Source organism: Zonotrichia leucophrys, chromosome 4, assembly GCF_028769735.1.
Source record: "Zonotrichia leucophrys gambelii isolate GWCS_2022_RI chromosome 4, RI_Zleu_2.0, whole genome shotgun sequence".
NCBI lineage: Eukaryota > Metazoa > Chordata > Aves > Passeriformes > Passerellidae > Zonotrichia > Zonotrichia leucophrys.
The window spans coordinates 48098021-48344360 of record NC_088173.1 but is presented as its reverse complement, the minus strand read 5'-3'; the positions used below and the strand labels follow the sequence as shown (position 1 = coordinate 48344360).

Below are 246340 nucleotides of genomic sequence, written 5' to 3'. Positions count from 1 at the left end.
CTCCAAAGAGGAGCATTTTAAGTACTGTGTTCCCTAAGGAAGGAGAGTTTTGCCGAGGAAATCTGACTTGCACTGCTAGAAAGTAACAAGGAGGATGATACAAGTGGAGAAAATATGAAGGATGAGTCCTAGCAACTGTAACAGCATTTATATCCTCTGCAGCCCCAGTCCATCCAACCAAGTCTGCAGGAGGCTCCATCCTACAGAGCTGGCAAAGCAAGTGTGGTCACAAACTTCTCAAGTACCACGTAACTGATCAAATTTAGGGCTTTTTCACCCCGCCAAGTAATTAGCCCCTAATTAATTTCCTGGTTTTTTCCTGCTCTGTTTGAGTTCCTGAGCTGTAGAATTCCTCAAGTCCCAGCTGGCCTGGGACTGATCTGCTACTACTGGACACAAAGTTCCAGAATAATCCTAAAAATGTTTCAGTGCCTGATGTGCCAGCTGTGGTGGGAGTTGCTTGAGGTTTTTGTTGATTTGTGGTGGATTTTTTTTTCCCGATGAAGGGGTAAAACTCCAAATGATCTCATTAGAGCAGAAAAGAGCATTACCCCAACCAGAACATATTTTAGAAGTGCAAAACCCAGCAAATTTGTTTATTTGTGATACTACCTCAAAAATATTTTACTAGCTTTATAGAAGCCTATTTGGGAATTTGCTTAGTTCACTAAGAAGTGTTGGAAGTGAAAAGTGTTATTTTTTGGAAGGCATTTTGTAAGAAAGGGAGTAAAACACTGCTGAGAGATGAATGAAAGAAATGGGAGAGGAGCAGGTGTCTTAGGGTGTAATCAAGGAGAATTGTGGGAGCACTAGGGGCTGGCAAGGAGGGAAAGGAGTGATTAATGTCTGTGGTGGCTTTTCTCATCCTGTGACCCGAGTATGGGTGAGTGTGGAACGAGTGTATGTGCTACCGTGAGATGATTTTCTGGGCCATTTTTAGCAGAGGAGGATGGTGTGATGGCAGAGGTACCTGTCTGTTGGAATGCTTAAATGACACGGGATTCCCTGGCTGCTGGCACCTCAAGCACGTTGTCCTGTGCCTCTTGAGCGTGTTCTCAAGGCTGCGCCCCCTTCTCACCAACGAGACGCTCCCATCCTCCTGCCCGCGTTATCCCGACCCTCCTCTCGCCGTGCAGGTACGGCCGAGGCCTGCGGAGCCGAACCGTCCGAGAGGGCCGGGAGAAGCCTCCCGGCCGCGTGAGGTCACGGCGCAGCCCGGGAGAGCCCCGGGTCCCTCCCCCGCGCAGGCGGGGCCGGGGCAGCGCGCCCGGAGCGCCGCCCGTCCCTCCGCAGGCGGCGGCGGCGGCCCCGGCGGGTCGCGGTCGCTGTGCCTGGCTCGGCGCGTCGCCCCCCGCGGCAGCAGGGAGCCGGCGGCGCTCGGCCGGCCCGGGGGGCGCTGCCAGCGGCTCCGGGGCGGGGCGGCCAGGAGAGGAGGAGGAGGAGGAGGAGGCGGGTTCCCCTTCCCCCGCCGCGGGCTCCTCGCCTCGGCCGCCCCGGCTGCGGCCCCTCCGGCGGGCGCACGGCCGGGCATGTCCGCGGCGCAGGTGTCGGAGCGGCGGGGCTGGGGGGCGGCCCAGGAGCCCCGGCAGCCCGAGCCCGGCTCGCCCCGCGGCGAGGAGGCGGCGGAGGACGGCGGCCGGAGCAAGGAAGCCCCGGCGCCCAAGGAGAACGCGTGGACGCGGCGCAGAGCCCGGCGGGACAGCGCTTCCCCGCCCGCGGGGCCGGACGGGCGGCTCGCAGCGCAGGAACCAGGTGCGGGGCCGGCAGCGTGAGCGCGGCGCCTCCATGGCAGCGGGGCGGGTTTGGGGTTTTTTTGGCGTTTTTAGGAAGGAAAAGCGCGTGGCTGCCGGCGGCCGCGGAGCCGGGCCCGTGCGCGGCGCGGCGCGGCCGGGTTTGACATACATGGGCACGGCAGACAGCGCTCGGGGCGGGGGACACGGCCGGGGACAGCAGCGCCCGGCTGGCCGCAGCTCCCGGGGCTTGTGAGCTGCCACCCCGGGCCCGCGGTGACCTCCGGCCGGCCCTGGCGCTCGCAGGGAGGGCTGCTCGCCCACTCGTCTCGTTCAGCTCCTTCAGAAACGCCGCTTTGCCGCAGCTCCTTTTTGGCTGCTTGTGCAGCAAGGCCCTGGGAAGGATCCGTTAGCTGGGTTTGGCTTGCAGGATGGGGCTGCGGAGGCTCTGAGCACTGACCAAGGCAGACAGTGCGCTCGCTGGTGGGATTTGGTGTGTTTACATAGCCACGGGATAATTTCCTGGCCTTAAATCACTACATGGAAGATAAAGCTGCTTTATGGGCAGCACGCTGACATGGCTTTACAAAGCTGGTCGTCAAGGACCTAACTTGAAATTGCCAGGCTTTGTGCTTAGGCTAGCAAAGAGTTCCTAGAAGTTTGGAGCTTCTTGGAGTATTGTTCTTGGCTGCAAGTAAACTGCTGACCTCAAAATGAATACTTCAACCAGCGCTTCCCGAGAATTTCAATCTCAGCACTTGCTCACTTGCTCCTGAGGGCACCTGACAAACCTTTTTTGTGATCTCACAGTCACTTTTATCCTTGAATTAAACACGTACTTCCTTGACAAAGAGAAATATATAATTTACAGTTTCAAGGATACAGGTCATACAAACGGAGCCCACATTCCAGACCACAGAATTTCTTACTTGGCTGAAGAGCAGAACTTTTGGCAACATCTACATACCCATCTTTATTATCTGCACTGTTTTGTTTAGGTGTACTGACGCTCTCCTAAGTACCTGCTTGTGCCCAGCTTCCAAAATCCAGCTGGCTGGGCAGAAGCTTGTGGTCTGCTTCATGCATCAAAGGGGACTTGTCACTCGTTTGCCTTGCTGTGACAGCAATAGCAACAGTGCTGCATCAGAAGCAGTGGGAAAGCTGCTTTTGTTGTGTTAGCACCTTGAGTGCTTCACCTCGGTGAAGTTTGCTTTCCCAGCAAAGATAAAACACACAAATAGCTGTTGAAGGAAGGTGGAGGCAGCAAGCAGCGTGTTCACACACTGTGCACATTGTCTGCTTCATTTCATTATTTAGGGGAGCCTTATATTGTTTTTCTCCTGCAAGAAGTTGTGCCTGCCATTTATGGAATTAATAATTAAGCTGAGGAGTTGTACTAGAACATAATTTTCAGCGGCCAGGTGTGTAACTGAGCAAATAAGGGAGTCAGCGCTGCTGGCAGTGGCACTGGTGAAGAACACACACCAGGAGGGTGTGTTTTGGTTTGGCCACCTCCAGAAGCACCGTGAGGAAGCCACCACCATTCTTACCCTTGTAAAAGGCAAAGCAGCTGATCCTTGGTGGCTGTTTGAAGGAAGAAATTGCCATGTGCCTCCACCCGCAACAAGGGATGTATTTTGAAGAAACTAATTGCATCTTGGCAAAGCAGAATCTGTCACACTAGGCCCTGATGAATGTTGTAGTATGGAAATTAGTCATGTGAAATAATAAGTGGATGAGCAGAAGTACTCCTGGGATGGAATGTAGAACTATCCGTAAAGAGGATAATAAAATGTACAGGGATCTCACATCAAAGCAGGGGCTGGATCCTGCTAGACTTGTTGATCCTGGTGTAATTTGTTCAAAGTTTCCTGAGACGTGCACCTATGGTATGTTCAGTGATAGTTAGAGACTTGAGAAAATTGGCTCCAGCCTGTCATCTTTGGACTTTCAATTTAGCATGGGATTGGTTTGTGATAGAGGCAAACCTGGCTCTTGTTATGAAACAAACTGTTAATGTCACCTGATACTACCAAGAAAATGCAAAATTTTGGCCGAAGAATTTGGTCCAAGTGTTGTAGCTAGAGCTAATTATATTTTTGTCTCAGATACCATAGTGGGTTTTAGTCATTGCAGTAAACCAAACACCCAATGCAAACATACCTGAACTTTTCATGGTGTGTTTGTCACCACAGTTCGGTATTTCTGACCAAGAGTTGCATTAAACTTTGCTTTTAAGCAGAATAACTTCAGAAGCTACTTTTACATCCTCATCTGCTTTTAATTTGTGAGGAAAGACTCATATCAGGTATAAAATTGCTAGTGAAATGAATAGGCTTCTCTCTAGTTCAGGAAGAATTGTTTCGCTGAGAGAGTGGTTGAGCTTTGAAGCACACTGCCCTGGAGGGGTTCAAGAAATCACTCAGTGCCAGGGTTTGGTTGACAAGGTGGTGTTTGGTCAAAGGCTGGACTTGATGATCTTGGAGGTGTTTTCCAACCTTGGTGATTCCATGGTTCTAATCCTGGTGATGGTGGTTGGATGGAGTGAGCTTCAACAGAGGCTGCCAAGTGATGAAAGTTCTTCTGACGTGTCCTGCCTCCCCTTGCAGTGCCGAGCCAATGTATTGCAGTAAGTCCTCACTTCTTTAGTTGAAACTGTGAGTTTGCCATCCTCCACATAAAAAAGCACCACCCAGGATTGAGTGGCTGAAATAATTTTATTTCAAAAGTTCTCCCACCTCTTCACCTGATGAAACCTTCAGCACTGCCCTTTTTGTGAGGTTGAAAAAAGGGAATCTGAATGACAAGTTCTCAAGTTTTCATTTATATAGCTGATGTGGATCTCTAATGAGTTATTAGATGATTATTCAAAAGTTGTTCATGAATTTCATGAAAATATTCAGTGAAGCAAAATACTCGTGCTGCTGAAGTAGTTGAAGTGGGTTTGCCTGTTAGTGTGTGCTTGAATGATGTAGTTAATTAAAATAAGTGCACACTTCATTCTTTTATTTTGTGCTTATTGTGTTTATTTTGGGGTATCAAAGAGCACATTTTATCTGTTTGATATTTTGGTAGCAGGACCATTTCACTGTAGTGCTGTTGTGTAAATCAATTTGCTTTAGCCTGATAGTAAAACTGGTTATAAAGTACAGTTTAATGAAGATACATTGTGTTGCTATCAACAGCAAAACTTAGATGAGTACATTCATAAATTATCTGATTATCAACTCTTTTGGGTGTATTTAAGTCAGCTGTTCTCATTAGTTCTTATGAATTCATGGAGTGTTTTAATAGCAGTGTCTAAAATGATTCAAAGCATTATTAGAAGTTTCAGCCTTGACAATTTTTCCAACCCTAAAGGGATTAAAAATGTTATCAATACAAAGCTGCTGCCTGTATTTTAGTTGTACATAACAGCATGTGTAATTTTGTATAGCTGGTTTTTGTCTGGGGTTTTTGTTTCTAAACTGGAGACCTGTTATGAAACTGAAACCCACCTCCCTGTGCTATGGCATGTGCTGCATTTAACCATGAAAACTTTGGTAGAAATTGAGTCACAGGTTGCAGTTTTCTATGAAGAAGCTAAGAAAAAAAGGAACTGAGAAATTCAATTCAAAGAAAATAAATAGCATCATGGTGAATCAATCATGGATTGGGGATTTCCCCCCTATTGCTTGTTGTATTGAAAAATTGATGGGTTTTAAACACGAATAGGTGGAAGGATGCATAACTCACTGCCTTGGTTAATTGTTCAAATGTTGTGGAGATTGACAATCTAAAGTAGCTTTTGCTATAAAATTCTAGAACTCCTGTAGGGCAGAATGTTAGAATAGTAATTAGGATTTTTTTTTATTATTGTTTTGCAGAATTTCTACTCTAATCCATGCTGTGGATTTTAATTAATGATATTCTCCAAGGGATAATTTTTGTTACATTTGCAATAATTCATTTGTTAAAACAATAGATACAAGCATAGCTTACCTTGTTTAAAAATTGAATATACTGTCTAGTTTCAAACTGAGCATTGAAAGAAAAATATTGTACAAGTTCAACACACAGGCTCCAATAAAGTTTTGAAGAGCTGGGTGATTTTATCTGCTCCCTGAAGCACTTCTGGTATTTATGGGATGCTGCTCCTTCACAAAAGGGAACACACGTGCAGTCCAAGTAAAAATAAAACCTGAGCATTGTCTAGAGAGCCTCACAGCACAGTGTTTGTATCAAAAATCAGAATTAATACCACCTATATTAATAGGCTTTGCTTCTAGAAGAAATTGGCAATATCATCTTCCCTTTCCATCAGAAAAAATTACTTGCTGGCTGTTTATTTGCAGGGCTTCAAACCATCCTTTCTGCAGTCCCATTATTTGTGATCCTATTGTCTTGTGACCCTGTTGTGGTTGTGATCAGGGGTAGTTTGGTGAGAGCTCTTATGTACAAACTTTGCTCCTCCGCCATCCACTCTGCTTTTCCTTCTCTGGTGCTGTTGTCCCTGAGGATTGCTGCAGTTTTTGGTGGTTCCAAAATTCATCTTTGTCAATTTTCAGAGCTGTTGTTCCATTTGTGTTGACATGCTGCTCATGGCTTGCTTGTACAGCCTTGTCTTTCTGCAGGAGCTGCCTCCTGTTAGGATGTGGTCTGGTGGGAAACTTGGAAGAACCATAATAAAAGTGGCTCTGGAGGCTGATTTCTGTTTTGATCTGAATGCCATCTCTACTGGATGGAGCTCAGTCATTGAAAGATGATCATTGACAATTAAAATTCATAATTTATTTCTTTCTCTCACACCCTGAAAACTCTGAAACCAGCGAGTAAAATCATTGAAGAGCAGTGAATTCTTTCATCAGCACAGCACACCACTTATTAACAGGTTCCTTGTATCATACCACAGGATAAACCATTTTAATGCAGTTGTGTTGGAATTAACAAGTGAAATAGTTTATTTGGACTAAAAAGGCCATTTTGGGGTACCCAATGCTGCTATGGGATATTAAAACCAAGCCCCAGGGTGATGTTAAGCAGGGGGCTTTTATCTGAACATGTGCTTTGCGTGTGTCCAGGTGCTTTTTCAGGTGTTTTGTGGCTCTAGGCCTGTTTATGACAACAGAAAAGGTGTGAGCTGGGTAAGACCTTTCAGTGTTCTCATGTTATGTTCTTTCACTCTCCCACCCTCCTTCTTGTTTTTCCTTCCCCTTTATCTTCCCTTTCATGCTTCACACTGAAGTCCAGCTCCCACGTGATAAGCCCCAGAAAGCTGCCCAGGAAGGACCTGTTGGTAAATTTGGTTGTAAATTTGGTTTTCAGCATGGCTTTTTTAGCAGGACAAGGAACTTTGTGCAGGTGGGGAAGCACAGAGTGAGATGAGATCTCAAGTTCCAAAAGGGCATCACCCACCAGGCAGTGCATTGCCCAATATTTTCTTTTTGTTTAGCTTGCAAATACATCTTCCAAGTCTTGGATTACTCCATTCAGATAAGAGAGATTCCTTCAAACGAGTTGGGTCTCATTCTGCTCCATTCAGGCAGCTTTTCCTGCCACCTGGAATAAATTATATCCCATGACTAAGAGAGGGCAGCAGCAATGAGCCTTGCACTTGTGGGTGCCTCGCTACGCCCTGCTGACACACAGAGCAGTCCTTCAGCAACTGGAGTAAAAGTGCTGTCAGGTGGAAAAAGGGCTTCAGCCAGGTAATTGGACAGGGATGTGTGTTTACAGCCACTCAGTTTACCTGCATGGCTAATTGGCAGCTCTCTTGGAGAGAATTACAAATTTGTTTGCTGCTCCACCCCTGCAGTTGTTTGTCTTGTTTTGTAGAAGGGTAATTAGTTTACTACTGAGTGAAAATTAGGGTTGCATGGTCACTGTGTGTTTCTTAAAGCTCTCAGTCTGAAGTTAATTGAGATGTGTGGTTTGGCTTTGTTTTAAAAAGCAGATCTGTAGGAGAGGCAAAAACCTGCTGGCAAATGGTGGTCAGGATTCACTGGATTTGTGTCTGGTGAGATGTCCAGGTTGTAGGAAGCACATCCATGAAATTCATCACTGATATGGCTATAAATGATATTAAAATTGAGGCTGGAGTGTGGAGTACGCATTAGTTTGTGTTGTAACGTTCGCTGTGTATTCCAGGAAGCAGCCAGAGAGGCTTTCCAGAGCCACTGGGGCACAAGGGTGGGGTTCCCAGTGTGGAGCCCTGATAAGGGAGATTAGTCACTGGATGTGAAAGAGATAAGGCCTGAGGAGGTGATGTTATCCCCGTATAAAATAATCCACTTGTGATTTCACACATGTTCAGTGTTTCAATAAAATACCCAATGGGAGGTTTCCAGGAATGCCTGTGACTCCCTCTGTATGGGAAGGCATGCACTGGGAGAGCACTGAAGAAATTAAGAGATGGTTTCCTCTTGCTCAGGAGATCAGATGGGATCATTATTATAATGGTTAGGCTTTAACAAAGTAGTATTTTCCTCTTTGCATATTTTCCTTTGTTTGTTTTTTACTTTGGCTTGATTTTTGAGCTATATGGCTAAACTTTATTTGGCTTCTGAGTAAGTACTTAGAAAATTACTAGGAATTTGGGAATATATAATTGTTTTAATGTTTTTTTCCCCCTTGCTTGCATACTTATATATTTCATTAATTCTGCCCTATAAATATAGCTTTTAATAGGAGGACTTATTAAATGTCTATCAGGGATTTTCTTAGCCACTTGTTAGGTTGAAATACCAGCATTTTTACATAGCCTTGAACTTCTTAGTTGAAAAAAAAGTAGAAAATTAGTAGGAAAAAAAAGCTTAAATACAGAGTAAGGCAGCATCTTGTACACCTGGTTTGCAAGAGTATTTACCTTTATTATGAATGTGAGTTTTCAGTGTCATGTACTATTAGTGACTTTATTCACTAAAAAAGGTTCATTGGCTTTGATATCAAGCCCTCAGAAACAGTTTGGTGTAGTATGATAGAGCATGGCAGAGTTGTTAACACACACCTGCCTTATTCTTTAAAAGTGCAGCCTAATTCTTCACCTGAAAATGTTTTTTTTTCCTTTTCAGAACTACAAAATTCCACTAAAGTGATAAAAGCGGGAAAACCCAGGTCAAGAAAAAGCAGCAAGGTCTGTATTTTTGCTTGTATGATAAATAGCTGATACTGCTCTAATAAAAGGGTAGAAGATATTTTGGAGTTCCAACCAGAAGTGTTATGTTATGCCTTGGTAATAGAAAACAGAGAGAAATAAAAAAAAAAAGGGAAATTAAAATTAGGAGCGTTGCTAAATTGGTGTATGGATGAAGGACAAAGAAAGGCATTATTGTTTAAATAATCACTGGGATTCCATAAATATGTGAAGGGACTGCAAAAAACCCAGCATCACTTGAGTAGAAGAGATGCTGGATTGGTTTTGGAAATCCTCTTTGCATCTTATGTGATGAGTGTCCTTTATGTGCATAAAGTTACCATTACAGGAGACAGCAAGTCCTTTTATTGAAGCATTAAGTTCCTAAAATTTTGTACAGCCACCCCTTTTTAGGCTGGTAAATAGCTGTCAAGTTTTTCCAAAAACTGAAAGCCTTGAGCAGTAGACACCTTTTAATCACACATGTGTAGGACAACATTTAATCTGACAATTGTCTGATGTGAGCTCAAAACTCTTTCAAAAGTTGTGTGTTTGTTTTTCGTTGTATTACTTGCTTTTTTAAAAATAGCTACTTTTGACAGCTCTGCTCCAGGGGTTAGCCTGGCTCTCTGAGCCATGCCTGACATCTTTCCTGTGTTAAAAAGGGCTGTGCCTTTAAGGAATATAAACTGTTTGTCACTTTTTCAGGCTGATGATTTGGGCGATATCACAAGCTGGCCGACCCCGAGCGAAATAGCAAACAATGAAGTAAGTGTCCTTTGGAATCCTCAGGATTATTATTTTTTTTTAACCATGTTGGCTTATCTGTTTCATGCTGTACATCCCAGAATGTGCTTTGGGTGTTGTGGGGTTTCAGTAGAAGTTTTGTCAGTAATTCAGGATACTGGTGTGTGCTAACTGTCTGCGCTGGTACTGGAATTTGTTAGTGGTGTGCCACAGACATATGCATTAAATAGTGCCTTATTTTTTAACTCCACTGTTAAAGAAGTTTCATTTACCTTTTCTGATGTTTTCATCTGTTTATGCACAGATGAAAAGGCCTTTGGAGTCGTGAACATGCTGCCCTCTCTTGTGGCTCAGAGTGCTTAGTGCCCATTGTCTGAACACAATTTAGTTATTCTTAGTTACCTTATTCCTCTGATGTATTTTTCCCCTTCTGGGTTTTAAGCTAACATCTATTCTGTCAAATTATCCTCCTTTCTCTTTATCTCAAGTGATAAGTGCATAATGTATTTTAGACCTCTCTGATGCTATTTAAAAGGAGAGCACAGATTATTTCAAGTAGTGAGGTGCCATTTCACAGTGCTGTAGCTCTGCAGCAGCATCCCTGTGGTGCTTTTACTGTGTTCTTGGGCAGGAAAACCACAACATCTGGCTTCAACCACATGCATTTTATAGCTGAAAGGGTCCAAATTCATGTAGTGTCTGTAAAACAAAATAACATTCAGTTTGTAGTTAAATTTAGTTTATTTGTCTAGGGGAAGGCTTTGTGCTCAAATTAATTAGAGCACCCTACTGCAGTATCTACTGTATGTATTTCAGCAAGTTCAAAGCTGTCTCCACAACATAGGAAAATTCTTTCTCTTTAGCAGAAATGTCTGCAAAACGTCTCATGCTGCAGGTAAAAATTTATATCTGATCACAGAATGATTTGGGTTGGAAAGGACCTTTAAAGGTCTTTAGTCCAGCTCCCTCAACCCAAGTGGAAAGGTCATCTTCCACTCGATCAAGTGAGCTTCACCCAGCATGGCCTTGAATGTTTCCCAGGATGTGCCAGGGACATCCAACCTCTCTGGGCAACCTGTGCCACTGTTTCACCACTCTCATAGTGATAAATTTCTTCCTTTACCTTGTCTGAAACTCTTTTATTTTAAAGCCATTCCCCCTTTTGGTCTGTCCCCCTTTTGTAATCCCCAAAGACTTTCTTAATCTCAAAATTCATTTTATGCTGTTGCCATGTTAGCAGAAGATAACGCTGTTTATCAAGGGACTTTACAAAGAAAGACAATTCTTAAAGTTCACCCTGCTGAAGAGGCTGAGAACAGGAATAAAAAAAGAATTTTAATAGCTGAAGGAAATGTGCAGCTCCTGCTATCAGCAGCTGTACTGCCAGAAATAATTACCTGTGTCTCTTACAGTGTAAGACTGGAAGTCATAGTAAGAAGCCAACAAACAGAAGAGAAAAGGAGGAGAAATCTGATCAAAAAAGCAATAATGGAATCAAGGACAATCCTGAGGCAAAGCCAGATGGTCCAGCAGATAACACTAGTGAAGATGAAGCTCAAACTAATAACCAAAGGAAAAAAGGTGAGTTTAGGCACTGTGTGTAATGCAGCAAGGCACTGTTGATACAGCTGCATTGATTCCAGTTGAGGGACTCAATAAAACTTCTCATGATGTGCATTTGCTGGGTGAATACAGAATATATTGGTGTCTGCATGGAAGCCTCAGCCAGGCTGCCTCTCTCAGGGTTTGGAGCCTTCTGTTCAGTCAGATTTCTGGGGAAAAAGCAGCTCATGCTCTGCTCATCAGCAGAGTCCTTGGAGCTCTGAGGATTTCTGGAAGATTTTATCATGGCTGTACAAGCCATTTCTGTCTCTGATATCTTTGTTTCCCTCGATAGGTAGCACTGTGGTAAATTAACTTAAAAAAAATATATATATATATATATGTGTGTGTGTGTGTGTGTTTATGTGTTACTGCATATACACCAGCACTTCCATTTTCATGCTCTACTATTAGCATGATCATTTGAAAACAAAACCAGATTATTTGCTTTCTTTTGATCCAATCTATTACACTCAGAATGAGAAGCAAACCTCCTTTGGTCAGGAGATTGGAATAGGCTGGAGAAACAGCAGAAAGTGTATCAATATCAGTTGTTTTTTTCTTGCTTCCCTGCTGGTGTTTTTCCAGATCCTAAAGACCTTTGCTGTTCAGATTTATTAATCTTCCTATATACATAGATATGTATTTTAAAAACCTCTACTGCTTTAAATTTTTTCAGTCTAAGTGGAAATCTAAAGCAAAGCATTCCACTGGTAAAACATGTTTTCCTTTCCCCCCACCCAGTGCAGAGAAGACATTTTTTATGTACTTGTTATATTTCTTAGCCACAAAAGAATGGACCCCACAATACCGATCAATATTTTAGTTAAATAAATTGTTAATGGATACTTTAGGCCAGCCTGCAAATACAACAAAATAAAGCTTTGCTAATGAAACAAAATAAAGCTTTGATGCATGTGAATGAACTTTTGAATATCTTGAGGTGAAAGTACTGTACCACAGCTAAATTCTTAGGAAAATTTGTATGATTTGTAATTGAAATCTTTATTGTGGTGGTTAATTTTATATGTTTTATTTTAATCTCAAAGTTTCATATACAAGGTGTGAAATTATATAGCAAGGAATTTACTGTCTGTATTTAACACTGACATAGCTGTAAATTCTTGATCATAGAGCATCTGAAAAGCCATTAAATAAAGTGTTTGCCTTTATTTCTTATATTTGAGGTTTAGGTGAGGTTTCATTTCACTTTCAGAAATTCTTGTTTACTGCTTTGATTTAGTATTTGTAAGATATTAAAATTTCCATGTTAAATTTCTCCCGCTTTTTAAGATTTGAAATTTAACTGTTGCTAGTTTTGCAAGGAAGATTCTATAGAGTCTTTTTAGGAGCTGAAACCTCAAGTATTAGTATAATAAAGAGTAATATATTAACTTTTCAAGGTAACAAGCAGAAATGGGTGCCCCTGCACTTGGACGACGTGAGGTCAGACAGTCAAGAGAGAGTGGGCTCTCGAACGAGCTCCAGATTTGTGCTGGAAGCAAACAAGTTAATACCTCATAACAACAGAAGGAATGAGGCAAGAAGTAAGTGCTTCTCACTCTCTGGGTCTTGCTGGTGGTGGCAAATAAAGTGTAACATCAATGAGCTGGCAGTTTGTGTCGAAACTTAGGTAAAACCTGGTGTTTATGTTTGCCAGTGACCAGCAGGAATAGAATTATTATATTATATTCCCCTTCACGGCACCCTACACCATCTCATCCCACCATGTTACCATGCAGAAAGTTTGGAAAAAGGCCTCAGAAGGTGTCTGCTGAGCCCTGCTCTGCTGCTATTCCCACAGCTTGTTGCTACCAGAGCAGCTGCTTGTGGAGCTACACTTTGAACTCTGCTTTGGCAGTTCTGCTGATGTTGTTTTTTCCTTTGAGCTGGACCGATTCCCTCAGCTCCCTGACCTATTTCTCAGCACAGCCATGCAAAAAGCTGCACCAACACCACAACTGCTGCTGCTTCTGGTCCTCAGGTGCTGGGAACACAGCTGGTGAGGTGGCAGAAATCTTAGGCTGAGTGGAAGTTTGTTGGTTTAAGTTTGAAGATTGCAGTATACATTGCCAGTTTTGAATGTTTGCTCATTATAATAATTACTGGATGTTACTGATAAGGTATTTATGAAGTCATTTTAGGAACGTGGATGTAAGAGTTAGATCTGGATGTCTGAAGAGTGGATAGAGGTGGGGGGAGGATTTTTACCAGTTATCACTACTTCCTTCAGCAGTTTTTTATTAGGATGGTCAAATGACTGAAAGCCACATGCATATAGATTACATTCTCTGTAATATAATTACTGTAAATTCAGAGCCTTATTTGACAGGGCTTGAGTGTATGAGCACACATGTGTAGGGCTCACTAAAGCAAGATTTTTAATACAATTTTTAGTACATATCTTTAGCCAGTCCTTTGTTAAATTTAGCAGCTCTCAGTTTGATCCAGTAGGGTTACCAGAAAAGCTGTGGATGCCCCATCCCTGGAAGTGCTCAAGGAAAGGCTGGATGAAACTCTGAGCAACCTGGTCTAGTGGAAGGTGTCCATGCCCATGGCAGGGGTGGCTGGAACCTTTTGGTCTTTAAGAGTCCTTCCAACCCAACCATTCTGCAATTCTGAGATTCCCATCTCACTCCAGTAGTGGTGGGAGTTGTCCACAGGAGGAGACTGAGCTGTTGTGATAATTCCTTCCATCCCTGAGCTGCTCATGGGCACTGTGACCTCTGAGCTGGCACCAGGGTGTCCACCTGTGGAAACCCAGGGAATATTTCTCTGTCTCTGGGGTCCCTGACTCTCAGGGGAGCACTCACTTTGACCCTCATTCATGGAGAAAGTTTCCCAGACTTCAAGGTAGACTAAAATCCACAAAAGTGTGAAACAGATTATAGAGAGCAGTGTAGGTGTATCACTTAGTGAAAAATTGAGGGTTTGGGGTTTTTAGTGTGTTGTGGATGGCAGCAAGATGGAGGGCACAGGGTGTTGTCCTGGGTTTCTTCTTCATGCTGCTTCTTGCTGCTTCTTCATGGGTTTGGGTGGCATTTTGTAATTGGGCAGAAAAGTCCCCATTGCAGCTCTTTGGGATCAGTTCTTGGGTTAAAAGGGAAAATAATCTAGGTGTCAGTTCTTAATTGGACGGTTTAGTCTTAAAAGACCTTGTACCAAGAGATTGCTGGCTGTTTTGTGCCTTCTAATGAAAAGCTGCTGAACTCATGGTTGTGAGACTGTTTTACTGATAAGAAATAATAAGTCTGAACACGAAATATTGTCTCAAGTGCCTTCAGTCCAAACCCCAAAAAACCAACAACTGGTACCCTGGCACCCAGCTGCTTCAGAAGCATTTGGGGTTGACTGCCTGTCCATCCATTACCTCCTGAGCCCTCTGGCAGGGCTGGCACACCTTTCCTGCTCCTCTCCTGCAGCTTCTGAGGTTTCAGAATTCCTGAAACCTCAGCGTGGCTGAGGCTGTGGCTTGCCCGGGCTCAGGCTGAGAACTCTGGTGCCATGAAGGACCGTGGCTGGCACGGCCTTGGAGGCACCGGGATGTTTCTTTGTGACTGCAGGTGTTTATTTGGTGTTTTGTTGCTCTCCTGAAGGCTGGCGCCGCGACAGGGACAGGAGGGAGGACCACGACGAGGTGTGCAGCGTCAGGAGCGACGGCGGCCGAGGCTTCTCCAGAGGCAGAGGAAGGGGCAGGAGCAGAGGAAGAGGACGAGGCAGAGGAAACCCCAGCAGTATGCTAATCCAACAGATACCTGGCAAAAAACTATCAAAGCTATGGTTATAATGTTGGTTTTGTTTTCTGATCTTGTCATTTTTGTGTTCTCTTTTGTGTTGAAGTGACCTTTGACTATTCAGTTGGTTATCAAGAGCTGTATGGTGAAGGAATTGACCAAGTGTTTCAGCCTGAGCTTAACCCTGGTGTGATTTATTACTATGGTGATGGAACAGGAGTGCAGATGTACTCTGTGGATGAAGCACTTCTCAAGGAATATATCAAACACCAAATGTAAGTAGATTGCTTAATGTATAAATATTTTTGATAAAATTACTCATTTCAAACGGTGTTGAATCCTTTCTATCCATGTCAAATTGAAGATTAAGGCACTTGGGGTTAACTTTGACACCATTACTAGTGTCAACTCGAATTTATTGACTGGTGGGTGGAAAATCTTGAGTAATGGGGAGGAGTTTTAAGGAAGCTGTTTCTACATCTTGTGCTGTAGTCTGGCTCTAACTCGTATAACTGCTTGATTTATGGCACACAGCCCTCTTTATGTTGTCATGTAAGTGAGATATGGATGTCTCTGAGCTTGTGCTTTTGAGTACTGTTGGTCTGTTTTTGCCTGTAAAGCTCTTCTTGGGTGATGTTTCCCCCTATTTGCTCTCAATTTCACTTTGAGAAGTCTCGTTAGTTTGATGTTTTCAGTGTGTTTCACCTGAAACATGTAACTGAGAGAGAGAGAGTAGTTTTGCAATGAAACTTGATTTTTCAATAATCTGAAATGTTTACTTTCTCGTGTATACCATTAGGCAATGAGAAACCATCTGGAAGACTGATTATCACCAGGAGACAAGTCTAAAAGGGCCTGGAAAGCACTAGTTCATTTTAAAGAGACAGTTTCCACCACTGGCAGATATTTCATCCTCTGTACTTGCATTTCTCAGGATGCCTCTGTGGTGGTTTTTGATTGCCCTCGTGTTCCGTACAGCAACTTGCTCATTTTATTCTCGCTTCTTTTGTTACAGTTGACGCAAAAAGGAAGAGAAAAAGCCTCTTTAAAGGGCAGAAAGTATCTGACATGTGGCTATCAACTTCAAAACTTCTATTGCAGTCTTTTTTTGCTCTTGCTGCCAGGCCCCTAGGAGACCTGACAGTGGACATGTACCCCCATGTCAGGATATTCGGCCTTCACTGTGCTCAGACAAGTGGGGGAGGATCACAGCCACTCCACTGTTGGCCAGATTTCTGGGCATGCAGTGTAGAATCCAGACCTGCTAAGGTAGGACATGCTGATGTCCCCTCTGCTGAGAAAAAAATGTCAGTTACAGCACTGGTCACACCTGGCTTTGGGTATTTTGGTATTCCCTTTTGGCACCGACACGTTGGCAGGTGTTGGTAGAAGACTTGGCATGGCCACTGGTTGCTTGCCTGCTGTGAACTCCTAAGGCTTTTGGTTATGGAGTTTGCTTTCCATGAGAGGGAGATTCCTGAGCAGATTTAGAACAGAACTTCACTACTTTATTCTCCCTAGACAAAAAAAAAAAAAAAAAGTGTTTTTTATTTATTCCCTTCTTTTATCACATTAATAATGATGGGAAACAGACTTTATTCTTCAGTTATCTGTTATTAGCCTCTAGATTGGGGTGGCTTTGTCTGCTTTTCATAATTTAGTTATAAAATATGAAAGTGACTATGCCAAAGAAGGAAATATATATAGAATAAAGATGCACAAAATTGTTATGTCTCAGAGATCCTATTGGAGTCCAAGATAAATCAGGATATATTAAAGAAGTGAGATTGAATCCTATTGGATGAATAAATTTTAAAAGTTTACCTGCTTCATAAAGGAAAAATATTAGACACTGTCCAACTGAGTTGATGTGTAATTACAGGAAGAAACACATTGCTATCAAGCAATTTGTGCTTGTCCCAAGAACCGGCTCCATGTACAAGAGAGTAAAGTTTGGATTGCACACAAAAATATCTTCTATGTTTTTAACCAGAGGCTGAAGTTGTCAGCCTGAAAAGTTTCAGTGCTTAGCAGCTCCTCATTCTGCAGCATGCAGCAGAACTCCATTTAAAAAGTCCTCTTGCTTTAGAAAATAAACAAATCCAAGTTCAAACAACAATTCAAGAATAAGGAAAGGGACTCTGAGGAAAAGGCAGAAGAGAAAAGCTGGAGGGGGTGTGTGTGTTTAGGTTTGTCCCTCTACTTGGAGCAAACTTGTGCATTGTCTTCATTTATCATTAATGGTCTTTCACATTCCTTTTTCTAGAGTGATGGACATCAAGTGAGGCAGTTTGAGTCAAGTTCAGTCATTGTCCATTTCTGCTTGTGGAATTTTTAACTAGGTGAATCGTTACAGGATTTTACCTTTACTGTATGATTGTAAAGGTAACACCAGTAAAATGTTGGTTTATGGCCTTTGTGCTTGCTTATCTTCTAGGGAGGGGAAAAATACCGTAGCAGCTCAGAACAGTAGATAGGATATTCTTGAAAGAAACTATCTCTTTGTGCCCAGTTGCTTCACTGATCATACTTGGCTCTGAGTTAGAGCTTAATTCTCCAAAAGCCTTGTTCTCTTCTCTGTTTGCTTTGATTTAATAGCAGTGTTTCCATTTGTCCTGTCTTGTCCAGCATTGAGACTAAATTCATTCTGTCGTGGAGCTGAGTGTTGGTCAGAGCACGGTGCTGATACTGCCAAGGGCTCAGGGTCCATCCCTGCATGGGCCTTTCACTTGAGAGCTGGGTTCCAGGATCCTTGTGGGTCCTTCCAGCTCAGAATATTCTCTGTGTGATCTGTGTGTTTCATAGAGCCAGCTTTTCCTTCACTTTCCTTCAGGACAAAAAATTAGAGAAAGAAATGGTGTCAAGGTGCTGCTGGGGTCAGTGATGGCATCAGAGTGCCCTGCTCTTGGAGACTTTTTGGCCTTGATCCCAGCTTCAGTGGAGAGACTTGTTGTTTTATTCTGTTTTGAAAGTAGAATGATCTTTATTTCCATTTGCATGTGCAGCTCTTTTCCTCAGCATTTTAATACCCTCTCATTTTCTTTTGTGTGCTGCCTCTATTTTTGTCATACAATTTGAACTGCTTTCCATTAAGTCTTTCCCTACCTGTGTTTTCCTGAATGTGATGAGGAGTTAGCCTTCCTTGGATGTACTGTGCAAAATCATGCTGTGGTGTGTAAGCTCTATGAAAGGCCTGGATTTCAGCTGCCATGTCAATTGAGGGGGTTTTCCATTCTTTTCCATAGGACCTTTTCTCATTCCCTTGCTCTGTGTGACAGATTATGATTTGAATTCTTTGCTTTTTGTCTTCACTAAGTATAAAACATCTTTGACACGCGGATTATTTCCTAGAGCGGCTTCATTGTTGAAAGTTTGTCTTTCTGCTGTTTGTCCCTCATCTCTGTGGTATTACCAGAGTCCTGAAATGTCCTTGTCCTTCAACATCATCCATTCTTTAAGGCTTTTTTCCTCCATGAACTTGTGCCTTTTTTTGGTACAGTTTCATGCCAAATCCAACATGATTTTGTTTTCTCATCTTCCCACAAGCATGCTCGATGGTTCAGGGTATCTATCTGTGCCTCAGCACTCAGATAGGACACTTAAGCCTTCCAATGCACTGGAAACTGGGACAGTAAAAGATTATTCAGTTCAGGAGGAACTGGTACTGCTGTGTGGGACTGCAGTTCTTGTCCTTCATCTCTATGGGGGCCAAGACAGTGTTGTTCCCTTCTGTCCATGTAAGTAATGAGAGAGGGGGTGGGTGAAGGAAAACTGGAGAGTAGTTTTTGGTTGTGCAAATGTCACAAGGCTTTGGTTTTTATCCCTCTGTGCTGTACTGAGTCATAAATCTGTCTTAACCTTGCTGCTCTCTGGGTCTTCCGCTGAAGAATGGTTTTGTTGATGTCAAAATACTCTGGTTTTTTAATGGAAGCCTTTAACAAGGAATCTAGGTTGCTGCTTTAGGATTTTCTTTAATCATAGAGTAAGCTCAGGTTTGTGTGTTTTGTTCTGCAGTGAGTATTATTTCAGCACAGAAAATTTGGAGAGAGATTTCTTCCTGAGGAGGAAGATGGACCAACAAGGATTTCTGCCTGTGTCGCTGATCGCCAGTTTCCGTAGGATGCAAGCTCTGACCACGAATGCTGCACTCATTTTGGAGGTAAAATCATTCAGAAGCACGTGTTTGAAAAGTTCCTTGGTTAATTTTGTGCTTTCAGAGCTTCATAGCTTCAGAACTATGCAGTTAAGAAAAATTTTTTCTTTGTAATGAAAAGGATTCTATAATGAGGCTATAAGTAGCCAAGTTGGTGTTTATTTTTTTTTTCCTTGTTTGATAATTTTAATGATATTATATGCTTGTCACACAGGCCCTAAAGGACAGTACAGAAGTTGAAACTGTGGATCAGAAACTAAGAAAAAGGGTTGATCCAGAAAAGTGGCCAATTCCAGGTCCTCCTCCATGCAACCTGCCTCCAACTGACTTTTCCCAGCTCATCAATTGTCCAGAATTCATACCAGGCCAAACTTTTGGCTCTCATACTGGTAAAGGATTTATTTTACAGAAACATAAGTTTAGGGCTGTCTGTCTAGCTTAGGAAATTTGCCTCATGATACTGATTTCATAATAGAAGTTGTACTTTTGGTAATGGTTTATTCAGCTGCTCTGCTTGCCAGCCTTGCACTTGCCAAGTCACATGGCTGATGTGAAGTAGATTAAAAATGTCTCTTGTGTGTTATGGCTGTGACCATTCCCCAGGATATAGAATGGTGGGCTACAGTGGAATTAGTAATAGTAATCTTAAACAAGTCCTAAACTCTGCTTCATTTTTGTGGAAGTTCACTCTTTATTTGGGGCATCCTTGTTTTGGATGGGAAACTCATTCATATTTTTAATAGGGAGATGCATTTGTTTGCTGACAACCCTTGGCAAGGGAATCGTTTCCTAAAATGTTGGCTGCAATTAAATGGGAAGAATGAAGATGGAGTTAGGCAGCCATCCACAGAGCTAGAGAAAGACACAGAGAAAACAAGATCCTAATGATCCTAATGATGCTGCTCTTTTTTTTCTCCTCAACAACACATAATGTCTCACAGGCTATGAGGAAATTTTCTGTGGGAATAAATTCTTAGAATTGATTTTGTTCTGAAATGCTGAGTGAACTGTGAAAAGCTGTCTCTTAAAAATGAAAAATTCTTGTGTTTATCCAGAGAGGTAGAAAAATGGTAGCTGTGGTTAAAAAGAAAGACCAGTGAAACACTTGAAAAACAAACAAAATAGAACCAAAGCAGTCCACAACAGGAACTGAACTACTGTTTTCTACTGCCAGAGTCTGCACCAAGTTCTCCAAGAGTGGGGAGCCCTCTGAGTCCAAAGGAAAACGCTGAATCAAGTCATTTTCAGACAATGTCTAAAGGACTGTCTACAAGTTTGCCCGATTTGGACTCTGAACCTTGGATAGAAGTGAAGAAGAGGCATCGTGCATCCACTGTCAAGCTGAAGGTAAAATCCAGAACCTTTGAGTTATGTTTAAATAAACAAATGCAAAACCAACTTTGAGGTTACACTATAAACCAAGGTTTAAACATCTTAACATATATGATGCTTGAGAATGCAACAAAGTTTGGAAAATCATTATCCAATTAAAATGTAAAACCTTTTCCAACTTAGGAGACTGTTCCTGTACCTGATCAAACACCAGACCAACACCAGCCACCCCCACCTCAGGAGGAACAAGAACAGGAAGAACTTGAATTTTTGTTTGATGAAGAGATGGAACAAAATCAGTGTCGGAAAAATAAATTTACTGATTGGTCAGATAGTGATTCTGATTATGAAATTGATGATCAGGATGTAAACAAGATTTTAATTGTAACACAGACACCACCATTTGTGAAAAAACATCCTTGTGGAGACCGTGCTGGCAACCGTGCGTGCCGTGCAAAAATTACATCAGAACTTGCTAAAGTCATTAATGATGGCTTGTACTACTATGAGCAGGATTTGTGGATGGATCAGAGTGAAAATGATGCCATGATGAAGGTAATTCTCTTCAATTTTTGACTAGAAAACCGTGCCTGTCCAGACAGTTTCCACATTAATTTCAGCCTTCTGCTGTGTAGTTGTAAAATGCTACAGCAAAGTGACAGTAATTTGCAGGCCTGCTGAATCGTCTTTACAGTTGAAAGCAAACCTAAGTTTTGCCAGACTTGCAAAAAAACCAGACTTGACCAAAAACACTGAATGAATATTTTTTTGTAACATTTTGGAGATGGTTCAAGTTTTCCAATGTTTTCTTGTTCTGTGAGTTTATTTCATAACAACTGCAAACCCTTACCCAGAGGGGAAGGGGGGTACATGAGAGAGAGATGAGATGATGAGAAGGAGTAATTTTAAAATAGTTTTATATTAAGGTTCTGTTGGCCTTGTGGTTTGTTAGAACAATAGTTAGGATGAAGTTTATCTAAACACTGAGTGGTGAGGGAAAGGGGCTTCATCTGTGCACAAAGAGGGGGAAGCAGCTGCATGGACAAATGCAGCATGTCTGCACAAAAGCTAGATGAGAAAGGTGGAAAAGCTTGTTGAGAATAAGAGCAAGAAATAAAGTGGATGGAATTTAGAATAAATAGAATTTAGAATACAGATTAGAATGCACCAAGAAAACCAGCAAAAATGAAGAGGGCAGTGAGAAATAGCAAACTGCAAGGCAGAATTTTTCCTTTTTTGTTGTTGGTACAGACTTGACAATGATTTGATGAGATTTTTCACACCCACCATGGACATGCCCCACCTGAGACAGGTGTGTGGGTACTTGTGTATCAGTTCTGGCTTATTTTCTCTTCATGAGATGCATCTGTCTCTCAGGATGGTATCTATTGCCCTGCTTTGCATTTACAATTTGCTTTCTCTAATTCAGCAAGAGATTGAGAACTTTAAGAAGCTGAACCTCATTAATAAGGATGAATTTGTTAGTCTTGCACCAGAAACTGCTGATCCAATCCAAGAAGTTCCTCCAAGACCTCCAGGGTTACAGAGAGGTAAGTATGGAAGTATTTGTATTTCAGAATCTCTGTAATAAAGAACAACTCTGTAGGAGTTTTGGCTCTTTCTGCCTGTGCAGTATTTTAATTTTGGTTCAGTTTGCAGTCTGAGGGGGCTTTTTCTTTGCTAATTTTTCAAATTGCCAACTGTTCACGGGTAGTGTGGCTTCAGTTGAATGACAAGAAGCTGGTGCTCGTTCTGCTTTGTTGTCACTCTCTGCCAGCACCAGGTGCTCTTTGTTTGGTTTGGAATTTACAATGTGTAAAGTTAAACCGAAGCTGTGAAACATTTTATAGAAACCAGCATTTTTTATGGGATACATACGGATGGAAGGAAATGAGATTAGAAGAATTTACTACTTGTGTCATACCATTTCTGAGCAGTCCCAACATCCAAATCTTATCTCTGGTGGTATTTCTGATACTGTGATACTGTTAACATTTACTGGGTTACATGCTAATAGCATCTGTAAAGGAGATCAGTAAAACCACCTCACTTTCTCCTGCCTGCCTCCACATTTAGCAGAGGAGCTGGCCTGCAATTTCCCAGGTGCTGAAGCACTTCCCACAGCAGGAATGGCTCGCTCACTGCCAACAGCAGTCCCAGATTCCCCCCGTTTCCACCCTGGCTTCATCCCACGAACACCTCGCACCCCAAGGCTCCAGGACCCCAACAAAACACCCAGGTTCTACCCTGTGGTTAAAGAAGCAAGATCCTTTGATGTAAAGGTAAATGGAAAAACATATTTAAAAGTAAAACCAAAAGAGCAAAAGCCTATAAAACTCATGTTTGTGTGTGTACAGTTTAACAAAAATTAAAAGGCAAAAAGTTAAATGCTTCTACTCCTATTGCTTAACTCCAAAATATTTATTATACTCATTTATTTCTATTTAATGCTTTTTGAGTCTTCTTCCTTGAAAGTCCTTACTGAAAGTAGTGTAGTGCTTAAGACTTTTGATTACTTACATAAGACTAATCTTCAGGTTATGAAACTCTGGTCTTGTGACTTTGTAACTTGTTAGATAACAGAATAGAAAACAGATTAGATGTCTGTTTTAAAAGGGAGACAATGAATGGAGTCAAATTAGGGAAATAAATCCTTCATTTACTTTCTTAGGCTCCAAGAAAAAGAAAAACTCGCCACAGTACAAATCCTCCCTTGGAATGCCATGTTGGTTGGGTGATGGATTCCAGAGACCACAGGCCAAGAACTTCCTCTGTGAGGTAAATGCTGTTGCTGTTACTCAAAATTTATTTGCAGGTAGTTCTCACTACTAATGGAGAAGCAGGCTATAAAAGGCAATTTATAAATACAATGGAAGCAAGAAAAGAATGATCAAGAAAGACAAAAACATGGAATGCAGAGCTGTCTGGAAACAAGCTAGGCAGATTGGTGTTCACAGTTTTGTCTGATCCATGATGCAGCAGCAGTAATGTTACTTGAGGCACTGATGATCACTTCAGCGGTCATTTAAAATCAAGCAGGACAGTAATGTTTAATTATTGTCCAAAGCTGTTTTATTTTTGCCATATTGGCACAAAATCTGATTTTCTTGAGGGGCACCCAAACCCAGGTGCAGTGCAGCCGTCCCCAGGTGACCGCACTGCAGCTCTTGTGCGGCTCAGGGTGGGTGAGAGCTGACTCTGCAGAAAAGGCCACAAATGTGTTGGGTTTTTCCTCCAGCAGTTCCAATGCCTCACCTTCAGAAGGAGCTCCACTGGCAGGATATGGCTGTACTCCAAATTCTCTTCCCAAATTCCAGCACCCATCTCACGAACTGTTAAAGGAAAATGGCTTTACTCAGCAGGTGTACCACAAATACCGGCGGAGGTGTTTAACAGGTAAGCTTCCTAAAACTTTTAGAAGCTTCCAGGTGTTGTCTAAAACCAGTTTTCTTCCCACTGTTCCTCATCCTTGGGAAAGGCAAGCAAAATTTATTTGGTACCTCTGTTTTAGGAACCCTGCTTTCCATTTAACTTTACATTCCCTGACAAAAAAATTCACTCTCAAATCTGAAGTTACCAGAAAATCTGGTGTGTTTTTTTTACTAAAGACAAGACACTTTAAAATAGTCTGGTGAAATATTAAAATAGTGCTTTTGTTCTTCCCTTTCTTTTTTTTTCTTCTAGAGAGGAAACGGTTGGGAATTGGCCAGTCCCAAGAAATGAACACACTTTTTCGTTTCTGGTCCTTTTTTCTGAGAGATCACTTCAACAAGAAGATGTATGAAGAATTCAAACAGCTTGCTTTAGAGGATGCAAAAGAACACTACAGGTATTTTTTCCTGAGGCCTTGCCATTCCTTTCAATGACTGTGGAGTTTACATACATCTGCAGTGAACCTTTTTAGTACTGCACCTGACTTTTTGTAAATCTTTAACATAGCAGTGTGTATAAATTATTTTAATAGCAAAAATCAGTACAGAATTGTGCTGTGCAGATGAATAGCTGGCTGTGCAGCATTTCCTGACTGGTAATCAGTTCTGAATTCTACAAAATCCTGTAACATGCGGACCATGACGAGTCAGTTCTGTACTAACACTCCTCACATTCTTCCTTCTGTAGGTGAAGATATTCTTAAACCTCATTTTACTTGTTCAAACTGGTTCTTGCCTCACAAAAATCCCAAGAAAATGACCACAAAGGAAATTGTCACTGCCCTTTAGTTCTTGGATGGAATTCCCTTCCTTGCACCCAGTTCCCCACCTCTGTTTCTCTGAGACAAAGAGACAAGGTGGATTTTTGTACCTCTCTCTTCTGTTCCAGGTACGGCTTGGAATGCTTGTTCAGATTTTACAGCTATGGCCTGGAAAAGAAATTCAGGAAAGAAATATTTGAGGATTTCCAACAAGAAACAAAGAGGGACTATGAAGCTGGTAATTATCACAGGCCTGTCACTGCTCACAATGTGGTAACATTAGTTGAGGATAATCCCAATTCCTTGGCACTGACCTGTTAACTAACCAAGAACAGCTTTTATTCATATTCTTTTTATCTTCAGTTCTCTTAAAAATATAGTTACCAGTGAATAATTAAGTTTATAATTAAATTTGACCTTTGCAAAGCAGTAAAATTATCTTTTCCTGTTACTAGGTCAGCTGTATGGACTGGAAAAATTTTGGGCTTACCTAAAATACTCTCAGCACAAGACTCCAGCTGTTGACCCCAAACTGCAAGAATACCTGAGTAAATTTAAGAGATTGGAGGACTTCAGGGTGGATGTAAGTTTCAATGCCTATTTTACATAATATTTGGTGTATTTTCGTTGTAAGGTAATCTGAGAGCAGTGCTTGGTTTCATGAAATGGCAGCGTCGTAAATTCAAAGAGCGTAATCCTTTCAGTCCTACAAGTCTGTGGGGAGGTAAAAAATACCTGGCTTTATGGCAAAACACTTAACAGGCTGCCCATGTTTCTTTTCAGCCTCCTCTTGGTGAAGAACCTGGCAGGAGGAGAGCAGGTGAGGATTCAGGACACCACAGACATCAGCCCAACTTTTCCAAAACCCTTCCCACCACCAAACCCACCGCTGCCTGTCAGTCCAGGCCACTGGGAAGCGTTTCCTCTGGGAATACTGTGCAAGCCACAAAATCTATAGAAAGTGATGTACCAGAAAAATAAGACTTTGGATGAGCTTGTGCCCTCGAGAATCAACTTTGGCATCACTCCCCTAATCTGGAGATCTTCAAGGCGAGGCAGTCTCTACTGCGTGATTAAAAATGTGGGAAGACAGAGGATGGGATGCTCTTTTTTGCAGGATATAGCTCCAAAACACTTGCCCTAGGAGAGTTGCTCTTGGTTATGGGATCATTGGAAGGATGCTAGGGAAGATTCTTTGGCTTCAGTATTGCTTTCCTCAAGCTTTTGTTTACAAAGAACTGCATTCCTTGCATATGCAAAAAAATACTTCGAGGGATGCCTTACATTTCAGCTCAGATTTCTTAAAAAAAGGTATGATGTATACCCATGTTATTTACTGTGCTTTCCTTACCCATATTTCCCTGTTATTTGTATTTTACCAAAGCAAAAAAAAAAGATTACATTATATGTAGAATATTAAATGGAAAGGAAGGATCTATGGGACAGGTTTGCTTTCAAGGCTAACTATCAAAAAGTATGTTTTTCTGCAAAAGCACATTGGAGAACATGCAGCTGTATATGAAACTGCATTTCTGGATTCTATTTAGAGTTTCTATTTTTTTCAGGGTCTCCATAGTTAGTATTTTATTAAGTATGGAGTTTGAGTGGACATAACTGGGATAGTTTTGCAGGTATTTCCTTCAGTGCTGGTTCTTTAATAACTCAAGCAACAGAAAACTACAGGGGAAAATTGAGCTTTTGATTTTGTAGTGTCTTAAATTAACATTCAGTATCTACAGTTTGTGCAGATTGTTAAAATAGCCAACTATTCATACTCTGGGCTTGAGAGGTGTCTTCATTTGAATTCTCTTATGATTATGAAGTCTAGCAGGAGAACCGTAATTTTGAATTTTATTTTTTCTCCATTCTTCAAGTAAGAATTAGTTTGGAGGGAAAGGAAGTATTCCTTGTAAATTTTAATTTTAATTTGCTTTGTTTTGCAATATCTGAATGAAGTTCTGCTTAAATTGTGCTCGCTAAGCCTAAGTGATTTCAAACAGGTCTCAAGACAATTTCACTGAATGTAAGTTACTCAAATACAAATCCATTTTTGTAGCTGAAAGAGGGGGATGTTTATAACCTGTCATGTCTTATTAACTTCACTACTTTGTTTTTAAAGACTCAAGAAGAACCAAGTGAATAACTTCTCTTCTGGGATAGGTGAGAGGAATTCCAGCTTTTGGTTAGTTAACTGCAGAATTACTTCAGTTAATTTAAAAAAAAAAGTTATAAAGTGATATCTAGCACAGATGCCTTAAACTGACTGCACAGCCATAGATGGAGCTTTAAACTAACAGCTCGCAGAAGTTATAGTGAATCTGTTAATTTTTCAATCACTGTGCTGTGAATCTCACTGAAACAAATGATGGATGTTTGCATTGAAAGGAGTGGATGGTAGCAGTGACTTTCCCCACAGTTTCTACCATTTCAGCACAAAATCCAGCCTTTTGTCAGTGGCCTGTTCTAAAGAAATTTAAATGAACACATACCAAGATTTGAAGTAAATATTCTATAAATATGCTGAAGTGACACATCTCAATCCTGTGTTTGATCCATGCCTTTTGCTACCCATGAAAATGCGAATGTAAATTTGGATTGAAATTGTATATACGAGTAATAAATTTAAGATATTTCAATTTTTCATTGGAAAATGTGCAGATTAAGCTTTTAGTGTGTGTAATTTTGTGATATCTTGAAAAATTTTATAAAAACAACAAAAAACCCTAACAGTGTTGGATATCAAGTTTTTTTTTTTTCCCCTAAAAGTATGAAGAAAAACAGCTTGAAAGAGTGGAAGGCTGTAGATTTGCATGGGAATTTCTGCTGCACTGAGGTGTTGCCTGGTAAAGGCAGAAGTGCTTCTTGGAATGCAAGCCAGCTTTCTTCAAAAGAATCCAGAGAAGAATATTGATTTATTTTTGTCATATGATTGGATATTTGTCAAAAATATGCCAGGTGAATGATTAACATGGGGCAGGGCAAGGAGAGTGAATATTTCACCTGCTGTCCCTTTAGTGAGCTGGACAAAACCACCACCTCATCCATCCACAGCTCTGGCTGCCTCTCAGGAATGCCCCTTTTACTTCCTCCAGGCTTGAATCTTCCTTCTCATTGCTTGCAGACAGTGGAAACAACAATCCTTGCACTGCTGATGGTTTCACTGGCTGGTTCAGGAACTGATGGAGTTGGTGTATCCAACATCCCATAAGGTCCATTTATTCCAACCTTAATTATGTCTTAGGACAGTGATCTGTAACTGAGCACTTTGCAAGTCTTGAACTTTGTCTAAAAATTCTCCCATGTGCTTGCTGAAGAATTTTCAGGTTTGTCTTTATTTATTCTGTTAACAAATAACCATACAAACCCTTCAAAGCGTTACCCTGCCTAAACCCAGATTTTTGTCATGCTCAAAACACTGGATTCTGAACAGCTTTTTAAAATGGAAGATTCAAGCAGGCTCTTGTTGCTGTTGGAGAGCAGATCATGTTTTCCTATGTGTGTCTGTGTTTTAGAAGGGATTGGGATTTGTGGGGCAGATAAAGCACTGGGATGGATGGAATTGGTATTCATGGCAGCCTCTGCTTCAGGCACTGCTGAGGTGACAAATGACACTCCCTGGGAGAGGACACTGCAGAGTGGCCGAGGATCTGACAAATCCCACAGCTACACCAGGCTTCATCTGTCACCTCAGGAGTTTTCTTCTCTGCTGCCCTCAGCTCTGTGCTTTTGGGATTTCAGGTAAACAACCCTTCACCTGGCACACAGGTTGTGTCAAAGGAAGCTTAAACCCAAGCTGGGAGCACCTGTTAAGAAACATTCACCTTTAACCATCAATTAAAAGCCAGGAGAAGGATTTGCCTTCCATCTGTAAGCCAGCCTGCAAGGCCAGAGTTTCATTATTGCTGATTTTTAGGGTAAAAGGAATAAATAACCAAATCTTTTGTACTATTCCATACACAGGAACAGTACCTCTTCCTAGAGGAAATAAAACCTCACAAACTCTTGCTGTGTTGTCAAACAGAATTTTGTCAGAAACTCAAAACCTTTAAAAGGTTTAACTGCAAAAACAGTAAAATCAGACTGATTCTGCAGGAAGAAAAAAAAAAAAAAGTTAGAAAATAGCTCAGCACTGAGAAATTTAAAGTGCAACAGCATCCATAGCAGAGTGCCAAACTGATTTTATATGCTGTGTCCAACTCAGAATAATAGAAAATTTAAGCCTTAGTCAAGGAAAAGTAGATCTAGCTCAATAAAAAGATACAAAAAAGCACAAGCATGTGAGATAATTCTGTAGTCCTTACTGGAAATTCAAAATGTTCAGATCAAGTAACAACATGGGGGTTTTTTTTCTGCTTAAACCAAGGAGGTTTGAAAATACATCTACTGCCAAAATGAAGCATTTTTGGGAAGTGGTGTACAAAATGAGGTAGAAGTGTCAAAACAAATGATGACTAAAACTAATTTAACATCCAGTCTAGCCTAAGAAAACAAGTAATATATTAAACTGGAAATGTATTTTGTTTCTGAAGATGAGACATTCTTCCATCAAGACCCTCATGTTGCTTAAACAAAATTTACCACAGCATCAACGTGCCTGTCATTTTACCCAGCAGTGAATTCTGACCAAGAGATTGACACAAATGTTCTAAGGTTGAACGCCTCCATCAAATTTTTATAATTGCACTGAAGTTTGGATGGATCTGATGTTATGCTAAATTATGTGTGTCAACTTTTTATAAATATGAAAGCTACAGTGTGCTTTAAAGCACTTTTTTTAGGTTGTCAGCTTTAGATCACTAGTGACTTTGTATGTAGGATGGATGAGGTTAATTTAAATCCACTAGACATTAAGTCTATGCAATATTCTGCTGCCATGGGACAAGTTTTGTATCCTTCAGAGTTACCATTATGGTGCTTCAAAGCAAAACTCACCCTGTACTCATCCTGTTGTTCAGCAAATCCTCAAAATTAAATTTTAAACATTGTCCTCCTAAAGCAATTTTGAAACTCCAGCAGCAGAACTACATGTAATTTCACTGGGATTAAGCTTCACTGAATTCCTAAAAGCAAGGGAAAGGAGAAGACTGCACTTGGGCTAGTAAGTCAGAGCAGATAGAAAACTACTCTCCTTTCAAAAGTTACCTTTCTTGCAGCAGTAGGAAATTAGACACAAGCAGGAGGAGCAGCTAATGCTCCAGCTGCACTGAGTGAAGAGCAGAGAAACTCAGAGCCAACAACTTGCAGCTATGGCTCAGTACAGCAGAAGCTGTAACACATACATGTATTTTCATGTGCAAGCCTGGGGACAAACACTTATCTGATTGTCTCAAGGGATGTTGGGCAAGCTGCCTTTTCTTGTTCCACAGCTACACAAGCTGGGTGCCATGATGAGCTGCAACAGCTGGGCAATAGCTACAAGTGAAAGGCATACTGTAAATGTACTGTAAAACCTTTTACAGTGAGACTTGCCTAAAAGAAAAAAATTCCCTAGCCAAGCATCCAGATATAGAACTGGTGTTTAATTACTCCCAGCCTGTGTCCTATGGTTAAAGGGAGCTTTTATTTATCCTGTTGGTTCCCACTGCTCCATCTAAAGCACATATTTCTGGGGTTAGTTCCAGCAGCATGCCCAGCATTTCAGCACAGTTAGATGATCAGCAGACACTCAACCCAAGCCTGGACACTGCTCAGCTTATAAGGACGTGACTCAAACAGAAGCCAGTGCTTGCTGCATTCACACCCCCAGGAGTGTCCAGCCTGCAAACACTTCTATGGAGAAACAGCTCAGTTTCTGTTACTTCCTCCAGGCCAAAACAGTTCTGTTTCAAGGCTGGAGCTGCAAGAAACAGAGTTCACCCCACCTTCTAGGACATGTGAGCTACACACGATTCCACAGAGCAGTTTTTGTTTATTTGTTTCATTTACATCAATATGAATCTCTTTCAAATAGGAATAAAAAAGTAGCCATCCCTGCAATTTCAGAGTTTACAGTTCAACAGAATGTGTATATATATATATATATATATATATATATATAAACTGTTACTGTAGACTTAGCACAGGTGAAATCTGCAACCAGAGGTACAAACACAAGCCATGAGGCTGCTGCTCTTGTCCTGTTAATGCCATGGGACATATTCCTTACACTCTATGTTGCACTTAGTTACTACAATGCTTTATTTTTATCACTCTTTCCCCACCACCATAAATTCACTGGCACAGGTTTAGTCTCTTAAATACAGCTTTTTAGTCTCTTAAATACAGCTGGGTAAGTCTTTGAGATTCCTCAACAGCTGGGACTTGAAAGGGAAAATAACTCCACCAGGACAAAGAGCAGTAGCTGCTTCATCTATCCAAGACTTGTCCCCCTTTTTATTGCACCACATTCCAGCTTCCACACAGAGTCTGACAGCACAGGTGGTATTGTACATGCTTTATTAAAATGGTACTCATATTTACAATATCTGCAGAACCAATCCCTCCCAAGTCTTGCATTCAGACAGACAGACACACACACAGACACACGCGCAACGCCCCTTCACTCTACGGGGGTGTGAAGGCTATGCTCCCAAAAGTTAGGCAGCTTCTGGAAGAGGAGGAAGGGAGACTTTTTTTTTTTTTGTGTGTTTGTAATTCCTTAAAAAGAAGCATGGGAGTATGCATTTGGCCATCACAATGCTAATTGAAGTATATGTATATTAACATATGGCAGTAACACTGAGTGCTCCTCTTTTACATTCTATACACAGAATGACAAGGTTTTCCAGTCAACACAACATTCCAATTCAGTCTCACTGCTGCTTGTAGTGACTATGAAACCGCAATTTGGGGGCTGTCCCTTAAAACAATTCAAGTCTATGGAAGCTAAATAAGGCACAATTAATATTTGATTTGATTTAGAGGATGGGAAAAAAGGGGAGAGGCAGGTTTCAGATAATAGTTGTTGTAGAAGAAACTTTTTTTTTACCCAATCCTTTTGAGAAAAGGATGAATTTAATCCCCATCCTAATCTACGTGGACTTCTCTTAGAGAACTGAAGGATTCTGCTGGGCTTCTGACACCCACACACAAAACAAAACTGGAAATTCACATTTTAACACCAGCCTCAGTAGTCTCACCTACTGATGCTGATGTGGATGAGTACATCTTTCTTTTAATGCTGAAGGAGAAGACACACACAAAACAAGATTCAAACCTTCCTCTGAGCTTGAAGATTCATCTTTTAGAGAGCTTGTAAGGTACACTAGTTGAAGGCTTCAGCTTACTGATAAAAAGGAATAGCATTTTTACCTTTAAATCCCTGGCCCCTCTTCACTAACGAAGCCTAACCAGACATTACAAATAAACTGCAACAAAAAATTTGGCAGCACAAAGAATGTCTAGTATTCAAATCTTCATTTGTGAGTATATTATTTTCCTTGTACAAAACCTGTTGAATGTTTTTTCGCAGCAGATGAACTGTACCCAAAGATGCAGGACATTCTGTGATGGGGAATAAGAGGTTGCAGTTCCGAAGGCCCCTGACTTTGGTTGTTTACAAAGTTCATTCCTGTTTAGTGTGATCCTTGGTATCTTCCTCATCTGTGTATTCTGATGGTTCTTCCCCTGGTTTTAGGAGTCTACCTACGTAGTCATATTTTTCTGAAAGAGATTTATGATTCCATTACAATTAAATACAGCTGCATTTGCTTGCTAGCCCATACTACTTCAAAATCAATTTTCTCCTACATACTACAGTTCTAAATCTCAATCACTGAAACTGATGGTAATTTAGCAGCAAGCTCAGCCTCCTAAAGCAATCTTTCTACCATTATTTTCTCTAGCTGTGAGTACTTTGTTTCCATTCTCTTCCAGCTGATCAGGCAAGATTTATCACCCAAGGGCTAAAAACCAATGCTCTCCAATCCTTCAGCCTGTTTTGATTTCAATTAGTGTGAAAAATTATTCCCCCTCCCTCCAGAGGCATAATTCCTTATTTGTCAGAAATTATTTCAAGACAAACTCATTCAACTCTTTATGTTAAAACAACTCTTAGTCCCAATGATAATTCCATGGCAACCAAAGCCAACAACCTCGAGCAGGAGTTCCACCAGCAGAGCAGATGAGATTTGGGAGTGAAATTCTGTGCCAAAGAACTAACAGAACAGGTTTTTTTGTATAAAAATAAAAGTTTATAAAAGCTGTAGTGATATATAGTGAAATCCTCTGTGGAAGAAAGCACAGCTAAGAGTTGAAATCAATGATCCTTGGGGGTCCCTTCCAACTCAGCATATTCTGTGATAATATTACTGTCAACACCTCTTTAAAAGCTTCCCCAAGCCCAAATCAATCATTTTTATTAAAAGCATTTCCTTAAGCTGATAATTTCAGAATTTACCTTTAAATTGCATTTCCCACTCTCTTACACTTTCCATCTGTACAGCATTTAAGTCCGATAGGTCATCATATTCATCTCTGAGTGCATCTTTATCTAGACAGAAAGTTGCTAGTCCCCTGGAGGCATCTCTGCCAGCAAATATTCCATATGGACCCTCTGAAAACAAAAAGACAAAATTGATACCTTCATGTCTTTGCCAATGGTGACCAAAGCTCAGTTCTTTATGTAGTCTGCCAAAGCCATACATGAAATTTCTGCAGTTTCAATGCCATGGCTGTTTGACATTCAACAGCACTGCAATTCAATCTTTAATATCACTAGGAGATAAAGTCTGCTGAGAGAAGCAGAACCAGGAAAATAGCTTTGAAGGGGTATCTGGAAAAATCCCTGTCAGTTGATGCAAGCCAGTTGATGCAAATTCCAAAGGGACCAGAGGCTGGAATTCAAAAGAAATACACTTCTATTAAGCAACACATTGAATATTTACAAGTCAGATAAGAACAGAAGCAAACTGCATAGACATCTTAATTAGAAATCCATTATTATAAATAAATAGAACTTAAGAGGGCTAATTAATGATTTCACTTCACTTACAGAATCACAACAACTTTCTACATATTTTGTGACATTTCTTACTTCTGAGGAAGTACTCACTTATTTTGGGCAGCAGATCCCCTATACCCTTAGGGTGTAAAGCTCTTGAAACCAGTACAAATGGTCAAATTAGGAATATAAAGCAACTGCTTCTTCTGTGCTTTCTGACCAATGCAAAGCAGCACAAATATCCCAATAAAATTCTGAGCAATGACTGTGAAATAAACATTATTACTGAGAGAAATGGATGGTTTGTAAACCAACAATTTGCAGGGTAGGATCAGTAACTGGCTGTCCCAAATTTTAATCAACTCAAAGAACTTTAGGCATATCGTTATCTTAGATCTTCTTGACCTAAAACCAAATACCTTAAATTCAGATCAATTAAAAAAACAAAACCAATACAAAAAAACTCAAAAATCATAACAACACACTTTAACATTTTCTGCATTAACTGCAGCAGCAGGCTTGCTGCAGAGTGGTAAAAGGCCAGAACCCTTCTCTGGCTTACCTCCCAACAGTAGCCACCAGCCTGAAGAACAGGCAGCAGCCAGGGGCAAGAATGAACAGCAGCAAGTGGCACCACACTGTCCCTCACCCCTGCACTGCCTGTTGGAGCAGCTCAGAGCTCCTCTGCAGCAGGAGGAGCCACGGGGAATCATTCCAAAGGGCTGGTTCTGCCCACGTGCTCCCACACCTATCTGCTGCTGCTGGGCCAGCTCCTGAAGCAGGGCAGCTCAGCACCATGTGGAGCAGGAGAAATGATGTCCTTGATGTCCTCACCACAACTGCTGCTGTCTCTCCACCCCAGAGTGTTGGCACTGTGAGCTGCTCGCAGTCAAACCTGAGAACAGAAGGTGCCAAAGACAATTCTCTCCTCTCTCTGCAAATAAACCAACTGGTTTCATTCAAAGCACCATTTCACCAGAAGCAGGAATTAGAGAATGAACTGTCAGCTGCAAGTCTGCACTGTACCAGTCTGACCACAGTGATGAACAGCATCTCTGTGCTCATCCTTTCAGGCATTCAGCTCAAGAACAGCACCCATGAGATCCATCAGGGATCAGGACTACAGGGACACAAAGCCAAGAGGGCTCCCTTTCCTATCTGCATCCTGAATTAGCTATTTATTTGAAAAGCAGGATTTAGAGACTGAAATCAATCCTATGGCAATGCACCCTGCATGCCTGGTCACCTCCAGAGGACAGGCTGAGAGGCAGCAATGACCAGCATCTGCAACACAACACAGAGTTTCTGCAAACAAAAAGTTCTGCTTCAAGCAAAACCCAATGATTGCTCACTCAAGTGATCTGATTTTTGTATAAACAGCTCTTACAGACATCACAATTAGTAACTCCTTAAAAGCAATTAGAAATTGTTACATTCTGACCCCACTAACAGTATTCTGTCCCCATTTTTTCCTTTCTCTGAAGTGTTTCAAGCAAATGTCCATGAATCCTACTATTTGCACAAGGTGTTTTCCAAACTCTGGTTAATCAGAGAGTAGCACCCTGCTGCCCTTCCATTCTACCCTGTATTTAGTGGTTTATGGAGTTTCACAGAACCTGCTGAGATGCCACCTCTTGGTCCACCAGCTTGATTCCAATGACTTCTATTAAAAAGAGAATGATATTTATCTGTATCAAGCACTGAACATTCCTAAATCTCAATAACACACTTAATTGAAAGCATGAAAACTTTTAGAATACATGAGCTTGCATTAAAATTAATGGATGCAAAATTTCTGCAAGCATCTTGTAATCTCAGATGCCAGACCAATGATTTTTTTCTTTCCTAAAACTGAATTTGAACTTTAAGATTGCAGAATGATTTTTCCAGAAGTATTCAGAAGTCACAGAGGACTCATCAAGCCACGTCCAAGCACTCAGTGGAATGCTAACTTGTAAAAACCAACCTTTGGACTCAGCAGACAGCATTTGAAATTCCAGCTCTGCAAATGGAACTTAGAAATGTGTTCTATTCTTTAATCCTATACTAAAAGGTAAATATTGAATTGTGATTATTAGTAAATGGTACAAGCTTGGCTTCACTTTGGTTCCTAAAGCAGAAGTTCAGCAATCCCAGTATGAGCAAGATCTACTTCAAGATTTAAAGCTTCCATTGAGGTGCTTCTACACAGAGTTTACCTACAAATATTAATATATTAATACAAAACATACAGCTCTGGGGTTCTGCTCTGCTAGTCTATTACTCCCTTTTATATAAAAAACTGGTGCAACAGCCTGAAAAAGCCATTTTGCACATCAGATTTCACTGCACTTGGGGAAGTGTCCAGGAAGGTGCCAGCACACAAAATCCCAGGGAGAAACTATCTTTCAGGAACACGCTAGAGGTGGAGACATCAGTGCAATCCCAGACACACTCCCACAGAGCTCTTTCATGGCCTGATGCAATTTACTCTGCAGGCCCTACCCACAGTGCTCCCTGCCTTTCCTTTCCTTTTGTCTGCCCACCTATTTAGCCTGGCTGCTGCTGTAAATAATTGATTGCAGCATGACACGACAGACAGGCTGAAGAGAGGCAGGAACAGTGGCTTGGAGCACAGGTATGGAAACCAAAGCAAGTTCCTGAGACATATCACAACATTTCAGTGGGGTTTGTCTTGCTGTATTCCCAAATTAGCCATTTCACAGTCAAATATATCTTTAAAAAATTCTCCTCCCACTCCTATTTGGGATAGTACAACAACAAGAGTCAGGGCACTGTAAAAACCAATTAAAACATGTCTGCTACAGGTTACTTGGGTATACGGAGGCACAAGTCTTCCCTAAAGGAAAGCTGCTCCTTGAAGAATGCTTTTATTCCCATCATGGCTTTCACATTTCAAGAGCTCTGTTCCAGAGCCTGTGTTTATTTTAGCCCTGAGAGCAGTTATCAAGCCCACAGATTTGCCTGCCTATCTGCACATCTGTACCTCCACGTCCATACTCTGCATTTCCCCTGGATAAAGTCCTCATCTACCTTACAACTCCACCTTGGATAAAGTACACCCTTCTCTCAGCCACAACACATGCAAAACCTTGCTACCCACCACCTGCACAGCTTCACTTCCTTTCAGAATCCAGTTAAGAATTTAGCAGCCTGGATGAATTTGGCATCCTGCTCAGCCTGACACTTGTCTCCATTCACAATAAACCTTGAGATTTGGTAAAGTCAAAGTCTCTTCAGACCACAAAAATACAATCTCCAAAAAGATTTCTGCATCCCCTAGCATTGGTTTGATTCTCTAATGAAAATATAATTTCTCTTTGCAGACAAGGAAAAGATCTATTCAACTTAAAGCAACATATGAAAAATTTTGAACCACAAAGTTTTTATTTGGAAGTACTGCTTCTAGTCACTTCCTCCAAAACAGGGTGAACTGGATCTTGGAACAACACCTATTTCAATTTTCAGCCAGTTTGGCCAATAGCTCCCCCAGCAAAAGCTATGCTGGATCCAACTTCAGAGCAGATTCCTGGCTGCCAAGAGGCTCCCTGAGCATTCCAGTTTGGGAGCAGCTCTGTGGAACATCCCAGACTATTGCTCCAACAGCAGCAACGTTGCACACTGACCTTTGGATGGCTCCAAGGGGCAGCACAGGGAATACACCACAGACAGCCACATGTGGACTTTACAGCTAATGAAGTGAGAGCTGAGCTCAGAATTGTGCTCCTTTTCACAAGGCCCATGTGATCTCTCCAAAGAAGGCACACAGGTTAACAGCAAAGTTCAGTTTTAAAGCAGCAGCTTTGGTTTCTTCATCTAGTCAAAAAGCACTTTGAAGCAGTCACCAAATGTGCATCTGTGGGTCCATACAGCCACTGGAAATAAACCCCAGTTTTGTTTCAAGTTTAGGTACTCATGGATAACATTCATTAATCTGCAGACAAGAATAAGGACTAATCTCCCTTTAATGTGAGCAAGGGCAAAGGGAGACAGGCTATAAAATTATTAACAACTCCATTATTCTATCACTTTGCTTACTTTCTCCGCTCCACACTGAAGTGAAACATTCACTGGCTGTTTCAAATTTTGTATCTGAATCCTGACACGTGTTTGCTCAGTGTTGCATCTTTCATGAGAGAATGAAAAAGCTGCAAGTTACACTAAGCCATTTGGAGATGTAGCTTGAAAGCAGAAGGTTTCTAATAACATTTATCACTGGGAATTCAAGGTGACATAATTTTAACTTTACTGCTCCAGATTCACATGAAAGGGAAGATGTGGGTCAATTTTAAGTTACAGCCTGCATGGAAAGTATGTGTCCTCAGGAGACCAATCCACATGCTCAAAGGGAACTCTGCAGATGTGAAATGTAGATCTAAGAAGGGAATTGCCCAGAATAGGGGTCTAAACCTGACTCCTCAGGCACCACAAGGCCAGAGAGTCTCACTCTCGCTTTTGCTTACTTGCTTTTTAACTCTGTGAAAAAAAAGTGCAAGAATCAATGACCCAATTTCAACTAAAGGGGCAGACAACAAGCACTGGTAAGAGAGCCCACAGGCCAGCAGTCAGGAGCTTTTTAGAAGATAGCTGCTTTCTTAAGGATGACCTAGGTTCCACATCTTGGTTTAGTGAGAAATGCTCTGACCACCACTTTATTTCCTAATAAGCAAAGCTGGCCAGGTTTTTTTCATTCTGTGTACTGGACTTAACATCTACATGTGACAATTCATATTAACTAACAGTTCATGTGATGTCACTATCACATTTCATATTATCCTGCTTGGAGCACACCTGCTTGATCAGGCCCCTCAAATGTCAGGTGACTCAATGATCTCAGAGGTTCTTTCCAGCCTAATCAATTCTGTGACTGGAACATGACTGGTTTCAATAGGAACTAGGAATTTGTACACAGCTCTGATGAAACATGCAGTTGTTCAAGTTTTAGGGGATATACTGACGTTGTGAAAAAGGGGAAAAAAATTAAAAACCAAAAAGAGAGAGCTGACAGACACACAGGGCAGAAACAGAGGAGACAGAGTGCTGATCCTCCTGCACAAAACCACTTCACTGCTCTCCATGAGCATGGCCTGGAGGCTCAGAACAACCTCCACTCTGGTAGCAGAGGCACCATTCCCTTTAACCAGAAGTATGAAACAATCTCTCACCAATATGTGTGCATACACCTTTTAGTTTTACTGCTTCTGGCTGGAACTCCACTCCTCTGTCCAGAAATGCTGAATCCCAGGGCAAGAGACACTTCCACTACATAGACAAAGTGGTGACAAACATGAGAACCACTGAGAAGACCTCTCACACTTCACAGAAAACATTTCTTTGCCCCAGTCTTATCCTCTGTACTTATCTGTAACCCCTCAGCCTGTTGTGTTCTCAAGATAAGGCCACCCTTAACAGTATTCTCCAAATACAACATCTGGAGAGTCCCTCCTGCAACATTTCACTCTAAGCATACCCTTGGAAAGGATGCATGGAAAAGCACCATGCCATGTGCTCAACAGAGACACAGGGAAATTTATGGCACTCAATTCCAAAGAAAGTCTAACAGCATCAGATTATTTTTATACAAATCATCAGAAAAAATGATGGCTGTTTATTACAATGAAATAAAGGCAGATTTCTCTTCCTGGAAAATGAAATGTGATGGAATATTTTTTGTGGAAGGAACTACTACTATCTAATCTATTCTTCTTGGAAAATCAGATCTTCATGACATGGTGAAAGACAAGTGGGATGAGAGAGGAGTTGACAGTGACAACAAACTGCAGTGAAAGAAAGTCAGGAAATTGATTTTTTTAAGATCATGAAACATTAAGAAACAGAAGTGACGTGAACAGTTGCATACTCAGGGTTGCACACAATCTTGCTTTGTCATGCTCAAAGATGTGTATTTTTCATAAATACACAAAGTATTTACCAAGCTAATCAAAACCTGTTTGTGGCATTACCTTGGCATGCAAATTTAACTGCTAAATATTAAGATTTGCTGACATAAAGTACACTAACTCTTAGAATGCTCTTCTACTGACAGATACACAACCAGAAACCTTGATGCAAGTACACAAAGTTCAATGTTACTACAAATGAAAAGTAAAAAACTGTCTCTCATTGTGAGCTATAAAACCAACATAGCACACTCAGAAGGTATTAATGACTAGACCCTAAGTCATGAGATGTGATTACAGATGGGAAATCACCCCAACAGAGGTTCTCTAACAGTCTGCTTATGTGATATTTTTAATAGTGTACCACTAATTGTTTACTTTATCTCTTTTGGAGTTTGTGGGTGATAAATGGAAAGGCAATGAATTAGATTTAATAATCAGTCACAGCATTCTATGTCATTTACTCATCTGGACACTAGCAGAGGTGGAATTGGATACACCTAAGTGAAGTATTTGCAGGACAGAGCAGCATTTTGGAAAAGAACTTAGCAAATAAAGTTTTAAATTCAGAGTCCAATGTAAGCAAAGTGCTTGTTGGAGGCACAGACTGTTATATGTACAGTGTAGCCTTTCTTTACTCTTAGCTAAAATACATTAAGAGATACCAGAGACTAACAGGATACCAATGAGATAAACTACAGAAGGCTCAAAGAAGACAGCATGATAAAAACAAAAAAAATAAAAACTGGGAAACATTTGGACTAAATGTTTGAAAAAATGAAGTTTTCAGTCATGGCTGTTTGAAAGGAGGGCTTCAACAGTCTATCATTATTTAAAAATACCTTTACTGTGTGTATGTAAAGGGCTCTTCAATGAAATGGACCAAAGTATAACAGGATTTGCTGGATGGAAACTTAAAGTCAGGAGAACTCTGAATAAAACCAAAAGTTTGGTGGCAGCTTTAATGGAATCTCAATTGTTGGACAAAAATCTGGACTAGGTGACAGTTTTTTGCATTTTAAACTTTCTGCTGTAAGTAGAACCAAAAGGAACACCTTGGCATCCAAACTACACTGGAGGAGGAAAAGCTGACATTACTGTGAAGAGATGAGCAGCCACTTGAGGCAGCCACTTTATGTGACATTAACCCAGCCCTCCAAGCTGAGGCACTCTCTCTGCACATCAGCACCTCACAATCTGCTAAAGGCTCCCAGCCACAGCCTGAAACATCAGCACATGCACCATCCCAAGACAGATCTGAAAACCATGTCACTCCTGTTAGAAAAAGCCAATCTTTCACTACAGGGACAAAAAATAAAAAAAAGCCTTTGTCCCTCTTGATGAAAAGCTAGAAGCACTGCTCCTAAGGAAAACCAGCTGCTCCCAGTTATCAGAAAGCAGACTGATGTCCTAGAACATGAAGTTTTAGCTTCCTCACAATGAGAGGCCTCCAAAGGTTGACAGTGTGAACCACTGATGGTATCTGGAGAGGAGAGCCCAACATTTAACTCTGATACACAAAAGGGAGGAAGTCAACGTTTAGATCAGGGCTCAGTATTTTATTTCACAGAGCACTCTGGCAGCTCACTGGTGTTTGAAGTTTCATGCAGCATGTGTATTATTGTATTACTGTATATGTGTAAATGTGTATTACCTGCACCTCATGTCAGCACACAGGTCTCAGTTTAACAACCCCTAAATACGAGAGACAAAAGAACTAGCCTGATTAAGTGGCAGGCAAGCTGCAGCTCACCAGGCTGCATTTTCTCAGCTTTACTGGTCAATAAACAACATAAAGCACGGCATGGTACTTGGGATTCCACTGTGAACTTTTACAGTACCCAGCCAAAAAAGCATTTCAACTCAATTACAGCAGGTTCACTTTCTGCAGCTGGTATCACCAACTCTGAGCATGAAGTAGTTACAAAATTCTAGCCCAGTTCAACCACAGAACTGCTTGTCCCTTCCCTGCCAAGAACCAAAGGCTTGTAACATGCGAGCTTTGTATTTTTCTTTTTGGAACCTCAATTATTAAATAATAATAAATAATTACTAAACTTGAACTATTTCCTGGGGGAGTGGGAAATATCCTCTCTCCCCTTCACCCCTCTCCCAAGGAAGACTGCCACGGTTATTATGAAAACTCCTGCACAGTTTGATTAGAGCAAGTTTTCCAAACCACCATTGTTTAAAGAAGAAAATTATCAGCATTCATACGCCTCATTTCCTTTGGCATCAGTCGTGAACACAGTGCTCACCAGTAAGTTTACCCACCTCATCATTAAGAATGCTGCTTATCACGAGAAAGTGTGCTGCAGTTTCACAGAGTACAGGGTGAATACAAAACCAGAACATTTCTCTGAAGCCTGCTTTTGTGAACCTTCGAAATACACATTTCCTCTCCGAAGAGGAGTGCTGGCTGGCTGTCTGTTTACGAGATTGGCTTCATTTCTGCACTCTTCCCAACAGCAGCAGCACCGCACTAGTGCCAGAGCTCTCCTTGCCTATCTTTATCCCGACTAAAAGTCCCACTCAATATGGCATTTACACCCAAATAAATAACCAGCGGGTTGCCTTCCTCTCCTGAGCCGCAAGCGCTAGAACGAAGAAAGCACTGCTCAGCTGCACTTGGGAAACCTACTAGAAGAGACAGAAGGGGGAAAAAAAAAAAGAAAAAAAATAGAATTAACCATGGCACATCCAAATGGAGGCATCTGGGCAAAGGACGGCTGCCTGAGGAGAACCCATTCCCGCTGAGCATCATCCCCGGTGGAACAGCGCCGGTGGGTCCCCGGCCGGGGCTCCCCCCATCCCCCCGCCGTCTCACCGGGCCCGTAGAACTTGCTGCCTTTGGTCACGTCGAAGACTTTGCCGTTAACAGCCAGGAGGATGCGGGGATTGCGAGCGCCGTCGAACTCGCGCAGCTGCTCCAGGGAGAAATCCCGGCGCTTCATGCGCGGCAGCGCGGCGGCCTCGCCCTGCCGGGCCGCGCCCCCCGGCCCGCTCCGCGCTCCCCAGCGCAGGTACAGCCGGTAGGCGGCCAGCAGCGCCAGGGCCAGCAGCCCCAGGCCGAGCAGCAGCATCTCGCCGCCCGCCAGGGCCGCGCCGCCCGCCGGGCCCTCCTCAGTCCTGAGCCGCTCCTGCCCATCGTCCGCCATCGCTGCCCGGACAGCGCGCGCCCGCCCGCCCGGGACACGCCCGGCCGCGGCCGCGCCCCCTGCCCACCGCCCCTCCCGCATCCCATTGGCCGCTGCCCCGAGCCGGCCCCGCCCCCGCCCGCCTCGCGCCCCCCGCCGGCGAATCCGGACGCGGGCACGCCCCGCGCCCGGCCCAACGGCGCGCGCGCGCCGCTCGCGCGAGAGGCGCCGCGGCCACCCCCAGCGCGCATGCGTCCGCCCCCCAACTTCCCCCCCGCCATTCGCCTTTCCCCCCCCCATCGCCCCCGCGCGCCCAGCTGGCGTTGGCGGGAGCGGCGCGCGCGGGGTGGGGGGTCGCTCGCGCCGTCGCCTCACGGCTGAGGGCGGGAAAAGCGCCGGGAGCCGCGGCGGGGTCTGAGGGCGCCGCGATAGCCGCGGACGCCCGTCCCCGCCACCGGCGAGAGGCTCGAAGGCCGGCCGGCGCGGCGTTGGGCCACCGCGGTGCTGCCACGTCGTGTGGGGCCCGCCGGGCAGCTGGCGAGTGAGCGACACGTCTGCCCGCGCAGGGCTGTGAGGTGGCGGCGCTGCCCGCTCCGGTGGTACAGGGCCGGGTTGTGAGGCGGAGGCGGCTCTGGGGGCTGCTCGGTGCTTAGGGTGAATGTGCTCTTCCATTTCTGGCTGTCAGAAAATGGGGTGCTTGCTGGCATAGGGCTGGTGCAGTAGGATGGCGTCCCGTGCTGTGAAATGTATCACTGGCAGCACATAGATGGCTCTCCCATACCTCGTTACGTACCACCCGTGCTCCTCAGTTGCTTGCTCGGTTACGTAAGGAGAAAGACTACTTCAAGGTTTTGTTATTTCCAGAGGTTAGAGATGGTGCTGTAGCTTGTGTCAGGAGCACACCTGCAGAGAAGGCAAAGATCTGGGAGCAGAATGGAGCCCTTGTGCACCTCTCACTTGGTGAAGGTGTTCCCAAGCAGCACGGACCATCCCATCGGGTAATACAGCAGAGCCCCTCCATGGATGTGCACCAGGGCTCGGGCAATGTGAGCCTGGCTCGGCTGGAATGCTGTGCAGGGAGTACCTCGGGCTTGAGAAACGCTGGTACCCCGCGTAACTCCATCCCTGCCCAATACCAGCTCTGGGAGTAATTCACAGTCATGTGACTCAAATGTTTTCACAAAGCTGGGAAGACAGCACGGGGGATTAAACCCAGTGTGAAATAACATTAAGGATACTTGGCATTTTCATGAAGGCCCGAGTTTTCAACACCCTATATAATGATTAGGTGTTTAATCTTCTGCCCTCTGAGCCGGTTCGGTAATGACTACCTCTGTGAGGAAACAGGATAAAGTTCTTGCTAGTTAAAGACCTGCAATTAAAATACTTATCACTATTCTCCTTAACCTGGCTGGCTCTATTTATTACATGTCTAAGTAAACACTATTAAGAAAGTCCTTTTATCTGAGCAAGTCACAGCTTGATTGTGGTTAACAGCAGTTTTTATTACAGAATTATAACATGTGTAAATTGTCTGGGCACAGCTATGGTGCAGATCAGAAAAAGACACTCATAGTCTTATCTCTGGATTTCCTTCCCTCCTAAGTTTAATACAGAGTTTTCCACATCATCTTAAAGTGTTCTTTTAACTTCCTTTGTATTTTTTTTATTTCAGAAAACAAAAACAAATGGTAAGAGGTGTGAAGTACTTTCACCCATCTTCCTAGAAAGATATTGCCTCTAAATCCACCCAGAGTGGCTAAATCATTCTACATGTTTCTTTGCAAACCAGTGGTTTCCCACTGCATGAATGTGGTGGTGTGGCAAATCCTGGCAGGAATACTTTAAAAAAATCAGTGTGGCAACTGCAATAGTTCCTTTTAATCTTCATTTTTTCCTGTTCTGGATGCCTTCTTAAGAGATTATATTGCTGCCTGGGCTTGGCTGGGGCACCTTGGCTTGGTTCTGTGAGCCATGGTGGCTCTTTTTGATCCCCAGATAAGAGCTGGAAACCAAGAGGAATTTCAGGAACCCGCCCTAAGGACACAAAATAATTTAAAAGACCTCGTTTAGCAGAGTTGTACTCGCAAGAATTGAAGCAGTAGAAAATAGGCAAACGCTAAATAAATCTGGATTAGTCCATTTCCAGACCTCTGCAATGTTACAGTGCTGTTAGCTTGAACCTGCCAAAGAAAAATGCCAGGAAAGTTTCTCCACTGTGACTTTTCCCAGCGTTTCTTCCTTGCCTGACTGGTTTGCCAAGATGAGAAGTCTGTCCTGCACAGTGGAAGAGTTACACAACTGATAAATGTCTCCAGAAGTCTCTCAGCATTCTGCTGTTCTTTCCCTCTGCTCCTCAGTGGTTATTCAGGGTGATAAATATTTTTTTTTATCTGATTGACCGCCAGCTGTTGTAGATCCTGGTCTGTGATTGGGAAGCTCAGGTATAGCTAATGTATGGAATTGCAGGAATAGGATTAAAGGAGTGAAAGTTGGGCTCTGTGGGGAAAAACCCAGAATGTTTCAAATTCTGAGATCCACACACAGCTAGTTCATTCATTGCTCTACAGATCAAATCCATAATAGTAATAATATTTACATGTGACAGTTTCCCATGAAGTGCTTAACAAGTCCTGAAAAAATGTATGAAAGAAGTTTCTAATTACAGATGCTATAGCTGTAGTTGTTCTTGAGTAATTGCTTAATTTGATTGGTTTTTTTTTTTTTCCCTGAGAAAATTCAGAGTACACCTAGAAAGTGAATAACTCATCACTGCATTCTCACCTTGTTCTGCTTCATCTTCTGGGTAACTTATCCATTAGGAGGTGAATGCCCTGACTCAGAGTGATGCTGCTCACTTTTACTTTTCAAACACTGCTCATTACAGCCTCTGGAAAGAAAAGAACTCAGGGAAGAGCACAAGGAGAGCCCAGGACAGAAACTGAGCTCTGCTGCCAACCCCTCTCATGGCTGAAGCCTATTTCCATTGATTTTGAAGCTGAAGAGACATCTCTTACTGTGCCAGGACAAGGCCACAGGATGGATTTGGAGGTGGACTGTGTGTGAGGGAATGCAGGGATTTCTCAGTAAATTTGGAGTCACAGAACAATCAATCAGCTCCATTGATCTGGGGTATTTTTAAACCCAGTTAATGTGTGGGATGCACCAACCATTTTGTTTTAAGCTGATACACCTTGGAAACACTGATGAGGTCAATGCAATGCTTGAGGTCTTATTTCAAATACTACCTGCCTGAATTCCTTTGCACATATTTATTTCAAGTTCTACTAGGTAGACCTATGAAAAATCATTTGATGTCATGTCTTACAATGAAGGGCTGCCGAATTGTTCAGGAATTTCATTAAAAAAGTTGAAAATGCAGTATGAAGAGTCACATAACAAAATTGGCCCACTGTGCAGGTTTGGGCTAGGAGAGGGTTAATATTCTTCAGACTTATTGGTCTGGAGCTCAGTTTTTCACTGGTAACAAATCAACTGTTATTTCTTAGTTTTTACAAATGGTGTTTTTAATTTTAACTCTCTTTTGGGGTTGTCCTTGTAAAATGCTGTTGTGTTGACATGTTCCATAGGATCAAAGTGGAGGAACCCAAGCCAACATCCATTTTTTTCAGCCCTATCTGTTACAGTGTTGGTTTTTCCTGGAGAGATCAGCTTCTGTAAAGGGCAAAAGCCATGTGAGCTTACACACGAGTTTATGGCCTCTCTTCCAAGTCCTGCTCATTGTGGAGGAGGGAGAATGGTAAATACACAGCCAAGGGGAAATGTGTCACAGTAGTGACCTATATATTTTAAATAGGCACCATTCATACTCTCAGGTGCCTTTGCTTTTGTGTGCTGGCAGAATCTAGAACTGCATCATTCACACATAGTGGCAAATAGATCGAGATAGAGTTGTCATGATAATCAGACCTTTTCATTGGACAAAGCCTGTCAGGGTTCAAAGTCACCAAAAGTCAGTCTGTCCTTGTCTTTTTATTGGTTTTGGTGGTTTTTTTTGGGGGGGGGGTTTTGTTTTTTTGGTTTTTTTTTTTTTTTTTTTTTTTTTTTTTTTTTTTTTTTTTGTTTTTCTCCTTTTTGGGAGGGGTGTGTGTGGAAACTGCACACATGCAGCTGCTGCTCTTTGGCAAGCAGTCCTAGCAAGGAGTGAATTGCTGAAGTCCTCTGTGGCAAAGTCCATGTTTGTTTCAGGGTTTGCCCTTTGTATTTGTCTATTTTTGATGAAGAAAGGGGAGGAAGTTGAGGAATACAGTCAGGTTTTGTGTATCAGGTAGGATCACACATCAGCAGCTCATCAGTAGCCTTTCCCACTTTCTAATAAAATATGAACTTCTTGCACAGCCAGAATTTTGATTGGTTTGATGAATAAAGTTAATTTTTCTGGGTAATTTCTGTTATTAGGATTCACATTCACTGGTACATGGTCCTGTCACAGAGTCTACAAAACCTTTTCACTGGCTGAGGACATTCCTGCACTGGAACACGACACCTTTTCATTTCTTAGACAGCACAGCCTTTGTGTTTCAGTTTGCAAACTGGGACCTTTATCAGGGACAAGCCTGACAACATTTTTCTTTGAAATCTCAGATCAACAAATCCTCTTTCTCCAGTTTTGCAGGTACTCAGAGGATGGAAGGGCCAGTTAGGAGGCTGAGCAAAGCCTCTGCTACAGGTAGCAAGGAACTGTATGTCATTCCCAGTGCCATTGCTGTGGAGAGGCACAAGAGCAACACCAAATTCCAAACTTGCATTAGGTACTACAGGAACAAAGGATAAGATGAGGGAAAAGGAGGGAATAAGGCACTTGCTAGAAGGGCAACAAAGTGTTTCCAGCATCTAAAGTTTATGTGCAGATACAAATTCTGTAAAGATTAATTACAAGGTCCCTGAGCAATAACTTGTGTAGTGTAGCACATAAAAGTTATGACAGTGCATTTATAGAGTTTATTTTCACAGATTTCACTTTGGCTTTGGTCTGCCAAACTCCACTAGGTAGTTAAAAGCCAGGGTTTTGCTAGCTGACAGGAGACTTGATAGCCTTGCTCTTAAACATTTCCTTTGAAATGTTTTAAATGTTAATTAAGTTGTTTGTTTAGACATTTTTGTTCACTTAATAATAAAGAAATGGCCATCATGCCATTTTCAGAATTTTTGGAGACAATTAAAGCAACTAACCTGTGAGATCAGCTGTAACAGCGCCCTGTGATCACAGAAAAGCACACACCAAGATTTATGTTTAATTTGACATGCCATCTATAAAAGCAATCAACCCTTTGGAAACCTTACAATGATTCTGGCACCATAAAGCTGAAATTTATGGCCATCTAACCTAAAGCTTGTTAAAGAATAAACAGCACAGGTTTATAAAAGCCTCATAACATACAGGCATGGTGGTTCCAAACCATTTTCTTAGCACCAAACCACCCTATCTGTCAGCCATAAACTGCTCCCTAAAATGGCCTCATCTGAATACACGTAGTCATTCTAATTTTAGTCTTCCTGATTTCTTTTCAAAAGCATGGATGCTTCCCAAAAGTGTGAGTCAGCTCAAATCAACTCCTAACAGAAAGTTTACAAGATCCAAACCTTGTCAGTCCTCACTTTCAGTTTCTCAAGCGGAGGTGCAAAGTGAAGCTGGCTACAAATGAGCGTAAACTGTTGATAGCATAAAAGGACGTGTTGTCCTGCCTGCCAAACCCATGCTCTGTTTCAGCACTGGCTGAGAACAATGGCTGATTCTTCTCTGCAGCTCTCACATTGTCTGGGACTTGCTCCTAAAATAATGTCAGGAGAAGGTAAATGAGGTTAACCCAAGTATGTTAACAACTGCTGATTCACTGCAAGCAATGCCACTGGTTCTGAGCAAGGCTCCAGTTTGTCCTTGCAGTAGTTGGCACTGCAAAATAGTGGTGTTGACATAGGTGTCACCAAATTCCTCAAGACATTCAGAACTGGGCTTATATTTCTTCTGGGGGAGGAGTACTTCCTATGGTAGTTGATATACACAAACCTTATTTGAGAAGACACAACCATATTCTTTTAGGAGTAATCTAGATCCTGTGATGAGAGGAGTGTAATTATGTGCATATAATAAATACATTAAGTATTTAAAGATTTGAAGGACAACTGGAAAGAAGAACAACATAATTTTTGTGTTTTGTTATGTTTTCTCGAGAAATATTTATGAGAATATATGAGGCTAGATTGAGTTTCTAATTCACAAGTGAGATACACTAGATAGCTTTAAGTTCATTGGTTATTAAAACCTTTTTGCAAGTAAGTAAATAATACTAGGAGATTAAAATAGGAGCCCTTGTCCTGTGTTCTGCAATCACCTGGCAGGCCTGTGTGTGACTAATGAAAACACAAAACACCAGAAAAGCAGGCTTAGTGTGTGTATATCCATCTGTTATCTCTGTACCCCTGTGTCGTCCTTTGGATTTTGAGTACTGACCAGGACTAGGCTGAAACTGAGTGAGAAATCCATGTTCCAAAGAGGCAATGCAATATTAGAATTTAACAATCAGATTGTTAGAATTGGAAGCTGGACAGACATTAGACAGAAACAAAGCCTGGAGAGAGTCATTGAGGTTGTCTTTAACACAGGTAAGGATTTGGGAACTTTGCTGTTAAAATCTGTGTTTGATGCAGAGTTGAAGTCATCTCAGAGCCTAAAGTTTTCCTCCAGTGGTAACAGCAACCATGCACTTGTATGAATTTGTGCTGAAAAGGGATTCAAGTTTGCAGAGGTGCACAGGAAATCTCAGAAACAGCACAGAGCCTGTGCAGGACTTGGAGCTGTTGGAAGCCAGAGTAACCTGTTTCCTCTATTCCAGTGCTGTTCATGGCTGCAAAGAGGTGAAAAGTAGCCCAAAAGAACACGAGTTTGTCTCCAGTGGTGCAGATACACTGCCAGCCCAGCATCTTTATTGCTGAGGGATGTTACAGCCTGCTTTGCTGTGAGTTCATTTCTGTACAGCCCACAAAGGTGCACAATCATGTACCAGTGTTATGGAAGGGACATTGGGACTCTCTGGAAATCATTATTTACCCTACTTGAGGAACCATTATGCTATAGTAGACTCATTCCACAAGATAATTATCAGGGAAATTTTCAAATATTTTTTATTTTAATTTTCAAATACCTGTATTCTTTATTTATTCTTTATTTGTGACCACCACAAAGTAATTAAAACCTAATTAATATGTAGAAGAAAATAAAGCAGTGTAAGGCTGTGGTTCTGCAGCAAGTCATATAAAATTTGTGAATGTGAGATTTCCTGGCAGTTGAAATTTGATCTGTATTGGTGTGAGCACGCGACTGCATTTTTACCAAATGAGCCAGAGCATATGTTACATTGTTTATTCAGGGTTTATGCCAGCTTTCTGTCAGTTGAGCAGGATAAATTATGCTTGATCCAGCACAAAGTTAGAGTGGTCCAAACAGACAGTATCTCATCTGATAGGACCTCTCCTGGGACAAAATTATTTCTTCAAGCTATTTACAATCACACAGAATGATAGCCTACCACCCTAATATGCTATAAACCCTGCATAGACCTTAGAAAAATCTGTTTAAAGTCAAAGCATGTCTATAGCTGATTAGCTGTAAATAGACTGACAATTTTTTCCTCAGAGGGAAAGGAGGGGAAAGTCACAAATTCACATTATATTTTACACCTTAGGCAAGTACAGAAATGTTCCAGAATATGATTTGTATAGAAATTTTGAGTGTACTCATGTGTAAATGTAAATAATGAGGTGGGAAAAAAAATGAGTCATAGTGATAGTTAGAAACATAATTGTTGAAATTATTTGGTTAGGTTTGGGCCCATGTTGTGAAAGAAAAAGGATTTGATTTTGTGTGTCCCACCATGTTTCATCTTTAAAACATGTAGCTTCTATGCCATATTATGAATACTTGGCATTTCATTCTGAAGCTGAATTGTCATGACAATAGTTGTGGGAAGTAAAAATAGCAAACCAGAACATTATAGAGTGAACCCAATGATTTTTGAGATCTCCTAAGCTGGAGGGCTGAATCCATCAGTAAGCATATGCAGGTTTTACCAATTTGGATATAAAATTGGCTGAGGTCCTGTAAGATTTCTGTTGGGATTTTGTTAATTTTCATTTAAATTTCATTAGAACTTATTAGCTTATTTTTGTCACTGCACCATTGTCAGTCTTTGGCCGGGAGTTGTGAGTGACTGCAGTGCAGCATTCAATGACAGCACTGCTTAGCATTGTTCAAACCACCCTGGCTACCTTTTTCTGTACTGCAGCCTTTACTGGGCTGGAGCAGCAGTTTTGTGGGTGCTTGCTAGGCCAGCTTATGGAACTGATTTAACTGAAGAGTAGCAGGAATTATGACAGCTGGCACTACCACTGGTTGGTTTTTGTTTTTTGGGTTTTTTTTCCTTCAAACTACCCAGTCTATGAAAACAATTGGATCAGAGAACTTCCAGCAGACCTGGCAAAAGGGTATGATGGCAGTGTGGAATGAACTGAAAGGAGTATTATCCCTAACAAACTTGAGGTAAGAACATACCTGTTCCTCTTTCACAGTAGGAAAAGATATCCTGAAGTAGATACACTCATATGGATAGAAGAACACTTGAAAAGTACAGCATGCACTGGGGGCTGGATGTCAGATTTGTCCTTGTATGACTACATCTATACCAGTGGTGCTGGTATCATTGTTAATAAAAATTTCCTCCTAACTGAGAGAGTGATGCTAATGAAACTTTTACAGGTACAACATCCCTAAAAATTGGAATCAGTAATCAATAAATAAAATACCCATCTACTGTAAACATTGCACACCCCAATTAAACAGGAATTCCCATTATGCAGGTCTGAGTTTGTAGAGCTGTTATTCTACTAAGCTAGCACTGTGGGAGAATACAGAAGTTGCCTTTTAGGAGTTGAAGAGCCATTTTACCTGCCTGCATACATTTTGGTGAACTTTTCAAAATCAGTCTTGGCACAACTGGAGCATCTTTAGCATTCTTCCATTACAACTACTTCTACCACTATTACCTCTTAAAAGCTTGTGTTTGTTCTCCAGATGGGACCAGACTGTCCCAGAGATTGGTATTTCTAACCCAGTTTCCTGTGCAGGAATAACCTGGCAGCACAACACAATGCAACTCCAGCAAAGCACTCCCACCTCTCGCTCCAGACAGACACAGGTTGGACTCCAGACCATTCTGAGGGAATCTGCACCAGCAGTGCCATTTTAGCTGCAATCACTTTACATTATGTGCAAGTACTAAAGATATACAAGAACTTGAAACATCCTTTGGGGTTGAATTTTGCAAAAAGCTCATCAACAGAAAACACTTGCAAGGGATAGTTGCTGAAATATAACAAGTTAAGAGCTAATGATACATAGCACTTTGCTGCATATGAGAATACTTAAGCCAAAAAGTGATTTATATATTTGACTTCTACCTGCAAGAGAAAGACCTGCTGTGCTGTTTGTGATTCCAGGAATGGATCCAGCTGCTGAGCAGCAGGCCTTATAGGGGAACTCTTTTAGGCAGGCTGCTGTGGATGCTCTCAGGACTGACCACAAATCCTCAAGTAAAGGAATTGCTGAAGATTATTGAGTATGACTCAATACTCCAAGAGGATCCAATCTCCTTGAATGATAGGGCCTGTTAATTTTGGGGTAAACCAGATGGGAATCAGAGTTGTGGGAAAAAAAAAAAAAAAACACAACAAACCTCCATGCATGGGATTTCTCTTGGTGAATTTTCCTGTAAAATAATGGTAAATTTGTGTAACATCACACTCTAAGAGTTGGAATTTTCCTCTGCCTTTTTGGTGCCCTTCCAAATGGGCACCAAAAGATGAATCCAGATGAATATTATCCTGAACTCCTAAGTGTTCTTGCTCTTTGCATAGAAAAGGCAAAAGTACAGGAGGACTAGAATTCAAATTTTTTGAGGCCACTTGTGAACTGAGCTTGGTCACAGGCCTTGGTGCAACATTACATTAGAGCAGAAGATGTGAAGATTCCCAAAAAGAAAACTCACACATGTTGGGCCTTTATCAGAATTCCAAATATACAGGATATTTAAAAAATACATTGACAGTTTACTCTTCCATTTGGGACAAGGACAATATGGGAGAGAATAGTGGGAAAACTCACACATGTTGGGCCTTTATCAGAATTCCAAATATACAGGATATTTAAAAAATACATTGACAGTTTACTCTTCCATTTGGGACATGGACAATATGGGAGAGATTAGTGGGATGTGACTGGGGAATATACCAAGGGATTTTTGGTATACTTTTAACATGTCATGTGTACAGGTTTTGTGTAGGTCTAATTAGCCTTTTTTAGACAGAAATCTCTAAAAACCCCATAGCTCTCAGATTGCACTAGTGAGGCAAAATGCACAGAAACATTTTACACAATTTGTAATTATATACAATTATTATAATTGCTATGCTGTTAACTCCCAGTGTGCTTAGATCTCATTGCACAGCAATGATAATGACACACCTAACTTAGGCTTTGTCCACAGATGATAGGAAAGGAATTCTCCCAAACAAAAAGTGCTTGGAAAAGCTCTAATGCAAGGCAAAACCACATTCTGATTTCCTGAGCAGGTCTCTTAAGGTCGTCCAGCCTTACAGAAAATAATAATATTGTTCTTATAAAGTATTTATTTTACTTCTTTTCTTTGTAGAGAGTTTGTGGTGATTGGGAGTGGGACTGCAGCAGAGCCTCATCCCCAATGGGCCACAGCTGTGGGCAGCAGGTGAGCAGCATTGAAGGTAACGAGAGCCCAGGGCACTGCCCAACCACCAAAGGGAGCAGAGGGCACACAGGTGCAGGGCATCAGCAGGAGGGGATGAAAGGCTGAGCTCAAGAATGAGATGAGCAGATGCCAGCAGCCTTCTGAAGTGGCAGGATGTTGCTCTGTGTGGGCAGACACCAGAAGCCCTCTGATGAGGTATGGTGTTACTGTGTATGGCAGAATGCTTAAAAATTTCTGAAATTGTACAGTGATACTCTGTGTATGGTGGCCATCTCAACTGCAACTTTTTTTTGGTTTGGAAAGATAAGGCTTTTTTTCTTATCCTTATCCTTCTCAATTTTTCCTGAATTGCACTTAAGCTTCCCTAATGTCAAGGCTTCCCATAAGCTCTCTACTCTTGTAAGAGTTGCTAAGAAAGAGTGAGAGCATTTCCTGTGCTATAAACAAGCTGCTGTTTCCCTCACTGCTCTGATGCAGCTACTAGCAGTGACAGAGCTATGGGTGTTTCCTTAATTTCCAAAGCATTTGGAATGAGAGGCGGGAAAAGACATGTGAGCTGCATTGTCAGGAAAGAGGCTAAAAACCTTTGCTATTATCAAAACTGAAATTGAACAGAACTCTTCACCCTTCTGGTGTTGCTTCTAAACACTGAGCTTCTCCAAACCACCTGTTACTATCAAGTTCTTACCTGTCATAATTTAGTGGGGAATTAAAGTTAAAAATAAGTTTTTTTTTTTTTTTTTTTTTTTTTGTAACCTTAAGAGCTTGAGGAAATGGATAAGTGATAAAAAGGATTGAGGCGTTGCTTTTTTTGGACCACTTTTTGGGATTGTTCCTAAACTATTACCTAGTTGAACTTCTTAGAGCCTCATCAGTCATGCCCATGGGACTCCTTGGTGACAGAATTGCAGAATAATTTAATTTGAAGGCATCCTGGAGGTCACTTGGTCAATCTCTGACTAAAGCAGGGCCATTTGAGATCACATTACCTGAGGCTTTATCTTGTGGAGTTTTGAAGGATGGAGAGTCCACAGACACCTTTGGACAACCTGTTGGACTATTCTTTCTCTATATTTTCTATATTTTCTTTCTCTATAATATTCTATATATTTTTATTAAGTTTACCTACAGTAGCTGTTCTGTCTGGCCTACAATCCATCTCTCCTACTATCTAATCTATGGCCAAGACCATTTTAGGATGTAATTTTATCTCTTCAGAATCTACTGCTCTTGTCTGTTCTTCAGGTCTTGGGCTCTAATGTTCACGGGGCACAACTGGCAGGAAATCTTGAATCAGACCACCACAGAGTTATCATGGAGATCCTTCTGGATTTTAAAGCCAGAGAGGATTTTGTGTAGTGCTTTGGACAAGGTTTTAATAGAATTCCCACTGAACAGCTGAGCTGAGGAATACCTTTTGCTAAGGGTAGTCATGAGGGTCAAGGTTTGCACTTCACTGCAACCCAAATTTGATGCCTTATTTTTGTTTTCCTTTAGGCTGGTGATTTGCAGTCAGGTGCTAGGAACACTGTTGCTTCTCCAATCCCTGCTCTGCTCCCAGAAATGCAGGCAGATTCCCTCCCAAACACTGCTAAAGGATTTCTGCTGCCTCAGCTTCCTGCAGTACTTAAAGCTGTGGACAACAGCCCTGTAAGTGGCCAGTGCACATGCAGGTAAGCAATGCCAGCAGTGAATGTATTGTTCCATGCACACTTTTGCCAGCAGCAGCAGCCTGTTTCCAGGCATTGCCAGGACCCACCTCAACTGCCAGCTGCTTGTTCCTGAAATGCTTTCAGCTGTGCCAACACAGCTGTATGTGTTTATGTTTGGGAACTGATTCAGGTTAAGCTGACTAATAATGCTTTTTAAAAAAAAAAAAATTCTCTAATACTTGCTGAATTCCCGGAGCCTGATTCACAGGGTGCCCTTACAGATAAGTTGTGTTGATAAAAGTCATATGGCCCTTGAGAGAACAGGACAGGCAGCAAGGAAGGAAAATTTGTTGGAGGTATCTTAAGTCAATCCTGCTGCCAAAGGCAATGTCTGTCTAAATTTACAGCCCTGTGCTGCTGGCAGCTGAGCTGTTGCTGTTGTGTCCATCTTTGTCAGCCTCTGCAATGCTGCCACATCCAGGTACTCCTAACAATTTGCTCATCAGCAGTGGCAAGCTAAAGGTTAAATTTCAAGAATGTAGTGGAAAGGGATGCCTCATAAATGGGTGAAGTTTTTTTAAAAGGAATTCCTGGCTCTTTACAAGCACAGTGCTGCTGAATTTGCAGAGAGATGCTCTTTGCAGTTGTGGAATAGAATCTGAATTAGGAGTGTATTTAAAACTGCGGCCCTCATTTAAATTTTTATGTTAATTTTAGTCTTCCACTGGTGTCACACAAGTGTACAGCAGGAATAATTTTACTGAAATCACAGACGTTGCTGTGTCCCTTGTGAAGTTATTTCTACCTGTGTAAAATGCATGTGAAGTGTTACTAAATCAAGTCAGCATTTTTTATCGTCTTGACACCCATATTGCAGTGATGTAAATTGTTGCAATATGAGGCATCAGTGAATAAAATTGCACCAGAATCAAACTCTCGTGTCAGAATTTGATCCCATAGAAGTGTTTAGTACCGTTGTTTTAATGGAACATTGCAAAATTGAAAAATCATTAGTAGTCCTGCCAATGCTTTAGCATTTAAAAGGTCCTATTTTCTATTTCCCCGTAGTCCCTTTATGCCACTCCATTAGTTTAAAAAGGCTATAAAGAGAGCACGTTTAGCCACTCGGGAATATTTTCATCTCTGTGTTACTCTTGCCTTTAGCATTGCAGCTACGTTAGGTTGTGGCTGAGGAGAAAGGGTCACGGCTGGCCCGCCCCCTTGTTCCAGCTATTCTTGGCTGCTGGAACAGCTCCTGGGGGCCCCAGGCTGCCAATTGGACTGAAATCGCTGCTAGCCTTAAGACTATTCAAGGAGTAATTAGCTACCGAATGTGGGTAATTGTGACAGAGTCTAGCTAATACTGCTTTTGTCTAACGGACTAATTAAAGAGAAGAAGAGGAAAAACCACTCTTCTTTTCAGGAAAGGATTTGTTAAGAAAGAAAACTTGATCTAGTATTATAAAAACCCAAAAAGTTCTGTTTCTTCTTGCAGGATCCTAGAAGTTTTTGACAATTAATCTTGGAAAATGAAGCACAACTAGAGTTCTTAGATTAAATGCTTCGTTATGGCACCCTTTCATACTCTTCTTTGATTTCATTTTAAAAAAGAATTTTTTTGTAAAAGCATTGTTCAGTGTAAGAACATTGAAAAAATAGTTTTGCCTATGAAAAATTAGAAGTTCTAATTGTGTTATCAGGCATAGTTTGAGTTTAAAGAAGCCCATCTTGTGGGTACCTATGATCTCTTTGTCCCTCTGTACAAAAAGGGAAGGGGAGCAGTCACCTGCTGGCCCAGCAAGGGCACAGCCCCTCCATGCATCAGCAGAGCCGTGTTTGCTGTAATTTGTACCTGTGCTCCTCCCCTCCTGCAATCAGCTGTGAATGGTTCCATTCCAGCCCACTCACGGAGTGTGTGTCTTCAGTGGCACTTTGATTAATGCAATCATAAAATCTCACATCTCAGCTGAATTTTCCATGCCTTTAGCTGTGCTGCAGGCAATAGCAGGTTTCTGAGCTGCAGGAGTCCCATCTATAGCTGATTATATTTACTCTTTCTGTACTCTGAAGTAGATCACAGTTAAAATGAACAAGCAGAATGAGATCTTGCAAGAACAGCAGACTGAAAATCAAACAGTTCCCTTTCCTTCCTAGCTGAAACAGGTGATTTTAGAAAACAGTTCCTTGTGTTCTGAGATGCTGCAGTGTCACTAGTGCCCTCTCAGCCAGCACTTCCCAGCAGCCACCTGGCCACCCTGCACATTTTATTTCTTTCTCTTTGACCTGCAATACATTTCTCAGATACAGCCAACAACTTGCAGTGTCCTGCCTTGTGAACTGACCCACATATGCACACAGAGTTCAAACCAGACTGAATTCCAGACATTTTACAGGTAGGAATCCAAGTGTTACTTTATTTTATAGCCAGCTTCAAAGAGCAGCTGATACAGACTTGTCTCCCTGTTTAAATACCTTCCTACTCCATGTCCTGAAAGGCTTAGAAATATCCATATTGCAACTGCTCTTCATGATCCAGAAAAAAGGAAAGTTCTGTGACTTGCTGCAGATTTCAACTGGAATGGGCAGTTAATCATGTGGGATCAGCAGGGTTTGTGGCCAATCCTTGCTCTTTCCTTCTGTATCCTCTCTGTTGATTGGCACTTGGGAGTTCACTGAGTGAGATGTTCTGCCTTGGTGTGAGGGTTGCTGTGGATATGGGAGGGCATGGCAGCTCTTTGAGCTGAAGATTCGGGTGACTGAATGTCAACTCATGAGAAAGCTCTTTGGTAAGGAGCAGCAGAGATACTGGTTTAACAGGACAGCCCAATCTGAAAGTCTTCAGGTGGCTTTGGAGGCTGAGGATGAAAGTTCTGTGTGTGATGTCTGTGGAAAGATGACACAGGGTTTCAATCAGTCTCCTTGTTTACAGTCTTGTAACAGCAATTCTCCTTCCCTTGGTATTAACAATTGGAAGTATCTTGAGAATGAAAGGCAATCATTGCAGCCCATAGGAAGGGAAAAAAGTAGAAATGAGGCTCTGTAGCCTCATCACTCTTTTGTACAATTCAGGGAAGAGGAACTCAAAAACAGAACTGGTGATGTCTGTACCTTTTCAAAAAATCTCACAGCTGATTGATGCAAAATGTGGAATATATAATTTTTTTTTTTAAGCAAGGGTGTTCTTATATGTTTGATCTTTGTGTAGTGTCAGGCCTAAATAGCAAGAAAGGAGATTTAATCCGTGAAGCAGGTAGCACCTAGCAAGATCTAAGTGATGCCCAGGTGTTAGAAAGACAAATTACCTGTTGCAGAATTGCCTTGTTAAGGTTTAGGGCTGGACATGCTTCAATGATCTCAGACTTAGGAGAGGTTAACCAAGCTTGGGAAGAAGGAGGTACCACTCATAGAGGACACAAAGAAGGCAGAATTCAGGGGCTGTGAGGATGTTTAGCAGAACCCCCAAGATAAGGAAGGAACTAATAAAGCCAATTGAGAAATTGTGCTGTAATCAGCTCCAAGTGGCTGAAAGGTAGCTCTGGCACGAGTAGATCTGTGGCCACCAACTCATAGATCACCAGTCCAAGAAACACAATAATCCAAAAGAAGAGAAAGTCTGAGCATGCAGACTAATTAGCATTAGAACTGAGGGAATCATTAACCAATAGAAGATGGACTACTAATTAATAAGAGCACTATGTGACTTGTAGCCAATGAACACCAATTCCCTTGCTTGCTAAAATGTGTAAATAGTAAAAAAATTTGGTAGTTGGTGTACTTTGTTTGTGGAATACCACTGAACAGCCAGGCTTGTGCAACTCTGAACTAAATAATCCAAGTCTCTTTTGAGTGTGTAATTATTGGCTTGTTGTACAGCGGGTAATGAATCCAATTTGTGTGGACAACAATATAAGGTACGTTTTAGAAATACCTGTGATTGTCATTATTCACATAGCTTAGGAAATTGGGAAGGAATTTGAGATGGAAGTTGGGGCTTCTGTATGAGTGCTGCCTTGCAGCAGGAACTGCAGAGTTGATAAAGTAAATGAATGTGAAGTAAATTAATAACATAATACTTGATAAAGCAAATTAAATTTAATAATAAACATGCAGGTTCCACCTGGATGTATGAAAAAAATCCCAGATGTTTAAAATTTTAGAGGACAGATCGGTGGTTTGAGTTGGGGTTTTTGTTTTGATTTTAATTGACAGTAACTAGCAGCTCACATGTGAGACAGCTAAATCTTTTTTCCCCTTGTTCATGGAGCTGTTTCCCATACCTACAGTTGGTCATCATGTCATGAAGATGAGTTCCTTCCTTGTTTCTTGTTACATAAAAGGATGAGTGTAGTGCTTTGTCTTGTCCAATGAGCTTGGAATCCTGGTTTCCCTTCAAGCAGCACAACTTCAAGTACTACCAGAGCCTGACCATTCCCTTTGCCCCAGCCCTCATCCAAGAGCCAAATGTTAGCCTGATGATCAGAGCACACCTCAGAGAGGTTTGTGTTTCACTGCATTTGGCCAAGGAAGAAATTAGGCCAAATCTCCTGCCTCTGACCAAGGCTTAACACCATTTTGTGAAGTGGAGAGTTTTCACCATGAGCAGATCCTGACAAACAGAGGTGGAGGACAGGACAGCTGCTTTCCATGAGTGTGCAAGCAGATTGCCTTGTGAGACCACAGGTACAGGCTCTAGGTATTTTGAGGGAGAAGTGTTTCTCTATTTTTAGATGAAATAGCATTGCCACTCCAGTTTATCTAAGTAGTCTGGCTACAGAATGCTGCTATATTTAGAAGCCACTTAATGCAAGAACAGCATCTTACAAAAAAGGTCACAGTACACTTCTCTGTTCTTTAGTGCTGAGTTTTACAATTTATGCTGAACCACTCAATTCCTCTTTAATTACCATACACTTGAATGTACATTTTCCCTATGTAATTGTGGCCTCTCTTTCCATCAATATTTGTCTCAAATGTACTTATAAAGGCCATTCCACTGATTTTTTAGAGTCATCAATAGCTCTGAGTTAATCCAGAGGCTCTGAATGGCAGAAAAGGAAATGCATCCATGAAATTAGAATACATATTGGCACATACCAATGCTTATTGGTACATGAAATTAATACCTTGCATTGTCCTTCCCACTTCTTTTCAAGGAATCCATTCCCTTATTAGGGTTGGATTGGCTGCCTAATGAGGGTGGATTTATGGCATGCAATCTGCACAGCATGCAATCTCCACATCAGACTTGCATTTCTAAGGAGGAATACACTGTGCAACACACTTCCACATCTGATTTTCATGAGTTTAGGTAAAGAACAAATTCATAAAAAGACATACCTCATTGTACAGCTGTGAGGATCACAGGCATGGATAGCAGGGACATAGGACGAGGAGTCACTGAGGAACAGCAAAATAAGGGTAGGACTACCCTGGATCAGGACCTGCTTCGTTGTGCCTATGAATTAAATTGGTCAGCTCTGGATACACACATTAGCTGATGGGGAGACAAATCTGTTCTAACCAACTTCTGGCTTTGGAATTTGATTATGCATTAATAAAAGGAGCTGTTCCCCAGGATAGAATGTTCATCAAAATTTTCATCTGTTTTTCTGCAGTTGCAAATTATTATTTTTCTTTCAGATTTCTTCTTTTTCCTTTACATTTTCATTGGAGTTTGCTTTCAATGAGAAAAGTGTGTGTGGTATCAGAAATTAAAGTCTGAAATGTGTTACAGAATGCATGGAAGCATGTCCTGGTAGTAGAAGAATGTCCTTTAAAAAGCTAATCTGAACTGTCAGGAGATAAGAAACACCTATCAGCATGAGTGTGTGTAAGCACTTTGGGTTTTCAGAAAATGATTTGGCCTGAAGTTTAGACATATCAGCTGTTGGGGTTAAACACTGTGAGCACTTTATCTTGTTACTTCCTCAGAATGGCATGTACAAATGGCCAGAGAGAAATCAAATCTCTAAATTTGAAGAATATGCTACTAATTTTTGTGTGTGTGTCAAAGAAAGTACACCATGTTAATTAATTGAGGGGAATTCATATTGAATATCACATGTTGTCCACAATTGCAGTGTTCCAAGCTGTGCTTAGCCTGTGCTGTGACTTAATATAAGCAGTGGCATTGCACAGAACAGGTGGGAATCCACAGGCCTCAACACAGAAAAACCAGGCAGCCTTGGCACCAGTTCTCCTGCTATTTGTCATTTGGCTGTAGCAGGACAGATTTGCTACTACACTTTCAGGTGTACAGTAACAGGAACTGATTGGTTACTGATTTGAATGATTTTAGTGGTGCATCCAAAGCAAATAAACCAATTTACCAGGCAATCTGTCAGTAGAAAGATTCTGAGTTTTGCATCAGTTTTGTCATTGGGGAATCTAACAGCTAATTGCCTGGCAGAACTCTACATAAAAGCAGCATTATGGGTGTAGATATGTCATAATTCCTAACTAGAGTAGATTGGAATAATTGTCATAGCAGTAGAATAATGAAATTATTCTTCAATTCCTTGGTTTTAGAATTTTAGACAAATATTCTCTTTATAGGAATAAACAGTTTGGTATGCAGTGGTTCAGGCAGAATAAGAAATTGCTGAGATTTTCTGTCTGAAGGAGGACCACTCCCAAACTGAGCTCATGTCTCTAAGCAACTTGAATTGTAACATGTAATTTAGAAGCACTTTAAAAATCTAATTCATGTGAACCAGTCCCCCATTATATACCCAGTATCATGTGTGTGCCAGAGGCCTGATAGACCAGTAAGGCAGATGATTCACTTGATTTGCTTATGTAGGTGGTTAAATTAGTGATACCACTAATTCCACAGGCTCTGTCTGCATCTCCCTGTGCCATATTCCAATGCTGCCCCACCCATTTTACTGTCCTAGCTCAGAGCTGGCAGCTCCTGGTGCCACCTACCCTGGAAGGAAGTCTGTGACCTCATCTCTGCAGGGTGGAAGATTCCCAGTGCAGCAGCTCAGCAAAGGCTTTGCAAATCAACACTGCTATGGGAGGGTTCCTGCTTGCTTGGTCTGCTGAGGTTCAAAGAGGACCAGCACCTAGTTCCAGAACAAGGTCAAGAAATTAAAGGAGGTCAGGAGAAGCCAGGAATAGCAAGCTATGCTCAGGGGCTTTGCAGGGAAAAGCATTCCTGGCAGAGGGATGATGTTTCCTGGAAGATTTTAGCAGGAAAGCACACACCTGTGACATGACACTGTGTAGTAGGGAGAACAGGGAAGGGATCTCATTGCCTGGTGTATGGTACAGGAGAACCTGATTTGTCACAATTTTGCTTTTAGGCAATGATATATGTCAGACAGCTCTGGAGTTTCCAGCCCCATTCCTAGTCTCTGACTCAGGCATCCAATATTCCTGTAGCCTGACTTCATTCCTGCAGGATTCCTGTTTCTCTAATTGTCAGGAGGGGTAGGGTGAGAAATGGGGTGGGAGAGAGAGGAGCCTGCAGTCTGCAGTGCCAACTGTGGGGCTTTTATGCCAGATGGTATTCCCCCATGTGAGGTCAGGACAGCATATGGCACTCAGGAGTCCTGGCATGCCAGGGACACACTGCATGCATTCTTTGCCCAGTGATGGGCACCATGACTATTGTAAGAGTGTTATTCCATCCTGTTCCATGGTTTGTGTGATCCTTGTGGGCAATTAATTCATGGATGTCAGCTCCTGACTTAGAATGGTGTTAAAGTGCATGCATCACTTTAAATGTGGCTGCTCAGTTAGTTTCTTTGGGCCCTGTGAGCAACTTGCTTTTCTAAAAAATAACAGGAATTGAAAGACTATGGTTAAAAAACCAGCAAAACCAGTGGGATCCAGAAAGATTTTTCTTGCAGGTGTTTTATTATGCACAGAGTTGCTGTTACACACAGGGAAGAAGTGAGGCTGGGGAGGGGTTGTTAGTTGACAAATGTCTGCAGTCTCCTTTCATGCCTTGTTCCAGCCGAGGACTGACAGCAATAGACAGCAGCACTGAACCTGAGCCAGCCTTCCTTGGCTGGGCTTTTTTCTCACTGTCTCTCTTCATCCTGGCTATAATAGGTACTCAGTAAGACTATCCCATGCAATTAAAGGAAGAGTCAGAGGACATTCACTCACTACACAGACTCTGCGTATGACCTTCACAAGACAAAGACTGAAGAAATCCAGGCATGAGGAGTTAGGTTTGGTGCCATTCTGAATTGTCTGGAACAGAATAGGGTGAGGGCAGACAGACAAAATGACAAAACCACATGATCCCCTTTTAGATCCTGTTACTGGGAGTGTCTGCAGAGGGGGGGTGAAGGGACCATGTTTGTTATTGTCGCTGCCCACAGACTGACAACTGCAGGTATGGGGAGATTTATGCAACAGCTCTTCATCTCCTGAGCTCATACATATCTGTTTTCATTCCCCATTTTCACTTAGTTCTCTCCACAGCAGCCCTGTTTGCTTCCTTGGAGGTGAATTTACTGAGTTTTCCTGCTACAACTGATACCTAATATAATTTCCTAAAATACCTGATATACTCTTACCTGCACAACAGAAAAACACAGTGAATGGAATTACATTTGTATTTTATCACTGTTGTATACACTGGAATGGTAACTGGTCTAGAAAAATGCATTAAATTAATTGTAATATAAATATAATGTATTAATAATAATGTAAGTTAAATATAACACACACAAAATACTCAGGAGTAATTTTAACACAAGCAATAAAAAAGGAAATAAAGTTTTTATATTTGTGGATGACCATACTCTTGATGCAGAGCTTGTTTTACACTTACTATGCAGAATAGTGGGTTCCTATTCCAGAAAAGGGTAAGGGAGCTTAAGCAAATACTGTTCTGTTTTATTCTTAAAGAATATGAGCATTTTAAAATAGCATAAATTTAAAAAAAATTAAGCAGTATTTTAAATAACTATGATCTGCTTCTGTTTGCAAACTGGGCTATCCAAAAACCACTAGCTTCTTTTCAGTACCATTTTTAGTGCTTTTACTCTAAAACTTGAATGCCAAATAATCACATTTGGAACTGACCTGTATGTTCTACAAACCAATTTTCTTATCACTCTATTCATTATCACTCTGGTTCATTTCAACAACTTAGTTGTTCTTAAACTGTGTTGAAAAGCAAATACTTGACTGAAAAGGAGAAGCTCAAATTTCTGCTGGTACCTCACTTTTTAGGCTCAAACCCTCTTTTGCAGAAAGCTTCTCCTGGCCAGAAGGGAAATCTCTTGCCAGTTGCTCACTTAATTGAGCATCTTGCCTACAGTCAAAAGGTTTCACTGGTTCCATAAGTCCATCCAGTGGCTGTATGTGGGAATTGCATATTTTCAAGGGTAAATGCCAATTTTGTACAATTTAGTATATTAAGAAGTGCAGTTAATACTATTATTGGAAATGAGGATGAACTGAAATGTAGAATTGGAATTCTCCCAGACTTTGCTGATAAGTAAATATGTATCTGTAAAGTAGCCTTTGAATAATACTGGGAGTTGCTTTGTTATTCCAGCAGCAGGAAAAAGATAATAGTTTATGATTATTTATTAGTATTTAAATTAATTGCCTACTAGAACAAGGAACAGGAACCTGCTGAGTGAAAAGTTTTACCTTATTGTCACTGTGAACCTGAGAGAGCTGAGGACATGGTGAATACTGGTTTTTGTGAGTTGTCTTCTTAGATCTCATGCTTGGGTTTATACTCAAGCAAATCTCCATGAAATTACAGCTTTTGATTATGAAATATGTTTTTTTGTCAAAAGACATAAGGTACTGCAAAAAGTAATTAAAAATCTTAATGTGAAAAGATCGGAACAGTGCGTTCCAGAAGTCATCATGAAAATTTATACACAAACAATTTCCAGAAAATCATAAATCTTGCATCAAGACCCCAGTCTTGATGGGTCATCAGACTAAATCAGGCCAGAGAATCTGTGATAAGTTGCGGCATTTCCCCTTGATGATGACAGCAATTTGAGCCTCAGTGCCTTGAACCCTAATTCTAACATCACTTCCATTATTGCTACCACTGCTGGGGTTTTAACTGTGGAGAATATCAATGGAATACTTTTACCAGTTAGAAAAAGTCCATTTGCTAAAAGCCTTTTAATTCTCTGTTCTTAGCAAGCACAGGCTTCTAAAATGTTCACCATCATTACTGGCTTTTTTCTTCCCATGAAAGTAAATGTATCTTTAATTTTGCCTTCTAGAGTGAATACATTATGATACAGTGTACAATTACATGATAGCCTATAATTTGCCTAGGGGTGCCCTGCTTCAGTTAGTGCATAGGCTGGGGAGGCATAAATAGAGAAAGACTTTTGTAACACCAGCCTAAATCTAGCTTTAAAAAAAAAATAAAAAAAAATTGGATGTTTTATTTTTTTATCTACATAAATAAATTTTACCCAAAAAAGTTTCAGAAGTGTGTCTAAAAGATACTTTGTGCATGGCAAAATAACCATATAATAACTGCTGCATGCTGTGGTACAACAGTTGCCTTTAAAATCCTTTCCAGGGTTTTGCACATTTCAGATCTTCATTATTTTCAGTCTAAAATTGCCACTGCTGAGCTTGCTGTGGTTGTAAACTCTAGCAGCTTCTCTTCAACAAGGGGTGATAGAGTTTCAAGTTAGAATATCACAGTTCTTTCCTGCTGCAGTGATTATTACAGAAATAGAGAATGTCAGTGTTGTGAGGATGTAGTGCAACTCAATCTTTTCTGCTACTAGAACTCTGCTTTCAGGTTTGGATTTATTTTTTGTTTTTATCTAGGACCACCATAAATTTATACTTTATTTGGTAACTTAAGTACTTCCCAGTCTTGAAAACAGAGTCCTGTATTTAGGCTCCATGGGACTTTGAGTTAAAATAAGGTGTTTGCAGAAGATGAATGCAGAAAGCATTCAGCTCATCTCTGGACCCCACTCTAGCAGATTTTGCATGGTTCCTGCTTTACATAGTTGGCTGATATCTCAGAGATTCACCTTCCTCTGTAAGGGTAAGGAGCTGAGTGACACAGAACCACTGAATGAGCTCCTCCTTTCCTTTCTCTGTAAGCTGTGGCTCTCACCATATTTCTATTTGGAGCATAACACAGTTTTCCTTAGAGCTGGGTGTTTATTTCAATACTGTGTGCTTGATCAGCCTCAAAAAACTTGCTGTATGCTGCCTTTGTCCTATCCTTTCTTACAACTAGAGTATCACTTGGTTATTTTATTTACATTTGCCACTGTTGGGTTTTTTATTGGTCAGGTGTAAATTATTAGTCTCTCATTTACCAGAACCAAAAATACTCTGCACATCATATTACAACAGCTATAAATATTTCCAGAGGTGTCCAGTGTATTGTTTTGGTTGTATTTGTTCCATTAAATATATAGGGAGCTATTTTCCTCTCAAAGACAAGGAGTAAACCCAATGTATTCCTGATTTGTTCTCAGCTCTTTACTGGAGATGGGAAGAGAACTCAAAAGGTATTTCAGCTTTTCTTGAGGCCATAGCAGAGCCCTCTTTTGTTTTCTGACAACTTCCCTTCTTTCTGTCTGAGAAATATTAATACTGCAGTGTTCTTCTGTTAATGCAGGGTCTGCATTTTACCATGTGCTGTGATATCCTGATCAATAAACCCCTTCAGTGGGGAGGCTGCAACTAAAACTGTGGCATTTCCAGATTTAGAAAATTATTTTCAAATCAGCCATAGTTTTTTAGCTAAACAGAAGAGGTTTAATCAGCACCTGCATACCAAACTCTTCCTGTGAGAGTTCACAAACTTTACCCATGGATTTTTCTCACAGTTTAGTGGGTTTTGTAGTGCACCCTTAATCCTGACCTCAGATAATAGGTTGTTACAGGGACATCAGTGTGGAAAAAATCTGTGTTGTTCTAGTTTCTCTTCCAATGGTCTCCAGCAGTTCTAGAAGTCATGAGATCCATTGCCTACCTCAATTTTGCCCTTTCATAGTTAGAAATAAGGAGAAGCATCTTTCTGGGGTTTGTAGGAAACCTCCTTTTCTAGAGTGAGCACAAATTAATTATTATAATTTCCACTTTTGGCATACTTCTCATAATATGTTCTTGAATGGAAAGACTTCACTTGTGTGTGTATTGAAAAATGCAGAAGGAAAGAATAAAAAAATTAGAAGCTTTTCAGAGGAAATAATGGTTACAGAATTGAGTTTACAGGTCAGCATAAAGCTTACAGGCTTATGCTGGTCTGTAATAATTATGATTGTCCATTTGTTGTTGTCTTATGGATAAAAATAAAAAATGACATTTATTATTCTGAGGCCAGATTTTCTTTAATCTTGTTCTAAACCAAGCAGTCCTAATCTTTTAAATCTTCTCCTGTGCACAATAGGGGCCAGTTTACTAAGGATTGTCATTGCAAAACCAGGTTTTTCAAAATCTAAAATAATTTTTAAAAAGTCTATTCAGGGTCTATGATATGTTCCATATTCCTTACACTTAAATGCGGAGTTACATTTTCACAGAGGTTTGTCCAGTTACTCTTTGGTTATGAGGTTAGAAGTTAGTTTTAAAACATTTGTTTCATGAATATTTACAGCCCATCTGGTTATGAATGAAGCGCAGACTGGGGAGACAGCATAACAGAGTCAGAAACTGGTTCCTAATTATTTCACTTTGGAGGCTTGCTCCTGTATGGTCCTGCAGCTGCTGACTCCTGGCCTTCCCTTCTATTAATATCTTTACAAAGCTGGAGGACTTTTGGGTACCCTTTAAGAATCTTTATTTTGTGGGCAAAGTTTGTGTCAAAGAGGGTACAAGCAGAAACCAAAGGAACTAAACTTGCTTTGAAGCAGTAGGGCTGACTGCAATGAAATGGGATTGGGGTTATTTTAACTATACAGTGCTTTAATATACCAAAAAATCTAGAAAAATGTTTTTCCCAACAGAGTATCAAAAAGGTCCAGTGGCATTTGAATTATTCCTGCTCTAAGGCCTAGCTTACTTCTGAAAAAGTGTTAAGAGAAACTGTTGTGCCAAACCCATTTGAAAACAAGATTTTATTCAACGTGAATAATAATGGATTATTCTGTGGATAAGATGAGAAAATTATTCTGGTTTTACCTCAGTGAGGGAAATAAATTGGTTAAGAAAACCAGCAGTGTTTATGCAAATCTCAAATATTCTTCTCCTCATGGAACTCTTGCTTGTGTCTTGTCAGGCTGGCTTTCCAATAGTTTTGTTTCTATGGATGGTATTTAAAGGCAGCTCCTCTCATTTTTGCTCCATGGTAAATATTTTTGTCCAGGATATTTTCTAGGCTGATTGGAGTGGGGTAACATCAGGCAGCTCAGTCAACATGTAAGGGATGCATGTTGGCTGCTGTGCATACATTTGCTAGGTCACCCATGCAGAGAGCAAATGGAAAGGAACTGTAAATGACAGGGTTATAAATGCATGAAGAGTCTCTAGAGCAAAGATGGAGTGGTTTCTGTTGTCAGCAGAACACTGACATGAATTTAGTGTCCTGCTATGTTGAAGTGAAGGGAGAGACCCACCTTTGTTGATCAGCATCTGACTCCGATTTCTTCATCAACTAGGCACTTTTTATAACAGTGTTAATTCACTTCATGCATATTGCAAAATCTGAGCTCCTGATAGGCTGTAGAGAAAACTTCAGCTCCTCCTTTTGTTTACAATACCTGAAGTTAGTTTACTGAAACCAAGATCAGTGTTCTCACCATGATATGAAAAGTTCTCAAAACCTTCATATCTGTTCCCAGTAGCAGCCAAGGACAGAACGGTCTGAGAATCTTGTTGTTTATATAAAAGGTGGCTGAGAACCTAATTATTTACAGGATCAAGCCTGGGAAAGGCTGCTTTACAGCAGGCTTCTATCTTTCCCTCAGCTGAGTACCTTCATGGCCTCTTTCTTTAAGCCATGTCTGAACCAGGCTCTCCACACTGCTTGGGTTTGTTGTTTTTCCATACCCTGTGAAGAAAGGCTTTCTCTTGTTCTTTATAAAGGAGCCCAAGGTGTTTAACAGAGAACTTAGACACTAAAGTGATCACTGAAAATTTACAGGATGTCTTGTTCTGTCATGACCACAAACACATGGATTTAGCTCAAACAGGGATTCTGAACCTATTAAATACAGAGTACTTCAGTTCCTGGCTCTAAGGCTGTTGTACTTGGATATTGTAAAGAGCAATCTTTGAAATACTGTTGGTATAGAAACTGAAGTATAAGATCAGAACAAATGTTAGTACATTACAGCTTTAAGCAGGCAAATTAGGAAGATAATGAATATATATTATATACTAAAGAATAATATGGTAATCTATTTTCATGTCAATGCAACAGAAAATAATTTTAAAGACAAAGAATTTAATATTTCTGTTAAATGAGAGGTAACCAAGGAGGAATAATCTCAGTCAGTGACAATCAGAAAAAAAGAAAAAACCAAAATTGTTGTTGAAGAATTATCCATAAGCTTCAGTAATAAAAATTTGTATATTTTGCAAATTGTACTGCAGATTACTCAAACCTTAGGGAGAATCAGTGTGACAATGCCCAACTGTATTTGCTTCTGAGTCAGAGCAGGAAGAGTTGTGGTCTGAATGAAAAAGACAAATTAACAGTATGTCCTATGCATGAGCCAAAGCCATCAGGCTTAAATTCACTCACAGCAAATAATAACTATATTTCTATAGAAACTTCTATTTTTCATATTGTGCCTCATAGTAATCCTTAGAAATCAGTTGTGATTGCATTGAAGGATGTTGCCTATTTCCTGTCATTGGTCTGAAGTAGCTTTAAGCATGTGAGCAGCATCATTTGTTTCAGAAGTTGAAGGTCTAGACCAAAGCCAAATGTTTGCATGGATCAAAGGTCAAAAGATTCAACATTTCAGTGTGGGGGGAATCTATGAAACAGTGAAGATCCCCCAGGCAGAATTACCTTTGTGGCACAGATAAATTGTGTCTTATATGCCAATATTTATTTTAAATACTCCAATAATTTATCAAAACCCCATGATGTGCTCTTAACTCAAATCTGAAAAATGAGCTAAGGACAACTGTCACAGAGAGGACATGATTATTCTGTGCCCCCATATTGTCCTATCCTTTGTAAAGTTCTATAAATCTAGAAAACATTTTCTAATATTGTTACTAAAATATGTTGCCCTGGCAAAATCTGGGTACCGTGACCCAGCTGTGATTTTCAGGTGTGCATGGGAGTAAGTTAGAGGTTATGGGATTACAGTTTGAGATGATTTCTTCATGTCAGGTCCTCTGAGGTGACAACAAAAAAGCTCATTAGATTTCAGGCTAAAATGTGGAATAAGACTAAGAGTAATGACTTCTGTGTGACTACCCAGCTCCTTCTTCTGACAGTAAATTTATCTCAGGCTTTAAGGTACTCTACAGGCATTGAGAATTATATTTCACGTATTCCATGTGTGCAAAAGTGAAACAGAAATTTAAAATACGTTAATTTCAGTCACGGATGGGATATAACTCTTAATATTTCCTCTTGCACCCTGGACAATATCTCATAGCTCTGTAAAATTTCTTACTCTAAATGCAGATGTTTTCTTAGAGCAACCCTGGTGAGAAAAATACCACTCCTTTCCCCTTGGAAATCTGGAATTATAACTTAGAGAGTAGAACAATAAATTAGTTATATCTGGGCAATGTTACAGGTTGAAAAAAGAAAAAAAGGCTGAAAAATAGATTTGATATTGCTTTTCAGATAATGCAAAACCTTGATCAAGCACATGATTGCCTTGTCATAGCATCTTGAAATTGGCAGTCCCACATGGCATTGAATGCAGTCCTCTCATTGAGTCTGTCCTGATGAGAAGAGAGCCCTCAACAACTTTCCCTCCTCTGTTGTAAAATCCTTCTCCAGTTGGGCTTTTTTTCCCTCCACTAGATTGCTTTGAAAACCCACTATAATAATTATGCTAATATTTCTGGAATTAGGTGCATTTCAGAGAAATGCACTGTGCTGTACTGAGCAGTAATGCCCAGAAATGTATCTAAGTGTTTCATCATATACATTAGGATGATATTTTAAAATGTAGGTCTTAATGAAATTTGGCTGCAGTAATACAGGGATAAACATACAGCATAAAACTTCAGAGCAGACCAATTTCTTACATGTGTATTATCTAAAGATAAAGGATATTCATTATAACAGTAGAAGATACAGGTGTAGACAAACAAGATGAATCTAATTTTTAAATGTAATTTTTTAATCTAATTTTTTTCCCTCTTTCACTTCAACACATTTGGGAAGATGTGTGATGGAACATGCTTTCCCCTTTCCCTCTTAGTAGAAGCTGAAGATGTTTTTGGCAGGATCAGTTACTTTAAGGTGTGATTTCCTGCTGAAATAAGATCTGGAGGCCAAAGGGGAGGTGAGGACTTTATTAATCTTAGCTGGAAGTAGGTGTGAGAGATCACATCATAAAACATTCTGTCAGTGTCAGCTATATGTTCCAAGAGTGGATTAGCATTTTAAATTTTTACTGAGTCTGACAAGCAGGGCTTTCCATTCTTAAAAAAGAGAAAACAACCTTCTCAACTCTGTACTTTTGTCAGAAATGAAATAATCTATTTATAATGTATGTTCGCTAAACCAGCTTGAAATATTGTACTCATAGATTAAGGAATCTTGGAAATACTACATGAAGGTCTATGGTTTTATGGATGAGGAATTTTTTTTTGTATTTTGTTTGGTTTTTGGATTTTTTTTTTCATGGCAACCGAGTCTAGATCCTCTTGCAAAAGAGTAACAAGAACAATAAGTGTCAAGTGTTTCTATGTGTCTCCCCAGAACACACTAGTCAGGGCTTTTACCTGGAGCTGAGGGTCTGAATCTCTTGTTTTCTCTGTTTGGAGCCAAAGGGAGGGGAGAAAACATTGATGGTGTATCCAGAGAATCGGGTAACTCACATCAACTATGGAAGAGCAAAAATCAAGGCTTCAATTTATCCAGAGTAGGAATTCAAGCAAACCCTTACCTCTACAAAAGCAAAGTTACAAGTATTACAAATTGGGAAACTGAATTTTCTGTGTTGTTGGGGGTTTTTTTTGTTGGTTTTTAATTGTTGGCTTGTTTATTTTGTTTGGGGTTTTTTTTTTATGAGGAAGGGCTGATGGAACATAGCTGTTCTAGAGGAGAGCCAGAGCCAGTAGCTAAGAATCCTAAATAAGGGAAGGTCCCTAACTGGTGGGGCATTTATTAGATCCTCTCCTTTATATTTTTGTTGTTTTTTGGGGGAGTATCTTTTACTAGGTGTCAGTGTGTTAAGCTTGCTGGTTGGAATGCCTGAATTTCCTGCATTTTATGGAGACTGTAGGCACCTCTCAAGAAAGTGAATTTTCTTGTAGCACATGCATCAGTGATGGAAGTAAGCCAGGGTAATTTTTTTCCACTCTAAAAACAACTGAGTTTGTTCCAGAAAATAAAGTGCCAGTTTTGTGCTCTTTGAGCATCAGGCAGGAAGCAAACCCAAGGCTTTTTAAAAATGCAGGTGTGAGAAGTTGTGCAGAGCTCTGCTGCAATGTGTAACTAAAGGAATGTGAAAAGTTTTAAGCCCTGGTGTCATCTGATATGACAGACCACAGTATTGCAGAGTTTGCTGCCAAGCCCTCATCTAATCAAGGCAGATCCATTTCCTTTAGCAAAAGAGTTTCAAGTCATGTCAGAAACAAAAAAATTAGCCAAGCAGTGAAGGAAATTGTGATCTACCTCAGAAAACAGGGTAGTTCTTAATCTAGATAATATTTTATTACTTTATTATAAAAGGTTAGATTCAGACTGGATGTTCTTTTAGCTGTTTAGTTGCTGATGAGTGATGCATTTATTTTGGGAAGTGTAGTAATTAAAAGCTTACTGTACTGACAAAAGAATGTCTGTGCACAGCCAGAGTGGGAATTCAGAAACATGTCAGATTACATTCCCAATTAAAGTCTGTGAATTTAAATCATTATAAATCAAAATTGTTTCACTTCCCATTGGAGGGAATAGGGTGATTTGGACATCACTTCATCAGAAACAAACCAAGGATATATTGTCTTTCTCAGACCACCAAATTTGTGAAATAAAAAAAAATCTAAGTTTTTCTAGTACCTAGTTTACATAGATGTTTTGTGGGTAAACTAATTATTTTAACTGCATTAAATATGAACAATTGTGTACAAATAGTAAGAGAGGATAATAATTACATGGAAGGACTGTACTAACCTCTTAGATATTTTTTATTTAGAAGGGCTTCTTTTTACTGCCTTTGTTGTTTAGAGTTCCTCATGACTAAACTTCAGGTTTTGGGCCTTCTCTTCACATGTTTTATGTCTGAGCTTTCTGGAGTGGTCACACCCCAATTCCACATCCATGTTGCTTGAAAATACCACGAAAGCACTCCAGGATAAATGTAAGTGATGATAATTACATAATCAGATGCCTGTAGGTGGCTTTGACTGCTGTGCTACATCAGGAGCAGAGCAGATGGAAATGGGGTTGTTTTTTTTCCTGAAACACCTGTTCTGTCTCCATTTTCTTTTCCATCTTCCCTGTCTCCTCAGCTTTCTGCCAGGAGCTGCTGTAGCCCAGGAGGTGGCACCACCCCATAGCAGGGTGTCAGGACACCAGCCCTATAGCTCCACCTTAAACATGGATAGATTCCTTTTTGAACTTCAAAAAGAATTGTTCAAACTGTAGTGTCCTTTTGCCACAAATATCCTGCCTTCCAACTGTCATCAGCTGGGAATTGCAGTTGATTCCTACTAGGGGACACAGGGGAATTGCAGTGTAGGAAGGAATCAAGTTATTAAGGAGTTTGGGAAACTTACCCTCCATGTTAGGTGAAGGTTCCTCTTAAGAACCAACAGGAGTGTATCTGAGACCTGCACTCAGTCAAGCAAGACTTTAAAACATTCAATTAATATGTTATAGGCCTATTTTCAGACTCTTATCTATGAGGCAGAAGTTGTTTTTTGAATACATAAATAAATGTTATATCATTTAGAAGGTGTGTCCTTCAAATAACTTTTATCCAGAGCAGCCCAGGGAGAGGAAATGCCTTATCAAGCCCCAGCCACCTGAGACCCACTGGGCTATTCAGGCCAAGTTATTTGGTTCTGGGCAGGGTGATAGCAGCAAGACCAGCACCCCTCCCTCCCCAAAATGAGACAGAGCAAAATCCTTCCTGTCCTGGGGCTGCTGTGCAGTTTTGCAGGGAGGAGAGCTCTTGCCTTCTGGAAGAGGAAGCAACCTTTGCAGCTGTGAAACCGGAGACAACAATGGAGGTTGTGTAGACAGGCAGTTCCAGGGGGCTGCTCTCAGGGCTTGGTGCCAGAGATGTCCCACAGCAGCAATCTTTTCTTTGCAATAAATTCTAAACTTCTCTTGACCTTATTGCTGCATTCTGGGCTGAAATGCATCTGAACCATTGACAGGAGGTACCCCATACCTTAAAATTTGGGGGTGCACACTGAATGTCAGCAGAACTGTCCTGGACAAAACCAAAATGTAACTGAAAGCATTTTCTTCGTGTTCCCAGGCTGAGTTTGAATTCAGCTTTTTATTCCTGCCTTAGCCATGCACTGGAAGCACATCTCATACCACTGCCTCCATCTTGCTGTTGAGAATTAAGTTGCTTTTAGCAATGGTTCACATGTGTAGTCATTACAGACCATTCTCCTTGACTTGCTTGTAAAACTGCTTCAATCCAGGTGCATACTAAGGCCATAGTTCTTCCAGTTGATGACTATGCCTAAAATCTCTTCATGTGAACATTCCCAGTGTTTTTTAAATACAGTGTGCAGCAGGTATATGCAAAAATTGGAACTGAATTAATACTTTGTCCTCAGGGGATTAAAACCTTTAGAAATGTTTGTTTCTTGCCAAATGAGACATAAGATCCTGATTTGCAACATCAGTTTTCTATCAATTTCAAGACAAATGTATTTAAACAATAACATTGTAAAATAATAAAATAAACAATATAATATCGTAAATAATGATTTCCTCTAACATATATTGGTGGACTCTCAGAGTAAGTGGCCCACAGTTGCTGGATTAATATATGTAAGGATTTTTAATTTATGTTTTAGATTATATAGTTCTGAATGGGCTGTGCACTTTTTAATACATACATATTTAAATACATATATATATGTATATATCTGTGTATGAAGTCTTGGATTGTAGTCAAGATTACCTAAGAAATATTGCTTGTGTGGAAACTCTGAATGGCCTCCTTCTACAGTCATCATCATGCAGGCATTTTCCCTGTTCAATATCTACTACCCCTGAATGCTGTTTCCTTTAGGTAACTATTTCTGGCTCATGTCACACTCAAAATTATTCCCTCCACAGCCTGTCATCTACTTGAATTCATTTTAAATAAGGTAGTCACTGTCCTTATCTAATGAATGATATAGTTCTTTGGCCAGTACAGTTTAAAAATTAGGGGGATTTATAGTTCAGCTGTCTGAACATAATACAAGATTTTTGACAGTGAAATAAGCATTTGAAATTCAAATTTTATAAATGGGTTCTTTGAAACTATTTGATGTCAAATCACACTGGAAAAGAACTTTATTACACAAGTGGCTGTAAGACTTTTGAATGCTGTCTGTATTTATAACACACCAACGCAAGAGAAATTATCTTTACTTACCAAAGAAATAAGCTCTGTTCTTTCTAGCTGGATTATATTAAATCCTGAAATTTTTTTTACAAAATGTGAAGATGAAAGAAAAGGTCAGTGAAAGATTTAGTCCTGAAGTAGTTGAAATGTGGTTCATGGGATAAATGTTTTTTTATATTGACTGCATGTTAGCTCTGTATTAGATATGAGCATGACAATAACTGATAAAACAACGACCACAATTTCCCTTTCTTTATAAAAACCAGATATTGCTGTTTGACCCATGCAAGGCTGGTGTTATTTAGCAATGTGGCTGCTTCTCATTCAAGGCACTTCAAGGCAAGTGCCTGTGTTGGTTGATTAGCCTTCCTAGAACACTCCAAAATTGTTTGGAGGAAGAGATTTGTACCACCTAGAGGGCAATTCAGAAGAAGGAGTCACCACAGGGAGCAGAATTACTCTCCTAATGAGTCCCTCTCACCCTGCTGATGCACAGAATACCAACAGCATCCAACTTCCTGCTTTATTGTATAAACAGAAAAAAAGAATGGCAAAGTCAGGAATAAAAACCACATCAGGAGAAGTGTGTAGGTCTGTGGTATGACACATGCAAACTAAGGGCACTTGAGGCCAAAATTAGAAATGAAAAATGCTGAAAATGCCTGCTTATGTGGTACCAATTGCTAGGCTTCCTCAGAGTGTGCCAGGAGCCTGGTGCTGCATCACCAGGCATGTCTGGAACTGCTTGGGGAGAGGCAGTGCACATCCTCAGTGTAATCCACCTACAGAAACTAGATGTTCTCTCCATTATAAGGCACATTTTCTTTTCCTCTGTTTTCAGGTCAAGACCATAATTAATGATTGCAGTGGTTAAAACCATGATTGAAGTGCCCATTCTCATTTAAAAATTGATAACAGAGGCATAGAGAAATGTTAAGCATTTACAGTTTGAAATTACCACTCTGATTGCAGTAGATGCTGCCCAGTAACAGAAGGAGAAAACCAGTTCTCACCTGAAGCAATTGTAAAACGTGATAAGGTACAAAACCTGTTCAGAACAGCAGAAAAGTTTAATCAGACTCAAGGAACTGGGGAACTGGCAATGTCAGTGCCATATTTATTCCATCACTGCAGCACAGGCTTGAAGTTTCTAGTGGAACTAAATAATAAAAAAGATTATGATCCTAATTATTTTCAGTCTTTATTCCTAAGAGAGATTTAAAAAAAGGGAAAAGCCAAGGAATAGTGTTAGCAGGGTTGAGACAAATTGTATTTATCATTGGCAAAGGAAGAGGTAGGTTGTAACTGATGCCTTATAATTTCTTTTGTTTAATAATATCCAACTAGTAAAGAAATCTAGACAAGCCTGAATGAGTGTTTAGAGACAGGACATCAGAAGATAGTGCTGTTGAATGACTGGCCAATAATCAGAGCCTACATTAATTCCAAAAAGTACTCAAAAATGATATTCCTTGGCTCCATTCTCAAAGCTGCATTTGGAAAGTTATGCACACTAATCCTGTAACAATAACAGGATTTGTGTTGCCAACACAAGCACAGCTTTGAAAATGTAACCATGAGGGTCCAATGCAGCAGTCAAAGTAATCCCTGGCCTTTTAGCCTCTGAGGAAAAAGAGCAATTTGCACAAATTTTTGTCACTAAACTAAAAATATATCCTGTACCCTAGGGAATCATCACATGAACATTCTCTTTCTGGCTGGAGGGATCTAAGATTATTAGGGAAATGGAGGAGAAAGAGAAGAAATTATTGAAGGAACCCAAGTCTGCTTCTTAACCTGTCTGAAAATCCCCAGTTTCCCCACCTTTCCAAAAAAAGCATTAGTTTAGAACAGTTTGGTTTGTAAGGGACCTTCAAAGTTCATCTCTTCCAACAGCAGGGACATCTTCCATGGAGCTCAGAGCTCCAGTCTGACCTTAAATGTCTCCAGGGATGGGGCATCCACCATCTCTCTGGGAAACATGTGCTGTTTAATCATGATCACTGGGAAAACATTTCTTCCTTATATCTAGTGTGAGTCTGCCCTCTTTTAGTGCAAAATAATGAATTAACCATTGAGCTGTTGCAACAGGTCCTACTGAGAATGTTGTGACCTCAGAAGAGAGGTGAGTGCTGACTTTGAGTGCTGTAAGATTGAAACTGATACAGATTAAAAAATATAAAAGTAAATATACTAGTTTACTCTCCTGCTGCCTGACAGGGCAGGGTGTTGTCTGTTCTCCTTCAATTCCTATTGCCAGAGGGTAGGACCTTTGGAAATTTTCAGAACTGGCATTTTTCCTTTTCTCACTAGAACATGAGCTGTGTGTAAATTTTGCATGTGAATAGGAAGTCAAGTGAAATTCAGTAATTCATACAGAGAAGTAGCAAATGTGTTCTGAAAAGCTTCAACGTAGGACTTTCCATTCAGAATTCCTGTTGACTTCAGAAAAATGCAAGGTGTGGGTCTTTTGCTCAGGAGAAAATCAATCCCCTCTGTTCAATATCTGTTGGACTGAATGGATGCTGGTGGCTTTTTGTCTCATACTGAAAGCTGTCGATTCCTGAGAATATTGGTTTCCAGTCTTATGGTTCAGAGCAGGGTTATTGGTTGTTATTATTATTTGTGACACCTATTTTAAAGAAGGGCATATTTAATATCTCTCCAGGATAGCAATATCTAAAGATTGCAGACAGAAATATCAGTGTTGTTGCAAGTGTGAATAAAACTGCAATAATGGTTTTATTTCAAATTAATCATGCACAAAGTCTTCTTAGCATTGTTAAAAAAGAAAATGGCCTAATAATCAAATACAACAAGAGATATTAATATCCAATATCTAAATTTAAAGATGGGAGAGAGAATTTTCAAACCAAAAGGATTTTATTGAAAAAGAAACACTGTTTAAAACCACTAATGAGGTTTTTAAAAATGAGGATAAGGATTTTTTGGAGGAAATGGCCAAGAGGTGGCAGCACACCCTGCACTGCTGAGTGCCTGGATCCCTCGGAGCTATTCAGTGCTCATTCCCAAGGGCTCAACAGCCACTTTGCTTCAAACACACCCAATAAGATGATGTTCTTAGAAAATAAATCCTTTTGCGGCTACATTTGGATTTTCTAGAATTACAGAAGACCACATGAAGTTAAGTATTTTAACAGGTCTGAAAAATACTCCTTTGACACTTTGGCATTCTGGGCTACTGGTTCTTGCTGCAGTCTCACATGGCATGTTGCTGTACCACAAAAGTCAGACATATGTGCTTATGGCTTAATTGGCATCAGCCTGGATCCATAACAAAATTTAACCAGATTAAGACTTGCTTGATCCTTCTGCTTAAGAAAACCCCAGGATGCAGCTCATGTAAAATCATCTTGTATTTAGAAAAGCACCTGCAGGGCACTATTTAATCAGGTTGGCTCTTTATGCCCAGAGGAGTCACACAATAATGGAAATAAACCTGCAGATGTGAAGATGGGAACAGCTGTGGTTCTTTCCTGTGGCCATTATCCCCCCCAGTCTTTAGACAGAGCCCAGCTGGTTCTGGACCCCTTCCTCATGCTTGAAAACAGCGCCTGAAGGATCCTTGCTATTAGCAGTGGGTGGTTCCAGCACAGGGTGAGACAGGGTGATGGTTCAGTTCCAAATGTACACGATACATTGCTGGTACCTGTGTGCCAGGACTGTGTCTGTGGCACTTGATTTTGCTGTGCTCTGTCACAGCCAGGCTCTGAGCTTAACTCTGCCCCTATTGTCCCTTTCCTGTTCCCTGTGGCCTCCTCACGGGGTCCTCCTTCCCCCTGTGGTTGTCTTTTTCTAATGGAAGTGTTCACCCTCCCTGCCCCATGGGAAAAATCTTGTGCTTTTCCCAAGGAGAAGAGCCCTGAGCCACCATACATTGATGGGGGTGGAGGTTTGTGTGTCCCAGAAGGGAGTTCAGAGAGGGGGCAGTGGGGCAGGGAGAGGAACTCGTCCTTCTGAGGAAATCCTCTGTAGTGACCTTAGCTCAAAAAGCACATCCTTAGCTGTATCTCCTCATCGATGGCTATCAGGGTAACAAAGGACACCAGTGATATTCTCTGCTGCTGCTGCCTATCATGGTGCAGATTGTTGCTTTCATTGCCAGGAAGATGGGCTTATCTTACTGAGAACTGAGTTTCTCTGAAAAACTGTTAAATTTATCTGTTTGGGTAAATATTACAGCCAACAGTAACCGAGCCATTGGTATTATCTTCAGTCAGAGGAAGACTTTGTTCTTGTTCTGATGTTGAACTGGTTTAGTGCCTTGCAGTGCTGAAAGGGTCAACTCAATTTCCCCTTTCTCCTGGCCACATATTCCAGTTTGCCTCTTTGTTGCTGATTGTGTATGTTTGATCCTACTATAATCTAGATCCACTCACTAACCCAGAGAGAGCTAATCCAGCAGAAAAAGTGACTTTTCTCTGTGAGTTGGAGGGGGCTGAAGCACCTCTCACAGGGCTCACACAAATGCTGTAAGTGGTGTAAGGAAGGAGAGAGTGAGTGAAGGAAGCAAGACAGCTCCTCCAGGTAGCAGAACGATGTTACATTGGCTCAGAAAAGAAACAGAACAGTCATTAGTTAAGTTTATTTGGCAAAAATAGGTAATTAATGAGCACCAAGCTATGCTGTCAGTGAAGTAACTAAACTCTGTGCTCTCTGAAAATACATGTGAGCCAAATGTGCAGGGCTGCCTGACATTGGTTACCCGCAAGAAAGCCAACTTAGGAAACTCTGTCTCCTTCCCTCAGTGCTTGTTTCCATGTGTGCTGTGTTTTACTTGCCTGCCAACATAACATTATTTAGGAGGCACAGTCAACTGGATCACTGAAATGAGCAGGCTTGAAGAGCCTTCTGTGGCTCAGAATAAAAGGCAGGGAAGAAGAGCAGGATCTTAACCTTTGGGTGCTGTTATGTTCTCGTATTGACTCAGGCCAAACCAAACATTCTTACCTTTGTGTGCATCTCAAAATGTGTCACTGATGAAATAGAACCAGGGTACATTAATGGCTGTGCTAAACCTGGAGGACTATAATGGCCTTTTCCCATCCTTTTTCCTGTTTTAAACATGTTGTGCACTAACATGTTTGAAAGTTTTGTTACACAACTGTGTTAATTAATTAATTAATTAATTTTCAGCATTATGAAGTGTTCTGAACTCTGTTACTGGTGTTCTCAGGCAGCAGCCATCCTCTTCTTACAAAAGGCACCTACTCCAGTGTCAGTTTGCAGGGGTGTGTCTGCAGCCTAAATACAGAGAGGCAGCACTTGCCACCAGCCATTATTTCGACAGTATCTCTTTCATTTCTGGCTCTCTAGTATGGAAAATCCCAGAAATTTTTAATCTCTAAACCATGTTTATTGAGGTGTCAAGGAAAATATTTTTGTGATCAGCAGCAGAGCCAAGGTAGTTAATCATCTGAGTGGCTCTCTGAAGTAGATTGAGGTGATGTAAATGAAGAAATTGTTTGCTGATCTGCCCCAGCTGATTCCCTTATTCTTGGCTGAGACCAGCGAGTTCCTGCTCCTAATGCTTGAGTTAATAATTAACTCAAAGGAACTTTCCTTTTGTATGAGGGAACATTTTGATATCTCTTATTGTCTGCATGTATTCCTGGACTTACCCTTAATACAACTTTACTCCTCTTTCTTTCCTCCTTTCCTCTTTCCTTTCCCTCTGACATATTTTTAGTTTTTCTTATGTCATTTAAATATAAAGTTCCTCCCTGAATTCTCACTATGAGAAAGGTAACTGATTTCCCTTTCCTAAGTCTTAAAGAGCCTAAAAGTGGGATTCTTAAACTTGTTGCTGAACCTCAAAATCCTTCTGATAGTTAAACAAATGAATCCTTCTGATAGTTAAACAAAAAATTAAACAAACTAAAAAATAGGACGGCTTTTACTCAGTTGTCATAACTGTAGGGCTTGATAACTGCATGTTAGATTCTGTAAGAATTTGGTGCTGCTATACCTTTAAAATTAGGTATTTCTAAAGACATTTTGAAATTATTGCAACTTAAATAAGATTAGCTTCATCAATGACACATTAAGAACACATTTGAATATATTATTTCTGTCTTAATACTCTGTTTTGAAGTGTTACAGCTATGTCATTTTCTTAAAAATCTGCCATCCTCTGACTATCAACAGTGAGCAGTCAGGACTGTTACCAAATATTTAAAAAACCATGGAGAATGCAAAATAAAATCTGTATTGAGAGCAGTGATTAATACTGATGATGGCCCCAATTTGCTCTTCTTAGACATGGCAGTGTAGAATTGACAATATTCTCCTGAACAAACAGACAGAATTCATTTCCTGAATTAGTTTAAGGAAGCATTTAAAAAGGTGTGCTGTGATATTAAAGGCCATTTTTTTAATGCATGGTAGAGTTTTCCCTTGCCTGTGCTTGGAGACGTAGGTAGTTGGGAAATCACTCTGTGATGATTCTTCTGAATTATGTGTAGCCCAAATCAGATGCAGAGCTGATGAAAGACTACAGGATGTGTTAGCAGTCCTGCTTCAAGCCATGCTTATAAGTAAATAATATTAATCCCTTCAGAGCAATGTACTACCCAATTATTGAAGTGAGTTCCTGAGGAAACTTAGGCTATGGTGCTTAATAAAAATGTCATATTCCTTGAGTTATTAGTTCCTCCCACACTCCTGAGAATAGTTTTGAGCTCTTCTACTCTATCCAAGAATTTGTATCTTGTTAGGGAAATGAAGCCACAGCACTATCCAGAGCTTGGCTGTTACTTCAGATGTGCTGTGACAGCAGAGCTTGGGGAAACCCTTGGGAATATGAAGGGGATTTCTGGATGCCTCAGGTAAAAGGGGATTCTATGTTAGAAATAGTCCAAAGTAAGCTAACTCTAGAATCTGAGTTTTCGTGCCTGATTTTACAGTTCAGCTTAAAACCACAACTATGTTATAATGCGATATTAATAATTTCTCTACAAAAAAAATCTCATATCTGCATTTTCAAATTACCTCCACGTGTTTATTGAAACAAAACAAAACAAAAAGAACACAGCTAGCTGCTCAGTTGGCAAAAAACTGCTTTAATTGAGATTAGAGAACTATCCCAATTTGTATCTGTGGAGAAATTAGCCTACAGGTGTTAACAACAAGTACAATGAAATTAATGTAATCACATAAATTTTCCATGGTGATTTTCTGGTTTTTTGTGTAGCTAATATGAAGAGTGCAAAGATAATAATTCAATTATATTTGTAGATAAACATATACCATTTTAGGTAAAAATTACACCTGTTATTCAAAAGTAATTAAGAGACAGTTAATATGCAAATTCAGTGAAATGCTTCAGACAGATTATTTGTAAAGATTTCCATTTTAATGGTGCTTTCTGCAATAATTACCAAATTGTTTATGCAGGTCATTTTTATGTGTGATTGCGCAGCAATTCCTGTTAGGTAATTTTGCTTTCATTAATGCATCCTCTTTGAGTCACTAAATCTTGGCATTCTCCCTACAGATTAATAGTTCATTATTTTTAATTGAAAGGTGACAACTTTTGTGGTATTTTCTATATATAACTTTAACACACATGCTTTTCTCATTAAACATCTTGTACATCATTAATATTTTATGGTAGTCAGAAGAAATTAGTTTAGAATAGAGCTTGACAGGACAATGTTTCATGTATCTGACATGGTGAGGGGAAAATACCTATCTATGTGTGTGTCCATCTGTCTATCTAAGCATGATCCACATATAGAAAAGTTAAAAAAATCTGCTCAGATGAAGTTCTTATCAGTGATATGCTGAAATAAAAAGCATCCTCAGTAAGCAAAACCATCTAGGCCTGCATTCAACCATGCGCTGAGGCGCTCACCTAAATGTAAGCGCATCTATCAATTTATTCCACTCTACAAAAGTCATATTTGATTTTGAGCATGTATTTCAGGGCTTTGGGGGATTAGAGCTTTGGCATTGTGTGTTCCCATGGGCATCTCACCATTGAAGTTCATCCTAACTTTGAGAAACGCTACAGATACACTCTCAGATCAAATGTCAGAATCTGTCTGCTCACCTGTAAGACTTGTAAGTCATGAGAATAAAACAGGACTTATTGCAAACATTAAGGGCATCATTTTGCCACTAGTATAAGTAATTTAAATTTGCAGTGTCATGGATTATTTCAATAAAAATGTCAGATATCAATTCCTAAGGGATAAAATTTCATATACTCTTTCATCACAGCTAATTTTACCCCACTTTTACAACAATTTTTGGTGTTGTCTCAGCTATCAACAAATATAAAACAGCTTAAAATGGAGTTAGTTTTCTTACCATTACTACAAAAAAGTCAGTGCAGGACATTTTAATGCAAAATGGTGGTTTTTTTTCCTTCAGATGATGGTAAATTATTTTATGTGTGAAAGTAAAATTGTTCTTAGTGAGAAAGCAACGTGTTACTTGATTGATCTCTTTAGAAAGGAGAGCTAAACTAGTGTTTATACCTGGCTGTTCTTGTGCTTCTTGGTAAATCTCAGTATGGTTACACTGAGGTTGAAATGTAGGCAAAATGAACGAAATTATTTTCCAAAAAATTTCGTTTTTAGGTGTATTGCAAAAAAGTTGTTCTCTAATGGCTTGAATCCACAGAAAATAGAAAGTGGATTTTGATGCTATTAACACATGCTTTGTAAAGCTGTTCAGAAGTCTCTACTGAAGGAAGCTTCAATTTTGCATGTAAATGTTCAAATATTTTATTGCAATATTTCTCTTATACATGGAACATATTCTTCCTAAATTTACAGTACTTTTGTCACATTTTTCTTTATTTTCAAACTAAGTTAGCAAGTTTTATTATAAAAAATACTTCAGAAAATAGTCACTTTAGTTGTCTTTTCAAATGACTTTGATATCGAGGAATCTTCAAAATTCCTTTGTAGTTAAAGTTCAAAGTATAAAACTTAAATAGTTATCTTTAAATGATTTTAGAGGTTACTGGCTATTCTATCCCACTATTTTTGATATGTAAACCCAGGTTCTTCAATGAATCTGAGTATTGATCCAGCTGTGTGAGCCCTGGGAGAAAACTGACCTCCCTGGACATCTCTTTTCTGTTTTTTTTTTCCGCTGGGCTTATGGCTTTCTACAAATTTTCCTCTAAATAGTAGAGAAAATATCACTCTATACTCAAAAAGTGACACAGTTGATATTTTAACAGCAATCTGCTTGTTGGGGAGCACTAAGAGAGGCTGAAATCCAAAGCAGGGTTAAAGTTACAGAGTTTAAAATCATTTAATAAGAATATATTCATTGGAACTTGGCTTGTGTGTTAGTTGTAACAGGAGTATTGTATGCAATCTGGCAGAGTATAAATCTTCTGGACTCCAATTTTGCCATATTTTAATCCTGAGTTGTGTTTTCTAACATAACAGCTACTAAAACTGCATGTGCTGTTCAGTTGACTGACAAGAGATGCAAGGAGTGCTACCTACAAATAAATTGTAGAGATGTTTACTATATTCACTGGATTGAATTTAAGTATACACTGATTTATAAAAATCAATTGGTTGGGTTTTTTCTGCTATGTAGTGGAAGTTGTGGCCTGTTTATAGCGTAATTTCAGAATCTTCATCTTTGAATTTCTGTATGTGAATGAATTCTGGAAAATGAAGGTACTTGGAGAGGTTAAAGAAGGCCAGTGCTCTTGTACTTGAATACCTCACACAGGGAAGGATGGAGAGAATTGTATTAAACAAACTGTGGTAGGTGGGACAAGTGCAGAGACAGACTGTGATGTTCTATAAAAGCTCAGTGACAAAGCCTAAAGATTTGTCATGAAATTTCCATTTGTGTATTTAGCCAAGCAAACCTGCAATTAATGCTGTTGAGGTGCTAATGAAATTGATGAGAAGAAACTCTTTAAAAATAAATTCAGATGTAACAAAAAACCCTTCATTTGCAACAAGTGAATTGCTTAGGGCTTGAAAATAAAATGTTTCTCTTAATTTAGAATCAGAAAAGATTTTTAAAAAGATTCCAATTGTAACCTTCTGTGACAACTGCCTGTAATGTAATAACAGAAGGATTAACTGAGGATTGCATCTGTACTCACAGTGACATTCTCCCTTATTGATTTGTAATCTGAAATATCTAATCCAGAATCTGCTGTTGATAGTGTGCTTTGAGGACTCTCCTCAACTTCCAGGGTTGGATTCAGATGTAGAAGACATTTTGTTTCCTGTCTTTTATAAGGATGTGAAGTCCAGATGTGGACCCAACTGCCACTAAGGCCCTGAAGGGATGACATTTTTTTCCTTAAAATTAAACTGAGAATTGGAAGTGTTGTTGGAAATCATTTGGCAGTTCACATATGGAGTTGTCTAAGTGATGATTGCCTTTTACACTGGTGTCTGGTAAGGAAGATGGCTCTTGGGTTTTAGGTAAAAGGCAGTTTGGAGATACTTAACTGGAAGAAAAAAGACAATGAAGGATATCTGAGAGTCCTGGGTAGCATAATCATTGTGAAGTATAAGCCTGCAATAATTTATTTAAAGTGTTTCTATTAGTGAAACCCTGGGAAAATCACCTTAATCTTGTCATCCAGTATTGCTTTCACTCTGCATAATATTTTCTGTTCTTTTAAAGGCTGTATATATTTCATGTGATAATGATAACATAATAAGGCCACATGGAAGTCCTATAAAGACTGGAGAGGAAAAAAAAACCCTCTCATGAGAAGCAAAACAGATGCAAAGCTATAACCTTGCACCTGGAAATCTTTCACATGGCAGTTGTGTGCATTCCCAAGCACTCCATAAGGACAGGAACAACACAAGCAGCTGATAATGTGATTGTGAGGAATGTGTTGACCACAGTGATGACAGGGTGATCCATTCACCCTGGAGAGCACCAGTGCACCTGTGAAATATTAGACTCTGCTTTTTTGCTAGATCAGTTCAGAAATATTTAGGAGTATGCTACAAGATGGAAGGAGAGGACAGTTAAAAGAGGCTGGGAAGAGACATTTGGGAAAAGCAGAGTGTGCTTTCAGAGCACCTTATCACAGAGCTTTGGAAGCTTTTTCCAGTCTCATTAAGAATAGATCCTATGGAAGCAAATGTCTATCAATGCAGCTAATTAAATACACCAGAATTAGTAAACAAGGAGAGAAAATTCCTAGTTTATATTAAAAGTACGAAAATTAACATGCAATTAGTGATGTGTATTTGAGAAAGTGAAAGGGAATGTTTCAGAAAGCTGATTTGATTGCACTGACTGTATTTCTAATTTATGTTTGATGCTAACACACCAAATGGTACTGAAAACATTAGATGCAAGGAGAGCATCAAAACTGAAATTACTGTTGGTTTGGTATCCTCTGGGTTTCCTGAATTCTTGGAATTTTTTCTTCCATACTCATCAATAAATAATGCTTGTGATTATATTTAAAGGAAACTTTGCATGCTATTATTGCTGTTTCCAAATGATGCTTTTCCATTTTGGAGCTCTCCTGTGGGATGAAAGAAAGAAGGTGTACTTGTGGTTTGGGGTTTTTTTTAGGTTTTTGGGTTGGGTTTTTTCTTCTTTTTTGTACTATTTAATGCTGTCTTATGAAAAGCTTTGCAAACCTTAAGCTGGCTTGTAAGGGATACCTGTGGATCAAGAGGTTTTGAAGGGAAGATTCTTCCCAGCTAGCTGCTGTTGTATCTGGGAGATGCTGAAATACATTGGTCAGTTTACCTACTTCAGTGTTTTGTTGGAGCTGGATGAAAATGTGCTGTCTTATACAAAGGCTGATAAAAAGATTGTAATGCCATCTGTAGAAAATAGGGAGTGTGCCTTATGCAGGCTTGTGAACAGATGCTAGCTGACATGTTTTTAGCCAAAAAAACGATGAAATTAATGGTAAGGTTTCCTGGGAAAAATATACTTCTGTGAGTATTTGAGGAAAGCAGTTCTGAGCTTAAAATGTCCTCACAGTCAGTTGGATGAGGACTGATTTGGCCTGCCACTGAGGAGAAGTAGATTCTTCACTGGCAGCACCTGAAAGGAGAGGCAAATGCTGAATGCAGAGTTGAATGCTGGAGAAAATACCTGTCAGGAGCTCAGAGCTTTCTAGGGTGAGGAAAAGGATACAGAAGGAGGCAGAAACAGTAGGACACCTGGATGTAGAGTGCATTCTTGGAGATGATAGATGAACTTATCTAAATCTAACTGTTGGAATCAACCTTAGGAAGAGAAAAATGCCTGAAAAATGAATTAATATTTTGGCACTCCATCCAACATTACTTTGCTAGAGAAGAGGAGGAAATCAATACTAAATATTTTTAGGAGTACATTATGCTGAGTTATGCTGACCTATGTATCACTAACAAATGGCTACAGTACAGTCAGTAGCAGGACCAAATTGGAATCCTGGTCTGCTGAAGCTTCCTTTAATGTCAAAGACATAAAGTAGCTCCTTCAGGACAGGGCTCAGGAAAGTTTAGCAGAGATTCTGAGGCTGGTTAGCCAGATCAGCTGCTGTCAGCTGAGAAAAGGGAAATAAACTAATTGAAATCTCAGCACAGCAGGAGCTTAGTAAATGGCAGACTTCCCAAGCAGTCCTCATAAATGTGCTAAAACAGGTCTGGTCACACACTTCAAAATAATGGAGGAGAAACTTGGTGCAAATGCTCTCTGGGACTCACTGGTCTTGTGCTTCAGGGTATGGCATGGGATGATGTGGAATAAAATCTCCCCTGGAATGACAAGCAAGTGGTAATCTGTGAGGTTTCTGTGAGCTGATGGGGAAACTGCAAGGGTTTGCAGGACAGTCTTTCTGCAGTGTTATTGAAGGGAATTAAACCCCTTAGACTGAGGACTTCAACAGTTCACTGTTTTTTCTGAGTATGGCCTGGTAAGGCTCTTTGAGCTGCTAGGTCATACTCATTTGACAGGTTTCTCAGTTTCTCCTGACAAAAATAAAATGTGAGAAATGCAACAGATATGACTTTATAATGATCTAACCTGTTTGAAAGGTGTTTATATGGTAATAAACTAAACATTATAAACCTAGTTTCTTTAGGAAATGAGACTGAGAGGTGTACTTTGTTGGTGCTTGTCCTTCCCCTAATAACTTTTGAAGCCATTCTTTCCTTGCTTTATTTTATTTCTTTCACTCAATTTCAACCAAAGCTGATGATGGAGATTAGTCTTTAAGCCACTTGCTTTCTGTGAGCTTCATGAAAATACAATCCATCTCTCCTTCCCAGTTATCTATCAGTGCTCTCATTAGGAAAATGTGAGTGTCAGCTCAGCCCTTATCTGTTACCAGATAATCTGTAGGTGGCAGCAATGGTATGAATTGCCCTGATTGCTTCTGTCAGTTTTTCTGTCAGCTTTTGTGGGCATGGGAGAATCCAGTGTGAGAGCTAAAGCTGTAGGAAGTCAGTCTTTTCTAATTCTGCTCTTCATATTTCAAATCAGTTTCACTTCAGGCACCAGTAAGAAGAAACCATAAAGGTGATTAATATTTTGTAATGAAGCTATTGGCACCTAATAAGATATTCACTTCTGTAGATTCCTTACTAAAAATATTGAAGAACTTGAAGGTAAATGTGACATTCAATTTTGAATACATGCATTTGGACGCCAGGTCTTTTGTCTAAATGAATTAATTAGTATTGATTGATCAATTGCCTTCCAAAGAGATAATCAAGAAATAATCTTGTTAAAGACAAATGGACTACTTAGTATGACTCAAAATGTCACAGGGCCAAATCTTGGTGTGAGAGTGGAGAATAACCTTGTGGCTACATTGGGACTGCTAAAATGAGAAAGGCAAGAGAGACTCATTCCAAAAAGGAAGTGAGTTTTTCCCTAGATCTCTAAATCAGAGGAGCCTGCAGCTGGCTGATCCAGCTTGGCTTTAACAGACAGTGCAGATAGGGGAGAGAATTAGGCCCATTGTGGTATTGTGCAACAAGAAGAGATAAGGTCACTTGAGCTAAAGCTTATAATTGATTCCTGATGTTGGTTTTTAAAACTAAAATGTTGTGAAAGGTTTTTGGTAAATATTGGAATTATCTGTATGGATAATTCCTAATAATGATTGGGAATCAGCTTTGAGAAGGGTATTGCAAACTTTAATGTGTTTGATTATTTCATAATGGTCAGCTAAAAGTTTATGATATTAAGATGCAAACAGCATTTGGAAAATGTGCTGCTTCACATTATACTAGCACTATTAAAAATCCCCTAGATCTGACTACCAGCTGTGTGTTTATTCCATCTCTTTTCTGGGTTATCTTAATTTCCATTTATAGTACCAGATACAAAAGATGGTATCTGTAAGCATTGGACTCCAGATCTTCAAGGACTTTTTATTTTTTTTTAATGTCACAATTTCTACTGCTATAAATAGTGATAAACATTCTGAATGTGTCATTTATTGACTTACTTAAACTTCAGACAGTAATTATGGTTGTGTTCAATCATACAGAAGACAGTGGAAAGAATATTTTGTGGAACATCAGTTCTCTTGGCTCTCTTTAAAATACTCTTCCAGTCACTGGAGTTGCATGATACCATTTTCTAAGAGTGTTTTGAACAGTGCTCTGAAACCTGCTGGATTTAGTGTATGACCAGCTGCTAAGGAGACTAAACTCTAGAATAGGGAACTCCTGGATCCTGGGAGTCTTTGGCCCTGGCAAAAAGAGTGACCTGGAACCTCTCTGTGAATAAAAAGGACTGCAAGAAATCTTTTCAATCCTCCTGATAGCTGAGATGGTGCCTTCTGCAGACACAGCACTGCTTATAGTTTGCTTGGTGTTTTCTCTTGCTCACTTTGTCGAGGGCAAAGTCCTTTGACAAGGACTCATTTATTAAACATCAATTGTTGAGTGCCCAGGACTTAATTCTCTACAAGCTTTAAAATGCTACTTCAGAACTGGAACAGTAGAATAAATAGTTTTTCACTGTGCATACAGGGGCAGCTGAAGCTGGCTAAGTTTCTTTCTTACTCCTAACTTGTTTGTCCTCTGCTTAGTAATATTTATTGGTGCCAGACTGATCCATTTTATAGGGACAGGCTGCAAACAGTTCTGCTAAAACAAAAATCTCTACCAAATGATGAAAAAAATCTTTTAAGTTGTCTTTTGAGTTATAGAAAATTAGGGTGTGCTTTATGGCAATTTCATTTCAAACTGACTTGTATTTTTTTGGTGTCAGTGATGAAAAATTTAAAAATTATAACTTCTGTATTTAGATTTCATGTTTGTTGAACTCTGGTCTGTGGCTTAAAGGTGGATAATTTTGTATTTCTGAAGAAACATCTATGACAAACCAGCTGGAGCTTATAGATTCTTTCTTCAATAACTCCTCCTGCATATGTTCTGATGCAAGAGTTAATCTCCTCTTCACCCTGATATTCCAAGCCTTGTTTTTTAAGCCCAGGCAACTCATTGTGCACTGATCTGCAAGGATTTCCAAGCAATAAGACTAAAACACCTTACATTTAAAATCATTTTGTAATACACATGCACATGTGTCATGGTTTAGGAATGGTATTCTCCAATTTAGTCCTCCCACTAAAAACCACACAGCTGCTCCCCCCACCCTCCAGTTGGAGGCATAAAAGGCAAAGATCATGGGCTGGGATAAGAATAATTTACTGGAAACAGCAATGAGATAAGAAATGAACAGTAACAAGAACAATAATAATAACAAAAGGTGTAAGAAAAGAAATGTTTCGCACAGGGACACCTCCCTGATAATGTGGCAGAGGGAGCCATCCAGTATTTCTGTTTTCTCTACGGGATGGAGTCCCTTCTTCCTGAAGAGGCTCTTTTTCCACTGCTCCCAGCAATGATGTGAGGTCCTACAGAATGTCCTCTGTTTCCTGCCTCCTGCAAAAATTAACCCTCTCCTGGCTGAAATTATGACACCATGAAAAAATGTGGCCTGGCATAAAAATATTGCAAGGCTTAAAAAACCACAAATGTCTTTTGGAATATACAGATGAAGGTTTGCTGTTTTTTGTTTGCCGCTCTTCACGAAGCTTTCATTTCCACGATCCAATGTCTACATTTGAGGTTGTCACCTTTCAGAAACTTGTATCCAAAGTTTAGCCAGGAATGCAGAATGAAGTGTTCCACCTGCTTCATTTCCAAACCTGTGTTGCATGCAGAGGAAGCTCAGGATTGCGTGTCTGTCATATGTTGGTACTTGAAGCATCCAAATTTATGTGGCTAAGGAATTGGTCTGAGCATGCACGTTTCAAACACACGACAGCTTTTGTTACTGCTGTGCCAGGGGTTGGCATAATAAGGTTAAGCTCTCCCCTTTGACATGATCTGCAGTGAGCACCAAGTCTGTACTCAAGCAAGGGATTGTGTATATGTAGGAAATTCAGGCTCTGGCTCAGGTCTGTAAAGTTAATGCATTTCTTGTGGCATCAATGCTGAGGGTTCCCTAAAGAGCAAAATTTGTTGTGTCTTGATAAATATTTAGGACACATACAGACACAGCAGCAACAGCCAGCCAGTGGCTTGGAGTTCAGATCTTGGGCCAAGAAAGGTTTTGGACTTATATGAACATCTAAGTTACTGGATTATTGAGCATGTTTCTTCCCAGGAATTCCAAGGTGTAAGGATAGCTTCATTTTTCACCCTTAAAGGTTTATTTGCAAAATCTTTGTGAACAGTCTTTTGTTTGTGATGTGTGTTTGTTTTTTTTTTTTTTTTTTTTCATTTTCTGAATGTGTAAGTGAATGTTGCATTGTTCAGCCCATGATTCTGTTGTGATCTGCTTACCTTTACTTGTTCCAGGTGTTCAGGCTTTGGGATATCCATCAAGGGCTGATCCTGAGCTGATAAGGTTGGCTCTAAGTGGTGACATTAAGGGGAAGATCTAGGCTGTGTGAGCTGTATCCTCCAGGGTAACGTTCCTCTGATCTAAAATCCTTCTCCTGAATGTGTTTCTGTGAGCTGAATGAGGATTTGCACAGAGTGAACAGAGAATGTTTTCAGGTTTCTCATGTGGCCAGTTTCTACCCGTGTATTTTTGTTCCTTCTTCCTGTTAAGAGGATTTATACTTTCTGGATTTTAGGCATGTGGCTCTAACATGGGATGTGACAAAACATACTGAAAAATTGTCAGTGATTCTTGTCAATGATTTAGTGGGGATGAACTTGAAAAGTTTGGTGGCTTTGTAGGATCAGATTTATCTGCAAAGAAATGCTAATTATGTCTGGTGATGAATCTTTTTCTTCTATTACTGGCTGTAATTGATTGTATTTGGCCCCCACCTTAATGACCAAGGGCATGGTATTGAGCAAAATAGAATGAGGTGGTTTTGATTTGTCTCCAAATGCAAATAAAGTGTTTGCTTGTTTATGGGCACAGCCTGATTAATCAGTGGATTGACTGGGATTTAAAGCATGTGAGTTTTATTAGTGACTTTTCCAGCATCAAGTATTTGGCAGGTGAATTGACTTTCTTTTGTAGATTGAAAAATTGAGACTTGGAGAAGCAAGTGACAATTACATCCTTTCTGTATGTTATGAAAGTAAATCTGAGCTACATAAATATTTATAAAATAATTGAACATGACTATTGATATTACCATAACATTTCCTCCTCAAATTTTTCCAGAGAGTTTGTAATGCAAGGATTTAAAAAAGTTTTATTCCAGAGCTGCTTCTTGTGCTCTGTGTCTTAAACACTACCCCTCAAGCTCCTCCAAAAAAATTAGGGTTGAGGTGGCTTTTAATTTTAATCCTTCCAGTGGCTATATCAGCTGCTTTTTTCACCTGTTGCCAGGGTGCTTTTGTTTGTGTGTGTGTTTTTTGGATCAGCAGTCTTTTCTTCTGAAGTGAGCTCTGCTGTGAGTGAGATTTATGGCAACTTTATGTATCAGTGTTACTCTGTCAGAGGAGGAGCAGCTTCTCAGAGCAAGCCCACAGCATTATCTTTGAACATATGTTCTCTATTAAGTGAGATGAGGAAGTCACTTAGTTTTCCTTCCATGTGGAGGTTAAAATGGAGGGCTTGTCTAAAAACAGATTGTGCTAAATTGGGGGTTTATTTGAACAGTATGTCAACATTATTAACTTAAAAACATATACTAAATTGATAGGTTTCCTTCTATTACCTCATCTTGAAAGCTGTTTTTAAAAAACAAGCAAGCAGTTCAAAAGTGATTTAATCTGCCTGAAAATGACATAATTTATCTAGCACTCATCACAACAAAAGTGTTGTGTGCTTTCCCCTGACTTTGTCATGTCTTTGGCCCATTTTACTTCTCCCTGTTCAGAAGTAATAATGAAATTTAAAAATGGTGGGTATCCAGGTTCTAGGGGTAACCTGCAGGTGTGCTAACATTGCCCTAAACTTTGGGCACACACAACACCTGGGGTTGCAGAGGGAGCAGCTTTTAGCCCTGACCATTTTGCAGCAGGTTGTGTGACTGGAATCCTGGATCTCACACTGTCACCTGGCTGCACTGACAGATGTGTAAGGTGGCAGTGTGAGAATCATTCCATAAATATCTATAAGCATTTCTTACTTCTAGACATTATTTGGAAAATTCAATCATAGACATTTCAGCAGCATTCACTCAGCACTACTTATGTATGTGCCACCCTTTCAGACTCAAGAGCTAAAATTAGGGGCTTTCTAGATTACACTATTGCAAAAGAGAATCTGGGAATTTCTAGGGAAACTGAGCTGCTTTAGCACAGTTAATGAGAAACATGTGCCAAGCCTGACTTTCTTCAACACAGCACATAAACCGAGACAGTTTCACCATTTGGAGCTTTAAAACTCTTTCAGTAAATAACCCATTTTGAGAATCCACTTGTTCATAAAACAAAGGGAGAGCTCTGCTATTGAGTTCTGGGGTGGATATGAGTGTCTCCCCAGAGCTCCTCCTGGAAGGAAACAGCTCCTTTGCTGACCCATTCTGGACAAGAACCAGTAGTAGGAATTGATGATCTTCCTGACCTAGTTCACAATTTCAGCTCTTGCTAGAGTGAGAAAGAAATATGACATTTTTGCATCTTCCAAATTACTCATTTTCACCCTCTCCAGTGACAATACCCAGAAACATCAGCATCCAGAAGTGGAGTTTCCTGACAAAATGAATGTAGGATGTCACAGTTCTAGCTGGCTGGTGAAGGAACAATGCAAATGTCCTAGTCTTTGTCCTTTTGCTTCAACAAACAAAAATAGCAGATCTTGACCTACATGGATATTGTGGTCTGAGTAGCTTCTGCAGAGGTTGATTAACCAGCTTTGTTATTTTAAATACTGCATCCTGTTTGCTATTGAATCTGCACCCTGTTGCTGAAAGGACAGCTTTACTATTGTACAAATTAATAAGAGTGTAGCAGTGAATTTAGCTGAGATTGCTAAACATTTAGGCAAAGAAATCTAGTGATGGTGCAGCATGTAATCCTGGTTTGTCATGTAAGGTACAGACACCTTCTCAAGTGGAAGAGACTGCAGAGTGTTTCCTTCCTGATTTGTTACTGTGCAGAGCACACAGTGTGAGTAACCTTCTTCACTGCAGCTAAAGGATGTGGTGGTCCTGAGGTGTAAAACTGTCATTGGCATTGGGGATACTGGTTTGGATAGATAGGGATTTGGGGCACTATTATAAAACATGGCAATTTGTTCTTTAATTTTAAATTTTGGGCAAAAATAGCTTGGTCAGTGAAAGGCTTGCACTGGGCTCATCTAATTTGACAGTGTATCTAGCCTGATAATGTACAGAGCACATCTAGGGTGCTTAACCAGCTTAACAGGGACCTGTTTAGAGGTTACAGTTGGATGAACAAAAATAAATTCTTCAGAATGCCTCTGGATTTTTGTGGTACTGTATTCAACAAAAAGGAATATGCGTAGAAGTCCTGAGAACCTGTGGTCTGATTGTCAATGGGAACGAATTCACTGAAGTCAGAGCATCTTTGTTCCTTGAAACTGCTTTGGGATGTGGAAGGTGCAGAATTTGGACTTGAAGGAGCAGTTAAACAACATGGCACAGAGAGTTTCCCAGCCCTGCTTAGCAGGGTGTTGTGTTTCCACTAGGAAGCTGTAAAGCCAGGCGTTGTACTCACATCTCCTTCCCATATGCACAGTACATGGGATATCCTTTCATCTCGCCAATTATTCCTCACGCTTGGGGTTGGGCTGCTCATCTCCAGCCCCTCCTCGTTAGTCTGTGTGATTCATCAGTTTGCATTGTCCTGTTTTATGTGGCAGCTTGTCATTAGGGATCCCAGTGATTGTCACTTGGTTCCAGCCCACCAGCCTCTGCTCTGTGTCCAAATTGCAGCTGAGCAGGCAGAGCCTCCTTCACTCTGAAATGTGAAGGAGCTGGGTGGCATCAAGCTTTTCTTCTCACTTGTTTTGTAGCAGTTATGTCTCCCTCAAGTGTTGCCTCAAGTATCCAGTGATTCTTTTCTTCCAGGAAAACTGACATGGAATCAACTGCCATGTTTTCTTTTCCTCTCTTAGGATTTATTGTTGGTAGCTTTGTGCTATATAGCACATGAAAATAAAGACAGATTTGTATGTCAAAGAGCTTATTATGCTCCTTCTGTAGGAATTATTCCCTGGGAAATCCTTTTGGTGTCTGCCTTTCTCTGTGCTCTGGAAATTGCTACTTAAATTTAAACACAGAAATGTAAGAAAGAAAGTATCATTGCAAGCAGGACTGAAACCACGAAAATCTTTGTAACTTTACATTCATCACAGCTATATTCATGTAAACTTATTTTGTTACAAAATGAAGGCTCATCTTATGGCACATGCTGTATCATGCCTTTATAAAAACCATTCCTGCATGTGTTTGCTTCCCAAGCAGCAGGGCTGTAGCTAAAGACCACTTGATTAAAAGCCTTCATCTTGCAATTCCCAGTATTAGGATAAATCACAGAGCATTGTTTGTATGACTTCTTGTGTTTCCTGCCATGCATCTTCACATGCAGATGTTTTTAATCATTTATTGCTAATAGTGAGGATGTCTTAGAGTTTGTTATACTTTTTTTTTTTTTTTTTTTTTTTTAAGTTTTTGGTATGTTTAAACTTTGCCAGTGCAGAATGGGGATCATTATGTACCTTGAGAGAAATTAAATATTCTTGTGATAATTTTTGGTTTGTTTTCTCTGCTTATGCAACAACTTTTTGCTGTTCTAGAAAAAGGCAGAAACCTTTCACTGTATACAATTTCTACCTTGCATTTCTGTATTAATAGCAAGCAGAAGATATATAGAAGATATATGCCAAGTGTATCGGGTTTGTGTGACAAAGCCCTGAAAAGGACCTATGGAAAGCTCCTGGAGACTTCCCCCATGTCCAACAGCCAATGCCAGCCAGGGTGGACCCAAGGCTGAGCCCATTGGTGACAGTGGTGGTGCCTCTGGGATAACAGATTTAAGGAAGGGGAAAACAAACCCTGTGAAACAGCAGCTGCAGCTGGGCAGAGGAGGAGGAAGGTGGGAGAGGAACAACTCTGCAGACACCAAGGTCAGTGCAGAAGGAGGGGCAGGGGGTGCTGCAGGCAGAGCTGGGATCCCCCTTCAAGTCACATGAAGAGTAGCAACAAGAGGAAAAACTGACACAGTGTGGGACACAGCCGGTTTGGTTAAGAACCAAGACGAAAGGGAAATGATTTAGCTAAAACCCCATACCTCCAGTCCTTTGTGTATTGAAAAGGTTCCTTATCAAGACCTTCAAAGGCAAAAGGCACAGGGAGTCAGATTTTTCAACTGTTTTGAGTGACTAGAGGTGCAGTAGGGGTGAATGGATGAATAACGAACTGCATGTTGTTAACTGGTCTGAGTCCTTTGAAGAGCTGGTTGAGATCTTTTTGAATGAGTATTAGGGGAAGGGGGAGGAAGATAGTTTTGAAAGAGAATACAAAATTCTGATTTCTCTCCCTCCTCTTATTTGGAAAATAGCTGTAAGGAATTGGTAAGAAGTCCTAGCTGAAAAGCTTGATTTAAGAGAGGATTTTCAGAGTTCATTCCCTTCAGAACAGAAAGCTAACAAAAAAACTTTTAACTGCTCTTACAGGAGGGGGAAACACTGATACCCAATTAATGTTTTTCTTCAGCAGTTGCTCATATTAGCAAGACCAAAAATCTTGTTCAGGGTAATGAAAACTCAAAAGGAATGCTCACCGCTCCTGTAGGTGTCCTGTACCCTTTTTGCTTTCTTTCTTCTCTCCTAGGTTGTTTTCTGGGAAAAAAAGACTCAATTTTGTCTAATAGTTTTATTTTCCTTCATGTTTTGGCAGCAAATGGCTTTGCTGAGGTGGTGTGTTTGTGTGTATATGGGGTGGTGTTCCATTTTGTTTTCCCTACACCATCCAAGTCAGTAGAAAATGTTTCTGACATTGGGCAAGAACTTCACAGCTGCTGTTCTTCTTCCTAGTGTGTTCAAAAGAATTTGTGAAGACTTTTAATGCCATGCAATTTTTAAAAGGCCCTTGAATGCTAGAGAATATATCTGAACCTATCCTCTTACCTATCAGTCTGAATGGGTGAATGAATACATGCTTGTAGTCCTTGTTGAAATTAATCTTAAAACCCTAAAAAAGGCACAATTAAAAATCTATTTGTTTAATTTCCTGATGTCCAAAGAGATACTTGAGTGTTTTATAAATAAGGTTTTGTTATGAAACAGCTGAACTGTTCTTGTGAGCTGTTTCTGGCATCCTTGAGAATTTAATTCTGAATTGTGAGCTTTATTTCCTCTAGAGCTTGAAAAAGAAACAAAAAGTTATATGGGTAAACCAACAGCACATCTAGGATGGATCCATAGAGATTAGTAGGCTCAGAGTTAATGGTCTGCAGTTCTTCCAAATAAATAATACTCCCAAATGTGGACCACATTTAAAAAGCACAATCTGATTTTAGTAAATGCTGGAGCACGGTGTGTAGCAGGAAAGGTTACAGTGTGCTGAGGGATTAGGGTTTAGGATTCTCCTGGATTTTGATGTTTTCAAAGCTCCTCAATTGCCTTCATTAGTGCCTTCCTTTTCCAGCAGCAGGAAGGTGCCAGAACCTCTCTTGTTTTTGCTGGTGCAAGTAGTAACCTGATTCTGTCCTTGCTCACCACGGTGCTTTATTGTTGCAGTTCATGTGTTTTAATAAAAATCCCTTATAGTAAGCAATAAACTAGCTAAGCTTCTGACTTATTTTCTTGTCAGTCCCTTCCTGGGCACAGGGAGGAGGTTGAGGAAGAAGGGTTTAAGTATACCTGCAGTCATGCAGCAGCAGCCTGTAAAATGCTGCCAGCTGCAACAGATGTGCTTTCCACCTGCTAAGCCCTTGCTAGCAAGCTGGCCTGGCACCCTCTGGTTGTGTAGCAGGCAGGAGTACAGTTTGATCACACTCTAATTTCAGTTTTAGACAATCTCAGCTTTTATGGATGATGTTTATTAAGTGAATGTCCTGATCAAACTGAGCATCCCGTTGTCTTTGCTGAGCAAAAGTCTCTGGTATCCAGACTTGTGACACGAGAGACAAAAAATCATTATCAGCGTAAAGGCTTCACATACTCTCAATTTGGAAACTAAGTGCATTCTCTGTGTACTCCTTCATACATCTGTACATATATGTCCAATTCTCTTTTCCCAGAGTAGTAAGAGGAGAATTGTTCTGCCCCATAACACTTTTTTCTTGTTAGGCTTCAGAGTGTTTGAAAATTAGTGGTAAAAGTCAAATAGGAAACACCCTGTAAAACTGTAGAAATATCATCAGTAAATCGCTTACTTGCTGCTAGGACAGAGAAAAATGGATAAAATGTGGATAAATCTAAGAGAATGACATGGAAAGGTGGAGGGAAGCACTTGCATGTGAAACGATCAGACTGAATATCTTTGGATCAACTCGTTTTTGAGGAAAACATCTGTCATACAGTTTCACACTTATGACATTTTCCTCTATCTTTCAAACTGTTCTTAATTCCTCACTGCAAAAGGGGAGTTTCTTATTAGATGGAGTGAATTTAATTAGTGCTTGTCTTTGAGAGCAGCCTGAGGTGTTGTGCAAAACCAGAGCAGACTCACTGCATTCAGCAGACCTACCGTGTGACCAGCTGCCAGAAGTTGGACTAGGGAGTCAAAGGGAAAGGCTTGTAATCAATTTAGAAAATCATATGGCTGGGCAGGGAGAGAGGTGTTTCATTTTTAATTTCTACATGGTGATTTGAAGGACACAGAGATGATTCACGTGAAGGGAATTGATTTTTGTGTCGTGCCCCCCCCCTTCTAAACCTAAGTGAGCTGAGTTTAAAACTGTTGAAGGATTTTCTGTGAGATGTTCACGCAGCTCTGGTGGTGACAGTATCTTGGCTTCAGTTCTGAATTTTGTTCTAAATTTAGGATTCCTCTTTGCCTCTCTCTTGGAAATGTAGTTGTTCCCTTCCCTGCTTGGTATCAATAACAGTCTGCCTCCCTTTTAGCATTATTTCTGAACTCAGTAGTTGCACAGTGTGTGAATCTCTTTATATCTTCTGTGACTATCACCATGTTGTGGACATACATTCTTTTTGCTTTCACAGAAGCAGTTTACAATACGTGAATCCTTGTTGACACTTCTGGGCAGGCAGAGAAAAGAGTATCACAACAGTTTCAGCTCTGAATCAAAGAAATGTTGTCCTTACCACCTCCTCCCACATTTTGGAAACTGTTTTGTTTGAGTTATCCATGTTTCCTATATTTTCTTGGCCAAAAGTAAACAAAAATCAAGTGGAAACCTGTCAGGAGGTCCTGTCTGAAGGACTGATTGTTATAATCTTTTAATTTCTCTATTCATTGGGTCTCTTATGAACATGTTGCTACAGATTTATATGTAGCTGCATCAGCACCACCAGCATTCCTGTTGTGTGAAATGGCTTGTCTGCCTTCAGAAATTATGAAGAGACAGCAGGCAGAAAGACAATAGATCAGCCAGAGTGACTACAGATGTTTTTAATCCAATCCTGTTATTTATACAGTGTCATAGGTATGCATGTTGTTTTATAGATACATAAAACCATGAGAGTTTCCTGTCCTGAGGGGCTTACAACATGCAAGATTGAAAATTAAATCCTGCAAGATTTCTGGTCATCCTGTTGAGTGCCCAGTGCGTATAGCTTATAGCTAATGCAATATGGAACATCCCCGCTTCTCACTGGCTGCATGTGGAAGGGCAAGAAAGACATGAGAGAGCTTGTAATGCATCTTCAGGGCCTCTAACAGAGAATTCCAGTGTATGAACAGAGCCAGGGTTTGCTTTTGTCCAGTTACTTGCTGTGGAGGTGCTCAAAAGCATGCCCAGTGTTTATTTCAGCTGTGTCTGTGTCTTCATGTGGAGCACTGCAGGGTGAATTTAAGAACTGAGGAGAGGAGAGACAGCTGAATAATTTCCTTACTAATGAAATGAGATGACCATTGCAGAAGCCTATTCAGAAGTGGGTTTTAAGGTCACAAAGTTATAAACCAATTACATGCTTTTTACTAGCATTTTACAGCTACTGGTCTGGTAGAATTCATGCCTTCAGAATGTTTGATGGAGATTTGTGCACTTTGCACTTCAGTCTTCCTTGTTTGTGCCATGAAATGTTGACTGGAAAATTTGACTGTGAAATTTATTCTTCCTTTAATATCAGTTCTATATCAGGAGTGCAATCTGAGAAGCTATTTTATGGCCTCCACTATATGATTAGGAAAATCTTGACTCCTGATAGATAAGGATAATTTTTCTAGTCCTGAATTCTCACCCTAGGAAGGGGCAGTATTGACCTCATTACCTTGTTTCAGGCACAATTCCCATTTTTCCACACTACCCTGGGAGTGATTTATGTTCTTCAGAATGTCTCCATAGGATACAGACCTTGAATTTTTTCAGATATTTTTTGATTTGTGGAGGTCATAGAAATAATTGCCTGATATCTTTGACTATATAAATACCTCTCCTTCCTACCTTCAATTTTATTTTCCTTCTCCTGTGATATACCTCATTTTCAAGATCTGAAAACAACTGTAGGACAGAGGAAAATGGGAAAAAAATCTGGAAGTTGGAAGCTCAGAAAAGAGTTAAGTGGGGCTTTTCCTTGCTATAAAATTATTGGGCAGCAGCCAGGTGCATGAGAGCTAGAGAAGAGGAATTGCAGAAGTTGTTTCTCTGTGTGTTGTAGTCTGGAGGAGGGAAAATGAGTGGAGCTAAAACAGGGCACGACTCCAGGGAGGGAGCCTTTTATGACAGCTTTCTGGGAGAGTGGAAACTAGGAGAAAAGATGGCCAGAAGAATGTGCATGAAACATGTTTGTTTTACTTAGCTCAGACTGCTTCTTAAAAAATTTAAGCTAAGTTAATTAGCACTTGCAAAGTGCTGCTTAAAATTGCTGAATTGCTTCCTGTCTTTGGGCTAGTTCATTTAGAATTAGCCAGTTCTAGGCTGAGATTGCCAAGTTTCTAACCCTGACTGAAAAAAACCTCAAAACCTGAGTTGATGGGCTCATACCCATCTAAAGCACCTCTGTGCCTCCCCTTTGAAACTCAGAGCTCTTCTGATATTCCTTTCCTCATTTCCCACTGCAGCAGGCACAGGGATACTCAGAGATGGGGAATGGCTCCCAACAAACCCCAGCTGCTCTACCTGGCTTCCTTAGGGCTGAGGAAAAGCAGGCTGTGAAGAGGACAGGACAGAAGACTGTAAAATCCTGGGTGGCATGGAAAAGGTGACTCAGGAGCAAATAAACACATTTTCTCATAGCCCAAGGATTGGAGGCACCTCAAGTGATATTGAGGTATTGCATTTGCAGGGATGAATAATGAACATGGAGATGAACGTCTCCATGTTCTTAGAAGGCTAATTTCTTACTTTATAATACTGTATTCTATTAAAGAATACTATACTAAACTATACTAAAGAATACAGAAAAGATACTTATAGAATGCTAAAAAGATAATAATGAAAACTCAACTCTCTCCAGAGTCCTGACACATCTGGGCACTGATTGGCCAAAGAGTGAAAACAACTCACACCAGAATTAAATGAAACAATCTCCAAACACATTCCACATGTGAGGAAAACGCAGGAGAAGCAAATGAGATGAGAATTGTTTACCTTTTCTCTGAGCATTCTCAGCTTCCCGGGAGAAAAGTCCTGGGTGAAGGGATTTTTTTCAGAGAATGTAAATGCTGTACTGAGGCAGTGGCAGGCTGGAAAAGTTCCAGGATGGTGATTCTGGGGCACTTGTTGCCATGTGGTTGTATAAATGCTTTTGGGTAGGCTTGGGCTCAGAATGATAGGGCAAATGAGATCTCATGAGGGTGTTTTGAAGGCAAAAATGCCCTCTCTGGTGCAGAAGGTGCCTGAAGGACTGAGGGATGTGTTGGTGCAGTATCTCTCCTCTTGTGCTCTTTATCCAGATATTTGCTGCTGGCTGCTGTCACAGAGTCTGGCTCAGGGTGGCCATTCACAGGGAACAGCAGGTCATGGGCGGGAAATATAATATGAAATAATCACTTTGGGGCAGTACAGATTTGCTGTTGGGTTCTCTTAACAGGGTGTAAATGCTTTGGATGCTATTTGAATACAGTTGAATAGCAAAGTGGTTTTGCCTTTTAGAGCTTTCCTTCTTTTAAGCTGAAAGAGAGTAATTTCTAAAATCTAAGGCTATTCAGGCAAAATTTCATAGTTGAAAAGAAGGTTATGCATGCAAATCTGCATGGTACACATGTTTGATTTGATGTCTAAGTAAGTTTCAAATATGTATCCAAATGTTAAGATGCTGGCAGAGATTCAACCAGGCTAATATCAAACTTCAGCTGTTGCTTCAACACACTGGATATGTATTTTGCCTAATTTATGTTTAGTTCTAACAGTAGCAAGCTGTGTTGCCCTATCTGTAGTTTCAGAAAAAGCTGAAGTGTTTTTTTTCTCCTTCTGTTGTTTTGTTGTTCCAGAAAACAGTGAAATTACTGTGAAGGTTCTGGTTTGCTTAGAAAGTTAAATTTATTTTAAAAAATCTTTTCCTTTGGCATTAGATTTAAAAGCTTTTGAGCATAAAATAGGCCCACTGAGTATGTTCACCTCTGGATCTGATTTTTGTGTTGACCTAGCCAGTTTACTATACACTGAAGTACTTGACTATTTCCATGTTGACATTTTAAGATAGGGCTCAGACAAACATGACTTCTGCAAATGTAAATCATGATGGTCACACCACATCACTTTAATCTCTTCATTTCAGGGGTTCCCTTCTGCTTTAGGCTAGTGGAGAGAAAGGTTCCTGTAGGAATGTTGTGAATCATCTCTGAGAGGAGATGGAAATGGGACTATCCTCTCACAAGTGTCTTCCCTTACTATGTATATATAAGCACTTCTGCAGGAATATCACAAAATCCTTCTTTCCTTTTAAAAATAAAATTCAAAATCCTATTGAGTAGGAAACTAGGCAGTAATTGGAGGCTTTTAGTGAAAATCTAAGTATTGTATAACTAAATTGTGCACCATTGTAGCAGACTGCAGTTCTGCACCATAGTTCAGCTGACATTTGCATGAAGTGCACAAATTGGAAATGTATGTCAGGTAAGAGTTTCTTCCTTAATGGGAAGAGAGGAGACAAACATCCTAAAATATTTCTTATCAAATGCAGTGATCTTAAATAATCTGAATCTAAAATTAAAATCTGTCCTGGTTCTGTCCAGGGAGTACTGAATAGTAGAATATCATTCCTAAACCATGACAAAATTCCAAAAGCCAATGGAAAGGAAGAGAGATTATGAAATACACAGAACAAAATCTGAAGCACTAGGAAAGCAGAATAGTGAAAATTGGATGTCTCTGTGGTGTATAAATCTTTGCAGATTTGTTTCCGTTCCTGGAACTGCAGAGAATACCTTGACTGAAGACAACAATTAAGAGAAATGCAGCTTCAGAAAGATTGTGGTTCACCACTTCCCTCAAGAAAGCTTGGTATCAGCAGAGAAAAGAAGGTATTTCAATTGTATTTTGGAATAGGGCATTCTGTTCTGTGATACAGTGCTGTGAAATCATGGTATCATGATAATCTGGGTTGGTGTTTAGTCTGCACTCTGCTGAAAACTCCTTTCTGTGTGAGAGAGAATTCAAAACAAGTGGCTCCTATAAGAAACAAAACAAGCAACACTTGCTTGGTGGTTCATTGCTGTAAAGTAAGGAAAAAGATAAGAAATGAACCCCTGGAAAACCAGGGTTATCAAAACATCTGCTGTGCTAAACATTCACATCTATGATCTTAATGCCCAAGCCATTTGCAGCAATGGGAATTTCAGGTAGACACTCCAGAGTAACAAATGTTGTTTAGTTGTTTGTCTGCCTTTAAATGGTAAAACTGAAGAGCATGGAGGATGCCAAAATCAGGAATACATAAATCTGTTACAGAGGACAAGTCATGGGTCAGATCCATGTGTGTTCTGAGGGTGACAACCAGTGATCTGAGGAGTGGAGTGTAAAATCCAGTGCATCTGTGAGTGCTGGGTTTTTTGGGGGGCAGGAGAGTGGGAAAAAGTGAAGAAGCAATGAGAGAGAACGTCTGTGCTATGTGTCATTATATACACGTATCACAGTATTGAGGTGATGTGGGCACAGCTTCATTTTAATAGGATTTGATACAGGAATGGCACCAGAATTGTGGCATATGCATTTAGGCTTCTTCCTTCCAGATGTTTTCCAGATGCTTTATAGAGTCAGTAGAGATTGTAGGTGTCTCCTGCAATTCAATTAAATTTTTTTACATTTTCTTCCTTATTGCGTATAGTCAGGGTAATGCTGAGGTGCCTTCTACCTGCAATTTCTTAGCTTGGCACAAAAGAAATGCAATAGTAGGATGCAGAAAGAGAAGAAAAGATTTAATCAACTTACTGGGTAAATGCTGTCTTCCATTAGTTGAAGCAATTACCAGAGCAATTAAATGCCCACATGTCCATGGCCAGTGTAGAGTCTTGTCTGTCTTTCCAGTTCTTCCCTTTGGGATTCCAAAATTTATGCTGTGCTTTGTCAATTAATATCTTTCTAGTGAGCATGACAATTACAATTGTTATTTCAAGAGAGAATGTCTCATAGCTATACACTGTTAATTCTCTTGTCCCAAATGATCTCCCAAAGGGAACATGAAGTTACAGGTGCAGATCCATGACTGGAGAACAAACACTTTAGTGTGTTAATATTAATAAAGTGAAAGAAAGGCATGAGAAATCCAAATGACGTGGCTTATTGAGGTAACTTTTTTTCCCCAAAGTCTTCACAAAAGCTTTGATATTATTCAATGTGTCTGCTAGCACAGAAAGGCTTGCAAAATTTACTGCTTGAAAGTTAAAAAGTGACCAGATGACCTTAACCTGTCATCAGCATTTGTGTTCTTTTCACAGATTTTGATAAATTGTACTTCTGAATTTGCCTACAAGTGTTGTATGCTTTAGGTTTACTATAGAGGAATGCTTCCTCCTTGTCAAATCTGCTAGGGTGGCTTTCATCCATGGCCTATTTCTAGGATGAATCTTCTCAAAAACCCACAGAAATAAATATAAGGAAAAACTAGAAAGAGTAGGCTTCTTCTACAGCTGTAATTAAGTAGTAAATCACAGGGAAGTCTTTCTGCTGTTTGATAAAAGTTATGTTTAACAGACTGATTTCTACTGCTGTTTGCTAATAATACTATGTTCAATTTTTAGTTCAACCAAGCTGAATAAGAGACTGTGGTGCTAATTTGAGTTGAGTATTACTTGAATCATCAAAGCTGTTCTAAAACCAAATGAAGCTCGACAAATGGCTTAGTCTTGCTTGTATGTGGAGCAGGGAGGAGGGAGAGAAAACCTATCCACCTAATTATGAATTCATTGTTGTCCTCTTGCACAAGTGCCCACCAGGATGGAAAGCTTTAATTCATTTGCTAAACTGTCCTCTCAGTTGTGGGGGAAAACAAACTGCCTGCAGTTCCCTGAAGCAGTAGGTACCACGAATTATTTACCCAAAGAATAACTCTGGTTCTGCATTCTGCACACTGACAAAACCAGTGCTTGTGGAATCACACTGCCTTTCGTGGTATTTTTCTCCAGCTCTGCCGTTCAACTTAGTAATCAAAAAAACAATTCCACAGCCACATGAACAGACCAAGCAACTCTGTGACCAGTAGGTCCATAGCTAATACAACAAATTTTTTTCCATCCTGTTCTGGTTAGACCTGTTGCTATCTCAGCCCTTTGAGCCCCGCATTGGGCACCACATGAGGCTGTTGTAGTTTAGGAATGGTATTCTCCAGTTTAGTGCTCCCACTGAAACACTCCTAACCATGTGCCCCTCACTCACTCCCTGTTTTTCTCCCTCTGAGGTGGAATGGTCTTATATTTACATAGACCCCTGACAAGGGAGGAATGATGACTCTGACTCCATCTTCTCAGAAGGCTAATTTATTATTTTATGATACTATATTGTATTAAAGAATACTATACTAAACTATACTAAAGAATAGAGAAAGGATACTTAGAGAATGCTAAAAAGACAATAATGAAAACTCGTGACTCTTTCCAGAGCCTTGACATAGCTTGGCACTGACTGGCCAATGAGTGAAAACAACTCACACCAGAAACCAATGAAAAAATCACCTGTGGGTAAACTATGTCCAAACACATTCCACATGAGCAAAACACAGGAGAAACAAATGAGATAATATTGTCTTCCTTTTTCTCTGAGGCTTCTCAGTTTCCCAGGAGAAAAATCCTGGGCAAAGGGATTTTTCCAGAAAATATCACGATGACAGGATGGAGAGGAGAATTGGAGGCAGGAAAAGCAAAGATCACTGGTTGATATAAGAACAATGCACTGAAAACAGCAGTGAAATAAGAAACAAACAGCAACAGCAGCAATTTTAATAACAAAGAGTACAATGGGTGAGCAATTCACACGTGAGTGCTCACCAGAGCTTCTCTAGTTGCCAAAACTAAAACACTTTGGTTGACAATAAGATACTTTGGCTATTGTAGACTTTTATTTCCATTTTTAAAATATTTCACATTAGTTTAGTTTTACCAACAATAGTATTGCAATAACAGACCAAGGGAGAAATGACTGTGATGTAATTGTAAGGATTTTGCATGCATTTTCCCACTCAGATCTCCTCAGATCTGAGATATCTGGCTGAAGATAACCTGAAAGGGACATCTCTGTCACCTTATGCACTCTGTCATAATTGTCATGTGCTTAAATTACATGGCTTTTTTTTTTCATAAACTTTTATGTTGTGATTCGTGGATGGTTTTGGGAATGTTTTCCACAGGAGGAGTTTGTTCATCTCAAGTTGTCTCGCAGATGTGATGAACGCTGCCTGTGCCTTCAAAGAGGAATAAAAGGAAGTTAGATTAACTAAATAAGATGATTGGATGATCTACTCAGCTAAGGCAGTTAATTGAACTGCCTTTACAAAAACTGTGAAAGCAGCTCTCAATCAAATCACTCCGCCAGCAGCAGGACAAACAGACCCTGGTTTCTTACAGATATGTCTGAGTAGCTGGAGTTTTTGGTGTCTGGGAAGCTGTGAGATCCAGCTGATGCCTTTTTGCAGACAGGATAATTTCAACCCTGCTGCTGTGTGGGCATTTTAGCCTGTCTGGTAAGGCTGGAACAAAAGTTACAGCCTTTCTCTCTGTGCAAGTGTTGAGACTCTCCCTTCTCAGCTTAACTACCTGATATCATAATGCTTGATGAAAATCAGTGTCTTTGAGGAAATTAGTTTATTGATTCAGAAATTACTGGTCAGATAGAGAGAGATAAGGATCATTTATTTGGTAAGCCTTGGTATAAAAAGTTATAAGGTAATGGAGATCAGAGATAACTATTTTTAGAGCAGTCTTCAAAAAGAATTCTATTTTTCTTCATTCCTTTATAAGGAAGTTTGAAATGTTTTGGGCTTGTTTTTTGCTTGTTGGTTTTTTTTGGGTTTTTTTGGTTTGGGTTTTTTTTTTTTTTTCCCTAGGTTTTGGTGTCTTTTTAATTGTAGATCACCTTTAAAATACATTGCTTCACATACACTGGAAGCTATAACATCCATCAGGATATGCTTGTGATGTGAAAATTGTGTGCTTTCATTCTCTTCATAAGGTGAAGGAAAATGGCTTTTCTTTTCCTGAGTATGACACAGGCATTTCTCCTTGCCTGTTGCTTTGGAAAGCTTCTTGTTACTTGTCTGGAGCATTTTCCACTTTTTTTAGTAAACACTCAAAGAATTTTAATTGAACTGTGCTACTGAGTCAATCCCAAATCACAAAAAAAACCCCTCTAACTCTAAGCCCTTCTACATGTTTCCCAAAGCATGTAGCTCTGAATTAAAATCAGTGCAAGGAAACGGACAATAGGGAGAGGGAGAGCCAGGGAAATAGCACCTCTCAATTTGTGTAAAGTAAATTAATTAGTGTAATATGTAAGATAAGAGGGAAAGGCAAGTTCTTCCCTTTGACACTGGAACCTCAGGATAGAAACATCCTGAGGAGGAACTTTGTCTCAATTCATGCTAATAATTAATGCTCACATTTTGCGTTTTCTTAGAAACTTCTCTCCCCCTGTCTTGCATTAGTCTTTCACTGAAATTTTGCTTCAATACGATTTTTAAGAATAAAGAGGGAATAGAAAACATTTCCTTTTTTCTTTTTAGTTACAGTGTATCTGAAATAGCAACAATTATGCTACAGAAAACCCAATCTCAGTAATATGAATAACTGAATTGAAGGCATTCTTAACACTGCTGAACTTAATTGTCATGTAAGAGCCTAATGTTAGCCAGTTCCAATTTCTTCACCCAGCAAAAAGGATATATGCAGCTTTGTGTGGGAAGAGAATATAGAAACAGACTAATTTATCTTGCAGTAGGAAAACCTGACTAGAACTTGGTTATGTCAGTCAATGCTAATGTTTCTCTTTCTGAAGACTAAATATGAGCAAAAAAATGATAGTGCAGAACCTTATTTGAAATCCAGTTCCCCCTTCTTTTGTAGAAAGGGATGCTGTGCTGTGGACTTGTGCTGAGTTTACTTCAACAGCTGGATGCAGTGATTCATTAGATGGAGAGATAACAGGCTCTTATCTCCAGGCTATTTCGTCCATTCATAGGATTTTATCTATTCTGGCTTCTTGGTAGCATGTGACTTACAGGGAGCACTCCTGTGAAATGCTCTTTACAATTGCTGGAGAGTAGCATGAGCTGCTGCTTCCAGCCAATCCCATCTCCTGGCTGTCAGCTCTCCATTCCTTTCATCTCTAAACCCAAAAGTTCCCAGCTTCTCTTAGGTGCTGAGTGCCTCCAAGAAACACATATTCTCAGTAAGAATTCCAGTGATAATTTGTAGTGACTTGTCTTGGCTGAAAGGAGTTGAGGGAAATAACAGTAGTAACATTTTCTTCACTATTTCAAATATTAGCAGAGGAATTTTAAGGATGGTGTGCACTGGAATTTTAAGGATGGTGTGCCCTGGATTAGTACTTTATGCAGATCTAAGCCATGTGCTGTTTGATGCACATTAATATAATCACAAAAGGTGTAACATGTTTCCATCACATAGATAACAGGGCTATAAATGTGTAAGAGAATCAATAATCAATAAATATGTAGGAAAATCACAATTATAATTATATACATCAGGGTTTTCTTGAGGCCCAGTCAAAAACATGAGAGGCTGTGCTGATTCAGTTCCTGCTGTGTGTCTGTTCTGTGTCTATGTGCTCTCCATTCCTTGGCCTCCAGATCTATCAGTTTGTTTCTTTTCATAAAATTGACCCTGAATTTTTTGATAGACAGTTAGCAAATATGCAAGTTTGTGAAATTACACATTACAGATGAATGCAGATGACTTTCTAGGTTCCTTTTTATCCAAGATTCATGTACTGAAACAAAGTTGATGTCCCTGCCATTGCTTATCATCATGAATAGTCTGCAAATGACATTGTAGAATACTTTTTACATCACAAAACTTTGTGGCAGCTTTCATATTTTGTGCTTGTATCAGAAAGTATTTCTTCTGTTGCCATATTTTCTACATATTTTCCACATTGCCATATTCCACTAATCCCATGATACAGATGTAAGCATCTTGGATCAATATAAACTGTATTTTTTTTTTCTTTTTTTTCATATCAAGCTATGCAAAATGAAAATCACAAGACTGAAAATAAAAGCAGTGGGGAGCTGCTGACAGACAAATAAAAGAAAGCATTTTTAGGTGATCCAGGTTATACCAATACCAAAAGAGGCCAAATCTTGGTGTGCATTTACACACAATCATTTGAAATTTTTGCCCACTAAAGAAAGAGCTTGCTCTAAAAGATTACAGACTCATGCCTCACAATTAAAAGAAAATAATTTACTTTCATCCTGAGAAAATTTTGTCTTGGTTGCTAGTCATGTTTCTAATGTAATTGGTAGATCCTTCAGTCTTGTCAACTTTCAAAACCTTTTAATACAGTAGAAAGGCAGCTGACTCTTTCTGGAAGTAGGTAACTGAGTATTTGACCTATACTATCTTTACTGTACTCTTTGCATTAAAAAAAGCTGATTTTTATTTAGTTGCTGAGGAATTCCAGATGCAGAGCTTTGACATGGTGAATGTCTTTAAAGAAAGAATGTCTCAGTTCAGGGTTTGGTTCTTTACTTCTACCTACCAAAACAGACAAGCCTTTCTTGCAGATCCTCATATAATTGTTTTTCAGGCATGCATTGACTACTTCCCACAAGTAAGGAGTGCTTAGTAAATTCTTCATTGAAACTAATTTTTTTAAAGGAATAAAAAATGGAGAATTTCTCCACAGGGAATTCAAAGTAGAGATTTTCATTTTAAGCAAAACCCATAGTTTTGTGTATAATCATATGAGGAAGCAAGAAAATTTGTCAAACTTACTTACCTGCCTGTTGTGACAACTGTTTTTCCTCAGTCTTGGAAAGCAAACAAATGGCATGGAATGTTGTTCAGCTTGTAGTTTGAAGCTGTCAGAGAAGTGAGACCTTAAGAACACAAAGAACAGCAGGGGATTTCCTCTGAGGCTTTTTATTTCTCCCACACCACCTGCTGCTAACACCATCAAGTTCATTCCAGAGTAAATTGTTGTGGAAGAGGCACTCCTTTGCCTGTTTTTAGCAGAATCCCAGGAGCTCAGGCTGTCTTGGCAACAAAAATAATCTGGATATAAGTGAGATGGCTCAAGAATAAGGTGGTTGGATGTCTAGGAGCTATGCTGTGAGTTTAGAGGAGTTTGCAATACCAAATAGGAAGAAAATGTGAGTTGAAATACTCGTTTAAAAATGATGTGTGATTTTTAAACTTTGTTTCAAATGTTTGAGTCTCATATTTCCCAACAGATATGGGGATCTTATGGCATATTTATATATAGACTTGCAGTTCTGGTTTTGTGTTACCACCAGAGACGAGGTTGCTGCAAACAGTGTTGGCAGAGAAGTGGGATGTAAAAAGGAGAAAGCTCCTTTTCAGAAATTTAACCAAACTGAAGTAAAGCTGAGCAATTCTAATGAAGAGAGCTTGTAGAAATTTTATATTTTTTGGAATGGTGCTAACGGGAGGGCTTTTAGATCATTCTAGAGCTTTCTCTGCCTTCCTCTGTCTTCTGTGCAACTCATCGCTAATAAGCTTTATCAAAGGAGTTATTTGAAATTAGTTCTGATTTAAGGAACAGACAAAGCTCAGACCCTTTTAAAAATGTTTAATGTTTGACAAGCCATGTTGAGTGTATAACTTATTTGTGGGTTATGATTTGTAGTTTATTTTTGTACATGGCATACAAAATTTCTGTGAGTTCATCACAGTGAAGATGTACACCATGGCACATTTAAGTCCAGTGGCTGGTGGTGCTGCTTTGTTTTAGAGATCGGTTTTTTTTACTCCACAGTAAAAAAAAAAATCTCTGTTTGGTCAGCACTGGATATGTAAAGGTGTCTTTGGACTGTGGAAACTCAACTTTTATATGGCTTAGTTTATGTCTGTCTTTGGTTTGTGATGCTATGAAAGCCAGCATGCCTAGTGGGGGGCCCACATATGTTTGTTTTTATCTATTTTTTTTTTCAGGGGTTTATATTCAGGTGCACAGTGCTGTTGTTTCAGTCACACCTTTGCTCCTTTTGGGCTTGCTGTGCAAATCATTGTAAGGATGGGGCTTACAGTTGATGTGAAGTGTATTCTTCCAGGTTAATTGTTAAAAAGAATTCAGGACGAGCAACACAAAATCCAGCATAATTCTGAGTGAGAGTACCTACACGAGGATTTAGTGGTTTAAGTATTTTATTAGATTAATTTGGATTTCTGAGTGTACTTAGGTAATTGAGCTTTCTGACATATGCTATGAAATAATTTCCTGCCAATTTCAGTTCTGTGGAGCTTTGTAACTTGAAGATGCGTATACTTTTTATTTCTTCTGCCTCTTAACCACATTACCAAGTAAGTTTTGATACTTGGTGCTTCTCAACTCACTCCCATGTGATACCTCTTAGCCACTGCATTTTAGGTGGCCAGAGATAATAATAAACTCCAACAATTTTGGTCACCTCAAAACTTGTCTTGATGCTACAAGTTTCCCTGAAGTTGTTACCTTATCAGAATGCCTTAAGTTTGGCACTACAACAACTCAGCTGGGGTGTAAATGCTTTCACTGCACCAAAAAGTTGCTTTTATAAAGTTTCTCTTTCTTCAGATGCTGTTAGCTAATGGGTAGCACCTAGGACTGTGGTTGAACAGATATGTTCCCTGATCTGTGGTGGTTGTTTTCAGTTGGTGTTGACACAGCACAAAGGCTGATGAGACATTAAAAATTCGGCCTTTTTTGGTGCTTTTGGATGCCAGTGCCCAAGGCAATGATTGGTAGGTTTCTAGAGGTTCAGCCAATTGTTTGGCTGTGATTCAAGGACTTCAGTGATGTGTTTTGGAAACACATTTCTATAGCAGGCATGTGCTAAAAACAATCTCTTTCCCAGTGCTGGTGCAGGGAAAGGAAACAAACCACAGTGATTCTACAATATGTAGAACTTACATATAAGTTCTTCTGTGCTGCTTCGTATACAGGACTGTTCACAGAGGCAGCTTTTGGTTTCTTTTTCTAAAACTCCCAAAGTTTTTGGTTTCCCAAAGAATAGGGCTGTTTTGTTTATTTGTTGCTTGTGAGGGAACCAATGTACACGCTGTATTTCCTGACAGCCAGGGCAAGTTGTCCCCAAAGAGGCAAACAGCTGAGCTAAAGGCTGTAGGTGACATGGGGGAGTCTCTGATGTGACAGCACCGTGGCTGTTCATGACAGGTTTGCTGCTATTCCTGCTGCCCTGAAGGATTTTTTTTGCTGAAGGTAGGAGAACAGTGCAGGCAGTGAGAATTCAGATTGCTGGCTCTGCTTGTAATACTGCTTGGCATAGCTTGTAAGGAGAGCTTTTGTATAACCTGAAGTTTGTCTCTGTCAGCTCAGCTGCAACTCCCTTGTTTCTGGCTGCAGTTCTTTATTTGGTACATGAAGAGCAGAAATTTCAATTATTGGGGGGGAGGGAGGGAAGGATTAGGGGTCTGGGACAGGTGGAGAGAACTTCACTGTGCTGGCAAAAAGGAATTATTATCCAGGTTTAATAATCTGAAACATTAGAGAAATGGTCACTGCATCAGGTTCCAGAGAAAGGAAAAAAGGGTTGGCTTGAGACATTTTTGAGCCACCAGACACATATATTCAAAGTGCCTTTAAAACATTGACTCCAATGCTCATTTTCTCCAGACTTTAAAATGTGGCTGTGGATGGGGGCACTGGTTTGACTCACAGAAGCAAAGGTTTATCTGTAAGCAGTGGTTTGTTGTTTTTTTTTTTTTTTTTTTTTTTTTGGTGAGCTATAATATTCAAAAACTAATCCTTGAGGGACTGCCAGTGGAGAATTTGTTCAAAAGCCTTGGAGCAAAAGCTTTACATGAATTGCAAAAAGAAGGAAGCCTTTTGATGTTTAAAAGAGTTTGTCAACATGCTCTCAATGTGTCAGGATGTGTGTCTCTTCCCCTCACCCTGCCTCTTGTTGAATGTCCTGTTGCTTGATTTTGTGAAATAAAGCTGGGCTGTGCCTAGGACTGGGAATAAAGTTGGTTCTTCTGGGATAAAAGGCATTTGTTTTTGTAAAAAGGTGTATTCACAAAGAACAAAGAAGAAAACCTAAAAAAAAAATTTAAAAGTCCCATGATAGCAGCTTTTGTGAATGAAAAGTGGTTAAAGGACTAACCAAGAACAAACTCTTTTTGTTGAGCCTGGTGAGAGGTGCTGAGATGAAGGGAGGAATATGAATAAAACTTTTTAATGTTACATTTCTGTCAAGTTAAACCACCTATGACACTGAATTCACCTTGTCGTTTTGAACGTTGTAACAGACCAAACAGCAAAGCTACACTTGGGAGAGACAATGTTCTACATGGCATATGCAAGGACAGTCCCTTAAGCTCACAAGTTTTCCACACATGCACACAGCTAGCCAAGCATGTCCCTGTGGGCTGCTTGTTCATGAGCAACCAGAAAGTTGCTTTTTATGTTCTTTTATTCCCTGTTCTGCTGCTGGTGGCACCTGACAAGTCCTCTAGTCCTGCAGTGTCTTCTCTGGACAGCCTTTGGCCATGGCATGGTGCAAGGGCTTCCATTAACCTGAGCCAGACCCTCTGATCTCACACACAGCACCCAGGTCCTGCTGCTTTTGGTGGAGGCAGTCCCTGCTCGTATTGGGCTCCTCTCAGCTGTGCCATCCAGCTTTGCCATACACTGGGGTTTATTCCCTAGTTCTCCTCCTTTTTCCTCTATAAAACTGCAGGTTATTCCATAGCACTCACCTACATGTTCTGCTTTGCACACAAATCTTATTTTGTTGGTGCAGACCACTCCCTTAGCCCTCTTTCTCATCACCTGCAGCTTCTCAAAATGGCCATGAGCCACATGTTCTTCAGGGGTGTTATGGACTGAAAAACTACTTACTGTTACCAGAAGATGAATATCTATTTATAAAAGAATTAAAGACAGTTGGATGCCCCAAACATTTGAATTTCAATTGGAAATATTCAGACTTGTTAACTGATTGTAATATTTTTGCCAGATTTAAGTGACATCATGATAAAAGAACTCAACCTGTTTTCAAATGGCTGCATATTAATAGCTTTGAGCAGGTGCTCTGGAAATCAAGGGAATCTGTGAAATTTCAGAATGCCCCCTCCTCCCATTGAAAGCTTATTTCTAAAAAGTGCACATGTCTTTAGTCTGGTGCAGCAAATGTGTGAGACTGTGATCTGTTTGTACTTCTGCTGTATTTGAGATTGGTGTTTTTGTAAGGATTCGTCTTGCATTTGTCTCAAGTGGAAATTCCACAAAAGCTTAGTCAAAGGACCTCTAAAACATATCATTTTAGAGTCTCCAAAGTGCAAAAACAGTTAGCATAAAGCTTCCAGGAAGAAAAACACCAAACAACAAGAAAAAGCCCTAAACTCTCTGAAATGTCTTTTGTCACCTGACCTGCAATTGCTTCAAAAAGCTGGCACAGAAAACTACAAAACTGTATTTCATCTGCAGTTACAGACTGATAGATATTCTTTGTGGCTGACAGTAGGCAGTGAGGCATCAGGTTTTTTTTTTCCCTATGGCTGTTTAGCACAGTAAGTAAATTTAGGTCAGACTCTCAGTCATTTGATCATATGCCTGGAGATGTAATATATTTTGTCCAATAGCCAGGGGAAACAGTAATTTAACCAAGTAACTGTTTCATTTCTTTAAGTGACTAATTTGAAAAACAATGGATCCTACAATGGGATGTTCTTAGGCTGACCTTCCTGCCCAGCTGGGTAGCAGTGGGGTCTGTCAGCATGGAGGTGTTTGCCAGCTTGAGGGAAGGGCTTGAGCATCATATCTGAGATAGTTACATCATGCAGTGCATTGCACCATGTGTCCACTACAAATAATTTGCTTCTCTCTTTTTCTCCAACAAGATATCTGAAGCAGGGTACAAAGGAAGAACATTCAACTAAAAGAAAAGCAAACTTTAGTTTCAGAAGAGCAGAGGCTTGTGTATTTTTCACTCTTTTTGGTGCTGAAGACTGAATTCTGTGATACTTGCATCGTGCAGTGCATTGCATCATGTGTTCCACTACAAATAATTTTCCTCTCTGTTTTTCTCCAACAAGGTATCTGTAGTGGAATACAAAGGAAGAACATTTAGTTAAAAGAAAAGCAAAATTTGCTTTCTATTTTAGTTTCAGAAGAGCAAGGGCTTGTGTATTTTTCATCCTTTTTGATGCTGAAGACTGAATTCTGTGATAGTTACATCATGCAGTGCATTGCATCACATGTCTACTACAAATAATTTACCTCTCTTTTTCTCCAACAAGGTATCTGAAGTGGGGTACAAAGGAAGAACACTTAATGAAAAGTTTGCTTTACCTCTAGTTTCAGAAGAGCAGGGCCTTGTGTATTTTTCACCCTTTTTGGTGCTGAAGACTGAATTCTGTGATAGTTACATCATGCGGTGCATTGCATCATGTGTTCCGCTACAAATAATTTTCCTCTCTCTTTTTCTGCCACAAGGTATCTGTAGTGGGGTAGAAAGGAAGAACATTTAGTTAAAAGAAAAGCAAAATTTGCTTTATCTTTAGTTACTGAAGAGCAAGGGCTTGTGTATTTTTCACCCTTTTTGGTGATGAAGACTGAATTCTGTGTTAGTTATATCATGTAGTGCATTGCATCATGTCTACTACAAATAATTTCCCGCTCTCTTTTTCTGCCACAAGGTGTCTGAAATGGGATACAAAGAAAGAACATTTAGTTAAAAGAAAAGCAAACTTTAGTTTCAGAAGAGCAGGGGATTGTGTATTTTTCACCCTTCTGGATGCTGAAGACTGAATTCAGCACTTTATTGCACAGCTAAAACAGCAGGTGGATTTAAAATGAAGGGACAGCTGTAGGGATGAGCTGCTGTATAAGCAGATTATAAAATATTCAGTTTGTAGAGGTGGAACTTATCTACCCTCAGTAAGGAACTCTCTGCTGGTTGTTATTTGACAAGTTCAGCCATCATCTCCTGAAGATAAATGTTGGTATTGCCATTGTAGCTCTGATTAATTCCACATTGGCCTCTTTATCATCATGGTTTTGTCTCTTTGGAAAGGTTCAGTTTATAATGGAAATATATTTTGCTGGTCTACTTTAATCATTATAAAGCTCCTATGCTTGTAGTTTAGTGCTGTCAACTGAGCATTTCTAATTATTCAGTACATCATTGTGGATTCATCATAGTCTCCTCCAGTGACACAATTCCTTTCCATTTGGTGATGACCCAGGAGAGAGAATCTGCATTTATATGTGAAGCAAAAAGCATCACAATTATTGCTAAATTGGATACTTTTATATTCAGATTTAAGTGAAAGAAGACGTTCCACTGCAATTTTTAATTTAAATAAGGCTGCACAGCTAGCTTTGCAAACTGTGGTAGACATTTGTTCAGGCAGAATGAGTTCTTGTAGTACCACACCTTTTATAGCAGGCTCTCATTGATGTGCCAGCTTGAGGGAAGGTCTTTACTGTTCCTTGATCTGGGATGAAACTTTGCGGCAATTATCTTTTATTCTCTTCTTTCTTTAGAGCATAGTATGTGCAGGGTTTTGTCAAGTACATACCAGCAAATAAGCATAGTTAAAATGATTAGTCCCAAGGACTGGAAAAAAATTTAATGTATGCAATTCAGCTTCCAAAAATCTTTGTTTTCAAACTTAAAATTTATTTCATTGTTAATTGTATTCCTTTCTTTCGCTGCACTTTCACTTCACACAAGTTCCTAATGCTGTTGCTCAAAAAAAATATTTTATGCTTCCTTTTTTTTTGGAATTCATGAAGGTATCATGATCCGATGTGTTAATTTGCGCACGGTTCCAAGTTGTGCGTTAGACTGCCTGTTTTATCTTCCTGCCTTTTTGGTCAAATCCAAAAAGTTGAGCAAATGGGATGTTCTGTACAAGTGACTGCTGGGTGAGTGTGATATGTATGTGCTATGCACCTCTGAAAACAAGGGACTTTTTATTTTTAGGCACCAGAATGGATTTCTTTCTTTCTTTCTTTCTAACGAAATGTTTAGAAATTAAGTGTCCAGTTCTGTTTCTGATACACTTTGGGAATAGTTTTACACAGGCTTCTCTGGAGAGTCTTCTCCCTCAGTTTTCCTATTAACATCCAAATCACTGCTCTTGGAAGTGAGAATGGAGCCAATTTTATGATCTCTCATCAGGGTCCCTCTTAGTTTTCTCCCAGCTAGGGAGAACAAATGGGCCTTTTAGTGTGCCCAAAAAAAAGTCAAAAAACTAGATCTAGTTTGTAGGGGGTGAGGGGGCAAGTCCCCAAACTGAGGTGGGGAGGGGGTGACAGCACAGAGGGCACATCTGTCTCTCAGTGGCATTCCTGCCCTAGTGCTCAGCTGCCCACAGTTTGGTACAAAGAACTTGTTGTTTGGTTTGGTTCTTGTAGATGCATGCTTTTCCCAAATATATTTTTAAGGCAAATTTCTGAAATACTTTACTAATTTAATAGGCAAAAATAAGTGCCTTAAATGCCATAGCCAGAAGAGGTTGAAAAAAGGATAAAAAAAAAAAAATGGATTTGAAAGGAAATGGGATGCTGATGCTACCTCACTTTGTAGGTGGTTTTTGAATTGGGCCTATAGTTCACCTGCAAAGGAGAAATTGTAGCTGGGAGCTTCAGGATGTAACCTCTGCCAGTCCAATGGCAGAGCAAAAAACTGATTAGGTTGTAGCTTTTAATATATTTCTGCTTTGGGCCAGAAATCCATTGGCTCCTTCTTTTCTATCTTGTAGATGCAAGTTTAAAATTCAATACAATATCCCAGTTTTTCCCCATTTTGTAATTTATTAGGTTTCTGTGTATAAAGTTGTGAGGGTTAAAGAGAAAAGGAAATAAATGTGCAAAAAATTATTGCATGGATGCTACTGGAAGAAAAAAGAAAGGGGAATTGTTCTGATTTTTGAGTGTGTAAGTAAAGCAATATTCCTATATCCTTAAAGGAGGTGAAAGAGAGAGAAAAGCAGTAAAGTAGCTGAACAATAAAGAGCATGTCTAAAGCAAATGTGTTTACTCCTAACAGCTGAGATTGATTAGGCAAGAGTAAATGACTTTGTTGCTTTACAAGCAAACAGTGATAAGGACACACATCTGCTTGAGAATGGCATGGTTACAGCTGTGCTGTGAGCCAGATTTCCTCTGAGCTCCAGAGTTATCAGATCAGGCCTCAGGAGGCTGCTGAGAGCACCAGGACAGGGCAGGACAGGCTTGTCTTAGGCAAACAGATGTCAACTGGATTTGTAAAACAAGGCTGCTCCATTTTGTGTCTGGCAATGGTACCTCAAGGGTTTTGCCAAACTTTTGGGGCTAACAGTTTTGAGGTGAGGTGTGATTTTGTTTTTGTTTTCCTTTTGAAAGAATTTTCCTTCTATGCTTGCTTCCTAATATTGTCAGAAGTGGTAAGTTTACAAGTTTTGGGGTTTAAGAACTCTTTAATTTCCTTAAAGTGTGAGTAACAGGGATGTTACACCCATTCCACATACACAAAAGGTATTTGCATCATATTATGTTAACATAAAGTTTTAGATATCTCTTGAGAGCAAAGACAAAAGGTTGCATGACCCATTTTTATATTGAAGTGCATCTACACTGAGATATCCTTTTACTTCTACATAGGCTCAGTATTTTCTCCATAAAATTCTTTAGAAATGACATGTTCTCAGGTACTGGGGTTTGTAAAACAAGGCTGCTCCATTTTGTGTCTGGCCAATGGTACCTCAAGGATTTTGCCAAACTTTTGGGGCTAACAGTTTTGAGGTGTGATTTTGTTTTTGTTTTGCTTTTGCAAGAATTTTCCTTCTATGCTTGCTTCCTAAAAATGTCAGAAGTGGTAAGTTTACAAGTTTTGGGGTTTAAGAACTCTTTCATTTCCTATGAGTGTGAGTAACAGGGATGTTAACACCCATTCCACATACACAAAATGTATTTGCATCATATTATAGTAACATAAAGTCTCTTGAGAGCAAAGACAAAAGGCGTTGGTTGATTGACCCATTTTTATATTGAAGTGCATCTACACTGAGTTATCCTTTTCCTTCTACTAGGCTCAGTATTTTCTCCAGAAAATTCTTTAGAAATTACAAATTCTCAAGCACTGGGGTTTGCATTTGCAGAAAGAAGGGATTTCCATAGAGGAAAACCCATTTTTACCAGCAGCCATCATGTGTTTTCAGGCACTGCCTACCTGAGATAGATGAAGCACCTCCTGTGAGATGCCAAGGGCGGCAGGCAGGCTGTTGCTGTGGGGTGTTTAAGGACAGGGTTCACTGTACTCATTTGTTCATGGCTGACTATCTGGTTTGTTTAGTGATAAGACTAAGACTCTCTGTAGACTAGAAGCTGTCTCTACTAGTGAATAAACAAAAGAAAGCCATTTCTGGCAGTCAAGACAGAGCCATAATGTTCCAGATGGCTCACAGGATTTGAAATAACTCTAATATTAAATAGATACAGTGTTTCAAAAACTACAAATGCCCTGTTGGGCTTTTTGTTCCCTTATCTTGTCTTTATTTTTTTTTTAATTTAATTTCAGGATTATTTGACAGAGACCATTGCAAGGGAAAAAATGGTAAAAAATATGTGGCATTTGACACCCAAAGTTTAGGAGGCTGTAGAATAAACCAGAATTTGTGGTAGTTTTATCACTGGAAGAAATGACAAAATTGTGGTGTTTGTAAATGATACAGGCTCATCTTTGTGTGTGAGTGCTTCTCTTACAGTCCCATACCTTTTCCTGGGAGGTGTTCTAAATTATTTTTTCAGAAAAACCTTAGTAGAAATGCAGCATTTTAAGACAAAAAACTTCATTTTGCCAGATAGAATCTTCCTAAGTATGAACTGCAAATCTGAATTTTCCCTTTAACAGTTATTCAGCAAGAAAGACAAACAATTAGGAACATGATGCAGATGACTGGGCAAGCTACCATAATAGTAGTAAAGTCCCAAGCATTGCTAGAAGCAAAGTATTTGCAAAGAACTGTATAGATCCCAAATTAAGAGTGGGTAAGCAAATGGGAGAGTGCATGAGGGCCAAAAGGTTAATTTGATTGATTCTTTAATTTTCCTTCAGATTCCTGGGACTGGCTTAGGTCAATGGAGAAGGTGGATTATCACAAGGGAGCTGTTGGGAAAAGGTGTTAGAACCATGGTCAATCTCTCCTTGCCTTGCAGCAGAGCTTGGAAAATACTGGTTTGAATCTAGAAGTGGATTCTATCAAAAATTAACTTACTGAATTTGAGTAAACACGAGTTTAAATCCTGGACAAAATAATAGGCAAGACTCCCTTAGCTTATATTTTGGCCTGTACTGTCTTGTGTAAATTATATTAGACCCCCATATGATGATGAGATGGGGATCCCAGGCCACAGTGAGTTCTAGCTGATTGCATGAATCCCATGATTTATTGACATAAAAAGTAGGAATAACTCCAGCTTAGTGAACAGCAGTTAAAAAACTCCCTGTGGGACCAACATCACCTGGAACTGACCTCAGGTGCAGTTACAGTATCTCAAGGACACTGAAATTTATGTGAGCTTTTCAGCTTTATTAAGAGAATGATTTCTCTGTGTGTGTTCTTATTAGCTGCCAAATTGCAACTTGCTGTTTTCATTTTCCAGAGGCACCTAAATCCACAAAAAGATCAGTAGTGCTTTGCAATTAAAGGTTTTCTCAGGTGTGCTGTGCACAAGAGCTATAGCCAATGATGTAGTTTTGGGAAGATTTATACTTGGCATGTAAATTCTATGGGGATGGTCCTTCTTTGCTCTTTTTCCAGAACCCTGTGCCCTTGAAAAGCTTTGGAGCATTTCTGTATGCATTTGTGGTGTCACTATGTAGGTCAAATATTGCACGTGACCCTTTCTAGTTTGACCCCACAAAACTGAGGATGTACCTTAGACTTCACAGTACTTAGGATTTACAGGGGTTGATTTAAATTTTTTTATAATGAAACTTCAAGATTTTTCATTTCCCCACAGAAGGTGAAATAATCTTAATTTTTCTCTAAAATAGCACAGGCAACGATTTTACAGGTTTACTTACACTGCCCAATACATTCTCTTCAACCCTGACTCCAAGAACAAAGTGAAAAACTAACTTGTTCCACCCCACTCTCCCAAACAATTGCAGGCTTTTTTTTTTAAATTCTGAAAGCCTGGGAATTCCAAGAAATGGATACCCTATTTATCCAATGATGAGTTCAAAGGGAGTGTAATCCTTAATTTTAGGCTTTAGCTGTTCTCAATAGAAACCACGATTTTTACATCAGATTCTGTGTCTATTTAATCCTTAGGCTATGAGGTTAAACAAGCATTTAGACACCTGTGGTGATGGGCAGGAGGGAAGTTTCCTGGCTAGGCAATGGGTGTAGTTCATTTAGTGGTGGATAAAAACTTTTGTAAATGTCAAATACTGGGTTCTCCAGATCTAAGTACAAGACAATAATTGCCTGTTTGTGAGTAAAAACAGAAGAGAGAAAATCCCTGGCCAAGGTTTAGAACAGTAATGGGAAGACTACAACTGTCTACATTTAGGAGCTGGATTTTAAATGAATGGTTTTGAAGTGAAGCCCTTGATTGTTCCAATTTATTGCATATGTATTCAGTGATGAAAGGGATCTAGAAACAACTAGATTCCTCTAGGGGGGATCTGACCTGGAAGTTCAGATCCAGCTTTGTTCCACTGTTGGAATTGTTTAGGCTCTATCCTTCAGTTTGGGGTTTGCCACCATGAGGCTATCTTGGAAAACTGAATACAGAAGGGTCAAGATGAGGATCTCAAGTGCTGATGGCTCTCACAACATGTTGAAGAAACATTTCTCATTCATCTGTATCTATTTGGAATTGAAGTCCTTTTCCTTCCATAAAAGGATTCCATCTTTCTGTTCCTGTCTTCTCTTGCTGAATTCCTATTTCTCTTTGTTTCCATTTTGTAGAATGCCTTTTCTACTTTGTTCACCACCTTCTGCCATTAGACTATATAGACTTCTGCCAAGTCCACAGCTGCCTGCTTTACCTCATGAAATTCAGAAACCTGCAGCTTTGGGGCCCCCAAAGATCTGACAGTGCAAGAATTGGGATTTTTGTGCCATCAGATATATCTGCTGTTGATCTGGAAGTCATTAATCTCATGGTGGCTGTTGAAAGAGGACACTGCAAGCAATGAGGAATTCAGCCAGCTAAGAAATGAGGGTAGAGCCCTCGAAGGGCTCAAGAACAACATCTGACAGAGGCACCATGTGGAAGAGTCGAGAGAGTGGTTATCCTGGACTTTGCTCCAGGATCCCAGTTCCACATAGAAGGCGTCTGCAGGGACAGGCCATAAAATCCCTCCTTCCATGTTTCCAGCCAGTCCTGGAGTCAGTGAGCCTTTTTGCCAGTGTCCTGGATCCCAGCCCCATAAAGTGAGCTGCTTTGTGTTGCTCTAGGAAGAGGAGAAGTCAGAGCCTGACCTTTCTGGTAGGCTCACAGCTTTGGGCTCAGAGCCATGAAGATCTGGGCACTGCTAGTCTGATACCTTTAAAACATCTTGACAGCCATCAGCTGGGGAAAAATTCCTGCATTCCAGCTAGCTCAGTAATTCCTTCTCCAGTCTTTACTCTGAGGGAATACCTAGCTCAGCCCCAGTGTTGGGGAGCTGTTTTTAATGCATGCTGCAAAAGCACAGCTCTCTGAGGTTCCTGTGCTGAAATGCAGCCCCTTTGTCACACTCACTGCCTGCTCACAGGGCAGTAACTTTGTGGAGCTTGTCCCTGACCCACAAACACAAGATTAAGTAGCACTTTTCTGACATACAAAGCAGTTATTGGCTGAGGTGCTGGTGGATTGCAGTAACCCTTCCCTCCTCTGCATGTCTCAACATCAGGAGTTGCTGTGTCACCCATCCTGTGTCAGCCCCTGAAGGGAAGCCACAAGGATGTGACCATCTGCAATTGTGACAGCCCTTCTGCAGAAATGCTGTGCAGGACAGAGTCATCCCCCTTGTTTCAGGAGGCTGGGAGCTGTGTTGTTCCTAGTTTCAGGCAAGAGCTCACAGACAGGAAAAATTGGGGTGGGAAGGAGAGAAAGGGCTCTTGGCTGTTGTGTGCTGTCAGGCCATTACTCCAAACGAGGTTTTGGGTTCGTGCAGGAGCACAGCACTACCAGTTTGGGATGCAGATGAGTGCATGAAAAGGAATGACAGAGTGGGCAGCCCACATCATTCTCTGGATCTCCCTAGCCTGCAGGGATTGAGCAGATTCCCAGCAAAGAGGCTGCTCTGCTGCTGTGCTGAGATCCCTGATCAATTATTCTTGGGAAATACTTTCTACCTCCTTCCTCTACAGCACAGGCTACACAAAGTCTGAGTGTGTGTGTTTGTGTGTGGAGGGGCTGGTATTAAACAGCACAGAAGTTCATGCCTCAATAAAAGGGGTGAAGAGAGGGGATTTTTTGCTGGGAGGGTATTATCATTCCCACCAAAGATGGCTGCTGCAGGATTCCCTGTTACTGATTTTCCCTCTGCTGTGCTATTTAACAGCTCTTGTCAAGCTTTCTTTCACCTCTCCTTTCTTGCAGCTTGATGATAAAAGGATATATGGCAATATGACTGCTGTGGGTTGACTTCAGCCACCAGCTGAGCACCCACATAACTCACTTGGTTCCTCCCTCAGTAGGATGAGGGAGAGATTAGGAAGACCAAAAGCAAAAAAATAAATCGTGGAACAAGCTAAAGACAGTCTCATAAGTGAACTCCATCCCAGACAGGCCCAGTACAAGAGTCCAGTGCCACAGGGGGTCTGCAGCCCATCCTGTGGTACCCATGTGTTGTATTTGTGTTGCCCCCAGATGAAGGCAGGAATGATGACTCTGACTCCATGTTCTCAGAAGGCTAATTTATTACTTTATGATACTATATTATATTAAAGAATGCTAAACTATACTAAAGAATACAGAAAGAATGCTTACAGAAAACTAAAAAGATAATAATGAAAACTTGAGACTCTCTCCAGAGTCCTGACACATCTGGGCACTGATTGGCCAAAGAGTGAAAACAACTTACACCAGAATCCAAGGAAACAATCACCTGTGGGTAAACAATGTCCAAACACATTCCAAAGGAGCAAAACACAGGAGAAGCTAATGAGATAAGAATTGTTTTCCTTTTCTCTGAGCATTCTCAGCTTCCCAGGAGAAAAATCCTGGGCAAAGGGATTTTTCCAGAAAATGTGAATGCCACACCCATGGGCACCCAAATGCTGCAAATGATTGTGTCTCACTGTATTCATAAGTGAGTGCATAAATGTGGTGCTGAAGTATTCGTAAGAAGTGGGACAGAGGGTGCTTGGAGAGAGCCTTAGTTTAGGTTGTGAAGCCCTGAAGGATGACTGACCTACAGAAAGTTTTGAGCAGTTTTGTGAAGATGCTTTGGCCTGCTTTGATCCAGTGTGACCCTCCTGAACCAAGTATAAAGGAGATATGAGGTGTTTCAGCACCAACCTCCTTTAGGCTGAGAAATGAGAAATAACTGAAAAGCCAAGGTTCTGGCTCTGTCTTTTGAGCTGTTTAATCTTATTCCTCCAACTTGGTTTTTTTTGGTGGTTTTTTTTTTTCTGTATCTGATGGATCTATAATGACTTGTGAAAATGACTCCAGTTTTAATTGAAAATCTCCATCCTGCATCATGACTGTTCTGTTAAAGAAGCAGCTGCACAGATGTTGGGATCCCATTTATGTTGACAGACTTTACTGAGGGGTTGGGGCCTCTCAGTTTGCACTCTCAGGTTTGGTGTAGCAAGTGTTGCTGCAATGTGTTCCATCCATCCTGAATTCCCTGATTCACTGCTGGCCATCAGCTGTGCTTCTCAATCTTGTGATCATGTCAAGGTTTTTAAGGTAACAGAATTTGAGCAGAGTCACTATTTGCATGGAAATTGCCCTTGGAAAAACCAAAAGTGCTGAAGGGCCTGAATTGCTAGACAGTGGTTTCTCCTTGCCACTCAGTACTGCATCCGTGGTGGAGCTGGGAGGAGATTTCCAAGCTGGTATCTTTTAAATGTCAGACTTTTTAAAACTAGATATGGTAATGTGATACCATGGTGACATTTACCACCAGCAAGGAGTGTCAGTCTGGGCATCCTATCCTTCTCCAGCAGGCAAGAGGTGAACTTTGAAAGTTTGCCTCTTCAAGGAGGTGCCAGTGACAACACACATGCTGACACTCCCCTTGCAGCACTGATCTGTGCTAGGAGAACATGAGCAAGCTTTTCTAGCTATCATTTGTTCTGTAGTCACATAAGCAAATTTAAACCCCAAATCCAGAGCTGACAAAATATTGAAAGTTAGAAACAATGCCAGTAAATCCAACTGCCTTTCCATGTGGCACTGCTGCTTCTTAGACAGCTCTGTGGGAGTGTCTGTCTCTCCCTGCTGGGTTTGGAGGTGCGTGTGGGACAGAGGGAGGATGTTTGCAGCTGGAAGGAAAAAAGAGGAAAGGCTGGCTGTGTTGTCAGCCTTCAGAAATAAAACTGTGGGCATGGCAGAGGGTCCAGAACTGTGCACAGAAATCTTGGTAGAACTAGTAACTCTCCAAAACCTGAAGAAAGGAAGCACATCTCCATGGGCTGAAACTGAGCTGTCTTGAGACATGCTTAAGATGAACCTGATTTAAAGAGAACTGACTTCCAAGAAAATTAATTTGAGCCATAGGCAAGTACTCAGAATTCCTGGATATAATGAAATAGCAAGATTGTTCTATATTTTTCCTCTGTCTAAATATCAAGAATCAGTTATTAACAAATGACCCCTGCATCTGTGATTTTGGCACACACTCGCTGAACCTTGAAATGCAGGATTTTGCACACCTAATATGCTTTTTCTTCAACATTTTGCTCCAGGAAGCACAGCAGAAGTGGACAAGCTCCATACCAAATAACACAACCTGTAACCTACACACTAAATCTTCACATGGCTCTTTGGCCAGTATATAAATATCCATAGGAATTGATGTTTCTTAATATACCCAGTTATTGATTGATATTGATGGGTATGAAAGTAAATTGGTATCAGATTCATAGGTATTGATATTTATCAGTTGGTATTAATGTCTACTGATGACTGCCATAACAATAAGTATCTCTATCAAAAAGGATTTTAAGGTATCAATTCTTATCTAGATCACTGTATCAAACAATATCAGTAGGTATGAAAAATTGTAAATATTAACTACTCTTATTTTTTAAAGGTATCATTATCAATGGCTATAGATGCCTACTGATATCAAAATCAGCATCAAAATCATTAGGTATAGGTGACAATTGAAATGAGTACCTTTTGAAATTGATAGATTTTCATGCCTAGCAATGTCTATTGATGCCTATTGGTTTCAAAATCACTACAGAAATTGATAGGTATTAATTCCTATCTTTTAATACCGATTGATATCAGTAAGTATTGATGCCTTAGTTTGATACCTATTGATATCAGTAAATATTCATACCTAATGATATAAAAATCAAAATTGAAATTGATAGCTATGGGTGCCTACCAATATTGAGATTGATTTTGACAGGCATTGATTTTAAGGGTATTGATTCCTTTAAATAGCCACCTTAATCTTTGAATGCCTATTGGCATCAAAATTCATATTGAAATAGGTTTTGAGGCATTCTAATATTGAAATTTGGTTTCAAATTTAGGAGGTACTGATAACTACCTATCAATGCATCAAAACAGACATTGAAATTGGCATTAAAAATAAGAAGTATCAGTGCCTATTGATATAAAAATGTAGGGATGTGTACAAATATCAATGCCTGTCAATATCACAATTTTGAAATTAATAGGCATCAATGGGTAGTGATTCCAATGGATATTGACACCAAAAAGTAGCAATGTCTATTGGTTTCAGAATTTATAGTATTAATATCTTTACTATGCCTAGGTCCATGGGCCTGGGTTCAGTTTAGAGAGACAAGATGGCAGTATGTCAGTATGTCAGAATTCTGACATACAATGTTTAATTACACTGATTCCTTATATCCCTTAAATTTAGAGAAGATAAATGTTGAATGGTCAGACTTAATGGGAAATGTAATGTAGTTAGATGGAGTGAATGAATTACAACTTGGAGAACTCCTTGATGCTTTCGTGGTGGTGCACTCCTGAAAATGAAAGCAGAATCTGTTTCTCATTCTTCTTGAGACAATCTAGACCCATATACAGATGTGAAGTTCACTTAGTGCTCAGCATCTATATTGATTTCTGTATTTGAAAATATGTGTGCTACTGCTACAAACAACTTCTTCTCTTTCAAAGAAAAAATGTCTGAGAAATGCAACATTTTATTCCAACTTTAATTTTCCTACATTTGTCCTATTTAAATTTCCTTAAGTGCTTTAATATTAAATGGCCTTTTTGGCTTTTTTTTTCTCTTCCTAAATGGCTATTCCACAGTTAGCAGGCTTTGTAATATTCCTGAAAAGCTTCTAGGTTATTAAATCAAGGACAGCTTTTAGGACTAGAACCCTCATAGAAAACATGCTGTTTCTCTATCCTTTTCTTCCCTATTATTCTTCTATGGTTTTCTTAAACATTTTTTCCCTCAAGTTTTTCTGCTGATCATCAGAGGGTACTCGTGTGTTAATGTGCTAGTTTTGAGAGGGGATGCCCTGTGATAGGAATATTTTTATCCACCTTCCCTGTCTTTTGTTGGTTTGTTTTGTCAAACTGTCTCGGAGAGCACAAACTGACGTCCTCTGAGATGAAACTAAAACAAAAGGCAGGTTACAGGACCATGTATTTATAGTGCTTGAACTGCTAATGGTCATTCAGGGCAGGGCAGAGAACATTTCTCCTTCCCTCCAGTAACACCTGCAAGCATGAGGTTTTAATTTACAGCTACACCTGTTCCAGACATGCACTGAGTGTGCTGCACAACTTGCTAATGAAACTATAGCCTCAATTATGCTGTATTCCCATCCACCTAAAATAAAAATATTAAAAGTGTGGTGTGAATCCTAAAAATAGGCTTAAATATCTGCATTTTGGTGCTGTTGAAAACAGCACCAAATGCTTTTTTTCCTCTCTTCCTAAATGGCTACTACTGAAAAGTGCAGGTCATCAGTACAGTAGTTTGGTGTCTTGGTCTTTAAAGCATCTGTTTAATCCTGGTGCTTTCAGATGTATGGGACAGAATTTCAGTAGGAAATTCTGTTGATGGTTACCAGAGTGAAATAGAATTCAGTTCTTTCACAGATATTCTTTGGTGAATTAAAAGAGCAGTAGATCTTATTTTCACCACTAAAATAACCTCAGGGGACTCTTATCTGTATAGAAGGAACACATTTGTGAAGTGCAGGAGGACTATCTCTTAAATGCTGATGACTTTAATGGAACTGTACTTGCAGACCTGAATGTCACTCACTGGCATTATAGAACTCCAGAGAAAATCCTTCCTGATTATTTGGGCTGTTTGTTTATACATAGTAGAATTTTTTTCTTCTAAACAGCAAGAATATGGATAGCATGACATTGCCACAGCTCAAACCATGGCATGGATGCTTTCAAAAAAGGTACCATTATGGTTTTCCTCTGAATGTTTGTTACTAACCAAAAAACCAAAATTGATTCTCGCTGCTTTCTGTCTGTTTCTGCAGCTGGCTTTTACAAGGAGGTAGTCCCAAAGTATAAATAAACATCAGTATTTACAGATAAATTAGCAAACTTGATTTACTTGGTGAATTCTCTTTCATTCTCACCAAGTGTACCATAATTGAGAAATGCCAGCTCTGGGATGCAAAAGATAAATTTGCTGCAGCTTTACTTCTATGAAGAGTTCCACAAGTCTAATGTGATTTATAGCAGAATTAGTGGTCAAACCAAAACCCTGACTATTCTGCCAGGTAAACAGCTAATGGCTCAGCTGGCAGGTGAAGGAACTGAAAGGCTTTGATGAGTAAAACCATGAGAAGAAATCTGGATTTACAGGTCTGTTGCCAGCTGCATTTGGGATGGTGAAAACGAGCACACTGAGATGCTTGGTGTGCCTCCTGTTTCAGAAAGCAGCTCTGTGTGGAATAGGGATAATTGTGCACTCAGAGGACTTTTATCTAAGTCTTTTACGCTCTTTAGAGAACCAGTTTGGTGCACATATGAATGTATTTAAGAGACTTTTAAAAGCTGAGTCTGCAAACTGTACATGGTTGCTAAAATGGAGATTTCCAGGTGATATGTTGCACACAGAGTTAAGGATCAGTTTTCTTCAGTAACTATGTGCTCCCTGAAAAAAAATGAGCTGAAAATTGGAGTGTGCTGAGGCACAGATGTAGAAAACAGCCTATTTTGGGGAAAGTTGGTTGATTTGGAACAGCAATTGGGCTTTGGTGAATTGCATGAAAAAGTGACTGAGAGGGAACTAGTGAGTGCTCTGGACATGCACCAAAGATGCCAAAGAGAGAGAGGGTTCTTGAGCCTGTTCCATCCAAGCAAGCCCAGACTGCCCAGATATTGTGATGCTTTTGAGTGGCCAGCAGAGTCCAAGTGCCAGGGCAGTTGCTGGGAGGAACAACTGCCAGGAATGGAAACAAAATAAAAGATATGCAAGAGGAACAGGAGAAGAGGAAATAAGTATTAAAATTAATGAAAATGCTCAAGACAGGTTTTCCTCAATTCATAGAAGAATTTTGAAGGGGAAACTTTGTATTGACTGCAGCAGAGTAACCTTTAAGGGAATATAAAGGCTGTTCTGGCAGAGTTAGCCTGTGGTTTCTGATAAAAAGATACTTTGAAAAGTGCTATCTACTTTGACCATATAGATTATAAATATTTTGCTGAAATACTGTTCTGCTTTAATTACCTATTCCTAGGAAGGGATGGCTCATTGGATTTTGGGTTTAAGGAAAAACTTTATAGCCACCTCCTGTTTTGAAGTAAGAAAAGAATTGCAGATTGTTTTCTTATATGGTTGGAGCTTGGTGTATCTTACAAGCAGTTTTCTCCTAATAATGTTATTGCTATGAGTCTGTATCAATGGAATTCTTTAGTTTACTGCCCTTGCAGTTTATCAGAGGACTTTCTGTTCATTCAACAAAGATTTACTGTAATTATGGCATAGACTTGGACCTTGAAGTAAAACCACCATAAGGGTCTGGAGGATATGGGGTGAAAGAGTTCTTTTAGTTGTTTGGGATTTGTTTGATTTATTTGACCTTTAATTCAAAGTACAAATGCTGGTATCAATAACTGGAGAAGGGCTTTGACCTTGTGTCACGGGGCACATTTAAGATTTCACAGAGTATTCCAAGAAGATTCTAAAAATTGTGTCTCAAAATTGGCCTAAAAAAAAAAAATGGGTAGAGGAATTTTATGTCTGCTTTCTTTCAGAATTGCTACGGTAATACTAGAACAGAAGAATTAGTCATTCCTAAGTCTGGCACTTAAAACATCAAAGAATAAGTTTGCTTCTCCCTATCAAATGTGGCAGTCAGCAGTTCTTCCACAGATTAAAAAAAAAAAAGGGAAAAAATATCAGGAAACGAGGACATTCCAAACTCTGGATCACACATTCTGCACACCCACGAAGGGACACATTGTGGTTTATCATTTACCACCAAACAGCTGTGGAATTGCCCTTGTGTATGTTTCCTTCTGATTTGGGCATGTTTTGGGTTGGTTTTTTTTTTCTGCATGTGAAGATATAGAAGACATGGCCTGTGCTCCTCAATTATCCTGTGCTCTTGTAGTACAGGAAAAAAGAATGACAATGTTTTTCTTAAAATCTATATAGAGCTCCACAAGTATCAGTAATTATTTTTGATGATTTTGAATCACCATGAAAAATCAGTCTCTTTTAAAGTTAGCAAAAATGTGTGTACATTTAAAATAAATGGGGTGATATTTCACTTATTGCTTCTGCTGTCTGTGTGACACAAAATATGCATGTACACAAAAGGCACAACATGATTCAAGGGCTGGACATGTGTTCACTCCTGCACATCTTTATAAAATTCTTCTCTTGGAGTTATTTCACTAATTTCAATGCAATAGAAATCTCTCTTGATTTCTGCTGTACTAGTGAGATTCCTGCTTTTATCCTTTTATGATTGTCTTTGCAACTAAAAGAAAATTGTATGTGAATGTAAAAGCAGCAAATTGCTGGTGACACAGCCATTGGTTGCCCTGGGAGTACTTGCTGCATCCTTCAGTTTAATTTGTTTAATATCTGTAATTAATTAGGCAACTGCAAAATGATAGAAATGTATTTGTGGATTCAGCCTCTGTAAATTAGTGGTAAACAATTTGATACTGCAGGACTTTAGAGCCTTCTCTGTGGGACTAATGATGTCTAATGCCTCAGCAATCATTTGTGGAGCTCATCATGTTTACCTATTAAAATGAAGTCATTACATTTTTGCTGTAGAAATCTTAGAATGCTTTTGGTGCTACCTGCTGTGAATTTGGCTGCGAATTTCTGATCATGAATAGCACCTGAAGGCATGTGGGCAGCAACCTGTCCACTAAAGTATTTTCCACAAAGGCAAAAAGAGTTCTCCTGAAGGGTGGAGATCATTTAAAATGCTTGGACTGAATGGCTGGAATGTGTCTACTTGTCTGCAGCAGGTGCTGTGCCCACATTTTGCTGCTGGGCACCTACACTTGCAGCTCCTGAGCCGGCAGCACAAATGATAAATCTTTCATGTATGAAAAGCCATAGGAAAAAAAAAATAAATTTGGAGGCTCAACTGAAAGAATTTTCAAAATTAAGCTCAAAACTGAGCCTTCTTAATTTCCTGTACAGAACTCTTGTTGTTTTTCTTCTCTCAGACTATTTAGGGGAAAGAGATAATTCAGCTGGGGTCCAGGCCCATGGTTATGAATGTCATCTGTACCCAAGAGATAAGTGACGTGACCTTCATGCAAAGAAAAAAAAAATTTGCAACTTCACTTTTTTGCAAAAGTGTTTTTTTTTTTCTTGAGGAAATTCTTGTAGGGTTTTTTTGGCACTGTCAAGCAGCATAAATAAGAAACTTTAGGAACTTAACCCTAGAATCAGAAGGGTTGGAAAAGATCTTTTAGATCATAGAGTCCAATCAGGATGGCAATTAGATGGGGCTCTGCTGAAATGAGCTTTATGGAACTTAGAGTTTTGAGTGTCTCTGTCCCTTGTTTTAACTTGCTGCACCTGCCAAATCTATGAGAAAATGGGTTATTTGTTTCTTTTTGTGAGCTGAGGCCTAAATATACAGGAGATTTTCCTGTATATGAAACAAAAAGCTTTCTCAATAGGAACTGTCAGATGAACGCAGTGGAATTATTAATAGAGTACAAAAAAGATATTTTAGCTGGTGTCCTATGAGTTTGTGAACAAAAGTGTTATTTTTCACAGGGTTGAAAGTGTCTGTTTCTCTGCTGTGAAGTGTGAACAGGGTTAGGATCAGCAAACACCTTGCTAGGTAGGATTTCATTTGGTGCTTGTGTTGGAAATGAGATGCATTTTAAACCCTTTGTCAGCTAATTCCTCACTGGATTTTGAGGTTTGAGATGGTGGTTTTCAATCAGGACACAAAGTGTTGTGTGCAATACATCAGTTTATTAAGAAGTATCATACAGTTTGATATAGAAATTCAAAGCTATATGGAATTCTCTGTAATTATAAAACACAGGCCTGGGGAAAAGCCTAACTGCACAAATGTTAGTGGCATAAACACCCATTCACAAAGAAAAGAGATTTTGAACTCATGCTTTTGGTTTCAGTGGTTGCTTACAAACTCTAAGTGCATTTTTAGAGTAAGAAAAACATCAGTGTCTGCTTTCCTTAGCTGGGTTTGGAGACCTGAAGGCTTTGAGATACTTATGAAAACAAAGCATGTGTGTATGGAGTAAGAAAGGATTTTGTGTGAATGTTATAGCTTCATTTTCTGGACTGATATATTTTTTCATGGAAAAAAAAATAGAATTTGGGACATTAGAGAATCTTTGACAATTTTAAGGGGGTTTAAAACATTTAAGCAGGTGATATTAATTGCATTTTGAAGGACAACCAGCTTAGCTGGTCAATGAGGCTCTCTCATTTTCAGTACTTATTCATTTTACTTATTCATTCACTGCCAGGGCTCACACAACCAGTGACCTTGGGCTCTCTTTACTTTGTCCAGGGTGTGGGACCTTTTTGCTATCCCTGACTTCCTTCACTGAGGCAAAACTCCTGCCAACAAGAGATCCAGGATGTCTAAACCTTGTGTGAGGCACTACTGGGTGCACCATACTCCCAACATTTTATTAAGGAAGGTGTTAAGGATGCCTAATTTCTTTAAAGAGAGAGAAAGCCCAAAGAACCCACAGGAGCAGCTCTTGCAGAAGATAAACATGTCAAGAAAAGTAAAGACAAATTGAGGCTCTAGGCTCCACTGTCAACATGCTGGGAGAGCAAAAATCCCTTTGCTGTGTCTGTGGGTCTGTCCAGGCTGTCAGTCAATATGTGCTTTATTACACACCTTATTGATCCACAGCAGCACAGCAGAGTGCCAGCACACTTTGTACCCTGGCATGGCACGGGGCTGGCACTCTTTCAGCCTTTCCTGACCTTATCTCCTGTAAACTCTTGGGTGCTGTGTCCTGAGGCTGGACCTTAAGTAGCCCTTTCCCAGAAGAGATCTGAGGCACTGTGGGCTGCCCTTTAGCAGAGATGCTGCTGGGGATGAACACTTGAGGAGCTGAGCAGGCTGGAAATGGGGTTTTGGCAGCTACATAAGGATTTGTGTGCCCACTATAGGATGTCCCTTTAGGGACACTAGATTACAGGCAGCTGGCACATTTACTTTGTCCCAATTCTTACTCTTCCATGTGAAGAAAGTGACCTGGCTCAGATTGTCAGAGAGACAAATGTGTGCTGGTTTAAAAGCATGTCCTGGATGAAAGACAGAGAGAATCTTTTCTGACTTGTGCAATTTGAGGAGCAAACACGGGTGTTTACCCTGTGCCAAAATCTGCCCACATAAGCAGATCAGTCTTTTTTTTTTTAATGTTGTTCTGGAAGGTCAGAGACTACTTTTTGTTTTTTTTTTTTTTTTTTTTTTTTTTTCTTAGAAAAGCAAGGTTCACAGAAACCAGAGTAATGATCTGATTTCCAATTTTTCTTCCCGGTGTACTTAGTTAAAAATAACTGTGGCAGTCTCACCTTTGAGCAAAGATGCTGTAACTTCTAAAGACGCAATAAACTCCTTTGTCCATTACAAAAAAACAAAAAAAAAAGTAACCTAAAAATTACTAGTATAAATGGTATGAAATGATTTACCATGCAAGTGTTTGGGGTTCTGCCTGTAGACATCCTCATGCTTAAAAACTGTCACCTTCTGTAAGCCTCACTGCTCTCATGGAGTCTGGAGCAGAAATTTGGGATTAGACACCCTCAGTGTGCAGATGCAGTGTTAAGGGCAGCTTCCCCCCCGTGCTGTGTGTGTTTCTAACAGCACTGAAGGATTAGTCTGCTCTAACATGTCAGGGCTGAATCATGAATTCGAGTCTCTTTGCCAGGGGCAGTTTTTATTTGGATCTCTTTCCAATTATGGCTCAGTATCCTATTTGCAAAAGAGATAATAATTCTCTCCCTGATAAGGATACTGTGGCTTTTCTTATGTTGGGGGTTTTTAATTGGGTGTGTATTTCTGATAAGCTCTTAGCAAATTGGAAGTGTAACAGTGAGAACTGTGCTGGTTTGGGTATGTGTTTATGACAGGGTCAGCTCAGGCCAGTTTCTGCAAGGTTCTGGGGTCTGCAGGGTTATTTCTGCCCATGGATATACAGCATAAACTGCCCTCTTTATCCCAACAGCTCTCCACCTCTTTGGGAGGGTGTGACAGATGGAGGAGAGTTAGATAAGGGCTCAACTTTCCCCTATTCTGTAAACATTCTTTTCTGCTGAATATCCCAAACCTCTTTTCTGAGTCTTGTTGGATACTGTTGAACCTCTGATCATAAACAGTAGTGGAATCTAAGTCCATGAGGCAGCTTTTATAACACTGATGGTGATTAAAACATCCCAAACTGGTTTTTGTGCTTATTCACACAGTGGAAAAGCTCAGCAATTGGTATTGCCACAAGAAAAAGATATTTAGTTTAGTTTTCTCAATAATTTTTTCCTACTTGTTAAACACTGAATAACTTGATTTCTAAAACATATAATTGGTAAAACAAAACAGCTGAAATAAACAACACTTCTCTATTTGACTAGATTTCCTTTATCTAGTAGTGATCACTTCTTTCTACACTTTTATTTTGTCTGCTACTGAGCTAAATTACTAATAGTTGAAGTAGGCTTCAGCACAACTGCAACTGAAATAAGTGGACCTCTGACTATTTAAGGAGAAAATTTGCCAATTGTTGAAATCATGATTGCCACAACCCCTAAGAGGGATTTCAAGCACAGAAACTGAGGAGAGGGGCTTATTTATACCTATTGAGGACAAACAGAATACCTCCTATGCACTGTAACTTATGGCTAATTGTGCTAGGATTGCTTTTTGCCATGGAGGTTGCAGGATTTCTTGGCCCTTGTGGCAAACCTCAATTTCATGGCCTGCAAATAGCTTTAAATGCAGTGAACTGTGAGTCATTGCATTTGGAAGAAGTTGTCCCAGGAGACACCACAAATAGGAGCAGCTCTGTGGTGATTCCATCAAGTACTAAAAGGAGCCCAAAAGGACCACATGGGAAGTTACTTCCAGGATTTCTGCTCTTTGTAGACATGTTATCACAAACTGCTCATAGCAATTGGAACACCTGATCATTCTTTTTTTGAGTTAATATTTCTCTTATTCCTAAAGATCCAGAGTTGCAATTTTTTTTTCAAAGTAATTCTGGCACTAAGTTGTTACTGAAAAAAAAGATTGATATTTTTTCTGTAATTCTGTGATGAATTGATGCCACTGCTCCACTTCTAGCAACCAGTTATCAGGTTGCACTCTGCAATCAGAAAATCTGCAATCAGATTCTTTTGAACTCTTCCACAAGTCTTGTCACAGCACCTTTCTTTCACTACGTGATTTCTGCCTGCACAAACACAATTTAATGTTGAAGTTCATTTAGATGAGCTGTTGTAATGTTGCCTGATGAGCTGCCAGATAGGCACGTGTAGATACTTCAGCTGAGATTTGATCTCTTGCTGCTAAATTCTCACTTGCCTGAGGTTTTCATAATCCTTAGGGCTTTACCTTGGCTGCTAATTACTCCTCTCATCATGTACAAAATTGTGTTATTTCCCTTAAAGGTGATGCATCATCTTCATCCAGCTTAACCTGCAGGTCTGTTTCCAGTGTTCCATTGAGCTTCTTGTTCTACTGGTTTCCAGTCAGCTTCCACTTTTCAATTACAACAATTTGGAAGCATGTGATTTCAGTACCTATACTTTTAAATTTTTGAATGTAGTTAATTTTACCTATTGGGCATACCTGTCCCTGCTTCCTTCTCAGTGTCAGCAGTTGCATATCCATGCAATGATTATGTCTGACTTGCAGAAACATTTTAAAATATCTATGTGCAAAATGTCATGGGGGTACACTTTGTACTGTGTTCTGTGCTGTGGACCAGGCCAAAGGGGAGGATATGGTTTAATCATTAGAAACCTTGGACTGAGAGGCATTACTTCAGGTTTCTATTCTTGGTTTTAATGCTGACTTAACATGTGACTTGTGTGAGTGATATAACCTTTGCAGGCCCCTGTCTACCCACAGATAAAATTGGTGTTATAATCTCAAGTTTTGCCATTAAAAAGAGTACGCAAGTCTGTCTGTGCAAGCCCACTAAATAAAAAGTTCAGCTCTGAGGATTCATTTTCATCCCTTTCCATCCTCATCCTTCACTGGCACAGCCTCCCCTTCCTGGACTACTTGGCCAATACATGCAGGTAGAGATCTCTCATGACTTCATCTCAATAAACCAAAGGAATTACAAACCAGAAGAATGAGGGTTGGGAGCACAGGACAAATCACATCTTTGGTGTATGAATAAACAAATCACTCAGGCAATCCTGTTAAACCTCATCTTCAGAGTCAAAGGCAATAATTTACTACCTGAGCTCAGCCTTTTTGACCTGCCTAATCCAGACACACCAAATTTTGGTACTTGTAGATAATGAGAAGAATGAAAAAGCCAGAGCACCAATCAGTGGGGGATTCTGTGAATAATTTTGTGAAGCAGTCAGGTGCCACCTTGCCATAAATGATGTATTTGGGTTGGACAAAACTGTGACAACTGTGTTCCTCTATGGCCCATACAGGAGCTGCATTGAGCAAGTTTTTATTTCTGCAGGAGTTAAAAATATTGCACTTATGCAACTTGTAAGTGGTATAGATTTACATATGCATGAGTCAAATTTTTTTTTTCCCTTGCTTGTGTGATTAGACCAGCTAGAGACAAAATGGACCTTGAAAGGAATTGGCCAAACTCTGCATTTGTCTTTTTGCTCTGCTCCATAAAATACCTACCTATCTATCATAGGAGATATGAAAAATCCCACTTTTTAAGTACAATCTAGTGGATTGTACAAGCTAATTTGGATCTGTACTGTGCTTCTCCTCAAGTTTCTAATCTTCAAAATAAATAAGAGAAAATGGAAGTTCCTGAAAGCTGGAGCCAAAAGAGCAAAACAGTTTTGAATTTTAAGTGATATTCTTGGACTGAATTTAACAGTGAGGAGAAACTCAGTTTTGTTAGCTCCACCTTCATGTGTGAAAACTGCAGGAATTAATGGAAAATATTTCAATTGTAAAAGGAGTATTATCAAAATAGAAAATAAAAAAAGGAAGGAAGAAAGTGGTGGAAGGAAGGAAATAATTTTATTAGGCACTGCTACAGCAACAGATTTCCACAAAAGGGAGCTGAAAAGCCACATAGTCTTTCCTTGGATTTGCACATCTGCTAAAAACTCACCAGTCCAAGAGGGAAACATTAAGAAACTAATCAAACCATAAAAAATTAAAATAAAGCTTAATATATCCATGAGTGTATCTGATGAAACAACTTGGAGAAGGGACCAGAAGTTCTCTGTGCTAGCACAAAGCCTAACTCTAAGCTGGATACATATTCTCTGAGTGTTCCTGGAATAAATGATAACACTGAAAGATAAGTGAGAGAGGCACGGAGCCTTATGACATTATTTATTATAACAAAGTGCCTGTTTTGCTGAGCGGCTAAATACCTGTTAGAGACAAAGGCTGATGTCAAAACTTCTACTGACTCTACTTACAGCAGAATTTTCCTCATCACCTTGACATTTAGTCAGTACAGGTAGCAGAAGACTACTCTGTTTGACCATGGTATACAATTTCATACCTGTAGTGCTGAAGCAGTAGCCTTTCCTTTTTGTTTTCCAATCACTTTCAAAATTCTTCTTCCAACTCCTAGCCCTTTGGTTTTTTTAGTATTTCCTTTTAAAACATAGAACTGTATTATTCCAGAGGAGTTTCTGTGGATGCACTGTACTGAGAGGCAAAATAGCATCTTTGTTCCAGTTGTGTTACCTTCCTGCAAAGACTGAGCTAGCTGCTTGTGGAGAAATCGGGGGAAATTTCTACAGTAATGGAGATGGTACTTTTTAAAAAACATTCATGGTACCATGAAAGCATTCATGTTATCTTAAATGTGAAAACAATCACGTTATCTTAAATGTGGCTTCCAAAAGAAATGTTTCCTAAAATACAATGTGTAATACAAACTTGGCTATATATGCAAAGGAAAACTAATTGCAGGGAAACAGAATTACTGTCTCAAATCCAAAGAGCTTGAGACAGGAAAGTTTCTGTCATTCCTCTTGAGAAATTAGAGCCCATTCACATTTAAGCTCTTCTCAGAAGCTTGTTCTGAACTTCTTGGAAAGAATTCAGCCAAGTGGAACAAATAGCATTTATTGTGATTCTGCGGTCTTTTACAATGGACAATATTATTGAAAATTATTTAGAAGGAACTTCATCATATTAGCCCAGTAGAAGTGCATGCCTCTGGATAATAAATGCCAATTGACAGGAGCTTTGCTAACTGGCATTACTCTTTATGAACTTATAAGAAGCAGTCCCTGAGCTCCTGAGGGGCCTGCAAACCACTCAGGGGAAAAACTCAGACCTGTTCTGTTTGGGCTTTATACCATGGCACAGCAACAGGTTCAGGAAATACTAAACAACTCAGACTCCAGTCAGTATCAAAAATTAGCAGCCCTGGAAGTTCAGGGTAAGGTGACAGGGGTGTGTCAGTAAGTTTATTATAATTATCAGGTACTATGATGGGGTGTGTTGCATGGATCATCGTTGATGTTCCTAATTAAGCTGCTGATGTACAGAAAGCTATGCCAACAGGTATCTTTACAGATCTGGATGCCAAGGCAAGAGCAGGAAAAAAGTAGGGAATTCATGCCTTTTTGTATTTTCATGCAGTAGAAAACAAGGGAATCAAAGGCTTAGACTCGAAAATGTGAAGGTGCTTCAGGGTGTTCTGTGAACAAAACCACGACCGTCTGATTTTCCCAGCGAAAGAATATCTCCAGGGGGGAGGATGTTTTTGTAGTAAAGTACAACTTTTTAGGATGTGCAGATTCAGTGTAAGTACTGCTCCATTATTGGGTGGGTGGCTGGGTGAGACAGCAGAATAAATGGCTCGGTTTGCAGGGATGAGTAACGACCCAATTCCTCTGCTGAACTAAGGTGTGATTCCTTGGCAGGCTGATGTTGCTGTGGAGGCTGCATTCATTTGTATTTGCATACTATGGGGATTACTTTACACGGATCGCCTTCATTCTGTGTCTGAGCTGATGCTGAATCTTCTCTGTGGTGTTTATTACCTCAGACTGTATCTGCTCAGGAATTCTGTTCGAAAGGGGGAGTTTTTCACTCAGGGAGCACAGGTGTATGGCGGGAGGTAAAGCGATTTATGTGGAAAAAATAAGGAAATCTGCATTCAAACACGCTCTTTAGGTAATGGGAAGTTTAGTATGTCATTTGGTGCCAATTTAAGATAATTTCCTCTCCTGCTACAGAGATGTGAACTGAACCGCAGATTGTGTTGGCTCTTTCTAGTCTTTGAGAAGTATCAAAGTTAACGAGCCAGAGGGATAACGCTGGGGGCTGAGAATAGGGAGCGTGCAGTTTTATTCTTGCCCCGGCAATTATGCGCTAAGCATGTGGCCACGGCGTTTAACTCTTGGTACCCTCAGTTTCTCTGCTTGACAAAATAGTGACTCACGCGTTCTGCGCGGGGAGCCAGCGCAGCGCTACCATTCCTGCTTGCGAAATCGCCTTTAAATCTTTCTGGAGAGAAGCCTTAATGGTCGCAGGGTAAGGCCAGCAGTGCCGCGGGCGGGATGCGGGCGCAGACACGTATCATTTCCCAGCCGCTCATCCGCGTTTTCCAGCCCGCTGGAACACCACGGGCGGGAGCCGGGCGGCCGCGCTCCCCCGGGGGCTCCGCGGGGCGGCGGGAGCCCCGCACGGTGCGGCCGGGCCCGCCAAGAGTTAACGGCGGCTCCCCCGGGGCCGCGCCGCCGCCTCCCCACGCCGGCGCTGCATTATTATTATTACCGCTCCCCCCTTCCCCTCGCCTTCCAGTTTTGGCAGGGGATTAAAGCAGCTCCCCCCTGTGGCAGCAGTGACCCAGAAACGAGTTTGATTCACGGAGTCCTTCCTCCATAACAAGTACAAACGTCAGTCAGAGGGAATCTGTGTGTGTGTGAGAGTGTGTGTGTGTGCTGTGCGTGTGTGTGGCGCAGCGAGCCGCTCTCCGTGCCCGCTGCCCGAACTCATGCGGCGGCCCCGAGCCCTCCGCGCAGGGGGAGCCCGGCCGCGCCGCCCGCCCTCGCCGCCGCCGCGCCGCCGCCAGCAGGTAACCGTGCCCGCCGCAGCGCCAGCCGCGGAGCCGCCAGCACAGCCATATTTGATGGGGTTTTTTTGTCGCTCCGGAGGCGGCGGGAGAGCAGTTTCGTGCCGAAGGTCGCTGCCTAGTGGAAATAAGATAGTACGTCATTAACATGGCGCCAAGAGCCGCGCCGCTCGGTACGGGGCGAGGGGAGGCGGCCGAGTTGCGGCTCCGCTATCCCACAAGCAACTTGTGCGGGGCTGTGGCGGGGCGGAGGCGGGAGGGGAGGCAGCGCTGCCGCCCGGTGCCGGCTCCGGCTCCCTTTTTGTTCCGCTGCACCGCGCAGCTGCCCAGGTGCGGCGGCCAAGTGAGGCAGCCGCCGGTGTTCCGTGCCGTGCCGTTCTGCGCCGTGCCGTGCCGTGCCGCCGGCCCTGCGCCCCAGGCGTCGCTGCAGGCTGCGCCGCGGGGGCAGCGCCGGGATCGCCCGCCGCGGAAAGTAGGGAGCGTTGGAGCAAGTTGGTAGCCAGATGGCAATGGCAGAGCGCAAGTCTTGCTCGGATAGTGATGTGTAGGAAGGGGGTGGGGGAGAGAGAGAGAGCCATGGCCACTGTGTGGCACCGTGTTACCCAGATGCCCACGAGAGCCGTCGCCTCTCGCCGCGGGCGGGGAGCGCTGTGCGTGGGAGAGGAGGTGTTCGGTGTGCGGGAGCAGCTTTGCTTCCCCCCCTCCCTTTTACCCCCCCCCCCCCCAGTCGCAGTTGGATTTGGCTTGTGGGGGGGAAAAATGCTTGGAAAGCATAAAAACTGCTCATCGGTGAAATTAAACAGAAGTTGCCTTTTGGAGCCGCAGCCGGTGTGCCTCCCGCTCGATGGGCGCTGGAGGCGCGGAGCGCCGGGCTGTCAGAGCTGGCCCCGTCCCCCCAGATGGGTGCGCGGTGTCTCCCGCTGGAGAGCGACTTGCCCGAGCCCCGAAGTGCACGTGTTTGAGAGTGGGAAAAGGCGGGGAAATGCGCGGGGCGGCATCGGGGCAGCGGCCGGCAGGTGCACGGCGCCCCCGGCCGCGAGGGCTGCGGCGGGAGCGGCGCGGGGGGCGCGCACAGAACTTGGGCAGGACGCGGGGGGGCCCGGCCCCTCCCGGCGCTGCCTCCCGGCGCAGGCCGAGGGGCGAACCCGCGTGGCCGGGCCGGAGTTTGTGGGCGAGGGAGCGCAAAGGCGGCCGGCGGTGTCGGGGCGCCACCGTAACATCGCGGGGGGAGCGCGGGGAGCGGCGGCGGACGCCCCAAGTTGCTCGGGCGGCGGTCGGGGCAGCTCGGCGGCGCGGCTCTTGCCTCGGTGCCCGGCGAGCGGGACGGAGCGGGGCTGCGGCATTGCTGTGTAACGGGCCGCTCTCCCCGGGGAGGTGAGTGCGGCTCCAGCCATCGTTCCACTTGTTCCTCTTAGACAAAGCCACCCTGCCCGCCCCTGGGCTCGCCTAGTCGCCAGCTCCCAGGAGAATTTTGGCGGTGTTCGGTTTGTGGGGTTTTTTGGGGGAGAGGAGGTGGAGGGGGGATGTTTTGTTGTTTCGGTTTAATTTGCGGAATTTTTTTTTTATTATTTGCTTTTCCCTTCCCGTTCGCGCCCGCCCGTTGGTTCCCGATAGGATGATTTTGGGAAGGGTGGAGGCAAAGGGTGTTTGTTTGTTTGCACCGCCTGCTGGTTGGTTTCCTGTGACAAGAGGTGATAACACAGTTTCCAGAACTGTCTGGGAGTGGGAGGAGAGACGGACAGAGAAAATGAGCTCGTCTCCGAGCCGCCGCTCCATCCGCCGTCCCGTCCGCCCCCGGGGGGAGGCGGGCGGGGAAGGTGCCGCGGCCGTTTTGGGCAGTGACAGCGCTTGGAGCCAGCGGCGGCGGAGCCGGGGGCACCAAGTTTGATTTGCAGCCGTGGCCGAGCGGATTGGTGCGGCCGGCGGCGGGGAGGAGCGGCTGCCGGCAGGCAGGAGAAGGAGGGGGCGAGCCGGGCTGCTTCCCATGGCAGCTGGCCGGGAAGGTGCCACCCCCGCGGGGGAGGTATAGCCCGGCCGGGAGGCTGCTCCGTGACCTCGGCCCGCCGTGCCCCGCTGGCTCCGGGGTGGCGGGCGCGGAGCCGAGATGGGATCGCTGCGGGAGGAGGATGAGGAGAGCCGCCCTGAGCGGCACCCGGCCGGGCTGCAGCCGGGGATCGGCGTGAGCGCGGCTTTGGAAGTGAGTCCCGAAGGCTCGGCTGCTGTCAGCCTGCGGGAAGCGGCTCCGAGCCCGCACCTGCCGCCGGCCAGCTTCTCCTGCCGGCCCTCTCCGGCTGATCGGCTCCTTCTGAGAAAGTTTATTAGGCTCACCGGCAGGTGAGAGCCGGGGCATCCTGAGATCTGTCAGCCCCTCACCCCTTCCCAGTCAAACAGGCCGAAATTCCAGCAGGATTTAGCGACACATCTTAATTGACGTTTTGATGTCAAAGGCTGAAGATGCTTTTATGCCAGCCCCATTTTTCTGAGAAACATTTAGCTGTTATTTGGAATAATTTCCTTTTTAAGCAGGTGCTGTCTTTTGACTAAGTCAGAAGCTGCCCACACTTGCAAACCTAAAACCTTCATTAAAGTTCTGCCAAAATGTGCTTGTTATGATTCTATTTCTAGAGGTTTCTCACACTCAGTGGGATATTGTTGAAACAGCAAGGATTGTATGTTTTAGTGGCAGGATTTTCCCTCTGGCTTCAGATACCACTTGCTCCCTGCTTTTGAGCTATGTTTAATACATATGTTTAAAATAAAATAATAATAATAAACTCCCCTTTCCTCTCACAGCTGCAGATTTCCCTTCCAGCTTCTCTGGTTTCATTCCCAATTCACAGAACTAGTAAAAAAACCCAAACTTCCAGTGTTTCCTCAAATGATTTCTCCATGTGTTTAGTACTGCTGCTTCATGCTCCTGTTTTCAGCTGGAGATGACCAAGGTGGAAGAGATGAACTGCAGTGGGTACAGGTTGGGTTGCATTAATTCTTGGAACCCAGTTTATGCATTGCTCAAGATTTTGTATGGTCAGGTTCTCTCACTCCCCCACACTTTGGGAATAATTTGCTGGCGCTGCTCAGGTAGGAAGTTGACATTATGAGCTGACTTGCACAGGTGCATAAATGAGCACGTGGATTCCTGAGAAGTGTTGGTTGATATGGCCAAATTGTGTTTTTTTCATGTATTGATAAATTTTGAATAGGTGTGCTGAATTTAGTAGAAATATTCCCTGTGGAGAACACTGTTGGGCTTGTTTGCCAAGTACTTCTTTGTTTTGTGAGACTTGGAAGATTTTCATCCTCCAGATTTAAGGTCTGTGACTCTTTGCACTGTGGACGGTGCTGCATAATGTAATTTAAAAGTTTTAGCTGGATTTTAGTAATACAGCTTATTTCTGATGTGCTTCCTTTTTTTTTGTTTTGTTTTTTTTTTTTTGTTTTAGGTCTAGGGTAGAAGCTAAAAAGCTTCTTGTGATGTCAGGTGTCAGTGAACAAGGGGTGGTGTTATAAATAAGCTATTTAAAAAGAGCCCAATAATAGAAGCCAAATGTCTGCATCTTCTACCCATTTTATTAAGCTGTGTCACACTTCACTTCCATTTGTACAATAGGTGTTCTGGAGCAATTTCTTGTGTACTAGAGATAATTAGGTCTTCATTTCATTGCAGTTAGTGGGTTACTTTGAGGAAAAGGCAGTTTTTCAGTTTGTCTTCAGGGTGTACATCTGTCATAACTCTGCTTTCTTCCCATTCTGTCTGTGCAGCTGTTCGGTGCAGTTTGTTACAGTGACACCCGTTAACATGGTTACAGTTAATTGTCTGTCAGAGTTTGAATTATACACTCTTTTACCCAGGGGTTTATGCAGCCCTTGAAAATACTTCACTAAGAATTGTGCTGTGGAAAACCTTTGACCTGAGGATGTAGATTTTCCCATGTATAATTTTTTTTTACAATCTGGTTCTGTTTAGCTATTTGCATAACAAGGACTGACACACTTTGCATCTTTCTCTTTGATTGTGTCTCTACTTGAGGTCAAACTGAGTGAAGATCTATGTGGGGTTATTAACTGTGCACATGGATGTGTGTGTGCACACTGTTGTCCCAGTTTCTTGGGGTGGTTTCTGGAGTTCTGCTCTTTGCATTTTTTACAGTTGCACAGCACAGTGCAACTCCTGTGACTCCAGTGTGGGAGGAAAAAGGAAGCCTTGACATCAATGTCCAGTGGGGTCTTAGGGTTTTTTGGTAATTTATCTCTTGGAGAGGTAAGGATGGAGAGCATGGTAATGACACTGCTAAAAATAGTGAATTTGCTGTGCTGTGTCAGGTTGCTGAGTCTAACCCATTGCACTGCATCTGTCATCAAATACTGGGAAATGGACAGCAAAGCCTCCATGCCTACCTGCATCTAGTTATTTGTATAGATTGAGGTGTTTGTTGCTCAGCCCCACAAGAATATGTAAATTCAAATGCTGTTGTGTGACCTGACATTGATTATATTAGATTATTGTCCAGTCATTTCATTTGCACAACATTTACAAGTGTTTTGAAAAAGGCTTCCCACGCTCTCCAAAATACAGAAGTCAGTTTCAGGTGGTGTAATTTTGCCTTCAAAACCAATTTGAGCAAAGGCACCATGGAAGTCCAAAGTTACGTTCTTATGTTTAAAGTTTGTATCTAATCATTGAGCAAAACCCAGAGCTTAACTTCCAGGGCAAGCACGATTAAAAAGAGTGGAAAAGCAACTGGTGATGTGTTTCTGTAAAACAGAGCAGCACCTCCAGCCTCTGGAGCAGCTCAGTAGGGCGTGCTCTAAGCTGTAGGGCGTGCTCTAAGCTGTGCTTGGCCTCAGCTGTGCTGCCCTGGTGTGGCCAGCTCATCTGAGGGTGACTGGGGGCTAAAAAGGCATGGTCTGTGTCCCATTGGTGCATTTATCATGCTGGTGTGACTGCATGAAGTGCTCTTGGACGCTTTGCTGCCTGTGGAATTGGAGTAACGTTGCCAGCAGAATCGTGGCTGTTTCTCAAAAGCTGTGTTTGGCTGAAAGCTGGCATTAGCCTGAGCCCAGTTTGGTTTCTTCCCAGTAAATTGGTGGATGTTACACTGGTGTGTCAGGGGAAAACATCATCAGCGTGCTAGGTTTTGGTCTGACTGATTTCTGAAAGGATGCTTTTAACAAAAAGAAACAATCCTCTTTCGAGGAAATGAAACTGAAAGTTTGTAAATAAAGTTGCTGAGTTATTAGGAATTCACAGGAGTCACTGGAAACTCACAGAGAGTGTGGCTTGGTGGGGCAGCCTTTGCCACCTTAGGGTTGTTGGATGCAGCAGCTTTTGGAGTGCTGGGCTTTCCCTTTAGGTGAACAGTGTGTTGGGCAAGCACCCTTTTGGGCTGGTATAAGAATTTGGGAAAACCAGAAATGTTTGATGGAAGATCCTGGGTTCACCCACAAGCACTGCTTGGCTGTGTCCTTTCTTCAGAGAAAGTCACATTCATTCTTTCATTCATTCTGAGAAGGGGTTTGGGAGCTTGTTCTGTGGCCTGGGTGGCTGCAGTGTATTTTTGTGGGAACTTCAGGGCTGGAGAGCAATTATGTGATTGCAGGCACTTAGGAATTGAGCTCAGTCATCTGGGTGTCTCCTCCTGCCCTGCAAGTGTTGCAGGCTGGGGTGCATAGCTTTTACTCCTGCTATTAAAGCTGGCCTCCAATGTTTTGCTGCTTTTATGCTTACATGGGAATTCTCTTTGCTTACAGGCATAGTGATTGTAGTGTTTGCCTGCTGGAACAGGGCAAAAACTTGAAGTATCAGTCTGCATCTAACTCACTATCCATAACCCATGTTTGTTTTTAATGTGTACTTTTTAACATGTTTCTTGTGTGACTTTGAGTCACCACCACCTGACAGAAACCAGGAGCATTTCAGTTTGCGTGGTTGTACGTCTTGTTAGCTCTTCCAGTGTTACCTCTAGAACATGTGTTAGATATGAACATCTGGCGGCAGCAGTTTAAAATTATTTTAGAGGTTCAAAAAAAGCTGTTCTTCTAATGACTGAAGTTCCAGGGGGTTAATCTTACAAGGTTTGAGTCTTGCTCTGAGAAGCCGAATGCTGTTTTCTCATCTGTAATTTAGCTCCCTGTAAACTCAGGTTAGGCTCAAAGATGGGAAAATGAAATCTCTAAGTTTAATTTTTTTCCCCCACACAGATCTATAAAACAATCTCCCAGGAGTTTCATCAAATGGGATATTTCTTTTAATGTTACAATTGAGAACACAGGCTTTTCAGTGTGGCCAACTTCAGATGCCTGACTACAGTGGACAAGCAAATTAGCTGCCTTATCTAAATACTCTGTGCTCAGGAAAGTGGCTTCTGCTCTGGATTATTTCCTGAAAAGCTCTGGAGAGTGCTTAAACTGTGGGAGGTGTGATTACCACTCTCCTTTAAACAGCAACCAAAAAGGAGATGTTGGGTTTTTTAAAGACACGTGGTAGGAAGAAGAAAGTTCCATCTTTTTCTTTATTTTTTTTTTTTTTGAATTTGCAGAAAGTATGTTAGGAGAAGATCAGCTCAAAATACGCTTGTCCAGAAGGATGTGAAGGAGCAGAACTCCAAATTTTCTTGTTTGTTGCAAGTTCACAGGTGTGTCTTAGTGTACATAAACTCTGTTGTTTTGCTTATCAGTGTATTGTGCTTTTCAGTCCATATGGGAAATAAACCAAGAAATGAACCAGAAATATACAAATTACACTTTTGAGACAGAACAAATTTCCTGGATTTTCTTCCAAGTTTGTTTATGGGAGATTTTTGCTAAGTGAATATCTTCTTTTACATTGCTGTTATTAATATGTGAACTAATAGAACAAGGACCTTACAGATAGATATTCATCCCTCTAGTTTTGGCCTTGTAAGAACTAATTGATTTTTCAGCTCTGTCTTAGCCTGTTTTGGATCTGAATATTGGCTTTTTGTCTTTCTAAGTGACTGTATAGGAATTTGGCTCTGGATCTCTTAAATTTATACCAGATCTGTATTCAGTGGGTTTTGATGGTCCTGGCTGGTGTGGGTATTTATCCACTGGCAGCATTTCCATCTCCCATCATACACACAAAGTTTTGGCCTGCTTCAAAGCAATTTTTGGAGAGAATTCTTCTAGCCCTGTAAGAGGCTGCCACTGATGAGTCTTTATTCTCTGGCATCAGACACTGCATGTGAACTTTTGCTTTATGAAGTGGTGACAAAAGGTCTTGGTGATGTGAACCATTCAGCTTCTTTTTAGTGAGCAAACTTTGCAGTTCAAAACTGTTACATGTTTCAGTGACAGGTGTGTTAAATCCCACTCTGAAAAGTCAGTCTATGGGAGGGAGGCTTGCCCCCAACTCTGTTTACAGGTGTAATATGAAATAGGAGGCAATCCTGCAATGCTCATGCTCTTAGAACTGTATTAATTTCTCTGCAAGCAGATATTTTTGTGCCTTATTGTAAATAGTGTCAGGTTTTTTTAGGTTTTCTTATTTTGGGTATCAGTCTTAGAAAAGTTAAAGGCATTACTGAATTTCTTACAATGAGCTGTGCTTTCAGTGAACAAAGTTGGAGCAGTTAATTCTTGCACTGAAGGACCACTGCAAGGAGTTTTGTTGAGAGGGTTTGAGAAAGTCTGAGCTCACATGGAAATAAGGTTAGATTTTCTGCACTTAGCTAGAAGCAAAGGAATATTTTGGCTGTGTGCAGAGGTGGGTATGAGGGATTTGCTGCCAGCAGAGTGCCCAGACCTTGCTGATACCAGGATTGATATGTGATAAGCAAAGACTCAGGGGTTTTGATGTGCATCTAGAGCCCTTGTCAGTTTAACTTATGGTGGATATGCCTTTCTGGACTTGTCTTGTCATGTCTTTGCCTGCTCTTCAACTTGCACTTTTTAATAGCTTTTTACATGTAAATACTGACTAGCTATTTACAGCTTCCTTGTTGTTACTGAATTTGGCTTCATTCCACAGGGAATACACGTGAAAATGTCAGTGCCATGAGAACACCACTTAGAAAGATTTGGAACTTTGGGCCTTTTTGTCACAGCCCCACGTGCTCATGAATTTGGTATTGGTAGAAATCTGGCAATTTGGAGGAGCCTCTGAGTAATCATCTGAATAATCTTACTCCCAAAGAACAGTTAGTGTTAGGCATGGTGCTGAAATGTCCCTGCAGGAGGACGTAACCCTCTCATCTTAGAGGGTGGTGCTTTCCAGGGCATAGATGATGCATGTTTAGTTAATCTGGGAAAACTGGGCTTGCTACTGCTGATGTTTTGTTTTTTATGTGTAAGTGGATGACTTTAATCTCCGATTTCGTAAATCTGGCACTTTAAACAGGAACAAAATTGCTCCAAAAATATATTAGCCAAAGTAAATATTGACACAAGCAGGAAAAACGTTATTGTATTGCGAATCTAGTGGCAGAATAGGCAGGGGAAGTTAAGCACATTGGCTGCGGATATTTAGTGATTTTAACGCCTCTCAGGACAAAATTCAGCTTTTTGGTGGGGGGAAAGCATGGGTGGGACTGTCACTGCCACTCTCCAGTGCTGTTCACCTGCTCCTGGGATAACAGCCTAATTAAGCACCCTTGAGAGGTTCCCTGTTCATCTTTCAGCTGCTGCTGGAGTTGTTTGTTTTCCTTTGTGTGCTGTAAATGCTCGCATGCCATCAGAAGCGCAAGCTGCTGAGTGTGTGTCATTACCTGGGGTTAAGTGCTGTCTCATTGCTTCCCAGGCTGCCTGCTGTTTCCCGGGGAGATCATGAAACGACATCGGCTTCCTAGCAGCAGTGAGGACTCTGACGACAATGGCAGTAAGTGCTCCTTTGGTGGAGAGTGCAGGAGGTTACGAGCTGGAAAAACGTGTCCTAACGCAGTGCTCCATGTGCCAGAGGCATTCTGCATCGTGGTTGGGCTGGGAGCAATGGGTGTTGGAATGATCTCGGTCATTCTGAGCACAGGTGGGCTGCAGATCCAGGATCCCCCGTTGAACTGACATTTTAGTGAATGAGATAAAACAAGAGCTAAACTAGAGCATGTAGCTTTAAAGAATAAAATAAAAGAAGAGCTTTTACCAATTAAAATATGAAGTAGTTAATCTTGGAATTGAAGTTCTGAAATAGATACAATTGACTGACCTGCTACTTCTTACAGTGCTTGTTTATACTGTCATTTGCTATGCAATGTAAACCTTCTGTCAAACTTGAAAAATTCTCTACAAATTCATGTCCCACAAGAAGTCAGTGGTCATCTTGGAAATTATCATTATAAGGACAGAGTGAGCATGGAGACATCTGCCCATGGAAGTTTGCATAAGGATTTTAAATTTGCTTCAGTCTTCTCACACAGTGGGCAAGTATAGTACTTAAGCAGAAAAGAATTACAGACCCTAAAAGTTGTTCCTCACTGCATTTATTTTCTTTGAGGAATTGCTTACAAGAGTTTGAATTCAGCAAATCACTAATTTGGATACAGAGCATATTTATGGTTTTTAATTGTTCCTGTACTGCTGTAACTAGCACACAGTGCCATACAAATCCGTACAATATAAACCTTCTGTCAAACTTGAAAAATTCTCCACAAATTCATGTCCCACAAGAAGTCAGTGGTCATCTTGGAAATCTTGGCAAGCAGCATAAATTATCATTATAAGGACAGAGTGAGCATGGAGACATCTGACATTTTCCATGGAAGTTTGCGTAAGGATTTTAAATTTGCTTCAGTCTTCTCACACCCTCTTACACACTGGGCAAGTATAGTGCTTCAAGCTTAAGTAGAAAACAATAACAGAGCATAAAAGCTGTTCATCACTGCATTTGAAGATTTTCTTTGAGGAATTGTTTACAAAAATTAGAATTCAGCAAATCACTAGTTTGGATACAGGAGGGTTTTTATTTTTTTATTTATGGTTTTTAACTGTTCTTGTACTGCTTTAATTAGCACACACTGTGATATCTCTCTCTGTCTTGTGTTTGGATTCCAGGGACTGATAATCTTTCATTTAAGCAGAAAAAACAAGGGGTGGGGGGGGGGAGGGACAAAATACCATTTTGGGGGATGTGCCAAGGTGTCTTATTTGCCCAAATGAGCAAGTGGATTGCACTTGGCAATACTGCAGCCTAGCCAGTTGTCAGGGAGGTTTTTGTGGTTTTCATTTGACCTATCTGGATGCACATCTTTAAGCCTGGGTTTTTTTTTTTCTAAAATTTCAGTCTGAAAATGATTGGGGTGGTTTCCTAGGTGCTTTTGAATGCTTCACTCTGAGAATTTACTGCTGTGGTACACTGTGGCTCCATGTTCTTCACCTGCATGCATTTCATAGGTGTGTCTGTGCTGCCTCTGCTCAGGTATGGCCAAAGCTGCCTCTCTGAACAACCCTGGGCAAACTGGTGCTGAAATCAAGTAGTAAAGGTGAAGGGATTAGAGAAGGTAAGAACTAGCAGGCTGATTAGGAGTTCATCCAAATAAGGATTGAGCAAAATCTGTTAGAGGTGAGGAATGGGCTTGGTTTTGGAGAGCTACCTGCAGCTGGGGGATTTTGGAAGAAGAAACCCCAAACCAATCAGACATGTTTTTATTGGTTAGAAGTTTAGTTGAGGTTATTAAAATTGAAATCTGTGTACTTCCTTGAAGGTGATGTGTACTTCCCAGAAACAAAGCTGTGTTTTTATTTGTAAGGTAAAGTAGCAGCGCAAATGATGTCTACCATTAAAATTTAGCTTCACCCTTTTTTCATTCCTTAGCAGCTTTATAAAATAGTGTTTCATATTATTAATCTTTATTTTCACTCTCTTAGCTGTTTTCTTTAAGCCTTTGATCTCTTCATGTGCCTTGTGTAACAGCTTTTACCAAATAAAATATGAAGCAGTTAATCTTGGAATTGAAGTTCTGAAATAGATACCATTGACTGACCTGTTGCTGATTGCAGTGCTTGTTTGTAATGTCATTTGATGTATGACTGTTTGGAATAGAGCTATCAACTTAGTGAATTATATTTTCCACAATATCTGTTCCATAAATCATGATATAAGAAAATGAGTTTGAAAAAGAAAAGGAAGCCTCTTGCCCTTTTATGATATGTCTATTTTAAAGCCTGGTTATTGCAGATAACTTCACTGAATGAATTGCATGGCAAAGGTAGTGAGATTTTAAAAGTTTTTTCAAATATTATTTGAATATATACCATTTCCTTTGCATTACACTTGTTCTTTCCTTGATTATGTTGATTATGGTGGTTTTTTTGTTTTTTTTTGGGTTTTTTTTTGCCTCTTGTTACTGGGTGAATTAAGATATAGGTTCCTGCATACTCATTCTATTTCTATATACGTGTTCAGAAGGAGTGTTTAATGTGGGGTCAGCACTTGCAAGGCTTTTTGTCATTCAGACTTCCCTGAAAAGAATGACTGACTTAGCTTAGGTCCTTTCCTCTTTTCCTGTTACAGGAGATACCAGTGGTTCCTTGCAACTCTATTTGAATGTCAAGGGTGTCCCCTTACAGGTTTCACCTTCACAGGATCTCTCTTGCCTTTGGTAGAATTACTGATTACTCTTCACTATGTTTGTTTTTGTATTCTTACTTTGCCAGTAGTATCTCTGATCCACTGTACTTGCAGTAGTCTTAGAAGGGGAAGCAACTTTCTCCCCCAAAAAATATGAAAATTTCTCTTGATTTTTTTGTGGTATGTATTGAAGGCTTCAAGTTTTTTCCCCCCTCAAACAATATAAAAATTTCTACTGATCTTTTGTGATCTATATTGAAGATTTCAAGTTGTTTTTTCTTCTCAGAGTTTCCAGAGCCTGACAACAATTAAATTTGACTATTCTGGGACAACAATTACATTTGACTAATCTGGGTGTTTCAAACAGACATCATCTAATTGAAAAGCTGCAATTTTAATCAATTCCTGGTTGGAATCCTGTTGGCAAACACATGCTTCCCTTTCAGTCAGTGGTGTTTCCTGACCCTCCAGTGGACTTGTTGCTTCATGGTTTTTGAGCTTAGGGCTCAGCCTTGCTCTCCCTCATCCTAAATGGGGATTGTGCCTCCAGCTGCTGCAGTTGTGCAGCTGATTTCTGCATGCCATGCTTTACTAGGCTGTGATCAGGCGTCTCAAATTCATCATGAGGGTCACTGAGGAAATGTGGTTGGACTAACCTGAATGATGGTGATTTTTTGGACTAGGCTTGTGCAACCTGGAAAATATTTTGAAATCTACATTTTATTCTCTTGAGCTCAGGATCCTGAATATTTGGAATGTAATAGTAATGATGCCACTAATAATGGAATTTATTTAAAAAAAAAGGAAGTTGTTTTTCATTAGATCACTAAACTGAATCAGTTTCCTTGGTAGTCACAAGGAAACAAAGCTCATACCCAAGTGCTAAAAATAAATTATTCTGGAGATACAGTAGTTCTTCAGAGGGAGAAAAAGGTGCTCTCATCTTGTGAGATGAAAGAAGGGAGAATGGCTTTCATTTAGGGGCAAAATAGAGCAGAGAAGAAAGCTTAACAGCATGGCTGCAGTCCTGGAGTATGTACATGTATTTACTGACTCATGTAAGATATTTTAGTGTGGGTGTTTTTGTGGTTTTTTGCAGAATTTTAAAGACCTGCAGCCTAAAGTCACCACCCTTGCTTTCCTCATCACTTCTTTGCCCTCAGACTTGATTATTTTCCTAAAGCTAAGCTCCCAAAAGTATTTATTTCATGTACTTCAACCTAACTACTAGAACTTGTTAAGCTGTGTCCCCTTAGAATCAGAATTCTAAATCCTCATTTCAACGCAAAGCCAAAATAGCATATTTGAAGCACTGGGCAGGAGGTGTCAGTGCCAGTTTTGCCTGGCAGTTCTGAAGCGAGTCCCTGGATATCTGAGCATGTTCTCAGGGATTTCATTTTCTGAAATTAGAGGTCACTTTTGAACATCTTACCCGTGAAATATAATTGAATGAAAAATGACTGCAGGCATTGCTCTGGATGTTGAACTTTTGTCTAAATACAGAGGAATGGTGTTGAGAGAGGAGGCTTGGGGAAGTGCCTAAGAGTTTTTGCTCCTGAAAGCTTTTCTTCTTTGCTCACCTGGCAGAGCTTGTTTGTTCCTGTGGCCTTCCAGATAGTGCAGTACAGCAGCTATAATGGGCATTCATATTAGCCAGGCCCTTCATAAAAGCCTTGTCATGTACATGCTGCATTCCTCAAAGCCTGCAGAAAGGAAAGCAGTAATGTTCACCTCAAATCCATGACACTCCTGATTTCTGGTGGCTGGCTTTGATAGTTTTTAAGCAAATTTTGTTACACTGCATTTCAGCTTGCTGCTCTGTTGCTAAACCTTCTCTTTATGGTTTGGGGTCTCACTCTAATTAAATGTTAGATAGTGAAGCTGCTTCAGCTTTCCTGCTCAGTGTTTGACACCTGGCTTTTTAGTCTCATTGGTCTGTGAATCTGCAAAGGTGGTTTGTGCTGAATATTCCATATGCTGTTTCCTGGTGAGATCAAGTTGTGCAGTGGAGGAGTTCCCATTTGTAGCATCAAGGCATTCCTTTTTTGCATAAATTGGTTTGACATGTGGACAGCTTGTTTTTGAGAAAGGTCTGAAACTCATGGGCATTTGTATAAGGGGTATTGTGAGAAATCCAGGCACTCCTTGGTGTCCAAGAGAGTTTGTGTGCTGTTTCCCATGAGCAAGGAATTCAAAGCGTGATTTTATTCAGACTTTGCTTGCTTTTTCATTAATTCTTGGAGGGGTTATCAATTTATCACACTCCTACATGCAGAGTGTCCAAGAGGAGAACTGAAGACACTTGCAAATGAAAAATACTTCCAAGATTTACAGAGTTTCACGTGAGTTCTGAGAAATGAAAGATTTAATACCTGTGGATTATGGAATAGAGTTCTGTAATTTAGGCAGACCCTTATTGTATCATTGCTAAACAAATGTTATTTTAAAGTTAAACGAATTTTGCCAATATCCATTGCACTGACTGAATGAGGAGAATCTTAGATTTAGAAAGGGCTTTGAATCCCAGTGGGTTCCTGTAGTGTTTGAGATGGATCCCAGGGTGCCTTCACAAAGGTTACTGACTACATAACCTTGGGGGTGTGTGTCATTTACTGTGGAATTGCAGCTGCTGTTGGCCTGAAATGTGCTGATTGCATGTGCAGAGCTTTGTGCAGGAAGGAAGGTTTTTTTATTTTTCATCTGAACCTGCCAGGAGAGTAAGGGATGGTGACAGAACAGCAGAATGTAATGTAGTCACAGTGCTCAGAATTTGGGCGAAGCAGCAAGAGGAGTGGTCACTGTGTGCCTTTGAAAAAGGCTTGGTGAGTGATGGCAGATGGTAAGAACCAGCATCTTACCGGGAGATTAATCTCAGAGTGGGCCAGAGTGGCTTGTGCTGAAGTTGCTGGAACAATCTGGAAGAACGATTTGAAAGGCTTGTCTTGCCTGATAGGGTATCACATCTGAGGAGGGGACTTGCCATAATGATCGCCATCATTTGACAGGAGGAAAAGTTCCAGGAAAACAGCAGCTCTGGACATGAGGAGAGCAGGCATAAAGCTGTTCAAGTAAATAAAGTCCTCTGGGAAAATGTTTTTGCTGGTGCTGGGGTCCATCAGTGCTTGTCAGTTTTTAAACACCTCCTCCTAAGGGCACAGGAGCAGGCAATTCCTAAATGTTGCAAGTCAAGCAGGCAAGGCAGAAGGCTGGGCTGAGCAGGGATGTCCTCTTGGATGTAAGCCAAAAAAAGGAGGTGCATGCTGAGTACAATGAGGTCAGGTGACATGACAAGAGCACAGAGATGCTGCTTGGCACTGTAGGGAGAAATTCATGTGGCCAAAGCTCATGTGGAGTTGAAGGTGGCCAGAAATGTAGGGAACAATGAAGAGTTTTGTTAAATACATTAATGGCAAAAGGCAGTATTGAAATAGCATCAGCCTGTTACAGGGTGGGGATGGTCACCCCACAAACAGGGACAGGGATATGGACAAGGCAAGAGGTGTTTAATGCATTCTTTGCCCCTGTCCTCAATGCTGATGATGGACCAAGGGGGTCTCAGTGCCCTGAGCTGGAGGATCATCATGGTGAGAATCATCAATGCCCAGTTGACCCTGAACTTGTGCAGGATCTGTTGCTGCAGCTGGATCCCTACAAATCCATGGGGCCTGATGGGATTCATCACAGCATCCTCAAGGAGCTAGCTGATGTCACTGAAAAACATTTCTTGATGATTTTTGAATGGTTTCAGGAATCCTGAGACATCCCAGCTGACTGGAAACTGGTAGACATCATCACAGTTTTCAAGAAGTATGAGAAGGAAGATCCCAGAAACTACAGCTCTGTCAGTGTCACTTCAGTGCCTAATCATGGAAAAGATCAATTTAATCATGGTAAAGTCATGGAAAAGATTATTTGGGGAGGTACTGAAAAACAGCTGTAGGATAATGCAACCAGCCAGCACAGCTTTGTGAGGGGAAAGTCCTGCCTGTTGAATCCTTCTACAACAGAGTGACCTACTTGGTTGATCTAGGAAAGCCAGTAGATGCCATCTTTTTGGAGTTGAGCAAAGCTTTGCACACCGTATCTCAGAAGATCCTTCTGGACAAGATATCCAACACAGAGCTGGATAACCCTGTCACATGATGGGTGAGCCACTGGCTCATGGGTCAGGCACAAAGGATTATAGGGAGTGGGGTGACCTGCTCGTGTCCAGGCTCTGCAGGGCTCCCTCCTCGCCCTGTGCTCTTCAACACCTTCCTAAATGGCCTGGACATGGAGCTGAAAGGAATGCTAAGCAACTGTGCCAAGGACACTTCATTGGGAGGTGCTGTCAACTCCCCTGAGAGCAAAGAGGCCCTGCAAGAGCTCAGAGATAAGAGAGATGAGCAATCATCAACCAAATGAAAGGCAATAAGGACAAGTGCAGGATTCTGCACCTGGGGTGGGTCAACCCTGGATGTACAGACAGACTGGGCAATGAGATACTGGAAAGTAAGGCCACAAAAAGGGCCCTGGGGATCCTGTTGATGGAAAGTTGAATGTGAGTCAGCAGTGCCCTGGCAGCCAGGAGGGCAGCCCTGCCCTGGGGACATCAGGGACAGCATTGCTAGCTGGGCAAGGGAGGGGATTGTCCCCTCTGCACTGGGGTGGCCTCAGCTCCAGTGCTGGGGGCAGTTCTGGGGTGCCACAATATAATAAAGACATTAAGCCATGAGAAACCATCCAGAGAAGGTCCACAAGGATGGTGGAGGGTCTGGAAGAGTGGCTGAGATCACTTGGTCTGTTCAGCTTGGAGAGGAAGAGACTGAGGAGAGACATTGTGGTCTTCAACATCCTTGTGAGGGGAAGCAGAGGGGCAGGTACAGATCCCTTCCCTCTCATGAGCAGGGACAGGACTCAAGGAAATGGCATGAATTGAGCCAGGGAGGTTTAGGTTGGACATCAGGAGAAGGTTCTTCACCCAGAGGGTGTTTGGGCACTGGAACAGCTCCCCAGGGCAGTGTCACAGCACCAGCCTGACAGAGCTCACAAAGCATTTGAACAATGCTCTCAGGCTCATGCTGTGACTCCTGGGGAGGAGTGCAGGGCCAGGAGTCAGACTCCATGATCCTGGTGGGTCCCTTCCAGCTCAGCACATTCTGTGATGCCATGATTCATTTTTGGAGAGTCACATTGATTTTTCTCTACAAGACTGCTAGATTTGAGTACGCCTAAGTCCACTGGAGTTTCAAGGCCTTGACAACATCATGTTATCAGCCTGTGAATGGGAGGTGCTCAAATTGACTTTGATAACCTGTGGTAAACTTGATTTAAAACTTATGGTAAAACATTGCTACCATGGGAATTGGTCTGGGGCTCGAGTGGCACTTGGGTCTTGTGCTGAAAAAGATGATGAGGTCAAGGATTCCAGACTGTTATAAGAGGGACGTGTGCTGTGTGTGTTCTGTGAGATGCTAAAGCTCAAATCCGTGCTGCTGAGGAAAGGGATGACAGGTGGCAACTTGTGTTAAAGTGCTGTGGCAGGGAGCTGCAGGGATGGCTCATTAGGCGTGTCAGAGACTGAGCACTTGTGCTGTGGTGCTGTAAAGCACTGCAGAGATCTCATGGATCCACACATTGTTCAGCAGCTGCAACTGGGGAGTCGTCAGCTGATAGTGAATTTCAAGGAGCATTGCTGTTGACAAGAGATAAAAGGCTATTGCTTCTTGTGTTTTGATCTTGGATGAGATTATTGTATTATAATGTGCTATAAAGATAAGGAAGATAGATGGGCAAGCCCTCCAGCACCAGGAAAGTGAGAAAGGAAATTTGGCTTTGTGAAATGCTGTCTTAGGTGGTGTTTGCTTGCATGCTGCTTTCTGAAGACTTCGGCCCAGCCAGCTCCTTCTGTGCCTAACACAGTGGAAACTGCCCCCAGAATAGTTTGCTTCTGTTTGCTTTGTGCTGGAATTTGAGTCCAAGCAGGGAGATATTTCTATGTGGCACAGAGATGCTGCTGTAAGGAGCTGTGGGCCAGCACTAAATGGAGAGATTGAGCACCTCTGTTTTCTCCCCGGGCTGTAGATCTTTGTGACAGCGTTGGCAGCAGCACCTCGTTGGTCTCAGAGTGAGCTGCAGAGCGGCACAGGCATCTGCAAGGGCTGGTGCTAAGCAGGAGTGACAGGCAGACATGGATCTGTGTCAGGGCTGCTTTGCTGTGTCGTGCTGCCTGCTGGAGCAGGGGAGCAGCAGTGGATTTACCGTGGGAGAAGTGTAAAGAAGTGAGGCTTTGAAGTGTTCAGAGGCTGCAGCAGCAGGTAGTTCTGCAGGGACACAGCTGGGTGCCTCACAGGTGGCTTTACAACAGTCTTGTGCATGATACCTAATAGCTGAGACTTCTCTGCTCATGCTGAGCAGTGTATTAGTTGTGGGGTAGAATTCCCTGAGGCTTTGAATTGTTTTATTGGTTCCAAGCAATTTTCTGTTTTGATTGGATTTTTTTTTTCCTTGGGATGAAAACGTATTCTTGACAGATCATTTAATAAAATGATGCAGTTAAAATTGATTAAGTTTTTCCTTTTGGGAAGCCTGTGTTCTTCACAAGTGGGGAAAAAGAATGCACACTCCTTGATTGCTTTCTTTTATTATCAGGAGGCGTGTGTGTTACATACACCCCATGGCAGTATTATAAGAACACTGTATTTACAGTGTGAAGTGTTCATAGCAGCTTTGGGGAACAGAAAAAAATTCCTCTTTGAGTCTGAGAACTCCTTTGCAGCACCACTGGTGTGTTAGAGCTCTGCCTCCCTTGCTGAGGATGACACCTTTTTCATGCTTTGGGATTCCTTTTTGCTTTTTTCCTTTAAGTAGATAAATGCAAAAGGAGAACTAAGAGCAGGTAATAGGAGTAGGATCCCTCTCCCTTTGTTCTCAGTGATGAAATCCTTTTAAAACACACAAACACCTTGGTTATCTGAAAGAATCTGAACTGTGAGAGAATCCAAATAATCTTGGTCTCTCTCCTAGAGTGATGATGCTCAGTAGGCTACTGTGTTCATCCATTCATGTAACTCTTAATAAGATCCCTCTTATCTCTGATGTCTAAACAATGATGGAAATGCATGTTTTGGATGTCTGTATTTGGCTTCATGCCTTGGACTTGTGTATTTTTCGTATTTACTGTTTCTCACATGGCTTATGGTAGCATGGGCTCTCTTAACATCTCACTGTTTTTCCATCTGCTGAGAAACTCATTCTTCCCATGAGGTATATAATGGTATCTTACACAACTTTTATATCTTCCAAATCCCAGTGATTCAGACTTGCCTTACGATTTTTGAAAAAAAAATTAATTCTGTTTTACCATAACAGAGTTTAACTCTTGTCTTGATCTTTAGGTGCTTTTCTAGTCTTGGTGATCCTAATCCAGTTTGGGACTAGGGCTAGTACTCTTAAAACATGATGAACACAGTGATTTTGGATACTTAATGGAAGAGAATGATTTTGGTGAAGTGTCTGGAATCTTCCAGAAATCACTGAGCTAGGTTCATGTGCTTATTACAGTACAGAAGAGCTGTTTTTTTTTAAATCCTGTGTTTTGTTTTGACCAGAGTAGATTCTGCCTTCTGTATAATCCAGGGGTGGTTCTGCATGCACTCAGATGTACAAATCAGATCAGTAACCACTGAAGGAGGTGTAATGGGCTGTGAATTGCTGCTTTCAGTGAGGTCCCTTTGCTGGATTAAGTCTGAAAATATGGCAAGGATGCTTAATAGACAAATAACATCCTAAATTTTCCTCCTGCACTTCTATTGGTGTAGGCAGAGTGGGTGGATGGCTTATTAATGAGGGCTTTGGGAAATTCAGTGCCTTGGGCTTGGCACTGGTGAAGACAGTGACATTTTCCCATTAGCTTTGATGGAAGCAGAATTGAAACTCTGTTTGGGATTTCAGAAGTAGTTAGATTCAATACTCTTATGGGCTGGATATTTTGCTGTCATTTGGCTGGCTCTTTCAATTTCTTCCTTTCTTGTCTAAGCAGTGGTGCTGGTTTGAATCTGAATTCAAGGCTTACAGTCTGGCTTTGTTTATTCAGTGAGTAAATGTTTTCCCTATTGACGTGGAGCCCTTGCCAAAGGTCATCTGCTAGCTGCAGTGTGTAGTAAAACCTCAGTCCCATGAGGAATTCTTCCACTGTTTTCTCCTAGCATTATGTAGTTTGCACTGCTCAGAAAAATCCAGCAGCCCCTTCAGTAACAGTGTTTCCACTGTGAGTTCACCAGTGTTGTGTGCAAGGAAGAGGCTGTTACAGAACTACCTGAGAAACTTTCTTTCCTTATTCAGTGGAAAAAAAAACCCTCATTATAATAAATGCTGAGGAAGGCTGGCTGTGTTTGACTTGTCTCTTAAGCATGGAAATTTTACGTAGTGTGCTTTCATACACCACTTAAAAAATCCTTTAAAGTGAAGCTCCTGTAGTTTTGATGATAAGAGTTAGTTGCCCTTTTGTGAAACGTGGAACAGTTAATTAATCCAGTGACCAAACCCTTGTGTACATGGACACAGAAGGGTGCATTTAAGACACTTGTTCTGATGTGTAAGATGACACAGTGAGGAAATGGAGATGGGTGATATGGCAGGGATTGTCTTACTCCTCACCTTTGTAGCTTCTTTGTGGCATGAGAGAGACCTGGAAAAAGCTGCCCATACTCTTTTTTAATTCAGTTTATGATCAGCTGTCATCAGAGCTGAATTAAAGGATGCTGGTAAAGACCCAGAAGTACATCACACTGCTACTAGACTAATTTTGCCCGATGCTTGCCTTACTTGGGAACAGCTGTGTTAAAGCCTCCAGACTCATCTCTCACCCGTGGCATTCACATTCCCTGAACAGGATTCTTTCACCCAGGGTTTTTCTCCTGGGAAGCTGAGAAGCCTCAGAGAAAAGAAAAACAATTCTTATCTCATTTGTTTCTCCTGTGTTGTGCTCATGTGGAATGTGTTTGGACATTGTTTACCCACAGGAGATTGTTTCATTGCATTCTGCTGTGGGTTGTTTTCACTCATTGGCCAATTGGGGCCAAGCTGTGCTGGGACTCTGGAGAGAGTCTCGAGTTTTCATTATTATCTTTTTAGCCTTCTGTAAGTATCCTTTCTGTATTCTTTAGTATAGTTTAGTGTAGTATTATTTAATATAACACAGCATAATAAAGTAATAGATTAGCCTTCTGATAAGATGGAGTCAGATGCATCATTCTCTCACCTCGCTGGGGTTGCCTGCATTTACAATACTCACCAAAACTTGAATCAAACACACCTTGCCAATACAATTTGTTGTTCCTGATTCTTTCTCTTGTGAGCAGGCTCTCTCTCCCAGGTCCAACAGTGTACAAAACCACTCAGATCCACAAAAGAACTGGAAATTTCCAGGTGCTGACTTGTGGCAGCTAGTTGGCCAGATATTAATGTCTTGCCAATGGAAAATATCAGAACCCATGAGAACTGAATAGTAATCTGTGTGGGTGTGTATGTGCTCTGTGTCTTCTAGGGAGGCTGTTGATTAAAGAAATCACTTCTGTCTGAGTGTTAAAATGTTAATATTTACATTGCTGCATTGCAGGAAATAAATCTGGATTTTTTTGTCATGCATTTTAGCTGTACATCTCAGAGTTTTTGTGAGGGATTTTACTTATTCCCTTCTGACACCTTAAGGAGAGTTTGAGGATGGTCTGATAGGATTCTCACAAGAAGTTTGTACTCCTGCTTGTGTTTCTTCTTCAGTTTTCAAGGGAACAATTGGTAGTTAAATGATCTTGGAAGTCTGGCTTTTAATAAATGGCAGTCAGTTATTATTTTTCTTTCTTTTTTTCCCCTTCATAGAAAGAGGGAAGAGTGCCAATAACTTCACTGTCTCTTATATTAAAACACAAATATTTGCTTAAAAGCATCCTCTCTGTATTCTTACCTCGAGAGATAAGATTTTTAGCTATTTCCTGGGAACATTGCATCAATTTTGACCATTATGCATATTCTGTGTAATGTCTGTTATTCATTGCTGTGTTCCAGAGAGGTTTTATCAGGGCAGATTACTTAATGTATCACTAACTGAAAAGAGAAGACAAACAGATAACTAAAACCAAAATGTTTTCAGTCATATCTTTCCAATTAAAATGTTGAACAGCTACTTCACTTCTACAATGGTTTTCTAACATTTTTAATAGAGAACTTATCCCATCCTGTCTTTCTGATCCTCGAGAGGTTTCTGTGGGCTGGTGTGAGGTGATGCTGCTCTTGCAGACTGTAGCCTTACCCATTTTACTCCTACCATGTTTATGCACAGACAGTGAAGGAATGAGCAGTGTGGGAAGCCTTTTGCATCAGTTTGCTTCAATTTGTCTACAATTAATGTCCAGATCTGCAAATTCTGAGTTAATGACATAGGACTTAGCTTCCCTATCAGATAGACCAAGTACGAGTCCTTCATCTCTGCAACCCAGAAAGATTTATTGGCTTTTTATTTTCATTGCTGCTGTGTAGTTGGCAGTGGAAAATACCTGCTGTACCTGTGAATCTCACTGTGTTGAAATTGGTTGATTTGTACAGGTATAATACATTCTGGTGTCAAAGCACTATCTTGTCAGAGGAGTGCAGATTCTTTCTCTTTTTCCTTCCCTCCTGTTACAATATTTCTGAAAGCTGACAGAGACTCTGTCAAACACTTTCAAGGCAAAAAGGTATAATTTGTTTGGAATGTAATGAATAATTATGCAGACAAAAATTATGCAGCCACACTGGGAGATTTGCTGGGGAGAAGAAACAACAGCTTGTTCTGTGGGCTCTGCTGTGCGTGTGTGGCAGTGTGCTTCATTTTGCAGCAGAAATCAGGTAACCAATGTAGCTATCTAGGACATTAGCTTCAAAGAGTACATCCCAGGCTGTTGGCAGAGCTCCTGGTCAGTTATTAATCTGCAGGAAGTCATTTATTGATGCTCAGGGGGAAGGATGCTCTGAAGTGGCTTTTTTGGAATGCTGGGTGGAAGGCAGGTAAGTGCAGTGCAGCCAGGACAGGCGCAGCTCAGCTGGGAAATGGGAAACAGAACACACCCAGGAGAGTGACCACAGAAATTCAGGATTGAGTGGCTTTTGAAAGAATTTCCTGGGGGTTTGTCACAGAAGCCTGCAAATTATCATTTCTGTATCCTAGGTCTGTCTACCTGGTCCCAGCATTCCAGATCTCAGCGTCGCAGGACTTCGTGCTCCAGAGATGAGGACCGGAAACCTTCTGAGGTATTTCTGGAATTTAGCTTGCATTTTGTTACATCTCTCAAAGTGCCTGTACACACAATATATCCATCCATCTTTTCTGGTAATGGATCTCTTTTTTCTCATTTACTTTTTTTTATTTTTTAAATTTTTTTTCCTCCCTACATTTTGGCTGGCACATACTTTCCCTCCCTCACCCCTTCTTCCCCTCTCCCCCCTGCCCCGAAGATTAGAGAGTTCAGCTGTTGGCACAGCTCCTGCCAGCACCAGTTTCTATCTGTGAATTTTGTTGTAGTCTGACACCCATTCAGCATAGCTGCAGAGTCTTTCTTGTGCTATTTTAGGCATTGGGGTTTATTTGCAGCTTGATTTGTGAACAGTGGAAATTTACATTAGGTGCATTTATTTCATAGTTTGTACTGGGGCTCTGTGTGTGTGATCTTTGCTAAAGTGCTTGTCAAACTAGAAGTCTGCTTCCTGACAGTTCTGTCTCGTCTAGTGCTTTGAAGAAATGCTATCAGGGGAGATAAAAATCTTTGAACTTTCCAGGTTGGATCAGCTGTTAGTAACACACAAAATGTGATCCATTTCTTTGGAAATGTTCTTGCTGAATCTTCCTGGCTTCAGGCAAAATACTACACTGCAGACTTTGTAGAAGCTGCAAAGAAAGGATTAGCTCTGGGGGAATGGAATTTCTCATTTATTGCACTTGCCCAGGACATGTATTCCTTACACATTAGTGGGTGGTGTTGAGGAAAAAGTGCTTTATTAATCTCCCTAATGACAGTGTACCTGAGTCTCAGAGAAGAGTTTTCACCAGCAGAATGCCATTCAGTGTGAACTGTGCCTAGTACTGGTGGTTTCCAAACTCCTTTGCTTGTTGGCTGTTAAAAGACCTTTTTTTTTTTTTGCCAATGTGGAGATCCCTGGTGAATTTATTCTTGTTTACAATAGGTTTGTTTTCCTTAGTTACCTTTCATGCCTCTCTTAGAAGTAGCCCCTTATACCTCCTTTTGAGAACCACCTTGTGAAAGGCTATCAAGAAATCATCTGAGATAATTAGGAGTCTTGCTGTTGGGTTTTTGGTGTGCTTCTGCTTTCTCCTCTCCCTTACCTTTTGCTGTCAGAATCTCTGCAGTTTTGTGCTGTTCTCTCCTGTTTTCTCAGTCTGGATGAGCTTCTCTTGTGCTTCCCTTTAGCTCTGCTCCCCAACCTCTCCCTCCTGCTCTGTCCCTGCTCCCTGCTCACTGCTGGCAGCAAAGTGACACTCAGGGACTCCCTGGGTGAAATCCTGGGCTCATTGAACTTGGTGGCAGAATTCCCACTGACTTCAGCGTGGCCAGGGTTTCACCCTTTAGCTTTGAAGTGTTCAGTGCTTCTGAGAGCCAGCACTTCTGTAAGCTCTGCTTTCCTCCAGGCACTCTGATTGCATCAGCAGCCAGAGCAGAAAGAATGGTGTCATGGGGCCACTGGCCTGGGAAAGGAGTTTCTTGGCTGTCAGGTGCTGCATTAGCTTTGCTTCTGAGGGAGTTCTGTGACAAATTTATCCAAGAGCCTGAGTTATTTTGGCTCTGAGATTGAGCGAGATTTGTGTCCCATTTTATATTTTTAGTCTTCTCTTAATTTGACTTTTGATTGCTTTAAGTCAAATCACTTAAAAGTGCAGAATCCCCTGGCCAGCTGTGCTTGTTTGTTTTGTGAGCCCATTTACTTTGTGGCTTACTTTTTATTTCTTGATTGAAGCCTCACAGGACTCGTAATTTAATTGTTTTAAACATCTCATTATATTTCATTACCAGCATTCACCCTGTTCTTCATATGGCAATCTTTTTCTTTACTTTTTAATGTTGGCAGTTTTTCCTGAACATGTCAAGACAAGTGTTAAGAAAAATGTCATGATTTGATGCTATTTTAATGACAAAACCAGAGTAGAAACAGAAACATATGTAGACAGAAGTGGGACAGTATGTGTGTGTTGGGAGGGGGGAGAGGTTTTGAGATGTGGCAAGGCAAATCACACTTGAAAAACATTGTCAGAAGTGTAATTAGCCATCAGATAGACTAAAATGCTTCCCAAAAATCCTGGGTTTTCAGGTGTGTGGGTGGTGGGTGATGGAAGTGGCTGCCTGGGTTGCTGTCTGTGCACATCTGGTTCTGCCTCAGCCACACAGCAGCGGGCTGGGGCTGAGGTGGCAGCATGGCCATTGCTCTGGGGCTGGGAGGATGGCTCACTTTGCCCCCTGAGTAGCCTCACAAGGAGTCTGAGAGCACTGCCCTGAAAATCCAGAGTTTTTTCTGCTGTAGCTGCAGTGTGGGGCTCTGTGGATGCTGGTTCTGACCACCACTGACTGAGAAGTCTGCAGAGAGCTCTACCTGTCATCTTCTTGTCCTGGTGGTGCTAATCTTCTTGTCACCTTGCTTTTTAACCCTCTCCTTTGAATGAGGCATGGAGTAGTTAGAAATTAGTGTTGTGGAGGTGAGGAGGGCCTTGCCTTTTGCAGGGAGCAGGAGGTGGGAAGGGTTGGAACTCATGCCAGCAAGTGCAGGCTTGTAGCTGGGATGCCTGTGATAGCAGCACTTGGCTGAAGCTGCCACAGGAGTGAATCACTTTTTTATTTCATTCTGTGCCTTGTTGAAGACAGCATGGCTGCTTGTTGGTGGCTGCTAACCCACAGGTTGCTAAACATCCTGCTGGCTTTAGAGCTTGATGGCTGTGCAAAGGAAAATTACAGCTGTGACACAGAGGTGTCTGGAGCTGATTGAATAAATAGCTGTGCTGAATGGGGAGCTGCCTCCAGAATTCCAGTTTGGTTTTATTTTTTATCTTTTGGGTTATTTTTATAAGTACTTGCACAAAGAGTCATCTTCTTAGAATTTCCTCTTGAGGCTGGTCATGGTGGAGTCATGCCTTGATTTCTACCACAGGGAATTTCTAGAATGTCTTGGTATGAGTCAGAGCTCCAATAATTTAAAAAAGAAAATTCCAAAAAGCCTGGGAGCAAAAATGAATCTTTTTTTTTTTTGTGTGCTGCTTGGAGCTCCTGCAGCTTTTATTGCAGCCAGTATGGAGATGAAAGCGAGTAACACCTTTTAGAGCAAGTGTGCAGTGCAGGAGGAGCTGCAGGACGTGTAGTGCAGTTAGGGGAAATCATGCAGTCAGTATTTGTGCCCTCAGCCACCCCTTTCCCTGCCATGAAGCCAATCCCTGTTCTGCAGTGGGCTGGTGGCACAGTGTCCTTGTGTTACCCTGAAGCTGTCAATGCTCAATATCAAATGTCAGTGTCTCTGTTTTTGTTTTTCTCTCTTGGTCCCTCTCTTTGCAGGTGTTCAGAACGGACCTGATCACTGCCATGAAGTTACATGACTCCTTCCAGCTGAACCCTGACGAGTACTATGTGCTGGCAGATCCCTGGAGGCAGGAGTGGGAAAAGGGAGTTCAGGTGCCTGTTAGCCCAGGGACCATCCCAGAACCAGTAGCCAGGTACCATTTGGAGGAATGGGAATAAATACACACATGTTTGTGCTGCATTGCCTTGGCTTCCTGAGCTTTGTTGCACAGGAAGGTCTTGGTTCTCAGCGATGAACCTGGAATCACCTTTTGGAATGGTCAGAGAGGTCAAGAGTCAGGCCTGTTCTGCCCATATGGAACACAAATGTCAAAGGACTGTTTTTGGCAATGGGATGTGATAAGAGAACATTAAAAATAGCTTCTATTTTTAAGCCAGACTTGAGCTCACTTATCATTGCTGGAAGAGCCCTTGGCTGGTGTTCCTTCTGCATATTTCCAAGCCATGGGTTCTTTTCAAGGAACAGTTGGACAAACCAGGCTTAAGGGCTAGAGAAAACACAGCATTTATTTTGTTTTCATAGAGTTTTTTTGTGATTTCTTTTATTAACCTAAGAAATTGATTGTGCAACATTTCAGCTGTTTTAAAAACCATCCAGATGTTCATGTAACTAAATAATGTGAGATTTTCTAGCTCTTATCCAAAAGCCCCTTATTTTCCTTGCCATGTTTGTTGCACATAGACACTGTTTCCTGTTTCAAATTAAACACTGCAGTCCTAAGGGCAGGAGTGTGCTGCAGCCCATTTTATGCTTAGTAGGGATTGGAGAAAATAAGAGCAAGGCTTTTTGCCATTTAATCATTCTAGATCTCTTTGAGTCAGTCCAGGCTGGCCCATAAGGCATTACCAAACAACCCACCACTGCTGGTGGGACCACAGCAGCTCAGTCCTTGGTACACAGCAAAAAAATTGTGATGGTGGAGCACTGATTGCTTCTTGTAAGGTCTGTATCTGCCAGCTTTAGCCTTGGATGAAGGGGGCCTCAGGAAAGTTTGTGTTGATTTTCTTCTGTGCAGCCACCTGCAGAGTGCCCCACTAGGAGGGGCTGACCTGCACATCTGGGAAATCTGTCCATCCTTCTTCTGAAGGATTGGACCTGGAGCTCCAAGGACAAGGTGGCATTTTGCCCTCTGCTCTGCAGTGCAGGAGATGGGAACCCTTTGCCTGCTCCACACTGAGCTGTCCCAGTCCCTGCAGAGACACACACACACACACTGTACATGTGCACTCACACTGCCTGCTCCTCTCTGATTCCTCTTTCAGCACCTCCCAAGGCTGTGGGAGGGCCACACACTCCTGAGGAAAAATCTCCCAGGGGATCCCTGCCCTGTGTCAGGAGGGGCTTTGGTGGCTATAGCAGGCCCAGGTACTCACTTGGGAGAGAACTGTTCTCTGCCAAAGGCAATAGAGCTGTTGGCCCAAGTTTAAGATGGTGAGAGGCAGGGAAAGAAGGCAGCACAGGGATAGGTATTGGCACAGCAGGCACCACTCCTTGATTTCTTGTGTAGTCCTAGCTGGTCACAGGGGCTGTTTGATGCCTGGGTATTGTTCTCTTTGCTCCCTCACAGAACACTCAGAGAGCCCTGCCCTGGTGCTGCTGGAGTGTAGGAACACTTGTGAGTTTGAGAGGGAAAGGGGTGGTTCTGTACATGGAATAAGCAATAGGCAGATCATAGAGCCAAGGCTGTACGGGGAGAACATAGCAGTGAATAAAAGGCCATGACTGGTGAGGGCAGAGGAGCAGGAGACAGAAGTGAGGCTGTGTGGAGATTCACTGTGAACATGTGCTCAGAATGACAATTCAGCTCAATGGCTTTCAGTGTGTAGTAAAGGTTGCCTTTTTTTTTTAACTTCTTTCTAGCAGAAATAAAGCCAGGAAAGGGAGTTGTTTTGAGGTCAGAGTCACTGTGCTTGTTTCTTCTGTGCCACTGCTGTGGCAAGGTGCTGCCCAGAGGTTATGGTTTTCACAGAGAGGTGCTCAGGAAGGAATTTATGATAGAGAAGTGCCCAGTTTAAAGTACATTCTCTGTGAAGACACAGTAGTCTGTAACCCTTGAACACTCTGCAATATGACCAGAAACAGTTTGGGCAGCGCAGCTAGGCTGGCAAGGCCATTCACATTTGTATTTTTCACAACACCTCAGAAGCTCCAAATTCAGCATTTGGCTCTTGCTCACCATTTCTCTGAAATAAGCTAGAAGAGGGGAAGCTTGAGGGATGCGCATGACTGAAATTAGTAGAGGATTTACAGAGATCTGTGTGCAAATACAGCAGCAGCAGCAGATCAGGGTCTCTGCTAGGAGTTAACATAATGGGGACAGAACAGAGTGGGGTACGGAGGCTGTCCTACTCCTGGTGGGGTTTAGGCTGTTCCCAGCAGAGAGTTGTGGCAACACAGGGTGGTGCAATCTCCTCCCTTTTGGCACCAGCACCCCAAAAATTCACCTCCAGTGGTAGTGCAGGAGGCAGGCATTTGGAGCGTGGCTGTTGCTCCTGGAGGGACTGGAATTGTGTTGTGAGGTGCATTTCATCCAAGCTCAGTGTCAGTGTGTGCTGTTGGCTAACAGAAAGGGCAATGTCCTCTACTGAGATAGCCAGAAATGTTTTTTTTCATTTTTTCCTTGAATGTTCTTACGGTCAGTATTTTAGTTAAAAAAAAAAGTCTTAAACCAGAGTTTAACGTGTGTATATATGGCAGCCACTATGTAAATACAGCATCCCTGCTTTGGCTTTAAAAGTTTGAATTTCAGGTAAGAGCAAGCACTGCTCTGTCCTCTAATATTTCATTTTATTTAGAATTCTGGCAATGAATTGGATTTCTAGACAACTCCAGTTAAATTCTTACCCCAATGAGTTCTGGAAGTGCCTGGAACTGTTTTCCCACCTCAGTGGTGCCAGGTGTTTGCTGGGACAGTTAGGTGGCTGCCGCTGCTGCTTGTTGGTCACTTAGAGCAAAGAATGTGGAATTTTCCAGGGCTGAGCCTCCCAGCACTCCTCACGGCTGCCTGCCTCGTCTGTTTCAGAGTGGTGTCCGAGACAAAAGCCGTCACCTTCACGCGGCCCAGGAAATTCATCGTGTCCTCGGGCGCGGAGCCGCCGGAGCTGGGCTACGTGGACATCCGGACCCTGGCGGACAGCGTGTGCCGCTACGACCTCAACGACGTGGACGTGGCGTGGCTGCAGCTGGCCAATGAGGAGTTCAAAGAAATGGGTGAGCACTCAGGGATTTGCTGCCTTTTTGTTTCTTTTTGAAGCTGGAAGCCTTAAGGATAATTTCAGGGGGTACCGGTTGTCGGTTCTTTTGGGTTTGGATTGAAGGTGCTTGAGACAGTAATTTGTGTTTGTACTCAGGTGTTTATTATTTCTCACCAGTGAAAGTCTCATTACTGTGAGTTTGGCAGCTTTTCATTAGAAGGTACAAAATGGCCAACAATCTCTTGTTACAAGGTCTTTTAAGAATAAGGTATCCAATTAAGAACTGACACCTAGATTATTTTCCTTTTTAGCCTGGTAACTGATCTTTGGAAGTATGCAATGCAGACTTTTCTGCCCAATGCTACCCAATATGCTGCCCAAACCCATGAAGAAGAAACCTAGGATGACACCCTGTGCCCTCCATCTTGCTTCTATTTACAACATACTAAAAATCCCAAAATTTAAATTTCTCACTAAGTGATACACTTAACACTACTCTCTATAATCTTATCTCACACTTTTGTGGATTTTAGTGTGTCTTGAAGTCTAGGAAACTTTCTCCATGAATGAGGGTCAAAGTCAGTGCTGCCCTAGGGGTCAGGACAGTCCAGAGCAGACAGAAATATTCCCAGTGCCCTGGGTTTCCACAGGCAGCAGTGGGAAGAAGTAGTAGATGTATGAGGAGGTAGTAATCATGTGAGCAGAGCTGATGTGATTAAGCCCTAAGATAGGTTTTGATAACTCCTGTGCTGTATCTGCTTAGACCTGGTCAGAATCTGGTCACATGTTTTGGTTTTTTTTCTCTACTGCTTTCCATCTCACAAAGTTCCCAGTTTGCCATCCTGGTTCTCCAAGGGAGCATCAGAGAGACCACCCTGGTAGTTTTCCCAGGTAGTCCTATTTCATTATTTTAGCTCATGGTGTTCAGTGCAGAGAAGGCAAGACAAGTTGTTTGGCAGCTTTAGAGAATCTGTGCCAGCTGAGTGGCACAAGGAATGGATCAGGGAAGAATTCCTACGCTGATTTATTGGAGGGAGCTCCCAAGCCTCACTGTGACTGTGTGCTGTAGTTCCAAAACCTTGTTTGGCAGAGGGAAAATGCTGTGCCAGGAAGAGGTTTGGACATGTTGGTGAACACCTTTGGTTTTTGTTTTGGCCCTGTGGCACTTCCCTGCTTTGGGCTGCAGTTTAGTCAAACATGTTTTACCTGGCTGTAGCCCCTTGCTGGCATGGCTGAAGAACTGGTAAACCACAAAATGACCATTTATAATTCTGTTTCTCATTCTAAACCAACACATGAAAGAAACAGATGATGTCTTGAAAAAAGCCAGGCCTTTTTCCAGATCTCACATCAGCCCTGCTCAAGTTTAGTGTTGGGCTTAGAGGGTTTCAGTTTATGGTTCCAGAGTTTAGGTTACCTTTCCAGTTATCTTCAGGAGAACAGCAGCAGCAAGTTCCCTTGGCTTTTCTTGGGGGAAAAATCTACTTTTTATTGTTTGTTTGGTATCCAGTCTGTCTGTTTTTTTGCCAAAACCAGATGAGGACTCCTGTAGTGGGATGTGAGCAGCACAAGAGGGGCAGATTTGTACCTCTGCAAGGAAGCCCCATTCTGCTACACCAGCATAACCTTTAAAGGTACATGCTGCACATGGCACAGTGAACAGCTAGAATTTGTTGGATCTCAGGTTTTGGTGTAGTTTTTTGGGGTTTGTTTGCTCTAAATCATTACCCACTCAGTTCTGCTGTATGCAGAGGGAAGGAAATGCTCATGTAAGTACCAGGCAGTATGTTGGGAGTCTTGAAAGATATACATGGGTGCTTGGTCAGACACTCCACACTGCAGATACTACAAATGGGCATTTGAAAAGTGAGCTACTTCCTGATCTGCACCTGGAGCACTTCCTTATGGTGTCCCTGGGGCCATGAGTTCCCTGTGTTTCCTTTGATCCCTGTAGGAGTGCTTCAGGTACTGAGAACATGCAGTGGTTGTTGTAAAAGGATGTCTGTGAGCATCTGAACAGGAGCTGCAGCTCATGTTCCCCTTTCTGTAACCCTTGCAAAAGCACAGGCCTGTCACTGTCATATTTTCTGAAAAATCCCTTCACCAGGATTTCTTCTCCTGGGAAGTTGAGAAGCCTGAGAGAAAAATGTAAAAAATAATTATCTGATTTGCTTCTCCTGTGTTTGCTGCTTTGGAATGTGGTTGGAGATTGGTTGGAGATTGTTTACCAAGAGGTGCAAGTTTGATTGGTTTCATGTGAATTGTTTTTACTTAATGACCAATCACCATCAGCTCTGTCAGACTCTGAGGAGTCAGTCATGAGTTTCATCATTTATTCTTGTTAAGCCTTCTGTCTGTATCCTTTCTCTTTCTTTAGGATAGTTTAGTATAGCATTAATACAATACAATATAATATAACAATCAGCCTTCATGGCTGAGAGCATGGAATCAGATTCATCTCTTCCCTCATCCTGGGGACCCTAAAAACTCAACACAAGCAGTCAGTCACGTCTCCAAGGGTCACTTACAAAGTGAGAGCAGATAGGATTCAGTTGGAAGCTGGTGTAAAACCTGCCATCATCTGCTTTGCTGGTGCAGCGGTTCTGGGTTGCAGGGCAAAATCCTTTCATCAGCAGGATTTTGGATGTTCCCTCTTGCTGCTTTTCACTGCTCAGTTTGGGTAGCATGGGATGCACTGATCCCTGCTGCAAGGATTTACCTGTCAGCAAGGGAAGCTGGAAGTACTTTTGTGGAGTGTTTGTCTTCTGATCTGGAGGAGCTAGAGAGTTTTTTTATTCTTTGTTTTGTGGGATTTTTTGGCTCAGTTTTTCACAGGGAAAGCTGAAAGGAGAGTTTTCTTGTTAAAACACCCATCCAGAGGTTGCCATCTCCTCTTTGTCCTAGTTTCAGCTAGGATAGAGCTAATTTCTTCTCAGTAGCTGTTACCAGGTGATGTGGTTTGGATTTGTAATGAGAATGGTGTTGATAACACACTGATATTTTGGGGTCTGTTCCTGTCCTAAATCAGGGGCTTTTTTTTCCTTGTTCTTTCCTTTTTTCTTTCATGCTTTGTCAGGGAGCAGGTGAGCAAAAGCAACTGGGAGGGAGCACAGCCAGGACAGGTGACCCAAACTGACCAAAGGGATGTTCTCCATGACAGAAGGTCATGCCCAGGATATAAACTGGGGGAGCTCCTTGAGAAGGGAGGCCTTTCAATTTCCAAAAAAAATCTGAATTATAAAATACCAAAACATAATGGGTCTGTAACTGTGTGTCATGAATAATTTTCTGATGGATGATGTTGGAAAAGAGGAAATTTCAGTTTAGATATTGCATTTAGTTATTGTCCCATATTTTGATGTTGCATTTATTAGTTTTTCACTTTTTAAAACAATTTATTGTTGTAGGCTCTGATGGAGACCTCAGTTGGGATTGCATCTTGTTGGGGTTGGAACTTGTGATAAACCAACAACTGTTGTTAGAAATTGCAGATTCCCTCCAAGTATCATAGAAGGTTTTCTCATGTATTTTCTCCCCCTGCTCCATAAATTTTGGTTCAAAATACTTCCAAATCTTTCATCAAAGAGTCAACATCTGGGTGGCAGAATTGGAACAAAAGCTCTAGTGGTTGGATGGTGCTGTCCCAGAAGGAAAAATGAGAACAAAACTAGGACAAAATCAGTCTTGGAAAGTTTTTCTTAGAATTTGAAAGATTTGGACACTCCACTTTTGTTAGTTTAATACAGTTATAAGACAGCTTTGCCATTTTTTAACAGTTTCCCTGGTTTATGCTGGAACAGGCATGATTGTCTGGAACAGGAATGAAACGTGTCTGTGTGGGGATTGGCTGTTCAGAAACAAAGTGGAGCTGGTTGTGGTGATGGTTATCACTCTTTTCTTCAAGTATGTGAACAGCTGCTGTTTTTCAGGGATGCTGGAGCTGGATGAGTACACCATGGAAAGGGTGATGGAGGAGTTTGAGCAGCGCTGCTACGATAACATGAGCCATGCCATCGAGACGGAGGAAGGGCTGGGCATTGAGTACGACGAGGACGTCGTCTGTGACGTGTGCCAGTCTCCAGATGGAGAGGATGGCAATGAAATGGTGTTCTGTGACAAATGCAATATCTGCGTGCACCAGGTATGGCAGCAGCACGGTGTCAGGTGGTAGCAAACTGTTCTAAAAAAGGACAATCAGTAGGGACACAGGTGGGGTTTATTCCAGAGAGCTGTGCTAAGGAAGCACTGATGTGTGTCACCTTTCTGTGGTACTTCAGAAATGTTCTTAATGTAAAATATACAGTTTTAGCCTGTTCCCATGGATGCTTCTTACTCTGGCAAGTGCCTTCCCATCAGCCTGTCCTTCCTTCCCAGCTTTAACAAGTTTCTATTGTCATTCAGTGTTTGGAAACATTGCTGGTTGAATATGAACCAGCAATGTGCCTTGGTGGCCAAGAAGGCCAATGGCATCCTGGCCTGCATTAGGAATTGTGTTGCCAGCAGGAGCAGGGAGGTCATCCTCCCCCTGTACTCAGTGCTGGTGAGGCCACACCTTGAGTGCTGTGTCCAGTTCTGGCCTCTCAGTTTGGGAAGGACGTTGAGATGCTTTAGTGCATCCAGAGAAGGGCAACAAGGCTGTGAGGGGCTTGGAACACAAAGCCTATGCGGAACATTTGAAGGAACTGAGGCTATTTAGCCTGGAGAAGAGGAGGCTTAGAGGTGACCTTATTGCTCTCTACACCTTCCTGAAGGGAGGCTGTACACAGCTGGGGTTGGTCTCTTCCACCAGGCAGCACTGACAGAACCAGAGGACACAGTCTCAAGCTACATCAGGGAAGGTATAGGTTGGATATCAGGAAAAAACTCTTCACCAAGAAAATAAGTACTGGAATGCTCTTCCCATGGTGCTAGAATCACCATCTCTGTACGTGTTTAAAAAGCCTGGACATGGCACTTGGTGCTATAGTATAGTTGAAGTATTAGGGCATAGGTTGGACTTGATGATCTTAGAGGTCTCTTCCAACCTCAGCATTCTGTGATAAAGGACTAGGCCTGTGTACAAGTGACTGTCCCACAAGATACACTGAGCAAAGTTGGTTTTTCAGACCTGTAGGGTTTCTCTGACCACATCAAACCTGCAACTGAAGTGCGTTAAAGCCGATGGTAATTGGGATAGAGGGCTCCATAAGGACACGACCTTTTGAAAAACCTGCCCTTAATTATTTACCATCCTGCACTTTTCCCTGTGAGTAAAAATAACTCAGAGAGATGTTTGAGGCTGTGTGAAAGCATCACTGAGGTGTTTGCTGTGCTCTCTTTGCCCCACAGGCGTGCTACGGGATCCTGAAGGTGCCCGAGGGCAGCTGGCTGTGCCGCACCTGCGCGCTGGGCGTGCGGCCCAAGTGCCTGCTGTGCCCCAAGAAGGGCGGCGCCATGAAGCCCACCCGCAGTGGCACCAAGTGGGTGCACGTCAGCTGTGCTCTCTGGATCCCAGAGGTGGGTGCTGCTTGCTTCGTGGAACCCTGAACGCTGAGAATTGCAGACTTTCTGTGCTGAACCCCAAGAGAAAACTGCTTTTCACCTGAGGCCGTGGCGAAGTTTCCAAAATTGAATTGTAAAAGTTGTAGAACTGGGATTACGGGCGTGTAGTTTGAATAGAAGTGTTTAATGTCACAGGGTGGAAAACTTAAGAGTTTAAGGTTTTAGAATATAGTAATATATATAAAGCAAGATGGAGGTTTGGTCCTTCTTCTTCACCTTCTTCTTCACCTTCTTCACCTTCTTCTTCACCTTCTTCTTCATGGCTTTGGGTGGTTTTGTGTAATTGGACAGAAAAGTCCGCATTGCGGACTTCAAGTGATTAGTTTTTGGGTTAAAAGTTAAAATAATTTAGGTGTCATTTCTTAATTGGACAGTTTATCCTTAAAGGCCTTGTAGAGAGAGAGATACAGCTGCATTTTTTAGTTTGTTAGAGTGAAGTGCTGTAGAACTCACAGTTTGTGAGACTGTAATATAGATAAAAACTAATAAACCTCTGAGTCCAAACAGGAAATACTGTCTTGCTCATTTAATCCTGATCCTGGTAAAAAAAGAAGCAAAGACTCCACAGGTGCTGTTCCTGGGATTCTGGGAGAGGAAAAAAACAATAATGCTTCCTTAAAGCATTATTCAACTTCAAAATGAGCATAAAAGTTTCGTGGTTAGGTAAAAAGTCTGGCAGGGGATGATGCTTCACCTGTAAAGAAACTGATTAAATCCCCTCTGTCAATCAGAATTAGGCCTTGGAAAACGAGGCCTTTGCTGCTGGCAAAGCTCATTTAACAAGGACACCAGATAGCATTTCACTTTGTAAACAGAACATTAAAGGTGAATCAGGAAAGTTTGACTATGAGAACCCACAGGAATTCTGTCAGATTCAAAGTGTTCATCCTGTATGATAATCTTAAATTGGTGGGCTTCACCTTGAAACTGGTTGGTTTGTTCACAAAGTGAGAAACGGATTTTTTTTTTTTTTTTCAAAAAGAGTTTTAGATCCTGATTAAATGAGGAATTTGGGACACACTAAGTTGTATATACAGACAAGGAATATGACTTCTCTAATAAAATTGTTTATTTAGTTAACAGTGTCATAGTCACTCCAATTTTTTGACCATTTTTCTCTTAGGTGAGCATCGGAAGCCCTGAAAAAATGGAACCCATCACAAAAGTTTCCCACATTCCCAGCAGTAGGTGGGCACTGGTGTGCAGCCTTTGTAATGAAAAAGTTGGAGCTTCTATACAGGTAATTTAACCACATAAATATCCACATGTGTTTTGTCAGGTTTTAGTAGATAGGAAATGTGTTTTCTCATTGTTACTGTGGACTTCACTGACCTGATCTGCACCAGAGCATTTTACACTGGGCAGTGTTTCTTGTGCATAGTTATTTTGGGTTGTTAGCTGTAAGGCACCTGTAGACCCTTTACAGGGGAAAACCATTCATTAATCCTTTTAAGAAAAATTTAAAAATCTATAAAGACTGAGAAAACATATTACCAAACCTGAGATTTTTGAAAGAGGAAACACTGGGACAGCAGACAAGATGTTGATCTCCTTTACTTGAGAATAAATGATGAGGGAGTGTAAGGACAGGTGGACCCATTTGGGGCAGTGTTGTGCTTGTGTAGGAAAAGACAGTAAAAGGTAGCTCAGCATTGTGGTGATGCTCCTCATCCTCAGAGCACTTCCAGCAGCAGAACAATCCTCAGGAAGCTCCCTGAGACAGAGAGGGATGGTACTACAGTCTCATAAGGAGGCTGAAGTAGAGCTTTTGCTTCTGGGGCTAGCCTGGTGGTCAGACCAGCATTAGGACACAAAAATGGCTCAAGTCCTACACTGTTTGAAATGAGTTTATCCCCATTTCCCTTTTCTCCTCTGCCCCACATCATTTGACTGAGGATGCCAGGAAGAGCTGTAAATCAGCAACACAGCAGCAGGTCCAGTGAAACCTGTCACAGGCCACTTCCATGTGAGGAATGTATGAAATAGTAAGTGTTAACTAGAGAAAATAAATCTGTCCACAGCATATAAATTTGCAACCACAATCCCTCCTTGCAGAGCCATCCCCTTCCTCTTGGCTGCTGTTAGGTAGCTGAAGCTGTTTTTGTCTGTTCTCCAGGCCACCTTCTGATATGTGCACAACAATTAGGAAAAGTGGCAGCTGGAAGTGTGTGTCAGGCTGGTCAGGGAGCAGCTGCTGTAAGCTGGGAAAAGCAGGATTGCTTATTCCCCCAGGTTCAGCAGATTTCCTCCCAGTGAGACAGGCTTTCCTCTCTTCTCCCAGCAAAACATGAGCTGCAGCAAGAGCTAATTATGGCTAAAGCACTTCTCTCTACTGCCCAGTGTTCCAGTTGGGATGCTCCTGGCCTGTGTTAGTAGGAGAGGAAAGGGCAAAAGATGCTTTGGTATTTTTAAATTCTTTTTCTATGTTGCTTTTATTAAAGACTGCTCATTTGAAACCTGTGCAGTTTAAACCCTGCCATACCTTTATAAGCCATCTGGCTGCTGAGTCAACCTGAGCAGGAAAACCCAGAGGGGAGAGAGATTTGGCTTCTTTACAAAGCACTGTGCAAACATCCCAGTGCACTGTGTTGCTCTTTCAGGGTCGGTGGCTTGGATTAAACATAGTTTTGTTTCCTAGTTTGGAACACTAATGCTCATTTCCACTTCAAATCCTGTTCACCAGAGGTGTGAGTGGCTCCAAACACATATGTATGTGTGTTTGTGTATACATACATATTTATATGTATTTAAACCTTTCAGCTGGTGGCTGGTGGTATGTATGATAGAATTTTGCAAAAGGAAATTAGATATAATGGAAATGAAGTGCTAAATCAGCTGAACTAGTGCCCATCACTCTATGATGGCTGAATTCACTGAGTAGGAAGAAAAATGACAACATTTGAATTTCCTGTTTTCCTCCTCTCCAAGGTGAAGTGAAGGCTGTGAAATGAAGTAATGGTTGACAGTGATTTAATATTCGACATTATAAAATTGGGATAATGGGGAAAAAATTCCCTTTGGTTGAGGCCTTTTGGATAGCATGGATCCAGGTGCTGGGAAAGACTTTTAATTAAAACTCTCAGACTGGCCTGGAGCCACCACAATGTTTTTTCTTCCCCCTGGTGCTGACACATTCCAAAGGAGAACACTGTACTTCAGTAACGGTGTGCTGTGCACAAGTGGCTCTGGTGTCACTGGGAATGTTCCTCTTGTGGCGTTTTGTGCATGGAATGGCGTGCTGGGGCTGGAGGGGGGTTAAACACTCCTGTCCCTCTGGGCCACTTGATCCTTGGCTGGCCTGAAGGCACTAAGTCATAACCCCAATTAAAGGGAGCAAGGAAGTGCATGCAGCCAGAAGCAGGGCGCGGTGACAAGGTTCTTCCAAAGCAGCCCCAACTTCTCCAACAGTTCTAGGCAGTGCGGCTTCTTAACTTTTATATTTATTTGGTTAATTGTAATTCATTGTTTCCTCTAGTGTTCAGTGAAGAACTGCAGAACAGCCTTTCACGTCACGTGCGCCTTCGACCGCGGCTTGGAGATGAAGACCATCCTGGCAGAGAACGACGAGGTGAAGTTCAAGTCCTACTGTCCCAAGCACAGCTCCACCAAGAAAGGGGACGCTGAGACTTTGAGTGAAAGCCCAGCTCAGGAGAACAGGAATGGCATTCAGGACACCTCCCTTCCTGCCCACATGGACCCTTTCCACAGCATGGATCAAAACCAGGAGGAGGCCCACAGGGTCAGCCTCCGCAAGCAGAAGCTCCAGCAGCTGGAGGACGAGTTCTACACTTTCGTCGAGTCTTTGGAAGTGGCCAAAGTGCTGCGGCTGCCTGAGGAGCCCGTGGAATTCCTTTACCAGTACTGGAAACTGAAGAGGAAATCCAATTTCAATAAGCCTTTGATTACCCCAAAGAAGGATGAGGAGGACAATCTGGCTAAGCGGGAGCAGGATGTTCTGTTCAGGAGGCTGCAGCTCTTCACACACCTCCGGCAGGACCTGGAGCGGGTAAGCCCCGGCGCTGCCCGTGCTGGCCACAGTTAGCTGAGTTCCCACACTGTGCCCAGCCTGAGTGCAGCTCAGCTCAGAGCTGTGCTGTCAGGCAAGGCCATTCACACTAAATTTCTCCAGAGCACAGCAATTGCCCTTTGCACACAGAGGTCAGTCACGGGGCCAGCGGGTGTTGGCGTGTAGCGTTCAATCACCTGCAACTGCACTGTCGTGTTTTTGCTCGTGCCTTTTTACTGATTAACTCTGACTGTACTGCACCCCCAGCTGAAGCCTTTTCAGCCTTTAAGGGCTTTCCATGCTCCTTTCACCCAGTGAAAAGGATGATGAAACTTACCTTGTTTTGCAGCAGATCTGTTTTTCTTTGGCATACCAGAGTAGGATGATCAGTGTAGGTGTGGGAGGTAACTGATGTTTGATTTATTTAGGTCTTGAATGTTTGAAGAACAGTTCAATAAGATCAGTTTGGTGTTTCAATAAGTACATCTGATCCTGGATTCCTTTCTTTTTGGGGTAATTTAAGAGCTCTTAGAGCCAGAAAGAACACTGAAATTAGTTTTTCACGTCCCTGCAGCACGTGGCTCATGTGGGCCAAAGCTGGCTCAGGAGGTCCTACCTCAGTAACCTGTAGGTGAACCAGAGCCTCTCTTTCATAATACTGTCTAATCTTTAAATCAGGACAGCAGGTTCTCATGGATGCACTGCATCCTTTGTAAGGGATCTTGATGCCTAATTACTCTTACAATGAATTGCTGTAGTTTTTGATTTTTCTCCTAGTTTCAACTCCAGCCCAAGGACCTTCTGTAGCTGTTCAGATGGCCCAGATCCTAGCTGTTATCTGGGATCTTTTGTTCCTGCTCCCTGTGCTCAGGCTTTCTTGTCATCTTCTCTTTGATCAGCTAAATAATTAGTTTGTAACTATGTTCTCTGGATCTTAAATTATTGTGTGTGAATCCTTTAATTTCGAAATGTGATGTTAAAACAGGATATGTGATTTTAGTAGTATTTTAATGTTTTATTACTCTGTTCCCACTGATTGTTCAAGATAATTTGGATTTTAAAAAAGGGACCTTTACAAAAACAAACACACTTGTTACATTTCTCCAGATCAGGCCACAGGGTTGTAATTCACAGGGCACCACCTTGCACCACTGAGAGAGGAGCCTTAGAATCATCCACCTGTGCTTCTCAGTCATTCCCTCACCTGGGAAGTATACTGAGTACATTCTAGGATTTCCAACATTTCCCTAGTTTTTATGTGTGTGTGACTCAGGTGTTTGTAGAAGTTTCTTCTGTGCTGTGGTTCTCCAAATCTTATGGGATAATCTGTCAATTAAATTGCCTGTCAATTCAACAGATAATTTGTCAGTTAAGCAGACTCGTTCTCTAAGAATTGTGTTGAAGGCAGTTAAATTTAAATTGTTTAAATTCAAATGGTTTAAATTTTAATTGTACACCATTTATTTAAAAGGTGTGTAGTACTCCAGCTGAATTAATTGAAAACACAGGTAGGGCAATATCCTGGGAATACAATTCCTGTAAAACCCACGCCCTTGCTGTCTTCCAGGTGCGTAACCTCACTTACATGGTGACACGGAGAGAAAAAATCAAGAGATCTGTTTGCAAAGTTCAGGAACAGATATTCAACAGCTACACAAAGCAGTTGGAACAAGAAAGAGTTTCAGGTATGCCTCAGTGTTCCCTTCCTTGTGTCAGAGCACAGGGACAAGGTTTGCTTACAGGCTGTGAAGGACAAGCAGGGCCTCATTTGTTCTCATTTCATTCCCCAGAAAGATGAATACCTTCAAAATTCCTGCAGTGGCCAGATTATCCTTGAACTATTGAGTAACTAATAAACCATATTTGAGATAGCATCAGGGAGATCCACTTGCTGGTTGCTTTTTGCCTCTGTCTCTGAGGACAGAGGAGTGTTAGGACTTATGTTTGCTACAAGTGTAATTAGGAGCAGGTACAGGAAGATAAAACCATGACATAGCCACAGAGCTGTGACCTAAAAGTACAGGACAGGCAGCCAAATACCCATTTCTGATGTGAACACGTCAGGCATGAGGAGCAGAGTTAAAACAGGTACACTGCAAACTGGTGTTTATCTCCAGAGCTGTGAGATTGCTTGACTTGAACTTATTTTGTTTCCATGCAGGTGTGCCTTCCTCCTTCTCCTCCATGGAAAGCACGGTGCTGTTCAACAGCCCGTCGCTGGGCCCCGACGCGCCCAAGATCGAGGACCTGAAGTGGCATTCTGCGTTCTTCAGGAAGCAGATGGGCACTTCTCTGGCCCGCTCCTTGAAGAAACCCCACAAGAGGGACAGGGTAAGAGACAGGTCTGGGAATGACAGCAAGTCCCTGCTGGCACAGCCCAGCCCTAGGGAAGGAGGTGCAGCTCCAGGCAGCTTTTTCAGTTTTGACAAGCCCTTGGCCGAGACGCGGGTCGGGTCAGCGCAGCAGAAGAATGGCGTGGTTCTAGCAGAGCACAGGAAGAGAAGGGACAACCGCCCACAGTGCGAGGGGGCCAAGGCAGAGCTGAAGGAAAAGACTCCTAAACACAACCACAAACCCCTGAGACCCACGGAACTCTCTCAGAGGCAACTGGAAAACAAAAGGGCTGTCAACCACTCGGGTGGGAGGTCAGCAGCGCCTGGCACTCGGAGGGATATAGTGCCTAAATGTAACGGGGGTCTGGTCAAAGTGAACTCCAATCAGACAGTAGTTAAAGTGCCTACCACGCCCACGAGCCCGGGGAAAAACTGGGGCGGATTCCGAATTCCAAAGAAGGGGGAGAGGCAGCAGCAGGGGGAGGGCCTGGAGGAGGCCTGCCGCCAGAACTCGGGCTACCCCTACCTGGGCAGCGTGGGCAGAGTTGCAGCCAAGGAGAGGACAAAGAGCAAGTTAAAGCCTGACAGCGAGAACGATGGCTACGTCCCCGACGCTGAAATGAGCGACTCGGAGCCCGAAGTGGCTGAGAAGAAGTGCAGGCAGCAGAGGCTCAGCCCCGGCAGCAGCATGGGCAGGAGGACGGACATCATTCGCAGGAGCATCCTGGCCACCTGACTGCACACAGGGTGGGGTCACCAGAGTCACACTGCCTGCAAGCCAACTCCACCTTACCCATGGGGGGAGAGAGGAGCATTCTTAGAGCTACAGACTGACAGAATGGAAGCCCATTTTTCCTGAGTTGTATAAGTATGTTTACATGCACTTAAAGCTGTTTTAAGCTCTTTGATTTTGTTTTGTTTTTTTGTTTTGTTTTTTTTTTTTCCTCTCTCTGCCCCATCCACACCCCCTCACCCTTCCCATTTCTGTGAGAAGGGTGAATCTCCCTTATTTGCAACTTTCTTGAGTAAGCAGAAGAGTGACATTGCTACTAAAACAGGAGTTGGGATGCACACAACTCACAAAAATCTTTTACAAGGGGCTGGGGGAGGGCAGGAGGAATCAGGCTGCATTCATCCCTTCTAGCTAAAAGGCACTGAAAATTTTACTCCCTCCCCCTGACTTCTGGAAAAGCACAAGCTCTTAATTTAACTCGTGTGTATTGAATGGAAGATGGTTGTTAGACCATCCTGCACTGCACTGGTAAGTCCCATGACAAATGCTCCCCATCCCTGGGCAGGGGCTGCTCTCTCTCCTCTCTTTGCAGAATGTGTTCTGTTGTGTTCAGTTGGAGCAAACCCCTCCCTGTGCTCCAGAGTTTACATGTCAATGATGGCCAGGCACAGCCAGTTGTTGCACTGGAGGAGGAAGAGGAGGAGGAAGGGACAGGGCAGGGCTTGAGAGATGGGGACTGACACAAAGGATGTTCCCAAATGGCTCAGTTCTGAGCAAGGGGCAGGTTTGGGGGTTCCAGCACTCCATGGAATAACCTGTCACCCATGGTCAGGCACCTGCCTTCGGGAGTGTGATGACAATTCCTGACAGAAGTTTTCTATGGCACTAGGCAAGAGGATTTCCCAAAGGCCACCACAGATGCACTAATGATACGTACTGGGAGAGTCAGGCTTATGACACTAAAAGGTTGCTTTAAATGGACACAAATATATATTTTTAAATAGAATAAAACTCAAAGGCAATACATTGTGATTAGCTCTTTACAGTCAAGCAAAGAAAAAACTATTTCATTCTATGATGGATTAGATTTGATGGAAAAGGGAACTTGTATTCTGACTGTGTACTTTTTTAATAATTGCAAGTGGCAATAATGAGTAAGCTGTGAGCAATAACATGAACAGGTTGTGAGGATACTGTTGTTTTGTACTGAGTGCACACACTGCAGTGGAGCATTAAGAGCCTGTCCATTCTGGAATTTTTCATAGATGTAGGAGAGGTACGTACTGGTGAAAAAGCAGCAGCAGCAATGTGTTAAAGACAGGCATAAAGAACCTCCTTCTCCTCCCCTTTCCCACTCCCAGCCTGCTGTTATGGCATCCACTCACCATGGAATGCCTGACCCTTGCCTCCCCAGGAGGGAGCACTGACAACACAGAATTCCTCTGCCATAGGACTGAGGATTCAATCAGAAAGTAAAAAAGGCTTAACACCCTATCTTGCTATGCAAGTTAATGTTATCAATTAAATATTTCACCAGAATGCATCCCTCTTTTAAAACTCTGAAGTCTTAACCTTTTGAGGAAGGCAAATTTTATGTAAGATAATACACTTTCAAAATCCTGTTGCTGGTCCCAAGAAGTCTCAAGAATAAAGACATGATTTACAGAGGTGAAAGTCAGGCAGGGCACTGGTGACTGAGGTTACATAGCCACTCTTGGCATGTCTTCAAAGTATAAACAGCAGACAGAGAAAAAGTAAAAGCCAGTAAGTTCTACTCAACATGCAGCAACATTCTCCAGACAGGCACTGGTATTTTCTGTAAGAAAGACGCTCATGACCACACAGGAATTGTCAAGCCATAGATGGAATAGCCTAAATTTGGATTCTGAGTAAACCTTTAACCTCACCCCCTTGGACAGAGGTACCTTGTTAATTTGCACTATATGATGATACTTGTGTTGTGCAGAGTGAATGCCTTAGCTGCTGTGGGCAGGAAGCTTTGGGAGCTTTCCAGTGGAGCTGCCCCCAAACCAAAAAGGCTGTGCTACGAGCAGCTCTGTAGGTTCCTTCTGTCCCTCTGCTTGGCCCTCAGCAGGAGGTGCTGCAGGTACTGCAGTGACAAACCCACCCCTGTGTTTTACTGGGATTTGCTGGATTTCTGTTTCCAAGTGTGACCTTTCCTTGTGCTGACTGACCAAGAGATCTTTGATATGATCCGTGTGTTCTGTCCAACCGTAGGCTAGCTGAACGTCTGTAGAGTTGCCTGGAATGCCATTTGTTAGGTTATAAACTCACACAGATCTAAATGAAGGGTTCATGTTGTGTACAAATCTTGATTTCAGAAGTTTGAGACAATTGTGATGACATTTGTAAAACTTGTACAGATTTTTCACTATGTGCCTAGCTTTGGTGTCCATTCAGCTGAAATTAATTAAAAAAAAAGGTGCATGAAGAGAAACAGAAATAAAAAAATATATGTAGAGATGACTATTTTATATTACATGGCCCAATCCTGTATTTATTTTCTCCCTTTTTTTGAAGTATTTCTAAAGACCTAGTTGAAACAGCTGTATTTTTTGTTAAAATATTCAGTAGAATTGTGCCTTTTGTCTGTATGTGAATAAATGCTGTACATTTTTGCAGTATCCTTGGCAGCTGTGGTTTAGACCTCCCTGTATTTGTATTTGGGTTCTTACAAAAACAATTCACTGCAATGGTCTGAACAGATTCCATGGATTAATACAGGTATCACCATGCACATTGCAGCTGCAAGATTTTGTAAATTTTTAAGGTTTTTAAGGTTTTTTTGTTACTGACAGTTGTGCTCATCCCATCAGCAGCACACTGAGTGTTTTTCCCATTGGTATCCTCAAAGAGATGCTGCTTCCCTCAAATCATTTACATCTGTAGACAGAGGATGTCCTTGCACAGTCCATGATCTCCATATGTGTTCCAGTGGAAAAGGAACCTGAGCTTTGAAGCCATGGATCTTTGGGATAATCACGCTGAAAGTTCATTCACACTCTGAACTGGCTGGGGTCATGCATTACTGAGGGAACATTTTCTTGTACAGCAGGATTTCCAGATGAGGATTCCTTTAAATTCCAGGTGCAGAAACATGGAATGGACTTGGTGCTGAGCAAGAAAAGGCTGTGAAAGGACATCCTGAGCAATCCATCTTGAAAAAAACAGATATCCCAATTTGGGAGCAGCCTCCTCTAGCCACCTCAGGGAAATAAAGGAGGTGTTGGGTGTATGATCAGCTCCATGTCACCACATTCCTCTCTGTGACCAGGACAGAAATCTTTTCCTTTCCTGTGTCATCTGCTGGAATTGCTCTGCTGCCCCTGGCCTTGTGTCACCCCTGCAGTTCCTGTTCTGGCAAACAGCCACCAGGCAGGAGCTGCACCCCCAGGTGAAATGAATATTCCCATAATTAACAGGGAAGCCTGCAGGTGCCCTTCTGGGCCTCCAGGAACAAATACCCAGATCCTGAGGAGTGCCTGCCCCTTCCAGCCAGGTTTCACTTCACAGCCAGAGCCTGCCTTTGAGCAGTGAAGGGGATTAATGGCTCACACATCTTCCAGGTGGCCTGTCATCATCTCAGCTGTGCATTATGCAAATGGAAACAAGGTGCCTGCCACTTGCCTGCCTCTGTATCGCTCTGCTGATTGATGAAAACCTCACCCAAACAGACACTTGGAGCTTCTGAAAAATGTATCCGTGTTGTTTTGGAGAATCTTCCACATCTTTTAACCAAAATTGAGATTTAGAGATTGCAGTGGATACAGGCATCTATCAAGAAGAAAGAGCAACCACTCTAGGAACTAGTGGCATTCCCTGCAGCAAGCAGGAATTGTTTCTGAGGGTGGATCAGGCTCTGCCTGAACAGCCAAGATTTCAGGAGGCAGCACAAAATCTTATTTCCACAGGGGGGATCAGCCCAGCTCTGTCCTCTGAAATGCAAACATGGTGAAGGTCCACTGCCATGGACACAAATGAGACATTTCCATCAAGTACTACCCAGCAGCTGAATGAGAGGTTAGAAACCAGAACTGCACTCTTCACATTGAAGTGGAAGGACAAGCAATTATGTCAGTCAAGGCCAAGATATGAGCACTTCAAAAGCAGTGCAACACCTATCAAATGCTTGCACTATATGCTAAAAGAGAAAATGGACTTTGGCTGTAATTGTATAATGATAGCTATGACCTGTCTCAACTATCAAAAATCCCCATGTACAAGAGGATTCCCACATCTTGGCATCTGTACAGCTGAAACCCACTATTTCAAAGGTCATAAGGGCTGGGTGACTTCACCCTGGTCCAAATTGAAGTAAGAGAATGGAATTTCCCAGATACATCGAAACCAAGCGAGCAGACCAACAAAAAAGCAAGGAATTGTAAAAGAATTATGAAATTAATAGTACATTAAGAAGAAAAAGCCAACTGCAGGCAGATGACAGAGCTTAGGAATGAGCCGAGTAGCCACAGCAGCATTTTCATTATCACCTGCACCTTAGGGCCACCAAACCAAACTGAATTCTTTACACTGGAAGGCAACAGAGGCATCGTGCAGCTCAAACACTGACCAACCAAAGAGCAACTCTGGCACTCAAACACTGACCAACCAAAGAGCAACTCTGGCACTCATGCTGTAATGAGTCTAATTATAATTCACAAAGGATCTTCAAATTGTTCCCAAGTTACCTGCACTATACAGAACAATTAAAAAGATACTGACTGCACATGAGCAAAGCCAAGATGAATTTCAACAGAAGTGTTACGTACTCCCTGTACACAATCTCATCACAGTTGGAGCTGCTGGATTTTAGACCAAAAACCCTGAATGTGCCACAGCACTGTGCCAGATTTTTTTCATTTGCTACATTAAAGGACTTGAATGACAACATTTTGCAGACTTCTTCCAATCTTTATTGTGCAAGATCTTCATCCACTCCTTTTCTTACCAGAATTTAAGTTTTACAAGCCTTGCTGTGCTTTTGACTGTAGTGCTCCAATATGAAGTTTCTCCAGCAACCCTCCTAACTCCCAACATGAGTGGGAGTTGATAAAGGAATGATAAAAACATGTGTTTAAATAGTTTCCAGATCCAGATCCTTCAGGGAAGCAGCTTTTTTATTCTGTGTAGTTATCAAGCTGAGCTGTAATGAAACAGAAGCAGGTGATAGCTTCATAATAATTCTTTGTAGGATCAAAGTAACAGTAACAGTAGAACTTCCATACTGAATGTGTTGTGAAGGAGGGGGAACAAGCCCAGGCAGTGTGAATTGGGGATAAACAGCAGAATTTACAATGTACTCTGTAGATGACTACTGCTTTTGTCTTATTTCAGACCCCAGAGAATACAAGATGATAGGTAGCAGGAACTCACTTTAAAAGACACCTACAGGATAGTTGTTTTAAATTTGTACAGACATTGTCTTGTATGTTTTATGTTTCTTACTGAGTCACTATTACTTCAGAATAAGCTAAGATTTACAGTCAGTGAACTGACCACAGTAAAAGTGTAATTTCTAGGCTCCCTCCTAGTCCAGCTCTAGATCTGATACAATTTTACAGTGAAGGTGGGTAATGTAGTGAAAACACACAATGCAGAAAGCAGCCCTCAGCCTGCAGGTTAGGAATAGAGAGAATCATGGCTCTGATGGAATTCACATGTGAACATTCAGCCCTCTGGGGCCTAGGAGGGAATAAATACCCAGACTCAGAAGAGGGGACATTCTTGCAGCACTGCTGGAGACCTTGAGCAGGGACAGTGCCAGTATGTGTTTATTTGGGGTGGAGAGAAAAAGGAAGGGGCTTGACACAGCAGTTCTGAAGTCTGGCAACAGCATTTGGGCTGCACAGCATCAAATCTCTTTGTTATCCTTGAGAGAAACCTGGTGAGGAACAGCTAATTACCAATGTTTCCAGGAACAGCAAGACCTCTTCCTCTGTGGGCACCAAGGCCAGGAGTTTATTCCCTTGAAATGTGACATAAGGATGCTTGGGGTTTTATGGGAAGACAGCATCTTAGAAGCATTAGAGCTAAACAGACCCACATAACAAACAGGAGGTTAAAAAAGATAAAAATTCATCTTTCAGAGCAAATCTTTAGCAGCTGAATAGACCTTGTCATGACAGAGAGCATTTAGAGCCAGGAACCACAGCTTATGTTATGACAGCTTGGCAGCTATGCCCATTTATTCACTGCTGTTGAGAAAAAAAATGCCATTTGTCCTAACTGAGCAATTTAGGTCAGCCAAACATCTCTCTGCAGCTCACATGGGGTCACCCACATTAACAAGCTGTAATTTGCAAATGGTTTTCCTAAATCACTGTAAAAAAAAAAAAAAAGGAGGCAGAAAGACCATCTTTACTTAATAGGAGGCCAACTTGAGTAATGAACTTCCTTGGCACAAAAACTGAGCTCAGTGTATAAACCCCTGTGGGATTTGCTTCAAGTTGTACAGCTGAAACACTATGGAAAAACTGAATACCAAGAGGGATCCACTCTCTCTCCTTTACCTCTCCAATGGCCTGGAAAGAAACAAGCATTTCCTACTCTGTCTGCACGATTTTTACCGCTGCAGGAGCTGCTGCAGCTGTTGCATTCAGCCAGTGGTAACTGCAGTGGGTGTACTCCAGCAAACAGGAGCTACAGTTATTTCAAGTTTTTTTTGTCTTTGCTAACTTGCCATGTACACCTTCCTTCACACATTTTGAACCTTGCAGGTTTCATTCATATCAAATTCCACAAACAAACCTAAGCTGTCAAATAGAAGGTGACATGTCCAAAATCCAAGCTTGTTAAAGTCGTGTTGGTAATAATGCTCATGAGTGATCACCTCTGCCTCAGGAATGATGCACAGTGAGTACTTTTGCACATTCCAAGTGCCTGGATAAGACTTTTTGTGAGCTGGGTACCTGCTGGGATGCTGTGGCTGCTCTCTGTTCTGCCTGGCTCAGCCGCCTCTGCAGCCTGTCGATGTATTCCCGATACTCCATCATCACTGTCTCATCCTGTGGAAACACAATCTCTCATCACACTGCCAAGTTCTTTTTCACTGAAGCCACTCATTCACTGGATAAAGTAGCAAAAAAAAAAGCTTAGCACAAGAGGAATGTCAGAAGTGGAACTGTTTTTCCCTTACAATAAAAGCCTGAGGACAAACTGCTGACACATTATAGAGAATTTCCAGCTCAAATGTGACATCATCTGACTTTTCCAATCAATCAATCAATCTGCAGGGGAACTTTTACTCATTTCACCACCTTGAAGCAAGAAGGATTAAGGCTAACATTTTAATTCAGGCTATTTAATCCATGCAACTTTACAAAGTAAATGCTTTAGCTATTTAGCTCAGACGAAAGAGGAATACAGTAGATAATACAAATGGAATGATAAACCTGCTACAGATCTCTCTTCCCTTCAAAGGGTCAGTAAAAAGCCTTTCTTAAACAGCCTTTACTCACTTCTCATATCATTTTTGTCCTCTAAATAACACAGCACTACAAAAAAAACAAGAGAGAAGGACTTATCCTGGATAGAACTGGATGTTATCCCAGATTTATAAGGCTGACAGGAAAGCCCTTTCCTGAAGTGGCCATTAATTATTGAACAATGCACATTCCAAAAAAACCCTGCCCTTCATCTTTAATGGATAATGCTTTTAGCTATATTCATATATGGACACAGAATGTAAATTCTGCATGCACACAGCATGTGGAGAACTTGGTATCTGAATGTGCCACATTATCCATAATCCCAGTGTGCCTGGGATTCACAGGCAGAAGTTAAGTCCAGAAACATTTCCTGAAATTTGTCCAGAATTGCTAGATTAGTCACTTAGACAGAAAGATGATTTCCTGTTTCACTTCTGTAATTTGAGAGTAAAGTTCATTTGTCCTCCTGCCATTGGAACACGTCAGTCAGGAAGAAAACAGTGAGGCTTCCCAACTGTTACTGACTACCCCTGTCAAAAATCCTTAATTTTCTCTAAGCCATCAACATAACTCACCTAAATAGGTTTCTGCTAAGATCTTAAGTGTATGCACACTGAAAGTAGCTGTCACATCAGTCATTATCTTACCTCAGTTACCTTCTCATTTGCTATTTCCAGCTGGGAAATGAGCTCCTGGCTACGGAGTTTTTGTTGACGCAGCTCACTTCTGGGAATCACAAGAAAAGATGCTGATTGGCAAACAGGGGTACTTCAGTTATTGGAATGTCATTTCATAGATAGTTCCCTGAATTGTGGAGGCTTGTGGTGGGTTTTAATTGCAGGCTTACTCTTGAACCACCCATTTCAAAAGCAGCACACAGCACTTCTTCATGCTGTGCATTCAAAAGTGTAATGGCAGAGGAACAAGATGCATTTGTTGGAATCAGCAAGACTTTGTCAAGAGCACTTGACATTTTACAGGGTTTTTTTCCCCTGTTTATTGAATCTTATTTTGGAGGCATGCTATCTAGTATGTAATAAATATAAGCTGCATTTTGCACAGTAAGTTCAATATTGAGATTAACATTCTAATTAGTGTTCCATAACCAGACCTCAATGTAGGCATTTTTAAAGGTGCTTTGAAGTACCTAAAAATAAATCATTCTATACTTTTGAGACAGACAACAATGCAACACTTAGTGAGGAAAAGGAAAATACCACCTACTTCAAAGCAGTCTTTTTACTTTTATACTGAATGAATTTTAGTGATCTTCAATTTACACAGTATTGAAGACAAAAAACATCTGGGTTATGACAGACAATCTCTGAGCTAGTGGCTAAAGGAAACAGTTCTTGCCTTCTATGAGGACAAGAAGAAGGATGACTAAAGACACAACTCCAGTAATTTTGGTCAGGGAAAGATGCAAACCTAAGTGAGCTGCTCTAACCTCTGACCAGTCTCTACCACCTCACCTTAAATGCTCTACCTGTTGCTGAAACTGCATGGGAAGCTAAAGCCTTTATTCTTTTTGAGGGAATGGAGGTAAGGCAGCAGATACTTTAACCTCAGGTTTTCACCTTAAAGTCTGCTATTTTAATGATGGTACTTGGTTCTCAACAATGATTTCCTTTTATAAACTTTTAAACTTAGTACTTTGTAAAAGTTTGAGCACTGATACATGGCATTTGAAATACAAGGTTGCAATACATGTGTAAAAAAAGGTCACCACTACAGCTGGTAAGGAATTTCCACTCGCCTGTTCTCAACCCACCATCTCCATCTCTTTCACCAGTCCCAAAAAACTATCACAAAAGCTTCAACAACTTTGAACTTAGAAATGAAAGTCCATAGGCTGTTAAACAGTTAAAACCACACCTATAGGTTATACCTGTTATCACGTGTGAGCACTTGATATAAAAGTACGAATTAAGATTGCAGGATCAAGTGTTAGTATGTAACACTATTTTTGTAATTTGTCCTCTGTAATTAGTACCAAGCATCAAATGAGGCATTTTCAATATAGGAGACCAATTTTTAGATGTCCTAAAAATTGTGAGTTACTGAAAGGAGCCTGTCTCCTGTGCTTGTGCTGAGGTGTGGAATTAGCATGCTTAGCAGCACAGACCATAGACAGAGTTTACAGGCTCATACACAGCTGTGATCAAGAAATTATTTTTATAATGAGATCACACTGAACACGTATTTAAAAGGAAACAGTTTAACCTTGTAAGCATCAGGAAATGATGGCTATTGAGCCAGTCAGTTGATTCATTCTGAGTGTTAGCCCTCCCCCAAACACAACTTATGAGACCTCAGTATTAGAACTGAGCAATAACCCCAACTGCTGGATAATTGCAGCAGCCCCCACTGCACATTGTCTTTGCTAAGTGAGTAGGAAACAAAAGGTGAGCTTGCAGCACTTCAGCAGACGGGTGATAAATCCGCCAGCTGCAGCAAGTGCTTTCTGCAAAGCTCTCATGACAAATATAGCGTGTGCCAGATGTTTTTTTGGTTGAATTATACTATAATATGCTTCAGTTACTCTTAGTAATTATGAATTTTGTATCCTGCCAGTACCTGCAGCTGTCTCTCATCCTGGTAAGATTTTTTTTTCTTTAATGAACATCTTAAAATAAGCAGCTATGGCTGCCAAACATTGCACAAGTGCAGCCAAGAATAATGTTTCAGAAAAAGAGGCAACTTCCTCATCTCAAGATGCCATGCAATTCACTCCCTGTACTAAGGAGAAAGCATTCATGGCCAGCACTTCATATATTGCCACCAAAAAAGGTCATTCCTCAGAGGCAGACTATTTTCAATCACAGAAAAGATAAAAACAGAGAACTCCAAACCCCACACATGCCTACTGATGAGTCAGGGACTCCAGCTATGACAAAGAAATGTGTCACAGGCAAAAACTGGAACAAAGACACCCAAAATAACTGCAGTCAGATGACTTAAGCTAAGCAAAGTCTTTAAATATAAAAACAATATAGCAAGGATTCCCTTTTCTTAAGTACTGACAATTATCATGCAAGTGACTATTAAGGAAATTAAGCCATTTCTGTATAGTTACTCAAATTAATGGGTTTATGCTACAAGTGTTTTTTATCCCCCCCCCAAAGTTATATCTTGCTACTACACAATAATGGCAGATGAATAAGATTATTAATTTGTTTGTTCACCTTGTATATTGTTACTGCATTTTATTCCTTCTGTAATTAGAGTTCAGATTTTAAAGCTCCTCAAATGCAGTGTTTCATGGAAGCAAACCTACACCCTGTATAGTTTAAGCCAATGTTTATAAATTGTTTCCTGCACTGTTTTTTAGAGGAACAGACCTGTGTACACCTATTTCTGCCCCTATTCAAGGTGAACTGAGCAATCATCCATGTGTCTGACAGGCCAAAGCAATATCCATGGCAAGTTGAGAGAACTGTCAATTCCCTGACAGGTTTTTAAGTTAGAGGATTGACCTTTCTCCCTGCCTGCAGTTGTCCAGATCTAGCCCACTTGAAGGGCATTCTGGGATGATTCACTCATTGGATTCAATAGAAAACTTTGTTTATCCATGTGAATCTTATTCTTGCTCCAACCAGAATCATTCAACAAAAATAAGCTCTTGGTGTTGGTCACTGCTGCAGAGTCTGGCAGGGGTTTATCTGCTTACCTGCAAAATTCTCTATTTACCCCAACTTTTCATTCTCAGGGTAAGGACATAAAAAGCTACAAAAAATACTGATACTGCAAAAAATATATGCCAATGAGATGGCAGATATGATTAACCATCTTTTGCATTTGTGCATTTATCTACAGACCTGTAAAGGTGGGCTTTACAGAACAAATCAATCATCTTCCCTTATTTTTAAAACTTGCATAGTCTGTCACTTCATTTTATTTGAGCAGATGCTGGCAGACTGAATTACCCTGGTTTTGCCTGAATTCTGCTGTCAGAACTGTCTCTTTCAACCCTTCCCACTCTACCCTCTGTTCTGCTCTTACTGAGTATTTCCTTCCAACTTACACATTTCCTAAACATCCCTTTGGTATTGCTGATTCCACTTCCTATGTGCTGTGTCATTTCTTCTTCTCAGCTGAAGTCTGAAGAGCTACAGAGCTTCACAGAGATGCTGTAAAGTAACAAGAGCAGTCTCATCCAGATGTGGCCAGATGTGGAACCATTCTTCTGGATTATAGTGCTTCACTCAATGCGAGAGCCTTTAAAATCTTGTGTGTGCTTTCCTCACTTCTTTCAAAGGTAAATTACTTCAAATGAAGACAAGGAAAGTAAAAAGCACTTGGCATTGAGTTTTTTACCATGGCTGTCAAAGGCAGATCACCTTAAATTTTTGGGACATTGCAACTGAGAGCCTAAAGCTTTATAATTGGAAGCTCTGCACCCTGTAGGTCAGCAATAACAGCAACATGGATTGTTTCTAGTTTTTATCAAATTCAACACCCATTTGTGGAGAAGTGACACTGGAGATCAAAATGGCTTTTTCAACACTAAGTCTGATTTGGTTATTTGTATTACAGGGACAAAAATCCACATATACAGGACCAGGGGAAAGAATCAGTTAATCTGATTAACATAAAATACTTAAATTATTCACCAAGACTTAAAAGCTCTTTTCATGTTATGAAAGAAGTTTGACAATTTTATAAAATTTCTATACTTCTGTTTTCCAATTAAATTCCTATAAAGAATACGAAGCATGACTTTTTTTACAACTTTTTACAGTGATCACTCACTTTATACTATTTTACTACTATTTTACAATTGCAAGCATTTGCTGGCTAAGTTCTCTTCAGTACATGTTAGCACTCCAAGTACATTTACCATGGATGCAATCAGGGGTCAGAGCAGTTTGGTTTCTGACCCTGCCAGAGCAGACACTGTGGGAATAAAGGGAATAAACTTGGCAGTGAGTTGTTGGCCATGCTGCCAAGTGAAAAGTTTGTATCTGGAATGATGACCTGTGTCACAAGGAGCTGTGACCTCCTTAGATACCTTCAGGGCTGACTGGGACAATGAAAGTGAAGCAAAAGTGGCTCCTTGCCCTTCTGCAAGGTGAAGATGAGGTCTGTTACCCAGAAATTCTCCTTAAGATGCATGCAGCTTGTTAAGATGCTCAGAGGGAAGAAAGCTTTTCTCATAAATGAAGACTGTAATACACTTGTATGAAGGAAATGTAATTTAGTCTACAAGTATTCAGTGCCCTGCCTCCAGTTCCAGCCCTGGATCTCAATTCCAAGTTCAGTTTTATCAGCAACAGTTCCATGTTTAACTTGAATGAGACCCAAATGTCCAGAAAAGCACAGAATAATTTTCAGTGAAGCTTGGAAGGATCAATTTACTTATCAACACTTCTATCTACAGTTTTTTCACTGATCCACTAGATTCTTAGGTTGTTGACATAATATGCTCTACCATTACAGTTTGCAAAATTTACTTTTACGTCTTAATTTTTTTTTCAGATCAAAAACCTAACATTGACTGGTGCTGCTTCATTCTTTAGAATTATTTAATTCTTCCTTTGTGCATATGGATTACACCTCAGCAACAAAACTCTGCAGCCTCAGAACATGACAAATGAGCAGCACAGAATGTGGAAAAGTTAGCAGCTGCTGCTGGTCAGTTTAATAAAAAGCCAAAAATGCTTCAGACACCGTCACATGGGAAATGAAAGCAATGAGGACAGGACTGGAAAACCACCCTGACTTTGAGGCAAAGGAATGGGAAACACCTACACCAACAAATGGGACACTGAGTCAGTGTTTGTGGGAGCTGCACTACCAGCACAATCCTGGTGCAATGCAATCCAAAATGCTTCCCCCACACACATGGAGAGGACTTGGTTAGGAAGTTTATAACTGCCTAAAAAACCACTCAGCTATAAAACACATTAGCATGCTGCAAGAGTAATGATTCTTGTTAAAAACTGTATTTTTGTTAAAAAATTGAATTCTGCTACATGTCACCAACACACCCTCTGCATTTGCTCACCTATTTACAGGGATCCTCTGGTCCCTTGGACCCCACCATGAGGCTTGGTGAGAACATTTCCTGCATTAGCCTCAAGAGACCTTTCAAACACAGCATTTAATTAACAATAGATTAATTAATCCATTACCAGTATCAGTCTTATTTTGTGTTCTTAATGAAATTTCCCCGATAAATGCATTTGCTGCAAAATTATTCTGCTTTTTAAATAATCAGCAACTTGATTTTAGTTCCCAGCACAGGTACGAAGCTACTTGCTGTTCTGTACCTGCTGTCAAAATGTTATTGTGATAGATGAAAAGAAATATGATAATTATACATTTATAGTATAAGCAAGGACTTTTGTGCTGAATAATTACTACAATGTAAATTCTGGAGCTGATTTTCATACCAACTGCCTTCTGCACTACATTGCTGAGTGTCTGGCAATGCATGTAGGGTGAAAAAACAAGCTGGCTTTAAAATTTCCAGATAATACTGATAAGGTTCAGTCAGACTACTTGTCACCATGATATCAGAGCATCAGTGCACGGATTTAACACCAAATTCCTGGTGTCAGTATAAATGACAACCTTCCTGTTTCTGTTGCCAGCTTCCTTGCCAGGTAGAGCAAATGCCTAACAAAGACTTTTATTTCTAGTTTGTCCCTTATGAAAAGGCATAACACACAAAACCATATCATAAAGTAACTGACTTAGCTTTTAGACTTGCACCAAAATACCTACTGAAGTCACATAAATAGGGACATTTTCAAGATTTATTACCCACTTTTCATCCAGGTTCACAAAGCAGACTTCCTTGTATTTTCTATGTCAGCATTTTGCTGCAGATAAATAAGGTCTAAATCTTTTGGTCTGCTGTAACAACATTTTAACACTGAACAGTAAAGGTTTTAGAGGGAAAACAGCTATATCACAGATAACTTTAATTATTTTGGAAGTCTGCAGTTTTCTCCTTTTAAGTGGAACTTGCTGAACCACATCCAGGATGTAGTGATGAACCCAGATGCTCAGCTGTGAAGTTTTGTATTTTGATTCACAGAAAATAAACTACAAGTTTGAGAGCTGAAATTTACCTTAGCATAAAAGATTGCAAAATAATTTCCTTCTCCAGTTACTGCATTTACAAAAGAAGCTAAAAAAGTATCAGTAAGAGCCAGGTAATTACATAGAGTGAAGCTACACCACTAAAACTTTCAGTGTCTCACAAACAGGCTCAATGCTCTTGTCTTCTGAAAGAGGCTTTTCCCTTTCCTAAAGAACTGTTTAATAATAACCTTTGCAAAATGCAGGATGTTTTAGGGGAAAGTAAAGCCAGCCTGTACCTGAACAGATAAGGTAAAAAGCCCCCTGTAACTGCTTAGGGAAGGAGAAGATGAGCATGTATTTCACTGCAAAGGTGGATATCCAGGTTAACAGTAGTGGCAAAGTAGATTTAGAGCTGGGTTCTAATTCCACTCACACCACTGGAATTCTGACAGCCAAGCTATGCTTCAGGAACTGTAACTACAGAAATTGCATGGGATACTGGAAATATGATTGAAGCTGAGAATATGTAAAGTATTACATTAATAATAAAACATGAAAAAACCCCAAGACTACCCCAAAGGAAAGGAAAGGTAGAATTCACAGGTTCCCAGTTTTAATAGGGAAAAGCTTTGCTTCCATGTTAACATGATAGCAAAGCAACTTCTAAAATCACTCTCAGCAAAGAACCACATGAGGGAATCACTTTAAGTGATTAAAGGGCTGCTTGAAATTTATCAAGTTAACAGAGATACACAACCTGAATTTTTCTTCTCAAACCTACTGAAAGGTAATGCAATGTTAACTACTTTAATTTTAAAGAAATTACACTAATGAAATAAGGCTTCCTATTTTAGCAGTTATTGTGGACCAGTGTGTCAACCTCCTCCAAGTTTTAAGCACTTTTGAAGAAGAGGAGATCTTGAGGACATAAACTTCTCTGAAGTTCTATAAAAACACCAGGCTAATTTAATCTCAAATTAATAGCCTACTTGAGCTAACTGACAGCATTTCCTGAACCTAGAAATGAAGCACAGGGGACACTTGCAAAACTGAAAATATTCTTGTATTCTGCACTGCAAAATACAAGCATCAGCTTAGAAATATGGATGAATTAAGAGAAAAGTTATGCAAATTATACTATGTATAAGTTATACAAATGCACAAAGTTTATACCGTATTTTTTTCTTAGGAGAATCACACAACCCATTTTTATCTTCATTTATAACAGCAACTGCTCAGAAGAGCACATTAGATGTACATTCCAAGAGGTTTTTGTCCAGTTTATTTTAGAAGTCTGGAGATTCACTCCACAACTGATGTTATGGCTTTTCTGAAGAGGTACAGAAGTTCTCATAATCTAAAGTTAAAATTGTCTAAATTGAGTGTGCTGTATCTTGAAAGAGAAAAATGAAAAGTAATATATTCCATTTGCTTTTTGTCATTACAAAACCTTACACAATATCTACAAGATAATGAAACAATTAAAGTTTTACTTCAGTGAGTATCACAGTTTAGATCACTTTGTTTTGATGCAAGCAAGTCTTTGAGTCTGGATGATTTGCTCTTTATGGTTTTTCACCACAAGTTTTTCACCCCAAACAGCGCCTGACCCACCCTTTGCAGAAGGAGAACAGAAGTGCACTTACTTCAGCTTACTGATCCTGGCTTCTGCACTTTCAGTGAGGTTCTTTGTTTCTTCTTTCCACCTGTTTGTTGCTTTCTGCTGAGCTACCAGGAGACGCCTGAGCTCAGTGCTGGACTTGTGGCTGGTGTCCTCCAGCTCCCTGAGCCGAGCTTCGTACCCGTGTTCTTTCACTGCATGCTCGTGCTCCATTGTGCTTATCTAAAAAAGCCCCACAAATCCAGCACAATCAAATCTCTCACTCTTCACCTTTTTTTTAATATTTGTTTTACAATGCCTGAGTTAAATTTATAAACGTTTGTTGAAAGTGTGTAAGATGCAATAATTAAACTTCTAATTATACACCCAGAGCTAGGTGTTCCCAAAGCCAATTTAAGCGAATAGGACAACTGACAATAAAGGATAATGAGCTGTGTATGCTTATTTTTGTAAGTAATCTTTATTCTTCTCCCTTGTGTTTCCTCCACAGAAACAAGTTGGTTCTTTTTCATCTAGCTAAATGTGTTAGGAGTTTCATAACTGCGTCTGCAACCCTTTGTACATCAGAGGGAAATGAAATCAAGCAGTGAATCTTATCTGTGACTGTAATGGAAGCCTGCCTGATTAAAACTGAGACAGACAAAGATTTAGTATATGCTTTCTGTGCTTCACAGCCACCACCTCTCTGTTACAAGATTCTCATCCTTTGTTTAAGCAAAGGGTTCTGGACTTGTGCAAGAGTCCCTGCTCAGTTTCACAGCTTGCTTTATCTTGTAGTGCAAAGTGGAAGCCAGATTTGAGCTGGTCCCCACTCACACCTTGCAAAACTGCTTGCTGAGGGTTGTCTTCATTGCTCCAGATCCTCAGATCCCTTTCTTTGGTATCTTTACACTACAGAGGGGAAAGGAGCAGCTTTCAGAAAGCACATCAAGGATGAAAGCTGTTCCTCCATCCAGGAGCCACAGGCACCCTGAATCTGTTGAGGTTATTACTGATTCCTTATCCCACCTGCAGCCTGCTCAGCATTTAATGGAAAATATTCTAAAAGAACATTAACACTCTTTTTTTCTTTGCAGCTAAGCATAGAGAACAATTTCCTCTGCCCAGGAAATAAGAATCAGTGCTTGAGAGCCACACTGTTAAATTATTTATTAGTTACACACTGTCCTGTCAACATTGTGGACACACAAGTAGAGGAACACTGTAGGCAGAAAGTCAGACAGACAAAGATTTCTGACACATTAGAGACAATAAACAAAGAAAGATTGGGAATTGCATTATTTAATCTATTCATTGCTTATTTAAAGCAAAGAACATTGGGGGTCTTCTGATCAAGGAGAATTTTATACACATTAAAATGCAATTTAATTAGCAGAGATTGAGTTCCCCCATGGATTCTGAGGACACACAATGCAACAATAAAATACTTTTAAGCAGCAACCAGGATGCATCTGGAAACTCTCAATCTTAGTTTAAACATTTTATGTTTTTTCCTTAGAACTGCTGCCTTACTAAGCAAATATCAGCCTTGCATTTCAAAGAAAAAACCAAAAAAAACCATACCTTGATTTTAGCTTTTTTTTGAGCCTCCACTGCCAGTTTTCTCAAACCCTCCATTTCATTGTGCAATTGTTCATTCTCCTGCTGAAGTTTCAGCCTTTGTTCACTGACAAAGGAACTCTTTTCTCTTTCTGAATCCAGAGTGCTTTGCAATTTACTGATAACTTCCTGGCAACGGGATTTCTCTTCCTCAGAGCTAAAAGAGAAGGAAAGTCTGGCTGCAGCTGAAGAACTGAACAACTCCTGAACCAGAGAATGAAAGAAATAGACTGGGAGCTATCCACAAATCAGCAAAGAATGTTATCATGATGATGGAATTGATAAAATCAATCTTAGTTTCACAATTATGGTATCTTAATACTATGTCTGCTACTGAATGAAAGGATTTGACAAAGCCCTAACAACACACATTGAAAAGTTCAAATAGTCCAAGTGGTTTCCACTGCCTTCTCTTCTTACTTCTGTAAACTTCTGTAACATCACTTACTTCATTTCCAGCTGTTTCAGTTTATTTTGTGCCACCTGCAGACCCCGCTGCAGGTCATCCTTGGCAGCTTCTGCAAGTAAATACTTCTGATGCAGCTGCTGCAGCTTCCTGCTGTCAGACTCGTGCTCTCTGTGCTCCCTGTAAATCTGAAGGGCCAACTCACATGTCAGTTTACTCCTCATTGCATCCTCTTTTGCCATGATTTAAAATGAAACTGTATTTCTAACATTGTTGCTGCCACTTGAAAAAGAGGAAAGATTCCAATGATCTGATCAGACATTTATTTTGTATTCTGTCTATTGATCTTAACTGGAATATCCACCAGCATTCTTTTGGTTATGCTAAACATCTCTTTTACTTTTTACACTTTTCAAAGAACTTTCTTTTTCAGTTTGGTGTTGCTGCTTTAAAAGACATTCTGGATTTTTAAAAAAAAGAATGCAAACAACCTTAAAGTAAATACATGGAAATTTATAAGAACATTTACTCAAAAATAAAATAAGAAATTAAGGGAGAAATATATGAAAAATGGACAAAAATCTATGTATTTTTCCTTCTGTAAAGAGATCTTAAATGTGATGAAAAAGTACAATTGCCTTACCTTTTCAAGTTCTTCTTCCACTGCTCTCTTTTCTCTAATGGCTCGTTCAATTTGACTTTGTTTTTCTGCACATTCCTTTTCATAAAAGTAATTTTGAAATAAGATTTAATAAATCAAAAGAAAAACTCAAGAAGTGCTGAAGTCAAACATCACCCAGTGTAAATGCAGTTCTTGCTGCTGCCATGGATGCATTTGATTTTGTTTACCTGCTCATTAATTTCTCTATAGCATCACTCAATATACAGACCAAGACACATCAAATGAAACCTTTCAAAAATGAATTTAATGCATAAATAGGTGCATAAGCACTGAATTCTTCTGGTCACCTGCATAATTTATTACAAGTTGCTGGTCCATTCAGAAATAGGATGTCTGTGATCCACAGACTTTCTGTTAGGATACTTTCTCAGCTTTCATATCAGCTTTCCTTTCTACACATACAAGATAAGCATGGAAGGCTGAGTTCATCTCTCTGAAAGAAACAGGGATACTTCAGAAGTGCCATCCCATGGGAAATATTTTCTAGAGCACAGATCTCACTGTCAAAATGCCAGTGAATTCATCTCTGGAGACATGCAGGATGTAATGTGTACAGCAATAGAGGACTGTCCTACACAATTATGAGTAATTCTAGTGGAAGTATTTGATCAGCAAAAGTCTTAGTTAAAGTCTTAGAATGTTTTGCTACTGAAAATATTTTTATCACTCAACTCCATACCATCTGAAGAGCTGAAACTTCTTCTGTCAGCCGAGAAAGCTGCATGTTACATTGCTTCTTTGCTGTGTCCACCTGGGACCAAAACAGAACTCCAAAATTAGTCCCACTAACTTCTTTTCCATCTTGCTTTTTGACATATAGATGCAGTATGTAGGTGGTGCATGGATCTAAAGCATGGAAATGGCTGGGACAGCAATAACTGACAGCTCTTATGACATAAATGTTAGAAGAATGACTATTATCAATCCACACTACTTTAATTGAGGGTGTTTAGGAGACAAAAAAGCACAAATGAAGACACCACAAGTGCCATTCACATTTCACAGTGTCTCCATGCCAGTGTCTGCAGACACACCAACACTTTTGCTTCTTGTTTAGAACATGTCTGGACAATAAATGCTGAAGAGGATGGTGCTATCACCATGCTCTGATATTATCCAAACTCTTGTGAGAAAACTGCTTGTGATGACCATGCACCAGAGGAAAACCAAAAAATCTTCCCATCTTTCTGAACATCATAACTTACTTCCTTTCTAATTCTTGCAGCAGTATTTTCTGCAAGTTGAGACATTTCTTCCTGCAGTTTTTTGATCTCTTCTTCCTTTTGTTTCTCCCCAAAGAGTGCCTAAAAGAAAAATAACAAAATGAAAAAGCACTGATATTTCAGTGTGATACTAAGAGCACCAAGAGAAAAACACACATGGCTCAAAAAACATTTTCTTTTCCCTTTTACTTTTTACACTGAGGCTCAGTAACACTGACACTGAAAACATGTGGCACTAAATGCACATTCTTGTAAATCAGAACCACACAAAGAGTTAGTGTCAGTAGATGCCTTTTTCCATTGGGACTTGGAGATTTTGGCTGAGCATGGAATTATACAGAAGAAAGCACAAGAACCCAGAGCAAAATTTCCACCTCAGCCTCCTGCAGAGCAAGGAGAAAACAATTTGAAACATAAAGTGTTAACATATATGTATATTAATGTGCATGTTTTTTAATCTGTTCATTAACTGAACATGATTTTTTTTTCTTATGTTCATTGAATTTTCTTCCCAGTTTGAAAAATTCAAGATGCTTAAGCCAGAGGAGTAAATTAAGAATTGTCTGCTTGGTTTTGGCTCCTTGAGCCTTGTTTTCATATCAATATTTTTGGCACAAACGGTTTTCTATGATAGTTTAACCACACATTGTATACAAAAGTTTCTTTTAAGGCCCTCCAATGTCTAGATTTCTTTGTTGATGACTCTGTACTTTCCTTGTTTCCTATGTCTTGTCCTTAACAGTTATAAATTCATAACAGAACCTTCCTTTTTTTCCCCGACACCAGTAAGAAACTCTGAACTCTTGACAAAAAGTTTGGAAGATTCATATTTAGGTACAGTGTTATCACTTAGATGACCTTGATCCAGGCACTCAACACATGAGTGATGAGTGGTCACATCCCAGTTTGCTCTCTGTGCATGACTAATTTTAATGAAAGCAGCTAGCTTGTGTATTCTAAATACCCTAATTTCTAGGAAACACCTGACTTACCTGACTTTTTTGCAGGTTAGCTTCTTCCAAGAGCTGTATGCAATCTTGGACTTTGGCAACAGCATCATATGTCTCACTTTCTAGACTGGCAGACTTGGCCTGAAGCTCTGTGATCTGTTCCTCCAGGGCTACTTTTTCTGCTCTCAGCTGTTCAGCATCTTGAACAGCCACACACAATCTACAAGATAGCAGAAATTTAACAATGTGACACTGATCCATTCCAACTGAGCTATTAGTAAGTATCTATTCATAAATTGCCCAAATTGCATTGTTTTCTGCTTGTTTTTGGACAGAGTGTTTTGAGTTTGATGATCAATCAAGTCCTAGAAAGAAACAGAATTATAGGAGTTAACTCAGCTGTCTAATCTCAGAAGATCCTTTGAAGTATCCCAGTGATATCCTGGGATACATCACTGAAAATGTTCTATATTAAACCAGAACAGAACAGCCCCAGAAGAAATAAAGTTTTCCTCTGTGGAGGAAACCAAATAATTGGATGTGGGCAATGAAGTTGCAGTTTTAGAGAAAGAAAGCCACTGGTAATTTTACAATTCTCATTGTTTAATTATGATTGTCAGTATTGGCAGGCATGAGAAGGGACAAGAGGACCTCAGAGGGATCATCAGAAACATCTTTGTCACTTCCTAAATGTTAATGCAAGGACAGACAACCCCTCTATTTTGTAGGGTATAAATTTTTGCATGTATCCTGTCAGTAACACACAAGGAGCTCTCTTTACCTTCTTTCCAGCTGTTTTATGTTGGACTGCATTTGCTGCAAGCGTTTGTCAGATGCTGTTTCTCTCTCCTGGGCAGACATCCTGTCTTCTTCCTGGAAAGAATGAAAGTATTATCCAGTCCTGGTCTGAGCTGAACAAAGTAAAGATATAATCACATAAAACAAGCTAGATAACAACTTGCAGTTCACTTAACATCAGCATTCAGAAAAAGACTGCCCACTCAGTTGCAACAGAAATTCCTTTCTTAGAATACCTTTCTCTCCAGTTGGCTCTGAAGCTTCTCTTTCAATGCCATCATTTCTTCAAGCTTAGCATTTGCTGCCTGCCCATCTATTTTGGCTTGCCTGTATACAAAAAAAACCATTTTTAATAGAGGGGGAAAAAATGACTCAATTAAAACTTTGTCACAATACTTGGGAAGAGCAGAAAAATTCCACAATACTGTTCTCACAGGGCAAAAGAGGTTTTCCTCCTTCTCCCTATGTGGCACAGAGAGAAAGGAAAACCAAACTCCAAAAGTCCTGTGGGAATTACTTCACAGATTTTAAGGAAGGAGTATGCATTGGTTAAAGAAGGACTAGGAAATCAAAAACTTCAAGTGATTCAATAACTTAGGTATAATTAGTCACAGATATCTTACAGAGAAGTCTTTTGCAGAATTACATTTCACTTTTTAAAGCAACAGGACTAATTAAAACAATCATTATGCACTTTTGAAGAATTCAGCTGATGTGCTGAAGGAGATGAGGGGAAAAATCCCCAGGAATAGTTGGTGAATCATGTTAATGACTAGTGGCTCTTCATCCTCAGTAGAAAAGTCTGCTGGAAAAAGCAACCCTGCCACTCCTGTGACTTGGGAACAGAAAGACACACACAGCCTTCACCTGGGGTGTAACCCAATTATTCAGGCTGCAGATTAGGCTAAATTTAAAAACCAATGACTGACTCTATCATAAAGGTAAAAGTGAGCAAACCTGTCTTAGATTAGCTCATGCAAACTGCAGCACCAATGGTCATGAAAGAAGCTGGGAAATAACAATCAACTTCAACCAAATATTTCTTGTAGAAATACTGATTTTGAATTCAGGGCATACAAGTCAAGAGTACTGTACCTACATGAAAATCTTAAGCAAAACATACAATCCAAGCAATTTTACCCAATTAATTGGATAAGTTATTTTAGGGTTACAGTTTCTTTAAGATGCAAAAACTACAATAAAAACGTTATTCCTAAACACATGGTCTTCAGTGTGGGCCCAAAACTCTGACCTTAGTCCATCTGAAACAATGCATCTTTCTCCTACAAGAAGTACTGGAAATTCAGGAGGACATTAAATTGCCTCCTACAAAATATTTTAGAAGTGTTGTAAAGCAAAATATAAACTCAAAAGGCAGTGTAAGAAGGGAAAAATAAGAGAAACATAAAAAGGTCATAAATATTAGAACACCTGAAGTATTAACAATGCATTTTAAACAACCAAGTTCAGGGTTAGGTAAAATTCAGAGGTCTGCATTTTACAGGCAACAAATTGATTCTAAAGATACAGCTTTTATTCGTTATTGTACACTATATCTTTGACCTAATTTTGGCAAGTTATCTCTGTTTAGGAGCTTTAAGATTTTGAAATGCAGATCCATGCCCCAGCTCTGCCAAGTTTCTTAATTTGTGTGTTTTATCCAGGTCATACAAAGCTAATTTAAACCTCAATTCTCTGACACACAAGTTGGTTTTTTTAAATCTACTTTTGCTTTCCTGACTTAGTGCTCTATTCCCATAAATCATGTAAAACTATGGAAAACATGCCAAAGGATTAGAATTGTCTGCACCATATGTTATATAATCCATGCAGATTACATCTTCATGTTATAGAAGCAGCTGGTGAAAATATTCCAGACTTCCTGGAGAAATACTGCAGCAATTTCTAGGGTCAGACAGAGCTGCTGCCATTAAGTTTGGGAGTAAAAAACTGGTTTTAGGGGTGCAAGGACTTCAGGCTGATCTGAGAGGAAGGTGAGCATGTATCAGTGTCTGTAACTAGAGATGGATAATGACTGAATTGCTTATTTTACTCTCAGTTCATAAATCCACCGTTGAATGAAATAAAATTTTAATTTGACATCAACCATCACCAGCTGAAAGAGAGAAGAGACACAGTAAACTGGCATTGAATAGACTTGAGCTGTAAACACGAATAATTATGAAATTTTGTCACAGATATTATTTCTCCTTTCTCTTGATATACTTCAGGAATGTAATTAACACTTCTTTTACCTTTAACTTCCACAGAACCTAAGGTTTAGAGCTCTTTATTGATAAGAAGTGAAAGCAAATTTTATTAAAAAAAAACTTGGAAGCTTGTTTGAACATACAAATTTCAGCACTGTAATGAACAACCACGCAACTGGCTTTTGAGCAAACTGTATTCTAATGAAAGCCTTTCTTCAGAATTAGTTGTGATGTGATACTGACAATTTTCCTTTTAAATCAGAGGTCAAATGTTGACTGTTTCAGGGAAAAGCTGGACCAAACAACACTAACTGGAAATATGTTACCATATATAACACTGATGATGTCTGGCAAACTTCAGAAACAGCTACTGAAGCCATTTTAACTGTGAGGGTGGAATTAGCTTGCAGTACAAACAAGGCCCATGGCACAGCAGCAGGTCAGGAAAAGCTCCAGAAAGGTGTTCATTATTTTTTTAATCTGCCTGCTTTATACCTCAGCTGTTTTCGTAGTTGCTCTAGTTCCACATCTTGTTCTGTCACAGTTTTCAGAAACTGCTGATTGGTCTGCAAAATAAAGAGAGATTTGTAATATGTTCACTATAGCATTGAAAATGTTACACGTGCCTTACACTGATACAGTAATGATGGCCACAATGGCAGGCAGCACTCAAAATGCACAATATTCTCCTTTTCTCCCCTCTCACCTATTCACTGCTAATGTTCTTCTTGCTTTTTTAACTATTGCTAAGAATTGTTTTCAGGCACTTGCTACTTCTGAAATATCTGAGTGCTAACACTTCGTTTCAAGACCACCACAGAGTACTTAAAGTAAAAACCTCATCTTGCCCAGATCTATTATTTTGGTTTCACTAAAACCAACAAAATATCAGATGAAATGAACTCAGATAATCAATGAGGTCTTTCTGCAAATTTCTGCAGTTTACTTCAGTTTTGACTAGCCTAAGTATTTTAACATCAGCAGTGAACACTCTTGCCTCAATACTGAATCTCATTTCCAGAGCATGAATAAATATGCTGAACAATTCCAACCTGAGCACATCTAGGAAACACAGCTGTTTTACCACAATAAAAAATGTCACTAATTAACATGTCTCTCACTTCCTCTTTTCCAGTTTGTTAGTTCAAAAAAAGGGCTTCATGCTTTATCCCATGACATCTTTATGCCTTTGGTAGCAGATGGTGCCAAATGTTTTTGGGATAATGCAAACAAATGGATTGTCTTTATCTTAAATATTGTCTTAACTCTTTTCTCTGATGTGAGAAAAAAAGATTTCAGCGATAAAAACAAGATTAGACTGTTAGAGTAGGTTAGGAGTCTTTTTGCCAGTATTCAAAACAAACACTCAAAAAAAATCATACAGGAATCAAAAACAAACTGCCCAGTCAAAAACCTCACCCCTTCTTTCACCTCAATTTTTCAACAAAAAACTACTGGAGAGATTCTATTAGAACTGCTTGTCAATTTTGGAAGGCCTAAGCTAAAACTTATTCACTAAGAAGTCTCACAGTGTAAGGATGTGGATAAAGCACTGGAAGGTTATTAGAGCTCAGCAAAATGTGCAGAAAGGTGACAAAGACACTGAAGACAGCAGAACCAAAACAGCAATGGATAAAAATGTGCCAGACAGAGCATTTGCAAGAGGGCATAATTGAAAGAAATGTTTCTTTATGAAGACATGTGTGAAGCACACTAGCCACATGCTGTAATTCTGAGTGAAGTCTGCAAATTTGAGTGGCACCAGGTATGTGTGAAGGCCTTTTTGCTTGGGTTCTGTACTTTGAGGGTCTATTAGGAAAATAAAGAAATTACTAATTCACTGTGCAGAAGGTTTTACTCACCACGTGCAGTTGGCGAGTCAGCTGCTGAATGCTACTCAGCTGATCCTAAAAAGAGAATTCAGAGTTTCTTATCATTATTACAGTCAGAAAAAGTGAATAATTAGAAAGCTTCACTGTCACCTGAAAACATTATAAAAAACCCCTATACATGTAGCAGGAAATTCAGTGTGTTTTCATAGATTTCAGCTAGATTGGCTTCATACCCCATGAAATTAGATTTCCTACTGAATTATCTATCTCATTTTTCTTGGGTCACAAACTGCCTCCCTCCAAACCTCACATGCACTGAAGGGACGCATGAACAGTGCTTTTAAAGAGTCATACAGACTGTGGTGCTGTCCAAGCATTTTTGCTAAGCAAAGTAACAGACATGCACCCACTAATTAAAAAATGCCTGTTATGAACATTTTAATTTGTTCTTTGCCATACAGTCCTTATGATGTCCCCTCTCCTCCTTGCCTTCTGTCAACTCCAATTTTACTTGATCTTACCTACCTCTGACAGCTGTTTGCTGCTCCTTCATTGAAAGCTAAACCTAAAATAAAAGTTTATTTAACTGGAGAGCTGTTTTCTCTGGGAGATGTTTAAGAATAAAAGGCTGTTTAGCCTCGTTCTTGTCAAGGTGGAATTACAATGCGCCAAAAATTTAGTTACTAATAAGAAATGGAATCTGGAAGCCCTACAACAGCTACCAATGGCTCTCTATACTCTGCTGTGTATGTTATTAGTAACTGAAAATGCAACACAAAAAATAATTAATAGAAGAAACAGGAGCAGAAATTTGGAAATACACAAAGATCAGAGTCCTCTTAACTACTCCTTGAAATAATTATGAAATTTGACAGAGTACAACAGCTGCACAGACACTTACCCTTTTTCTCAGAAAGGATCACACTACCAAGGTGAACTTAATACCACAAATAACCAAAAATTAGTAAAAAAATATTTCTGAGGTGAACTGTAGCTGTGCCCACAAGTGAAGTGTTTTTGAAAATAGAGAGGAAATATGAAAAGAATTTGTACATTCTCTCCTAGGAATACATGTAGCAAAGTACATAAAAGTTTCTATTAGTTCTTCACACACACTGAGCATCTTTACACAGCTCATCAGAGCAGAACAACTTTTCTAAGAATTTCCTGAAAGGCCTTCTGCAGACTCAGCAGAAGAGAAACAGGCTGCTAAACACAAGCTAGCATTAGACAAAGATTAGTGAACTTAATTTTTTCACCTGTTTACTTCTTTAATGAATAACAGCAAGAAATGGTGACTGCTTTTCCAGCTATTCAAAGGAGAACAGATACAGAGAGACTTTCCCCTCAGAACTCAGAAATCTTAAGCAACTCTTCCAGATGTTCCACCATCCTGAAGATTTCCGACCGTGCAATTCAAACACAGGATTATTTATGTGCGCGTGCACATTTTGTGTACACACATATATGTACATGAAAAAGAAAAAAAGAACCAAAAGAAATGAGAATTACACTCTGCTTTTTCCTCTCAGCTATGAGAAGGTGTGTTCTGGTCAGGCGCTCCTGGTACTGCTGCTGAAGCCGGTCGTGCTCCTGGGACAGCGTCTGCCAGCGCTCCACTGCCCGCTCTCTCTCCTAATTTACAGAAAAAGATTCTGTCACAGCACCTTTGTCTTCATCTGGCATTGGCTAAAAACACAGGTCTTAACTTCTGCTGTGAAGAAATGCCATTACTATGCTTTTCTCTGCACATATTATTTTAAAATTTAAATTCAAGTGCAGAAAAACAGATGCTTGGAAGTTGAAATTCCACTTCCGGTTGCCTTTTTTTTGAAGAGTTCAAACTTTCACAGGTCTTTAAGGTAGGCCTGCAGTATAGACACTATTCAAATACCAAAATTCAATTGATATATTGTAATAAACTGAACAAAATTCACTTGTACTTTTACACTTAGATACTATTTTCTACATCCCACGCTTCCCTCCTCATATCTCATTACAATAGTTTTGATTAAAATGACAAGTTGCTACAAAAAGCTTGAATTGAACAAAATATTTCATGGAGTTGCTGATCATGAATTTGACATACAGATGAAGTCAACTAGGCAAAATTAATGACACAAATTAATATTAAAAATTATTTTATGAATCTAGGAAAGAAGTTTCTTCAATCTTTGAGCTCAAGAGGGGCTCAAAACAGCCTCAAGGAACTGTGCCCAAATGATTTCTGAATCAAAAAATAAAACAGCCTCCCCTCATCTGCCAAGGCACAACAAGAGAAATAAAACAATATAAATGTTTCATCTCACACACTTGCTTTGCCACACGTAGCTCCTCTTGGAGGGTTCTCACTGTGCCTTCATCTGCAGGAATATCAGTTTCCAGATGCACAAAAGGAAGAGCCTGCAGTTGCTTCTCAAGAGGCTCTTTCAACTCTGCATGCAGCCTGAAATTCAAAGAACTAAGTTCAGCAAGGTATTTCTTTAAAAGGGATTTTTTTAACAACTGAAATATACTGTGCCTTCCACCTGTACATTTTACTTCCTTCCAAGTCAAATTTAAATATATTCAATAATGTTCTATAAACAAAATGGACAGTTTGAGATAGTGTCACATCTAGGTCTTTTAGTGACATGGTAACATCTCCTCTACCTGGTGCTGTAATCTGTATTAGCACTTCAAAACTCTAATGTTAGGCTCCTGAATTTACTAAGTAGAAGATTTCAAAGATATCAAGGTCCTAGGAAAAAAAAAGCTTTTAATGTTTAGAAATCACGAGACACAGTAGCAGCAACATGGCAGTGCAATTATTTACCTTTCATTTTCCTTGGTGACTTCTTCCAATTTTTTCTTCATCCCACCCATTTGTGCCTGATACAAAGACATTCAAGAGTTAGCAGTCGTTTAAGTACCACAAACTCTGGTAACACTGTCAATTCTGTATTTCTGACTGACATTGTAAAAGATGGACAATTTAATCCAGCACAACACAGGAAATGAAAGTCAATTGCTTTTTAAGGCAAGTCACAGGATGCCACTTGAATTTCATGGCTGCCAAGTCCTGTTACACCTCAGAATTTATTAGTTATTACAGACATTAAACTTAACCTTTTGAAAGTCTTATGGCTCTTACAGATTGATTTTTAATTAACTCAAGTTTTTAGGGGTAGAGTGGATAACTCATCTTTTATGCTGCAAGCATTTGATGAAAGTTTAGCAATTCACTGAGGAGAAACTGCAGTTATATGGACCAAACTGGCTGTTTTGTTTGCTAGTGCAAGGAAGCCATGGTGCTTCTGTTGCCTCCTGAAACTGATCAAGCTGCAAGACTATTTGCAAAATCCTCACGATGGACAGATCAAAACAATTAAATGCATTAAACCAAAAGCAGTGTGGAACTTCTGCATGAAGATCACAAGCAAAAATTGCTTTCTGTGTACCATAAGTTTCAATATCACTTATATTTTCAGTCATGCGAAAGGAAGATGGATCCCACCTCAACCCCCAGGATGACACTGTTGCAATTTGGACAATCTCCCAACTTTTCACAGCTCTCCATTCATCCCCTTGAGGCAGCCTGCAGTCCAGCAGCTTTGTGAAGCATGACAACAAGGAGTGCCCACATATTCACTAAAAGGAGAAATTTCCAGTCTGAAATGTAGGGAATGCCCATACCTGATAAAGCTGCAGCTGCTCTCTCATTTCCTCCACCTGTTTTCCATACTCTGTGATGAGAGCTGACAAGCTAAGAAGTTGAAAAATATGATCAGAATAAGTTTTGGAAATGCTGCACTGCTCTGATAATTAACTAGTTTTAAAGAATTTTTAATCTAGAGGCCAGAACAGAGCAGTCACTTGTCTTGAGTTTCAGAATCAAATGAACAAATTTAATCACTACTTTTAAATAATTATTATTAACAGCAAGGGTTCTAGATAGCAGAAATAGAACATATAATGGGATATTATAAATGACCATTAATAAAATATTAATATTTCATTGAGTCACACAGAATCCCAAATATTAAAAGACTAGACTACAATGCAGAACACTGTAGTTCTACTTCTATACATTCTCCCTCCTAATATTTTCATAACTGCTAGCAGTTCTCTGAAAATTCTGTATTAAAAGCTAAGAAGAAAAGCTAGGTTATTTTTGTAAGAGGAAATTACAGTGATCATGAAACCATTTACTGATAGACAACTGTTAATTGAAGAGTGTCAAAAAAACATTTTTAAAAACATCCCCCAATCTCAACAGACAGCAGTTACCTGTGGTAGCTAGATCTGTGCAGTCTTACCAGAACTTTTGTTTATTCTCTCAAATCTTGGACTAGAAATCCCTTCATTCATCTCTCATCCTTTATTTTACAGCTTGTGGCAGTAAAGTCAGTAATTTCATTTACTGAATAAACACAATACCACCTAAAAAGAACTTTTACAGTAACACCTGTACAGACACATGTATACAGGACCTAGTTCACCTGGATATTTACACTCCTGTGAGCACATGACAATTTCCTTCAACTACACTGCAGCATTCCCATTTATCCCTTGCAATCAGTTACCTTTGGTCCATCATCCTGGATCCTGATGTGCCATCACCACCAAGGGCATGCTCCTGTAATGCAGTAATAATTTAATCATTAGTAATTGCACATAAATGTTTGTGTTCTTAAACTTTCATATGAAACCCAAAACTGTCTGTACTGTAATTTGTACACAATATGCCACAGAATTACTTTCAGGTTTATGTTCAAAAACCCTTGAGTGCTGTCCCAATATGAAAAAATAATTTTTTTTTTCCTGGACATGCTTTGATTTCAAGCATAATTACATCTGAGGGAAAAGCAACTCAATCTTAAAAGAACAATCATGAGTTTGTGTAAGAGCTTGGTTCATTTCCGTGCATCTCAGCATCAGGAAAGCCCTGAAGCCAGAGCTTCTGCACAAGCTTTCAGACAGGCTTAGGGTACCCAGCATAAAAGGCAACCTCAACATGAGGCCAATCTCTTAGAAAAGTGAAGTAGTGTACAGAATTACAAATCAAGTGCTCTTTCAGGGATAAAACTTTCAGAAATGCACCAAAAAAATACCACAATCCATTGTTAGGGCAGTTTTTTCTGCTGTTGCTCTGTTGTATGAAGGACCCAAAACAGGGCCAAACAACCCTGAAGTGAGCTGTGCTCCATATTTGGAAAGTTGTTTATCACAAAACACAATCAAAAAAATTTTTACTACTTCCTTGCCTGAGTTCACATACCTGCTCAGCAGTAATGCCCAGAATCTCACTGGTTTCACAGTGTCCAAGTGCCATTTTTAGCCTCTGATCTGAAAAACACCACATTTGAGAATCATGGCTATAACACAGGCCTCCATCTAAATAAATGGGACTGGCAGTCAGAAATATGTTTAACAATATAATGCTTCAAGGGCAAAAAAAAAAGTTTCTAAAATTCTTCTATTTAGCACAACTGTTTAAAAAATACTTTAAAAAAACCTACAGGAACTGTAATAATAGTAATAATAATAATAATGGATTCCATTCCTGTTATATTCAGTTTTCTTTAAGAATTATTTTTTGCTCTGTTTTGTAAGAATCTGAGTAACACTTTCGTAACTGGAATGGGTAACAAAGAAGGAAAAACAGGTTGGGAATGCAATGGCTGTATTTTGATTTAAACAACTTCTTGCCTATTTTTCTTGCTACGCATCCCATGGTTCTTTTACTAGTTCTAAACTTCTAAAGGAGGATATAGGAAAAAACCAGTGGGCATAGAAAGGAGATAACAGCAAAGGAATGCAAGGAAAGACAAGGGGAATGTTGCTGCCCTTGCAAGCTACAGGTGCAAAAAGGGATAGATTTTAAACACTTATAGAAATTCACTTCCAACAGTAAAGCATTAAATACATTCTGAAAAAAGTTCAGCATGTGCCACAAAAGAATGGAATGGAATGGAATGGAATGGAATGGAATGGAGGATTATTATTTGTAGGTCTGGCTATTAATATTTCAAAAAGAATTCAGGTAAAATTCAACCTTCTTTACAGCTACATATTTAACATGACAAATACTCTACAACATTTAGTATATTACTGGTTAGAGAATCTCATTTCAGATGCATTACACACATTCAGTGTTTTACAACTCTGATTTTACATTTGTGAAGAAAGAGAAACATTAATCCATGCATCAGGCTCAGAGTAGGCCTGAAATAACTTAGGGGCTCAGCTGGCATTGAAGGCAACTTCAAATCTTGTCCTGTGAAAATGTATAAATATATTAATATATTTATATTAATAATATAAATATATTAAAAAAACTGTGACCTGCTGCTGCTGTGCTGCAAGTTTTCCTGCAGCACTCCTTGGGGACAGGGACATTCCTTGGGACAAAGCACCTACCCCATCTCCAACTCCCAGGAATATAACTCAGCAGATGCAAATTTGTTTGGCCAGTTCTTTTGTTGGTAACTCAGATGTACTCTGATAAAGTCATATTAAATCCATCAAGTAACTCATGATTAAAAATACCAATTTTAATCTGTAAAGCAAATTTCATGAATAATTGGCAAGAGAGCTTTCTGAAGTGTAGGAAATGCCAATCACTTGTTTTTAAAACTTTAGAACTTTGATAATAATAAAATGGTTATAAAAATAGCAATATAATTAGGAGTAATAATAATTTGGATAATTGTGATTAGAACAATATGAGACAATAAGAACCAAGAGGTACAGATGGTCTGAGTACTTTTTTCTGGGCAAGATAAGCCTGAAAAAGGGCACACATTAACAGAGGATTAACCCTTAAAAACAATAACCTGTTGTTTATAAAACATATTTATACACCTCATCCATGATATATAAATTCCATTCAAACACAGAATTCTGTCTGGGCAGTGTCACTTTCTTCCTCTTAATCCTGAGAGTGTCTTCAGAGCTGAGCAAGGCAGGAAGAAGTTTGTTTCTTCTGATAATGGAGCAATAAATAAATTTTCTCTGAAAGATTTAGGTGTCCTCTGGCTGCTATCTTGGTGCAAGTACCTCAATCCTTTCTTAAAAAAAATCCTCACATATACAGTTTCTATTTTAACATTATATTATAACCTAAACCACTACTTAAAAAAATTAATGCAGCATAACTTTCTAACACAACACTTATAACTTTCATTTTCACATTTGCAAAAAGCCAATCATAAAACGTGAATTTTTCACACTGTGGTTTCATTACTGTCAAAAATGCATATTTTGATTGGCTTTGCTCAAATATTAAAATGAATATTAAATGTGTTGTGTTAGAGAGTTATGCTGTATTAATTTTTTTAAGTAGTGTGTTAAATATAATTGTAGGTTGTAACAAAATGTTAAAATAGAAACTATGCTATGTAGGATGCTTTTTTAAAAGAAAGGACTCGCAGTAAGACAGCAGCCACAGGACACCTGAATCTTTCAGAGAAAAAGAATTTATTGCTCTCTTATCAGAAGAAGCGAACTTTTTCCTGCCTCGAAGGCGCTGTTAGGATTCAGAGGAAGAAGTTGACAATGACCAGACAGAATCCTGTGTTTGAATGGAATTTATCCATCATGCATGAGGTGCATGAATATGCAATAGGTTGTAGTTTTTAAGAGTTAATACTTTGTTAACGTGGATCATTTTTTGGGCTTATTTTGCCCAGAAAGAGGTACCCGGACGTCCGTAACTCTTTGATTCTATTGTCTCATATTGTCCTAATTCAAATTGTCAAAATTATTATTACCCTAATTGTATCACTATTTTTATAACCATTTTACTACTACTAAAATTTCAAAATTTTTTTAAAAAGCAAGTGATTGGCGTTTTTCACAATTACCAAAGAGCCATTCCTACAAAAACACGTGCTTTTGGCCATCACCTCATTAGCCGCTTTAATTGCTGCCGTTTCGCTAACTAAAAGCACTTCCCTCACTGCGAAACCTACGGAACGCAAACCTTCAAAACCTTCACGCTGGCAGCGAATTTAAACCCTCATTGCCCGCACTCACCCGGCCGCGCCTCGCTCCCGGCTTTCCCCGAGAAAACTCCACGGAGCCCCGGGGGGAAAAGGCCGCTTGTCCGGCTGGAGAGGAGGGAAGGAAACCCAGAGCTGTGCCGGAGGAGGGAAAGAAAACCCAGAGCAGTGCCAGGGAAGGGAAAGAAGACCCAGAGCGGTACCGGAGGAGGAAAAGAAAACCCAGAGCTGTGCCGGAGGAGGGAAGGAGGCTGGAGCTCGCTGGCGCTGAGGGCGGGACGCGCTCCCCTCAGCCGCCGGGGCCGCGGGGCGGGGGCAGCGGGCAGAGCCGCCCCTCCGCTCCTCCCAGAGCCCGCTCGGGAAGGAGGCAGCCCCGGTAGCAGCGGAGCCACAGCCGCTCCAGGGCCCCGCGGAGCAGCCTCACAACCGCCGAGGGCCGGGGCAGGCCCGGCCTCTCCCTCCGGGCCGGCAGCGCCGCCCCCGTCACGTGGGAAGCGGCCATGGCGGGGCCCTGGGGCCGGGTGGGAGGAACGCCTCGGTAAACTCTGCTTAGGGGGTTCTCTGCTCGCTGTGGGTTAAAGATTGGGTTTTAAACTTCCCTTCGCCGGTTAAAGCTCCCTTCGGCGCTTAAATTTCCCTTCGGGAAGAAAATCGGGCTGTGGCCGGAGCAGCAGAGCTCTGCCCGCCGGGGGCTGTGGGCAGGCGGGAGCGGCCGCTGCTCCAGGGGAACCGGCGGCAGGAGGAGAGGACACAGCCCAGGTTGGACTTTAGGAGTAATTTCTTTATAAAAATAGTGATTCGGCTTTGGAACGAGCCGCACACTGTCCCTGGAGGTGTTTAAGGAAAGGCTGGTTGGCAATGACTGCAAATGAAAGCTCTAGCTAGTTGTTTCATTTCCTTGTGTCTCAAACATTAAAAGTTTTCCTCTCAGTCTGTTTTTCTGATGTTAGGAAATCCTCTAAATTCATGTAGTGGAGGCCGTTTTGTTTTATGTCCTCTTGTTTAATATTTCTGGTGGTTTTGGAAGGTATTTATTTAGATGTATGTGTGAAAAGCCTTAAGCTTTACGAGATGTCAGTATAATTTGTAACCCTGCAGGTATAAACGCAATGAGAAACGGCATTTATGTAACTATGTTGTTACAGCTAGGTAACATTGTTAGGTTTTTTGTTACAGAGCTAGTTTGTTTCAGTTCTGATGTTTACAAACGCGATTTGGTAATTGACCAAAATGTGTGTTTGTTTTTTTTCCTGGGCAGCCAAAGGGCAATTCATGGAATCTGAGATCTTCTTTGACAGAATTTTCCTTTTCCAGTTGTGTAGTACCCGAAGATGGAATTTCTCATTAAGCACACCTGGGATGGTTTGCCTGTGAGCCACGAGCCGGTTTCAATTGGGCTGAGGCCGGATAATGCGGGATTGCTGATGGAAATTCGGGCTCCTTTCTTTAACGACCCTCCAGCACCTCCCGGAGAGCCAGGGAAACCTTTTGGTGGGCTCTGGGACTATGAGGGTAAGTGCAACTCTTCTGCAAATATATCTGATTTCTGTAGACACTGATCTTCCTCTGTATTTCATATGCCTGTCTTTTTTTAAGTGACTTCTCAATCTGTGAGAATTCTTTTTTTTTTTTTTTTTTCAAAACAACCCCAAAACTGGAGTTCAGTAATCTGTGTTGATTTCAATGATTTTGAAGTTGACTTCCTGATCCTGTCAATAGTATATGCACTCAAACTTAGGTTTTGGGTTACTGAAGCAACTTGTGAACTATCAGAGGCTTGATATATTTGAGTATCAAAATAATTTTGTGGTTTATATATATAGATTTAAATGCCCTTGTGGAAGGAGAAGTGAAATCCTAAAGATGGATTCGAGTTCTGCTTTAAAAAGTGAAGTGTTTTAATAATTTTTCCAGAGTTCCTTAGAGGAATAAGAAGGTGTGAAACACAGAAATTACACCTCATGAAATGCAGTTCAAATTGTACCTAAATGAAATAGGGAAAACTCTCATGGTAGTGCTGGGTGTTTTCTCCTTTCCTGTCCATACTGTCACTATTACCCATTGCTTTCAGTAATGCAAGAATTTAATATTTCTAGCAGTTCCTTACATCCTGATTATTGAGCTATTCTGATTCAAGCTCTACTAAAATTCTCTTTGGTGTTATTATAATAAATATGCTTAAGTAAAAATAAATAAAGATATCAGTCATATCATAATTCAGTCTGAAGTTTTCTAATAATGCCATTGCTGTCAGAAGCACTGTTGTAATTTTACATGAGAAACACCTTTGTAGTTCTATTTTGTGTTCCTGAAATGTGATTCCAGTGTCATATGCAGCTTCCAAGTACACCTGGAACAGTAATCCTCTATCCAAAATATCCCTCTACAGGGAAAAACCATTGAAGAGCTAAGTGCTTTCTTATTATTTTGGAGATTTAACAGTTTTAGTTACAGGGTGTGTGCCCTGCTCTGAATGTGTGAGTCTATTTCCCCGTCTATTTCCCATCTATTTCCTTTCCCTGCTGCATCAAGCTAAGCGTTTTCAAAACTGGAATTTGTAAAGCTAATCAAGTCAGTGCAGCACTTTATAAAGCTCTTTGTGATCACAGCAATTGAAGATGAGAGCTCCTGAAGCTGGAATTGTGGCACAGCATTTTGAATATTTGGTTTGTAGCTACTGTGTACGTGTCAGTAGTGAGTCAGGCTCTGGCATGGCCCAGTCAAAACCTATGAAAGCTGAGTTGTATTAATGGGATATGAAGATTTCAAAGATTTCAGGATGTTACAGAATAGTTAATATAAAACACTGACACCTTGTTTGCTTTTTTAAAATTTTTTGTTTGATTTGTTTTTTTCAGTTGTAGAAGCATTCTTTCTGAGTGACAGAAGTGAGCAGTATTTGGAAGTTGAGCTTTGTCCGTAAGTGCAGCACTGATAAAATCCCAAAAGTTAACTTGGGATTTTATTAATTTTTTTTTTTTTTACACTTGCAGTTCTGATGCTTGTGAGACACATGTATGGTATGAGGGGGACTAGACACAGAAACTGGCTCAGTATGGGGAATGTACAGATTTGTGGTGCTATAATGCACTAATAACTTGACATAATTTTAGGAATACTGTGCTCTGATTCTTTGACAGCCATGGGCAGTACTTACTGCTGCTGCTTTCTGGCAGAAGAAAAGCATGGAAAGTAAGTGCTCAAGTACATTCATAATGACTTTTATTTAATTACTTCCTCATCAAAAGATAGTCAATACCTCTTATTTAATTTTTTTTTTCTCCTCCTTTAACAGGAACAACTTCCTTTGGAGTTTGAGGTGACCAGAATGGAAACCAGATGGGAGGGTAAAGCTCTTCTCCCTTGGAGTTATTTCCCACCATGCACTGACAAGTTCAATGCATTTGCAATTCATGGCTCGGGAGAGGAGAGAAAATATGAAGCACTTTACCCTGTGCCTCCACACCAAGTGCAGGAAGGACAGGAACCAGATTTGTAAGCATAAAATGAACTCTTCTGTAAAAGGGTTGCACTATTGTGGGAATACTTGAAAAAGCTGATCTGGCTTTTGGATTGAATGCCCTCAATATTATTATACTGCTCAGCTCTGGGCCCACTGGTGCTGTACTTTATATAAAGCACTGTAGTTAGTGCTTGGTTCCCATGATTCCATGATAGGTGCATAGAAAATGGCACATTCAGTACCATTGGCATCTGCTTTTTTCACCTTTCTCATCTAAATCATGGGTAGGTTGTTGTCCGGTTTTCGGCTGTTTGGATGGCCTGGAAAGGCCCGGGGTGGCCTTGGGGCAGCCCGCGCTTCAAAGCACGAGAAGAGGCTTCAAATCTTGTCTCGGTGTTTATTAATTGCTTATCTAAAAGATTTTCTCTCGGCCCAACAGAGGTCTGCTCAGCAGCCAGCCATGAGCACACTCCCCTGCCCTCCGGGCGGTCACCTATCTTTATACCCAAATTTACGTGTACAATATTTATCATTTTTCCCCAATACCTTTTATTCTTATTGTCCGGTGCACTTTTAGTAATGACCAATCCCAAAGTGCCACCATCACCACAGAAGATGGAGGAGAAGAAGAAGAAGAAGAACAGGACACGCCCCAATTCCTCCATCTTACTTCTCTAAACCCCCCTGTACAGAAATCCTAAACCCTGTGTCTCACTCTCTAACTAACTTATCTCTTCACCATTCACCCCGGTGAAGTCCTCCTATCCTCATACAGGTGTCGTCTCCTGTGTAGGATCAAAGTCCAGCCACCAGACACTTCTGGCAACATTCCAGGACTCCCGAGCCCCCCAAGGGTGGTCTTGGTGACTCGGCACCTCAGTCCTGAGGTGCTGAGATCCCACAGGTTGTTCTACTTTTCCTTCTTGACTTCAGCTCCTCCTGAAGTGCTGTTTTAGTGATAATTTCACCAGATACATTTCCAGTAAATCTCTTCTGCTCCTCCCCTGCTGCTCTAAAAGCTTTCACCTCTAGAGATGGTTCCATGTTCTGGAAAAAATTCCAAAGGCAGACTAAACAAAACAAAAAATTAAAGGATAGCCCATATCAATAGAAAAACCAGCAAATTTGGATTTTTAAATTGTGCTTTGAGCCTGTTTATTTTCTTTGCCTATGAGGCTGAGATGATCTGGTAAAACCTGTTACTCCTGAGCATTTTGTACAAATGAACCAGCTCTAGAGGGCACACTATAGCTCTTAAAAAACTTGTCAGACAACATAAGTGATGGTAGGATAAATATTAGATAAATTACCCTTTATTTAAGAAAAAATAAGCTTCTGCAACTGTATATTAAAAAAAATCTGAGCTATTGTTAATGAAGCATATCAGTTTTCAGTGACAAATGGAATTTTTTATTTTATTACACTGGAGAATGGCTGTAATATCTTCTAAGAAGGAATTCTTTCTATATTGACCCTTTCAAAAAACCCCTTGTCTTTTTCAGATGTTGGTAGCAGATGAAATTGTGTGAAGAGACTGTTCCTTGCTGATTTCATTACTCTGTTTGTCTTTGCTCTTACAGATAACTACAAAAGTTAGGATTTTGTTTATTTCTCTTTTGTTTGCAGTCATCGTTTGGAGTTTTTCAAAGACTTGAACCTGAAAGAACTAACAGGAGAAGACTGGAAGCAGCCTGAATCAGATATATGGAAATCTCTCACTAAATGAATGGATTGAGGCATAAATTTTTGTAGTGTTGGAGTTGGCTGGAGCTGTGTGGAAACAACTCCCTCCTTCTGAGCAGAGGTTGTAGGTACCAGATTAGCAAGGCTTTCCTTGGCACCAAAATCATGGATCAGTCTGAAAATCAGCTGCAAAGCTTGTGGAGTTGTGGATTCTCAATGTATGAATGGCTTGGACTTTTTAATCCGTGCAAGAGATGAACCTGCTGCTGCCAGTGCAGGAAGAAAAATGTGCTGAAATTGCAGCTGTGCTTTTGTGAGAGCTCTGAAGTCTGACAAGGCCAATACCTGGATTGAATTTTTTTGGTTTATTCTAGTTGCTGTATTTTAATTTTGTTGACTGCTGAAGGAGATCCTTATGTGCCTAGATTTTTTGCTTACAATCAGGAGGAAATAAAAATGGATTTTGGAGGCTCAGTACTTGGCCTGCCAGAGGGATAACACTGCCCTTTCCCATATGTTCCTGTGCGTGAAGTTTTGCCTTGCTTAATGCCAAAGGGGAAACTTATTCTGTCCCACAGACCTCTCTGTGGAGTGCCTGATGGTGTTTAGGGGCAGAGGATAGATTTACAAAAGGTTTTATGTATTTCAGGTGAAGTTTTTGGGACAAATCATGCTCAGTAAAATCTTTTGGTATAGTTGTGTGCATGCAAAAGCAGGTTTTTTTTCCTAAGGCTTGTCATATCACTTCAAGAATTTATCTCAGTTGTCTGAGAATTTTTTTTTGGCATTCCCCTGAAGGCTGGAGATACTCTGGGTGTACATTTTCTGTGTATGGGCATGAGTCATTTTAACAATATTGAATATGAGGTGGCAACATCTAATCTGTGAACCGTCACCAGATTTACAAATCATATGTTCCTTTTTTTTGGTCTGGCTTAGCAGCTGCTGCTTGATTGTGCCTGCTGATTTAATAAAGACATTTTGATGGTCCCATTTTTCTCTGCTGCCTTTCAGCTTCACTCTAGCTGTAAGTTCTGCCTGAGAAGAAGGTGGGAACATCTGACCTTTGTGAACATCTCAGTGTGGTTGATATCTGAGATAAGCTCTGAACTAACATGCTTTGTTTAGCTCTAGATTCCCTCTTTGTACTTTCAGTTTTATAGAACTGTGCTTTCAAATTAGAAGATATTAGATTTTTGTTGGTTTTTTTTTTTCCTGTGGCAGACTTTGGCATGTCAGTGCACTCAGCCATCCAATTTGCTCTGTTTCAATTAGACAGTATAGGTTCCTTGCTGTAAAGTGCCATCTGTTGAAAATTGTAAGTATTGTACAATCAGTTGTTTGGCTTCTTTTCTACCTTCTATCCATGTACAGTTTTCTAAAGGATGACATCAGTCTGAAATAATGAATAATTCAATAGACATTGATTAAAGTATCATCTAGACATTGATGCCTCAAAGCTGCTTTAAAAATTTTAGTCAAAACCAAAATGTCATTTGGCAAAACTTTTAGACTTTGTCAAAAAACTGTGTGGAAAAGTTCAAAATGGGTGTACTGCTTTTCTCACAAAGGTTGTTTTCCTCTGAGGAATGATACTTTGTATGTAAAAGATAGTAAATAAAATTTTTATTTCTCTTGTTTATTCCTACTTCAAACTGCTTTGGATTTGACTTCGTATGTAAATGATGAACTTGGAGGGAAACTGATTATTTTCCCCAAATAAGTAATTTAAAGTAAAACCATCTTCCTTGTAGTATGAAATGCAAGTGCTAGGTGCTCCAGAAAGTGGAAATTATGTTTGCAGTCCCAAAGACCTTGTTCTTTTTGCTTCTTGCCACTAGGTGGGAGAAGAAGGTTGTCTAAACTGTGCCTTGGTGCTGCCAGCCTAGTCACCCTCACAAATCCATTCCTTCTTGCTGTATCCTTGCTTTAGAAAAAGGATATTTCAGTCAAACTGATGGTGCTTTATTGGAGACATTTTTGTTGCAAGAAACCCTTGTCATCTGTGCAGTTACAGTTTTAATGTTTGCTTTCCTGCAGGGCTATTTTCAAAAATAATTGAGACAAAACCAATGGAAGATAAATTCCACGAGGTGTCAGTCCATCTGTAGTATAAAAGTAGTTGTTCGGTGTTCAAATGATTTGTGTTATTCAGGATTTAATTTTTATTTGCAAATGTCATGAATAGTCTCTGGCAAACTTTCCAAAAAGGCTGTTTTGAATTCTGAAGGATTTTATTTCATTTAATAGAGGCTGTTTTGTGAGAGGTGGTGCACCCCTTCAAGGGTGAGGCTTCAGTGGTTCAAACAACCTGCAGTGAAACAACATGAAGACTGTGGCTTAAGAGGGATAGAAAATTTGTTTTCTTCAATACAAAAATGTAAAACAAAAAGTAAAAAATGTAAAAACAAAATTATGTATAGAAAACTTGAATGATAACGTTACTGGTAGAAGTGATTTGTACCTTTAACACAAAGCTGGAGCAACTTCAGCTTCTAAGATTTCTTGTAGTGATCCTGCACGTTGAGGTTTTTTTGGATGCTAAAGCCCTTAACAGGAGTACAATTTTGCTCATGTCTTTGAAAACTTTAAAATATTTTTTTCTGGTATGCCAGGTCAGATATTAGAGATAGGAAGCTCTAATTTCATTCAGGACCATATATTTTTTGCTTGCTGTAGTTAATACAGCTCCTGCATTATCTGTTCCAGTTATTAGATACATGAATGAGTTGATATTTGTACTGGCCAGCACCATGATGATAAATTACTGCTGAATGGGATGTTAAGTACTGTGTTGCTTGCAGTTCCTTTCTTCAAGGTGGTTTTGTGCCTCTGAAAGGCACAGCCCAGAATGTTTTGTGTTTTAATTTCTGACCATGTAAAAATCCTTTGGAAATGTGAATGGCACAGTGCATAATTTGCTGCACATGAAGTTTAAAGCAATTTTTCCCTGGTACCAGGGCAATCTCTAAAGTGGAATTCATCGCATTTAATTATGGTACTTGTAGAATAATGATGCTGAAATTTGATAGTTAACCTGCATTTATTTAGTTGGTGATTCCTTTCTCTTTTTCTTTTGCTGAGTGCTTTGGTTTACTACAGTGTCTCTGAGCAGTGCTTCAGCAAAAGTACAGGGAGGTGTGTTAAGCCTGATTTATTCACACAGGTTGTATAAACAGCTGTGTAAAAACATGTAAACAGCCTCAGTGAGATCAATACAACACTCATCATAAACTGTATTGCAGTTAGGCCTTTTCCCATCTACCTGTCTGTCTGCTGAAATTAGTATTGTCAGGAGAATTCTGTTCTGTTCAAGCTTGTTTTCATTATTCTGTTCCTAACCAAGTAAAAGCCTTGGCTGCAGGGGGTCTGTGGGAGGCTTTCCAGTGATGGATCAGGAGGCACTGTTTGTGTCTGCACTGGCTGTGAACATACCAAAATATTTTCCTGTTTCATTTTCAGCAATTATGCTGTAGACTCTCCCAAAGTGTGTGTGTAAATACGGTCTGCCAGTTCTGTAGTGTATTTGCAAATACAAATGTATTTTTAAATGTGGTAGACCAGAGCTATTAAAATAGCTGAGGTAAACATTACTCAAGTAAAATTAAATTACCACGTCCTTTCTGCTGTTTTAAAACCAGCCCAGCCAGACTAGTCCAGTGGCTTTCTTGGAAAATGGAACGGATTCTAGTGGGGGAGACAAAAGTAGTTTTCAGATGTTACCTTTTTATAATACAGAAATTCCCTCTGTAGAACACATTTGTTGCCAATTTAATCTTGCCTTTCATTTCATGAGGTATTTCTCTTGAACTCAGCCTCTGCAGGCAATGAAATTTATATCTTGGTGCCACTAGTAGCTGTCATAAAATTATTCATCTCTAATTCTAGGCAATGTAATTGGTTCACTTCTTACTGCTGAATTTGCTTCTTTCAGCAAATGAAACTGTTTGGAAACTGGTACTTTCTCTGTGCTTTATAGCTTATACAAGCCATGGCATTTATATTTAATAGTGTCTGGCACTTTAAAGAACTGGTTCTTGTTTTAAAATTGCATATTAGTTTCCTAAATGTTAACAGGGTAGGCTGTAACCTCTTATGCCACGTATCTGCTTTAAGCCTTTTTAATTTCAGCAAAATATTTAGTGGCTTCAGAGGGAGGGTAGTTCATGATGTCAGAAGACACAACTGTGGTCTTGTAGCTCCTTAAATTCCTGTGACTTCTGGAATGAAATGTTGGGACTTGGTGAGAGGTCCACATTGTCAGGAGTCTTTTTGTAATTTCTGTGAAGCAGCTTTTCAGAAGAGCACAGCTTGAGAGGTGAACTCTCTGCAGAATCTGCTGGGAGCAGGAATTCCGCCCTGGCAGGCAGAATTGCCAGGGTTTGACTTTGTCAGTGGGAAGTGCTCTTTGTGCCTGGCAGGGGCAGGCTGTGGGATGGGGAATGCCCTTTGATTGGGAGCTCAGGCTGGGAGCAGAGCAAGGTGATATTTCCCTTTACACTGCTGCCACTGTGTGCCTGAGAAGGTTCTGTGGACTCAGTGGGAGGCTGACTGGGAAAGGTACATGGCAGAAAGATGAAGGGATGGGTTTAAAGTATATAAAATCAGATTAAAGAAATCCTCTCAGCATAAATTTGAATTTGGGAGAGTGATAAGATAAGCATGTGCTCTCTTCCTTACTCTTTTTTAGGCATCTACCTATGTAAAAAGGTTACTGTGCTGGAAGGATTGTTGGCTGGAAATATTGCAGCTACTCTTGTAGCTGGAAACCCAAGTGAAGGAATTGTTGTGTGATTCCCTGCAGTGGTTTCTCATTACTTACAAGCTATACTAGAGCTGTGTGCTAGTAGCTGGGGGCAAAGCAGAGTTCCTTGCTGATGTTCTCAAAACTGTCTTGCTGAGCCAAGCTAGTGAGAAGTGGAAGCAGAAAGCTGCCAGAATTCAGGGAATTGGGAAGCTCAGACTTTGCTGTTGTGGGCTAAATGGAAACCATAAATGAAGAGAGAATGCGAAATCTCCACATGTCTTGCTGGTAACAGATTCATTCTCTTCATGCTCTCTATGGGGTGGAATGAGAGTACAGCATAAATCAGAGAATTGTTAAGGCTGGAAAAGACCTCTGAGATTGAGTCCAGCTCTTAAACTAACCCTGCCATGCTCATCACTATCCCATGTCCCATAATCACATTTTTTTGAATGCTTCCAGGGACTGTGGACAGCCTGTTCCAGTTTCTTGAAATGGGCAGCCAGTTGTGGTTCCTGTGTGATCACCCTCTCAGTGAAGTTCACATGATACATGTTGTTCAGTGGAGTGTAGGATCATACAGTCATAGGCTAGAAATCAAATATAAAATGTGTAAGGCTGCAGAGTACTTGCTCACCTCTGAACTCTTGAGTAGGTGATGCCACAATGCCTTTCTGTGCTCCTTTATATTCTTGGATGGATCCCTTCTATCACCTCTGCAGGCTCTTTTGTGCTGAAGACAACAGGTGAAGTGCTACCAGCCTGTATATCACAAATCACTGTTCAAACTAACATTAATCATATTTCCTTATACTCTTAAATAGGTCTAACTGTCTTGTTTGTATTTTGAAATTGTTGATAAAACCTGTGTACAAAGCAAGCGTCAAGCCTTCCTTTAAGGGACCTCATGCATCAAGCTCTGTCAGATTATTGTTAATATTGTTCTTTGAGTAGGAAGTGGGGACTATATTTTATCTGTTCAGATATTGTTGATGAGATGGTCATTAGAGAAGTCTTTGGCATGAAAAATTGTTTTGGATTTATAGTGCAGCCTGCTGCCTAAAAGGAGACATCTTTATCTTGCCAGTGCCTTTGGCTTGACATGTGCTCACAGTAGAATTTTTCAAGTCACAAAGTCAGTCTTTAAAGACAAGGGGAATTTTTCTGTATACTGGAATCCTTCAGACTTGAGTCCATTTCCACATGCTGCACCTCTGAAGTGTCAAGACTTATTGAGATTTAACATTTAGGATTGGAAAAGAATGTCTGAGCTAATGAGAAGGGGATTTTTTTTTCCTTTTATTTCTGCACCTGTTTAGGTATAATAGAGAAGTAAATGGATTGCTTTCCATACCAGTTAGTCTGTCTATTTGATGCTTGTGTGAGGCCCTCCAGATTAATTAGCAGGTTTAGTAAATGATACAGGAAAGACTGATCACATTCTGCATGTGTTAGCTTGAGTGTGCCAAGATTTTGCTTTCACCCTCCTGAGTCTACAATGCCTGAAGTGCTTCAAATCCTGATGGCTTTGCTTATAAGATGTGCAATTTATCTGTTAAAATGAGGGTTATTGCACAGATTCTGTATCACCTGCACTGACTGACTGCTTTGTGCTCACTGTAATGTGATATGCAGAGTAAATAACCTCTCTGGTTATTAACACCTTCTCCCTCTACATATATATATAATACATCTATAGATATTTACATATGTATAGATGTATTCTGAAAGTCCTCTGTAATTTTCAACAATGTCTGTTGTTTTTTCTGATGAAATCTATTTTTTTCCTGATTAGCAAGACCACAAAAACCTCCTTAGAGAAGAGTTTTGTCTGAAGATCTGTGCAGCTTTTCTCCTTTCTGTCTTTAGCTTGTGTATCAACATTTACATCTCAAAATGTTGATTTAGCCAAAACAGCCCTTAAAAATTGCCTTAGTCAGAAGACTTCTCTGCTCCATATAAACTTAATGAAACATCTGTGTTTTTTTCCCTCCACTTGTAGAAAGATCATTTAATTAAAAATTGATGGTGCTAATTGACAAATGTGATGATTCCTTTAAACTGTTAAATATACTGCTATTAAAATCAGTCATTTCTAAGTACAAGTTAATGGCTAGTTTATTAGAACTACTAATTGCCTAGTTTTTCAGCAGATGGAATGAATTTAATTATGGTCATAAGGACTGGATTGTTTAAAAATAAATTGCAGGTATTATGCAAAATGAGTTTTTTTGGTTTTCAGTAGGGCACACAGTGGGAGACAGTTTAGAGAATGAGTAAAAAGTAAGGAATGTTTTCCTATTGCCTCTTGGAAGATTCAGGTTTGAAAGTTAGTGTTAAACTGCTTGTGTCTTTTCTGACTTAGCTGTGATGTTCCCTAAGCCTTATCAAGAGTAGAATTAATTGTGGGTGATTGTGTGTCTCTTCAGCATCTAATTAGAACATCCTAATTAAAAGCTGTTTTGTGAAGCCTGCTTTCCATTGGATTTGTGTTCCATGTTCCCTGAGCCCTCTACTGCATTAGAAACCACCTAAGAATCTCAGGTCTTGTTAGAAGAGTTTGTAATTGCTGTCAGACTCTCATTTTGCTGAGTATCCATCACCAGCTTCACACAAGTGGAGGCAACAGGAATCCACTGAGATTTTATTCTTTAAGAAAAGCTTTCTTTGCTTGTGTACCTTTCAGTAAACTGTGTGCTTGCATTTGATATCTTAACAGCTTTTCTGAAGCAATCTGAAGCTTTTCATATTTGCTTAAGCTCCATCAGCACTGGTATTGAAGGCTGTTTCCATATCTCCTGGTGAAAGGTTGGCAGAGCCTCAAGTGATGTGTGGACCTGAAAGGCTGGGTGTTAAAAGCCTTTGCACACTGGAAGAGCTCTAATTTTGAGGAAACAAATGATGCCACCTGTTTCCCAATCTGGAATGCTGATATTTGTGATTGGCTGTGTCAGGCCCTAAGTTGCAGTGAGCCCCCTTGTGCAGCACAGCCCTTTGGAATCAAGTTAAATTGGAACACTGAAACCAGAGAAGTCACACCAAATTCTGCAGGGGGCATGGTAGATGATGAGATTGTAATTTCAAATGTCCATTCTGGCTTTGTTAAATTAAATAAAAGTCTTGTTGTTCCCAGAAAACTCTGTTAGAATTACCTTGCTATAATGGTTTGGATATGGATTAGATTTAAAGCATTTAGACTGAATCAAGTTTGGGCCAAATTCTGGCACTTGCTGGGCATCATCTGGATCATTTTGTGATCAGTAAGAAGTGCAATCCAGTATTCTAATAATTGGGGATTTTCTAATGGTGTAAAAATAGGTGAGAGCCATAATGGTAAAATTAATTTCTCTAGTATTTCTTCTTTTAAGGGTTTTCCAATTAACAATTTTTGTTCTTTTCACCATCTTCTCTGTAATCTTTATTTCTTTCTGCTTTCTAAAACCTGTAAATTTCATTTAATTTGTTCTACTGTGCTAAAGTTAAGCAGTGAAATGATGCCCTTTGAGTAATAACAGGATCCCTCTGTACCCCTTGTAAATTGGCTCAGATTATCCAGTAAACCAGAAAGCTGTTGAGTATCTCTTTACATTCAAGTTCACACTTAAACTCCATGAAATACAGAGTTGATTTTCCCCTGTTAATTGTGACCAAGTCCAACCTCACAGTGGCACATTGTGCAGAATGCAAAGATGTTTTTTCAGTAGCTCAGACTTTCAGTGAACTGCACACTTAAGTTAATGTTTTTAGAGTAAGATGTTATATTTTCCAACAAAATATTTGATCTCATCTAAAGGGCTTTTTTTTGTGTCCTAGATTTTTGTGGAGGTACTTTTATGCATGTCTGCAGCATTTTCTGTTTCTGCAAGTACATCAAGTGAGTAAAAGTGGAGCCCACTGCTCTTATAAGCACATAAATATTCTTTGTCATCCACCACTTTCTGTCCTAATGGGTAGCACTCAGGTTGTTGCAGGTATTGTAACATCTAACTATGCAGTAACCAAGGCTAAAGAAGAGAGTAATTTTCCTGATTTATCTTAATGTTTTATATTTGTCTGTGCTTAGAGAACACGGTTGGACAACTTCATGATTGTCCTTTGTTTTTAATGAGACTTTGAGAGAGCTGTAGAAGAGAAAACCTTTATTGGTTTGTTACCTTTATGAGCACTGTCCACACTAAGAGGGAGTTAAACATTGAAAAGCAGTTATCTTTCAGGGTGGTAGTGGTTTAGACATGGCTGCCTTGACCCAAAATGTCCACACACACACTATTTTGTAAGTTTAAAACATGGAAACTAATTTGTACCCTTGCATCAGTGCTTGATTGAAAAATCAGTGGTTTTCACTGTGAAAAGTTCAAATGGAAATTTAAAATGGAAAATCTTAGGGCTTTGATGCAAGGCTTGTACTTCTCAGTTTATATATAGACAGGGCAGATTTAGATTAAATGGAAGGAAGAAATTCTTCACTGGGAAGTGGTGAGGCACTAGAATAGGTTGCCCAGAGAAATTCTGGGTGCTCCAGCCTGGAAGTGTTCAAGGCTGTGTGGGATTGGGCTTTGAGCAACCTGTCTGTGGCAGAGGTGTTGGAATGAAAAGGTCTTTAAGATCCCTCATAAAACAAATTATTCTCTGATTTTCTTTTCATTAATTCATTGAAAGCTTTTGCCACTTAAGAAGAATGAATTCTACACTATTTAGTAGGAGTGGAAGCATATATAACCATTTTATCCAATACCTAAAGAAGAGATGAAACTGATTCAGGGACCTGATTTGTAAGTAGGAACGGTTCATTTTTGTCACAAATCAAGACTGGGCTTTAAGGAAAATGTAGGGTTTTTTTTCTCCTTTTGACTTTAATGTGTTTTGGGTTAAATTCCGAATGGAATGTCATCTGCAAAATAGAACGTTTCATCTAGAATACACAGCATCCTTTGTAAAGCTGACTATTTGCATACAGTTACAAGGAATGAATGTTTTAGGGGAAATACAGAAGGTATATACAAACAACTGGCAGAGAATATAATATATTTAGCTGTATTCCTTACATGGAGGATCCCATTGATTTCAAAGGTCCAGGGCTGATTTCTAGTGTGCAGTGGCCTTAATTCCAGAATTTGAGCAGAATGCTGTTGGAGACAAAACTACTGTGGGAGCTTTTCCTTCATTTAAGGCTTGGTGGTTCCACAGAACCTCAGAATTTTCTGGCTCCCTGAGGACCCTAAGTGGTCTCTGGTTAAATCTATTAGAACACCACTTCCTGCTCAGTCCCAGTCAAAAAAACATATTTATGCTGCTTAAAAAATAAATTAGTATTTTGATGTGTAGCTGCCTGATTGTTGGAATATAATAGCATTTACTTTTTAAATGTTACACAATATTACTATACAATTGTTATTCTACAATTCTGGTTTGGTTAATGGCAATTAACTCCTTATAATGACTTGCTACATTAATTTAAAACCCCATTGCATTTGAAGCAAAATTGAATTTTGCTGCCCTGAAATGTGTGTCCAGCACGTAGAAGTATTTGGCAAGGTACATCCTAGAGTACTGTGGTAGACTTCCAAGTGGATTCATATGAGAGCCAGAGACTAAATTCTGGTTTCATCACACCTAAGAGAATTTAATTTTTAAGTGGAAATGGTTAGTGGGACTCATAGCATTTACTTGCGGAGAGTTTTCCTGTTCCTTGTTGTCATCACTAGCTGCCATTTGGTGTATTTGAAAATGTTAAGTCAAAAATGGGATGTGGGAGGGATCTGGGAGCCAACTGCCTTGCTGTTGTGGATGTGGATAAATCAGTCCCTACTGTCAAGTAATGACTGAAACTACGTGAAAATAACCATCTGATCCAGCTTGTTAAACCATGTTGTCTCATGCTGAAAATCACAGTCAGAACAAATGCTCAAGTTCTAGGGGGCTACACTTGAATATTTTTTGTGTTTTGCCTTGATTGTTATGAATTCTGACTGCAGAGGGATAAGTGGGGCTTTAAACTTCTCTTCTAGGCACAAAAAACTTTCCTGAAACAATCCCTTAATGGAAAATACTTGAAATTATTTTTCCCAATCTTCTAAGTAGTGATGATATTTCTATTAAAAAGCTATAGCTTAATCTCTCAAATTCAGAGACGTGGTTGTTCATCTTCTGTTACTATAATTTCTAAAACCATGATTTTTGTGTCTATTTCAAACATTCTTTATGTATAAAGTAACTGCTGCCAGCTTACCCTTTCTTTAAATGGAGTACAATAATTTTATGGAATAAAATAATTTTCCAGAACATCAGATCATTTTGTCAAACACAATTTTTGTTTTTCACTCATCAAAAACCTGCTCCAACTTCTCCCCTTATAGGAAAGGACTCAGAGCTTTGTAAGAGCTACAGTTTAATTGTAGCCATGGTGTACCTGTTTTCCTTTCTGTTACAGATTCTGGCTTTGCAGATTTTCATGCTGTATGTTTCAGGGTGGCTCTTGGGAGTGACCTTGTGATGCTGCTAAAATTGGATTATTTCCAGTGGCCAAAATGAAATTCCCTCTAAGGAGATTTTTCAGAACCATGGAGAGACTGCACAGATTCCTCACTCTTTGTAACATGCAGGTAGGAATATAAAGGAAAATAGGATGACAGTGTTTATTTTGGACAGTCCATACTTATGGTTCATGGTACAAAGCTAACTTTTCTTAGATCCATATGGATCTAGAAATATATGTAATTTATTTCATATGTAATCCTACAGGATTATATATGCTGGAGTGTTTCAACTTTCTTTGCTCTAAATAGAACCTTTAGCATGAAAAACAGTAGAGAATAAACTGAGTCATGAACCATAAGATGCTACTCCCTGTTTTGGTTTAGGAGTACTGTTCCACAGTTTAATGTTCCCTCTGAGCCTCTCCAGACCACAAGCCACTCACTCCTCACTCCTATCATGTTTTTAGTAACATGGTTTTAGGGAATGATTTTTGTAGGTAGCTGAAAAGAATGGTTGATAGTTTGGCTTCTTTCAATCAGAACCAAAAAACCTGTCTAATATTGAGCTTATTATTGCTGGATGTTGCTCTATCAAGAAATCAGACATTGGTATCATTGCAGGTAATGACCCAACTGATGGTCATCTCGTTTGCTGTAGTTAGTTTAGTAGCACCTTTTCAATGTGTTGGTGACATTTTTCTGCATTTGAGGACCCTGTCCTGGTAATGGAGTTCCTGCAATGTTGTAGGAATGTTCAGTTCCAAGAAAGCCCCAAAATGGTAACATTTAGACAGGTTTTCAGCATTGTCTTGTGCCCTGTGGTTTGGGCCAAACCTTGGTGTGGGTTCAGGACAGCTGTGTTCAAGTCAGCTCTGTGGCTGAGGGCATCTTGAATCCTTTGTCTCCGAAATTCTCTGTAGTGCCACTTTAAATGTAAGTTGAGGAACTTTAAATGAAAGTGTGTGAAGTTTTCTTTGCAGAGTGTTATTTAACTAGAGGGATTCTGGATTAATTTAGCAGCCAGGTCTGTTCTTTCAGCCATAAGCCATGCTGTCAGGGAAACTTAATTACACTTTAAGTGGGATGCAAATGAGTTGTGACACTACATCATTTCACATGAAAGGTTCATTACTTACATTAACTGCACAATACTCCCTCCTAAGCATAGGGCTCATTGAAATTTCTCTATTTTTTAACATGGCTACATCTGAATATGGCTTTTACTTTTAATGTGTCTTTTCCTACTGTGTGTCCTTACTTAAATCATTTAAGCTTTAAGCTGGTGAATTTATTTAATTACTTGAACCTAAGTGGCATAGAAGATACTACAGGAAGACCTTTAAAGTCTTCCAAAACTCCCACTTTGAAATTATTTGTCTTCTTCTGAGTTTTCATGTGTAGCATACACCTTGATATGACACATGCCCTTTAGCAGGGACATACATTTCTTCCTTCTTCCCCAGAAAAATTAGAAGAAAATAGATGCCATTATTCTCAGCACTTCACCATATTTGTCAAGTCACAGTAAATAATGATGATGGAATGAAATGTCTTTCTAATGACTCGGAATTATGGAGCTTTCATTCATGGCTGGTCATTCTCAAGTGAGAAAATAAGATATGGTGATATGTCTCAAACTCCTAGGCCAGCTCCATATTCCTTGGCAGGTTTCTGCCATTTACCAGTTGTCCCTATACTGGTGAAAATGGTCAATGGGAGAGCAGGGGGAAGGAATCTTGAGTGCTCTTGGGGCTTATGCTATTATGAATAAATTAATTTTGTTTGCAAGTTCACACTAAGCTGGATTCTAGTTAAACCCTTTGTTGCTGCTTGAAGGCAAAACTCTCAGGTACTATCAACACCCCACTGCTGATTTCATAATTGCCAATTCTTTTAGTAAAATAGTGATATTTTGAAATATCACTGAATTGAGTGCTTGTGAAAAATGCTCCACATGATACCCTTGGGAACACCTGGCAAGCATATTTATTGCTAATTCCTGTGGGCTCCTGAGGAGCATTCTGTATCCCTGGCTGGGAGGGTGAAGCAATGATTGTGTGTCAGGTTCAGCCTGTATTGAACAGGCTGTTTTCAAAAGCAGAGCTTTATCTATGCCTTTGGTAGCCTCTCTCAAGCAGTAGGATCACTGTGGAATGGAATTCTTCCTTGGAATCCATGGGCCTTCCCTCACTTGTGGTTTCATTGTGACATTGGCAAAAGTGATACCTGAACAAGCTCTAATGAAAGATTTATTAGGTCTGCAGTCTACCTCAGTCCTAATTTTATGCACCTCTGAAGTATGCCTCATTAAGTGCACTGCTGCAATTTTAGGAAGGGTATCCAAGTTCACAAATGCTGTTTGGCATGCTGCTGTGGCCCCAGCAACAAAATAACTTGCTTTTCCTTAGGGAGACTTTGGGTATCATCATGCATCTCTTAATTTCATCTCTTTGCCTTCTGTTAAATTAGAACAGAAGGGAGATGTTATTACCTTCCCACTGAGTTTGAAACTGGTTTTGTGAAACTTGTGAGAATGATTACCCAAAACTCATTGTTTTTAAGTGTAAATGCACTCATAACTAGTTCATATATAACTTTGACCTAAAAGTTATATATGAACTAGCCTAAAATAAGCTATATAATAAGCTTAAATATATTATTATATATACCTGGCCTAAAAACTAGTTCCTGTATAACTTTGACCATACCATCAACAAATTTTGACCTTGCTGCTTTTTTGAAAACTTGTCATTCCATGAATATCCCTTTAGTTTTAAAGGCACCACACATTAGAAAATGAAAACAGAGCTTTTCTGAGGTGTTTACTCTTTCTGGTTAGGTTACATGTTTATGGATGGATGTATTCCCACTCCCAACAGGAGGACAGGTTTGGCAGTTTCCTTTAACAGCAGCCTTTAAGAGCTGAAATATTTTGAAATATCAAAACTTGCATTTAGAAGCTTTCCAGGGATTACCTGGTGTTGTGGTTTTTTTTTGTTTTTTTTTTTTTTTGATTTTTCAGTGAAAAGAGAATTGTGCTTGATGGTTATTTAACTTTTTGGTGTTATCTAGCATCTTCTTATCTTTAAATAATAACCAGTGAGTTTGAAACCAGAATGCTGTTTATTGTGCATTCCCATTTCTGGGAGCAATCTGGCTTGAATGGCTGAAAAAGGGGTTGTCTAAAGTCTGTAGTTTTCCTTGAAGCAGAAAGTAAAAGAAGAGAAAAGAATTAAAAGGCAGAGGCATAAGAGTAACTATGAAACCTGGGACTTTTGGGGAACATTTTTACTTCCCCTTCCTCTCCCTTCCCATTACAGCAGTTCAGTTCTTGAATTCTATTTTGTAATAAATTTAGAATTTTTTTAAAATTACACATCAGATTATTCTTTATTTGTGGTTAAGGTAGTAAAAATGCCTTTCCAGTACCTGTGAGAAAAGAGCTATTCCAGTCAGTGCATTAACAATCCTTGGATGTAAAACATTTGCCCCATTACCAATTATTTCTGGGCAAATCATTAGAATTTCTGGACTACTGTGGGATGATAATTGCTAAGAACTTTTGAAAAAAAATGCCGATAGTTTAAAAAATGACTGGGAATGAACGGGATATGTTGGAATAATCTGATATAATCTTGAATAATCTTGGAATAATCTTGAACCTCTAAACTTGTTTACTTATATTCAGCTAGATAGTGTCCTAGAGGCCATCTGAAATGGTTTTGCCTGTTTTGTATGCTAAAATGCTAAATATTGATAGATAAGTATTCCAGTCTCATTTGATTGTGTGTAATATTGAAGGGGGAGCAAGACACCAGTGGAACATCCACGGTGAAAAATGAAATTCAAGACTTGGAGAGCAGCTGTAAAAATATTCCTAAGGAGGCACATAAGGGGAGAAAATGGACTGTTCTAATAGAACATTAACATTAAAATTTAGCTTTTGCTGTCCTGGCCTTTCTAAATCATATGGCTAGGGTGGGCATGAGTAAGGGGTGGCAAATGGGAAGAACATGTCACTGATAAACATCTTGAGGCAAAAAGAAAGCAAGGAAATTCTTACAATTATTTCAGGCACAGCAGTTATGAATGGGCCAATTTATTGTTTACAATGTGCTTTTTGAAATATTGAAATATTTTCCCTTTTCCTGCAATTGTTATAATTTCTGAAAAAGATGCCATAGTATTTAGTAGCAATAATGATAAGAACATTTGAATTTGGAACTAATGGAAAAAAAATTACTTTCCCCCCAAAAAAATAAAATGTTGACTGTAAATATTATTCAAAGTGTTCTACTGCAAATATTATTCAAAGTGTTCTGAACAAAAGCAAGTGTGGTAAATGAGTAGCTTGTCTTGCTTTGAATAGTAGGCTGTTAAAATCATAAATATTTACATTTCAATAGAAGCACTAGGGTACCTCAATGTCTTTAGAACTAATTGTCTGTAACTGGAAATGCTATTTTAAAGTAGCCTTTATAGCTATTATTTTTTCTGCTGTGAAATAGCACAGAAGGTGGGGAAGGTTACAGATTAAAAGTAAATTGCAGGAGACAGGTGAGACTAGATATTGCCACCATTGCATTGAGTGGTGTTTTATGCTAAATTAGTTTAAATAGGACTGTCTTGGGACTCTCATCTCAATGAGATTTAGCCTGAAATAGGAGTTGCACTATGCCCACAGTGGTCACTAATTTAATTTTTTTCCTTTGTGGCTTATCTTGATGTGGGCTTTTTTTCCCATGTTCTTTGACATCATGAATTTTATGCCTGTGTTCAGAGAATTTAGAGACTCTGACCACCTCTTGCTGCAGCGGTGTGAAATTATAAATTACACCCTCTTGGGTTTTTTGGGGTTGCTGTACTCTTAGGAACATTATTTCTAAAGCAAAGCTAAGGGAGGATTAACTCCTCCTTTTAGCACAAAGCAATATTGTTTCCACTCAACCTCATGCGATGAGGACAAGGTTTAATCCCAATTTCTGACACATTTAATACTCCACACAGGAGACTGGAACTCTTATCTACATTAGCAGTGTAATTAGCAGTCCTGTCACACCAGCGATGTAAATTATAAAAAGTTGCATTTTTGTATTTTAACAAAGGAGATAAGGCTTACCTGAAAAAGATGAAATTGATGATAGTATATGGGAATGGAGTGTATAAATTCTGTTAGGGATTCCAGAAAGCCTGTTAGCCTTTAATCAGGATGGCAAAATCATCTTGATATCCTTATCTATGTAGGAAAAAGAAGTCAATAACAAAAATTTGTCTTTTCTTGGGAAGTCTCAGTTTATTTACTATTTTAATTTCTGTCTTCTCTAGATTTACAGGGTTTTTTTCCACTGTAAATTCTAATATTCTAGGATTTTTCAGTGTAATTCTAATATTTCAGTGTAAATCCTAATGTTCTAATATTTACATCAGAGCATGTAAAAAGCAAACAAAAAAAAAGGCAACCAATAGGAAAATGATCCCAAAAATCCTTTTTACTTCATGGTTTGAATTTCTTTAGCAGACACACCCTTTTCCCAATGTGCCATGTTGATGAGGTGCTGATATGCTGTGAATTGGCCCAGGTTTTCCTTTTGAGTAAAATAAATAAATGTTACATTTTAGTATCTTCAAAGTGTTAGTCTTTTTAAAGGGGTTTTCAGGAAATAATCATGTTACACCAAGGTCCCAGAGCAGTATTTCCATATGGATTGATTTTCCAGGCAACTGAGTCTTTACTCTGAGTGCAGTTGTTCTATTTTGTTATAATATCTGTAGTAGTTCTGAAATATTGGCTTATAATGGACTGTTTTCTGGATTGAGGCTCAAATTTAATCAGGTTATATACAAACATTCCACTGAATTTTTTATCTGTTTTTCCTCTCACACTGCTCTCCTCATCTATAAAGGAATATTACATTTACTGTGTACAAATTAATACATGCTTCAAATTCTGGTCACATTGGGGAGCAAGTGAATTCTATCTAAAATTGAGGAAAAGTAATTGACTTCCAAAAGGTAAGTGTAGTTCAGCATTGTTGTAAAGCCAGTGAGAGCCTATTCTATGCATTTTTATGCTTTGATAAATTTGTAATGATTGGTACAAGAAATCGATTGAAATCATATTAAATACTTTTTTTCTGGCAGGATTATTGCAATTTTAGAAGAACCCAGTGAACACACACCTCATTTTGAGCAACAGATGTCTTTAATAACTGTAGGAATAAAGTAAAAATGGAGACAGCTTACCCTAAATACATAATTTTTAATGATGCTTGGCCAAGTGCTACATCATGGAAAGATGTTTGTGTTTCTGTTGCAGCTTCCATCTCCACAGGCTTTGGCAGAAGCCAGGCAGAATGTGGTTTGTGCTGGTAAATTCTGCAAAAGCCTAATGAATTACAGACCCTGCTTAAGTGTCACTAAATTTGTTTAATAATTTCTATGATGTACAGTCCCTGTGCTGATCTTCTCTGCAGAGAAAGGATCCAGTGACTGGCACAGCCCATTTCTGCCAAGGTGTGTGATTTGTTCATTTCCCCCTTGCTGTCTTTAATCAGGCACAGAAAAACCTGGAATATGTGTTAGACAGTGGCATTAACCCTGTACTTCTGAGACAGAAATGTTCTTAATAATAATGAAAGCCCTAGTAGGATATGACCTAGCTTTCACTGAATCTTAGTTTTATATAGAAATTAATTAATCACTTTGGTGAGCTTTCCTTCAAGATTGTAAATGATTACTTCCAAATCTTATGTTTTTGAAGATACCAAAAGATAAAGTAATAAAATTATAAAGATATTATTTTTGGAACCAGTCCATCCCATTAGCCTCAGCAACTTCTTTTGCATTGTTTATATCGAGCAGATATTACTAATTGTACAGCATCTTAAAAGGATTTCCTCTAGTCTAACGTTTGTCTTAATTTTAGGACAAATTTTCCGTAGTGTATAGCTCCACACTGTGACACCTCACTATGGCTTTTGGGAGAGTGAATTTCTTAATGCTGCCTGATACCCCATCCACTTGGACCTGATCCTCTCATGAATAAAAGAGGAGAAAGACAGGCCTACCACCTTCTCATTGTAGAGGATTTGGAACCTTTTTAAAATGGCAATTATTGCCTGCTTCTGAGGGTGTAGGAGTGTGTCTTGAATGACCTAACACATCTTTAAAAAAAGAAAAAAATAGTCCTGACTTTATAAAATACTTCCAGCTAAGAACTGCCTGTTTACTTTTTCTTGTCCTGGAATTAGGGGCAATAATACTCACAAAAGACTCTTCAATGAGTGTATGCTATAAGTTTTTCTTTTTTTTAATAGACTTTGCTATGTAATTTGCTAAACAGGCGATTATTTTAAAGCACCATTTTGCTTTTTTTCTAAGGAAGAAGCACCTGTAAGGTCTCCTCACCCCCGTGCTTGTGAATGGTGTCTGCAAACAGAGTTTTGGGGGTTTCTTTTTAAATGTAACCAAACCCATGCTTGCGATTAGAAATATTGGGCTCAGAGCAAAATAACTTCAGGCTGGTGAAAAGGTTTTTTAAACTTCGAGGCTGAAATCCGGTGTATCCTGGAGGTGGCAGCAAAGTACACGCAAGGGAAGGAGGGAGGCCAGGAATGCAGAAAGGAGAGAGAGATGAATGCTGCTCTGCCGTGCTGCTGATGGCTTTGAGAAACTGCATCAGTCTCTGCTAGCTTCAAATGACAGAGCAGGTAAATAGAGGCTTGATGTATTTATCTATTATTGTTTGAAATCATCTTGGGTTTGCTCCAAGTGCACTGAATTCCCACTTCAGCACATCCATTTTTAGCAAAAGATGGAAGTTTGCATATTTTCCCCTTTCTTTTCCAGTATCATTTCAAGCAACTAAGACAAAAAGCCCTTTTGATTAAAATTTTTCACTTCTGCCTGCCAATCTGGCACCGTTCAAAAACCTATATTCACTAGTCTGCCTGCAGTTTTTTTTTTTTTTAAAGAGCTTTCCTTAATCTGGAAATATAAGTATTTCAATCCCCCTTGGTTTTTTTATGCCTTCAGCATTCATAATGGTGTGATTAACTGGCAAGGTGATTCATACCCTAATAATGGATTGCAAAGGACATCATATTAGACATCCTGTGAGGCCTCTTTACTCCGAAGCATACACACACAAACGCCCCAGAGACATGAGTTATGGCTGCTGCAGCTGGAATAACAAGAGCTGGGAGTGCTGGGCAGAAACATTATTAAAATGAAAAGCAGAAAACCCGTGGCTGCCAAATTGCAGCTGTTGGTTTCAATGTCCAACTTGTTTGTCAAAAATACTGGTTTGCGGAATTGATAAAAGCCATGGCCAGAGTGTTCTACAGGGGAGGCAGCCCAAAGCAGGGAAGTTCATTTTAGACCTGCCTAAATGTTTAGGGGCTTTTTTTGGTAAAGAAAATGGTCTAACTTTTTGCAAATGCACAACTCAGGGTTTGGTTTGTTGTTGTAGTTTTGTTTTGGTTTTTGGGTTTGGTTTTTTTTGGGGGGGGGTTAAAAAAAAAAGGCCTGGCAGTATGGAGCCATTTATTCATTTTATTCATAGACACAATATAGGCAGAGATGGAGCAACTTCTCAGTTCCCACTTCACCTGTGTGTCTAAATTCCAGCTTGTGTGAAAGGCTTCAGGGGATCTGAAGATGTCACCTTCAGGAGAAATTTGATGTTTGTTCTTTGGGAAGCAATAAGCACACTAAAACTTAATACTAAGGGAAAGAGAGATCTGCCTAACAAGAAAAAAAAAAAAATAAAAGCTTTGTGGTCTTGCTTCCCTCCTTTCATTTAGTGATGGGAATGCTGGAATAACAACTTGACGGGATCAGAGCCAGCACAGGTGTGTGTGACAAAGGGCTGTCCCCTACAGCTGTGACCTCTGTGCTGGAGCTTCCATGAAAATCAATAAGCAGAGCCTATTCCCTGCACTGTAGGGGTTCTGTGGTCTTTCCCAATGTCTATTTTAGGTCATTGGAGAATGTCCTAAAGGAATACCTTTAGGTGTTCCCAGGAATTCAAAGGTACTCCTAACTCTTGTTTGAAGAGGAAGGAAGCAGAAAGCTTGGCAGCTTTCTAAGCTTAGTAGGAATGGGAAATGGAAAAACTGAGCAGTTGTGGAGGTTTTTACCAGGCAGTGCTTCTTTCCTGCTGAGTTAAAGTGCAGCAAAGTTGGATTTTATCTCTACTCTGTGTATGGCAGCAGCAATGACAGTGTGGTTCTAGACTGTCCCTTTGGTGGCAGATGTGACTGCAGTAGCTTCTCTCTGCTACTCTTTCCCCATTAACAGCTTCTTGCACTGTTTCCTATTTTATCCACCCACTGTTTCATCCAAAAATGGCTTTTTGTGAAACAGAGGAATCACAAACCTTGTTAACACTGTTTTTACATATAATGGAATAATAATAAAATTACTACCATAACATAACATGTGAAAACATTGTAGCTAGTGTGCATGAGCAGAAAGAAATCCTTGTATTTTAAAATACCAAGGTAAAACCATTAGAAAATTATTCTAGATCTCCTCAGAAGATTTAAATTTTTATTGTTTAGGTGATGCCATGGGTGGAGTGGTAGCTTCAGATAAGGTTTATTAAAGAATCCTTCCTGCTGCTGAGTCATGAGGTGCTGAGAAGTCTTCCTTGCTTGAGGGGTTTAAGATTGCCTAAAGTTTAAGTTTTCAGCTTTGTCCCTAAAGTTCTAGTGATGGCAAGTCAGATATATTTATGAAAGATGAATTACTTATTATGGCAAGTGAACAGACAGAAGATCTTAATCAAAATTTCTTACTACACAGCATAAAAGCTAAACCCTCTATAACATAAAATGGCAGAGGGCACTTTATTAAAGCAATAACCTTAAAGCAAGAATATATTAAAGTTAGCAAAAGAAACACTGAGTAGAGGTTTTGATCTATCTCACCACACTGTTTCATGGAATACATCCTGATTTATGCTATTTTCTTCATAATAAACTCTTAATCTGTGTTTAAAAAAACCAAACCAACACTACAATTTTTCCTGAAATATGTACTTCAACTAAGTTGTTCATCTCAGGGAGATCTGTCCTGAAGTCCTTAAAAGTGTTATTTATAACTTTTAGTTATTCATAAGCTTTTAGTTTAGCTTGTGTGATATTTAAGATCACCTAGATCTTTAGCTAGCTTTTATATTGAGTGGTTCACTCAAGAGAGGGAAGGACAGAATGACCAAATTTGTCTCAGATGTGAAGTCATGCTGTTTAACATTATTAATAAACAGAACTGAGAAATGTGTTCAACAAAGAGTTTTTTTCTGCAGGATTTCCCTTTTTTGCTAGAGTCTAATCTTGTATTCAGGGCTTTTTCCATTTGTTTAAAGGTGCACTTTATGATAGATTTCTACTTCAAATGCTCTGAGTTAACTCACAGCTCTTAATATTTGAGGAAGAGATCTTTCATGTTTTCTCCCTTTAGAAACTTTTGCTGGCACCAGTGTGTGTCAGAATTATCTTCACCATTTCCATGCTGGGATTTGAAATGCAGCCCATGAATTTTTTCTGTTTCACATACATCTGCATCCCGTGACGACCCTGTGACGCTGTTCCTTGCTGACACATCTCATCATTATTTTGAATTCCATCAGATTCAGTTCCTCTCTTAATTTCTCTGCACTGAAAATTGCTTCACTGCAGTTTTATTCTGTGGATATGTCATGCCACCAAGGAGGGTCAAGGAATACTGGGGAGATGCTTTGTTCCAGGGCAAATGAGCTGTGTAAGGAATTCAGATTTCTCTTTCATTGTGCCAATCACTGCTATTTGTACCATCTTTCTAAACAACATGGCATGTGGCAAAAATACGTCTCAATGATAGTTTGGAACATACTATCTACTCAGCTTTCCTTCAAGGAAACTCAAAAAATTTCATCCTCCAGTTTCCAAGACAGTGACTATCAATCAAAGTCACTGCCTCTTGATTATCTGTATAGAGGAATTTTTAATTATTATTAAATGCTTGCCATGCATGGACAGAGGGGGAAAAATCAGTCAAGTTCCTTGAGAAAAGTAAATGAAATAAAATAAAATTAGTTATTTAAAAAAGCAGAGGTGGGAAAGAGGACTTGAGAGGAGAACAGGGGTCTCCTGTACTTTATGGTCCTGTGTGCAAGCTCCTTTCCACCTTGTGTGGAATGTCTGTGCCTGTAATTACAGTGTTGGTGTGTTGGGAAGGAGAACTACTAAAAAATGTATTTTAGATTACTTTATTTTGGATCCTTATGGTTGCAAATGAACGCAGGTCTCAGACTCTGCTTTTCATTAGTGTTTTTGCCCTCTTGTCTTTTCAGGTTGAAGCACCTCAGGTTGCCTAAGTAGGACCAGATTGAGGCAAAAGCTCTGGGTTTCAACCATAATATAATATTTTGTTTTGTTTTGTGGTTTTCTTTTGCTTTGAGGGTTTTTTTTTTTTTTCTCTCTCTCAGCCCCTTTATTTATTTAGTAAGAAATTACGGAAGAATTTGGAAATGTGGACAACAGGTTAAGTTTTTATTTAAGGTTTTTACATCAAAAATACCTTTGCTACATGTTTTATCCCTTGAATTAGGTCCTGCAACACATCCCTACTCTGTAACAGAGTTGGATTTTAAACTCCTGTTTGAGAGAAGTTGATTTCCATCAT

General features: G+C 40.5%; 5 protein-coding genes across 17 annotated transcripts; 3 read left to right on the top strand and 2 right to left on the bottom strand.

The window, feature by feature from the left end:
- The first annotated feature begins 1455 nt into the window (after window positions 1-1455).
- LARP1B (La ribonucleoprotein 1B) lies at window positions 1456-27322 on the top strand. 2 transcript variants are annotated; one of them, XM_064711570.1, is made up of 19 exons: window positions 1456-1752; window positions 8780-8841; window positions 9550-9609; window positions 11001-11169; window positions 12594-12737; window positions 14787-14924; window positions 15031-15199; window positions 18939-19083; window positions 19292-19466; window positions 20252-20424; window positions 20593-20964; window positions 21839-21959; window positions 22486-22691; window positions 23081-23187; window positions 23648-23805; window positions 24094-24238; window positions 24730-24839; window positions 25057-25184; window positions 25385-27322. In XM_064711570.1, exons 1-19 carry the CDS (start codon window positions 1530-1532, stop codon window positions 25580-25582), a joined length of 3003 nt encoding a protein of 1000 aa, XP_064567640.1. In that variant the 5' UTR covers window positions 1456-1529; the 3' UTR covers window positions 25583-27322. The 2 variants fall into 2 exon arrangements, with proteins under 2 accessions (XP_064567640.1, XP_064567641.1); XM_064711571.1 differs by lacking the exons at window positions 1456-1752; window positions 8780-8841; window positions 9550-9609; ... (2 more) ...; window positions 14787-14924; window positions 15031-15199 and adding an exon at window positions 15947-16193.
- A 3697-nt stretch (window positions 27323-31019) lies between these two features.
- On the bottom strand, window positions 31020-42616 carry PGRMC2 (progesterone receptor membrane component 2). The gene is made up of 3 exons (XM_064711573.1): window positions 42249-42616; window positions 32979-33134; window positions 31020-32242 (listed from the first exon to the last, which is right to left on the bottom strand). The coding sequence occupies exons 1-3, from the start codon at window positions 42577-42579 to the stop codon at window positions 32145-32147; spliced, it is 585 nt and encodes a 194-aa protein (XP_064567643.1). The 5' UTR covers window positions 42580-42616; the 3' UTR covers window positions 31020-32144.
- A 10831-nt stretch (window positions 42617-53447) lies between these two features.
- JADE1 (jade family PHD finger 1) lies at window positions 53448-187166 on the top strand. 9 transcript variants are annotated; one of them, XM_064711555.1, is made up of 12 exons: window positions 53448-53549; window positions 54852-55027; window positions 151363-151440; window positions 165308-165390; window positions 168690-168847; window positions 171737-171924; window positions 175838-176049; window positions 177237-177404; window positions 178573-178689; window positions 180925-181455; window positions 183023-183140; window positions 183617-187166. In XM_064711555.1, the coding sequence occupies exons 3-12, from the start codon at window positions 151389-151391 to the stop codon at window positions 184522-184524; spliced, it is 2535 nt and encodes an 844-aa protein (XP_064567625.1). In that variant the 5' UTR covers window positions 53448-53549; window positions 54852-55027; window positions 151363-151388; the 3' UTR covers window positions 184525-187166. The 9 variants fall into 9 exon arrangements, with proteins under 9 accessions (XP_064567625.1, XP_064567627.1, XP_064567631.1 ...); XM_064711558.1 differs by lacking the exons at window positions 53448-53549; window positions 54852-55027 and adding exons at window positions 142371-142428; window positions 149144-149239; XM_064711557.1 differs by lacking the exons at window positions 53448-53549; window positions 54852-55027 and adding an exon at window positions 97081-97158.
- A 2144-nt stretch (window positions 187167-189310) lies between these two features.
- On the bottom strand, window positions 189311-218470 carry SCLT1 (sodium channel and clathrin linker 1). 3 transcript variants are annotated; one of them, XM_064711566.1, is made up of 21 exons: window positions 218342-218470; window positions 215583-215650; window positions 214888-214940; window positions 213998-214067; window positions 213138-213193; window positions 212636-212768; window positions 211835-211957; window positions 210353-210397; window positions 208986-209056; window positions 206517-206607; window positions 206264-206355; window positions 205525-205702; window positions 204515-204613; window positions 203989-204060; window positions 203271-203345; window positions 202670-202815; window positions 202186-202378; window positions 200648-200844; window positions 192617-192695; window positions 191451-191546; window positions 189311-189685 (listed from the first exon to the last, which is right to left on the bottom strand). In XM_064711566.1, the coding sequence occupies exons 2-21, from the start codon at window positions 215634-215636 to the stop codon at window positions 189617-189619; spliced, it is 1992 nt and encodes a 663-aa protein (XP_064567636.1). In that variant the 5' UTR covers window positions 215637-215650; window positions 218342-218470; the 3' UTR covers window positions 189311-189616. The 3 variants fall into 3 exon arrangements, with proteins under 3 accessions (XP_064567636.1, XP_064567635.1, XP_064567637.1); XM_064711565.1 differs by lacking the exon at window positions 189311-189685 and having other exon boundaries at window positions 189696-191546; XM_064711567.1 differs by lacking the exons at window positions 189311-189685; window positions 191451-191546; window positions 192617-192695 and adding an exon at window positions 200281-200394.
- Window positions 218471-218707: 237 nt separating this feature from the next.
- Window positions 218708-225738, top strand: C4H4orf33 (chromosome 4 C4orf33 homolog). 2 transcript variants are annotated; one of them, XM_064711569.1, is made up of 6 exons: window positions 218708-218845; window positions 219622-219819; window positions 221166-221226; window positions 221448-221499; window positions 221603-221802; window positions 223397-225738. In XM_064711569.1, the coding sequence occupies exons 2-6, from the start codon at window positions 219639-219641 to the stop codon at window positions 223494-223496; spliced, it is 594 nt and encodes a 197-aa protein (XP_064567639.1). In that variant the 5' UTR covers window positions 218708-218845; window positions 219622-219638; the 3' UTR covers window positions 223497-225738. The 2 variants fall into 2 exon arrangements, with proteins under 2 accessions (XP_064567639.1, XP_064567638.1); XM_064711568.1 differs by having other exon boundaries at window positions 218783-219066; window positions 223397-225737.
- Window positions 225739-246340: the final 20602 nt, after the last annotated feature.

What these genes read in the sequence shown, in the direction of transcription:
- LARP1B (XM_064711570.1), top strand. Translation starts at nt 1,530, where the DNA reads ATGTCCGCGGCGCAGGTGTCGGAGCGGCGGGGCTGGGGGGCGGCCCAG. An exon ending in GCTCGCAGCGCAGGAACCAG is followed by an intron (nt 1,753 to 8,779) that starts GTGCGGGGCCGG and finishes TTTCCTTTTCAG; the next exon opens with AACTACAAAATTCCACTAAA. An exon ending in GATGCAAAAGAACACTACAG is followed by an intron (nt 24,239 to 24,729) that starts GTATTTTTTCCT and finishes CTTCTGTTCCAG; the next exon opens with GTACGGCTTGGAATGCTTGT.
- PGRMC2 (XM_064711573.1), bottom strand. Translation starts at nt 42,579, where the DNA reads ATGGCGGACGATGGGCAGGAGCGGCTCAGGACTGAGGAGGGCCCGGCG. An exon ending in CAGCAAGTTCTACGGGCCCG is followed by an intron (nt 33,135 to 42,248) that starts GTGAGACGGCGG and finishes TTTTGTTTTCAG; the next exon opens with AGGGTCCATATGGAATATTT. An exon ending in GTGGGAAATGCAATTTAAAG is followed by an intron (nt 32,243 to 32,978) that starts GTAAATTCTGAA and finishes AATCTCTTTCAG; the next exon opens with AAAAATATGACTACGTAGGT.
- JADE1 (XM_064711555.1), top strand. Translation starts at nt 151,389, where the DNA reads ATGAAACGACATCGGCTTCCTAGCAGCAGTGAGGACTCTGACGACAAT. An exon ending in TGAGGAGTTCAAAGAAATGG is followed by an intron (nt 171,925 to 175,837) that starts GTGAGCACTCAG and finishes GCTGTTTTTCAG; the next exon opens with GGATGCTGGAGCTGGATGAG. An exon ending in GTGCTCTCTGGATCCCAGAG is followed by an intron (nt 177,405 to 178,572) that starts GTGGGTGCTGCT and finishes TTTTTCTCTTAG; the next exon opens with GTGAGCATCGGAAGCCCTGA.
- SCLT1 (XM_064711565.1), bottom strand. Translation starts at nt 215,636, where the DNA reads ATGGCACTTGGACACTGTGAAACCAGTGAGATTCTGGGCATTACTGCT. An exon ending in GTCACCAAGGAAAATGAAAG is followed by an intron (nt 212,769 to 213,137) that starts GTAAATAATTGC and finishes TTTGAATTTCAG; the next exon opens with GCTGCATGCAGAGTTGAAAG. An exon ending in TGGAAGAAGAACTTGAAAAG is followed by an intron (nt 202,816 to 203,270) that starts GTAAGGCAATTG and finishes TTGGCCCTTCAG; the next exon opens with ATTTACAGGGAGCACAGAGA.
- C4H4orf33 (XM_064711569.1), top strand. Translation starts at nt 219,639, where the DNA reads ATGGAATTTCTCATTAAGCACACCTGGGATGGTTTGCCTGTGAGCCAC. An exon ending in TGGGCTCTGGGACTATGAGG is followed by an intron (nt 219,820 to 221,165) that starts GTAAGTGCAACT and finishes TGTTTTTTTCAG; the next exon opens with TTGTAGAAGCATTCTTTCTG. An exon ending in GAAGGACAGGAACCAGATTT is followed by an intron (nt 221,803 to 223,396) that starts GTAAGCATAAAA and finishes TTTTGTTTGCAG; the next exon opens with TCATCGTTTGGAGTTTTTCA.